Below are 288,358 nucleotides of genomic sequence, written 5' to 3' on the forward strand. Positions count from 1 at the left end.
TATACCAAGCACACCCAGCATTTATGAAGGCTGCCTATCTTCTATTAGGCACTATCCTAATGCAAAAGGGAATCAACAACCTTCCACTCCTCAAGGAGTGTGCAATCCAGAAGGGAGTGTAAACAATGAAATGTAGGACAAGGTTAAATGAAACACAGGCCAAATTGTTATGGGCATTCAGAGAAAACACCATGTCTTAGCTGTGTCTTGGGAGATCAAGAAGGGCTCCACACAGGCTAGGAAGGATTTCCAAAGACAGAAAATTGAAAAATGACATTCTCAGCTGCGGGAACTGTAAGAATAATGATACTCAGATTTTTCAGAGCCTGGAAGTGTCACTTGGGAACAGAAGATGGGAAGGTCTGTGTTTGTTTGCCCAAGCTGGGGAATGTGTATTTTATTCTAAACTCAGTGGGGAAAAAAATGCAGATTTGCAGAAGCATGGAATGAGGTAAACTTTACATTTTAGCAAGGTGCTCTGGGTTTTAGAAATGTAGCTGAAATTTACATTACTGAGCCCTTTTTTTTTTTATTCCTGACAACTTTCATTTAACATTTCTGAGCCCTTGAACATGGCTAGGCACTATCCTAAAAGTTTTAGACATTGCCTTTTAGGGAGTAGCTTTTTTTTTTTTGAGACAGTTTCGCTCTTGTTACCCAGGCTGGAGTGCAATGGCACGATCTTGGCTCACCGCACCCTCGGCCTCCTGGGTTCAGGCAATTCTCCTGCCTCAGCCTCCTGAGTAGCTGGGATTACAGGCAGGCGCCACCATGCCCAGCTAATTTGTTGTATTTTTAGTAGAGACGGGGTTTCACTGTGTTGACCAGGATGGTCTTGATCTCTTGACCTTGTGATCCACCCGCCTCGGCCTCCCAAAGTGCTGGGATTACAGGCTTGAGCCACCGCGCCCGGCGGGAGTAGCTTTTAATGTCATTTTACAGATGGGAAGACTGGGGCTCAGGGAGATTAAGCATCTTGGCTACAGTTAAGCTCTGTTAGCAGGCCCTAACATCACAGGTTTTGCAGCCAGTACCACCTACAGCTACTGTATCGAAGTCATTTCTTGTCCCAAGACCAAGGTAAAGATCAAGACTATATAAGAGGACACCTTTTTTTTTTTTTTTTTTTTTTTAAGACAGAGTCTCGGGGCCCGGCGCAATGGCTCAAGCCTGTAATCCCAGCACTTTGGGAGGCTGAGGCGGGTGGATCACGAGGTCAAGAGATCGAGACGATCCTGGTCAACATGGTGAAACCCCATCTCTACTAAAAACACACACACACAAAAATTAGCTGGGCATGGTGGTGCGTGCCTGTAATCCCAGCTACTCAGGAGGCTGAGGCAGGAGAATTGTCTGAACCCAGGAGGCGGAGGTTGCGGTGAGCCGAGATCACGCCATTGCACTCCAGCCTGGGTAACAAGAGTGGAACTCCATCTCAAAAAAAAAAAAGACAGAGTCTCGCTCTGTCACCCAGGCTGGAGTGCAATGGTACAATCTTGGCTCACTGCAACCTCCACCTCCCTGGTTCAAGTGATTCTGCTGCCTCAGCCTCCTGAGTAGGTGGGATTAGAGGCACCTGCCACCACATCAGGCTAATTTTGTTCTTTTAGTAGAGACAGAGTTTCACTATGTTGGCCAGGCTGCTCTTGAACTCCTGACCTCAGATGATCCTCCCGCCTTGGTCTCCCAAAGTGCTGGGATTACAGGCTTGAGCCACCACACCTGGTCCCATTTATTTCACTCTTTCCAATATAAGCAAACCTAGGGATACAACCAGAAAACTGCCACGTGATGCTAAAACATGCTCTTGCTCCTTCAGAAAACAGCACAGGGTCATCAGCCCAGAAAGTTCTTAAACATTGTCAGGACAAGGGACGCTGAGTCCAAAGCCTAGACTTCTAGCCACAGCACTATTCTGCCTCCCAGTATACAGTCTTAACATAGTACTTTTCAGCAGAAATCCCATATATCTTCCAATGTTCTTTAAGACAGTACTTTTGAGGCTAAAAAATTCTAAACAAAGAGCTGAGTTCCTAACCAAAGTGCTTTAGAAACTGAATTGCACAGAGAACGGGGTGCATAGAAATCTGGGGTGTGCACAGCCAAATAACTTGGGTCTATAAATATTTACCAAAAGATGATTTTAAAGTGATTTTGCAACATTTCCTCATCAAATGCCTTGCAGTTCTGGAAGAAGCCAGATCTGAGAATTCCTTTATCATAGTCAGGCTTACAGATGGAGACACCAATGCAATGAGAGTTTTAAGAGGCACTCAGAAGTCAGTAATCTCAGCACTTTGGGAGGCCGAGGTGGGAGATCATTGAGCCCAGGAGTTTGAAACCAGCCTGGGCAGCAAAGTGAGACCCTATCTCTACAAAAAATTAAAAGATTAAAAATCAAAAAGTCAATAGCAGGGCTAGCAAGAAGTCTAGATTCCTGATCTTGAAGTACATAGTACTTCAAGTATTATTTTAATCAAAAATCATATCTCTATGGGCATCGAGGAGACAGAAATGGGGATGGAAAAAAGACACTGTCCTTTCTCTTAAAAGTAATACTCACTTTATAAAATACTCTTTTTTGTAAGGAGTAAAATATAAATGTTCATTTTGGAAAATACCGAAAGTTCAAAGAAGAAATGAAACCCACCAATAACTCAGTACCCAGAAATATCCCCTGTGAACGTTGGTAATATTTCTGACCAGGAGTTTGTGTGCTGTTGTTGTTTACAGACTGACAGTCCTTCTATTTGACTCCCTTTTCTGAGAGTAGAAATCTGAGAGGTAGAACTCAATCAATAATTGATGCCCTCATTGCATGCCCAGCACTACACCAGGCACCATAGGGTCAGAAGGAAGACTGCACGCCTCACTCTAGGAGGCTATGGTCAGTTAAAGAGATGTTACACAGACCCAGAATCAGAGAGCTGGGCAGAGCATCATAGGAACAAACTGGCTGCAGGAATTCAGAAAAGGAAAGCTGGTCGGGAGAGGCTTCATGGAGGAAATGAGCTGGAGCAGAGCCATGAACAAAGTTTAGACTCAGGATTGCAGAAAGAAGGGAGAAACACACTGGGGGGTTGAGCAGGAGGAAGATGGCACAAAAACAGCATGACCAAGGACAGTGGGCTTGGTTCCTAAGGATATTGACCTGGGTTTGGAGATTAGAGGGTGTGAACAAAAGTCTGAACATCACAGGTTTTGCAGGCAGTGGTACTCAGTTACTGTACCCAAGTCATTTCTTTTCCTAGACCAATCTAGAGATCAAGGCTATATTCAAGGACCCATTTTATTCACTCTTTCCAATATAACCAAACCTAGGCATGCAACCAGAAAACTTCCGCGTGAGGCTAAAACATGCTCTTGTTTATTCAGAAAACAGCACAATTCATCAGCCTGAAAAGTTCTCAAACATTCTCAAAGCTGATGTCTAGGAGGTGCTAGGTCAGGGCATGTGCTATAGAAGGAACCACAGAGGAAATGATTGTACAAAATCATGGCACAAAGTCGAAACCCAGCATGCACCAGCCAAAATCCTGCACATATGCCAAACACTGAATTCCGCCACCGTTGTGACACTGAAAGAAAAATATCCTAGGGAAGAGGTGGTATGACATTCGAGAAAAATCCCAAGGTTGTTTCTTGGCAGCTCTACTCCCTGTACAGTGTGACCTTGTACAGTGACTTCATTGCTTTGAACTTCAATTTCCTCATCTGTAAAATGAGGATAATAGCACCTGCCTCATACTTCTGATGTAAAGGTTAAATGAAGTAATATATACAAAGCACGTCACACCGTATCTGGCCATTGAGTAAGCCCTGAGTAAATACTGGTTCCCCTTCCTTTCTTCCCACTAGTCTAATATCAGAAAGCCAGATCCAGAGGGTCAGTGTGATTTGGGGAAACTAACAAACAGAATATGATACTAATAAGGCTTGAAGACTCAGACCACATTCAAGGCCTTCAGGGCATTGGTAATGTTCAACTTTTTACATGGCTCTAAGGTTTGCTTCTGTCTGAGATGTCACAGCTTGATCAATGCCTCCTCTATACCACACTCAGCATAAAATGTTGAGACAGGATCTATAATAGGATGCTGGAGTGAGGCCAGCATAGCTGCCCTGAAACCCTGCCTCCTGCCCCCAGCTCAGGTACCAAGGGAAGGAGACAGGGGTGGGGTACTGAAACAATTTCCAAAGGCTTAGCTCATATGAGAGGAACAGAGACAGAGAAGGAAAAAAAAAATGCTTCTAAGATTGAGGACAGCAAAGTCCTCACTCTAAAACACAGATTAATTACCAGGAAGCCAGAACGAGTTAATAATCCTAGTTGACAGGCAGCCAATTGACTTGGGGTAGCTCATTTACAATGTGGGTGTTATGCAGCCCAGAAGACAAAAACACGCAAACAACAGCAGGTGAAATATGAATCAAGCTACTTAGCAAGTTAGATCAAGAATCTAACGATTGCCAAGTCTCTTAGATTCCTGCAAGACACTTCCTTTCTGTCCCTTGTGTTAAAGCAAACTAAACATGGCTCAAGAAGGACCTCGTATTTCTATATGTGAGTCCTTGTGGGCGAACTATAACCTAGCTTACTAGGCAGACAAAATTGAGAACCTAACTTAGGAGTATGCGCCTGTAACAATAGCTGAGTCTTGGTCAATCCCAGCGGCCATGCTTCAACCACTCATAGACTGCTGCGGGTTCAAACTGTGTTCAAATAAGGCAAACGCCAACCTGCAAACAATCCAGCTGTTTCTGTATCTCACTTCCAATTTCTGTATGTCACTTCCCTTTTTTTATCTATAAATTTGTTCTGACCACGGGGCATCCCTGGAGTCTGAATCTGCTGATTCTGGGGGCTGCCCGATTCATGAATGGTTCATTGCTCAATTGAACTTCTTCAAATTCAATTCAGCTGAAGTTTTTTTTCTTTCTTTCTTTTTTGAGACAGAGTTTTGCTCTTGTTGCCCAGGCTGGAGTGCAATGGCGTGATCTCAGCTCACTGCAACCTCCGCCTCCTGGGTTCAACCGATTCTCTTGCTTCTGCCTCCCACATAGCTAGAATTACAGGCAAACACTGTCATGCCTGGCTAATTTTGTAGTTTTAGTAGAGATGGGGTTTCTCCCCATCTTGGTCAGGCTGGTCTCGAACTCCCAACCTCAGATGATCCGCCCACCTCAGCCTCCCAAAGTGCTGGAATTATAGGCGTGGGCCACCATGCCCGGCCTGAAGTTTTTCTTTTAATGCTTCTCTTCATTCCACTATCCCTGCCCTAATTCAGGCCCATATTACCTCCTGTTAGCTCAGGGACACTTTCTGAATACACGACTCAGCAGCTTCATCATTGCTCATCAGATAAAAATCTAAATTTCCTAACCTGACATTCAAAGCCCTTCATAACATGATCCACATCTTAAGCAATGCCTTCCATGTCAGGATCCTTATGCCGCAGACAAACCAAAACCAACAAACCTAAGCCCTTGTATTTTTCCACCTCAGTGTCTTTGCTTGAGCTGTTGTTTCCCAGCAATTCTCACGTATTCATCGTGTTAGTTACCTAGGGCTGCCGTGACAAATTACCACACTCCGGGTGGTTTAAAACAACAGAAACATATTCTCACAAGTCCAAGATCAAGCTGTCTGTAGGGCTGGCTCTGTCTGGAAGCTCTGAGGGGCAATTTGCTCCATACCTCTCTCGTAGCTGATGCTGGCTGCTGGCAGCCCTTTGCATTCCTTGGCTTGAGACTGCCAATCTCTGCCTGTCTTCACATGCGTGGCCTTCTTCTGTGTCTTAGTGTCTTAAATCTCCCTCTGCCTTTGTCATATAAGCACACCTGTCATTGGATTTAGGGCCCATCCTAAATCCTGGGTGGTCACATCTTGAGAGCCTTAATTACATCTACAAAATCCCTTTTTCCAAATGAGGTCACAGCCCCAGGTTCTGAGTGGACATGTCTTTTGGGAGGCCACAATTTAACCTGTATATCCTTTAATATCTTGGTCTCTTGCTGCCTCCTTTATGAAATATGCCCTTATGCCTAGCCCGGGAAGGAATCTCTCCCTCCTATAAGCTGCCAAGACACTCAGCTGAATTTGACTTTGTAATGTAGTGTTTGTACAAACAGTTTATCTTTGAGTGAGTTGCCTAACTTCTGTAGGCCTCAATTTCCTCATCTTTGAAACAGAGATGAGATGATGATTACATTATTTTTAGCATTATTTGGGTTTTTTTTTTTTTTTTTTTTTGAGATGGAGTCTCTCTCTGTTGCCCAGGCTGGAGTGTGGTAGTGTGATCTTGGCTCACTGCAACTTCCACATCCTGAGTTCAAGTGATTCTCTTGCCTCAGCTTCCCGAGTAGCTGGGATTACAGGTAAGTGCCACCATGCCTGGCTAATTTTTGTATTTTTAGTAGAGACGGAGTTTCACAATATTGGCTAAGCTGGTCTTGAACCCCTGACCTCTGGTCATCTGCCCACCCGACCTAATCTCGGCTGGGATTACAGGCATGAGTCACTGCGCCTGGCCTATAGCATTATTTCGATAAAAAGGAGTCTTTTTTTTTTTTTTTTTTTTTGAGACGGAGTTTCACTCTTGTTACCCAGGCTGGAGTGCAATGGCGCAATCTCGGCTCACCACAACCTCCGCCTCCTGGGTTCAAGCAGTTCTCCTGCCTCAGCCTCCTGAGTAGCTGGGATTACAGGTACGTGCCACCATGCCCAGCTAATTTTTTGTATCTTTAGTAGAGACGGGGTTTCACCATGTTGACCAGGATGGTCTCGATCTCTTGACCTCGTGATCCACCCGCCTCAGCCTCCCAAAGTGCTGGGATTACAGGCTTGAGCCACCGCTCCCGGCAAAAAGGAGTCTTAAGTGACTTAGAACAGTGGCCAGACATAGAAAATCAGCAATACGAGCTATTATTCTTATCTTTATTAACATGTATCTTGCCTTCTGTATTGTAAGCTCCTTAAAGACAATCATCCTTGCAGCCTCCATGGATTCTAAAGAGTATATTGGCCAGGTGTGGTGGCTCACACCTGTAATCCCAGCACTTTGGGAGGCCGAGGGGGGCAGATCACCTCAGGTCAGGAGTTTGAACCAGCCTGGCCAACATGGTAAAACCCTGTCTCTACTAAAAAAAACAACAACAACAATTAGCCAGGTGTGGTGTTGTCCACCTGTAATACCAGCTCCTGGGAGTCTGAGACAGGAGAATCGCTTGAACCTGGGAGGTGGAAGTTGCCGCGAGCCAAGATCACACCATTGCACTCCAGCCTGGGCAGCAGAGCAAGACTCGGTCTTCAAAAAAATGTATAAACAAATAAAGAGTATCTTGCACAGAATCATGGCTGAGTGAACCCGTCAGGGAGAAGGAGGGAATGATAGCTAAATCATTTTGATATAGTCAATACAGGGACATGTTTGGGAATGTTGTTGAGGAGTGACTTACTCTGTCAACACTCAACCAGCAGGAAAGTACTCAGGTCTTCCCCGACGTGGAGAGACTTGGTCAAACCTTCCTGCCAACAGTTTTCCCTCTGATCTACAAGCAGCACAACTTAGAGAACTGCCCCTCCGGTGTTTCCAAGTACAGCATATCCAAAGGAGAATTCCTTTTCATAAAGAGTATCATTTGCTGATTTGTCATCATGGTAATTCTGTCTGATTATTCCCACCGTAGCTCTTAGCACTGACGTGGTTCAGGGGATAGGGGAGGGGCTGACTCCCAGGTTTAAGGGAAGAGTGACTCAGTGGCCCTAGGGAGACTCTTCTCAGGAACCCGGTAGGTGTGCTGACTCACTACTGCCTCAGGCCTCCTTGCAAAGCCTGCTGCTTCTCCAGGACCTTACAGGAATTGTGGAAGCCTTTAGCGGTGGCACTGCTAATTCTCTACACACACCATAATCTTCCCCTACGTAATCCTATGAGCTATTTTGTAAAGCTGCTTTCTAGGGGGCCAGTGCTCTAGAGAGACTGTTCAGTCCAGTCTTCTAGAAGATGTTTAATTTTTATGGGTACCTAGTAGATGTATATAAAGGTATATATGTTAGTACAAGTACAAGCATATACAAAAATTTATTCTTAGTGAGGCGCATACAAAGTGGAGTTCAGAACAGGCACGATGGCTCACCCCTGTAATCCCAGCACTTTGGGAAACCGAAGCGGAAGGATCAGGCGTTCAAGACCAGCGTAGACAACATGGTGAAACCCCGTTTCTACTAAAAACACAAACATACAAACAAATTAGCTGGGCATGGTGCTGCATGCCTGTAATCCCAGATACTCCGGAGGCTGAGGCAGGAGAATTGCTTGAACCCGGGAGGCAGAGGTTGCAGTGAGCTGAGAGCACACCACTGCACTCCTGCCTGGACAACAAGAGTGAGACCCTGTCTCCAAAAAAAAAAAAAGTGGAGTTCAAAGCAGACAGAAACTGAAATCTTCATCCATACCCTCCCAAGCAAATATTGTAAAACCGAATCTGCCTGTGTTGCTGTTTGTGGTAGGGCCAGGTAACTACTATCTGGGATCAAACATCCCTAAATGCCCTCAGCGTGGAAAATGACGAAGCAACTCTCTCCTGCCCAGAATCAGTGCTGATTGATTGGTTCTGTTTCCATGAAACAACTGCCAAAACGATGCTTATAAATAACACTTCCCAGTTATAATACGCTTTCTAAAAGAATGCATTATTTATTGTAGAAACGCTCTGATGCGAGATGTTCACACAGAAAGAAAATGATAGGGATTAGTCAAAGGAGAAAAAGGGACTTGTGAAATTTAAATTCTGGCCTTTAATATTACATGAAATTAGCCATTTTCCTGAGAAACTTTAAACACAGCAAGTCTTCTTTATGGCCACTGAAAGAATGTCTTCTTTTTTTTTTTTTTTTTTTTTTTTGAGATGCAGTTTCGCTCTTGTTACCCAGGCTGGAGTGCAATGGCGCGATCTCGGCTCACCGCAACCTCCGCCTCCTGGGCTCAGGCAATTCTCCTGTCTCAGTCTCCTGAGTAGCTAGGATTACAGGAACGCACCACCATGCCCAGCTAATTTTTTGTATTTTTAGTAGAGATGGGGTTTCACCATGTTGACCAGGATAGTCTCAATCTCTTGACCTCGTGATCCGCCCGCCTTGGCCTCCCAAAGTGCTGGGATTACAGGCTTGAGCCACCGCGCCCGGCCAGAATGTCTTCTTTATGGCGCTGCCTGAGAAAGAAAGCTGCACCATGATAATTCAAGATTTTCAGTGGACAGGGGCTGGTGAGTCAAGACTACAGAGCTCAAGGTTATCTGTGCTGCTTCAGCACCTACTGACTAAGCCATTACACAGGCTCCTTCTCAGATACTGAGGTTCATGCTCCACCTCCACCAAAAAGGGGAAGAAGGAATTACTGTGGGTTTTTATTTCAAACAATTACTGAAAGGACAAGAATTCATTGAATTTTTATCTAGAAAAGGCCTCTGTGCAGTGCTCAAATCCACCTCCCTATTCTTGTGTATAAAATCACTGTCTGGAAACTGACAGCTCCATGTAGAGATTAATCATACCCAATGTCCCCAGCTTCTAAGAGAAAGAGAAGGCTGCAATTAGCAAATATTGCCAGCGTTAAAAAATGTTCTCCCCCAACATGGCTTCTAGAAACCTAATCATATTTATGCAAATTCTTACTTTTCAGTTTTTTCCTGGGCAGCAAAATTGTCCCTCATTTTAACAACCATCAAGGTAGTACGAACGTGGGTTACTCTAAAGCACGTTCGGTTTAGCGCCTACAAATAAGACCTCCTTGCACAAAATGTGCACATTGACTGACACAGTAACTAATCTTATTTATTTTTGGAAGTACCCTCTGGTCTTCTGCCATGGAAAAGTATCCACCCTTTTTTTCTTTAATATGTAGGGATTGCAAGCTCCTTTTTCTTTTTTCTCCCCCCAAAGCTATCTGCTCCCCAAACCAGAAGGTATTCCCTTCATGGAGATGAAAGAGAGCCGCCTAGTGAACAGTGTTTTTCAACATCCCTCCAACATTGAATTTCCGTCTTCATTATTCTTGCCAGAGATTCTCAGGCCCTAGTGGTGATGTGATTGCATTTGGGAGGTTGAGATTCAATGCCTAGGGCTTAGGAACTTTTCAAGTGACAATAAAATTGTTCGAGAGGCCAGGTGCAGTGGCTCACACCTGTAATCCCAGCACTTTGGGAGGCCGAGGCAGGAGAATCGCTTGAATCCAGGAGATGAAAGTTGCAGTAAGCCAAGATTGCATCACTGCACTCCAGCCTGGGCAATACAGCAAGGCTCTGACTTAAAAAAAAAAAAAAAAAAAAAAAAAAAAAAAAAATTCAAGACCTGAGAAAATCTATTGACTCCAAACTTTTTTTTTTTTTTTTTTTTTTTTTAGGCGGAGTTTCGCTCTTGTTACCCAGGCTGGAGTGCAATGGCGCGATCTCGGCTCACCGCAACCTCCGCCTCCTGGGTTCAGGCAATTCTCCTGCCTCAGCCTCCTGAGTAGCTTGGATTACAGTCACGCACCACCATGCCCAGCTAATTTTTGTATTTTTAGTAGAGACGGGGTTTCACCATGTTGACCAGGATGGTCTCGATCTGTCGACCTCGTGATCCACCCGCCTCGGCCTCCCAAAGTGCTGGGATTACAGGCTTGAGCCACCGCGCCCGGCCCGACTCCAAACATTTTTTGAAAAACTGTAAAACTGCCAGACGCGGTGGCTCACGCCTGTAATCCTAGCACTTTGGGAGGCCGAGGTGGGTGGATCACCTGAGGTCAAGAGTTGAAGACAAGCCTGGCCATCATGGTGAAACCCCATCTTTAAATAATAAATAAATAAAAATTCTAAAACTGAAATTAGTGAATTTGATTAAATGTCTATAAAATATCAATTAATCACAAACAATTCAACTCTTAGTTACATGCAAATTATATTTAATGTAGAATGTAGGCTCATTTTAATACTGTCTGTGAGGAGGCCAGGCATGGTGGCTCACAACTATAATCCCAGCACATTGGGAGACCAAAGTGTTGGGGAGGGGGTTGCTTGAGCCCAAGAGTTCAAATTAGCCAGGGCAACATAGCAAGACCCCCAGCTCTACAATAAAAATGTTAAAATTTCCCAGCTAATTTAAAAAAAATTTTTGTAGAGATGGAGTCTTCACCTGTAGACAAGTGTGTGATACACACCTGTAGTCCTAACTAATACTCAGGAGGCTGAGGTAAGAAGATTGCTTGAGCCTGGGAGGGTGAGGCCACGGTGAGCCATGATTACACCACTGACTCCAGCCTGGAATGTTTCAAATACATATATATATATGTATATATGTATATGTTTTGTGTGTGTGTGTGTGTGTGTGTGTGTGTGTGTTTGTGCGTATTCTGTGAGGAGGGACAGGTCCTCTTAAAATAAGAGTTAAAGGTATATTTTCCATAGAGTTGACCTCTCTTCAAGATTCTTCATGACCATGAATATGCACTCCTAGGTCTTAACAGCATTCTTTTTTTTTGAGACGGAGTTTCGCTCTTGTTACCCAGGCTGGAGTGCAATGGCATGATCTCGGCTCACCACAACCTCCGCCTCCTGGGTTCAGGCAATTCTCCTGCCTCAGCCTCCTGAGTAGCTGGGATTACAGGCACGCGCCACCATGCCCAGCTAATTTTTTGTATTTTTAGTAGAGACGGGGTTTCACCATGTTGACCAGGGTGGTCTCGATCTCTTGACCTCGTGATCCACCCGCCTCGGCATCCCAAAGTGCCGGGATTACAGGCTTGAGCTACTGCGCCCGGCCAACAGTATTCTTTTAAAGATTCTGATAACAATACTTCATACATGCAAAGTACTTAGTAAAAGTTCACATATGGCTGGGCGTACTAGCTCATGTCTATAATTCCAGCACTTTGGGAGGGTGAGGCAGGTGGATTGCTTGAGCGCAAAAATGCAATACCACCCTGAGCAACAAGGCAAAACCCCATCTCTACAAAAAAACACAAAAAATTAGTTGGGCGTAGTGATGCACACCTATAGGCCCAGCTACTTGGGAGGCTGATGGGAGAGGATCCCCTGAGTCTGGGATGTCAAACCTGCAGTGAACTATGATTGTGCGACTTGCCCTCCAGCATGAGTGACCGACTGAGACCTTGTATCAAAAAAGAGAAAAAGTTTGGCCGGGTATGGTGGCTCATGCCTGTAATCCCAGCACTTTGCGAGGCTGAGGCAGGCAGATCACGAGGTCAAGAGATCAAGACCATCCTAGGCATACAAGGCATCAAGACCATCCTAGACCGTCCATGGTAAAACCCTGTCTCTACTAAGAATACGAAATTAGCTGGGCGTGGTGGCGCATGCCTGTAATCCCAGAGGCTGAGGCAGGAGAATTGCTTGAATCCAGGAGGTGGAGGTTGCAGTGAACCGAGATCCACCACTGCACTCCAGCCTCACAACAGAGTGAGACTCCGTTGGGGGAAAAAAAAGTTAATACATACTATTAATACATACCATTTAAATCATTTAATCTTTATAATAGTAAATTGAATAAGAAAAGAATGAGATAAGCAGAACTGAAGGAGACAGAGACACAAAAAACCCTTCAAAAAAGTCAATAAATCTAAGAGCTGGTTTTTTGAAAAGATCAACAAAATAGACCACTAGCCAGATTAATACAAAAGAAAAGAGAGAATAATCAAATAGATGCAACAAAAAATGATAAAGGGAATATCACCAAAGATTCCACAGAAATACAAACCATCATCAGAGATTATTACAAACAACTCTATGCACATAAACTAGTAAACCTGGAAGAAATGGATAAATTCCTGGACACTTGCATCCTCCCAAGCCTAAACCAGGAAGAAATCAAAACCCTGAATAGACCAATAACAAGGGCTGAACTTGAGGCAGCAATTAAGAGCCTACCAACCAGAAAAAGTCCAGGTCCGGATGGCTTCACAGCCGAATTCTGCCAGACATACAAAGAGGAGCTGGTACCACTCCTTCTGAAACTATTCCAAACAATCCAGAAAGAAGGAATCCCTCCCAAATCATTTTACAAGACCAACATCATCCTGATACCAAAACCCAGCAGAGACTCAACAAGAACAAACTTCAGGCCAATATCCATGAATAACATAAATGCAAAAATCTCCAATAAAATACTGGCAAGCTGATTGCAACAGCACATCAAAAAGCTTATCCACCATGATCAAGTAGGCTTCATCCCGGGGGTTCAACATATGAAAATCTATAAATATAGCCGGGCGCGGTGGCTCAAGCCTGTAATCCCAGCACTTTGGGAGTCTGAGGCGGGTGGATCACAAGGTCGAGAGATAAATACCAACCTGATCAACATGGTGAAACCCCATCTCTACTAAAAATACAAAAAAAATTAGCTGGACATGGTGGCGCGTGCCTGTAATCCTAGCTACTCAGGAGGCTGAGGCAGGAGAATTCCCTGAACCCAGGAAGCGGAGGTTGCGGTGAGCCGAGATCGCGCCATTGCACTCCAGCCTGGGTAACAAGAGTGAAACTCCGTCTCAAAAAAAAAAAAAAAAGAAAATCTATAAATGTAATTTGCCACATAAACAGAACCAAAGACAAAAACCACATGATTATCTCAATAGATGCAGAGAAGGCCTTTGACAAAATTCAACAGCCCTTTAAGCTAAAAACACTCAATAAACTAGGTATTGATGGACTGTATCTCAAAATAATAAAAGCTATTTACGACAAACCAACAGCCAATATCATTCTGAATGGGCAAAAACTGGAAGCATTCCCTTTGAAATCTGGCACTAGACAAGGATGCCCTCTCTCACCACTCCTATTCAATACAGTACTGGAAGTTCTAGCCAGAGCAATCAGGAAAGAAAAAGACATAAAGGGTATTCAAATAGGAAAGGAGGAAGTCAAATTGTCTCTCTTTGCAGATGACATGATTGTATATTTAGAAGACCCCATCATCTCAGCCCAATATCTCCTGAAACTGATAAGCAACTTCAGCAGAGTCTCAGGATACAAAATCAATGTGCAAAAATCACAAGCATTCCTATACACCAATAACAGACTTAAAGAGAGCCAAATCAAGAACGAACTGCCATTCACAATTGCTACAAAGAGAATAAAATACCTAGTAACTAACTAACAAAGGATGTAAAAAGGACCTCTTCAAGGAGAACTACAAACCACTGCTCAACAAAAAAAGAGAGGACACAAACAGATGGAGAAACATTCCATGCTCATGGTTAGGAAGAATCAGTATTGTGAAAATGGCCATGCTGCCCAAAGTAATATACAGATTCAATGCTATCCCCATCAAGCTACCAATGACCTTCTTCACAGAACTGGAAAAAAACACCTTAAACTTCATATGAAACCCAAAGAGAGCCCACATAGCCAAGTCAATTCTAAGCAAAAAGAACAAAGCTGGAGGCGTCACACTACCTGGCTTCAAACTATACTACAAGGCTTCAGTAATCAAAACAGCATGGTACTGGTACCAAAACAGAGATATAGACCAGTGGAACAGAACAGAGGCCTCAGAGGCAACACAACACATCTACAACCATCTGATCTTTGACAAACCTCACACAAAGAAGCAATGGGGAAAGGAGTCCATTTTTAATAAATGGTGTTGGGAAAACTGGCTAGCCATGCACAGAAAGCAGAAACTGGACCCCTTCCTGACACTTTACACCAAAATTAACTCCAGATGGATTAAAGTCTTAAACATAAGACCTAACACCATAAAAACCCTAGAAGAAAATCTAGGCAAAACCATTCAGGACATAGGCATAGGCAAGGACTTCATGACCAAAACACCAAAAGCATTGGCAACAAAAGCCAAAATAGACAAATGGGACCTAATCAAACTCCAGAGCTTCTGCACAGCAAAAGAAATAGTCATTAGAGTGAATCGGCAACCAACAGAATGGGAAAAAATTTTTGCAACCTACTCATCTGACAAAGGGCTAATATCCAGAATCTGCAAAGGACTAAAACAGATTTACAAGAAAAAAACAAACAGGGCCATTCAAAAGTGGGCAAAAGATATGAACAGATACTTTACAAAAGAAGATATAGGCCAGGCGCGGTGGCTCAAGCCTGTAATCCCAGCACTTTGGGAGGCCGAGGCGGGTGGATCACAAGGTCGAGAGATCGAGACCATCCTGGTCAACATGGTGAGACCCCGTCTCTACTAAAAATACAAAAAACTAGCTGGGCGTGGTGGCGCATGCCTGTAATCCCAGCTACTCAGGAGGCTGAGGCAGGAGAATTGCCTGAACCCAGGAGGCAGAGGTTGCGGTGAGCCGAGATCGCGCCATTGCACTCCAGCCTGGGTAACAAGAGCGAAACTCCGTCTCAAAAAAAAAAAAAAAAAAAAAAAAAAAAAAAGAAGATATATATGAGGCCAATAAACATATGAAAAAAATGCTCATCATCACTGGTCATTAGAGAAATGCAAATCAAAACTACATTGAGATACCACTTCACACCAGTTAGAATGGTGATCACTAAAAAATCTGGAGACAACAGATGCTGGAGAGGATGTGGAGAAATAGGAACACTTTTACACTGTTAGCGGGAGTGTAAATTAGTTCAATCATTGTGGAAGATAGTGTGATGATTCCTCAAGGACCTAGAAATAGAAATTCCATTTGACCCAGCAATCCCGTTACTGGGTATATATCTAAAGGATTATAAATCGTTCTATTATAAGGACACATGCACACGAATGTTCATTGGGGCACTGTTTACAATAGCAAAGACTTGGAACCAACCCAACTGCCCACCAATGATAGACTGGACAGGGAAAATTCGGCACATATACACCACGGAATACTATGCACTCATAAAAAACGATGAGTTCATGTCCTTTGTAGGGACATGGATGAATCTGGGAACCATCATTCTCAGCAAACTGACACAAGAACAGAAAATCAAACACCGCATGTTCTCACTCATAGGCGGGTATTGAACAATGAGAACACATGGACACAGGGAGGGGAGCATCACACACTGGGGTCTGTTGGGGGGAAATAGGGGAGGGACAGCGGGGGGTGGGGAGTTGGGGAGAGACAACATGGGGAGAAATGCCAGATATAGGTGATGGGGAGGAAGGCAGCAAACCACACTGCCATGTAGGTATCTATGCAACAATCTTACATGTTCTTCACATGCACCCCAAAACCTAAAATGCAATAAAAATATATATATATTTTAAAAAAGAAAGAAAGAAAGAAAGAGTTAAATAAGGTAGTTTTTAGTTTTTCTCTTTTTTTCCCCCTCTTTTTTTTTTTTTTTTGAGACGGAGTTTCGCCCTTGTTACCTAGGCTGGAGTGCAATGGCGCCATCTCGGCTCACCACAACCTCCACCTCCTGGGTTCAGGCAATTCTCCTGCCTCAGCCTCCCGAGTAGCTGGGATGACAGGCGTGCACCACCATGCCCAGCTAATTTTTTTGTATTTTTAGTAGAGATGGGGTTTCACCATGTTGACCAGGATGGTCTCGATCTCTTGACCTTGTGATCCACCCGCCTCGGCCTCCCAAAGTGCTGGGATTACAGGCTTGAGCCACCGCGCCCAGCCTTTTCCCCCTTTTTATTGCCCAGGCTTAAGTGCATGATACAATCTTGGCTCACCGCAATCTCCGTCTCCTGGGTTCAAGCAATTCTCCTGCCTCAGCCTCCCAAGTAGCTGGAATTATAGGCGCCCACCACCACATGAATTTTGTGTATTTAGTAGAGATGGGGTTTCACCATGGTGGTCAGGTTGGTCTCAAATTCCCAACCTCAGGTGATCTACCCGCCTCGGCCTCCCAAACTGCTGGAATTACAGGCATAAGCCACCGTGCCCCCACGGATTTTTTTTTTCTTTTTTGCCAAAGTATAAAATATTATAAATTCTAAAATAAACAAAAAAAGTCAGAATCAAAACAGATAACAACCACAGTTCAAAAGAAAACAAACCGCTAATTTAAAATGGTCTATGTAAGCCTTTGGTAAGGGACAATACATCGAATGACTCCATAGGCAGATACTCTGGGACAAGTTACTCAATCTCTCTGAGCCTCAGTATCCTCAATTATAACATGGGGATAAAAAGAGTATTTATCTCATCAGGTTGTTAAGACATTTAAATGAGTTCACATATGTGAAACACTTCAAACAGTGTGTGGTACATAGTAAGAGTTGAATAAATGCTAACAATTAACTGCTAGTCAATCAAACCATAGCAATCTTTGATTCCCAGAAATAGAATAACTTAAGATTTTTGGTGGGGCGTGGTGGCTCACACCTGTAATCCCAGCACTTTGGGAGGTCAAGGCGGGCAGATCACCTGAGGTCAGGAGTTCAAGACCAGCCTGGCTAACATGGTGAAACCCCATGTATACTTTTAAAAAAGGCCAAAAGTTAGCTGGACGTGGTGGCACCCACCTGTAATCCCAGCTACTTGGGAGGCTGAGGTGGGAGAACTGCTTGAACCCAGGAGGCGGAGACTACAGTAAGCCAAGATGGCACCACTGGGATATGGGCAATCTCAAAAAATAAAAAATAAATTCAAAAGATCTTATATAAATAATTATCAAACAACTAAAACACAAAACAATCACTAATATTATATTTTGGAACATTTTACTTGGAAACAATCTCAAACTTACAAAAATTTACAGGAAACATTTAAAAAAATAAAAAATAGCCGGGCACGGTGGCTCAAGCCTGTAATCCCAGCACTTTGGGAGGCCGAGGCGGGTGGATCACGAGGTCGAGAGATCGAGACCATCCTGGTCAACATGGTGAAACCCCGTCTCTACTAAAAATACAAAAAATTAGCTGGGCATGGTGGCGCGTGCCTGTAATCCCAGCTACTCAGGAGGCTGAGGCAGGAGAATTGCCTGAACCCAGGAGGCGGAGGTTGCGGTGAGCGGAGATCGCGCCATTGCACTCCAGCCTGGGCAACAAGAGCGAAACTCCGTCTCAAAAAAAAAAAAATAAAAAATAAAAATAAAAATAAAAAATAAAAAATAAAAAATAAAAAAACGAAAAGTCACTGGAGTAAAAATAGTATAGGGAACACTGGTATATCTTTTACCCAAATGAACTTATTGTTAACATTTTATTCCTCTATCATTTGCATGGCACATCACCGCAAACTTGTGTTCATACTATTATAATTTTGATATATTTGTTTTCTCTTGTAAAGTAACAAACTACCACAAATTTAGCAATTTAACACCAATTTATAAGCTCACAGTTCTAAGAAGTCTGGGCATAGGATAGCCAGCATCTTTGCAAAGGGTCTTTCCAAAGCTAAAATCAAATTACTGGCCAGACTAAACTCCTTTCTGGAAGCTCTGGGAAGAATCTACTTTGAAACCGATTCATGATTGATGGCAGCCATAGGATTGCGGTCCCCATTTCCTTGCTGGCTGTCAAATGTGGGGCACTCTCAGCTCCTTAAGCCACCCACATTCCAATATGATTTTTATTTTTTAAATTACTTTAAATATTATTTTTATTTATTTTTTTAATTTTTTTTTTTTGAGACGGAGTTTCGCTCGTTACCCAGGCTGGAGTGCAATGGCGCGATCGCGGCTCACTGCAACCTCCGCCTCCTGGGCTCAGGCAATTCTCCTGTCTCGGCCTCCTGAGTAGCTGGGATTACAGGCACGCGCCACCATGCCCAGCTAATTTTTTGTATTTTTAGTAGAGACGGGGTTTCACTATGTTGACCAGGATGGTCTTGATCTCTTGACCTCGTGATCCACCCGCCTCGGCCTCCCAAAGTGCTGGGATTACAGGCTTGAGCCACCGTGCCCGGCCTATTTTTATTTTTTTAAGACAAAGTCTTACTCTGTTGCCCAGACTGGAGTACAGTGGCACAATCATGGTTCACTGCAGCCTCAACTTCCTGGGCTCAAGTGATCCTTCCACCTCAGCCTCCCAAGTAGCTAGGACTACAGGTGCATGTCACCACACCTGGCTAATTTTTTTTTTTTTTTTTTTTGTAGAGATGAGGTCTCACTAAGTTTCCCACGCTGGTCTCAAACTCCTGGGCTCAAGCAGTCCTTCTGCCTCGGCCTCCCAAAGTGCTGAGATTACAGGAGTGAGCCACCATGCTCTGCTCACATTGTTTCCAGTATGGTCCCATTTATCTTCAAAGCCAGCAATGAAAAATCTCCCTCACAGCAAACTCTTCTCAAATTTTGACTCACTCTCCCAAATAAGAGCCAGTTCTTTTAAGGGCTCACTTGATTAGGTCAGGCTTACCCAAGAAAAGCCTGGATACTCTTTCTTTCTTTCTTTCTTTTTAAAGATGGGGTTTCACCATGTTGGACAGACTGGTCTCAAACTCCTGACCGCAAGTGATCCGCCCACCTTGGCCTCCCAAGATACTCTTTCTTAAAGTCAAATGATTTGGGACCTCAATTACATCTGCAAAGTGTGTGCATAGCAGCACTTAGAATGGTATTTGAATAACTGAGAGAAGGTTATGTATATACCAGGAATAGGAATTTGTGCAGGTATCTCAGCATTCTGCCTGCCACATATGATAAGAGACTTTAAAAGTCTATGGGTAAGTCTTTTGGGTTGCCACAACAAAATACTGCAGCCTATGGTGGCTTAAACAACAGAAATTTATTTTCTCACAGTTCGGGAGGCTGGAAGTCCAAGATCAGGGTGACAGCAGGGGTGGTTTCTCTTAAGGCTGCTCTCTTGCATTTGCAGATGGCAGGCTTCTCATTGCAGCCTCACCTGGCTTTTCTTTCTTTCTTTCTTTCTTTTTTTTTTTTTTTTTTTTTTTTGAGAGATGGAGTCTCGCTCTGTCACCAGGCTGGAGTGCAGTGGCGCAATCTCAGCTCACTGCAGCCTCCACCTCCTAGGTTCAAGCAATTCTCCTGCCTCAGTCTCCCGAGTAGCTGCACCACCACACCCAGCTAATTTTTGTATTTATAGTAAAGACAGGGTTTCACCATACTGCCCTGGAGGACTATAGGTGTACACAACCATGCCTAGCTAATTTTCGTATTTTTAGTAGAGATAGGGTTTCACCATGCTGTCCAGGATGGTTTCGATCTCTTGACCTCAGGATCCACCTTCCTCGGCCTCCCAAAGTGCTGGGATTATAGGCGTGAGCCACCGCACCCAGCCCACCAGAACTTTTTCTCTGTTTGAACATTCTTGGTGTTTCTCTACATGTTGAAATTCTCTTCTTGTAAAACCAACATTGAGATCGAATTTAGGCTTCAAAAGATAAATTCTGGGGGGACACAATTCTGTCTATAACAGTCTGATAACAAAATTAAGAGCTAATATTTGAGCTGCTAGGCAGGTACTGGGCTAAAAAAAATTTGTCGGTTATCTCAACACAAACCTTTAAATTAAATACCATTGTAAGCAATTATATGAAACTTCAATCTCATCAAAATGATTCCTTTATTTTTAATTAGAAATTCTGTAAGATTTTTGTTGTGATTTGATTCTTAGAGTGATCTGTGTCTACTGTAATCGGCTTCCTATACTACATTCTAAGGTCAATTTCCTTCACCCATCAAGTTTTACTGGGCAGATAAGCTTGGTACAGAGACATTAAGATGAGTTATCAAACTTCCTGCTCTCAGAGAGTAAAATGTAGTTTAAAAAAAAACAAAAAGAGAGGTGTATTTTATGTCTGTCTCTGTACTACTTTTTTTTGACAGAGACTCATTCTGTAGCCCAGGCTAGAGTGCAGTCATGCAATCTCAGCTCACTACAACCTCTGCCTCCCAGGTTCAATCAATTCTTCTGCCCGAGCCTCCTAAGTAGCTGGGATTACAGGCACGTGCCACCATGCTCAGATAATTTTTGCATTTTAGGTATAGATGGGGTTTTACCATGTTGGCCAGGCTGGTTTCGACCTCAGGTGATTCACCTACCTCAGCCTTCCAAAGTGTAGGGATTACGGGCGTGAGCCACCATGCCTGGCCTTGCATACATTTTAAAATACCTTACATAAAAAGTGTCAATTACAAGGCAGGCACAGTGGCTCCCACCAGTAATCCCAGGACTTTCAGAGGCCAAGACTGGTGGATCACCGGAAGCCAGGAGTTAGAGACCAGCCTGGCCAACAAGGCAAAACCCAGTCTCTACTAAAAATACAAAAATTATGCAGGCATGGTGGCAGGTGCCTGTAATTCCAGCTACCAGAGAGGCTGAAGCACGAGAATTGCTAGAACCTGGGAGGCGGGGATTGCAGTGAGCGAAGGTCTCACTACTGCACTCCAGCCTGGGCAATAGAGCAGACTATGTCTGGAAAAAAAAAAAAAAGCGTAAATTATATTCATAGAATCGTTCTGCACAGTTAAGCTCTTATGAAACTCAGGCACTGAAAAATGAAATAAAAATTTTGAGAAAGAGAAGCCCTCTCTGAAGGTTTTGTGTTATTTTTCTGAGATTTCCTCAACTCTAACTGGACAGCAACACACTGTTTTGTATGGGGCTTTAGACAGAACGCTCGTTGATTGGAGAAAAACCACCTGGGATTTGACAGTGAGAAGTAATGACAATGTAAAAATACTACACCTGACTAGGTAAGGCGCCTCAAATTTCACTCACTGTGCTCGAGTGGGAAAAAAAAAAAAAATATATATATATATATATATATGCCTGGCGGAACGCGGTGGCTGACGCCTGTAATTCCAGCATTTTGGGACGCTGAGGCGGGAGGATGGCTTGAGGCCAAGCATTTAGGACCCGCCTAGGTAACATACAGAAAATAAAACACACTAACATAAAAAATAACTAACTAGCCTGGCGCGATGGCTCAAGCCTGTCCAGCACTTTGGGAGGCCGAGGCGGGTGGATCACGAGGTCAAGAGATTGAGACCCTCCTGGTCAACAAGGTGAAACCCCGTCTCTGCTAAAAATACAAAAAGTTGGCCGGGCGCGATGGCTCAAGCCTGTAATCCCAGCACTTTGGGAGGCCGAGACGGGTGGATCACGAGGTCGAGAGATCGAGACCATCCTGGTTAACATGGTGAAACCCCGTCTCTACTAAAAATACAAAAAATTAGCTGGGCGTGGTGGCGCGTGCCTGTAATCCCAGCTACTCAGGAGGCTGAGGCAGGAGAATTGCCTGAACCCAGGAGGCGGAGGTTGCGGTGAGCCGAGATGGCGCCATTGCACTCCAGCCTGGGTAACAAGAGTGAAACTCCGTCTCAAAAAATAATAAAAATAATAATAATAATAATAATAATAATAATAACAAAAAATTAGCTGTGCATGGTGGTGCGTGCCTGTAATCTCAGCTACTCAGGAGGCTGAGGCAGGAGAATTGCCTGAACCCAGGAGACGGAGGTTGCGGTGAGCCGAGATCACGCCATTGCACTCCAGCCTGGGTAACAAGAGCGAAACTCCGTCTCAAAACAAACAAACAAACAAACAAACTAAAAATAAAAATTATAAAATTAACCAGGCGTGGTGGCGCCCGCATGTAATTCTAACTGCTAGGGGGGCTTGAGCCCAGGAGGTCGAGGCTGCAGTGAGCCATGGTCGCCTGTCACTGCACTCCAGCCTTGGCGACAGAGTGGAAACCCAGGATTTAAATTTAAAAAAAAAAAAAAAAAAATCCCTTTTTTTTCTCACTGTACAACGCGCTCACTTTTCATGCAACTTGCACCGAGAACTTCCCTCCCGGAAGCTAAGTCCATATTGCAGATATCGAAAGAAATCAAATCTGCAGGCCCAGGCGCTTCCCAGGTGCAGACGGAGTGGGGTGACTGCCCCCAAGCGAGGCGCCCCTCTGCGGCCCACCCCAGCCCCCCTCCGCTTCCCAGCGCCCACGGGCGGGCGGTGAGTTCCGCATCTCGCCCCTCGCTTCTCCGGCGCCCTCTGCAGGAGCGTGGGCCAGGCACCGCCCCGGCTCGCGGTCCCAGGCTCATAAATGGCGTCTGCACCCCGGCCCGAGCGGGCTCCGAGGCTGCTAGCTCCGTGCTTAACACGGTATCCGCCGCCGCCCTCACCCACGACAGTGGGATTTCTGTCCATGGAGGAGGAGGAGACCTACCTGGAGCTTTACCTGAACCAGTGCGCCGCTCAGGTGAGGCTGCCGCCACTGTCCCAGAGTTAGGGCCCAGGTCCCGCCGGGTCCTGTGTGCCAAGGGCTTTGCCTGCGTTCTCTGAAAACTCAGCGACTCTTGGTTTTCCACGCCTTACAGTTGAAGGGCAGGAGCTTCGAAAAGTAAAATAATTTGCCCAAGGTTGCCGAACAGAGCTCGAACTTCGTCTAGTGCGAAGCCAGAACCGTGCCCTCAGTCACCAGATAACGAGGCCCATCCCGGGTTGTTTTGGTTTTGGATTGATTGATTCTGAGATGGAGTCTCGCTCTAGTGCCATCCAGAACCGTGCTCTCAGTTACCAGACTACAAGGCTCATCCCAGGTTGTTTGGTTTTTGGTTTGTCTATTTATTCATTCATTCTGAAATGGAGTCTTGCTCTGTCGCCCAGACTGGAGTGCAATGGCGTCATCTCAGCTCACTGCAACCTCCGCCTCCCGCGTCCAAGTGATTCTCGTGCCTCAGCCTGAGTAGTTGGGATTACAGGCACCTGCCACCACGCCCAACTAATTTTTGTGTTTTTAGTAAAGGCGGCGTTTTGCCTTGTTACTCAGGCTGGTCTCCAAAACCTGACCTCAAGTCATCTACCTGCCTCGGCCTCCCGAAGGGTTGGAATTTCAGGCATGAGCCACTGCACCTGGCCCCCAGCCTGATTCTAAAGGACACGCACAGAGAGTGCTTCGTGCTTGCTGTAGCGACTTCGGGTTCCCAAGGGCTTTTGCTTTGATGGGGAAATAGAGACCCCTGTCCCATGCAGCATGGATGCCAGTACTGGACCTCCCTGAGAAGTCAAGTTTCTGGTGGAGCTTGGGGTCGCAGGATTTGCCAAATGTGAACTGCAAACACCTGTGGCTTTTTTTTAAAATCACTTTTAAGACTTTTTTTTTTTTTTTTTTTTTGAGACTGATTTTGGCTCTTGTTACCCAGGCTGGAGTGCAATGGCGCGATCTCAGCTCACCCCAACCTCCACCTCCTGGGTTCAGGCAATTTTCCTGCCTCAGCCTCCTGAGTAGCTGGGATTACAAGCACGTGCCACCATGCCCAGCTAATTTTTTGTATTTTTAGTAGAGACGGGGTTTCACCATGTTGACCATGATGGTCTTGATTTCTTGACCTCATGATCCACCCGCCTCGGCCTCCCAAAGTGCTGGGATTACAGGCTTGAGCAACCGCACCCAGCTACTTTTAAGACTTTAAAATTAAAAATCTTTAAAGTCAGGCAGGGCACGGTGGCTCATGCCTGTAAACCCAGCACTTTGGGAGGCAGATGTGGGTGGATCATTTGAGGTCAGGAGATCCAGAACAGACTGGGCAACATGGTGAAACTTTGCCTCTACTAAGATTACAAAGACCAGTTGTGGTGGCTCATGCCTGTAATCCCAGCACTTTGGGAGGTCAAGGCCAGCTGATCACAAGGTCAGGAAATTGAGACCATCCTGGCCACCATGGGAAAACCCCGTCTCTACTAAAAGTAGAAAAATTAGCTGGGCATGGTGGTGAGTGGCTGTAGTCTCAGCTACTCAGGATGCTGAAGCAGGTGAATCGCTTGAACCCGGGAGGCAGGCTTCAGTGAGCCAAGATCACGGCACTGCACTCTGGCCTGGGTAACAGAGCAAGACTTTGTCATAAAAAAAAAAAAAAAAAAAAAAAAAGGCCAGGTGTGGTGGCTCAAGCCTGTAATCCCAGTACTTTGGGAGGCCGAGGCGGGTGGATCACGAGGTCAAGAGATCGAGACCATCCTGGTCAACATGGTGAAACCCCGTCTCTACTAAAACTACAAAAAATTAGCTGGGCATGGTGGCGCGTGGCTGTAGTCCCAGCTACTCAGGAGGCTGAGGCAGGAGAATTGCCTGAACCCAGGAGGTGGAGGTTGCGGTGAGCCGAGATTGCGCCATTGCACTCCAGCCTGGGTAACAAGAGCGAAACTCCGTCTCAAAAAATAAATAAAAGTTTAAAAAAAAATTTTTTTTTTATTAGCCATGGTGGTGGCAGTTGCCTATAGCTAAGTTAATGGGGAGGATAAGGCAGGAGAATTGCTAGAACCCGGGAGGCGAAGGTTGCAGTGAGTCAAGATGACGCCACTGCACTCCAGCCTGGGTAACAGAGTGAAAAAAAATAAAGATCTTCAGCATCAAATATTGTAGAAAAGAGCCTTTTAAAAAAACCTGCAAGATGGCAACTTTTTTTTTTTGGTGGGAGAATTTTTTATAAAGACGATGCTCAGTACTGAGGTAGAAATGGTGACTTTCCCTAGCATTTAACACAGCAAAGAGCTCAAGCCGGAAAGGTTCTGAGAAAGATGAGTGGATACAGTTTAACAAAAAATGACTCGTGATTCACTGAACATGCTACCCAGACGTCCTCTGAGGCCTGTCCCTATAGGCAGAGCCTGCAGGGACACCGTCAAGGTTCCACTGCCATAAAACATCTTCCTTCAACGTCTCCTCGCCATTGCCTTACATTCTTGTTTAAGTTTAGTTTTGTTCCCTGATAAAATACCATGATGGGGAAGGGGAAAAGACACACTGAGGGTTGCAGCTTTGGAGCTTTAGCGTAAATTGCCCGAGGAGATGCTTTCCATCTGGGACAGGTGAGGCCAAGGAACCCTGCAGTGGAATCAGGGCCCAGTATCCTCATCTCACTTTTCTTTATCTTTTTTCTTTTTTTTTTTTTTTTTGAGACGGAGTTTCACTGTTGTTGCCCAGGCTGGAGTGCAATGGCGCGATCTCGGCTCACCGCCACCTCCGCCTCCTGGGTTCAGGCAATTCTCCTGCCTCAGCCTCCTGAGTAGCTGGGATTACAGGCACGCGCCACCATGCCCAGCTAATTTTTTTGTATTTTTAGTAGAGACGGGGTTTCACCACGTTGGCCAGGATGGCCTCCATCTCTTGACCTCGTGATCCACCCGCCTCGGCTTCCCAAAGTGCTGGGATTACAGGCTTGAGCCACTGCGCCTGGCCTTCATCTCACTTTTCTTAAGACCACTCTGTGGTTTGAGGGTGGGGAAAGATGGGAGCTTATCACATACTCAAAATGAAATAGAAGTAAAAATATCTTATTTCAAGAGAATAGCTTGATTTTTTTTTTTTCTTCAAAGTGCTTTCTTTAAACAATTAGTCACCCCTGCCACCTGCTGGACTTGTCATAACAGAACACTCCAACAGGCTCTAGCCGGATATGTGTATGTTAGCTGAAATAGCATTGTCTCTGAGAATATACAACACAGTGCATTCCTGACCCTTCAGCTGTCAGAAAAGAAATAGGATCTTTTTGAGTTTCTCCTGCAAGCAGTGCTCAAAATCTGGAATCCAGGTTTGCGACTTGGGTGAAGCAGGTGGTAATGCATTGATCGAGGTAATCGATTTTTCCCCATAATAAAGCCCATGAATTTTAATTAGTTGCTTCCCTCAGGTGCACACCTCATTCTCTTTGTAGCTTGGTAATGGGAGTTCGGCAGCCTCTCCTGTGCCAAAAATACACTGATTTAAACTATTCTTACCGTTTAAGTTTCAGTTTCATTCTTCCTGTTGTAAATTCTTGTAACTAGAACATTACAATAATTCTTAGGCCTTTGCCTAGAAGTAATAACAGTGGGTCTTTAGCAAGTCTTGATTAGCATTCAATTATATCTTAAACTTCATTTATTCTATTTTATTTTATTTTTTTTTATTTTTTATTTTTTTGAGACGGAGTTTCGCTCTTGTTACCCAGGCTGGAGTGCAATGGCGCGATCTCGGCTCACCGCAACCTCCGCCTCCTGAGTTCAGGCAATTCTCCTGCCTCAGCCTCCTGAGTAGCTGGGATTATAGGCACGCGCCACCATGCCCAGCTAATTTTTTGTATTTTTAGTAGAGACGGGGTTTCACCGTGTTGACCAGGATGGTCTCGATCTCTTGACCTCATGATCCACCCGCCTCGGCCTCCCAAAGTGCTGGGATTACAGGCTTGAGCCACCGCGCCCGGCCTATTCTATTTTAAATATAATTTAGAAAGTCAAAATTATTTCAAAGTTGAATCAACTAAAGTTTGTAATTAAATAGTGCAGTATATTCTCTTCAAAGTGTACAACAATTTAGAGCATGGTTGCTCAATTGCCTCTATTGCAAACTGGAGTTAGAGAGTAGCAACATACTAGGGATCTAACCAAGGTAGTGAAGATAGTTGATGAAGAATGCTTTTTCTTCATTAAAAAATACACTCTCCTGTTTCCATTAAATGTGCTGTTATTATAATAGAATCTTTTTTAGAAGGAATCTAGCTCTGTTGCCCAGGCTGGAGTGCAGTGGCACGATCTTGGCTCACTTCAACCTCCATCTCCAGGGTTCAAGAGATTCTCGTGCCTCAGCCTCCCCAGTAGCTGGGATTACAGGCATGCACTACCATGCTTGGCTAATTTTTGTATTTTTAGTAGAGATATGGTTTCACCATGTTGGCCAGGCTATCTCAAACTCCTAGCCTCAAGCCATCCACCTGCCTGGGCCTTCCAAAGTGCTGGGATTACAGGCATGAGCTACCACACCTAGCCTGTAATAGAATCTTAATGGCATTTTCTAGAAAGAAGCAGTGCACGAATATAAGCAATCTTGTACTGCCTCTTACACTGAATACAGTGCCTACCATAGTGATACCTCTTTTGTGTAACATGCTCCTCTCTCTCTTGTGTTTTTGTCTGTCTGTTTTGGGAACTGCCTAGGATGGCCTTGCCCCACCCAGGTCTCCCCTGTTCAGCCCAGTTGTACCTTATGATATGTACATGCTGAATGCATCCAATCCAGAGACTGCATTTAATTTGAACCCTGAAGTCAAAGAAACATCTGGTGGTTTCTCACCTGTGGATCTTAGCTTCCTACCAGATGAACTTACCCAAGAAGATAAAGACCAGCCTGTAATTGGAAGCAAACATGAAACTAAAGAAAATTCTGAAAGCCAAAGTCAACAAAGTAGGTTGCCATCATCCAGTGAACAGGACATTGGGCTGGGCTTAAACAGCCCCAGTTTGTCAAATCCTCATTCACAGCGGCACCCTAGTGATACTGACTTGGTCCAGGCCTCTCCTGAGAAACCAGACTCCAACTCCTTGCCTCTGGCATCCATAACTCCCATGTCACCGGTGACCTCTGTTTCAGAGTGTTGTGGAATTGTACCTCAACTACAGTAAGTTTTTATTTTTGTTTTAATTGAGCACATTGGGTATACGTTTTATATTCCTGAATGAGATAACTAATTTCAGGATAATAATGTAGGGAAAAGAACTACAGATTTCATAATTCTTTGTTTTATCAGTTCTTTTTTTTTTTTTTTTTTTTTGAGACGGAGTTTCGCTCTTGTTACCCAGGCTGGAGTGCAATGGCGCGATCTCGGCTCACCGCAACCTCCGCCTCCCGGGCTCAGGCAATTCTCCTGCCTCAGCCTCCTGAGTAGCTGGGATTACAGGCACGTGCCACCATGCCCAGCTAATTTTTTGTATCCTTAGTAGAGACGGGGTTTCACCATGTTGACCAGGATGGTCTCGATCTCTCGACCTCGTGATCCACCCGCCTCGGCCTCCCAAAGTGCTGGGATTACAGGCTTGAGCCACCGCGCCCGGCTGTTTTATCAGTTCTAAATGGATTGTGGCTGGCCGGGCGCGATGGCTCAAGCCTGTAATCCCAGCACTTTGGGAGGCCGAGGCGGGTGGATCACGAGGTCGAGAGATCGAGACCATCCTGGTCAACATGGTGAAACCCCGTCTCTACTAAAAATACTAAAAATTAGCTGGGCATGGTGGCGTGTGCCTATAATCCCAGCTACTCAGGAGGCTGAGGCAGGAGAATTGCCTGAACCCAGGAGGCGAAGGTTGCAGCGAGCCGAGATCGCACCATTGCACTCCAGCCTGGGCAACAAGAGCAAAACTCCATCTCAAAAAAAAAAAAAAAAAAAAAACAAACAAACAAAAAAACAAATAAATGGATTGTGGCTTTAGACAGTCTGGTTATAAGGTGAAGCACTAATTCTTGATCCTCTATGATGGGCAGAAGGGAGATAAAGATTAATAGACACATTATTAGGATTATATTGTTTATACTAAAGCACTGAAGTTGCTGAGAATTGTGAGTAGGGTTGGATAAACACCAAGGATATAAAGATGTAAAATTGAGTTTGATTTGCAAATTAATTCAGAATTGTAATTTATATATTGAGGCATTGTTTTGAAAAAAGAGCTAAAACTTAATTTTAGCAGCTAGTCATGAAATTTTAGGAAAGGCTATTTTAGCATTTCACTTTGGAATTTTACATTTTACTAGGAACCATGTTACCATTTATTTCACATTTGGAATAAGTCTCCCCCTAGGAAATTGCTAAGGTGTAACATAAGAAATGAGAAAACAGCCGGGCGCGGTGGCTCAAGCCTGTAATCCCAGCACTTTGGGAGGCCGAGGCAGGTGGATCACAAGGTCGAGAGATCGAGACCATCCTGCTCAACATGGTGAAACCCCATCTCTACTAAAAATACAAAAAATTAGCTGGGCATGGTGGCGCGTGCCTGTAATCCCAGCTACTCAGGAGGCTGAGGCAGGAGAATTGCCTGAACTCAGGAGGCGGAGGTTGCGGTGAGCCAAGATCGTGCCATTGCACTCCAGCCTGGGTAACAAGAGTGAAACTCCGTCTCAAAAAAAAAAAAAAGAAAGAAATGAGAAAACAAGTTGTTTTTGTCTTTTTCTTTTCTTTTTTCTTTTCTGTTTGTTATCTGATAAACTTATCTAAACAGACTTATTTCTTCAGGAATATAGTTTCCACTGTAAACCTGGCCTGTAAGTTGGATCTCAAGAAAATAGCTTTGCATGCAAAAAATGCAGAATATAACCCAAAGGTAAGATTTCTCAGTATTCCTTTCAACAATTAGCTTCTCTTTAGATTTACTTTTCTTCATATCATGACATTGACTAATTCCTCTGTTTTTTCCTTAAAAAATTGTCACTGGAAAAGCTTTTGGTAACTCAAGTTTAATATCATACTCTTTTGAGTGATTAAAAATAATCTCATTTTTTATGCTGAATAAAGAAGTAATGGAGCACTTCCTTGGAGATAAGCTCTTTCCCTTGTCATTCAAAAAGATTTTTCGGTATGACTGTAATTTTCCACCTGACTATTGGGATGTGAACTTTATTAAAATGCCATCATATTTTTGGAAATAATTTTTGCTAAATGTTATCCTAGCTACCTGATACTAACCTATCTTTCCATTTACAATTCTTACTGAGAAAGCTAAATTGCCTAAAATATAAAGTTGAATCTCCTACTTACTAAATGAAGATTCAGGGATACAAAGATGAGTAACACCTGCTTCCTACTGGGAAAAAGTTCTCTGGCTTAGGTGATGGAGGATCTATGGAATTGGATAAAAAAAAAGGTCACATTCCTAGGAACCTAGAGACCTGGCAGGCATCAGCATTTATGTATTAAGTATTTGTTTTTGCTGTGGTGGTAGTACTGTTGCTGACATCTGAATTTAAATATTACCTGAATGTTACCCGAATACAATAAAGCTTTCCTTTTGATATTTCATACAGCTGACAGTGGTGAGAACAGATGCACAAAGATGAGCTAAGACCCTCACAGCTGCAGCTGTGGTCACCTTATTAAACAATCAGCATTTAGCCGGGCTCGGTGGCTCAAACCTGTAATCCCAGCACTTTGGGAGGCCGAGGCAGATGGATCACGAGGTCGAGAGATCGAGACCATCTTGGTTAACATGGTGAAACCCCGTCTCTACTAAAAATACAAAAAATTAGCTGGGCATGGTGGCACATGCCTGTAATCCCAGCTACTCAGGAGGCTGAGGCAGGAGAATTGCCTGAACCCAGGAGGCGGAGGTTACGGTGAGCCGAGATCGTGCCATTGCACTCTAGCCTGGGTAACAAGAGCGAAACTCCGTCTCAAAAAAAAAAAAAAAAAAGCATTTCCAGCAACTTTTGTCCACCATCCTCAGCACACCCTTCATTTTGGATGAGGGGTTAGGGGTAGGCAGGGCTGGGGATGAAGTGTAGAGGATCTCTCTGAACTTGTGCTTGATACCCAAAGAAATTCTGGCTTGGCCTGTAAGCTAGTACCCACCCGTTTCCTTCCCAGCTTAATCAGGGAGAGGAGTTGGGGTGAAGAGAGTGTCTGTATAGGAGCAGATCGTTTGATGACAGGTCCATGTGTCAGCATCACCTGGAGGGCTTGCTGATGCTGCTGGTCTTGGATGACACTGAGAACTATAGGAGGCAAGAACTTGACATCAACTGCTGTCAGTCATCTTTAGCATGCCTATCATATTATGACTCTAATGCATTTTGGTTGCTTTTCAGTACATTATAGAGTCTTGGTGAGCCTTTAACATGCTTCCCCCCAGCCCGCCCCCAAAGATTCATTAAAAGGCCGGGCATGGTGGCTCATGCCTGTAATCCAAGCACTTTGGAGGCCAAGGCGGGCGGATCACCTGAGGTCGGGAGTTCAAGACCAGCCTGATTAACATGGTGAAACCCCATCTTTAAAAAAAAAAAAAAAAAAAATGAAAAATGAAACAAACCAAAGATTCATCAAAAGAAAAGAAGTATGTCAAAGTAAAAACCAGAGAATCTGACAAGTTTGGGTTTTGAATCTTAACTTTACCATTTTCTGTGTAATATTGGAGATTAAATAGCTACTTGTTTTCCCTGAGCCCTAGATGAGGATAATAATGAACCCAAGTTCATCCTATCACAAGGATAAATAGGAACTGAAACATAACAGGCCTTCAAATTCTAGCAGTTACTGGTACTATTTTTACCTGTTAATAAGTACATTTTAGAATCATCATTATTTTTGTCAACCTTAATGTAGCGAGAATAGACGAGACATTAAGTTTTCCCATCCAATCTGTTTCTTTGAGATTTTCGTATCCAGCTCAGCTTTACAACTGGGATAATGTTAACTCCTAGCAGAGTCTGATTCTCTTTTGGTTTCTGGGTATAGAGATTTGCTGCTGTCATCATGAGGATCCGAGAGCCCAGGACAACAGCCCTTATATTTAGCTCTGGGAAGATGGTCTGCACAGGAGCCAGAAGGTATGAGGAGTCATCCCTTCACCCTTACCAGAGAAACAATTTAGTACTAAAACAAGGAAGCATAGAATTAATGTGCTAAAGCACAGAGTAGAGGCAAAAGGCCTTTCTCTGCTGAAGACTTTATTCAATGAAATGTCACATTGCGGGTTAAAAACAGTCTTACAATACTGACTTGGGCCAGACACGGTTGGCTCACACCCATAATCCCAGCACTTTGGGAGGCCTAAGCAGGAGGATTGCTTGAGCCCAGGAGTTGAAGACTGATACAGGCAACATAGTGAGGCTCCATCTCTGTTTTAAAAAAACTAAAAAACAGCTGGATGTGGTGGTGCATGCCTGTAGTCCTAGCTACTTGGGAGGATCACTTGAGCCCAGGAGTTTGAGGGTGGCAGTGAGCTATGATCATACCACTGTACTACAGTCTGAGTTACAGAGCAAGACTCTGTCTCTAGTAAAAAAAAATAAAATACTGACATAGCCCCATTTTACAGTTTATCCTGTTAAGCCGAGGGAACTTAACCATGTTGTCACAACTTGTTTCTAAGGTGAATTTTTTTAAAGGTAAAGTAATGATAAAGTTTGTTATATGCCTGGGGAAGTAGTTATTGTGAATTTTTCTCATTGCAGATAAATGGCTAGAACTTTCTAAAAGAGCTAAATTACACATTCCTTGACCATTAGCTTGAATATTAACTCAGGAGGCATCCCTTAAAACCTCCTCTCTCCTGGATCTCATGCAGAGGAAGCCCTGTGTTGATGGGTATTCTTTCACTGTAACTCTCTAGTGAGAGAGCCCGTTCTCTCCTGTCGGTTAAAAGATGAGAAGCAAATTGTTTTCCTGAAAGGTTGTGCCAATTTCTTGCTGTAGAAATGTACTAACTTGTTCATTTTATCGTATGAACGCTGTCAATATTCTTTTTATATTTGCTAAATTGATTGGCAAAAAGTTATGTTTTTAACTTCTTTGATTTACTAGTGAGATTAAATAACTTTTTAGAATCACAGGAATTGCTATGTCTTTTGCCCAATTATCTATGGAGATATTTATCTTTTGTTTTTGTGTTTAACTATTTTAACCATTTTATACTGTATATATATATAGATATCTATATATATATATATATATATTTTTTTTTTTTTTTTTTTGAGATGGAGTTTCGCTCTTGTTACCTAGGCTGGAATGCAATGGTGCGATCTCGGCTCATCGCAACCTCCACTTCCTGGGTTCAAGCAATTCTCCTGCCTCAGCCTCCTGAGTAGCTGGGACTACAGGCGCAAGCCACCATGCCCAGCTATTTTTTTTGTATTTTTAGTAGAGACGGGGTTTCACCATATTGACGAGCATGGTCTCGATCTCTTGACCTCGTTATCCACCCGCCTCGGCCTCCCAAAGTGCTGGGATTATAGGCGTGAGCCATGGCGCCCGGCCTACTGTAAATATTTTTTTCTCAGATCACTCTTCATAGTGTTTTATGGTGTGGTTTGTTTGTTTGTTTGTTTTTTGGAGACAGGGTCTCATTCTGTTGTCCAGGATGACGTACAGTGGTGAGATCTCCGCTCACTTCAAGCTCTACCGACCGGGCTGAAGCCATCCTTCCAGCTCGGCCTCCCAAGTAGCTAGGATCACAGGCATGCACTCACTAGGCCTGGCTAATTTTCTTTTTTTTTTTTTTTTTGTAGAGACAGGGTTTCACCATGTTGCCCAGGCTGGTCTCAAACTCCTGGGCTCAAGTAGTCCTCCTACCTTAATCTCCCAAAGTGCTGAGATTATAGGCATAAGGTACCACATCTGGCCAATGGTGGGTTTTTTTCTTTTTTTAACACAAATATTGGAGGGTATAGTCATTTGATCCCATTTTTATTTATTTCTACTTTTGGCTTTCCCCTTAAGGCATTCGTGCACAATATTAAATAAATACTGACTTTTTTTCTTTTCTTCTTCTTTTTTTTTTTTTTTTTTTTTTTTTTGTTGTTGTGTGAGACGGAGTTTCGCTCTTGTTACCCAGGCTGGAGTGCAATGGCGCGATCTCGGCTCACCGCAACCTCCGCCTCCTGGGTTCAGGCAATTCTCCTGCCTCAGCCCCCTGAGTAGCTGGGATTACAGGCACACGCCACCATGCCCAGCTAATTTTTTGTATTTTTAGTAGAGACGGAGTTTCACCATGTTGACCAGGATGGTCTTGGTCTCTTGACCTCGTGATCCGCCCGCCTTGGCCTCCCAAAGTGCTGGGATTACAGGCTTGAGCCACCGCGCCCGGCCTCTTTTTTTTTTTTTTAATGGAGTTTCACTCTTGTTGCCCAGGCTGGAGTGCAATGGCACAATTTCAGCTCACTGCAACCTCTGCCTCCCGGGTTTAAGTGATTGCCCTGCCTCAGCCTCCGAAGTAGCTGGGATTACAGGCACCCACCACCAAGCCCAGCTAATTTTTTTATTTTTAGTAGAGATGGGGTTTTGCCATGTTGGCCAAGGTGGTCTCAAACTCCTGACCTCAGGTGGTCTGTCCACCTCAGCCTCCCAAAGTGCTAGGATTGCAGGCATGAGCAACCATGCCAGGCCCAAATACTGACTTTACTATATTTTTCCAGTCATTTTCAGATACTGCTTTGTTTTGGGAAAAGGATAGCTGGTATTTTGATTCATCTAGTGCTTTCTCTAGATGGAGATATTCTATATCTGCACTGTTTAATGCTGTGGTGTAGCCACTACTCATATGTGGTTATTGAGCACTTGAAATACAGCTAAAATAACCAAGCGACTGAATTTAAGTTATATTAATTGAACAGAGCAGATCTGGAATTTTATTTCAATGTAAGGTAATTATTTTGCCCAAATAATCAGTCGGTACTCAGATACCTTAATTGAAGAATCAATTGTTACCACGTTTCCCACTACCTGTTTTTACATCAAGTTCTTCACATGTGTCTGAGTACATTTCTGGACTCTCTCTTAGTTTGATCCCAGGAATCTCCTTTTTTTTTTTTTTTTTTTCTTGAGACGGAGTTTCGCTCTTGTTACCCAGGCTGGAGTGCAATGGCACGATCTCGGCTCACCGCAACCTCCGCCTCCTGAGTTCAGGCAATTCTCCTGCCTCAGCCTCCTGAGTAGCTGGGATTACAGGCACGCGCCACCATGCCCAGCTAATTTTTTGTATTTTTAGTAGAGACGGGGTTTCACCATGTTGACCAGGATGGTCTCGATCTCTTGACCTCGTGATCCACCCGCCTCGGCCTCCCAAAGTGCTGGGATTACAGGCTTGAGCCACTGCGCCCGGCCAGGAATCTCCATTTTAAAGTGATTATTGTACAGTCATGCCAGATATCTTTAACAGTGTTCATTTCTGCATTAGAACAGGGAAAACCTAATTTAATAATAGGTTTTTAATTTGAAGTCATAAACTGAAATTGTGTTAGTCACATACACACACATACTGAGCTGATAGGGTGGCCACATTGTATTAAGTTGGAGTGGGGATGGAGAAGTAAGCAACTAAATGATGTTTGTTATCAAACTTTTATTGTGAAATGCGCTCATGTTACATATTACTCACATTCCGGAGTGTCTTGTCTTATCTGAATTTATTTGGTTTCTAAAATCTGATAGTGGAAGTTTGATAGTGAGTCCAGGTAATAAGAGATACTTGCTATCCAAATATATTTGGTTTTGAAGTTTTTGATAGGGAGTATGAGAATTTGGTTAATAAGAGGTGCTAGTATTATCTCCAACATTTTATCCAAACCTATTCTCTTTAGTTGTAATACCAAGAGTATGAGGGAATACCTGTGTTTGCACAGGAAAAGTGCAGAATATCAAATTTAGATTGTTAACATCACTACAGGTGAGATTTTAAGATTTTAACTATTTTCTAATGTATGTACAATGAACATGTATGCAAACTTTCAACTGCTAGCTGTTTTGATAGAAACTTCTGCGTCCTTAGATTATCACAGCTGATATCCCAAGAACCTACAGGACTATGCGAACTTGAAATTTGAATGTATTTACATTATGGGAAATGTAATAGATCAGTTAGGCAAAATGTAGTTGGTCGAAATGGAAAGTTTATTACACTGCTAATCTGGGGACATGGACTTGCTAAGGACATTTCAGGAGTGAGAATTGGGTGGAGAGAGCCAACGGCAGTGCTGTGCACCTGTAGTCAATATAGTGACTAGACGGAGGATCAGCAGATAGCCCACGTGCAGTGGCTCACACCTGTAATCCCAGCAAGTTGGAAGGCTGAGGTGGGGAGGATCACTTGAGCCCTGGAGTTTGAACCCAGCCTGGAGAAGACAGCAAGACCCTGTCCCTACAAAAAGTTAGGCAGGCGTGGTGGTGCCTGTCCCTGCAGGCTACTTAGGAGGCTGAGGCAGGAGAATCACTGGAGCACAGAACAAGGGCACAGTGAGCTATGGTTGCGCCACTGCACTCCTACCTGAGTAACAGAGCAAAACCCAAGCTCTTAAAAAAAAAACAAAAAAACAAAACAAATTTTTTTTTTTTTTTAAAGAGTGAGGAGAATCAACATTAAATGAAGTGACACGTATATGAAGTAATGAATACACGAGAGCGGGCAGTGTTGGTGAAGGATCTGGAGAAGAGAATCAAACACTTGCTTTGGTCCAGACAAACAAGTTCAAACTGGCTTTTCTTTCAGGTGTTTCTGATTTACAGCCTAAAAATAGGGCCAAGCCATGAGCGGTGGAATTCACCTGATTCACCGGCCATGTGTTGCTACCTGCTGTTTTGTTTCTGCAGTAACAGTTGAAAAATACCTAAACAGAAATGAAGCCTCACCTCTGAGGACTTCACATGCTCTGATAAAAATTTAGGGGTACAAGGCCGGGTGCAGTGGCTCAAGCCTGTAATCCCAGCACTTTGGGAGGCCGAGGTGGGTGGATCACGAGGTCGAGAGATCGAGACCATCCTGGTCAACATGGTGAAACCCCGTCTCTACTAAAAATACCAAAAATTAGCTGGGCGTGGTGGGACGTGCCTGTAATCCCAGCTACTCAGGAGGCTGAGGCAGGAGAATTGCCTGAACCCAGGAGGCGGAGGTTGCGGTGAGCCGAGATCGCGCCATTGCACTCCAGCCTGGGTAACAAGAGTGAAACTCCGTCTCAAAAAAAAAAAAAAAAAAAAAAAAAATTTAGGGGTACAGAAGGAGAGACACTTAAGGACATAGCCATAGAATAGGACAAATTCCTATCCTTCTTGTGTTTAGTATGAATTGAATGAAGAGTGGGTGAGAAAGCCAAGCAAAACAAGGTGGATTTTGAGGTATTTTCATGTGGTTGTTTTGGACAATGTGTCCAATAAAGACTCAGGAAGTGATACCTTGTCTGTGCCACTCAGTCAGCACATACCTTACCTCCTTATATGTGATTTGTGTGTGTGTGTGTGTGTGCATGTGTCCTTATTTTTTTCTTGTTTCCTTCTCTCTTTTTTCTTCTTCTTTGTTTAGAGAGGGAGTTTCACTCTTGTTGCCCAGGCTGGAGCACAACACCGTGATCTTAGTTCACTGTAATCCGCCTCCCAGATTCAAGCCATTCTCCTGCCTCATCCTCCCAAGCAGCTGGGATTACAGGCGCCCGCCACCACACCCAGCTATTTTTTTTTTTTTTTTTTTGAGACGGAGTTTCGCTCTTGTTAACCAAGCTGGAGTGCAATGGCGCCATCTCGGCTCACCGCAACCTCCGCCTCCTGGCTTCAGGCAATTCTCCTGCCTCAGCCTCCTGAGTAGCTGGGATTACAGGCACATGCCACCATGCCCAGCTGATTTTTTGTATTTTAGTAGAGACGGGGTTTCACCATGTTGACCTCGATCTCTTGACCTCATGATCCACCCGCCTTGGCCTCCCAAAGTGCTGGGATTACAGCCTTGAGCCACTGTGCCCGGCCCCGCCCAGCTAATTTTTTAAAATCTTTTTAGTAGAGATGAGGTTTCACCCTAATGGTCAGGCTGGTCTCAAACTCCTGATCTCAGGTGATTCATCCATTTCAGCCTCTCAAAGTGCTGGGATGACAGGTGTGAGCTACCGTGCCTGGCTGTTGTTCCCTTCTAAGTGGGACATACTTGGAGACGAGATGAATGCTTCCCAAACTGTAGTGAGCAGCACAGTTACCTAGTGGGCTTGTTAAAAGACATTTTGCTCTGTTCCACCCCCAGAGTTTCTGCATGTCTGAGGTGGAACCTGGGACTTTGCATTTCTAACAAGTTCCCAGGTAAAGCTGCTGATCTGGGGACACACTTTAAGAACCCTTGGAATAGTTTTAGCAAACTATTAAATAAAAGAAAAACGGCCGGGCGCGGTGGCTCAAGCCTGTCATCCCAGCACTTTGGGAGGCCGAGGCGGGTGGATCACGAGGTCAAGAGATCGAGACCATCCCGGTCAACATGGTGAAACCTCGTCTCTACTAAAAATAAAAAAATTAGCTGGGCATGGTGGCGCGTGCCTGTAATCCCAGCTACTCAGGAGGCTGAGGCAGGAGAATTGCCTGAGCCCAGGAGGCGGAGGTTGCGGTGAGCCGAGATCGCGCCATTGCACTCCAGCCTGGGTAATAAAAGCGAAACTGCGTCTCAAAAAAAAAAGAAAAAAGAAAAACTACCTCATAGGTGACAAATGAAGACAAAAATTTGTTTATGATTCTGTTCAACAACTATGCAATTGCATAAGACCTTTTACAAGGTGCTAGGGACCAAAGTATGGGAAGTAAGTCCTCCTCACAAAGCCTCCAGCTTCATAGTATACGTTGAAAGATAAATATGGTACAAATAGTAACAATCCAATACAATCCCTGTAGTTTAGAGAATGTAGTGATTAAAACATCTTGAAACACATTTGCCCCTCCCCAGTGAAGAGCAGTCTCGACTTGCAGCAAGAAAATATGCCCGCGTGGTGCAGAAGCTTGGGTTCCCTGCCAGATTCCTCGATTTTAAAATTCAGAACATGGTTGGAAGCTGTGATGTGAAATTTCCCATCAGGCTGGAAGGTTTGGTGCTAACCCATCAGCAGTTCAGTAGGTATGACAGTTCTATACCTTGAACTTTGAGTTTACCAAGATACTTAAGTTACGTTTTAGGTTGCTTATATAATGTATCTTTCAGAGAATTTTTTTAAAAGCTGGGGACACAATAGTGAAAATATTAAGATGCTATGCCTGGGTCCTCATAGGTTACCACATGTGCCCGGTCTTTTGAAATCATGTTTCTTTTTTTTTTTTCTCTTCTCCCGCCCCCCACCATGGTTCTTAAACTTAAATTGCTTAGCAATCACTTAGCTTATTAAAGCCCACATCCCTGGCTGGGCTTCTTCACCAGGGATTTTGCTAGAATTTGTGCTTCTAAAAAGCTCAAAGGTAATACCAGTGCTGCTGGTCAGAGGACCATGCATTGAGATTCACTGATCTTTAGATTTGTAAGCATACACATAGAAAAGAAGCACACACATGGCTGGGCGCGGTGGCTCAAGCCTGTAATCCCAGCACTTTGGGAGGCCGAGGCGGGTGGATCACGAGGTCGAGAGATCGAGACCATCCTGGTCTACATGGTGAAACCCCGTCTCTACTAAAAATACAAAAAAACTAGCTGGGCATGGTGGCGCGTGCCTGTAATCCCAGCTACTCAGGAGGCTGAGGCAGGAGAATTGCCTGAACCCAGGAGGCGGAGGTTGCGGTGAGCCGAGATCGCGCCATTGCACTCCAGCCTGGGTAACAAGAGCGAAACTCCGTCTCAAAAAAAAAAAAAAAAAAAAAGAAGCACACACTTAGCTTGGCAATGGCATTGGCGAGATAAGGCATGTGAAAGGGACTAGGCCAGTAGGAAGCGGCTGACAGCTGGTGAGGGGAGAATGGATTGGAGAGAAGATGAGAAAAGAATGGCTGGAGCACATTCCAAGAAAGAAGTCCTAACTAGTTTTTCCCCTATATGAGAGAGAGAGAGAGAGAGAGAGTGAGAGTGTGTGTGTGTGTGTGTGTGTGTGTGTGTGTGTGTGTGTGTGTGTGTAGCTGCAGCCCCCATCACAGTGTTGTCTTTGGTATATTCCTTTCCCTAGGGAATGTCTCTAGACTTCCTGACTTCAAACTTCACCCCTAGCTGTTTCAGTAGTTCTCTCATCCAGTCCAGGCCCTCAGAGAGCAGGGAAAGAGATTGACTCAACACCAAATCCATCGACTAACCAATATATACATCTAGGCTAGGGTACTTGACCTAGGTTAGAATCACAGATGCTCTTAAATTCTCTTTGTCAAGCTTGAACTGATGTCCCTTCGTTCCAACATTTTAGCCTTTCTTGGCCATTGAATGATTATCCTGTTAATGGAGTAGATAGGGATCATATTGCTGCACTTTCCCTAACATTTGTTAGTTTTCCTTTCAGACGTGATCTGAGTGGAAGTTACAAATTGCTTTTTCTTCTAAAATATTTTCATTCATTTTGGGATTTGAGATTTAGCTTTTATGATATGCTTTTTTTTTTTTTTTTTTTTTTTTTTTTTTTTTTTTTTTTTTTTGAGACGGAGTTTCACTCTTGTTACCCAGGCTGGAGTGCAATGGCACGATCTCGGCTCACCGCAACCTCCGCCTCCTGGGTTCAGGCAATTCTCCTGCCTCAGCCTCCTGAGTAGCTGGGATTGCAGGCACGCACCACCATGCCCAGCTAATTTTTTGTATTTTTTTTTTTTGGTAGAGACGGGGTTTCACCATGTTGACCAGGATGGTCTCGATCTCTTGACCTCATGATCCACCCGCCTCAGCCTCCCAAAGTGCTGGGATTACAGGCTTGAGCCACCGCGCCCGGCTGATATGCTTATTTTTCTTTTGACGTGGTGGTTTTTCTCTTGATTGTGGTTTCTTTTTTCAATTTTTTCACTGTATGCTATTCAATGCCTAAAACACATCCTATTTTTAAAAAATCTGAGGACTTTATCCTATAAAGTCCTCCCATTCCCCCATGCAAGACATGTTGACTCTTTAGGTATCTTTGTTCCTTCAATCTTGGCGTAATTTGCAGATTCCTAATAAAGCCTTTGTTTCTCCCAGTGCTTAGGTTGTCTTATCTTCCCGACTCTCAAGTCACGAGCCTCCAGCTATTTTTCTATGAATCAGCTTAGTGTACATTAGCAAGAGCTGTGCCTGAACTCTAAGGCTGTGTGTCTACATTAGACTCAGCATTCCCTTCTGGCCATTCAGGGCTGTAAAATGATGTGTGTAGTTATTCCCAAGTTTCCCTTCACTGCTTTTTCACCAACGATGCTTCCCTGCAGAGCAGATCTAAATCTAGAGTAGATGCCCCTTGTTATTACCAGCTTCTGGAAGAGTTGCCAGTAGGCAGTGAAAATACATCAGACAGAGTGGGCTCATCCATGTTCTGTCTTCCTCCTGGGACAGCTTTATGATCTCACTCATCTTTTGTTTTTTTGGTTTTTTGTTTTTTGTCTGGCCAGGAAGCTTGCTTTGTATTCCCACAGCTGTCTATTTCTAGTCTCATTCTTGCCTCCCCCTCATCCTCTCCACATCAGCCTCAGGTTATGGATTACAACTCCAGAGTGTGTATTCCTGACACAGAGAATGTTAAAAACACCTCTTAGCAGGTTTGAACTTTTAACATGAGGCCTCTCTGGTTGTCTAGCTCTGTGGGGAACCATGGCACATCTTCAGTTATGATTATCAGCCGAATTTGCCTTGTGTTAAACCCTTAAGGTCATTCACTTCCCCAGGTTCCGCCAACTGGTATGTCAACATTTAATAACACAAGTATCTCCTTTTGTTACCAGGCACTTTTTTTTTGTCAATCTTTCTATGTCAAAATCATTACCACAGTTGTCAATGATAATTTTTCCCTCTTTAATTTTTCTTTTTTTTTTTTTTTTTGAGACAGAGTTTCTCTTTTGCCCAGGTTGGAATAAAGTGGCATAATCTCCACTCACCGCAGCCTCCACCCACCAGGTTCAAGTGATTCTCTTGCCTCAGCCTTGTGAGTAGCTGGGACTATAGGCCCCTGCCACCATACCTGGCTAATTTTTATTTTTATTTTTATTTTTTTATTTTTTTTATTTTTTTATTTTTTTATTTTATTTTTTGAGATGGAGTTTCGCTCTTGTTACCCAGGCTGGAGTGCAATGGCGCGATCTTGGCTCACCGCAACCTCCGCCTCCTGGGTTCAGGCAATTCTCCTGCCTCAGCCTCCTGAGTAGCTGGGATTACAGGCACGTGCCACCATGCCCAGCTAATTTTTTGTATTTTTGGTAGAGACGGGGTTTCACCATGTTGACCAGGATGGTCTCGATCTCTCGACCTCGTGATCCACCCGCCTCAGCCTCCCAAAGTGCTGGGATTACAGGCTTGAGCCACCCCGCCCGGCTGAAAAGATGTTTAACCAACAAGATCTTGATACATTAAATCAGATGCCCTAAGTTACCTCGATTTCTAATAACCATCCAGGATGGCTTGCACTTGAAAAAGTGTTACGACCAAAAATTAATTATGTTTCTGATTTCCATAAGATATTACCTAGGACACTCCAAGACCCTCTTTTCATCAAGATTGTTAAAAGGTTTTCGATAAACTAGCTAACTTATTTACATCTGCTTTAATATGCACTTTAATATACTGGGCCTTACACGTTATGGGAAAGGAACTGAATAGTGTTATTTTTAACATTTTCCTTTTACATCTTAACAGTTATGAGCCTGAACTGTTTCCTGGTCTTATTTATAGAATGGTAAAACCACGAATTGTGTTGCTTATCTTTGTATCTGGAAAAGTTGTGTTGACAGGTAAGTGTTAAGATTATTTTCTGACTCATAAAATGTAATCATTATGCATGTGCTTTGCTTATTCTTTTAAATACCTTTGTTCACCATGGTAAAGTAATTCTTGTTTTTTTTTGTTTTTTTTTTTTTTTGAGACGGAGTTTCGCTCTTGTTACCCAGGCTGGAGTGCAATGGCGCGATCTCGGCTCACCGCAACCTCCGCCTCCTGGGTTCAAGCAATTCTCCAGCCTCAGCCTCCTGAGTAGCTGGGATTACAGGCACGTGCCACCATGCCCAGCTAATTTTTTGCACTTTTAGTAGAGACGGGGTTTCACCATGTTGACCAGGATGGTCTTGATCTCTCGACCTTGTGATCCACCCGCCTCAGCCTCCCAAAGTGCTGGGATTACAGGCTTGAGCCACCGCGCCCGGCAAGTAATTCTTGTTAATAGAGAATACCTGGAATGAAACATAAGAAAGGAATGACATAACCCATAGGTCCCAATACCTAAAACAACAATTTTCTTCATGGTTATATGTCATTTTATTAAGTATTTCATCTTTACATTCTGATTTTTAAAAAATTATCCATGATAACATGGCTTAAACTTACTTTTACAAACCCTTCATAAAGGCTTTTAACAGCCACACAAGGTCCTAACACAGGGGTCAACAAACCCTTTTCTGGAAAGGGTCAATATTTTAGGCTTTGTGGACCACAGGGTCTGTCACCATTACTGAGCACGGTCATTGCAGTGTGAAACAGCTATGAACATTATATAAAGGAATGGGTTCTGAAATGTGAATTTCATGTCACATACTTTCTGTGTATCATGTAATATTTTTTCCCCAACTACTGAAAAAGATAAAAACTATTCTTTGCTCACACCTAACAAAAACAGGCAGCAGGCTGGCTTTAGCCAGCAGACCTACTTTTCCTGAACCTGTTCTAACATATTGTTGAATCAAACTTACTCTCCCATTGTTAGATAGGTAAATGTTCCTTCTTTGTTTGCTGCTTATAAAGAGCTGATGTGTGGCTGTTTTCACCTGTAGAAAAATTATGTTATTAGTGTGGACACTCAGAAAAGGGACTTTCATTTAAGGCTATGTCTATTTTGTTCTTTTTTTTTTTTTTTTTGAGACGGAGTTTCGCTGTTACCCAGGCTGGAGTGCAATGGTACAATCTCGGCTCACCGCAACCTCCACCTCTTGGGTTCAAGCAATTCTCCTGCCTCAGCCTCCCGAGTAGCTGGGACTACAGGCGTGCACCACCACGCCTGGCTGATTTTTGTATTTTTTTTTTGAGACAGAGTTTGGCTCTTGTTACCCAGGCTGGAGTGCAATGGCACAATCTCGGCCCACCGCAACCTCCGCCTCCTGGGTTCAGGCAATTCTCCTGCCTCAGCCTCCTGAGTAGCTGGGACTACAGGCATGCGCCACCATGCCCAGCTGATTTTTTGTATTTTTAGTAGAGACGGGGTTTCACCATGTTGACCAGGATGGTCTCGATCTCTTGACCTCGTGATCCACCTGCCTCGGCCTCCCAAAGTGCTGGCATTACAGGCGTGAGCCACTGCGCCTGGCCAATTTTTGTATTTTTAGTAGAGACAGGGTTTCACCTTGTTGACCAAGATGGTCTCAATCTCTTGACCTCGTGATCCACCCGTCTCGGCCTCCCAAAGTGCTGGGCTTATAGGCATGAGCCACCGCATCCAGCCTATTTTGTTCTTAGAACAGATCACCCCTCAAAAATTATTTTTTGAGATGGAGTCTTGCTCTTTTGCCCCGGCTGGAGTGCAGTGGCGCAATCTCGGCTCACCGCAACCTCTGCCTCCCAAGTTCAAATGATTCACCTGCCTCAGCCTCCCAAGTAGCTGGGACTACAGGCATGCACCACCGCATCCAGTAGAATATTTTTTAGTAGAGAATTTAATTTCATATGGGTTTTCGCCACATTGGCCAGGCTGGTCTCAAACTCCTGACCTTGTGATCCTCCCACCTCAGCCTCCCAATGTGCTGAGATTACAGGAATGAGCCACCGCGCCCAGCCTACAGAAAGTTACTAGATTGCCTAACTTCGTCTTTTTATACATTTTGCTCTCCTCTACCATAATGAATACCAAGTTTATACGGCCTGAGCCAAACTGATCACCATGCCCCATCTAAATAGCTAGCCAACCAAATTAACACTATATATTCTTCTCACTAATTTTGGATGATTCCTTTTGACCTTTATTTTTACACACGTGGCGTTCTTTGGTTCAGCCTTTGCTCTAAGATTATCCTATTATAATCCTATTGCCTTTATCCTACTGTAGCTTTAATAATCATGATATGTCTAACAGGGCCAATTTCCCCTGATTAATTTTTATATTTCTTAGCTCCTCTTAAATATATATTTCTCCAAACTGGAATTTTATAAAATCTTGCCTCATCTAAAAAAAATTGAGACTTATATTACCTGAATTCAGAAAAGTTAAGACATAACTCAGTGTCCAGCAGAACGACATGTCTAAGTGTTCTTTTATAACTCTGGGTTGTGTAGTTTGCTTTTCTCTAAGAAATAATTAATGTGCCTTCAAAGTGGGGAAAGTTTCTGGGTGCAGTGGCTCACCCCTGTAATCCTAGCACTTCAGGATTTTGAGGTGGGAAATTGAGGCCAGCAGATCACATGAGGCCAGGTCAACATGGTGAAACCCAATCTCTACTAAAAATACAAAAATTAGCTGGGCATGGTAGCAGGTACCTGTGACCCCAGCTACTTGGTAGGCTGAGGTAGGAGAATTGCTTGAACCTGGGAGGCAGAGGTTGCAGTGAGGCAAGATTGTGCCACTGTACTCCAGCCTGAGTGACAGAGCAAGACTCCATCTCAAAAAAAATAAAATAAAAACAAAGTGGGGAAAGCTTGTTTGGAATCCAAGAACCATTTGAATGTAGAAAAACAATTCCTCAGATGCCATTAATTTAGAGTCTGGAGTAACTAAGACCCTCTAGTACAGGCGTCCCCAAACTTTTTACACAGGGGGCCAGTTCACTGTCCCTCAGACTGTTGGAGGGCCGCCACATACTGTGCTCCTCTCACTGACCACCAGTGAAAGAGGTGCCCCTTACTGAAGTGCGGCGGGGGGCCAGATAAATGGCCTCAGGGAGCCGCATGTGGCCCGTGGGTTGTAGTTTGGGGACGCCTGCTCTAGTGACTGACATACAGCTTAATTCTATATTTCCTAGAGGAAGTGAGAAAAGCCTGCCAACAAAATTGAATAGCATCGATATCAGAGGCAGATACATACCCTACTTAAGGAAACACACTTTCAAGTCTTTTGGAAGGAAACTTTCATAAGTGCTGTGTATCTTTTCAAATAAATCTGATTTTAAAGTATAGGCAAAGTTCCTATTTCTTTTTTTTTTTTTGAGACGGAGTTTCGCTCTTGTTACCCAGGCTGGAGTGCAATGGCGCGATCTCGGCTCACCGCAACCTCCGCCTCCTGGGTTCAGGCAATTCTCCTGCCTCAGCCTCCTGAGTAGCTGGGATTACAGGCACGCACCACCATGCCCAGCTAGTTTTTTGTATTTTTAGTAGAGACGGGGTTTCACCACGTTGACCAGGATGGTCTCGATCTCTCGACCTCGTGATCCACCCGCCTCGGCCTCCCAAAGTGCTGGGATTACAGGCTTGAGCCACCGCGCCCGGCCCTATTTCTTTAAATGTCCTTAATATACAGATTTCTTTAAATGTCCTTAATACAGATCAGCTTTCCCACTTACCCCAAATTTCTTTTAGAAAGCTTTCATGAAGCCGGGCATGGTGGCTCATGCCTGGAATCCCAGCACTTTGGGAGGCTGAGGTGGGAGGATCACCTGAGGTCAGGAGTTCGAGACCAGCCTGCCCAATATGGTGAAACCCCATCTTAAAAAAAAAAAAAAAAAAAGCTTTCATGAACACATTGGTCAGAAGTTTCAAATCACAAAAGTAAAGGCTTGTTACTTAATACTGAAGACTATAATATACTTTCCTTAAAATTTCTAAGTATAACAGAATAAGAAAATTTAAATTTCTTCATTCTTGCAAGACGTGGATCATAACTTTTCTGGAAGAGGGGATGAAATATATTAACTGAAATCCAAATTCTGCTTATATTGTGAAATAAAAGTTAATCCACGACTTTACTACTGAAATGATAAATAATTTTTTGTTGTTGTTTTTTTTGTTGTGTGTTTTTTTTTTTTGAGACGGAGTTTCACTCTTGTTACCCAGGCTGGAGTGCAATGGCACGATCTCGGCTCACCGCAACCTCCGCCTCCTGGGTTCAGGCAATTCTCCTGCCTCAGCCTCCTGAGTAGCTGGGATTACAGGCACGTGCCACCATGCCCAGCTAATTTTTCGTATTTTTAGTAGAGACGGGGTTTCACCATGTTGACCGGGATGGTCTCGATCTCTCGACCTCGTGATCCACCCGCCTCGGCCTCCCAAAGTGCTGGGATTACAAGCTTGAGCCACCACGCCCGGCCTTGTTGTTGTTTTTTTTCCTTTTTGTGGAGAACGGGGTCTCGCTGTATTGCCCAGGCAGGTCTCGAACTCCTGGGCTCAAGCTATCCTCCCACCTCTGCCTCCCTAAGAGCTGGGATTACAGGCGTGAGCCACAGCGCCCGGCCAATAATTTTTTTTTTTTTTTTTTTTTGAAGTCCTTGTCCTTTATTGGGCAAGGGGTGAGGGAAGCAGACAGACCAGCTGGACATAGCAGATGGGTGTGTGAGGACAAAATGCTACTCGAAAGCCAGCCAACCCACACTCCCCTGAAATGGATGTTCATGTGCTTCGAACTCTGGGCCCTGGTTTCACACACAGCCTCTTTGAGGGATGAAAGGGGTTCTTGTAAAGCTTTTTGTTACCCTCAACCACGGAGGCAAGCTCTGAGTTCTGGTTTTCCTAGAACACTCGCTTCAGTCACAAAGATCTCTGGAGTGATCAAGGATGGAGGAGTGAGTGGCAGGGTGAGTTTCAAAAGGATAAGCAGAACAGGAGTCTTGCTGAAGCAGTGGGCAAGTTACAACAACAGTTCCTGTGTATGGCCTCGCACCCAACCAGAAATTGACAGAGAGGCATGTATACGGTGAAATGATACACGTATATTTAGAATTAGCCAGCTGGACTCAGTTTAGATGATCCCAATTTTGTTGGCAACATCCAAAGCATCGTCATCAGGAGCCAGTCGAACATACGCCTTCTTCTCTCCATCAGGCCGAATCAGGGTGTTGACCTTGGCCACATCAATGTCATAGAGCTGCTCCACAGCCGGTTTGATCTGGTGTTTGTTGGCTTTAACATCCACAGTGAACACAAGTGTGTTGTTGTCTTCTCTCTTCTTCATGGTGGACTCAGTGGTCAGCGGAAACTTGATGATAGCATAGTGGTCAAGTTGGTTTCTCCTGTGGGCACTCTTCCGAGAATATCTGGGCTGCCTTCGGAGTGTCAGTGTCTTGGGCCGCCGGAAGGTGGGTGATGTGCAGGTCTTTCTTTTTTTTTGTGGCTGTGGACACCTTTCAACACTGCCTTCTTGGCCTTTAAAGCTTTCAGTTTGGCTTCGGCTTTAGGAGGGACAGGAGCTTCGTTCTTTGCTTTCAGTGCCATCTTGTGAAAAGGCAAATAATTTTATACTATACTATCTTAAACGATTTTGCCTAGAGCTACGTTATTTAGGCTATTTTTGCCTCAGCCTTGGAGACGAATGTTCCTTATTCCTTAATCCTGTGTCTCTAGCCTCTTTAACTGCAAATGGATTAAAAACTGAAAGGCCTGTCTAGACGCGGTGCTTATGCCTGTAATTGCAGCACTTTGGGAGGCCAAGTTCCAGACCAGCCTGGCCAATGCGGTGAGACCCTGTCTCTACTAAAAATATAAAAATGAACCTCGCATTGTGGTGCATGCCTGTAGTCCCAGCTACTCAGAAGGCTAAGGCAGGAGAATCACTTGAATCTGGGAGGTGGAGATTGCGGTGAGCCGAGATCATGCCATTGCACTGCAGCCTGGGTGACAGAGCGAGACTGTATCAAAACAAAACAAAAAAACTTAAAAGCCTAATTTCAGGTGAACACCTGAGGAAAGGGACGAAGGAGGTCTCTTTTCAGCCTTGCCCCTAAACTGCAGCTTGGAGAGACATATGCGTGGCCTAGTGCAGCATGGAACCACTGAGTACTCTGCAGAGATGTTCTGAAAGCAAGATCTCAATAATAGTATCCTGCCTAGAAAATGGGAAAGTGTTGCAATTACAACATTGTAATGAGTATGACTGTAGAAAATCATGAATGCCAGCTCTTGCCTAGGTGGGAACTATAGAATGCCAAAGCCCATAGTACAAATGTGTGGCAATTTGAAACTCTTGTATCATACACCATTTGCAGGTCTTTGAAAATAATTTTTTTTTTTTTTTTTTTTTTGAGACTGAGTCTTGCTCTGTCACCAGGCTGGAGTGCAGTGGCGCAATCTGGGCCCACTGCAATCTTCGCCTCCTGGGTTCAAGCGATTCTTCTGCCTCAGCCTCCCAAGTAGCTGGGACCACAGGCGCGTGCCACCACGCCCCGCTAATTTTTGTATTTTTAGTAGAGATGGGGTTTCACCATGTTGGCCAGAATGGTCTTGATCTCTTGACCTCGTGATCCGCCCGCCTCGGCCTCCGAAAGTGCTGGGATTACAGGCGTGAGCCACCACGCCCAGCTGAAAATAATTTATTCATGTAAAATGGTCTTACTCCCTGAGCTGCCAGAGCTACAGCCACCATGCTCAAGGTTACTTCTGAATGTCCTAATTATAGTCAAGTAAGCTGAGAACAAAGAGGCCCTGCTGGCCTGCTCTGTCATGGTGCTGAGCAGAAAGCAACAGGACCTGGGCCCAGCGTACACTGTTCTCCTAGATCTGTGCTTGCTTTCTGTGGCTGGCCTGACATTTAGGACTCAGCTTTTTTCTCAAACCACAGGAAAATTAATAGCATAGCTAGATTCTGCTGGAATAATGTACAAAACCAGCAAATATGTCAACTTCCACTTTTAGGATCAGGCATAATCATCAGAGCTAATATATTGGGCGCCCATATGACAGACACTGTGCTACATAAGGACTTTCAGGCGGGTCTAGTTAACTCTGTGATTGCACTTGATGCCTCAGTTTCCTTACCTGTGAAATGGAGAGGCTTAGTAAACTTAACCGTGTCAAGCAGCTGTGTGTGTGGCTGAGCAGGCAGGGCTCTGAGCAGCCTGCCTCCAGAGCCCATTGGGCTCACCCTGTCCCATAGCAATTTAGACGTCTACAATAACACCTGGGTGGTCTCGGGCAACTCCTTAATTCTCCTTGTCAGCTGAAAGAATAATTGAGATTCTCTTAGCAGTGAGGATCAGCAGGTGTGGTGGCTAAAAGGCTGGACTGGAGACCAGTTGCCCAGTTTCAGTCCACAATCTACCATTTATTGACTGTGTGGCCTTGGGTAAGTTCTCCAACTTGGTTTCTATATATGCAAAATGACCATAGAATCTACCTCCTAAGCATTGTAAGGAAGCAAAAATCCAGTGCCTGGCACCATTTAGCTATTATTATCTGGGTGAAAACCCACTCTCCTGGTTTTTTTCTCTATCATTGACAGAGACTGGAATTTTGCTGTGATGCCTTGCCCTGATGATAGGAATATCAAGACAAAGAAGCTTCAGGAAAATGCTTATTTGCTTATTTCCCTCTAGCATAAAGGACTAAGAAGCTGGGTCATTTTGCTGAGGGTCACCCTTAATCAGCTCAGCATATGTGCTTGTTGGAAATCAGTAGGCCAGAGGGCAGCAGAAAAATGGCAAGACTTATTAGTGAGTGGGCCACAGACACCACAGGATGTCCCTGCCAATTGTTAGCAGCATCCCCCAGTCAATAGCAAGTTGGTATGTGTCATAAAATGAATAACTTCAGCAGTACAATGCTATCTTTAAGAGATTTATAAGGTTTTGACTTATACACACAGAAATGTGGCATCACTTGGGAAAATACGATGTGTAGTTATGACTTGATGTAACAACAGAATTGGAAAATCCATGTAGTATTGGACGTTGATATTTGGAGCTAAGGCATAGGGATGAACTTACCGGCAAATGACAGATATTTAATAAATTTTGGGTGCCCACCAGGTACTTGTAATGTGCTGTGGGCTGAGAACATCTGGCAGGAATCCAGCCCTGCTGAAGGAGACAGACATAAACAAATTACATGTTGCTGGCTTATCAGCATAAAATGATAAGCCATGTGTATTTGGACTAGCCATTCCAATATCCCTAATCTGGAAGTTACCTTCCTCTAGGGCAATAAAATGGCTTAGACTTTATAAAATGTCCTGATTTACAAAGGACTTTCTACAAACCTTAGCTCACATGCTCCTTATCACAACTCTATAAGAAGGTTGATTGTCCTTATTTTACAAGAAAGAAAACTGGAAGTAGTTAAGGGATTTATTTTCCTGTTACTTTAAAGCTAGTTAGTGGCAGAGCTTGCACTTAAACCCATACTGTTTGATCTCAAAGCCAGTCCTTTTATCTAGTGCACGAGGCCACACAATTTTCACTTAAGTCACCAAAGTTAGGAGTGGTATTTATTCCCCAGTCATTACAGCCTGAAGAAAAGGAATGGTAAGTTTTGTTTAAAAGGCAAGGCATTGCCTGTAACCCCAGCACTCTGGGAAGCTAAAGCGGGCTGATCACTTAAGCCCACGAGTTTGAGGCCAGCCTGGACAACATCGTGAGACCCTCTCTCTAAAAATACAAAAAATTAGGCAGGTGCATGGTGGTGCGTGCATGTAATCCCAGCTACTAGGGAGGCTGAGGCATGAGAATCGCTTGAACCCAAACCCAGGAGGCGGAGGTGGAAGTGAGCTGAGATGGTGCCACAGCACTCCAGCCTGGGTGACCAAGCCAAGAATGTCTTAAAAAAAAATGACAAGGGTCATCTAATTGGAGTCTGGTACTACAATTTTTTTTTTTTTTTTTTTTTTGTACTACAAATTGAGGGGTTTGATTATTAAAGGACTATGAGGACAATTTAGGTTCCCTTAAATTTTTTTTTTTTTTTTTTTTTTTTGAGATGGAGTTTTCGCTCTTGTTGCCCATGCTGGAGTACAGTGGTACAATCTCAGCTCACTGCAACCTCCGCCTCCCAGGTTTAAGTGATTCTCCTGCCTCAGCCTCCTGAGTAGCTGGGATTACAGGCATGTGCCACCATGCCCAGCTAGTTTGTATTTTTTAGCAGAGACGAGGTCTTTCTTTCTTCCTTTCTGTTTTTTTGAGACGGAGTTTCGCTCTTGTTACCCAGGCTGGAGTGCAATGGCGCGATCTCGGCTCACCCCAACCTCCGCCTCCTGGGTTCAGGCAATTCTCCTGCCTCAGCCTCCTGAGTAGCTGGGATTACAGGCATGTGCCACCATGCCCAGCTAGTTTTTTGTATTTTTAGTAGAGACGGGGTTTCACCATGTTGACCAGGATGGTCTCGATCTCTTGACCTCGTGATCCACCCTCCTCAGCCTCCCAAAATGCTGGGATTACAGGCTTGAGCCACCGCCCCCGGCTGAGACAAGGTCTTTCTATGTTGATCAGGCTAGTCTGGAACTCCTGACCTCAGGTAGTCTGCCCACCTTGGCCTCCCAACGTGCTAGGATTACAGGTGTGAGCCACGGTGCCTGGCCTCCCTTAAATTTTTGATGACAGTATTTTAGTAAGTAAATTGACCACATCCTCTCATTTTAACACCTGGTTACAAATACTGGCATGTTGATTTGTTGACTTTTGCTGTAAAGGAAGGAACAGTGGATACATGAGCTGTGTTCCCACAGCAGCTACTGTTTGGTTCAGGTAACATATGTTTCTTGTGCCATGGAATGAAGAAATCGTACTAGATAATTTCCTATTATGGTTCACTGTCTGCTAACAAGATTGTTACAGTCAAATGTAGCTAGAAGCTCAAAAAGTGCTTAAAACCAGAGGCAGAAGTTCTTGCTTCCTCATCAACTCACTGTTTGTTTTTTTTTGTTTGTTTTGTTTTGTTTTTTTGAGTCGGAGTTTCGCTCTTGTTACCCAGGCTGGAGTGCAATGGCGCGATCTCGGCTCACCGCAACCTCCGCCTCCTGGGTTCAAGCAATTCTCCTGAGTAGCTGGGACTACAGGCACGCGCCACCATACCCAGCTAATTTTTCGTATTTTTAGTAGAGACGGGGTTTCACCATGTTGACCAGGATGGTCTCGATCTCTTGACCTTGTGATCCACCCGCCTCGGCCTCCCAAAGTGCTGGGATTACAGGCTTGAGCCACCGCGCCCGGCCTCACTGTTTGTTTTTAAAGAGATTGGTTTTTGTAGAAATGAAAATTTTGGTGCTAGAACTACAAATCTGCTGAAACTTGTGGCTATTCCTACCCCAAAGGTACGGTTTCTCTTATCTGTGTCAGTTACTCATTCTCCTTCCCACATCAAGTCTTTGAAGATGGAAATCTACAGATAGTAAAATTCAGGCTTGAGCCACCTCGCCTGGCCTCTTTTTTTATTTTTATAGAGACAGGGTCTCCCTGTGTTACCCAGGCTGGTCTCAAACTCCTAGGCTCAAGGGATCCTCCCACCTTGGCCTCCCAAAGTGCTGGAATTACAGGTGTGAGCCACCATACCTGCCCCTACTTCTTAAAATTAAGCTTGTAAGGACTTCATCCCTGATTATTTAATCTTGGAGGTGAATGCACATAATAAATTTAACCATTTTAAAGTGAACAGTTCAGGGGCATTTAGTAGCTGGTTGTGTATTGTGAATACAGCACCAGCTCTACCTAGTTCTAAAATATTTCCATTGCTCCAAAATAAAATCTGGTATCATTAAACCGTTCCCCACTGTTGCCCTCACCCCACTGCTCCTGGCAAATGCTAATCTGCATTCTGTCTCCATGGATTTAACTCTTCTGTTATACACAGAATCTTATAAACATGTGACTTTTTGTGTCTGGCTTCTTTCACTTAGATGAGCCTAAAAAACATGCTACGTTGTAGCATGTGTACTTTATTTCTTTTTATGGCCGAATAATTTTTTTTTTTGTGTGTGTGTGTGTATATATATATATATATATATATAATATAAAATATAAAATATATTATTACTCATAACCAATTATTAAAATTGGTTACAGTGGTCACAGTAGTTACAGGTTGGTAACAGTGGCCATTTGAGAGTTTCACAAAGCAAGAACATGTGGTTATCTTTAACTTATTATCTATGTACAGCTGGTGAAACGTGGGCCTTACAAGGAGCCTACAAGTATGGCTATGTCATCGTGCTACAAAGGAGTTGTACGTCCTTGAGCACAATGTTTATGGTAACAGAGCCTAGGTCACCCTGCACCAGAACATGAGGCATGGAGAGGACTTCCTCCTTGAGGCCTCCTGCGGCCTTCCACAGTTTGTTGTTCCCTGTTTATATGTTACTCATAACCAATTAATGTAGGTCATTACTCATAACCAATTATTAAAATATAAAATATAAAATATGAAAATATAAAATATATAAAAATATATATAAAAATATATATAAAAAAATATATATATATATATTTTTTTTTTTGAAAAAGACTCTTCCAGGCTGGAGTACAATGGTGTGATCTCTGCCTACTGCAACCTCCACCTCCCAGGTTCAGGCAGTTCTCCTGCTTCAGCCTGCCAAATAGCTGGGATTACAGGTGCTCACCACCACACCTGGCTAATTTTTTTTTTTTTGGTATTTTAGTAGAGACAGGGTTTCACCATGCTGGACAGGCTGGTCTTGAACACCTGACCTCAGGTGATGCCTGCCTGGGCGTCCCAAAGTGGTGGGAATACAGCCCCAGCCTACACTATTATTTATTTATTCATTTTGAGACAGAGTTTCACTCTTGTTGCCCAGGCTGGAGTGCAATGGCCTGATACCGGCTCACCACAACTTCCACCCCCAGCGTTCAAGCGATTCTTCTGCCTCAGACTCCCAAGTAGCTGGGACTACAGGCACTTACCACCATGTCTGGCTAATTTTTTGTATTTTTAGTAGAACTGGGCTTTCATCATGTTGGCAAGACTGGTCTTGAACTCCAGACCTCAGGTGCTCTGCCTGCCTTGGCTGCGAAAGGCTGGGATTACAGGCGAACTACTGTGCCTGGCTACAGTATAAATTTTTATCCATCCATCCATTGATGGGCATTTAAGCTGTTTCCACCTTTTGGCAATTGTGAATAGTGTTGCAATAAAAGTGCATATTGTTTTGAGTACCTGTTTTCAGTTGGGGGAGTATTTACCAAGGTGTGAAATTGTTGGGTCATGTAGTAATTCTTTAACTTAAAGAAACACCAAACTATTTTCCACAGCTGAATCATTTTATGTTCCTAAGAGCAATGTACTTTATAGTTGTTTCTTTTGTGCTTTCGTTGTTGTTGTTGTTGCTGTTGTTTGAGACATAGTTTTGTTCTTGTTGTCTAGGCTGGAGCACAATGGTGCAATCTTGGCTCACTGCAACCTCCACCTCCCGGGTTCAAGCAATTATGCCTCAACCTCCCAAGTAGCTGGGACTACAGGCATGTGTCACCATGCCCAGCTAATTTTTTTTTTGTATTTTTAGAAGAGATGGGTTTCACTTTGTCAGCCAGGAAGGTCGTGATCTCCTGATCTCATAATCCACCTGCCTCAGCCTCCCAAAGTGCTGGGATTACAGGTGTGAGCCACCACGCCCAGATACTTCACAGTTCTTAAGAATCTTTATCAGTTAAAACTGTTTTCCATTCCAAAACTCTTCATGCTAACAGTTGTTACAGTCTTTTCATTATCCTCCTTTCTTTCTTCTTGCCTCCAGCCCACAAAATAACAGATTAGCTGATTAGTATCTGCAGGGAGCCAGCCCTACATCACCCGTGGGTACCCTGAGTTCGGTGGTGACAAAGAAATGAGAAACAGAGTAAGAGAGACAGTGCAACCAGAAGGCCATCACTTTATTACTCTGGAGGAGGCAGTGAAGGCCCTGTGCTCTGATCATCCACACTATTTATTGATTACAATCACTTTGATCTATAGCGTAGGGGTGGAGTGATGGTGGAGTGAATCAGTGAGCCAGAACCGGTTTATCATTCTAAAGGTTGGTAACAGTGGCCATTTGAGAGTTTCACAAAGCAGGAACATGTGGTTATCTTTAACTTACTATCTATGTACAGCTGGTGAAACGTGGGCCTTACAAGGAGCCTACAAGTATGGCTATGTCATAGTGCTACAAAGGAGTTGTATGCCCTTGAGCACAATGTTTATGGTAACAGAGCCTAGGTCACCCTGCACCAGAACATGAGGCATGGGAGGACTTCCTCCTTAGAGGCCTCCTGCGGCCTTCCACAGTTTGTTGTTCCCTGTTTATATGTTACTCATAACCAATTAATGTAGGTACTCTGTAAGTCCTTTCTCCTTGGCTGCTTTTCTCAATAGTATCCTGATTAGCTGAAGCTCCATAGAAACATAAGTAGTACCAGTCTATGATCCTTAGCAAAATGTGCCTGCATCATTTGTAAGGTGGAGGTAGTGGTGGTGGTAGGTTGTTGGTGGTGAGAGATGAGTAGGGACTGACTAATAATTTTTCAAGGGTGGAGACTGCGTCTGATTCATGTTTTTATCCCTGTGATTCCTAGAGCAGCCATGATTTACGATTTTTTTTTTTTTTTTTTTTTTTTTTTTGAGACGGAGTTTCGCTCTTGTTACCCAGGCTGGAGTGCAATGGCACGATCTCGGCTCACCGCAACTTCTGCCTCCTGGGCTCAGGCAATTCTCCTGCCTCAGCCTCCTGAGTAGCTGGGATTACAGGCACGTGCCACCATGCCCAGCTAATTTTTGGTACTTTTTTTTTTTAGTAGAGACAGGGTTTCACTATGTTGACCGGGATGGTCTCGATCTCTCGACCTCGTGATCCACCCGCCTCGGCCTCCCAAAGTGCTGGGATTACAGGCTTGAGCCACCACGCCCGGCGATTTACGATTTCTTGAAACCTAAGACTTTAGGAGTCACAGTAGTACAATTTTCCCCTCTAATAATCCCTTCCCAATTCTAGCTTCTTTGTCTTAATCTGTTAGTCAATATTAGGGAATCGAGATGTAACTAGAGATGAGGTGGATCAAAGGAAGTCCGTTTTGCTGGTAGCTAAGTGCCCACAGGTGCTGATGAAATTACTTTGAGGTCATATTTGTGGCACATGTAGAGATGACATTCCACATTTCACACTGATTACTGTATGAGCAAAGATGACACCCACAGAGAAGTTCTAGAAAACTCTGCTCTAAGGTTTGTGTCTTGTAGAAATATGGCTGTAGTTGCCAAATTATTTACCAGGAATAAATGCCATTTCTCATACAGCTAAAGAGACGTCATCATATTAAAAGTAATTGGAGATGATACAATGAAATTTTAGTGTTTAAGTAAATTTTCGTATTTTTTATACTAAAAATAATATAAACCTGGATTTCTTTACAGGTGCCAAAGAACGTTCTGAGATCTGTGAAGCATTTGAAAACATCTATCCTATTCTAAAAAGTTTTAAAAAAGCCTGAGTATATCATTTGACCTCTCACATTATTCTGGTTTCAATATGTGTGTATGCCCAGCACAGAAACAGCTGGATTCTTCTACCTTTGACTGTAGATGTTCCAAGTATATTACTTATTTAATTGTAGATGTTCCAAATCCATTACTTATTCCATTACTTTGTAAGTAACCTGTCTAAGAATTGAAGAAAACTTACTCAAAATGACTCTTCTGTGTTATTTTGAAAATTGAACAAAAACATTTCAAAATTTGAGAGATTTAGGGTCTCACTAGAATGATACTGTAGCATCATTAAGACTCAAGGTATTTCCTTTTGGCCAGAAGGGCCGCCATCCAGTAATTTGCCAAAATGACGAACACAAAGGGAAAGAGGAAAGGCATCTAATACATGTTCTCTAGGCCTTTTAGAAAATATGGAGTTGTTCCTTTGGCCACATACACGCAAATGTACGAGAAAGGTGATACTGTAGACATTAAGGGAATGGGTGCTTTTCTTTTTTTCTTTTTTTTTTTTTTTTTGTGAGATGGAGTTTCGCTCTTGTTACCCAGGCTGGAGTGCAATGGCACAATCTCGGCTCACCGCATCCTCCGCCTCCTGGGTTCAGGCAGTTCTCCTGCCTCAGCCTCCTGAGTAGCTGGGATTACAGGCACGAGCCACCATGCCCAGCTAATTTTTTGTATTTTTAGTAGAGATGGGGTTTCACCATGTTGACCAGGATGGTCTCGATCTCTTGACCTCGTGATCCACCCGCCTCAGCCTCCCGAAGTGCTAGGATTACAGGTTTGAGCCACCGCGCCCGGCGGGAATGGGTGCTTTTCAAAAAGCGGTGCCCCACAAATGTTACCACAGCAAAGCTGGAAGACTACAGTGTTACCCAGCATGCTGCTGGCATTAAATGGTCAGAAAAAGAAGTCAAAGGGTGAGGTGTGTGAGTTAAGTTGAAGCACCAGCTGCTCCACCCAGAGAAGCACACTATGTGAGAACCAATGGAGAGGAGCCTGGGCTACTGGAACCTATTCCCTGTGAGTTCATGGCAAAATAAGTGTCAAAAGAAGAAAACAATTCTGAACTGTACAAATGTTTGTCATCTTTGAGAAGTGTGGTGCCACCTCCCCTAAAACACAGAAATATTTAAACTACATTTTTTTATCCAAAAAACCTCAGTGCTCTGCTGCTAATACATTAATATGGGTTCTCTGAAAATGTATAGCAACATGTAGGAATTTCAAATAACTGCCTAAGTTAGGTACTAGCTGTGATATCTAGCAGGATAGGAATTAATGTGTATATTTTTTGCCTTCTAAAATATTGAACAGTCGATCCTGGTCATCTGTTGTGATTATGCCTAATCAGCAGTATTAAGCACTGTGAAGGATCCTGTGTGAATACAAATGAAACTTAAGTCTGAGACCTTAAAGAATAATCCTAGGCCAGGCGTGGTGGCTCATGCCTATAATCCCAGCACTTTGGGAGGCCCAGGCGGGCGGATTACCTGAGAGGTCAGGAGTTCGAGACCAGCCTGACCAACATGGAGAAACCCCATCTCTACTAAAAATACAAAATTAGCTGGGAATGGTGGTGCACACCTGTAATCCCAGCTACTCGGGGAGACTGAGGCAGGGGAATCACTTGAACTGGGGAGGTGGAGGTTGCGATGAGCCAAGATCGAGCCATTGCACTCCAGCCTGGGAAACAGGAGTGAAACTCTGTCTCAAGAAAAAATAATCCTTTTGTTTGAAATGATCAGAGAATGGTCACTTAAAGATCTTAAACTTTGAGGAACCATTCAAGTTTAGTATAAACTCTATTCTAAAATAACAGTTTTTGCTTTTGTTTGCTGTTGTAATCCTATGTGACTGTATTTTAAAAGACTGGGTAAGATTAAGAAGACCAGGAGCAAAGGGCTCAGATTCAAGACCTAATTGGCTTTAGAATCACCAGCATTTGATGGTGATGTGGAGATTAACAGGGAGGGTCCGGCTAATGCGAATCATGGTTTTGGAGGTAAGTCATCAGTGATTATGTCTTTCACCAAGGTAAGAAAACAGGTTTGTGGGGAGGTAGAGGTCAGTTTCCAACAATTTTTGAGTTTGTGGTGTCCTGGAATGTCACTTGATACCTAGTTAGCAGTTCTGAATCTTTAGGTATGGAAGTTGAGAAAGAAATCTAGGCTAGAGAGAGAAGTCAGGGCAGTTTATCAGTGGATAGCCTAGTAAAATCCTTGAGAATCACTGGTTTGTTTATTTACTTAAAGATGGAGTCTCGCTTTGTGCCCAGGCTGGAGTGCAGTGGCGTGATCTCGCCTCACTGCAACCTCCGACTTCCGGTTTTAGGCGATTCTCCTGCCTCAGCCTCCCGAGTAGCTGGGGACTATAGGTGTGCACCACCACACCCAGCTAACTTTTGCATTTTTAGTAGAGACGGGTTTCACCATGTTGGCCAGGATGGTCTTGGTCTCTTGACCTCGTGATCCAACCACCTCGGCTTCCCAAAGTGCTGGGATTACAGGCGTGAGCCACCGCAACTGGCCCTCACTGGTCTATTTAATCTGACCCGTAAATCCACTTCTTTTCTTTATAGTTTAGAGGCATATTCAAATACTAATTACTCTTATATGATTCTCTCAACACACCACCTGAAATATCCCCTATCCGCCAAAAGAAACTTGAAGGGGGCTGGGCGCGGTGGCTCACACCTGTAATCCCAGCACTTTGGGAAGCTGAGGCAGGCGGATCACCTGAGATCAGGAGTTCGAGAACAGCCTGGCCAACATTGCAAAACTCTGTATCTACTAAAAAATACAAAAATTAGCCAGGCGTGGTGGCACGTGCCTCTAATCCCAGCTACTCGGGAGGCTGAGGCAGGAGAATCGCTTGAACCTGGGAGGTGGAGGTTGCAGTGAGCCCAGATCGCGCCATTGCACTCCAGCCTGGGTGACAAAGCGAGACTCTGTGTCAAAAACAAAACAAAACAAAAACTTGAAGGGAAGTCCTATCCATCTACCTAGTTCAATTGCTCTCAGAGTATGGCCCAGGGCAGGGAAGGTACGTTAGCCAGATTAACTTTTCATAAGAATGCAATTCTGATTTTGCAAGTTCATTTTGGGTTTTCACTATTACTGGTAAAGTATAATACTATTAACCATATTTATTAATCCTCGCTGCATTAGGTACTATAATCCTATCCATTTAACCTGAGGAAACAGGAGCAGAGATTAAGGAACTTGCTCCAAGTCACAGCTATTAAGCATGCGAGTGAGCCTAAATTCAACCTACTTCCAAGACCCTGCCCTTTCACCCTACTATGTTTGCTGTAGTTTTATCCAGATTTAAAAGCATCCACAGCAAGTTAAGTTCCCCTATTCCGCTCCCATTCTGTTTTCCCAGGCTCCTTAGCTTAGAGTATGGTTATTAGAATTTTCTGCACAAGTTTCAGGCTTTAATTCGTAGTTGTAGCCTGAGCCAGCAGATGATGGCATTTTGTTTGGCCGACTCGCCCCGCTAATATAATTCTCCCTGCTTCAGGACCTGTCGCCTGGCAGCAGACTGGAAAAACAACACCGCCCATGACAGGCGCCTGGGGCGGCAGAGGGGTCCGGGGGGCGTGGCCTGAGGCTCTCCGGGATCCCCGACCGCCTACCCCAGGCCCCTCCTCCTGGCCCAGAATGCACCCGGTTGAAAACAAAATCCCACGTGACTGGCTCTGCTCTCAGGCCATCATGGCGTCTCCCAGTGGGAAGGGAGCCCGGGCGCCGGAGGCTCCTGGCTGCGGGCCCCGGCCGCTCGCCCGGGACCTGGTGGATTCCGTGGACGACGCAGAGGGGCTGTACGTGGCTGTAGAGCGCTGTCCGCTGTGCAATACTACCCGCCGGCGGCTGACCTGCGCCAAATGCGTTCAGAGCGGCGATTTCGTCTACTTCGACGGCCGCGACCGGGAGAGGTACGGCGGCCGCCACGGCCCTATTGTTTCTTCTGCTGTGTTTCTTCCAGCCAGGCGGCCGAAGGCTGGAACTTGGGGCTCCCCTTCCGGGCACCAAATCCTAGTGAGAGGAGGAAAAGAGAAGGAGTGTAGCTAGCTGCTCTGCACCGGCGCTTTGCTACTGGGGTACAGCGTAGGGGCCTGATGAGGAAGGCCGCTGTTTCCCCATCACCCACCCAACAGAAGTTTGACCCCCCCCCCCCGCCGTGCTCTTGGTCACTGGGGAAAAAAGGATTAAGGGGTGACTCTCTGGAGAAGTTTTTCCCTGTTGCTGAGATTGAGTTGGATTCCCAGCTCTTTGCTGTATGTACTTCCATTCAAAAGCTTGGCTTTCTGTTTTCCAAAGCACATATATACTCATTCTCTAGAGGAGAGAGTAAAAGAGAATCAAATAACTGCTTTAGCGGGATTTGGGCCTGGTAGTCTCTCACAGATGGAGTTTGTTATCAGATTTGCGTACTCTAATTTGCGAATTACGGCTTGCTGTTAATTCCCCTTTCCCTTCCCTGCTTCTAAAGATTATTTTGAATTCATAGGAATTTGGGGACGTGTTTTGGCCTTGTTTTACAATTCAGACTGGGAGCTGTATGCCCTTAGTTAAGGGAATTACATTAGGAACATGTTTTGGTGTCATTTCGAAATCTGAATAAAGAGCTACAAGTTCTTGCTTAAGAAAATTGAAAGCCGGGCGTGGTGGCTCAAGCCTGTAATCCCAGCACTTTGGGAGGCCGAGGCGGGTGGATCACGAGGTCAAGAGATCGAGACCATCCTGGTCAACATGGTGAAACCCCGTCTCTACTAAAGATACAAAAAATTAGCTGGGCATGGTGGCACGTGCCTGTAATCCCAGCTACTCGGGAGGCTGAGGCAGGAGAATTGCCTGAACCCAGGAGGCGGAGGTTGCGGTGAGCCGAGATGGCGCCATTGCACTCCAGCCTGGGTAACAAGAGCGAAACTCCGTCTCAAAAAAAAAAAAAAAAAAAAGAAAGTAAAATTATTTTGGCCGGGCGCGGTGGCTCAAGCCTGTAATCCCAGCACTTTGGGAGGCCGAGGCGGGTGGATCACGAGGTCGAGAGATCGAGACCATCCTGGTCAACATGGTGAAACCCCGTCTCTACTAAAAATACAAAAAATTAGCTGGGCATGGTGGCTCATGCCTGTAATCCCAGCTACTCAGGAGGCTGAGGCAAGAGAATTGCCTGAACCCAGGAGGCGGAGGTTGTGGTGAGCCGAGATCGCACCATTGCACTCCAGCCTGGGTAACAAGAGCGAAACTCTGTCTCAAAAAAAAAAAAAAAAAAAGAAAATTGAAAAATTAGTGTGATTAGCTGTAGGTTCTCCCACTCTCAGCTTCTGTTTTAACAACTTAGTGTCAATGATAGTAAGACAGCTAACATTCTGAGCACAAAAGTTCAGGTATTAATTCATTTAACACAACCCAATAACTTATCCGTAACTTACTGCTGAGGAAGTTCCACAGTAAGTGATTTGCCCTAGGCCACAAAGATAAGTGTAGGAACAAGAATTAAAATCCAGACAGCTTGGACCTATGTGCCCACACTTAACCACTAGACCTTACCCTCTATTTGGGAATGTTTTTAGTTCTTAGTATTTCTGTGATCGTGGATGGAGTTTTTCTTTCTCTTTTGAGGAGATTTGAATGACAGAATCTTTTTTTTTTTTTTTTTTTTTTGAGACGGAGTTTCGCTCTTGTTACCCAGGCTGGAGTGCAATGGCGCGATCTCGGCTCACCGCAACCTCCGCCTCCTGGGTTCAGGCAATTCTCCTGCCTCAGCCTCCTGAGTAGCTGGGATTACAGGCACGTGCCACCATGCCCAGCTAATTTTTTGTATTTTTAGTAGAGACAGAGTTTCACCATGTTGACCAGGATGGTCTTGATCTCTCGACCTCGTGATCCACCCTCCTCGGCCTCCCAAAGTGCTGGGATTAGAGGCTTGAGTCACCACGCCCGGCCATGACAGAATCTTTTAGTTTGTTGCTCTTTTTTTTTTTTTTTTTTTTTTTTTGAGACGGAGTTTCGCTCTTGTTACCCAGGCTGGAGTGCAATGGCGCGATCTCGGCTCACCGCAACCTCCGCCTCCCGGGCTCAGGCAATTCTCCTGCCTCAGCCTCCTAAGTAGCTGGGATTACAGGCACGCGCCACCACGCCCATCTAGTTTTTTGTATTTTTAGTAGAGATAGGGTTTCACCATGTTGACCAGGATGGTCTCGATCTCTTGACCTCGTGATCCACCCGCCTCGGCCTCCCAAAGTGCTGGGATTACAGGCTTGAGCCACCGCGCCCGGCCTAGTTTGTTGCTCTTATTGGTCCTCTTAATGATTTTAGAAACTGCTTATGTAGTGATAGCTTTAAAAATTAAACCGGTTGTAAGAGTACTAGGTATGAGATGGAAATGTCAAACTGATGGAGTTAATTGGGTATTTATTTCTGGACCTTCTTCTCTCCCTACAGGTTTTCTTAGATCTATTCACATAATTTAAATACTATCTATATGCTTAAGACTGCCAGACTGGGCTGGGAACGGTGGTTCACTCCTGTTATCCCAGCACTTTGGGAGGCAAGAGGTGGGCGGATCACGAGGTCAGGAAATCGAGACCATTGAGGCTAACACGGCGAAATCCCTTCTCTACCAAAATTTTAAAAATTAGCCGGGCTTGATGGCACGTGATCTGTAGTCCCAGCTACTCAGGAGGCTGAGGAAGGAGAATCGCTTGAACCCGGGAGGTGGAGATTGCAGTGAGCTGAGATCGTGCCACTGCACTCCAGCCTAGGTGACAAAGTGAGACTCCATGTAAAAAAAAAAAAAAAAGACTGCCACACTTGTATTTCTAACCTAAACTTCTCTGAAGTCCAGAAAACAGCTGCCTTTTCAACATCAGTATTTAATTTTGTAATAGGTATCTCCATTTTAATATGGCAAACTGAACTCCTTATTTTTCCTCATAAATCTGTTTTCCCATGCTCATCCCAACCCAGTTAGTGTCAATCTTGTTATTCCTTGGGTTCAGGTTGAAAAACCTTTCCGTTCTCCTTATCTCCTCTCTTAAGCCACTCTTTCAGTCCCATCAACAAATGCCATCAACTCTTCAGAACTTATCTTAAATCTGTTTCACCATCAACTGGTCTTATCTACCAGAGACACAAAGTTATTGCCTCTGATGTCTCTGCCTCCATCCTTGCTCCCCTTTTAATGTAATTTCTGTATTGCAGCTACCCCTGTTATGCTACCCCTGCATTTCTCTGTTTACATCATCCAGTGGTTTTCGTTTTACCCAAAGTAAAAGCTGGAGTCCTTAACCAAAGTTCTATATTGTCTGTTCCTCCTCTGAGTTAATCACCTGTTTTCTACCTTACCTGCTCTGGTGTGCCACTGTGGCCTCCTTGTCTGTCCTCAAACATACCAAGAACACTCCTTCCTGAGGGCCTTTGTAATGGTATTCAGACAGCCAGGAACTCTTTTTCTCTCAGAAATCTTCAGGGCTGCCTCCTTTTTTTTTTTTTTTTTTAGGTGCTGCTCATACATTAGAGAGACTCTTTCTGATCCTACTATTAAAATGCTAACCTCTTGGCCAGGTGCAGTGGCTCACGCCTATAATCCCAGCACTTTGGGAGGAGGGTGGATCACCTGGGGTCAGGGGTTTGAAACCAGCCTGATCAACATGGAGAAACCCCATCTCTACTAAAAATACAAAAAATTAGCCAGCTGTGGTGGTGGATGCCTGTAATCCCAGCTGTGCAGGAGGCTGAGGCAGGAGAATCTCTTGAACCCAGGGGCAGAGGTGGAGGTTGAGGTGAGCCGAGTTCCTGCCCTTGCATTCCAGCCTGGGCAACAAGAGCAAAACTCGAAATGAAATGAAATATGAAATGAAATAATGAAAAGAAATGAAATGCCAACCTCTTCCCTATTTAACCAGCTGTATTATCTTTGCCATAGCACTTATCACCATCTGATGGTTGTGAATGTTAATTTGTCTAACTGCTCCCTGCCCCAGTGTTGGAAACTCTACGAGGGCAAGTGTTTTTCTCTTTTGTACACTGTTGTATTCTTACACAGTAGAAGCTAAGTAAAGATTTATGGGATGACTCAACTGACTCTACCCCTTTTTCCCCAAACACAGTCTGTTTCTAGACCATTTCAGTATTATCCATTATGATCCATTTGTTACTAAAGCCAGAAACATGGGAGTTATCCTAGACTTTTCCTTTTCTCTTACTCTCTACATTCAGATAATCAGCAAGTCTGATTCACTTTGATGTCAGAATATATCTTGAATCTATCCACTTTTAGTTCAGACCACCATCATTTTTCTCCTTACTACTTAGTGATCTCCCATCTTTTACTGAAACAGCTCTTCCCTACCTTGCCTCTAGTCTCCAAAACAGCAGACGTAATAGAAATGTAAATGAAACAATGTCATGGTTTTGCTTAAACCTTTCATTGGCTCCTATTACATTTAAAATAAAATCCGAGGTCCTTACTATGCATATGACGCCCCATGTGATTTGGTGACTGTTTACCTCTCTAACTTAGACTGTAAGGTTGAATTAAAAATGTGGGCTTTGGAGTCAGGCACAGTGGCTCAGGCTTGTAATCCCAGCACTGTGGGAGGCTGAGGTGGGCAGATCACCTGAGGTGGGGAGTTTGAGACAAGCCTGACCAACGTGGAGAAAACCCGTCTCTACTAAAAATACAAAATTAGCCAGGCGTAGTGGCGCATGCCTGTAATTCCAGCTACTTGGGAGGCTGAGGCAGGAGAATTGGTTGAACCAGGGAGGCGGAGGTTGCTGTGAGCCGAGATCGTGCCATTGCATTCCAGCCTGGGCAACAAGAGGGAAACTGTCTGAAAAAAAAAAATGTGAGCTTTGGACTCATGCTCCCTTGAATTGAGTCCAAGCTCTACCCCTTGCTATGTGATTTTATTTTATTTTTTTTTGACAGGGTCTTGCTGTGTCACCCTGTCACCCAGGCTGGAGTGCAGTGGCACAGCCATAGGTTGCTGCAGCCTCAAATTCCTGGACTCAATCAATCCTCCCATCTCAGCCTCTTGAGTAGCTGAGACTACAGGCATGTACCACCACACCTGGCTAATTTTTAAATTTTTTGTTGAGTCAAGGTCTCCCTAGGTTTTCTAGGCTGGTCTTGAACTTGTAGGTTCAACGATTCTCCTGTCTCAGCCTCCCAAAGTGTTAGGGTTACAGATATGAGCTACCGTGCCTGGCTGCTATATAAGTTTGAGCAATTTTTTAGTTGTGGGGGAGAGGACAGAGTCTCACTCTGTCACCCAGGCAGGAATGCAGTGGCAAGATCACGGCTCACTGCAGCTTTGACCTCCCTGGGCTCAAGCAACTCTCCTGTCTCAGCTTCCCTGGTATCTGGGACTACAGGCACGTGTCAATATGCCTAACTAGTTTTTTTTTTTTTTTTTTTTTGTAGAGACAGGATGTTCCCATGTTGCCCAGGCCAGTCTTGGACTTTTGAGCTTGAGCCACTCGCCAGCCTCGGCCTCCCCATGTGCTGGGATTATAGGCATGAGCCACTGCGCCTGGCCCTGAGCAGGTTTTTTAACCTGATTTTTATTTCATTTTGAAAATGGCAGAGTATCTAACTTCATAGGTTTCTAGTAGTGATTACAAAAGAGCACCCATTTAAAGTTTTTAGCGTGATTCCTACAGTGTATTAAGCACTCAGGTAAGTTCATCCTTGTGCTCCCTCTTTTTCACTGCTCCCCACTTAGAGGCCTTCTCTCAAATCCTCAATCACATGAAACTTCCACCACTGGGGCTTTTTCCTTGCCGTTCTTTCTGGCTGGAACACTTTTCCTCCTGATTGATACCTTGTCTTTCATCATTCAACTTAAATGTCACTTCTTTGCTGAGGCCTTCCTGACCTCCCTCACTAAGATTGGTTCCCACTTCAATCTTTTCCCCCATTCATTGTTATTTTTTATTATTTTTAAAGACGGGGTTTCACAATGTTAGTCAGACTGTTCTTGAACTCCTGACCTCAGGTGAACTGCCCGCCTTGGCTTCCAAAGTGCTTGGATTATAGGTGTGAGCCACCACACCCAGCCTCCCCCATTCATTATTTGCTGTCACAACACTCTGTTTCTTTCATGGTACCACACATGATGTGTAACATCATTTATTTGAGGAAGATAGCCACATCCAGAATGTAGTTCCGTGAAGACATGAATTCTGGTTTTGTTCTTTCAGATCACCAGCCCAGCAGCAGCAAGTAGCAGAACTTAGACCTGTCGTTGAAGGAATGGCAAAAGCAATACAACTTTTAAAATTCAATATAGGGGTTGGGCGCAGTGGATCACTCCTGTAATCCCACCACTTTGGGAGATCGAGGCAGGCGGATCACTTGAGGTCAGGAGTGTGAGACTATCCTGGCCAACATGACGAAACCCCATCTCTACCAAAGATAGACAGATTAGCTGGTTGTGGTGGTGTCGGCCTGTAATCCCAGCTACTGTGGCACTAGAGTCGCTTGAACCTGGGAGGCAGAGGCTGCAGTGACGCAAGATTGCTCCACTGTACTCCAGCCTGGGCGACAGAGCAAGACTGCATCTCAAAAACAAACAAATAAAAAGAACTAAAAAATTACTGGCTAAATGTGAGCTTGGATTTTCAGAAGAGAAATATGTTATAGTGTATTTCTTCTCCTAACCAAGCAGAAAAATACAAAGCAAATACCAGAACCATTTTGGTATTTAGAATAAGAAAGAAATTTTCAGGTTCAAGGATAACAGGACCGTCACAGTGGTCTGCTTAGGTCAGGTTCACCTAACTCTCCATCCTGCTTTTCTCTGAGCTGTTTGAAGAAGAGTGGTTTGTTAGTTTTCCTTTGTTTCCAGAATAGTGCCCAATGTCTAGTAGGGTGAAAAATCTCTTGAGACCCAGGACTGTTACTCTAATAGCCAAGTATTTTTTAATGAGCGCTCATTGGGCACTGTTACATGCGCAAAATTTTCTGGCATTACAGAGTAGAAAGACAGGTCTTTGCCCTCATAGATGTTCAGTGTCAGTAGGCCTTGAATTGTGTGGGCCACAGGCTGATTGTGAGATATTCTTTTTTTTTTTTTTTTTTTTTTGAGACGGAGTTTCGCTCTTGTTACCCAGGCTGGAGTGCAATGGCGCGATCTCGGCTCACCGCAACCTCCGCCTCCTGGGTTCAGGCAATTCTCCTGCCTCAGCCTCCTGAGTAGCTGGGATTACAGGCACGTGCCACCATGCCCAGCTAATTTTTTTTGTATTTTTTTTTTAGTAGAGATGGGGTTTCACCATGTTGACCAGGATGGTCTCGATCTCTTGACCTTGTGATCCACCCGCCTCGGCCTCCCAAAGTGCTGGGATTACAGGCTTGAGCCACCGCGCCCGGCCGAGATATTCTATATTATTGTTGAAAATTTTGTATTCTGTGTTTGCCTTTAGACTCCTTTTCCTTTTAACTTCATGAAAAGCCCCCCACTAACTGTGGAAAACCACTTGATAATAAAATATGGAACCCTACAGCAGCTTTAAACCCTTGTTTAACCTCTGATTTTCAGGAAATTAGCCAAACTGGCTGTGCCTACTTGGATCTTGAATGTGAACATGCATGTCAAAGTTCGTGTAAACATAAATGTATTTTTTTCAGGTTCCATTAACAGACTAGCTGAATATCTAGGTTTTAGTGGTTTAGCAGCTCAAGGAAAATTAAGTATTAAAGAAATAAATCTATCTCACATTAATGAGTTCCTTTGACTCTTAAGAAGGGAACATGTGTCTTTAAATACTTTTGGGGACAACAGGAGTTTGGCAGACAGATTAGTTGAGAAGTATCTAAACTCATCAGTTTTTTGTTGCTGTTCAATGGGAAGACTTCTTCACAACTTTGGTGTCTCGCCCACATCATCCTTTCCTCATCTCCCACCTTGCCCCCCGTTGTGAACAGTACAGTACCTTCTCTGCTTTCTTATCTGCCTTTTCTTCCCCACCCTCCATCCCCCGGCCAAGGGGAAGACCCAGCCTTCAGTGTAAACTGAAGCTGTGTTCCCTGCCATCTGCCTTTTAAACTATATGCTTCCTTAACAGATAAAAAAAGAGGAATGATATTAGGCAGTACCTCCAACACAGTCTTTGGATCTGTACTGCTGGACATGTTAAAATTACAGGAAAAGAACTATATGGATTATGTATTTGTCTGACACCAGAAATAGCACTGATACCCAGTAGACACCTGAGGTAATTGTGCCACTCAAAACAGGAAAGAAATTGGTTTCCAGTTCATGTAATCTGAGGAGTCTGGGGAGATGTGCCTGCTGGTTTTGGAGCCATTGATTTTCACGTGTGGATTAAAAAAGAAAGAGAAATGTAGGAGCATATAGATACTACTTTTATAATTATGTTTTCAGGAATGATGCCACATTACCTTCACTGACAAGTTTTAAGAATATATGATTGGCCAGGTGCGGTGGCTCATGCCTGTAATCTCAGCACTTTGGGAGGCTGAGGTGGGGTGCATCACCTGAGGTTAGGAATTCGAGACAAGCCTGACCAACATGGAGAAACCCCGCCTCCACTAAAAATACAAAAATTAGCTGGGCGTGGTGGCACGCACCTGTAATCCCAGCTGCTTGGGAGGCTGAGGCAGGAGAATTGCTTGAACCTGGGAGGTGGAGGTTGCAGTGAGCCGAGATCACACCATTGCACTCCAGCATGGGCAACAAGAGCGAAACTCTGTCTCAAAAAAAAATGATTATACTTTTACAAGGAAACAGGAATGCATGCCCTAAACAAATTGAGAAATGGGATAAAAGATGAGGAAGAAATTTAAATATAGCTACTGATTTCGAGGGGAGGGCACAACCGAAATCCAAAAAGTATTCTTTAGATACTTCTATTCTCCCGCTGGTATATTTTTGGTTGTCAGCCACTGTGGCCCATAAAAATCTGTTGTCTTTGAGTATTCAATTCTGTATACTCAACTCAGCAGAACAAAAGCTCTACAAGGTTAAGAGTTCATCTACCTTACAACTATTTCTTTTTTTTTTTTTTTTTTTTTTTTTTGAGACGGAGTTTCGCTCTTGTTACCCAGGCTGGAGTGCAATGGCGCGATCTCGGCTCACCGCAACCTCTGCCTCCTGGGTTCAGGCAATTCTCCTGCCTCAGCCTCCTGAGTAGCTGGGATTACAGGCACGCGCCACCACGCGCAGCTAATTTTTTGTATTTTTAGTAGAGACGGGGTTTCGCCATTTTGACCAGGATGGTCTCGATCTCTTGACCTCGTGATCCACCCGCCTCGGCCTCCCAAAGTGCTGGGATTACAGGCTTGAGCCACCGCGCCCGGCCACGACTATTTCATTAAGTTCTTGAGAGGGTCTCTATTCCTGTCCCTTGGAGTTTGTTCATGGTATTTCCACCAGAAAATGTGGGTCTGCTAAGAAATATCACTTGTTTTCATCCACTATCACTGACTACTCTTGTGATTATACCTTTTAAAACTTATAAAAGATTTTTGCATTTACTATCTCATTTCTTCCCTACCCTCACCCCATGAGTTATTAAGGTATTTAAAGCAGAGGAAACTGAGTCTCAGGATTGTTGTGGCTGACTTAATACAGGGTTGTGCTAATTCTTAAGTTCACTTTTAGATCTGAACTTTATTTTTATACTTGTGTGTGTGTGTGTGTGTGTGTGTGTGTGTGTGTGTGTGTTTGCGTAACAATATCAGAAAAGGAAAACATCCCATTTTGTTATACAGTTTATCATGTGTGCTCTAGTGAACCAAGGGCTGGGATTAACCCTGAAGAGGCAGTACCCCCCATCTGTACACTCTGTCACTGTGTAAAGATTCCTGGAATGCCTAATTTCTCTCACCTCTAGATATTTTCAAGGCCTGTCATAATGCAAAAGAGTTTTCCTAATTTAAAGTCTCTATCAAACATCAAAAGACATACTTCATGGAAAATGTGATTATAAAAATAATCCTGAGATGTGCCACCTCCTGTTGCCTGGGAAGGTACTGAATTGACATGATGATAGAAATTGAGTGCTTACTTTGGGCATGGCAGAGCTGTGATGGCACATCCCAGAGGGCTGTGTAAGGATTCAGAGAGAGCAAATGTTTTCTATTGGAAACTGCAAGAAAGGAGCAGGGTGCTTTGGGGATCAGGGTTGTGGTTAAGGTGTCATTGTGAGAGTTCAGTGAGTGTTTTTTTACTAAAATTGAACTACTTCCATTGGAAGTGTTTAGCTCAAACATTATAGAAATAGGAAAATTCTTTCACAATTTCCCCACACGAAGGTGCCTCTGTTACAGATGAGATGGCAGTCTTCAGTATTCTATGTGTATTCTCTGCTGTAGTGGGATCACGCAACACATACTATTTGGCTGAGTTGTTTTTTACTTTTTGGCATTTAACATTACCTAAACATCTTTTCATGCCAGTACACAGAATATTACTTACTCCTTTTACAGCTGTAAACTTTTATCTTTTTAAAATCCAAAGTTAGAATCATTCAGTCACTTCATGAAAAAAGTAAGAAAGGTTGCCGGGCGCGGTGGCTCAAGCCTGTAATCCCAGCACTTTGGGAGGCTGAGGCGGGTGGATCATGAGGTTGAGAGATCGAGACCATCCTGGTCAACATGGTGAAACCCTGTCTCTACTAAAAGTGCAAAAAATTAGCTGGGCATGGTGGCACGTGCCTGTAATCCCAGCTACTCAGGAGGCTGAGACAGGAGAATTGCCTGAGCCCAGGAGGCGGAGGTTGCGGTGAGCCGAGATCGTGCCATTGCACTCCAGCCTGGGTAACAAGAGCGAAACTCCGTCTCAAAAAAAAAAAATAAGAAAGGTTATATATGACTATCTCTTTTATTTTTCTAAATTTCTTGACTATTTTACAGACAATGGAATTTTTCTATTTTTGTTTCTAAAGGATGTCTTCTTAGAGTAAGTTGAATGAAGTAACTGTAGTATGCATTTTCTCTACGTGCGGAAGAAGCAAGTCTAGTTAGGACTGCCTTACCCTGGTTTCATAATCCCTCTGTCTCTTCTCGTGGTCTGATTCTATAGTTGAGTTTAATACACAGTAAGAGTAAGGGCAGAATCACTCGTTGCAGTGAAGAAACGGGTAGCTGGCATAGGTATGTGCTAAGCATCTGCACTCACTGCTTTCATATTTATCTTAATCCCTTTACCAAGGAGTATGTAAGCATTATGCCCATTTTACAAATAAGGAAACTGAACAACACTTTCTTTTTATTTTGTTTTTTGAGAGACAGGTTCTCACTGTGCTACCCAGGCCAAAGTGTAGTGTAGGATCATAGCTCAACGCAACCTCTAATTCATGGGCTCACGGGATCCTCCTACCTCAGCCTCCAGAGAAGTTAGGACTATAGGCATGCACCACCATGTCCAACTATTTTTTAATAACTTTTTTTTTGTGGAGATGGAGTCTTACTGTGTTGCCAGGCTGGTGTTGAACTCCTTGCCTCAAATAATCCTCCTGCCTTGGACTACTGAAGTATTGAGATTACAGGTGTGAGCCACCACACCTGGCCTGTTTCTAATTTCTGTAAATGATTTTTAACCTTTATTCCTGACAATGGAATATATTTATACTACGCTTCCTCATATCCTAAATATTCTAATGTAAGGTTAAAAACAAATTCCATGAAGGACCAGGTTTTTTAATATCTTATTTGCCTATAAAAATCATACTGTAGTATGAAAAGAACAAAGGCATACTCGTATCTTTGCCTATTAAAATATTTTAGTATCCTTTGTGGCAATATACCATCATTTGGTCTTTCTCCCATTGAACACTTAAGTTTCCAGTTTGTTGTTTCTAGGACTTTGTGATTGGTGCCTTCAAACATGAGTATTTCCTCATCTCTGTTACTTTCTTAGGATAGATTCCTTGAAATTCAGTAACTGAATCCAAGGGTTGAATATTTTTTTAGGCCCTCAATTGCTTATTTGAAATCTATCTTTTGCCTTTGTTAAAATACATTAAGAGTGTTTCCGAGGCTTTTCATTGCCGTAACCTTAGGCACAAAGTAAATGTGTCACTCTAGGATGAGGGAAAGGACTGGGCAGGAGGTGGAGGGGTGAGAGCTACTTTATGAAAGGTGCTATGCTTGGAACATAGTAAGTGCTCAGTAAATTGTGGGTGTTTTGGTGAGACTCATTACTCCTAGCACAGAATTAATAGTATGCATCCCCAATAGAGTGGAGAGTACATGCCCTGGTGTTGTTTTTCTGGTAGTTACAGGGCAGATTTCTGTGAAGAGTCTGACCTGTATATAGGTCTACTCAGTTGCCCGTAATTGTAGTCAGGGAACAGAGTGGAAATGAGACTCACATTCATAACCACTACCTCATTAGTAGCATTCTTTCATCGTTTTCCCACTTGGTGTGTTAAATGCTTCGGTGCATTTACGTAGAGTTTTTTTTCTGTCTCCATGGTCTTCCTTCCATTAAAGGAATCAACTCTGACTCACCCTCAGGTCTCGGCTTGGAAAGGCAGCGCTATAGGTTGGCTCCCTCTGAAGCCCAAGCTGGGTTGTGTGCTTTCTCTGGTACCACTGGGGCTGTGTGTGAGTACTCCTCTCCTGGTTCCCATCAGTCTCTATCACAGAGGGACTGCTGGAAAGTCAGTTTCAGGGAGTACCATTTTTTAATAGAAAAAAAAAAATCATGCCGGGCGCGGTGGCTCAAGCCTGTAATCCCAGCACTTTGGGAGGCCGAGGCTGGTGGATCACGAGGTCGAGAGATCGAGACCATCCTGGTCAACATGGTGAAACCCCGTCTCTACTAAAAATACAAAAAATTAGCTGGGCGTGGTGGCGCGTGCCTGTAATCCCAGCTACTCAGGAGGCTGAGGCAGGAGAATTGCCTGAACCCAGGAGGCGGAGGTTGCGGTGAGCCAAGATTGCGCCATTGCACTCCAGCCTGGGTAGCAAGAGCGAAACTCCGTCTCAAAAAAAAAAAAAAAAAAAAAATCGTAAGTCATAAACGTATGGAAGAATTTATGAAACAACAAAGTTCATTTGAGAGAATACATTTTGGCAGGGGGGAACCCAAATCATATAACTATGGAGTAATGTAGTAAACAATATAGAAGACATTTGTTAATTGGGAGAGAAAATACAGGAAATAGTGTTTTAAGTGCCAGGCATCGAACAGGTTCACTGGCAGATTTCTTTCAGGAAACAGCACAAAAACTAGTGTGATTAAGAACAACAACAAAATGATGTGTGCCTACATTTAAAGTTCAGAAAATTCTGTAGAGCAGAAACATAGTAACAAGAAAATAGGAAAAATAGGCCGGGCGCGGTGGCTCAAGCCTGTAATCCCAGCACTTTGGGAGGCCGAGGCGGGTGGATCATAAGGTCGAGAGATCGAGACCAACCTGGTCAACATGGTGAAACCCCGTCTCTACTAAAAGTACAAAAAACTAGCTGGGCATGGTGGCCCGTGCCTGTAATCCCAGCTACTCAGGAGGCTGAGGCAGGAGACTTGCCTGAACCCAGGAGGCGGAGGTTGCGGTGAGCCGAGATCGTGCCATTGCACTCCAGCCTGGGTGACAAGAGCGAAACTCCATCTCAAAAAAAAAAAAAAAAAAAGAAAATAGGAAAAATAATTTCAAGATGTGTGAAAGAAAAATGGCCAATTTTCTTGCTAAATAATCCTTGAAGGAAAAAGAAAACTAAAAAAAATTGAATGAAGTACATAGGGAAATAAGAAAAATCAGTAGCTAATAAAATATGAAAAGTTTTTCACCCTTTATAATAATGAAATAGATGCAAATACATGAATTATGAGCCATCTCTCAGAGGGAGAGATAGGAGCCAATCAGATTAGCAAAAAATAAGACATGTCCAGTGTTTGTGGAGATTGTGAGAAAGCAGGTTCTGTTGGTGGGGTTGTAAATTGTGTGAAGCATTTTAGAGGGAATTTCAGGATTACCCACAGTTTTGCATATAAATATTCCTTGAATAAGCAGTTTGTTTTTTATTTTATTTGTTTTGAGACAGTCTCGCTCTGTCACCCAGAGTGGGGTACAATGGTGCCATCTCGGTTCACTGCAACCTCCTGGGCAAGCAATTCTCCTGCCTCAGCCTCCCAAGCAGCTGGGATTACAGGCACCTGCCACCACGCCCAACTAATTTTTTGTAGTTTTAGTAGAGTTGGGGTTTCGCCATGTTGGCAAGGCTGGTCTCAAACCCCTGACCTCAGGTGTGCCACCCAACTTGGCCTTTCAAAGTGCCGGGATTACAGGCATGACGCACCGCACCCAGCCCAGTTTATTTTATTTATAGGAATTTCTCATAGAGAAACTGAAAAGCCTATAAAGGTACACTAGGCTATTCATTTGTACCATTACTGATAATAGTGAAAATTCGGAAGGAAGACTGGTGTTCACTTGTAGAGGTTTGTATTACATCCATTCTGCGAAATGCTGTGTACCTATTAGTGAATTAGATCAATGTGTTCTGGCATGGAAAAAGAGACCAAGATATTTTATGTGACACCCCAATTTGGAAAACAATATGTGAAATATGGATTCCCCCCTACATATGCTTTTATTTATTTATTTATTTGGAGTTTCGCTCTTGTTACCCAGGCTGGAGTGCAATGGCACGATCTCGGCTCACCACCTCCTCTGCCTCCTGGGTTCAGGCAATTCTCCTGCCTCAGCCTCCTGAGTAGCTGGGACTACAGGCATGCACCACCATGTCCAGCTAATTTTTGTATTTTTCAGTAGAGATGGGGTTTCACTGTGTTGACCAGGATGGCTCGATCTCTTGACCTTGTGAGCCACCCGCCTTGGCCTCCCAAAGTGCTGGGATTACAGGCATGAGCCACCGTGCCGGCCATATACTTTAAAAAAGTATATATATAATATGTATCATTAAATTGGTTAGAATATAGTGATACTTTATTTTTCACTTCTTGGAAGCCATATTGAGAAAGCACAAACTTGTAGAATGAATTTTTTATCTCCTTCTGTGAGTGGTGGGATGGAGACTGCAGAGCCTGGATAAGTGGCTGAGTGAGCAGTTGCGGCGCTGACCCACCTGTGTGGCTTGGTGTCATCGGCTCTTTAGCTTTGCTGACACCACCTATTTTTAATTTCTTTCACGAAGGATAATATGACTCATGAAGTATGAGGTTGGTGCAAAAGTAATTGCTGTTTTTGCCATTCTTTTCAATGTTTGATACAGTGGGACTTAACTTTTTGTTATTCCTGCTGCCATCTGTGTATTTGTAAGAGTTTGTTTCTTTTGTGTTTTTAACAAAGTCCAAGAGAATGAGCTCACTATTATGCTGGACACAGTAGTCTGTCTTCTGAAGTTGTTTTAGAGCAAAGTGAAATTTTTACAACAGACCTCAAAGGAAAACTTTTTTAGCCTGTAAAGTCAAGATTTTATTTTCCATGTCAGTCCTTTGCATGGCTTGAGATTGCTAACTTGTGAGTTTGTCATTTTCTATAGATTATCAGAACATAAATCACCATGTAAAAGTGATGTAAAAGTAAATACCATATTTGTCTCTCTTTTTTGATACAAGGAAACGGAAGCATTTAACAAGTGATATCTCCAACAATTTCACAGTCACTGCAGGAGAATTTATTATTAGATTTCTTTCTTTTTTTTTTTTTTTTTTTTGAGACGGAGTTTTGCTCTTGTTACCCAGGCTGGAGTGCAATGGCGCGATCTCGGCTCACCGCAACCTCCGCCTCCTGGGTTCAGGCAATTCTCCTGCCTCAGCCTCCTGAGTAGCTGGGATTATAGGCACGTGCCACCATGCCCAGCTAATTTTTTATATTTTTAGTAGAGACGGGGTTTCACCATGTTGACCAGGATGGTCTCGATCTCTTGACCTCGTGATCCACCCGCCTCGGCCTCCCAAAGTGCTGGGATTACAGGCTTGAGCCACCGCGCCCGGCAGATTTCTTAATATTCTGGAAGATGCCTTTTTGTATGTTGCAGGTACATAGTAAATGCCTGATAGACTGACTGATGAGTCTGTGGGTTCGTCCACATTCCACATTGGTTTCTGAGTTTTCTAACTGTTTCACGTCATCTTACTGGACATTGCAGTACTATCCAGTAGAACTTTCTGCAGTGATGGAAGTGTTCTGTATCCACGTCATCCAGTTAGTTGTATGTGGCTGATGAAATGTGGATGTAGTACAACTGAGGATCAAAAATTTTCATTCAATTATAATTTAAATGTAAATACTCATAAGTATATAATTCTGTCACGTATTAAATTGCCTATTTTCTTTTTCCATTTAATGTGTATTGTGCATTTTCAGCGACTATTAAATTTGCTAGGGTCATGGTTAGACGATTCTATTTCTTCCTCTTAGAAGTAGATATCTTGGGGTATGTTTCAAACACGGGATTGCAGAAATAATATTTCGGAAAGACTTCTTTGTCCACATTATTTTTAGGTCTGCTATGGCCTGTTGAATTGTTTTCTTTTATGCTGGGAGATAGCCAAAAGTCTGTTCTTGGACATCACATCGTGTTACTGCAGCATGCATCATTATCTCTCTTTTTTTGAAATGGTCAGTGGGTCACTGTTCATTCCATAATCAATTATATGATGTTAGTCGTACAATTTTTTTGTTGTTGTTGTTCATGCCCTTATTAAGCAGCAAGCCACATTTTAGGTACTCAGTAGCCACATGTGGCTGGTGGCTACCACATTGAACAGCACAGATCTAGAAGAGCTGAGTGGCACTGTCAACCACCTTCAAGTAGTTGACATTTATAGAACACTGCGCAACAGCTGTAGCATACACATTCTTTCAGATATGCATGGAACTTTCTCCACGGCATACCAGCTGCAAAGCCGACAGTCTCAAGTCACAAGATTGAAATCACACAGAATATATTTTGTAACTACCTCAGAATGAATTAAATTAGAAACAGTAACAGTAAGCTACCTAGAAAAGCTTGTGTATCTGAAAATTAAACAATATACTTCTAAATAACAGATGGGTCAAAGAAAGATTCTTATGGGAGATTAGACGTTTCAAACCAAATGATAATGAAAATATACTGTATCAGAATCTTAGGATATAGCTATAACAGTGCATAGAAGGAAATTTAAAACTTCACGTGATTACATTTAAAAGAAACAGAAGTTTAAAATTGACCTGAGTTATCACCTTAAACTGCGAAATTAAAGAACAGACTCCCAAGTAAGTTAGCAAGAAGAAAATAAGGATAAGGATGGAAACTGACAGATGCAGTATCAGAGTATCACATATTGCAATGTGATATCCCGTCTTTTTGTTAACTTTTACTAATTCGTTAGCCTATAATGACTAATAATAAAATCAGTGGGGGAAAAAAGTGTACATACAATTTTAAAAAATTTATTATAAGGAATCAGTTTATAGGAGAGAGCAGGATTGAATCCAGATTAGTAATTAAAATTTGTTTTCTACTGAAAGCATCAATTTTCTTGAATTCAGATTCACTTTAGTGTTGTGATGTGCCTATCTTGACAAATAATTTAACCTGGGGGGAAGATAGAAGATACAGTTTGTATTTTATAAACCCAGGAAGAATGTTAAAGTTGAGGATTTGAGCTTAGTTTTAAAAGAATCAGATGGTTAGCAGTTGTGTGTATCCCATTGAGAAGATGTGTACTTACTATCAGGACAATGACATTTTCACATGACTGTGCAGAATGATTGGTTCTGGGGAATTTGCATAGTCTCACTGAACAAAAACAAACGAATATTTAAATAAGACATTGAATATTTTCTTACAGGTTCGTTGACAAGAAGGAAAGGTTAAGCCGACTTAAGAGCAAACAAGAAGAATTTCAAAAAGAGTGAGTATTTTGCCTTTAATTTATGGAGGTGATCTAGTCACCATTTGGTTTAATTCATTGCTGTGGTATGCAGATAAATGAATTGCTAACTTACTGAATTTAGGATACAGTCCTTTAAGTGTGGAAAAAGGAGTGCATCTGAGAGAGGTAAAGTAAGAGAAGTTATCAAGTTTCTAGAAGATACTCGTCTCAGACCTGGTGCATGGTACACAGTAGATAATGAATCAAATCCCTGGCACTGATAATTGGTGTATGGGTCCAGGATGATCAGACATAAGTTAGTGCTGGTGGCTCCCATAGGACATTACTGCTTCCATTTACCTTTCTTCTTTTGTGGGTATCGGTATTTTGCAACATATGGTCTGTACATCATCTGTATCAGAATTCATTAGCTGAGATAATGGTTAAAAATTCAAATTTTTAGGGCCAGGCGCGGTGGCTCACACCTGTAATCCCAGCACTTTGGGAGGCCGAGGTGGGTGGATCACGAGGTCAAGAGATCGAGACCATCCTGGTCAACATGGTGAAATCCTGTCTCTACTAAAAATACAAAAACTTAGCTGGGCATGGTGGGGTGTGCCTGTAATCCCAGCTACTCAGGAGGCTGAGGCAGAAGAATTGCCTGAACCCAGGAGGCGGAGGTTGCGGTGAGCTGAGATCGTGCCATTGCACTCCAGCCTGGGTAACAAGAGTGAAACTCCATCTAAAAAAAAAAAAAAAAAAAAAAAAATCAAATTTTTGGAATCCTATCCTCAGATATTCGAATGCAGTAGATACGGGGTGAGGTCCAAGAATCTGAGGTTTGTTTTTTTTTGCGGGGTGGGAATCCGAGTTATTAACAGGCACCCTGATGAATCTCTCCGTCCCTAGTGTTGAAAATTGTCCTATACAACGTTCTGGTATAGAACCTGCTTCTCAGATGCACTCCAGATGTTTGCATCTCTGTGCCTTCGTTCAGTTTCTCCACCTCAGTGCTTTTCCTCTTCTCTGAGCACATTCTGCCCATCTCTCAAGGCTCTTAAAGGGTTGTCTCTTTTGTGACACTCCCCAAACCATGCCAGCATGGATGTCTCACACCCCTTTGTGAAAACAGTTAATGATCAGGCCAGTGATTCCCACAGTGTGACCCCGGCTTCTCTAGAGTCTGCAATGGTCTGATAAACACATTCATGAGCAGTTTAAATCTTCCAGGATATTCTGTATTAGAGAAACCTGCTTGATTTTTTTTTTAACTCCGAAATTTCTCTAACTTTTTTTTTTTTTTTTTTTTTTTTGAGACGGAGTTTCGCTCTTGTTACCCAGGCTGGAGTGCAATGGCACGATCTCGGCTCACCTGCAACCTCCGCCTCCTGGGTTCAAGCAATTCTTCTGCCTCAGCCTCCTGAGTAGCTGGGATTACAGGCACGCACCGCCATGCCCAGCTAATTTTTTGTATTTTTAATAGAAACGGGGTTTCACCATGTTGACGAGGATGGTCTCGATCTCTTGACCTCATGATCCACCCGCCTTGGCCTCCCAAAGTGCTGGGATTACAGGCGTGAGCCACCGCACCCGGCAATTTCTCTAACTTACTCAAACACAAAAACTTAATTTTTCCCATAGAACATTTTATTTCAAAGAACAAATTTTTGGAGATACTGGCATGTATCATTTCTTTGGGAACTAACCATAGTATTTTAGATCATTAATTCATTCTCTTGTAACTATTACTATGAATTATGATGGGTGGAAATTACTGATGACTGAGGACAAAGGCTAAGGCTGTTGGGCAGATTTATTGTGGGCATTAGTAGAAAGGCTCTTAGTGTTCAGAACTGCAGAAGGAAGAAGATGAAAAAAATTGCAGAGAACAGGGAATCTGGAAAACACTTTAAATGCTAAGTTCCATTTTCGTATTTCTAGCCATTTCGAAGAACTTAATTTTAAAAGTTTTTCATTTTACATTTTTGAACTTCACAGAATTTTATTATTTTTAAGAGCTTATTTTCTGTCTCTTTTCCATACAGAGTGTTAAAAGCTATGGAAGGAAAATGGATAACAGATCAGTTGGTAAGCTGTAATATATGTTCTTTTTACTTGAGGCAACTTGGTTTTAAGTTGGTAGAGCTTATAAAATCACTTTTAATTAAATTTTTAAATCATATTTGGTAGTCCTACTTAAATCCACTTGTAATGTGACCACCTCAAATATTTCATCCAAATACCAAAAACGGGGTATCAGCAATTAATTATGGAGCCATCATAAAGGATAATTATGAAACTTAGTGTTGACATAGAAAAACAAAAACAGTGGGCTATTATCCTTTTTGCAAAAATTCTTTATCATATACACACTTCAAATGGGTTAATGTTTAAAATGTGTCAAAGAAAATGTGGGTAGGTATTTACATAATCTTGGAGTGGGGAGAACCTTTATAAACCACAGAGGATTTGACAGATTACCTAACAGTTTAAAACTTCTGACCAGGTGTAAATGGCTCACGCGTGTAATCCCAGCTACTTGGGAGGCAGGAGAATCACTTGAACCGAGGAAGCAGAGGCTGCAGTGAGCCGAGATGGTGCCACAGCACTCCAGCCTGGGTGACAAAGTCAGACTCCCTCAAAAAAAAAAAAAAAAAAAAAGTTTAGCAATCAATTAAACTGAGGGAAAAAATGAGGAGAGCATATGAAAATAAAGAGTTTGAGGAAGCATGGCAGAGGCCAGGCAGCCCTGCTTTGCTAAGGCTCTAGACAGGCGCGCTGTGCCCCGGCACATGCCCTCCCTGTAGCCCGGATACTCGAGGAAGGTCAGTGAGCTCCAGTGAAGGGGCCACAAAGGAAGAGCCCAGGAGAAGATGGGCACGGTTGTCAGCTGAGCCTGCTCCTGCAAAAGTGGAAACGAAGCTGAAAACACAGGAAAGAATAAATCTTCAAAGAAAAAAGTGCAAACAAAAGGGAAAAGGGGAGCAAAGGGGAAAAAGGCAGAAGCAACTAACCAAGAAACTGAAGACTGACCTGCAGAAAGCAAGAAACTGAGGAGAACCCCGCTTCCAGTGAAGCCAGAGAGGAAGAAGCCACGTCTGACCAATGCCTTATACCATGTCTTGTCAGGAGTCCCTGTCTCCCTTCTTGTCTAATCTAGAGGAGTATTTTAATCAACTGTTTTGTTTTGTTTTTGAGACAGAGTCTCACTTTGTCACCCAGGCTGGAGTGCCGTGGTGCGATCTCGGCCCACTGCAACCTCCGCCTCCTGGGTTGAAGTGATTCTCCTGCCTCAGCCTCCCGAGCAGCTGGGATTACAGGCGCATGCCACCACGCCCAGCTAATTTTTGTGTTTTTAGTAGAGACAGGGTTTCACCATGTTGACCAGGTTGGTTTCAAACTCTGGAACTCAGGTGATCTCCCGCCTCAGCCTCCAAAGTGCTGGGGTTACAGGCGTGAGCTAATGCGTCCGGACTTACCAACTATTTTGTGAATGTAAGCTTTTTAGTAGCTCTAGAAACACTTTTGAGAAGGAGGGAATCCTACCTTAACTCATTTTTTAAGTGTCAGTGGTTTTTTTTTTTAAGAGGTGAAATCATTCTCTGGTTGTTTACTTTTTGGTACGACCAGAAGATAGTGTGGAATACTGAGTTAGGAGAGGCTTTGACTGCCTTGGGTGTCAGCTTAACCTTCCATACTTGGGGGGGTTAGTTATTATATCCTATAATAGTGAACATACTATATGGCAATATGAAGTCACAGTCCTGCATTTAATGTATTGAACATGTTTTTTTTTTTTTTTTGAGACGGAGTTTCGCTCTTGTTACTCAGGCTGGAGTGCAATGGCACAATCTCGGCTCACCATAACCTCCACCTCCTGGGTTCAGGCAATTCTCCTGCCTCAGCCTCCCGAGTAACTGGGACTACAGGCACGCGCCACCACGCCCAGCTAATTTTTTTTTTTTTTTGTATTTTTATTTTTATTTTTATTTATTTATTTATTTTTTTGAGACGGAGTTTCGCTCTTGTTACCCAGGCTGGAGTGCAATGGCGCGATTTCGGCTCACCGCAACCTCCGCCTCCTGGGTTCAGGCAATTCTCCTGCCTCAGCCTCCTAAGTAGCTCGGATTACAGGCATGCGCCACCACGCCCAGCTAGTTTTTTGTATTTTTTTTTAGTAGAGACGGGATTTCACCATGTTGACCAGGATGGTCTCGATCTCTCGACCTCGTGATCCACCCGCCTCGGCCTCCCAAAGTGCTGGGATTACAGGCTTGAGCCACCGCGCCCGGCCTTTTTTTGGTATTTTTAGTAGAGACGGGGTTTCACCATGTTGACCAGGATGGTCTCGATCTCTCGACCTCGTGATCCACCCGCCTCGGCCTCCCAAAGTGCTGGGATTACAGGCGTGAGCCACCGCGCCCGGCCTGTATTGAACATTTTAAATTACTTCTGTTTCTGTGTTTTTAGTAGAACTGTTTCCTAAAGAAAACCGCTCCTTGTTGATGGCTCTCCCTGTCAGAATTGCGTGCACTCTGAGCTCTTTGGTTGTGGTAGTTCTGTTTCCCTAATAACTTTGTTGACGTTCTGTGAAAGATTGAAAATTTGAAGATGTAGCGTATATGCTATTCAGTTGTGAGTTGGTGGGACATACATGTAACACCTTATCAATGTGTGAAGATACTGGTATTTGATGAACTCAAGGGAAATTTGTTTCCAGATTTTAAGCTGGAAAGCCACTGGAATAACTTTAAAAAAGAATTAAAATACATGGCTTTTAGATTTTTGGTATGTATGTTAAGAATCGTGTACAAATTGAAATGTCTGTGTACTGACCTTCAACACAACCAGTGAAATCTCAATTATGAAAGAAAAAAAAGTGTTTGAAAAAGCACATATAGTATATCCAGCAGTTTTCCTCCTAAGGAAATGCTCGTGAATATAGAAATTTATGGGCCAAAAAAAAATTTGATTGTCTGTAGCATAATGGTAAAGCTAGTATATAAACAAATGTTCATCTATCAGGATGAGATAAAAAATTACGATACTATGTAGTTGTTAAAAATAATGTGGTCAGTCTACATATATTGCTGTGTAACGATGTCCATGTTGCATTTATTTTATTTTTATTTTTATTATTACTATTTTTTGAGACAGAGTTTCGCTCTTGTTACCCAGGCTGGAGTGCAATGGCGCGATCTCGGCTCACCACAACCTCCGCCTCCTGGGTTCAGGCAATTCTCCTGCCTCAGCCTCCTGAGTAGCTGGGATTACAGGCACGCGCCACCATACCCAGCTAATTTTTTGTATTTTTAGTAGAGATGGGGTTTCACCATGTTGGCCAAGATGGTCTCGATCTCTTGACCTCGTGATCCACCCGCCTTGGCCTCCCAAAGTTCTGGGATTACAGGCGTGAGCCACCACGCCCGGCCCTTCCATGTTGTATTTATTAATGGAAAAAGTAAAGTAGGGTAAAGTGTGATTCCAGTTATGTGAGTATCTTAAATATAAATTACTCTTATGAAATCTGGGCTGGGTGTGGTGGTGGCTCATGCCTGTAATCCCAGCACTTTGGGAGGCCAAGGTGTATTGCTTGAGCCCAGGAATTCAAGACCAGCCTGAGCAACATGGCAAAACCCCACATCTACAAAAACAAAAACCAAAGATTAGTGAGGTATGGTAGCATATTCCTGTAGTTCCAGCTACTCGGGAGGTTGAGGTGGGAGGATTGCTTGAGCCAGGGAGGTCAAGGCTGAAGTGAGGCTGTAATCATACCACTGGACTCTAACCTCACCAGTAACTGGGACCATAGGCGCATGTCACTGCACCTGGCTAATTTTTTGTATTTTTGGTAGAGACGGGGTTTCACCATGTTGCCTGGGCTGGCCTTGAACTCCTGAGCTCGAGTGATTTGCCTGCCTCAGCTTCCCAAAGGCGAGGATTACAGGTGTGAGTGGCTGCACCAGGCCATAGATCTTTTTTTTTTTTTTTTTGAGATGGAGTCTCACTGTCATGAGGCTGGAGTGCAGTGGTGTGATCTTGGCTCACTGCATCCTGTGACTCCCTGGTTCAAGCGATTCTCCTGACTCAGCCTCCCGAGTAGCTGGGATTATAGGCATGTACTACCATGCTTAGCTAAGTTTTGTATTTTCAGTAGAGATGGGGTTTCACCATGTTGGCCAGGATGGTCTCAAACTCCTGACCTTGTGATCCACCCGCCTTGGCCTCCCAAAGTGCTGGGATGACAGGTGTGACCACTACAGCTGGCCTATAGATCCTATTTTTATTGATCCTCTGTTCACTTCAGGGCAAGGATGCTCAACCCTGGAGCACATATGGCTACTGCTCTATAGCCTGTTAGGAACTGGGCTGCACAGCAGGAGAGAGTAGGGCGAGTGAGCATTACCACCTGAGCGTCACCTCCTGTCAGATCAGCGGTGGCACAGAACATGAGCTCTGTTATGAACTGCACATGTGAGGGATCTGGGTTGTGCACTCCTTATGAGAAAATAATGCACAGTTTCATCCCTGTAAACCATCCCCCACCCTGTCCGTAGAAGAATTGTCTTCCACAAAACCAGTCCCTGGTGCCAAAAAGGTTGGGAACTGTTGCTTTAGCGAATGCTGAACCTAACTCCTGGTAATATAAAGAGGCAGTTTCATGTTTTATATAATTTTCTGAGGCTTTTCAGGAGCTCTTGAGTTATGTACTGAAAAAATGTTTGTTTTGTTGCCATTTTTATTAACTTGTAAGTACTATTTGCTTATTGGGTGAGATAACTTGGTTATGTTAACCGTCTCCTCAGTAACCAGCACTAGAGTTTGGAGCAGCACGTCAGTAGGACTCTGTGTGATGATGCCTGTGTTGTCTATCTTTGCTGTCCAATCCAGTAGCCACGAGCCACATGTGATGTCAAACATTTGACATGAGGCTGGTATGAATTTTTGAATCGGTATGTTGTAAATTGAGTTTTAAGAAACACATGTGGCTAGTAACTGTATAGACAGAGAGGGTTTAGAGAATGTCCTTCAATATTTTCTTTTTCTTTTCTTTTTTTTTTTTGAGACGGAGTTTCGTTCTTGTTACCCAGGCTGGAGTGCAACGGCGCGATCTCGGCTCACCGCAACCTCCGCCTCCTGGGTTCAGGCGATTCTCCTGCCTCAGCCTCCTGAGTAGCTGGGACTACAGGCACGCGCCACCATGCCCAGCTAATTTTCTGTATTTTTAGTAGAGACAGGGTTTCACCATGTTGACCAGGATGGTCTCGATCTCTTGACCTCGTGATCCACCCGCCTCAGCCTCCCAAAGTGCTGGGAATACAGGCTTGAGCCACCGCGCCCGGCTGTCCTTCAGTATTTTCTTTGCTCACTGACAAATGCAAAAGAACTTTGTGCATTTCTTTCTCATAGTTTCCCTTAATTTCTCTTTTGTCTGTATCGAACCAGAAAAACATTGTTCTCTTTTTCGTAATCTTCCATAGTTACAAAAGCTATAACAAACATAATTATAGGCCCTTTTCTTCATTAGGTTTTCTGACATACCTGAAAATAAGTAGTGATCCAAGATAGGTAATCATAAGAGACCAACATTTGTAACATTTATTACATGCTTTTTTCAGAGATGGAAAATAATGTCCTGCAAGATGAGGATTGAACAGTTAAAACAAACAATATGTAAAGGAAATGAAGAAATGAAGAAAAGTAAGTAATTCACCCTCTTTCTTCCAGCCCTAGAAAGCGCCCAGGTGGAATTTCGTGGGATTAATAAACTAGAGGAACACAGAAAGAAAGCAAGGGATGGGGCAGTGGCAACTTGGAGAAGTTTACTACTTGCCTTCATCTTTCCTTCTAAAACATTTGTGTAAGGAATTTTTAAAAATTAAATACACAATTATAGAGGCCTTAAATAACCAGATTCTTTTCGTGATTAAAGAAGTTGGCCAGGCGTGGTGGCTCATGCCTGTAATCCCAGTACTTTGGGAGACTGAGGCATGTGGGTCACCTGAAGTCGGGAGTTCGAGACCAGCCTGGCCAACATGGCGAAACCCTGTCTCTACTAAAAATACAAAAATTAGCTAGGTATGGTGGCAGGTACTTGTAATCCCAGCTGCTTGGGAGGCAGAGGCAGGAGAATTGCTTGAACCCAGGAGGCAGAGGTTGCAGTGAGCCAAGATTGCGCCATTGCACTCCAGCCTGGGCAACAAGAGCGAAACTCCGTCTCAAAAAAAAAGTTATGGAATGTATGTTTCTATTTGCCTTGGCTAACAGGTGGCTCAGAGTCTAACTTAGTACTCACTTGTAATAATTATTGGCTCATGGCAGAAGCACAGAATATTGGGTTTTTTTCCCTTAGTGAGTCTCCACATTTTAATCTGTTACTAAGTTTACATCATATTTGTACACTTTATACTTTATCATAGGCCGTTGTCAAAATGAATTGTCTTAGAAATCCTACATCCTTAACCTATTTCCTGTTTGCTCCAATAATACTCTTGTCTCTAATCCTAATATAACATCATATATATTTCTGTTAAATTAAGATTAAGAGACATGTTCTGTTTAGAAATAACTCCAAGAAAAGCTTTTATGTTTTATTTTCACACTGAAATTCAGATTTATTTCAGGCTCAGTGTGGTTATGTAACATTAAACGAGCACCAGCAGTGAGCTGCAGTCCATGAATTTCTGAAGATGAGTGTTTAAAGTTTAGGATGAGTCAGCATCAGACCTCGTGAATCCCTTTCTTGTCTACTCATTGCTTCCAGAAACAAGTCTTTTATAGTGGCATGTAATGGTGTAAAGCTTCCGTTGAAAACATTTGTCCTAATAAAATGCTCACATGGAGTTTCATGGGATTACTAGAGAATTTGGACAGCACAGTGGAAAATGCACAGAACTCTCTAGAACCCACTTTCCACCCAGTCTTGCATGCGGTCTCCAAAGGCTGTGGGTCAGTAGCACCATAAGAACCCATTCCTTAACCTTAGTTCACGCTCTCCCCTTCTTCCCATGATGTTCAGGGCTTTGCCACCAGGCGTCTGTGAACCTCCTGAAATGGCTGAATTTACTGAGCATGCCCTTTTCTCTGATGAACAGGTTAAAAGCTCTGATCAGCTGTTTTTATCTCATTCCTAACTCCCCAAAAAACCACCACCAGGAAGAATTAGACATATATATGAAGGAATGGACCCTCGCGGTTTTTATCCCCAGCACATCATCAGTCACCTGGTGACCCTTGTAAAATCTAGAGAGAGAACCCTGGGATCTGTCCTGGACTTAGGAAAATGATCACATGCTTGAATGTTATTGCAGTGTCAGATCGCCATGTTGAAGAAAAAAGCTTCCACGTGCATACTCTGTATCTCTGTCCTCCTCTCTTCATGACTGGTAACAGTTTACGGATGGGCCCAGATCTAGAAGCCACACTTGAATAGCACTACTCCAAGTGGTTCTGATGACCTGCCAGGGTTGGGAACTGCTGCTCTTTAGAATGTAAATACAGTCTCCTTCTCACCCTCTAAACCAGACTTTAAAAATTTGCAAATGGTTTTAAAGGTGTTAATGGATTCCAGAAGCAATGCTTCAAACTCATCCTTAAGAGCTTGCTTCCCAATAGTCTTTTTGTTGTTGTCAAATTATGACATGTATTCACAAAAGGGCACAAATTCTAAATTACTTGTAGAGACTGATGAATTATTTATCTAGAATCTTTTGACTTAAGGGGTCGTGATGCACATTGTATGGTATAATATAGATATATCATATGGCACAGATGGGGAAATTAGGTTATACACAGTTGCAGTGTTGAGTTGATCTGTGCTGTAGTTGGAGTACTTATCCAAAGAAGCAAGAGAAGATACAGATACAGCACCAGACATCTTGATGTTTGAGGGGAGATGGCAGGGAGAGAAGGATGACTGGGTGCTGAGTCTGCACTGGGTGCAGATGGGGTGACTGATGATTTCCTGCCACCTGTGAGTGGTCATGATCATAAATTTGAAATAGAGTCCTCCCCAAAAATCTCAACACTGTATGAGTCAGGATCATGGCTGGGTAGATTCATTTCAGCACTTGTAAAGAGCTAAGTAAAGATTATGAGAATAAGTTAGGAAGTGATGGAACCAAGAGACTGAACCTTTAGGACATTCACATTGAGCAGGGATGACAAAGAGATGATGATGATGATGATGATGATGATGATGATGATGATGTTTTGAAACGTAGTGTCACCCAGGCTGGAGTGCAGTGGCGCCATATCGGCTGACTGCAGCCTTTGTCTTCCGGGATGAAGCAGTTCTCCTGCCTCAGCCTCTCACGTAGGTGGGATTACAGGCACCCACCATGACACCTGGCTGATTTTTGTTACAAAACTAAGAAATTGACCAGGCACAGTGGCTCACACCTGTAATCCCAACACTTTGGGAGGCCAAGGCAGATGGATCACTTAGAGGGCAGTAGTCCGAGACCAACCCAGCCAACGTTGCAAAACCTCATTTCTACTAAAAATGTAAAACCTAGCTGGGTGTGGTGGTATGTGCCTGTAATCCCAGCTACTCGCGAGGCTGAGGCAGGAGAATCACTTGAACCCAGGAGGCGGAGGTTGCGGTGAGCTGATATTGCGCCACTGCGTTCCAGCCTGGGCAATAAGAGTGCAACTCCGTCTTTAAACAAAAAAACTGTCAGAAATCTAAGGCCTGCAACCAAATACCTAAGTTCACTCTGTGAAAGAGGGTGGGAGGATGATTCGGATCCACAGGCATTTATCAGGTACTTTTTATATCCTAGTTAGGAGACAGCAAGGCTTCAGTGGGACCTCATGTAAGGAAGCAAGAGCTATGTGCCATCAGAGGTGTCCAAACACATTCCCACAGGGTTCTGAGAGCAAAAGGTCTGGGGTGTGTTGATGGAGGCGCCTTCCTGAATGAGTGAAATTTGAACATTTAGAAAACAGGAGGAAATAGATAGTGTGAGTGTTAGGGAGTGATGACTGTATTTGATGGGGAGTAGAGAACCACTGAGCATTGACCACAATTTATAAAGATTGAGCAAGTGGGCCGGGCGCAGTGGCTCAAGCCTGTAATCCCAGCACTTTGGGAGGCCGAGGCGGGTGGATCACGAGGTCAAAAGATCGAGACCATCCTGGTCAATATGGTGAAACCCCGTCTCTACTAAAAATACGAAAAATTAGCTGGGCATGGTGGCACATGCCTGTAATCCGAGCTACTCAGGAGGCTGAGGCAGGAGAATTGCCTGAACCCAGGAGGCGGAGGTTGTGGTGAGCCGAGATCGCGCCATTGCACTCCAGCCTGGGTAACAAGAGCGAAACTCCGTCTCAGAAAAAATAAATAAATAAATAAATAAATAAATAAAGATTGAGCAAGTGAAAAAGGGCCTGAAGGCTTGGAGTCAAGCCATGCTGGAGATAGGCAGACTTTTGGTGAGCGTTAACCAGGGTTGTGATAGTAGGAATAAAAAGAAAAGTCTAGATAGACTAGAATTGACCATTGAGGGATTGATTAGGCAGTGGACAAGTCAAAAATCATCTTGAAGTAGGGAAACTGGAGATTTTCCTGGAAAAATACTGAACTTGGTTTCGAACTTGGGTTTAAGTTGCCTGAGCAACTCCTAGATACCTGTGTGAGAGTTTACAGCTTGTTTCTGTCATTCAAGTGAAGTCTCGCAACAGCCCAACAGGTGTAGCTAGCAGGTGTAGGATCCAGAACTCAAAGGAACTCCACAAAAAGGACCGAAATCTGACAGGGCAAGTGTATGTCTCCTCTCCTGGTTGTGTGGCCAGGCTTTTGTTTCCCTTGCAGCACTTAAAATGCTGGGCATGTGTGTTCCGGATACCTCAGCAGCTATGTTCCCACCCACCCTGCCGGTTGCTGCCCTGCTCCACTGTGACTTTGAAGAGCTCTTGGGCTGTTTCTGTTGCTCTTCTCTGCTGGATAACCGTCTGCTGTGGGATTATCCCTGGGCTCTCTGCTTATAACCCAGGGCACACCTAAGAGGTTTCTCAGGAAATCAGATAGCCAGTAAGTTTTTCAACTTTGAAGTAGATCTCTTTTCTGCCCAACATGACTATTCTTTGGTGCCCACTTTAGGAAAATCAGGTCCTTCCTGTGCTGACCTTAAACTTGACAGTCATTGAGTGACTCCATTTACTAAGGATGAGTACACATGGAGCTCCAGAGTCATTTTATTTTGTATTTTTTTATTATTTTTTTTTGTTACCCAACTTCCTGTTGATTTGCGGTAAGAGTCATTTTAATCATGGTTCTCTTTCCCTTACGTGTAATGTCTGCTTGAACTAAACTCTCAAAATTTTCACTTAGTGAACATGAGTTGATTTTATTGAGGTTTTGCTTTCAGTTTAGATTGCAGGGGAAAACATGTATGTTTGTGGGGTGGAGCTCTGCAGTGCCTAGGAACTGTTTGCAGAGATAATTGTTGGGTGTGATTTATGTATTTTAGATTCCGAAGGTCTTCTCAAAACCAAGGAGAAGAATCAAAAGCTTTACAGTCGAGCACAGCGGCACCAAGAGAAAAAGGAGAAGATTCAGAGGCATAATCGCAAACTTGGTGACCTGGTAGAGAAAAAGACCATTGACTTAAGAAGTCATTATGAGCGTCTGGCAAATCTTCGACGATCCCATATATTAGAGCTCACTTCTGTCATTTTCCCAATCGAGGAAGTAAAGACTGGTGTGAGGTACATTCAGCAAATCTTTTCACTCTAGGGATAGGTCAAGTTCCAAATACTTTTTGAAGTATGTCAGCACCTTATTTCTTGGGCCTTATTCTAGGGTCAGTGGTTTTCCTGGTGATGGAACATAAGTCTTACCTGCTTCAACAAACAGTGCAAACTGCACAAAGCTGGCGAGGCAGCCAGGTGAGGGGTGGGGCCCGGGCTTGTGTACTCTCCCAGAGCTGCTAGGTGAGGCACTGACTCGTACTTCTACTTAAGAACCACCTGTTGACCGGGTGTGGTGGCTCCCACCTGTAATCCCAGCACTTTGGGAGGCTGAGGCAGGCAGATCACCTGAGAGGTTGGTAGTTTGAGACCAGCCTGGCCAACATGATGAAACCCCATCTCTACTGAAAACACAAAAATTAGCCAGGCATGGTGGCACGCACCTGTAGTCCCAGCTACAGTACAGCAAAAGAATTGCTTGAACCCAGGAGGCTGAGGTTGCAGTGAGCCAAGATCATGCCACTGCACTTCAGCCTGAGCAAGAGAGCAAGACTATCTCCAAAAAAAAAAAGAAAAAAAAAAGAGAGCTATCTGATGGGTGAGGTTGGGCCATTTATGAGTTGTGTTTTGTGAGGCATCTTCTTGAACCTCAAAAGTCTTGACTTCCTTGCCTGACAAATGGGGATTTTTTAAATGCCCTTATACAGAGAAATCATGAGCAAAAACATAAGAAAACATCTAGAGCTTGGGGTCTCTGAGATGGTGGGCACTACTTGTTGACTTAACCTTTTCCTGGTGACTGCTACTTATTGTGTTAACTGCTATTGAACACTAAATACTGTGACTTTAATCTTAGGCAGTAGTGCATGGATAATCTCTGGTGGGATGAACAGGACAGTGGTTCCCCCATCTGGCTGTTCATCTGAGAAATAGAGGTTCCAGAGGGTACCCCTCCAACCTCCCAGTCCAACTTGTAATACTTCTGTATCTTTAAACTTCCCTGATGCTACTGCTGATCAGCAGGTTTGACAGCTGCGACCGGCTTTCATTTATTCCCACAAGCCACTGGCTGCTCTGGTTGAGGATTTTCCTGTCTCTCTGGCTGCTCCCACTCTCCATCAGCTCTCCCTGGAAACTTGACACTCACTGGACTACTGCTAGTTTCATAACTATTCTCTCCAGTCTGTCCTTCAGTCTGTTGCCAGAGTTGGCTTCCTAAAACCCAAAAAGACTGATTGCTCTTCTAGCTTGAGAACCTGCTCTCTGACCCTAAGTAATTCATTATAAGTAGGAGTTGGCAAATAGAAAAATAAAAAGGCAGATTCAAAATAGAGCAGAATATCGGGTTTTTAGGAGACTGACAGCTGAGTGCGGTATGTGATCTTGTATCCTGTACCCCAGAAGAGATACTAGCAGGACAGTTGGAGAGAGTTGAGTAAGGTCTGTAAATTAGTTAGCAGTGTCGTAGCAGTGCTGATTACCTGGTTGTGATTGTTGTATAATATTTTCCTGAATTGATACTTTGGGGAAGTTGAGCAAAGTGTATACAAGGAAACTTTAAAATTCTTGACGCTTTTCTGTAAGGCTGACATTTTTTCAAAAAGAAAACACCAAGAGAGAACATGAAGAAAAACTCTATTTCTGTGCTGTTTTAATCTTTTGTTTAGTGTAAATGATTATATGCCATTCATTTTTTTTTTTTTTTTTTTGAGATAGAGTTTCGCTCTTGTTACCCAGGCTGGAGTGCAATGGCGCCATCTCGGCTCACCGCAACCTCCGCCTCCCGGGTTCAGGCAATTCTCCTGCCTCAGCCTCCTGAGTAGCTGGGATTACAGGCACGTGCCACCATGCCCAGCTACTTTTTTGTATTTTAGTAGAGACGGGGTTTCACCATGTTGATCAGGATGGTCTCGATCTCTTGACCTTGTGATCCACCCGCCTTGGCCTCCCAAAGTGCTGGGATTACAGGCTTGAGCCACCACGCCTGGCCTTATGCCATTCATTTTTTAAAAAGAAGTTGATGGTTTTAAAGTTATCCTTGTAGTAAGATTTCTTGTTTGTGTTTCTCTTAACTTCTTGTGGGAGGAGGGAGAGGTAGCAGTACAGCTCAGAATTGGCCAGTCTTATCTGTGACAGCCGGTAGCAGTTATCTTACACGTATGTTGTGGCAGAAGGAAAGATACGAAGAACCACTGGCCAAGAGGACAGAATCTAAACTTGGAGCATCACAGAAGGCCTTTCCCAGTCCGCTTGCTTCCTGCCTGCTTTTCCAGTCCCGTCTCCTGGCACTTCCCTTGTGTCTCACACACCAGCCACACTGAACATCTCTGTTCCCCAAGTGCGCTGTGTTCTTCCCCATCACTGCATTTGTACCTGCTGTGACTTCTCATGGTGGGTTTGTTTTTTTGTTTGTTGATTTGAGAGGGAGTTTTGAGAGGGAGTCTCATTCTGTTGCCCAGGCTGGAGTGCAGTGATGTGATCATAGCTCATTATAACCTTGAATTCCTGGGCTGAAGCAATCCTTCTGCCTTCACCTTACAAAGCACTGAAATTACAGGCATGAGTCATCATGGTGGGCGTGTTATTTTTTGTTATTCTTAGTTTTTTGTTTGTTTGTATTTTGAGACAGAGTCTCACTGTGTCACCCAGGCTGGAGTGTACTGGCACAATCTCAGCTCACTGCAACCTCTGCCTCCTGGTTTCAAGCAGTTCTCCCGCCTTAGCCTCCCAAGTAGCTGGGATTACAGGCACCTGCCACCATACCCAGCTAATGTTTTTGTATTTTTAGTAGAGACGGGGTTTCACTGTATTGGCCAGGCTGGTCTCAAATTCCTGACCTCAAGTGATCTACCCGCCTTGACTTCCTAAAGTGCTGGGATTACAGACATGAGCCACTGCACCTAGCCCTGTTGTTTCTTTTCTTTCAGTCCTCAGTTGGTTTGCAGTGTGGAGCCTGTGAATACGGAGGGCTGACTGTGGCATGTGAGGGTATGGCGAGCAGGCGCAAGGCCCTGTGCTGCATACTGAAGGGCCATTGCTGGCGCGGGGGAAAAGCACTAGAGCTCGAGCTGCAGGCTGAACTAGCTGCTATTTTTGTGGGATGCTATTTTTACTTGACAGAAAGACTTGAGTCTTAAAGAGAGTTTAAAAAATGTAAAACGGTGTCACTCTTTACTAATTTTTTGTTTTGAAAAGATTTTTTTCATAAAAATGTTGAACAGGTTTAATAGGTTTATTGATATGTCTGAATGAATTATTTAAATTTTTCTAAGTTTCTAATTCAGTAAGTATCAGTAATCCTACCCATGTAAACAAAAGTTCTTTGGGATTCCAAAATGTGTTAAGCATGTAAAGGGGTCTCGAGACCAAATAGTTGGAGGACCTGCTACGTTCGGCCCCATCTCTTGGTTCCGTCTTCCTCACAGTGTGTGGGCTTCTGTGCCGCAGCTGGTTTGATCCTCATCTCTGATAGCAAGTTTTTACCTACATATATTCCAGTTAATTCCTGGCCAGGTATGGTGGCTCACAACTGAAATATTTGCACTTTGGCCTATTGCAGTAGCTCATGATTATAATCTCAGCACTTTCAGAGGATTGCTTGAGGCCAAGAGTTCAAGACCAGCCTGGGCAACAAAGTGAGACCTCATCTCTACCAAAAAATGTTTTAAGTTAGCCAGATTTGGTAGTAGGTGCCTGTAGTCCCAGCTACTTAGGAGCCTGAGGCAGGAGGATCTCTGGAGTTTGGGAGTTCAAGGCTTCTGTGAGCTATGATTGCATCTGTCAGTGCACTCCATGTTGGGTAACAGAGTGACACCCATCTCTAAAAATAAAAAAATAAAAACTAAGGTAGAATTCCTGTGCTCACATGCAGCTCTTTGACGTTCTAGCTTGTGTTGCGGGTATATTGCATGCCCTTGAAAATCCTCTCTTGAAGTCTGTTTGTGTCTTCTGACTTGTAGAGATCCCGCAGATGTGTCTTCAGAGAGTGACAGTGCCATGACCTCCAGCACTGTGAGCAAGCTTGCCGAAGCCCGGAGGACAACTTACCTCTCAGGACGATGGGTCTGCGATGATCACAATGGAGACACCAGCATTAGCATTACAGGGCCTTGGATTAGCCTCCCGAACAATGGGGACTACTCTGCCTACTACAGCTGGGTGGAGGAGAAGAAAACAACCCAGGGGCCTGGTGAGAAGTTGCATATCCTTTGAAATCTAGATAGAGAGTTCTAGGTAAAATTGACATAAAATGAACAGCTTTCAAATGAACAATTCAGGGGCATTTAGTACATTCCTGTGTGCTTCCATCACCTCCATGTCATTCCAAAACATTTTGATCATCCCAGCAGAAACCCCATGGCATCAAAGTGTCACATTCCCCGACTCTCCCTTGCCCTCGGCTCCTGGCAACTACAAACCTGCTTTCTGTGTCTGTAGATTTGCCTGTCCTGGGCAACTCATATCAATGGAATCATCAAATCTATGGCCTTTTGTGTGTGACTTCTTTCACTTAGCATGGTACTTTCAAGGTTCGTCCACGTGATTTGCATATATTATTATTTCATTCCTTTGAATGAATTCCATTGTATGGATAAATAAGCCACATTTTGTTTTATTCATTCATCACTTGATGGACTGAAAACATTTTTTAGATGGCTCACTTTTTGGGGGTTAATATTGCTTGGTTTATGTAAGAAGACATTATTTAAAGAAGTATATTTAACTTGTTGAGACCTAGGTTTTTAGTGTATAACTTTGTAATGCGTTTTAGTAGTCCTAAATGGAGATTGAAATCCTCCAATGGAAAAACCCTTTAAAACCCCTGCAGTTTCTCTTTGGTGGAAAAAGATTGTTTTTTTTTTTTTTTTTTTTTTTTTGAGACGGAGTTTCGCTCTTGTTACCCAGGCTGGAGTGCAATGGCGCAATCTCGGCTCACCGCAACCTCCGAATCCTGGGTTCAGGCAATTCTCCTAACTCCGCCTCCCTAGTAGCTGGGACTACAGGCATGCGCCACCACGCCCAGCTAATTTTTGTATTTTTAGTAGAGACGGGGTTTCACCATGTTGACCAGGATGGTCTCGATCTCTCGACCTCGTGATCCACCCGCCTCGGCCTCCCAAAGTGCTGGGATTACAGGCGTGAGCCACCGCGCCCGGCTGGAAAAAGATTGTTTGCAGTTACTCATTAAATATTTAGTGAGCTCATGCTTTGTGTGATGTACATTGTTGGGTGCTGGACATACAAAGGTGACCAAGACAGATGTGGCCTTTTCCCCTTCTCAGGGGAGAAAGGCAGGAAGCACGTCAATAATCAAGTTGCTGTAGATGGAGTGGGTACCATGGAAGGAATTAGGGGAGCATCCTGGGGCAGGATGGGGTACAGAGGAAGGGCTGGCTCTTTGATAGGGTTGTCAGGAGAGGCCTTTCTGGGGAGGTGACATTCAAGTTGGGCATTTATTCTGATATTACATTATCAGGTTCACACAGGTCAGACTTGAATTTCATTTATGCTAGGCCTGTATAGGCCCATTTGCTCTGTTGCATTGCTCAGCAAAATACAATGGGCCATTTATGCCTGGTCATGGAGTATCTGTTAAGTAAGGTCTAAAACATAACAGTGCTATCATGATAAAGTCTTTATGATCAACTCTTGGTTCATTGGAATGTTGTTGGAATGAAGGTTTTGTCCATGGTGGTTGTTTTCATACTGCAGACATGGAGCAGAGTAACCCTGCCTACACCATCAGTGCTGCGCTGTGCTATGCAACTCAGCTGGTCAACATTCTGTCTCATATACTTGATGTAAATCTTCCCAAAAAGCTGTGCAACAGGCAAGTAATTGAAGGCAATATTGTCATCTTTATCATAGCTCTTCCAAGTTTCTATTTTGTCTTCATTTATTCCAATAAACCAAAAATAAGAATGTAAGTATTATCAAGACTGAGAAGGTCTGATTGAAATATCAAGATTAATTTCAAAAGCCTTATGTGCTAATTTGTTTCATTATCTTACAATTGTACATGAAGTCTTCGAGAAGACCACAGAGAACATAAAGGGGAGTACCAGGATATTCAAGGGTTTGCTGCAGATACTCATGTTAAATTGTAACCATTGAATTCTTTGGTGGTGGTGGTGGTGGTGGTGGTGGTGGTGGTGTTTTGAGACTGAGTCTTGCTCTGTCACCTAGGCTGGGGCACAGGGGTGCAATCTCTGCTCACTGCAGCCTCCAGCTCACAGGTTCAGGCAGTTCTTCTACCTTAGCCTCCCATGTAGCTAGGATGACAGGCATGGGCCACTGTACCCAGCCACCATCTTCCCCCTTTAAACACAGATGGTAGTATGCTATACTGTAGTGTTTTACAGTTTGCTTTTAAAATTTTTAGTTAGTAACAAATGTTAATGAAGTTCCCACTGTGTGCCGGCACTGTTGTAGGAACTGGAGGGCACACTGGTGACAAAAAAATAATCCCTACCCTCGTGGAGCTCACATTTTCATGGAGGGCTCAGCATAAATAGTAGACAAATCAACAGCACGTCAGCTGGCAGTAAATGCTGTGGAGCACATTAAAACAGGGTGAGAGGGCAGCTCACGCCTGCCTGTAATCGCAGCACTTTGGAAAGCTGAGGCAGGAGGATCACTTGAGCTCAGGAGTTCGAGACCAGCCTGGGCAACATAGTGAGACCTCATCACTACTAAGAATTAAAAAAAAAAAAAAAAAAAAAAAAAAATTAGCTGCATGTGGTAGTGCACAACTGTAGTCCCAGCTACTTGGGAAGCTGAGGTGGGAGGATCACTTGAGCCCAGGAGATTGAGGCTGCAGACTGCAGTGAGCAGTGATCACACCACTGCATGCTAGCCTGGGTGACAGAATGAGACCCTGCCTATAAAAAAAAATGTAAGAGAAAGGGAATGTGGTGAGAGAGGGGCTTGCTGTGTTTAAGTGGGCAGGTACATAGTCCCCACAAGGGAACCGGAGGGAAGGAGGGAGGAATGGAGGGAGGGAGGGAGCTGTGTGGACCCCTTAGGAAAGAGGCTGCAGGCCAAAAGAATGGCAATTGCAGTGTCCTGGATGGAATGACAAGGGTAGAGAGGAAGACAGGGTGCAAATCTTGTGGGCCTCATAGGGCCATGTAAGCGTTTGGCTGTCATTCTGCGTAAAGTAGATGACAGCTGTATAGTTTTCCTTTCTATAAAGGTATCAAGATCTTACCAGTCTGCTGTTGATGCTTCAAGAAATAATCTTGTCCATTTTTCATTTCATTAGTGTTTCAGATATTTGTTAAGTGTTTCAGATATTTGTGTAGAATAAATTTCCTGAAGTGGAATTGCTTGGTGGAAGGGGGTGTGCATTTGTGATTTGTGTAGATGCAATATAATTGTTCTGTTAAAAAGTCTTTGTTAAGTGTAATTTACTAAGGAGGCAAAGGGCACAGGGTATGTGTTATACCTAATTGTACTGTAAATAGAAATTTAAACAATTTCCTCAAAAAAAAAGATAGAGCTTTATAAATTGTGTGTTTGTTTTACAGTGAATTTTGTGGCGAAAATCTAAGCAAGCAGAAGTTTACTCGGGCAGTGAAGAAACTGAACGCAAATATTCTTTATCTTTGTTTTTCTCAGGTATGAAAAATACGTTGTGAATTAATTTTTGCTTTCTTAAATAATTGAAAATATTAACCAACTCTTTAATTTTTTTAGCATGTAAATTTAGATCAATTACAACCACTGCATACCCTCAGGAATCTAATGTACCTGGTCAGTCCGAGCTCTGAACACCTAGGCAGGTAAGAAGGATACATGTTGCTTTACTCTAAGTGTTTTCTGTGACTCCTGTTAGAAGAGTTGTATGTTGACATAGTGTAGTCCTGTTCCCTAATCCCAAACTTCTCAAACCGGACAAAGATAGTGCAGTCCCATACAGAAAGAAACAAAGGTAATTATATTTGAACTTTTTTTTGTAATCATGTCTTAGAAAAAATTAATATCAATCATTTTTATAAAATGCAGTAGAAGAAACCACAGAAGGCTGAAGGTCACATCTTTGAATCTGCCTATACGCCCTTCCTGGACATAGACCCCTTTATAAAAAGCTGTGAACTCTGTGGCCCTACTGAGTGTCCGTCCTTTGCATTTTCTTTTGCCCCTGCTCACTCCTTGTCCATAGTAACAATTCACAGGGTTTTTTTTTTTTTTGAGATGGTGTTTCACTCTTGTCGCCCAGGCTGTAGTGCAGTGGTGCAATCTCATCTCACTGCAACCTCCACCTCCCGGGTTCAAGTGACTCTCCTGTCTCAGCCTCACAAGCAGCTGGGATTACAAGCGTGTGCCACCACACCCAGCTACTTTTTATATTTTTAGTAGAGAGGGGTTTTACCATGTTGGCCAGCTCAGGCTCAATCTCCTGATCTCAGGTGATCCACCCGCTTTGGCCTGTGAGTGCTGGGATTACAGGCATTAGCCATCATTGTGTGGCCCAGCCACACAATTTTCTTCTTATCACTGAGTCAATCTGATCACCATTTGTTGGAGATAATAGGTATTAGAGGTTTAGGGGATCAACTGGTTTGAAATCAGTTAGCTTAAAGAAAGTTAAAGAAAAAATACCAACCAGGGCTGGTGTGTGAGATCTTTTTATTCTCAGCCCATGAAAGCATGAAGTATATGAGGCTCAGCTTCGTTCCATCCAGGCACCCTTGTGCTGGGCACTTAACTTTTTTTCCTTGCTCTTACCAGTCTGTCCACACATTCCTGCAGAGATGTAAATACGGTTATGTATTTACACTTTTGAAAGAATACTCAAAGAAAGACAAATGGTGGGAAAGTTCTCTGGGGATTCCTTCCACATCAGCCATCTACTGAAACCCAAGGCGTTATTAGGGGGGCCTCCTCCACTGACAGTGTGCCTGGCTTCCCCCATGCAGCAGTTAACATCTGCCTTGAGCCATTGTGTTAGCTTCCTCCCCCTCCCCACATCAGATAGTTAACATTTCCAGGATATAGACTCTTATACAAAGCTGTGAACTCTCCAGGAAACTGCGCATGTACTTAAAATGTTGTGCCATTTTACAGGGAGTTCGTGCCTCTCACCCCTGATTCCATTCATTGGTTCATGACCTGTGGAAACCTGAACATTAGAAATCCATCCTAGTTTTAGTGGTTGATTTCTGTGAGCTTACTCACCCTCCTTTCTGTACCTTACCTGTAAAGGGCTGTAAAGAGCTCAGCGTTAGGAAATTTACCTGTAAAGGGCTCAACATTAGGAAATTTATCCTTACTAATAAGAGCTAATATTTGTTGGGCCAGTCTTTATTGACAAAGGGCCAACCTCTTTACTTCCCTTGAATATTATTTCTGCTTTATAGATGGGAGAAACTGAAGCTTAGTATGATCAAGTAACTCGTGGCCATGGGCACAGAGCTCGTACAAGTGGTGGAGCCAGGGTCTCAGCACACATCTGGCTGATCCACGGTAGTAGAGACTCAAGCTGCTAACCAGCATATTATTTCATCACATTAACAGATTAAAGCAGCAAAAAGATCAACCCGATAGATGCTGAAGATAATTAAATAAAACGCAGCTTCCATTAATAATTAGAGGGGGAGATGACTAGCAAGTTAGAAGTAGATGATTACTAGAGGATAGCTATCCTAAACATATAAGGAAAGTTACACTTAGTGACAGATTACTGACATAGATATCGATGTAATTTACGCAGTAGATTACGTAGGAAAAACCAAGGGTGCCTACTCTCAGTGCTGTGTTAACATAGCTCAGGAGGCCTTGCCAAGGCAAAGTATTCTTAAAAAGAAGTGAGGTGTATTTATATTGGGAAGAAAGAAACTAAGTTAGCATTACTGTAGATGGCATAACTATTAAACTGGATATCCAAGAGAACTAAGAAACTATTAGAAATGATTGTTCAAACCAGGTGGTGGCTCATGCCTATAATCCCAGCTACTTGGAAGGCTGAAATGGGAGGATCACTTGAGCCCAGGAGTTCAAGACCAGCCTGGGCAACCTAGTGAGACTCTGTCTCTACAAAAAGAAAAAAAAATAATTTAGCCAGACATGGTATGGCATGCCTGTAGTCCCACCTACTCTGGAGGTTGAGGTGGGAGGATCGCTTGAGTTGAGGAGTTCTAGGCTGCAGTGAGCTCTGATTGTGCCACTGCATGCACTCCAGCCTGGCTGACAGAGTGAAACCCTGTCTCTTTAAAAAGAAAAAGATAAACGCGGGCCGGGTGCGGTGGCTCACGCCTGTAATCCCAGCACTTTGGGAGGCTGAGGCGGGTGGATCACGAGGTCAAGCGATCGAGACCATCGTGGTCAACATGGTGAAACCCCATCTCTACTAAAAATACAAAAAATCAGCTGGGCATGGTGGCACGTGACTGTAATCCCAGCTACTCAGGAGGCTGAGGCAGGAGAATTGCCTGAATCCAGGCGGAGGTTGCGGTGAGCCAAGATCGCGCCATTGCACTCCAGCCTGGGTAACAGTTAGAGCGAAACTCCGTCTCAAAAAAAAAAAAAAAAGCTCACTGGGGCCTGAGGGGGATCCTGGGAAAACTTAGCCTGGCAGTCAGTTCTGAGGTCCCCTGGACTGCACAGCTGAACAGAACAGAATCAGAGCGCCCTGCATTTAATAAAGGAGGGAGCCCAGCAAAGGATCTGAAGTTGTGAACGTTTTTAGTGGGTGCGTGCCAGGAGAGGCAGGCAGCTCTCCAGCTAGAGGCGGCAGGTGGGAGATGATGGTGATGTGGTGAGACTCTGGGCCAGGGTGACACGTTGAAAACAGAAAGGGACCTTATTTGATTACAGGTAGCCCTGGTGACCCCAGACAGAAATCGAGAGGGAGGAGGGGAGGAGTCCCAGCCTGCTGATATTTTGAGACTGGTTCAGATATCTGAGATGAGCCTGAGGGTTTAATAACCAGGGGCGATTTGGAGTGGCGCTAGGAATCTGAAAAGATGGCTTTAGAGTGGAACTGTCTGCCAAGGAAAAGAAAAAAGAGAGCGCAGGCTGGCCATGGTGGCTCACGCCTGTAATCCCAGCACTTTGGGAGGCTGAGGCGGGTGGGTCACGAGGTCAAAAGATGGAGACCATACTGGCCAAATACAAAAATTAGCTGGGCGTGGTGGCGCTTGCTTGTAGTCCCAGCTACTCAGGGGGGTGAGGAAGGAGAATTGCTTGAACCTGCGAGGTGGAGGTTGCAATGAGCCGAGATCGTGCCACTGCACTCCAGCCTGGTGACAGCAGAGCCAGACTCCATTTCAAAAAAAAAAAAAAAAAGGAAAGGAGAAAAATGCAATGAAGCGCAAGGAGAAACTTGAGGATACATAAAAGGATGCTCAGAGCCAAAAACTGTATGCAGTGGCCATTAGTTTGCTTGGCAGAGAAATTAAAGGGGCAGTAGGAAGATTTGGAGAGACCCTCCCAAGTCCTACTCCCTTCACCTTTGCAAAATACTGGCTTTTGGGCAGGGTGGGGGCCTAGTCAACTTGGGAGCCCCCCTAGTCTCAGGGGCTCTTTCTCTTTGAAAATTGCTCACTGGAGACCAAGTGGGAAACCCCAGGCATATCTTCCAATTTAATTAATACCTGTAAAGCCCTGAAAACAGTCGCTGGAGCATAAATGTTGGCCATTATGATTATATAAGTGTCTGGGAGGAATGAGGGCTGCTTGTTCTTGTAAAAAGTGAGTCAAAGGTGCAGACCTGGTGAGCTGCACTGGAGGCCAGTGCTAGCCTTTTATCATTGTGAAGGCTGTAAAGAGTGTTGGACCCTAGACTGCAATGGCAGGCTGTACACTTCTGGGCTCTCGTTTCTGTTACTTATTTTGACCTCTCTTATTTTCCCCAAAGTCGTTATCAGTGAAACCCTTAAATGAAGCATGGCATTAAGTGTGCTTATCTTGGGGACAGCAGGAGGGAGATAGCGGCACCTTGGTCCCACCCTGGAGCTTTGTTGCAGGGCAGTTCCCTGAAAGGCTGTGGGTGGGGATGGCTGCCCATAGGGAGGACATGCATCCTGGCTGCCCTGAGGCAGAAGCTGAGGGGCATTTGAAAGGGAGCAGAAAAAGAAGCAGAAAGGCAATAGGCTGTGGTGGCTCATGCCTGTAATCCCAACACTCTGGGAGGCGGAGGTGGGTGGATCACTTGAGGTCAGGAGTTCAAGACCAGCCTGGCCAACATGGTGAACCCTTGTCTCTACTAAAAATAAAAAAACTAAACAGGCATGGTGGTGGGCATCTGTAATCCCACCTACTTAAGAGGTTGAGGCAGGAGAATCACTTGAACCCTGAAGGCGGAGGTTGCAGTAAGCTAGATTGTGCCACTGCACTCCAGCGTGGGTGGCAGAGCAAGACTCTGTCTCAATTTAAAAAGAAAAAAAAAAAAGTCAGGCATGGTGCTCACGCCTATAATTGCAGCATTTTGGGAGGCCAAGACGGATGGATTACCTGAGGTCAGGAGCTTGACACCAGCCTGGCCAACGTGGTGAAATCCCATCTCTCCTAAAAAATACAAAAATCAGCCAGGTGTGGTGGCGGGTGCCTGTAATCCCAGCTATTCGGGATGTTGAGGCAGGAGAATCTCTTGAACCTGGGAGGAGGTTGCAGTGAGCCAAGATCATGCCATTGCACTCCAGCCTAGGCGACGATAGCAAAACTCCATCTCAAACAAAAAAAACCAGAAAGGCTTCCAAGGTTTGCCAATTCGGTTCCCTGTGCTGAGGAGGCAGCAGAGAGGATGAGGCCTAAGAAAGGGTTACTGGATTTCGCAGTGAGGGTGTCATTAGGGACCTTTGGGAAATAAACAGTTTTCTCCTGAAATATTGTGCAGAAATACACCGCATTGCCTCTGATACATTCTAAACAGTTGTGCTTCATTCTGTGCTATAAATGTGTCCTAGAAAATGGTGGTGATATTTTTAAACATGTACAGGAGCCCACTGAGTTTTCTTTGTATACCATTTTTATTACATTTATTACTTGTTACACTAAATAATATACAGAGTACACAAGTGGCTTTCTGTTAGAATCGTGTCATTGGAGTGCTGTGTATTTACCTTGCAGACACTGTGTGTGGTTCTTTACAACAGGAAATCAGACTTAGGACCAGCATGGACCATCTCATTGAATGGGTTTTTTTCCCTATGCAGGGTCTTCACCAATTAAATAGGTAGACTTGTGGAAAAGTGTGATATCACAATTTGATTTATAACTTGGATGATTATTTGGGTAAAGGAAAACTCAAACATATTGTCAACAGAGTGCAACACAGACTTGGGGAATGAATGGCGCAAGGAAGATGGCTTATTTTCTGGTGTTGAGAATGGTGGTTATCCTAAAGAGGCCCTCATTGTCTGCACACAGGTCAGGGCCCTTTGAAGTGCGAGCAGACCTTGAGGAGTCCATGGAATTTGTGGATCCCGGAGTTGCTGGAGAATCAGATGAGAGTGGAGACGAGCACGTAAGCGATGAAGAAACTGACCTGGGCACAGACTGGGAGAACCTGCCTAGTCCCCGGTTTTGTGATATCCCTTCCCAGCCTGTGGAAGTCTCCCAGAGTCAGAGCAGCCAGGCGTCCCCACCCATCGCAAGCAGCAGTGCAGGTGGGATGATCTCCTCTGCAGCAGCCTCAGTGACCTCCTGGTTTAAAGCTTACACTGGACACCGTTAACGAGCATGGACTAAAACATGCCAAATCTGCATCAAGAAAGTTCTCCCACTACACTCTAGTCAACATTATCTGTTTAGTTAAGATAGTGCCTGGAACATAGAGGTTAAAGTGGTGTTTTGGTTTTTTTTAAGCAGGGAGACAAACATTTCTATGTGTCAAGTGACCTGTCATGGTGACCAATGTGTTTGATAATTAATAGAGCAGAAGGGTCGAAGGTCTTTCCAGACCAGTGTTGGTGGAGGGAGGACCTGTGCTCGTGACCAGTTCTGCCAAGGAAGCAGTTAATTTGGCTTCCCTCTGGGCCCAGGCCACAGGGTCCACAGACACGCATCAGGGTGCTGGTCCTTGCAGTGCTGAGTCTGTTGCTGACACTTTAAGTTTTAGAGGTTGGTTGAATCACAGGAGGTGATTCTCGATGATGAGGACGTGAACGGGAAAAGCTCTTTAATAGGAGTTTTTCTGCGATTGTTTTTTGTACAGAGAACCAGCAGGCAATTTGGAATCATTTGATTTATTATTGGTCCTTTGGTTTTGTTTGGGAGAAGGGGTTTCAATGCGTTTCATTCGTGCTGCTCTGTCGTAGTTTGTCAGACATTCCTGTTTTTCTTTTCCTCCCACACACCAAAGAAAATGAAAGTCTTTTTCTTTAGGACCCACATCCATACATGGAAGAAATCCTGGCTGCAATAATGTCCTAGAGATTTTCTTGTTTTCTGAGGAGAATTAAGCTTATTCTTACCCAGTTTATTGAATTCCTGCCATCCACACTATGAGCGTTTTGAAATTGAACTTCTCTGAGGGATGGTAAGTCATGCAGGTCGGCTGGCTTACACCTATAATCCCAGCACTAGCACTGTGGGAGGCTGAGGCGGGCAGATCACCCGAGACCAGCCTGACCAACATGGAGAAACACCGTCTCAACTAAAAATACACTGTAATCCCAGCTACTTGGGAGGCTGAGGCAGAAGAATTGCTTGAACCCAGGGAGGCGGAGATCGCGATGAGTCGAGATCACGCCATTGCAGTCCAGCCTGGGAAATGAGCGAAATTCCATCTTGAGAAGAAAGAAAAGTCATGAAGGTCATTCCCTTATGTGTAAGCTCAATGCCTGCCTGGGCACAGGGGAAAAGCCACTTAGTTAAGTGGCCTCTGGTCATTCTTGTGTTGTGTCGTTTCTTTCTGTGGGATTTCCTAGGTGGCAGGTGTTTCCAGGGGAAACGTCCTGCTTGTTTCCGAGGTCTTTGTTGTTCTGGGGACACAGCTTTGCTCAGAAATGCAGCACAGATCCTTACAGCTGATGCTGCTTGTCTCTGTTCTGGGGAAAGCACAATGTAAAGAATGGTCCCTTATCAGGAGATCATTTTCAGCTCGTGTCTTGTCATGCTTTTAGTGACAATCTTACAAGAAAACTATGAGAGAGGCATTATGTACAAATATGTAAGTAGTTTTTTATTTTTAATAACTGCATAAAAAAATCCTATATAACTACAAAAAGAAAAAATCCTATGAAAAATTCCTAACAGGCACTATTTACCATATCTTTTACATGATTAGCATGATAGCACCTCAGCTAAATCATTCAGAGGTTTACCTTCTTTTCTCATTGTAATTGTTGTAGTTGATACTTTGCCTCCAAGTCTGAGGTGCTATACTAGCTTTTGCTAATGGTATATTTGGTGTTTGGTATAGTTGTGGGTAGAATTGCAGAAGGGAGTTTATTTCTATCCATGAGTCTCAAATTCCTTGGCTCTATGAATTTTCCATGAAAGGAGGAAGTGGACTTTACTCCTTGTGGGTTTTTTTTTTTTAAAAAAAAATAGAGTCTTGCTTAGCCATCCAGGCTGGAGTGCAGTGGCATGATCTTGGCTCACTGCAACCTCTGCGTCCCGGTTTCAAGCAATTCTCCTGTCTCAACTTACCGAGCAGCTGGGATTACAGGCACCTGCCATCATGCCCAGCTAATTTCTGTATTTTTGTAGAGGTGGGGTTTCACCATGTTGGCCAGGCTGGTCTTGAACTCCTGACTTCAGGTGATATGCCTGCCTTGGCCTCCCAAAGTGCGAGGATTACAGGCATGAGCCACTGCACTCGGCCCCTTGTGGGTTCGTCTGCACTGCTAGGATCTCTGTTAAGTGCTCAGCTTCATAATTACTGGGCTTGCATTTTCCCATCCAGTTCTGGAGTTCTTAGAGAGTGGAGATGGTGGACTTGAACAGATACCAAATAAAATTACTTACGATGTTTTAATAGTCGTCTAGTTACTACTTAAAACTCTCAGAAGGAAGAACTTAGTCTCACGAGTTGCCAAGATTGGGATTTGGAGCTTGGAGGTAAAGATTGACTTCATCTGAGATGAACAGTAGTTATGGTTTTCTTAAGCCTTTTATGAAACCATGAATGTGAGATGAAGCTATAAAATCCAGAGATCACAAACTCAGAATACTTCAACAAAATTTACAAAGATGTGGGAACTTTAGGGATTGATAGGATATATTTTGTTGTTAATATCAACTAGTGGCACTTTATGTAGGGTTAAGTGATCGAACCCTTTTGTGGTTTGGAACACCAACATACTGGCTTACACTGCTGAAATATTTTGTGTTTCATTATTTTGCACTGGATCCACCCTGAAAATACTCTTAAGTATACATTTCAACCACTGTTTTTTCTACTCTTTTTGCTGCTCATTAAAATCTTTCATGTAGGTGCCAGAACCATATGTAAACAGCGTTTTTAAAAAATTGAAGCTGGTTATTATTTTTTTTAAACAAAAAGCCATAGAACTTGGTCATGTTTTCCATTTTTAAGTGATTTATTGAAACAAGGTAATCCTAATACAAACCCACACAGGCACCAAACAGGCTCCTTAAAACGGTCTGTTAAAGACATTTTTGGTAACGGAATATAAAGTGTTTTGCACATTTGTAAGTTAGAGGGGAAAGCTGGGTCGAGTGGACAGGATTCATGTAAGGACTCAGAATTCGGGGAAGAGCATTCAGTGGCGTGCTATTAAGAGGACTAGTGTCTGAGAATCTCCTCACAGTATCATGGTGCAGGAATTCCCCACTGTTCTGCAACTTCCAAACCAGTTTCAGTCATACAAATGTTTTCTAAACTTTTATTGTATTACTGCAATAAACCTTTTAACAGTACTTTGCTAGTGTGTATGTCTTTTTCAAACTCTGTTTATTTCTACTGCTACATCGAGGGTAGCAAGAATGAGATTGAACCTTCCATCCATGTTACTGGGAAAGATAGGCCAAAAAAAAAAAAGGGTGGCGGGGGTGGGGGGGAAGAATGAGATTGAACCATGGAATACTTGATACAAATCATAGAATGATTTTTTAGAATTTTGCCAGGTAAGAAAAATATCTGTTAATACATTCTTTTTAAATGATGGATCATGGGCTGGGCGCGGTGGCTCAAGCCTGTAATCCCAGCACTTTGGGAGGCTGAGGCGGGCGGATCACGAGGTCAAGAGATCGAGACCATCCTGGTCAACATGGTGAAACCCCGTCTCTACTAAAAATACAAAAAAAAAAATTAGCTGGGCATGGTGGCACGTGCGTGTAATCCCAGCTACTCAGGAGGCTGAGGCAGGAGAATTGCCTGAACCCAGGAGGCGGAGGTTGTGGTGAGCCGAGATCGCACCATTGCACTCCAGCCTGGGCAACAAGAGTGAAACTCAGACTAAAAAAAAAAAAAAAAAGATGGATCATGGTGGTATTAATGGTCTTTCACAAGCTGAGAAGCTGGTTGTATACTTTCCCTAAAGATGTGAGCCAGCGCGCCCAGCCAGAAAAACACGCCTGTAATCCCAGCACTTTGGGAGGCCGAGGCGGGTGGATCACGAGGTCAAGAGATCGAGACCATCCTGGTCAACATGGTGAAACCCCGTCTCTACTAAAAATACAAAAAAATTAGCTGGGCATGGTGATGCGTGCCTGTAATCCCACCTACTCGGGAGGCTGAGGCAGGAGAATTGCTTGAACCCAGGAGGCAGAGGTTGCGGTGAGCCAAGATCGCGCCATTGCACTCCAGCCTGGGTAACGAGCGAAACTCCGTCTCAAAAAAAAAAAAAAAGTTTTTCTTTGGTAGCCATCATATGATGCATGTGACTTACAATGACTTGGTTCTGTGCAACAGACTCGTGGAGGAGGGGTCTCTAGGATGCCCATGTGGAACCTGCCCACGCTTTCTTTGGGACAAGAGAAAAAGGGAAATGTTAGAGGGGACCACTCACAGGTCTGAGTAGCTTTGGAGAATCCCTTCCCTTCCCCACCCAACACCCCTTTTTATTTTTTGTAACTTCTCCTAAGTGGGTATCAGTACCCTTCAGGTTAGATTATTGTAGACAGGGACCACCTACAGGTGGTAGAGAGCTACCAAGAGTGACTGCTGTGGCAGAGCTAGGCCAGCCAGGATACCCCCAGGAGCTATTGCCATGCTATGGTCACACTGCCCCTTTAACTGGAGCAGAAGGCTGGCAGGAACAGGAGGAAATAGGCAAGGAAATGGAGGGTTCTCAAACAACGTGTGTGCCTTGGTGGCACTGTCTTGGCGGGCAGCAGTTAAAAGCATGCTCCCATATAGTGTTTAAAGGGAGATTTCCCCATCCTGAGTTACATCATGGTTGATGCAGGAATCAGATTGAAGTGGATGGGAGGAATTACGGAAAACTTTTAGGCCGGGTGTAGTGGCTCACACCTATAATCCCAGCACTCTGGGAGGCTGAGGTGGGCAGAGAACCAGGTCAGGGGTTCAAGACCAGCTTGACTTAACATGGTGAAACCGTCTTTACTAAAAATTCAAAACTTGGGTGTGGTGGCACGCACCTGTAATCCCAGTTACTCAGGAAGCTGAGGCAGGAGAATCGCTTGAACCTGGGAGGCGGAGGTTGCAGTGAACCATGGTTGCAGTGAGCCGAGATCGCACCACTGCACTCCAGGCTGGGCAACAGTGTGAGACTCCATCTAAAAAAAAGGAGGGGGGTAACTTTTGTCATTAGTATTGGGGAGGTCATTTAAAAGTTGCATCAATAAAATGTACCAGGAAACTTGAAACTCTCAATGAGGAAAACCACCACCAGCCAACCTGGTGAGAAAATACACTAGAAAGAGTCCACAATCTGCTTAGACTTACATAGATGAAGTGAATTTTTTTAGTGCCAGGCATGGTGGGGTTCATGCCTTTAAATCCCAGCACTTTAGGAGGCCAAAGGCAGGCGGATTGGTTGAGCTCAGGAGTTAAAGGCCAACATACACAACACAGACCCCATCTCTACAAAAATTTAACAATCGGGTGTGGTGGTGTGCACCTGTGGCTACTCAGGAGTTTGAGCTGGAGGATCACATGAGCCTGGGATGTAGAGGCTGCAGTGAGCTGTGATTGTACCACTGTACTCCAACCTGGGCAATAGAACAAGACTCTATCTCACAAAAACAAAAAACCAGAAACCACCAGTGGGACAATCTTTCCTCCAAGAAAAAGGATAGTAAACTAGCAAGAGTTTTATCAATGACTTTTTTGTTATGCCTTTTGTAGGGAGGAGTAAGAGATACTCTGGTGGTGGGAGGGATCTAAAAGAGCCTTTGAATGAATGCTCCCCTTTACAAGGTGAGAAAATTGGCAAAGTGAGAATAGACACTATTTAAGTGTTGAAAATGGGCTAGAGCCAGTTGAGTGGAAAAAAACTCAGAGGCATTAAGCAGGAGTGTCCAATCTTGGCTTCTGTGGACCGCAATTTAAGAATTGTCTTGGGCCACACACAAAATACACTAATGATAGCTGATGAGCTTAAAAAAAAAAAAAAAAAAGATCTAAGAAAGTTTACAAAGTTGTTTTGAGCCACATTCAAGCCACCCTGGGCTGCAAGTTAGACAAGCTTGCATAAAAAGGTCTTGTGGGCTGGGTGTGGTGGCTCACACCTATGATCCCAGCACTTTGGGAGGCCAAGGTGGGCGGATCACCTGAAGTCAAGAGTTCGAGACCAGCCTGACCAACATGGTGAAACCCCATCTCTACTAAAAATACAAAAATTAGCCAGTTATGATGGCAGGCACCTGTAATCCCAGCTACTCAAGAGGCTTAGGTGGGAAGATCATGTTAACTCAGGAGGCTGAGGTTCCAGTGAGCTGAGATCATGCCAGTGCACTCCAACCTGGGTGACAAGAGCAGACTCTGTCTCAAAAAGACAAGGCCAGGTGTGGTGGCTCATGCCTGTAACTCCAGCAGTTTGTGAGGCCAAGGTGGGTGGATCATCTGAGGTCAGTTCGAGACCAGCCTGGCCGACATGTTGAAACCCTGTCTCTACTGAAAACACACACACACACACACAAAAGAGCCAGGTGCAGTGATGCATTCCTGTAATCCCAGCTACTCAGGAGGCTGAAGCAGGAGAATTACTTGAAACCAGGAGGCGGAGGTTGCAGTGAGCTGAGATCATGCCATTGCACTGCAGCCTGGGCAACAAGAGCGAAACTCCATCTTGAAAAAAGGGGTCCTGTGGCATCGACACCATATCAGATTGTCCCTGACCTCGCCCTCCCTTTGGGTATGGCATTTTAGCATTTGCTGTATGGCTTCAGAAGACATCTGGATTTTGAGGAAAGAGCATTCCTACCCTTCCCAGCAGCTATTATAAAAGAAAAGAAAAATTGTCAAGACAACATTTCTGGAGCGTAAGTATGTTGCTCTCAATTTGAGAATGAAAGTGCCAGGTGGTTTGATGGTAGATGGAATAGACACCTCCCAACCCACAGCTGATGAAAGAATGTGAGGAGCAGAGAGAATCTTCTGTGATCAGCATTTTCACAGTTGCATTCAAATTAAGGAGGACTAAGTCTAGTGTCCACAGGAGGAAGTAACTCTTCTGGTTCAGGGGCCACTGGTACTGGCTTAAGGGATTTCTGCTACTCCTTTGAAATGTATTTTACATTTTTTTTTTACTTTAATACAAGCATACCTGGTTTTATTGCACTTTGCCGCACCTCTCAGATACAGGGTTTTTGTTGTTGTTGTTGTTGTTTTGTTTTTTGTTTTGAGACAGAGTCTCAGTCTGTCACCCAGGCTGGAGTGCAATGGCAAGATCTCGGCTCACTGCAACCTCCACCTCCCAGGTTCAAGCTATTCTCCTGCCTCGGACTCCTGAGTAGCACGTGCCACCACGCTCAGCTGATTTTTGTATTTTTAGTAGAGACGAGGTTTCAACATTTTGATTAGGCTGGTCTTGAACTCCTGACCTTGTGATCCACCCGCCTTGGCCTCCCAAAGTGCTGGGATTACAGGCATGAGCCACCGCACCCGGCGTTTTTTTTTTTTTTTTTTTTTTTTTTTTTTTTTTTTTACCAATTGAAGGTTTGTGATAACCCTGCACTGAGCAAGTCATCAGCGCCATTTTTCCAAAAGCATATGCCTACTTCATCATGTCTGACATTTTGGTAATTCTCAATAATATTTCAAATCTCTTCATTTTATCTGTTATGGTGATAAGTGATCTTTGATGTCACTATTTTTTTTTTTTTTTTTTTGAGACGGAGTTTTGCTCTTGTTACCCAGGCTGGAGTGCAATGGCGCGATCTCGGCTCACCGCAACCTCCGCCTCCTGGGCTCAGGCAATTCTCCTGCCTCAGCCTCCTAAGTAGCTGGGATTACAGGCATGCACCACCACGCCCAGCTAGTTTTTTGTATTTTTAGTAGAGACGGTGTTTCACCATGTTGACCAGGATGGTCTCGATCTTTCTACCTCGTGATCCACCCGCCTCGGCCTCCCAAAGTGCTGGGATTACAGGCTTGAGCCACCGCGCCCGGCCTTGATGTCACTATTGTAATTGTTTTGGAGGTCCAAGAACTGTATCAGTATGAGAGAGCAAATTTAGGTCGGGCGCGGTGGCTCAAGCCTGTAATCCCAGCACTTTGGGAGGCCGAGGCGGGTGGATCACGAGGTCAAGAGATTGAGACCATCCTGGCCAACATAGTGAAACCCCCTCTCTACTAAAAATACAAAAAATTAGCTGGGCATGGTGGCATGTGCCTATAATCCCAGCTACTCAGGAGGCTGAGGCAGGAGAATTGCTTGAACCCAGGAGGCGGAGGTTGCGGTGAGCCGAGATCGCGCCATTGCACTCCGGCCTGGGTAACAAGAGCGAAACTCCGTCTCAAAAAAAAAAAAAGAGCAAATTTAATAAATCTGTGTATGCTGGCTGCTTCATTGACCTCCTGTTCCCCAATTTCCCTCTCCTTGGGCCTCCTTATTCCCTGAGACACGACAATACCAGAATTCGGGGCCAGGGGTGGTGGCTCACACCTGTAATCCCAGCATTTTGGGAGACTGAGATGATCCAACGATCACCTGAGGTCAGGAATTCAATATTGAGAACCGCATCTCTAATCAAAATACAAAATTAGCCAGGCATGGTGGTGCATGCCTGTAATGTTAGCTACTCAGGAGGCTGAGGCAGGAGAATCGCTTGACCCCAGGAGGTGAAGGTTGCAGTGAGCTGAGATCGTGCCACTGCATGCCAGCCTAGACAACAAGAGCAAAACTCCGTCTCCAAAACAAAAAACAAAAAAGAAAAAAGAAATTGGACCAGTTGATAGCCCTACAGAGGCCTCTAAGTGTTCAAATGAAAGAGTCCCATGTCTCTCACTTTAAGTCAGAAGCTAGAAATGATTAAGCTTAGTAAGAAAGGCATGCCAAAAGCCAAGACAGGCTCAAAGCTAGGTCTCTTGTGCCAAACACCCAAGCTGTGAATGCAAAGGAAAAGTTCTTGGAAGAAATTAAAAATTCTACTCTAGTGAACACACAAATGATTTAAAAAGCAAAACAGTCTTATTGCTGATATGGAGAAAGCTTTAGTAGTCTGGATAGATGAAACCAGCCACATTACCTTAAGTCAAAGCCTTATCCAGAAAAAGGCCGTCATTCTCTTTTATTCTTTGATGGTTGAGAGAAGTGAGGAAGCTGTAGAAGGAAAGTTGAAAGCTAGGAGAAGTTGGCTCATGAGGTGTAAGAAGCTGTCTCTGTGACATAAAAGTGTAAGATGAAGCAGCAAGTTATCCAGAAGATCTATCTAAGGTAATTGAAGAAGATGGTTATACTAAACAACAGATTTCCAAAGGAGATGAAACAGCATCCTAATGGAAGAAGATGCCATCTGGGATTTTCACAGCTAGAGGAAAGCCAGTGCCTGGCCTCAAAGCTTGGGAGACCGGACTCATTAGGGACTAATGCAGCTGGTGATCTAAGTTGAAGCCAGTGTTCATTTATCATTGCAAAAATCCTAGACCTCTTAAGAATTATGCTAAATCTACTCTTCCTGTATACAGATTGTTTTAAGCCCACTGTTGAGACCTACGGCTGAGAAAAACAGGTTTCTTTCAAAGTATTACTGCCAATTGACATTGTACCTGGTCACCCAAGAGCTCTGACTGGAGATATACAAGGAGATTAATGTTTTCATGCATGTTAACACATCCATTCTACAGCCAATAGCTCAAGGAGTAATTTTGACTTTCAAGTCTTATTTAAGAAATACATTTTGTAAGGCTATAGCTGCTATGGATACTGATTCCTCTGATGGATCTGGGCAAAGTCAACTGAAAACTGGGAAGGATTCACCATTCTAAATGCCATTAAAAAAACTGTAATTCATGGAAAGAGGCCAAAATACCAAGTTTCTGTTTTATTTTGGAGACAGGATTTCGCTCTATCGCCTGGGCTGGAGTGCAATGGCGCAATCTCAGCTCACTGCAACCTCCACCTCAGGTTGAAGCAATTCTCCTGCCTCAGCCTCCTGAGTAGCTGGGATTACAGGCGTGCACTGCCATACCTGGGTGTTTTGTATTTTTAGTAGAGACATCATGTTGGCCAAGCTGGCCTCAAACTCATGACCTCAGGTGATCTACCTCGGCCTCCTAAAGTGCTGGGATTACAGGTGTGAGCCACCGCTCCTGGCCAAAATATCAACATTAACAGGAGTTTGGTTTATAATCCTTTATACTTTCTTTTTTTTTTTGAGATGGAGTTTCGCTCTTGTTACCCAGGCTGGAGTGCAATGGCGCGATCTCGGCTCACAGCAACCTCCGCCTCCTGGGTTCAGGCAATTCTCCTGCCTCAGCCTCCTGAGTAGCTGCGATTATAGGCACGCACCACCATGCCCAACTAATTTTTTGTATTTTTAGTAGAGACGGGGTTTCACCATGTTGACCAGGATGGTCTCGATCTCTTGACCTCGTGATCCACCCGCCTCGGCCTCCCAAAGTGCTGGGATTACAGGCTTGAGCCACCGTGCCCGGCTATACTTTCACTTTCAAGTCTAGCCTCTGGTTGTTTACACATCTTGTGTAAAACAGAAAAGGTAAAATTAGAGTGAAACAACAACAACAAAAAAAACCCCAGGGTTTAAAAGACGTTGATTCCAGTCCTCATACATGACTTTCAGGGGATCAAGACCCATGAAGGAAGTAGCTACAGATGTCATGAAAAACAGCAAGAGAAGTGGAGGCAGAAGAAATGACTGAAATGCTGCAATTTCATAAAACTCGAATGGATATGGAGTTGCTTCTTACAGATGAGCAAAAGAAAGTGTTTCTTTTGGCCACGCATGGTGGCTCACACCTGTAATCTCAGCACTTTGGGAGGCTGGGTGGGCAGATCACCTGAGGTGAAAAGTTCAAGACCAGCTTGGCCAATATGGTCAAACCCTGTCTCTGCTAAAAATAAAACAATTAGGGCCGGGCGCGGTGGCTCAAGCCTGTAATCCCAGCACTTTGGGAGGCCGAGGTGGGTGGATCCCGAGGTCAAGAGATCGAGACCATCCTGGTCAACATGGTGAAACCCCGTCTCTACTAAAAATACAAAAAATTAGCTGGGCATGGTGGTGCGTGCCTGTAATCCCAGATACTCAGGAGGCTGAGGCAGGAGAATTGCCTGAACCGAGGAGGCGGAGGTTGCGGTGAGCCAAGATCGCGCCATTGCACTCCAGCCTGGGTAACAAGAGCGAAACTCCGTCTCCAAAAAAAAAAAAAAAAAGAAAAAAAAAAATGTGGCACAGGCCTGTAGTTTCAGCTACTCAGGAGGCTGAGGCAGGAGAATCTCTTGAACCTGGTAGGTGGAGATCGTGCCACTGCACTCCAGCCTGGGCAACAAAGCCAGACTCTGTCTCAAAGAATATTTTTTCCTTACTCTCATCCAGGCTGGAGCGCAGTGGTATGATCACGGCTCACTACAGCCTCGATGTCCTGGGCCCAGGTGACCCTCTCACCTCAGCCTCCCAAGTAAGGTGGGACTACAGGTATATACTACCACATCATTTGTGTGTGTGTGTGTGTGTGTGTGTGTGTGTAGGGACAAGGTCTCCCTATGTTGCCCAGCCTGGTCTTGAACTTCTGGGCTCAAGCATCCCTCACAGCTTGGCCTCCCAAAGTGCTGGGGTTATTGGCAGAAAGTGAGATGGAATCTTCTCTTGATAAAGATGCTACCAACATCGTTGAAATGACGATGCTACCAACATTGTTGAAATGACAACAGAGGGGTTTGAGGTTTTGAAGTGACCCTGGGGTTAAACGCTATCAAACAGCATCACATGCTACAGAGAAATCTTTCAAGGAAGTAAGTCAGTCGATACAGCAAACTTCACTGTCGTCTTAAGAAAATGCCATAGCCACTCCAACCTTCTGCAGCTACCACCCTGATTGGTCAGCAGCTATCAATATTGAGGCAAACTGTCCACCAGCAAAAGATTATGACTCACAGCTGATTGTTAGCATTTTTAAGCAATAAAGCATTCCTTCAAGTATGTACATTGGTTTTCAGACATGCTATTGCACACTTAGTACAGTATCACATAAACATAACTTGTATATGCACCGAAAAATTAATGACTCACTTTGCTGCAGTCATCTGGAAATGTTGAAGGGAACAAATTTTATCTAGAGCCTGGTGAACACCTTCCCAGATGTGCATTTAGGGCCTCCTAGAGATCATCGAGTTTTAGGAAATAGGTTTCCTTCTTCCACAGGTAGGAAAAAGGAAAGAAATTTTGCATTGGCCTTTGGGTAGCTGAAGAGGAGCTAGGGGAAGGCTTGTTCTGACATAAAATAGTGATTCTCTCCCTGCTTCGATGTGCCACAGAAAGCTGTTTCTGGTTGTTTGTCTCTCCGGGTCAACTCCTCCCATTTCATCCTGCTCACTGCCAGGGGAGACTGTGCTGGGAGTGCTGCATCAGCAGGCTCTGTGCCTTTTGAGGCCCAAGATGTTCATTCCCTGGTTGCTTCCCTGCCGTGTCTGTGTTCCTTCCTCCCTCCTCCTCATCCTAGCAAAGCAACTACCCTCCTCCTTCCACCAGACCTGGGAGCCATCATCCCAAACACACTCACCCTGTGCTTCTATTACTCATGTCAGTAGTTCTTAACCCCACCTGCACCTGAAATCACCTGGGGAGCTCCCACCCCTATTGGATGATTTAATAGGTCTAGGGTGGGCCCTAAGCATTGGGAATTTTAAAAGCCCCACAATTGATTCTAACGTGCAGCTACTACCCTGCCCAATACCATCCCCAACCAGGCAGCTGAGCCTCTGCACCGGCTTCTTTACAGTAGTAGGGCCAATCCTTTAACCTTCCTGCCCTGACCCTCTCCATGGGCAAGGAGTTTGCGGGATCAAGGGGGCAAGCACTCTCCCAAAACCTTTGTTCCCCTTATAAACCATTACTTAAGGTTCACAGAACCTCAGGACCTCCAGCCCTTCCCCAGCTTTGTCCTCAGTGCGGAGGGTGAGAGGGTGCTCGAGGTATGCACTGAGGAGGGCTTGTCCCTATGTCTACACCTTTATAATAAATCCTTGAATTTACTCATTTCAAGTGTGCAGCAGTTTCAAAACCCTGCACAGAGCACAGACTTAGAAATCTGAGGGGCCTAAACCCAAGACTACAGGCCATGGACAAGTGAGAGGTCCCAGCTTAGGCACTGGAGCAGCTTAGGGGAGAAAATAAGGGTATAGACAGGGACTTTCACCTGGGTGCGGTGGCTCACACCTGTAATTGCAGCACTTTGGGAGGGCGAGGCAGGTGGATCACAAGGTCAGGAGATTGAGATAATCTTGGCTAGTATGGTGAAACCCCATCTCTACTAAAAATACAGAAAATTACCCAGGTATGGTGGCATGTGCCTGCAGTCTGAGCTACTTGGGAGGCTGAGGCAGGAGAATTGCTTGAACCCAGGAGGCAGAGGTTGCAGTGAGCCAAGATCGCTCCACTGCACTCTAGTCTGGGCAACAGATTGAGACTCCGTTGCAAAAAAAAAAAAAAAAAAAAAAAAAAAAGGACCAAGGAAAAAAGGGAATTGCTTAAGGCATGTCACACACCCTGCAGCAGAATCATGCTGGGTTGCCTGCACAGGGGAGGACTGAAGAGGAAGGGCAGAGAAAGACAACAGTTCAGTCCAAAAATCAGGAAGGCTGCGTGGGCCAGGCCTGGCTCCATCCCTACCCTTGAACCAGCTTGCAAACACTCAAGTTATGCAAATAGGTTATCCAATGTCACAACAGAGAGGGAACAGATACAACCTTGCTTTCCATTTTACTCATTACGTTTGGCAACTAATTGATTTTGTTTCTTTTGTAACTGATTTTGATTTTAGTTTTTTAAGAACTTTATCAACATCTTCCTATTTTTTTGAGACAGGGTCACCCAGACTGCAGTGCAGTTATGTGATCATAGCTCACTGCAGCCTCAACTTTACTCACGCTGTCCTCCTGCCTTAGCCTCCCAAATAACAGGGACTACAGGAGTGTGCCACCATGCCCTGCTATTTTTTGTACAAAGACAGGGTCTTACTTTGCTACCTAGGCTGATCTCAAACTCCTCAGCTTAACAATTTTTCCACCTCAGCCTCCCAAAGTGCTGGGATTACAGGGCATGAGCTACCATGTCCAGCCCTTCATACTTTTTAATAAACAGATCTGAGACTTCAGAACCAGTAATGTAAAGGAAAAGCCCATCTTAATTCAAAAAGAACGAGGGGATCCCAAAAGCAGTTTGTTCTGAGGCCTCTTCTCTGCTCACTGAATGCATGGATGAGGGAGCCTTTGGGGGAAAGCGTGAAATGTTTTGTTCTGCTTTTCAAGCACAGGAACATTACCTCTTACATGGGCTGCTGCTGCATAACGGACTGCAGTCTCTGCTTCCATTTCAGTTCTTCCCAGACACTGGCTCTGCTCCCCTAAAACAACACCAAAGTCAAACCAACCACCTAGAATGGTGACGCCACGTTACTGTGGTTTTCCTTAAATCAGTTTGCTATAAATGCAATGGATGTTACCCAAGGGTTTATAACCACCGATGTCTGCTCTTCCATGAGGTTGTGCAAACATCAGCTACGGCCACAAATGACAGGCAGGAATGACATGTGTGTCAGTTGAGATTCCACATCTCCCACACAGGTATCTTGACCAACTCACAAAGACTGCAACACTAGCTTATTTGAACCCAGAGGAAAAATGGGGATAAAAGCAATCAGATTCCCAGCCTGGGCAACATGGCAAAACTCTTGTCTCTACAAAAAAATACAAAATACTAGCCAGGCATAGTGACACGAAGCTGTAGTTGCAGCTACACAGAAGACTGAGGCAGGATCATTTGAGCCCAAGAGGTTGAGGCTACAGTGAGTCGGGATCATGCCACTGCACTCCAGTCTGAGCGACAGAGACCCTGTCTCAAAACAAAACAAAAAAACCTGGAAACAATCAGATTCCCCAAGTGCCAGACACCAAACAGTAGAGAACGCATTTAAACGAGGCATGTCCAACACGCAGCTAGGTAACATCAGCTCTCACTGGTTTAGTTGGTGATGTACAGAAAAAAAAAAGGGCTAGCCGGGCGCGGTGGCTCAAGCCTGTAATCCCAGCACTTTGGGAGGCCGAGGCGGGTGGATCACGAGGTCAAGAGATCGAGACCATCCTGGTCAACATGATGAAACCCCGTCTCTACTAAAAAAAAATACAAAAAATTAGCTGGGCATGGTGGCACGTACCTGTAATCCCAGCTACTCAGGGGGCTGAGGCAGGAGAATTGCCTGAACCCAGGAGGCGGAGGTTGCGGTGAGCCGAGATTGTGCCATTGCACTCCAGCCTGGGTAACAAGAGCGAAACTCCGTCCAAAAAAAAAAAAGGCTCGCAGTGCAGGCTAATTTCGTTTTTGAATCATGCTGTGAAGGAGGACAAACAGCCAGTCTGCTGAGTGAAGAAGGAATGAAGCCATGGAACACACCTGGGAACACTCACATAAAAAGTCTCCCAAGCTGGTCCAAAAAGGTTGGCAGGGTGGCACTGACAAGCCCAAGTCAGAAGTGGTGACTGGACAAAGCCCAGGAAGGGAACCTCTAGTCATAACCACCGGCTCACAGCCTGCTGCTAGGGGAGCTACTGGTGATAACAGAGCTTAGGTTTTAACAGATAGACAATGAGAGGTACCCAGCAAACCCCACAGAGCTGCAGTGGGAGTTTCTGTCAAGGATGTTCCCATGAGACCAGCTGTGGCCAGAGGACAAGGCCCTCCAAGACCCCCTTACCTCCCTGTCAGGTTTCTCATGCTAAAAGGGAAGCTGCAGTATGGCCCAGAGCAGTCAGGTCCTGCCAGCACTCTTCACATTAAGACGGTCACTCGAGAGGAATGGCACGTTTACGGAGTGTGGGAGGCACTGCGCCGAGGCCCTCTGAGTCGAGTGCAGTGGGTGAGCAAGCTTCAGTCGTCCCTCGGTATCTGCAGATGCTCCAGTCCCTGATGGAAAATGGCTCAATCTCCCATCTACTTTAAATCACCTCTAGATTGCTTATAATACCTAATGCAATGTAAACGGCTGTTATGCTCATATTGTTTAGGGAATAATGACAGGGGAAAAAGTACGTATGTTAAGTAAAGGCACAATATTTTTTTCTGAGTATTTTAAATCAGGCTGGTTGAATCAGCAATGAGGAACCTACAGCTGGGAAGGGCCAACGATACAGTAACAGACAAGAGGGATACATGGTGGCACATGTGCATAGGGCGCTGAACGGCACCCAGTGAAGTAGGGGCATGGGGTTGTGATTCCAAAAGAGGGATCTCCCCTATGCAGAGCCACCAATGTACTTAGACAGGGTTTGAACAGTCCATTTCTATGGCTGTTTTAACCTGGAGTCATTTGAGTAAGCCTAACAAAGCAAATTTTAATATTAACTTAGCCCTTCTTTAGCTTTCAATTCACTCCTTCTTTGGGTCCGAACACTGAGGCAGGAAGATCACTTGAGCCCGAGAGGTTGAGACTACAGTCAGTCGAGATCATGCCACTGCACTCCAGCCTGAGCAACAGAGACCCTGTCTCAAGACAAAACAAAAAACAAACAAACAAAACCCAAGAAACAATCAGAATCCCCAAGTGCCAGACACCGCACGGTAGAGATGCATTTAAACGAGGCACGCCCAGCACATACACTCCAAGCACGAGGAGCAGCTCTCCAGCTTCTCTAGTTTCCTTGGTTCAGGTTTTTGCTTCAAATATCAAGTCAAGGCTTGAAGTGAGAGGTAGGAGAGAAAAAACTAAGCCAGGTGTGTTGATCCCCTTAAGAAAAGCTGAAGGGGGAAGTTTTCCTTTTTTTTTGGTGGGGGCAGGGGTACAGTGAGGAGAGGCTAGGATGCTGGTGCACACACTGACACACTGTCATTTCCTTTCCTGAATTCTGTGATCCTACAGCAAAGCAGGAAAGCAGGTGGTGCGGCACTGCTGGAGATTATTTTAAAAGCAGGCTGTTTTCACCAGCTTGGCACTAGGGGGCTCTGAAGAACAGCGTCGTCTTTCACCTGAAGGGAAAGCTACACTTGCCTAGAAATGAAGCCCAGGAAGTGGGGTGGTCCTCCGATGCCACCTGCTAATCCTCTACCTTTCATGCAGACAGCACTGGGAATCAGGTCTCACCACATAGTTCACAACAGATCTTCGGCAGTTTCTCAGGGCCACAAGTACTGCATGTTAAGTAGGGCTGGGACAAACTTACTGTGCCCTCTGCTCTTGGTCACTTAAACTCCTCATGCAGTTACAGCTTTGTGGCCCACATGAAAACCAGATCAGGAGTGACTGACATGAAAACCAACCAAGAGAATTGTTTAACCAGTGTCCACACTGGGCCTATGTAGAATCATAGCCAATGTCAGCCAAAGTTGACATTCACTGGCAAGCTGTACTCTAGGTCCTTCATGTTTATCTCCCTTAATCCTAAATTATGAATCATAGACCAATCAGGAAGGCATTACTGAGATGGCCAGTTTAGAGCAAATCAAAGGGGAATATGACAAGCACTGGAAACCTCAGCCAAGGTGACAACTAGGATTTAGAAGCATTTTCCAACATGCCTCACTGGGTAAGTCATGAGGAAAAATACTCTTATATTCTTGAAGGAAAAGCTATTCTCAGGCTCCTCTTGATCCCAGGTCACAGACAAATCTGATGAGCCTGCAGGCTGCAGCCTACCATGTCACCAAGCACATCAGCCCAGCCCAGCCCCTCCCCTAGAACATGGAGCCTACCATGTCACCAAGCACATCAGCTCAGCCCAGCCCCTCCCCTAGAACATGGACCATCCTTCTCCACAGCCTGTAGCTGACACTGGTCGCAAGGCCTTTTGGTGGGTACTCAATTTCTAGCCAGCCTAGGTTTTAGATCTTCCACCCACAGCAGCTTTCTGGGGTCCCATACCTGCCAGCCCCACCAGGCACAATCTAGCTCAGGCCTGAGCAGATCCTTAGTGACTCCCAAATAACTGATTACATCTAGATAAGCTGTAAGAAACTCCCAGATAATACCTCACCCAAACAGGAAATACAGTGGTTGTGAACAGAGAACAGAAGAGCTGATGGGTTGCAAAAATTTAAACATTCAGTGTTAAGTGAAGATGGCCTCTTCTGTGGCGGGGAAAAAAAAACACTTTAACTCCAACAATTAAAAAAAATTCTTGCAATTCAATTCACAAGAACCGCCTTCAATATTATATCAAAATAGAAAAAAAACTTTGCTAAACTTGGGTCCCATTTAAGATGCATATTTTTATTGAAGTTTTAAAAAAATTTGTAACCAGACAGAAAGGATAGACAAGAATGTTATGATCTAACTATATAATATTCTCTCAATCTTGTGGATCACTAAAATATAACAAAGGATTGTTTTCTATGCTAATTTTCAGGTTGTCCAGTTAAACCATTATTTGGTATCCTTTGAGCAGGTTAGCCTTTTAACTATTTAGAGTTTCTTCTCAGAAACATTCATATATTATACAGGAAACATTCATAGTTTACTTGGGAAACATTCATATTTTATACAGGATGTACAAATTTAAGACTAAACAATTAAAAAACACACACACAATTATAGCCGCAACACTATCCTAGCTGCATTGTGATGATTATGTTGTTCAGTTAGCTGTCCATTATATGCAACTGGATTTTAATCGTGCTATTTACAGAGGGGCCAAAGCACTCATCTCAAGGTAAAGGCGCTCAGGTTTAATGTGCACTTTCATAGCCCTATGAAAACACAACCATTATATACACTGTAAACACCACAGGGCATGAAATCCATCTGCAGCCACAAACATCAGTCTCACAGGATCAAGCATACAAGGTCTAAGGTAAGGTGCCTGACTTTTCCTTTTTAAGAATCCTTTTAATCCCAGAGTCCTACTGTTCTTTTCATAGGACACTATTCACTTATTTCAAATATGGTGCCAGTGCTCAAAACATTTCTGGAACCCCTTTTTGAGGACTATCTGCAGCGTCTGCAGTGAACTCTTCTCAATGTCCTGGATGGTGGCAAGTCTTCATCCTTTGAGGATGGGTTTGATTTAGGAAAACAGGCAGAGTTATTCACAGCCAACTGAATCAAACTGCGGGATACCACCCGGGTTCAAATGTGAGATGCCACTATGAACAACGAGACCAGTAATTTCTTGTATGGTTCGTAAATTTAGAGTTTAAAAAATGCCTGAGCAATGGCGGTCCTGATGCACTGCAGACTCTTCTAGAGTGATGACTTGGGGACAACGCTCATTTGAACGGTTTATCCAGGCGTTTTGCAGTTTTAAAAGTCGGTCCTTTTCTTGCCTCTCACATGGACTTTAGTATTCCTCTTCAGCTTCAGTCCCTTTTGCTTTCTTATGGATTGCTCGATTAAAGCTGTGGCAGGCAGGTACCCAGTGATTGTCATGAAGCCCCAGCTTACAGCCGGGGAATCCTTTCTGAGACCGGTGGCAGCACATCCAATACCCTGGACCATAGGGCAAAGCCTGGCAATAGGGCTTGGGGTGCCATCGACACAGGGACACATCCCCTTTCACATACTTTTTCTTGCACTGCTTGCAAGGATCCTCTCTATAGCGTGGATCTCGAACCCAGCGAGAATCTGCTGGCCTGATATTGTAGTACTCAATGATAAACTTGAAATAGCAGCAGGTACATTTAAGGGCCACTAAACTCTTGGTGGGAAGTAACCTGAAGATTTTTACCATAATGTGGTGGGGCAGAAAAGCCATGTACTGCTGAGGCTCCAAAAGCTGCTGGATTTTAAACCTGGTCTCCAGGAAGTCATGAGACACCTGCTTCTTACTGGATGCCTCAAGCACTGGTAATGTACTTTCCACAGAAGAGGCTGGTGATACAAATGGCTCAGCTGACCCACTTTTTTCCTCAGATGCACTGTCACCCTCAGCAGCATCTTCAAGCTGGCTGGCTTCTGAAGCCTCTTTTCTTGTGCTTTCATTCAACTGGGAACAGTCTGATGAGTGCTGACCAGGTGGCAAAAAAAACAACATCCCTGGAAGTGGGTCTTCACAGGAGTTTAAACTGGAAGGCTGGTCTTCCTCTACCTTGGACACAGTGATACTAATGCACAAAGATTCTTTTCTTCTTTGATCAGGATTTTGGCTAGTAAGTGACACAAGCTCTCTGCTCACACAATCGACAGCATCTGTGGGCAATTCAGAGGCTTGGGAATAGGTATGAGAAGAAAAAGCTAACCCAACAAGTTCATCTGTCATTTCCACATCATACCTGTTGCTGTTTTTCATGGCAGTTTGCGAACCCAGCTCCAACTCTGCCCTGTCTATGTGGAAACTCACACCTGCTGGCAATGAGGGGCAGTCCTGAGAAGCACCATCCCAGGCCTGGTCCTCTTTAGGAGAATAATGATCAGCTCTTGAGGGGCCACAATCCACAGATACAGACCCCATGGGATTCACCTGAGTGTCGGGTTCCTCCAAGGTGCCTTTCTTTCTTTTGCTTTCATCAGCCTGAGTGCTATTTGCAAGCAATACTCTGCCCACATTTCGACGGAAGCTGTTATTCCTTGAGAGGCTCCCAGGCTCACGCTGGCTCTGCCGCTTCAGGCACTCAGATTCCAACTTGGCCACCATGTCAAGGACACGGACTGGTTCGCTTTGTGGTTCACCAGCCTCAGGATTTCCCCTTTCTGGAGGTTCTTCACAAGCTCCTGGGGCAGAATAGGACTCGGAGGCTACGGGCACACTTCTGGATTGGCCAGAAAACCTCACAATAGCAGGTGAGTTTGTGCAGTTTCTTGTACAACTAGCTAGCAAAGCACTGGCTCTTTGCTCCAAGAAGGCAACCATCTGTATAACCGACAGAGGCCTCCCGGCATAGACTCCATCACCACTGTCACTCACATAATGCACAGAACAGTGCTCAATGCCACATGCAAAAGGCTCAGGTTGGTAGCACCTGCTGTTAACTTCCCTCATCCTTTCTACCTGGACCTTTGCTTTTTTAAGCTCCCCTGATTTTTTCCTTCTTTTAGTAGCTCTCCCATCAATATCCCAGGAACTTTTTATTTTCATAGATCCTATCCTGTTATTACACTGGTGGGCTGCAAAGAATGCAATTTTTTCCTTTGTATTTCCAGGTTTCACAACAGCCCAGATATCAAGAGGTCCTTCTTCTTCACCCTGGTGGATGGTTGCAGATGGTGCATTCTTTTTGGTTTTAACATTCAAGCTGCTCTCTACAGGACTCTTCCCACTCATACTGCACAGAACATTTGGAGAAAGGATCGCAAAAGGCTTTCGAGATGATGTTTTACCAAGAGGGGCTGAAGGAAAGACACTTGGTGTTATGTGGCTAGGTTTGCATGTTTCATCATTGACAGCCTTTTGGTGGTTCATAGGAGTTCTCTGTGTTTCCCTGCTGACTTCCAGGGGGTGCTCTTTCTTCTGGAGCTTCCAATATGGCTTTAGGTGCATAACAAAGGCCCTATAGGAAAGAAACACACATTTGATTTAGAAACCAATTTTGTTTTTAGAAAAAAATGTTTTTAAATTTAAGCTCAGATGGTTCTAGCAAGTAACAAAAACATTTTCTAACAGTTCACTAACTATTTACCAACTCTCTCATGATAGCTAGTTTTTACTGCATATATCAAGAACACAAAGCAAAATATAACCAGTTTTTATGGTGTGTAGAACATTTTTTTTTTTTTTTTTTTTTTTACAGAAAATAAATTGGTTTTGACTGAGGAACTTCAGAAACTGACATCAGTTAACATTTGGTAGACTTAACCTTTTAAATTAAAAAAAATCCTGAACTTCCCGAAAACACCTAAGTATTAGGCATAACATAGAAGAAAGTACAAAAAGAACTCCTCCATGATCCCTATTAGGTTTTTAAACACTCTTTTTTTCTAGATCATCACAATCAGCATTTTACTAGTTGCTAACAGTCCATCAAAATTACTGCTTCCTGGCTGGGCACAGTGGCCCACGCCTGTTGTAATCGCAGCAATTTGGGAGGGCGAGTCAGGCGTATCACCTGGCCACAGGAGTTCCAGACCAGCTTGGCCAACATGATGAAACCCCATCTCTACTAAAAATACAAAATTAGCTAGGCGTGGTGGCACATGCCTGTAACCCCAGCTACTTGTGAGGCTGAGGCATGAGAATCGCTTGGACCCAGGAGGCCAGAGGCTGCAGCCAAGATCGCACCACTGCACTCCAACTTGGCAACAGAGCAAGACTCTGTCTCAAAAAAAAAAAAAAAAAAGAAAAAAAAGTTATTGCTTCCTAAATGATTCCTATACCATTGAATATTGAATACTTAGATGTTTACGATTTTTCACTTGTTTCCTTGTGTACTCTGCCCATCTATTAGTCTTGATTTTCTTAATCATCTATGTGTAGAAATAATTAACTGTTGAATTTCCTGCAACCATCTTAAATCAGACATAGATCCTATAGTCCTTATTAATTCTAAAAACCATTTTGAACTAGTTCAAAGAGATGGTGCCTTGTTTTGGTCCAAGCTTGACCAGGGGTGGGGATGGGAGCTATTTCAGAAATGAGACAAAAAGATGATTACATACAGAGACTTGTGTTCTAGTCCCTGCCGTATCACTGATTATCTAGACAAGGGTGATTTTACCTTGGGCAAGTCATTTCCTCTCTCCATCTCAGCTGAAAGGTTAACTGAGGGGCTGATATACTAGATAACCTAATGAACTTGTCAATTTACAATTTACATAAATTAGCCCACTGCTGCACAAAACACCCTGAATTGCGGAGAGAGTGTTTTCTAGAGATGCCTGGTTTCCTGCAAAAAACCTAGAGACCCAAATAAAGATGTGGAGTCACAGCTTGGTGGGGGTGAGGCAATAGCACCTATCTAAGCACATTAAGTTTCACTTACTATTGCTCACTGGGACAGCAACTGAACACATACATCTCAGACAGGTCAGTATATCCATCCTCCTTTGCTCCACATTTACTGGGTGCCTGCCATATGGCAGCCACTGTGGTAACTGATTTCAGGTATAAGTTGTTGTTGCTGTTGTTGTTGTTGTTGTTTTGAAATGGAGTTTCACTCTTGTCGCCTAGGCTGGAGTGCAGTGGCACAACCTTGGCTCACTGCAACCTCTGCCTCCTGAGTTCAAGTGATTCACCTACCTCAGCCTCCCGAGTAGCTGGGATTACAGGCGTGCACCACCATGCCGGATAACTTTTCTATTTTTAGTAGAGACGGGGTTTCACCGTGTTGGCCAGGCTGGTATCAAATTCCTGGCCTTGTGATCCACAACAAGTTTACTTTTCACTTCAACTTTTAATTCCTACAGTCTAGTTTCAGATAAAAGAAGAATTATAAATAGGGATATCTTCTAGCCAGATAAAGAGAATCTTGCATTTAAATCATAAAAAGTGTCTTTTAAAGATACTCCTGAAGTAGGAGTCAGGCATGGTGGCTCATACCTATACTCCCAATGCTTTGAAAGGCCTAGGTGGGAGGACCCCTTGAGGCCAGGAGTTTAGGACCAAGTTCATTCCTGGTGATTAAAACTGGTATCTGAAAACAGTTACCACAGAGGCTGCCATATGGCAGGCACTCAGCAAATGTTAAAGCAAACGAAGATGAATATACTGAGCTGTCCAAGACACATGTTTAAACTAGGAAAACATGGCAACACAGCAAGACCTCATCTCTAAAAAAAAATTTTTTTTTTAAAATTAGCCAGGTATGATGGCATACACCTGCAATCTCAGCTAATGGGGTGGCTGAGGCAGAAGGATTGCTTAAGCCCAAGAAGTTGAAGATTACAGTAAGTAAGCTATGATGATGCTACTACACTCTAGCCTGGGCAATACAGCAAGACTCTGTCTCCAAAAACAAAAAACAAACAAAAAAAACCCCAACCAACCAACCAAACAAAACCTTTGTAATAGATCTTATCCGGATCTTTCTGATCTTTGGCAATTTATATCCTAGCCATCTGCAGAGATCTTCCCCCTTTCTGCACTGTAACATCTTTAATAGCTTTCTGTCATTATACCGTATAGTCTTACAAAAAGAGCCACCCAGAATTCAAGAACAGGTGACATATAAATGAATAAAAGAGGCACAACTAATGTTGTCTCTCTGTGCCAACTATTTTCTGGGTTTTCATATCCATTCAACCCCATTCCTAAATGAAAAGAAAGAAATGGAAGTACTGAAAAACCCAAAAATTCTCACATAATGATCTCATTACATGGTATCTATGAATAAATTATTTAAACTTTAGCAATATGTGCACCATTTTGCATTGCACAATATGTTCTCTTCGACTTCCTCCCCCACATAATATTTTAGGTGCTATTATTCATAGACAGGGACATTAAAAAGAAACTAATGTAATTAGAAAAAGCTTTTATTTGCATTTGAGCTATAAAGTCAGCTCAACTGACACTTTACTTGTGTACAAGATTTTAGCAAGATTAAAACAGGAGATGATCCCAGGGAACAGATGTGAGAGAAGGAAAATAGCCAATAAGGACATACAAGGTGACTGCTGGAAAATGGGGTGATTCTGTGGGACAAGAATCAAGAAGCAAGACATTTAAGCACCACTCCAATCGCTCACTGGTTGGAGGTTGCCTGAGGTTAACCCTTCCCCTTCATTTGGTGGGTTTGAGAGCCCTGAGGCACAAAATAGAAAGGTGTTGGCAAGCCGCAGAAAAACTACAAAAATCTAAGTCTTGTTTGAAACCAGTGATAGTCTGAAAGGATATAATGCAGGGAACAAAGGGCATCTGCTGCAAAAATCCATAAAGCAAAAACTTTAAATCTCCAACAAATTACAACAGATGGTGGCACTTTTCCACCCCCAAGTCACCCCCACACACAAAGACAAGCATGGGTAGGGTAAAACTCCAGCTAGGTTTCCATGGTTGCCAACCTCTTCATCACAGTTGTATTTTAAAAGTTTGCTATAATAAAGTCCTACTCTCCTGCAATAAAATAAAATGCAGGTTTACAGCACCTACACATCAACGTTCCTTAGATTCTCAGAAAGAGCTTTAGAAGAAATTAAGATCCCCTAGGCAGGCTGAATCACAATTTCTCAGACTGGGCCCAGAATCTGTTTTTAATGTTAGATTGAAATTGGAAGGGACTTTAGAGGTCATGCATTAGATCTAATATAAGAGTGGGATTCTGGATTTGGACTGGGGTGCCCCCCTACTGAGAGGGGTAGGGTACAACTGGCCAACAAAAAGCCAAGCAGACAATCCATACTGAAGCATCTCATCTAAGAGCTGGGTAAAAACAGACCTGTGTTCTTGATATTTTCTCTTTAAAACACAGTAAAATCAATGGCCTTTTTTCTTTTACCTGGCTTCTAGAGCTGAAGGTCAAATGGCCATTTTATTGCCAAATTCCCTCTTCAACCACCAACAGCCTTCCCAGCTCTCTTCTTCCCCAGCTCCTAAACATCAGTGTACTCAGAGTTCTTTGTTTCTAGACCACTAGTCTTCTTAAGCTGTAAGTGATCTCTTGTAGTTTTAACTCAAACATTTCCAGTGGCATACTCTCCCAAACTTCATATCCTACAGCCTGGTAAACATACTCATGTGGATATCAAAAAGAATCTCAAAATCAACACTACTAGTTAATGACAGCCTCAAGTACCTAGTCTATTTTCTTTCTTTCTTTCTTTTTTAAAAAAGACGGGGTTTCACGATGTTGGTCAGGCTGGTCTTGAACTACCGACCTCAGGTGATCCGCCCGCCTTGGCCTCCAAAGTGCTTGGATTACAGGAGTGAGTCACCACACCTGGCAGTATCTAGTCTATTACGCCAGAAGCTTGAGTCACTTAGACTCCTCCTTTTTGATCTCCACATCTCATCACCAAGTCGCTTAACTGTGCTCTCTTTATCCCTAGCACAACTGCCCTAGTCATCTCTGCTACTCTGTCATCAGTTATTGGAAAACCTAACCTCTATCAATACAAGCAAAGTACTGAGACCCATTCCAGCCAACCTGACAGCTTCACACTTTGAAAGCTTGTTCACAGAACCATGACCACTTGACTAGGTAGTGAAGGCCAATCATGTTAAGATGTAATTTTATGGCAGCCAAGACGGAGACCATAAAACATACAGAGTCAGATTTTTTTATACTAACCTCCAACCTGTTCATTTCATACTAACCTCCAGCCTATTCATTTCCTTCTACTCATTTTTTATTTATTTAATTTCATTCTTTCTGAGGCAGGGCCTTCCTCTGTCACCCAGGCTACAGTGGTGTGATCTCGGCTCATTGCAGCCTCGACCTCCCAGGCTCAGGTGATCCTCTCATCTCAGCTTCCTAAGTAGCTGTGACCACAAGCTCATGCCACAATGGCTAGCTAATCTTTTTAAAAAAAAATTTGTAGAGACAGGGTCTCACTATGTTGCCCAGGCTGGTCCTGAACTCCTCGGCACAGGCAATCCTCCCACCTTGGCCTCCCAAAGTATTGGGATTACAGGTGTAAGCCACTATGCCCAGCCCTACCCATTTACTATCAGAAATGTCCTAAAGCTCTGGGCTAGATACTGGTATAAATATGAGTAAAACATAGCTGCTGCCCTTGAGACAGAAAAGCCAACAGACAATTAAAACAAATGTGATACCTATCAAAGAGATAGCACAGGGTGCTGTGAGTGCCCATGGGGAGAGAGGGAGAAGGAGGAAGACATGGATGAAGAAGGAGCCGGGCACAGCGGCTCACGCCTGTAATCCCAGCACTTTGGGAGGCCGAGGTGGGTAGATCATTTGAGGTCAGGAGATTGAGACCAGCCTGACCAACATGGAAAAACCCCGTCTCTACTAAAAATATAAAATTAGCCGGGCATAGTGGTACATGCCTGTAATCCCAGCCACTCGGGAGGCTGAGGCAGGAGAATTGCCTGAACCTGGGAGGCAGAGGTTGCAGTGAGCCGAGATCACAATATTGCATTCCAGACTGGGCAAAAAGAGCAAAAACTCCGTCTCAAAAAAAAATAAATAAATAAAAAGCAAAACTCCGTCTCAAAAAAGCAAAAAAAATTTTTTTTTTTTTTTTTTTTTTTTTGAGACGGAGTTTCGCTCTTGTTACCCAGGTTGGAGCGCAATGGCGCGATCTCGGCTCACCGCAACCTCCACCTCCCGGGTTCAGGCAATTCTCCTGCCTCAGCCTCCTGAGTAGCTGGGATTATAGGCATGCGCCACCATGCCCAGCTAATTTTTTGTATTTTTAGTAGAGACGGGGTTTCACCATGTTGACTAGGTTGGTCTCGATCTCTCGACCTCGTGATCCGCCCGCCTCGGCCTCCCAAAGTGCTGGGATTACAGGCTTGAGCCACCGCGCCCGGCAAAAATTTTTTTTTTAACAATGGTTAAAATAGTAAATTTAAAAAAAAAGGGGGGGCGGGGGGACACCAGCACCAGACTCACCTGAGGGCATAGGAACAGGTCAGAGAAGTCCTGATTTTCTAAGCTAAGCCCTGAGGGAAGATACACAAAGTCCTAAGCCATTCAAAAACAGACAATGCTTTCAGGAAATTCAGGTAGGTGGGAAATAAAGAGAGTCTAAGTATTAAGAGTCTAGAGTCTTAAGTTAGGTGCTACAAGTAGAGAGATGACAAGTAAATGGGTTCAAAGGAATAACAAACAGGATTCTAACTGCTGGCTGAAAATGGAGGATGAGGGAGCAGAATCAAGGATGTGTCCTCATCTTACGTCTTCAGCAACTGCATGAAAAGTGATGCCTTTCATTGACATGGTGACAGGTGGCTGAGCATACTTCGAGCAGGGAAAGCAGCAGCAAATTCACTTTAATAAATGTTGGCCTTATCATTCCCAGCAAATTAACAAAGGAACAGAAAACCAAACACTACATGTTCTCACTCTAAGTGGGAGCTGACCAATGAGAACACATGGACACAGGGAGGGGAATATGACACACCGAGGCCTGCTGGGGGGCTTAGGGGTAAGGGGAGGGAGAGCCTTAGGACAAATACCTAATGCATGCAGGGTTTAAAACCGAGATGACAGGTTGATAGGTACAGCAAACCACCATGGCACATGTTATACCTATGTAACAAACCTGCATGTTCTGCACATGTATCCCAGAACTTAAACTAAAAAAAAAAAAAAAAAAAAAGGTACAGACAAAAAAAAGTTAATGTTGGGTTTGAATGCCTGCAAGACAGAGATAATATCGAGAAGGTGAACTGATTCAGGTCTGGTCAAGAGAAACAGGAGGAAAGGAAGAAGACAGTTGTCACAGAAACATTACAATGAGGAGAAAGTTTTCTGGATAGAGATAACAAGTCCTTTTCCAAAATTTTTCACAGTGACCATGTATTACTTTAATAATCAGAAAAAAAGTCAATAAAAGGAGGGCACAGTCAGCAGCAAGGTCAAATAAAAATTGTGCCCACTTGGTAATAACGACCCCTGGTGACCCTGCTGTGAGGAACTGCAGTGGACAAGAAGGCAAAAAAGTTCATGGTGGAGGGGTGACTAGGAGGTTAAGAGTGAGCACCAAATACAGCAACTCTCTCACTAAGCTTGGCAATGAAGAACAGTCTCCACATACCTGTCACCTTAAATGCTTTGCAGGAATATGGTGAGATCTAACAGTGAACCTGGTATAACTGGAGCAACTTTATTCCAGTAAAGGCCCAAATCCAGCATTCAGTATTTCCAGTATTCCCTTTAGACTCTAAGTTCAGCTAAAAAAAAGAAAGAAAAAAGAAAAAGAAACAATAAAACCCCGAGAAAACGCTCACCTAAATGAAGCCATAACAGACAACTAAACTTTGCTTTTTAAAAAATGTAATTGGAGGCCGGGCGCGGTGGCTCACGCTTGTAATCCCAGCACTTTGGGAGGCCAAGGCGGGTGGATCACAAGGTCAAGAGATCGAGATCATCCTGGTCAACAAGGTGAAACCCCGTCTCTACTAAAAATTCAAAAAAATTAGTTGGGCATGGTGGCGCACACCTGTAGTCCCAGCTACTCAGGAAGCTGAGACAGGAGAATTGCCTGAACCCAGGAGGCAGAGGTTGCGGTGAGCTGAGATCACGCCGTTGCACTCTAGCCTGGGTAATAAGAGCGAAACTTAACCTCAAAAAAAAAAAAAAAAAAAAAAAAGTAATTGGATAAATCCCAAAGCCTCCAGAGTCACACTAACTTTTGTCCACAGAGGAGTAAGATGAATTGAATGGCAATACATGGTCGGAATAGGGAAAAGAATGAGATTTCTCTTAGTGCTAAATAGGAAGCCGTAATATCAAAGGCAGATGCCAGTTTTCTAACTTGTTAGTCTTCAGCCTTACCTATCAAATCAAGTTAGAAGATAAGGCCAGGCGCGGTGGCTCAAGCCTGTAATCCCAGCACTTTGGGAGGCCGAGGCGGGTGGATCACGAGGTCGAGAGATCGAGACCATCCTGGTCAACATAGTGAAACCCTCGTCTCTACTAAAAATACAAAAAATTAGCTGGGCGTGGTGGCGCGTGCCTGTAATCCCAGCTACTCAGGAGGCTGAGGCAGGAGAATTGCCTGAGCCCAGGAGGCGGAGGTTGCAGTGAGCCGAGATCGCGCCATTGCACTCCAGCCTGGGTAACAAGAGCGAAACTCCATCTCAAAAAAAAAAAAAAAAAAAAAAAAGTTAGAAGATAAGGCAGTTCATGTTTCTTTCTACTTCTGTAAAGGCAAAGGAACGCCAATTCCAAAAAAGAGTGTTTATTAGCATACGAGCCATTCTTTATAAAAATTGGAGTAATAATGGCTAGGCACATGACTCACGCCTGTAATCCCAACACTTTGGGAGGTGGAGGTGGGCGGATCACCTGAGGTCAGGAGTTTCAGACCAGCCTGTTCAATATGGTGAAACCTGTCTCTACTAAAAATACAAAAAACAGATGGGTGTGGTGGTGCGCGTCTATAATCCCAGCTACTCAGGAGGCTGAGGATACAGTGAGCCCAGATTGCACCATTGCACTCCAGCTCTGGGTAACAGAGCAAGACTCTGTCTTGGGAGAAAAAAATCAGAGGAATAAAAATAGAATAGTATATAAAGGCCCCTTCTCATTACATAATACTTTTAGGGAGGAAAAAAGTATACAGTAAGGAAATGCATCATTTGTTTCTTAAAAACTGTAAAAACTGGCCAGGCATGGTGGCTCACACCTGTAATCCCAGCACTTTGGGAGGCCAAGGTGGGCACATCACCTGAGGTTAGGAGTTTGAGATCAGCCTGACCAACATGAAGAAATCCTGTCTCTACTAAAAATACAAAATTAGCAGAGCATGGTGGCGCATATTTGTAATCCCAGCTACTCGGGAGGCTAAGGCAGGAGAATCACCTGAACTCGGGAGGCAGAGGTTGTGTCACTGTACTTCAGCCTGAGAGACAAGAGCAAAACCCCATCTCAAAAAAAAAAAAAAAAAAAAAAGCTTTCACAGACCATCTTATGACAGCCTTCTTCACTGGACCATTGTACTAACAATTAGCAACTTCAGCAAAGTACTGCAAAGAGAGAGAGATATATATATAATGCAATCTTTGTTTTTACAAATTAGGAAGCACAAATGAAGTGACTTCTGAAGCCCCATTAAGATTAGAATTAGAGGCCGGGCATGGTGGCTCAAGCCTGTAACCCCAGCACTTTGGGAGGTGGAGGTTGGTGGATCACGAGGTCAAGAGATCGAGACCATCCTGGTCAACACGGTGAAACCCCGTCTCCACTAAAAATACAAAAAATTAGCTGGGCATGGTGGCGCGTGCCTGTAATCCCAGCTACTTAGGAGGCTGCGGCAGGAGAATCGCCTGAACCCAGGAGGCAGAGGTTGCGGTGAGCCGAGATCGCGCCATTGCACTCCAGCCTGTGCAACAAGAGCAAAATTCCATCTCAAAAAAAAAAAAAAAAAAAAAGGTTAGAATTAGATAGGAAATACAGTCTCCTGGATCTATACTTTCCCCCTATGAAGGACAACATGTCAAAAACCTACGTTAAATTATGACAAAAATAAAATTAAATAATTCTGACAGCATCTATTCCAACAGTTTTTATCTTTCAAATTAGGTCAGTTTTTCATAAGTGCCACATAAAACTTGTACACAGAGCTGTGATGCATTAAAGCAGACATATCACATAAACCATACTAATCTAAAAGCATATAAAGGCTGCTTCCATGGCTATTAAATTGGAAAAAATGCCAAGACCAGGAGGGTGCAAATATAGGCAGAGGCACAAGAAAAGACACCCCCCTCCATATGTCTCTACGCACTGACAGAAAGAATGCATCCAACTCCCACAGTGTGCCTTTTTTAAAAAAGGAAAAAAGAGGAAAAATAACCTTATAGGTCAGAAAATGCAGTATTTCTCAAATTAAGTCTCAAAATATTAGATGATGACTTTTTTGGGGAGGCAGTCCACTCCTTTTTTTCTTTTTAGGGACTATTCTCTAAAGCCAAGTCATAGAACTTTTGAATTTTGCCTTAGGAGGATTAGGTGGTTAGGGTTAGTTGTGCAACAGAAAGAATGCTTTATTGTCTGTTAATAGATACTGAGTAATACAGAGAGTGGCTTTTGGAAACACATGCATGGTTTTCAAAAACTCATTGCTCACGGGTTCCATCTTAAAATTCACAATGGTATTTAAATACAGCACCTATCTGCGTCACAGTTATCTGTGATACTGACCAAATAAAGCTAACTTCCAGAGAGTACTATAAGGTGTATGATAAGCTTGATGGGAAAACAAAACATATTAAAAAGGAATACTGACAAGTTGGATGACAGCCACTACGTTGCTTTTCTATTGCATTTACAACAGATGCAACACCCAGTACAGTTTGACAGTATTATAAACAGAAAATTAGTAATATTATGCAAATTTACACAGTTCCCCAGCCTGCTTTTGTTGGAGTAGGGAGGGAACAAAAAAACTTTTGCTTAGGCTGTTGTGAATCATTAAATAACAGTTTAGCATAGAGATAAAATTAAGTAGTCTATTTTGTTAAACTTAATGATGTTTATGTAAGTTAATCCAGTCATTTCCTATTGCTCCTGTGACATAATGCCCAATACCCACAAAACTCCAGCATGTCACCTTTACCTGCTATGCAAATGAAAAGCCTACCACTGATAAATACCACTAGAATGAAGATCAAAATGCAGATGAAAACTAGTAAAATGTTAAAGTAAAAAAAATTATTAATACATTTTGAAAAGTATATTGAGCATTAACCTATTCTACCATTTTTTACAGAAAATAAAGGAAAATAAAACTCCTACCCCTTTGCATAGCAAACCACTAATTCCTTGAGTAAGCTGACGCTTGCTTTTACTTTGAAACCAATCATCATTCTTCCATATGACAAAGATACTTTGCTTGGCCAAACTTTAGTAAGGCTTCTGAACTTTCTTCTAGGCCCATTTGTGTACTTACTCATAAAATCCAGTTTTAGCAAAAGACCCCCCTCCCATCTTCAATATCTGATCAGGTTGTTCATTCTCTACCATCCCCCAGGTGATATCTGATCACCCTGGCTTGTCTTCAGCAAGAATCCTGTTAGATGGGTTTAACTAGAAACCCCCTTACTCGAAATGTTTGCCCTTAGCAGTTTATCTTTGACTGACCCCTACCCTGCTCCTTGCCCATGCTGTATTTCGAGTTGAGCCCAGCCCAATCTCTTCCCTCTGCTGCAAGACCCTGTTGCAGTGGTCTCTATACTTACTGAAATAGTCCTGAATAGTCTTCTTTGCCAACCTTTAACAAGTATCATTAAATAGGTTTTTTTTTCTTTAACATATATTTTTATGTAAACATAAATTTTTTAAAATTTTTAAAAATTGCAATAGCAATTTCTGACATCACTTGCATATGCAGTACTTTCAGAGTTGATCAGAGCTTTAACATATACCCTACTTGACCAAAAGGTAACGCAAACATAAGGCTCTCTTAAGGAGCAGATTCTAAAGGCTAGCCTTGAATATAGTTCAAAGATTCTAAGGCTAGCCTTAAATACAGTTTGAACATTTGATATGAAAAGTAAAAGAACAGCTACTAATTCTAGAGTATAAATGCAACCCTACACTGCCCTTGCCTACCGCCATACAGACAAATTCCTGGACTGGACAAAGATCTTAGGCCAAGTACCTAACACACACCAGCTGGGCACAGGCTGGCCCATTAGCACAGTTGTAGGTAACTGAATTTTAAAATGGCTTAACCCTGGGGAAAGAAAAAAAGAGGCTAAAATAAAAATTCAGAGCAGGCCAGGACTGGTGGCTCACACCTATAATCCCAGAACTTTGAGATACCAAGGGAGGAGGTTCACTTGAGCACAAAAGTTCAAGATCAGACTGAGCAATATAGGGAGGTTCCCTATGAACCCCTCCCCCACCCCCCAAAAAAGCCAGGCATGGTGGCATGTACTTGTAGTGCTAGCTATTTGGGAGGTGACCGTGGGATCACTTGAGCCCAGGAGTTAAGAGGTTGCAGTGAGCTATGATCATGCCACTACACTCCAGCTAGGGCGAAAGAGAGAGACTTGGTCTCAAAAACAAGCAAACATTGGTAAAAATTCAGGGTAACAAGTATTAGTGCACTAAGCAAAAGAGTTTGCTTGCAAGCCAGGCACAGCGGTGCACTCCTGTACTCCCAGCAACTGGGGAGGCTGAAGTCGAAGGGTAGTTATAGCCCAGAAGTTTGAATCCAGCCTAAATAACACAGCAAGACCCTGTCTATAAAAATAATAAAAAACAGTTTGCTTGTAGCATCAGTGTAGACAAAACAGCTGGTAAGTTATGACTTCCATCAGCAAAACTGAGTGGGAGTGAAGGGGTCAGGGAATTACTTCAGAAATAGGCCCCATGGTGTTTACCAAAGAAAGCCAAAGCCACTGTCCTGACTACCTACCCGTTTAGTAACTGTTCCTCCTTCCAAACACCTCTAGAATCTGCTGAACCAAGACTGAAGTAGCAGTCTGTGCAATGATTGGTTAAGGTATACTTGGTTAAGAATTACTACTTGTAAAGAAATTAGATTGGCTGAGTGCCAAAGCTTACCGTCTGTAATCCCAGCACTTTGGGAGGCCAAGGAAGGTGGATCACCTGGGGTCAGGAGTTGGGAGAGCAACATGGCCAACATGGTGAAACCCCACCTCTACTAAAAAAATACAAAATTTGGTTGGGCATAGCGGATCATGCCTGTAATCCCAGTACTTTGGGAGCCTGAGGCAGGCAGATCACGAGATCAGGAGAATGAGACCAGCCTGGCTAACACGGTGAAACTCGGTCTCTACTATAAATTAGCCAGGTGTGGTGGCATGCACCTGTAGTCCCAGCTACTCAGGATAATTGTCTGAATAAGGGAGGCGCAGGGTGCATGAGCTGAGATTGCGCCACTACACTCCAGCCTGGGTGACAGAGCAAGACTCTCTCTCAAAAAACAAAGCAACAACAAAATAATTCGCCGGGCGTGATGGTGGGTGCCTGTAATCCCAGCTACTCAGGAGGGTGAAGCAGGAGTCACTTGAACCCTAGTGATGGAGTTTGCAGGGAGCCAAGATGGCGCCAATGCACTCCAGCAGGGACAACACAACAAGACACTTTCTCAAAAAAAAAGAAAAAAGAGAGAGAGAGACAGAGAGAAAGAGAGAGGAGTGTGTGTGTGTGTATATATATATATATATATATATATTTTTTTTTTTTTTTCCCAGAACAAATACAAGTTTATTTAGCCAAGGTTGAAGACACACCCAGGAAAAAATAAAAGCATGCAAGAGCATTGGTGACTTGTGCTTTTTCTTTTTTAAAAAAATTTAAATTTAAATTTTTTATTGCATTTTAGGTTTTGGGGTACATGCGAAGAACATGCAAGACTGTTGCACAGGTACACACATGGCAGTGATTTGCTGCCTTCCTCCCCTTCACCTATATCTGGGATTTCTCCCCATGCTATCTCTCTCCAACTCCCCACCCCCCACTGTCCCTCCCCTATTTCTCCCCAACAGACCCCAACGTGTGATGCTCCCCTCCCTGTGTCCATGTATTCTTATTGTTCTACACCCACCTATGAGTGAGAACATGCGGTGTTTGATTTTCTGTTCTTTTGTCAGTTTGCTGAGAATGATCGTTTCCAGGTTCATCCATGTCCCTACAAAGGACACGAACTCATTTTTGATGGCTGCATAATATTCCATGGTGTATATGTGCCACATTTTCCCTGTCCAGTCTATCATCGATGGGCATTTGGGTTGGTTCCAGGTCTTTGCTATTGTAAACTGTGCTGCAATGAACATTCATGTGCATGTGTCCTTATAGTAGAATGATTTATAATCCTTTGGATATATACCCAGTAATGGGATTGCTGGGTCAAATGGAATTTCTATTTCTAGGTCCTTGAGGAATCTCCACACTGTCTTCCACAAAGGTTGAACTAATTTACACTCCCACCAACAGTGTAGTGTTCCTATTTCTCCACATCCTCTCCAGCATCTGTTGTCTCCAGATTTTTTAATGATCGCCATTCTAACTGGTGTGAGATGGTATATCAATGTAGTTTTGATTTGCATTTCTCTAATGACCAGTGATGATGAGCATTTTTTCATGTTTGTTGGCCTCATGTATGTCTTCTTTTGTAAAGTATCTGTTCATATCCTTCGCCCACTTTTGAATGGGCTTTTTTCCTGTAAATTGTTTTAGTTTCTTGTAAATTCTGGTATCAGCCCTTTGTCAGTATATATTACTTAATGTGGTATGATCATATTGTACATACAATGTACTTTTTATCACAAGGAGATATTTTCCATGTTATTACATGGCTTCAAAAGCAGTATCGTAAATGCCTAAGTACCAGAAAATATTTAACCATTCCCTCTAAGCCTGGACATTATAATGTAACATCTTTACAAATAGAGTCTCATGCATTTAAGTGTATATCCTTAGAAAAGATTTCTGGAAGTGAAATTCTTGAGTCAGAGTGTATTTTTACGACTAGATATATCTTGCCCAATCACTCTCCAAAGGGATAATGCTAATTTTCACTGCTACCAGCAAGACAAGTGTGCAAGTTTTATGGCAAGGGTTTTGTATCTATCTCAGAGAACTGTTTTTAGGCCTAAAAAAAAGAAACCAAGGTAGAGCTAGGGATAAAAGGTACAAATAAGACTAGAATAACTTGTTTTTAGTCTAGAATAATAATAGCCCTAATACCTCTAAAATGTTTACTATGTGCTACGTACTGTTTTAAGCTCACAACACCCATAAAACCCCAAGAAGTACATACCCTTGTAGATAAAGAAATGGAATGAGAGATGGGTTAAGGAACTTGCAAAGATCAAGGTGACAATATCCATAAAAGCAGTACATACTCTTATCTCCGATTGTAGATGAAGAAACTGAATCAGAGGCAAGTTAAGAAACTTGCAGAGATGGCACAGCAAGCATATCATAGATTATGTGTGCAGTTAGAAGCCAAAGCCCATGCTCTTACCACCACACTATGCAATGAGGGAAGGAGATTCTGAAGAGCTCAGGGTGAGGTACTCCTCGGCAAGTTTATCCTCAAGTGGTAAGTAGAGTACAAGAGGTGTGACTATAAAAGGAAGCAGAACTGGGGCTTCAGGTTCAATTCTAGATGCCTCAAGTTTGATACCTTACTTAAAATTAATTCATTTGTTTATCAAATGTTTAACTTCCCTCTAAGTGTCAGACATTGTGCTAGTCTGCGGCTTCAGCATGTACAAAACTGAGGAATTTCTGCCCTCATGACATATTTTAGATAGATACAACAATCCCTAAGCCTTTCATTCATTTCCAAATCTGTAATTTTCTAATGTATTGAAATCAACTTAGCAACAAAAGAAGCCATCACTAGAAACATTCAAGTTTTATTTTTGGCAAAAAGAGACTTCAAAAATTGAATATGATAGTCTTTTTTTTTTTTTTTTTGAGACGGAGTTTCGCTCTTGTTACCCAGGTTGGAGTGCAATGGCATGTTCTCGGCTCACCGCAACCTCCACCTCCTGGGCTCAGGCAATTCTCCTGCCTCAGCCTCCTGAGTAGCTGGGATTACAGGCACGCGCCACCATGCCCAGCTAATTTTTTGTATTTTTAGTAAAGACAAGGTTTCACTATGTTGACCAGGATGGTCTTGATCTCTTGACCTCGTGATCCACCCGCCTCGGCCTCCCAAAGTGCTGGGATTACAGGCTTGAGCCACGGCGCCCGGCTGAATATGATAGTCTTGAAGGCCAGGGGACGATGACATTACCAAGCAGTAAGGCTGGAACAACTAAATAGAACACACGCTAGATAATACGCACAGATACTATTGTGGTGTCAATTTATATTAGATTTATTTACAAAATAAAAAATTGTTCTTAGAATGAGAAATGCTAGAGAACAGAAGAAAATGACATTAAAATATAGGCCAGGTGTGGTGACTCTCGCCTGTAATCCCAGCACTTTGGGAGGCTATGCAAGTGAATCCCTTAGTTCAGGAGTTTGAGACCAGTTTGGGCAACACGGCTAGACCCTGTCTCTACTAAAGATACAAAAATTGGCCAGGCATGGTGGTGCACGTCTGTGGTCACAGCTGCTCAGGAGGCTGAGGCAAGAGACTCTTGAGCCTAGGAGGCAGAGGTTGCAGTGAGCCAAGATCATGTCATTGCATTCTAGCCTGAGAGACAGAGCGAGACTGTCTCCAAAAAACACTGAAGAGACCAATCAACCAAATACACTACATAGGATTCTGAGTTACACAGACCATAAAATAAATAATATGTGGGCCGGGAACAGTGTAATGCCTGTAATCCCAGCAGTTTGGGTGGCTGAGGTGGGTGAATCATGAGGTCAGGAGATCTGATCATGGCTAGATCTAGATCTGGCTAACATGGTAAAACCCTGTCTCTACTAAAAATACAAAAAATTAGCTGGGGGTGGTGGTGTGCACCTGTAATCCCAGCTACTTGGGAGGCTGAGGTTGCAGTGAGCCAAGATCGTGCCACTGCACTCCAGCCTGGGTGACAGAGACATAAGAGAAAGAAAGAAAGAAAGAAAGAAGGAAAGAAAGAAGAAAGAAAGAAACAAAAAAGGAAGAAGGAAGGTAGGAAGTAAGGAAGGAAAAGAGAAAAGAAACAAAGAAAGAAAAAAAAGAAAAGAGAAAAAGAAAGAGGAAAGAAAGAAAATGTGTGTGTGTATGCGACATATGTGTGTATGTATTCTTTATGTGTGTATGCATTTTTTAAAAAACATTTCTGGAAAGTTCTTAAAATATGTGTATGCATTTTTAAGTCCTAATCTCTTACAGATACATCCTGAAATACTTTTAGATTAAATGATATGTCTGGGATTTCTTGCAAAATAACGTGGGAGAAAAGAAATAGTTGGGAGTATTGAGCAAACAAGACCTGCCATGAGACGCTCAACTGCGGACGCTGCATGATGGCTGAGTGAAGGGTTTCTCACTATTTCTGTACATAGCTAAATTTTCCCACAATTATTGATTTTTAAAAAGGAGAACTAAACAAATGGGAGCATTCAGAAAACACTGGATGAATGGGCCTTAAAATGTTCATATGCAAATACAGTGTAGAGCCACACACTGCCCAGTTTGGAGTTAGGAAACTAGAATTCAGTGGTTCCTTGAGCAGGGCAGCTCTGCAGGGACTCATGTAAAGTCCCTCCCACTGAGCCCCAGGCTAACTAATGCAGTTGCTCCTTCCTGGTTCAAACAACGGGCACCAACATAAGTTCTTGCCCTACTCCACACCCATTACTGAAAACTCAACAGGAAATAAGTCAGAAAGCAATTTTTAAAAGATAAAAAGAAAAAGAGACAAACACATGGGAAGTCTAACAATAAAAAAGAACTAAAAGACAAACCAGTCAAGAACAATCAATCTAATTCCTAATTAAATGCATGTAACTTTCAATCCCATATTCTGTAAACTAAATGAGCAGTCTAATTAGTACCTGAATCTGCCTTGTATAAGTGCACTTAACTTTCACACTTTAAAGATCATGTAAACATCTGAATAAATGCATAGAAAAGTTTACCATTCAAAGTTATCTCACTGTAAATCCTTTTATAACAAGAATAGTCGCTCTCGTCCTCGGTGCGGCCTATGGAGGTGGTAGCCATCTGCTCTTCGGCAGCATGGCGACCCTCAGACCCCTTGTGAAGTCCCGGATGGTCAAAAAGAGAACCAAGAAGTTCATCGGCATCAGTCGAACCAACATGTCAAAATTAAGCGTAACTGGCAGAATCCCAGAGGTACTGACAACAGGGTTTGCAGAAGGTTCAAAGGCCAGATCTTGATGCCTAACATTGGTTACGCGAGCAACAAGAAAACAAAGCACATGCTGCCCAGGGGCTTCTGGAAGTTCCTGGTCCACAACGTGAAGGAGCCGGAAGTGCTGCTGATGTGCAACAAATCTTACTGTGCTGAGATGGCTCACAGTATTTCCTCCAAGAACTGCAAAGCCATCGTGGCAAGAGCTGCCCAACTGGCCATCAGAGTTATCAACCCCAATGCCAGGCTTCACAGCAAATAAAATGAGTAGACACCTTATGTGCATGTTTTGTGTTTAAATAAAACTGTAAAAACTGCAAAAAAATTAAAAAAAATTAAAAATAGTCACCTCCCACATTCAGTCATGTAGGAAGGGAAAATGACAGTACTAATTTAAAAATATTCTTAATGATGTAGCCATTAATATTTTTTGAGCAGTTAGTATGTAGTTATACACTGCTCTCAAGAGCTTCGTTACGTATATCTGCATATAAATTTCATCTTCAGGACAACTCTATGAGCTAGATATAATTATTCTCATTTTATAAACATGGAAACTGATTAAAAGTGTAATAAGCATTTTTAAATGATCAACTATACAAATGGCAGTTCATCTTAGAATACTAAGTACTGGGTCATTTTTTAAAATGTGCTTTATAGTATTTTAAATAAAGCCATATGCACACACATGTAAAAAATAGAGTCAAAAGAGTTGCCTAAAAGCCACCAAACTGGTTGTACAGAAGGTTCCTAATTACAAATACACTATATTTATTATTGTATTTTACACACCCTCTAATCCCAGTGGTTCTTCATTCTCTAAAAGGAAATATAAGTCACAGATCAAAGTCCGAAGTTCGTTTTAACAGAACTGTTTCCCATTTCCCAGGAAATGGCTGAAAATAACTGAACATAAAAAGACCCAAGCTGAACAAAAAGCCAAAGGAAAGCATTACCTACCATCAACTCCTTAAAGACAAGATCCCAAGTGTGATGTTTTTATAATCCCCTGCCCCAGGATCAAGCACAGGATACTTTTCACATAAGAGGCACTTTTCCAAAAAAATAAATACATAAATAAAAATAAACCAAAAAAAAGAGGCACTTTTCCATAAAAAGTAAACACAGAAACTCTAAACTGCATTCTAGTCCCCTGCATCTTCACTCTGATCTCCACAGAAGGGAGGAGATAATGCTAAGGAACTCCTTTGAATAAAAGCACCTGCCCTTCACTTGAACTCCTTTGACTTTAAAACACCTGCCCTCCACTCAATCCACTGCAATAGGTCAACCTAACTTGATGGGTGGGAAACCCAATGTGCAAAGGCAAGCCATCCAAATCTGTAGACCATTTCATAAACTCTATTCCCCAAATTCCACTATACCTCCCACATGGAAGAGTTTGCTCTACCACAAACTACCTCATTTCTCTACAGGTCTCCTTGTCACTAACGGTTGAAAACTCAGCGCAGCAGTGATCAACCGTTTTTGGATGCTGGACCCTTTTGAACATCTGAGAAAAGGTCCAAGTTCTCTGCTTCCCAAAAATACCAAAGCATACACATTAAATGGTAGGATTTGGAGGAAAGCTCAGGGCTCCTGATTAAGAGCTCCCGCCTTAGCTCCTCGAACTTGTCCATATTCACAGTGGCCTGATCCTGTCAATTTGACCTTTCCTCTGTGCTTTGTGAGCATCTTTATCACCCTTTACCCACTGGAACTACTGAAACCATTTCTTCAACTGGCCCCCTCCTTGCCCAGATCACATCCACTGCCCCACCCCCACCCCATCAATATTACCCAATGGCTACTAACTATATGCCTCAGTTGAATTCCTAGAACTGTGCCTTCCCTGGGACACGTCCCAGATTCTACCCTGTCTTCAAGATAGAAGTTAAGATTTTCTTTTCTGTGTCTTCATAGGGTACGCACCACAGTGTCTTGTTACAAGGTAAGTACTCAGAGTGAATCTATGTCAAACCTAAGGACTTAAACCAGCCAGTGAGCAAGACTCTCACGAAAGTGGAAGTTTATGAGCGTCTGACTAATCAATATTTGAGCAGCCCATGAAGTTAATGCAATTAAGCAACTCTACCTGATCTAGCATCCTGCTTTCTCCAAGATGAGAGGTGGAAAAGGTGGAGAAAAAAGAGGACACTCTTCATCTTGGTTATTGTTCTCCAAAGCACAAAGGGCTTTGGCTTGTGTAGCAGCACTCTGGTTACCTACAACATTCCTATGTAATCAGATTTTAAGGAAAATTCTACTCAGCAGCCATGTGTAAACAAACACTTCCACAATAAAATTATTTAACTTAATACTATCAGTTTAACTAGAATAAAAACAACTTTCATGTTGTTAATAACCTCCAGAACGGAACAATCTAGACATGCAGGCATTCCGCTATGAGTTAGGTGACCTCCCTCTCATTTTCAAAGTACCAAACCACATCCTCTAAATACTAAAATATACAGACACTAAGTCCCAACAAGAAACACTGCAAAGTCTCCCCATGATTCTTTACTACATTAAACACAGCTGTCTTATAGGGTCATATTTACACAGATTTTTTTTTTAAAAAGCCACATCAGCATTAGCACTAACAAAATTCCTGATTAACAGACTCCTACACACCCGAACTGGAAAGGAAGAGGATACCAACAAGCTTAAAAATACTTCTATCTTTAAGGTTTATGTTATAAAAACAGAATTAAACTATATCCTGTTATGTTTTGATTATTTCTGTATAACATTTTTATATATTTTTAAGAGCCACAAGGTTTTGCTAATTACTTCAATAGGAAACTCACTTCTCTGGTTCTAGATTTTTTTTTTTTTTTTTTTTTTTTTTTTTGAGAGACGGAGTTTCGCTCCTGTTACCCAGGCTGGAGTGCAATGGCGCGATCTCGGCTCACCACAACCTCCGCCTCCTGGGTTCAGGCAATTCTCCTGCCTCAGCCTCCTGAGTAGCTGGGATTACAGGCACGTGCCACCATGCCCAGCTAATTTTTTGTATTTTTAGTAGAGACGGGGTTTCACCATGTTGACCAGCATGGTCTCGATCTCTTGACCTCGTGATCCACCCGCCTCGGCCTCCCAAAGTACTGGGATTACAGGCCTGAGCCACCGCGCCCGGCCTTCTGGTTCTAGATTAATTGTAAAGGATGCACAGTTCACACCCAGAACCGTTAGGTACTTCAATTATTAACAAACCAAACCACAAAGGAGAATCTGATACCCAAGATTAGAATTTCATGCTGGGTTATTAGATGGTAAAACTAGAGCACACCAAACAGCAAAGCCAAGAGGGCTGAAGAGGAATGTGCTAAGAGTCAGAAATCATTCATAACTCCCTCATTAAAACTTTTTAAGAATAAGCTTATTCTCACTTTCCTATTACCAATCTTATAGACAATGACTATTTTTCTTTTTTTCTTTTTTTTTTTTAAGAGACAGGTTCTCCCTATGTTGCCCAGGCTGGAGTGCAAGTGGCTATTCACAGGCCCAACCCCACTACGTTCCCATTACTGATCAGCACAGTAGTTCTGACCTGCTCCATTTCTGACCTGGGCCAGTTCACCCCTCCTTAGGTAACCTGGTGGTCCCCCACTCCCAGGAAGTCACCATATTGATGCCGAACTTAGTGTAGACACCTGATCGGTATAGCACACTACAGCCCAGAGCTCCTGGGCTCAGGCGATCCTCCCACCTCAGCCTCCCAAGTAGCTGAGACTACAAGCACGTACCACTGTGCCTGACAACAACTATTAAAATAACAGTAATCAGGCCGGGCGCGGTGGCTCAAGCCTGTAATCCCAGCACTTCGGGAAGCCGAGGCGGGTGGATCACGAGGTCAAGAGATCGAGACCATCCTGGTCAACATGGTGAAACCCCATCTCTACTAAAAATACAAAAAATTAGCTGGGGATGGTGGCACATGCCTGTAATCCCAGCTACTCAGGAGGCTGAGGCAGGACAATTGCCTGAACCCACGAGGTGGAGGTTGCGGTGAGCCGAGATGGCGCCATTGCACTCCAGCCTGGGTAACAAGAGCGAAACTCCGTCTCAAAAAAATAAGTAAGTAACAGTAATCATTCCAGCAGTAACTACAGACTTTAGAAATTTGTGACTTCTGGGTCCAACTTTTTCCTTTTCCCTCAAAGAAGGATCCTATTCCCTAGGCAAGGTCACCTGGTAGCTAACAACAGCCCACTGGAAAGAGAAAACACATAGTCCCTAAACTTAACAGTACCTGAGCTGGAAGAAACGTTTTAAACCTACAAAGTATTTTCACAAACATATCATTTGGTCCTCTTTCTGTTCCCAAACTCATCTTCATGTTGGGGCCAATGTGCCAGCTGATCAATCCTTCTCCCCAGCATGACTGCTCCTCCTTCTTGGCGTTTCTCCTCCTGCTGCCCTAGTCCCGCCTTGGCCATGAGGGAGATCGTGCTCACGCAAACTGGACAGTGCGGGAACCAGATTGGTGCTAAGTTCTGGGAGGTGATCTCTGATGAACATGGCATCGACTCCGCTGGCACCTACCACAGGGACAGTGACCTGTAGCTGGCATGCATCAATGTGTACTACAATGAGGCCAGCAGTGGCAGGTACGTGGCCTGCACTGTGCTCACGGATCTAGAGCCAGGCACCATGGACTCTGTGCACTTGGGGCCCTTTGGGCAGATCTTCAGGCCAGACAACTTCATCTTTGGTCATCGTGGGGCCAGAAACAACTGGGCCAAGAGGTACTACAGCGAAGGCGGGGAGCTGATGGAGTCGGTGATGGATTTTGTGAGAAGAGAGGCTAAGAGCTGTGATTGCCTGCAGGGTTTCCAGTTGACCCACTCCCTGGGTTGGGGGACTGGGTCTGGGATGGGTACCCTCCTCGTGGGCAAAATTTGGGAGGAATACCCAGACAGGATCATTAACACATTCAGCATCCAGCCCTCACCCAAGGTGTCAAACACCGTGGTGTAGCCCTACAATGCCACCCTCTCCATCCACAAGCTCATAGGAAATGCGGACAAGATGTTCTGCATCGGTAATGAAACGCTCTTTAACATCTGTTCCAGTACCTTAAAACTGATCACACCTACCTACCTACGGTGACCTGAATCACCTGGTGTCTGCTACCATGAGTGGGGTCACCATGTGCCTGTGCTTCCTGGGCCAGCTGAATGCTGACCTGCCAAAGCTGGCTGTGAACATGGCTCCACTTCCCTGGCTGCAGTTCTTCATGCCTGGCTTTGCCCCGCTGACCAGTTGGGGCAGCCAGCAGTACCCAGCCCTGACCATGGCTGAGCTCACCCAGCAGCTGTTTGATGTTAAGAATATGATGGCCGCCTGTGACTGTCCCCCCATCCTGCCCCCGTGGTGTCATGGGCGCTAACTAACCATGGCTGCCGTTTTCAGAGGTCGAATGTCCATGAAGGAGGTGGATGAGCAAATGTTCAATACTCAGAACAAGAACAGCAGCTACTTTGCTGAGTGGCTCCCTCACAACATGAAAACAGCCATCTGTGACATGCCCACCCTAGGGGCTAAAAATGTCAGCCACCTTCATCGGTAACAACAGAGTCATCCAGGAGCTCTTCAAACATGTCTCTGAACAGTTTACAGCTATGTTCAGGTGCAAGGCCTTCCTGCACTGGTACACGGGCAAGGGTGTGGATGAGATGGAGTTCACTGAGGCAGAGAGCAACCTTAACGACCTGGTGTCCAAGTACCACCAATACCAAGACTCCATGACTGAGGAGGAGGTAGCCTAGAAGCTTCCTTTTCTAAGTAAAAGGGGAAGCAGAGTAGATTCTTTAGTGTGTTCTGATAGCCATTGTCACAGAGCACTTCCTTTAGTCTTTACATCTCCTGCTGCTGCATTTTAAAGCATTTTTTAGTACAGTATGTAGTTTGGCCTAATAAAACATTTTTATAGCAAAAAAAACCCAAAAAACAAAAAACATGTCACCACAAACAGTGCCCGATACCCCTCAGTATCTTCATACCTCACAACCTGCAACCACTGCACAGAAAAGACAAAAGTTCAGAAAGTGGCTGGGCACGATGGCTCACACCTGGAATTCCAGCACTTCAGGAGCCCAAGGAGGGCAGATCATGAGGTTGGGAAATCAAGATCATCCTGGCTAACAAGGTGAAGCCCCATCTCTACTAAAAATACAAAAAATTAGCTGAGTGTGGTGGCATTCACCTATTATCCCAGCTACTCAGGAGGCTGAGGTAGGAGAATTGCTTGAACCCAGGAGGGGGAGGTTGCAGTGAGCTAAGATTGCGCCACTGCACTCCAGCCTAGGTGACAGAGCCAGACTCTGTCTCAAAATAACTAAGTTCATTCAGAAAGTGAAACTTGCTCAAGATCACAGTTAACTACAGAAATAACCATTACATCAAAAGTCAGCATTTTCTGATACACTAAAAGTTCAAAACACACACTTTAAGTTATAAAAAAAAACCTAGATGAGTTACACCAAGTTCTCCCTATGAAAACATCTGACAGTATGTCCATACTAACACTCAAGTCCCATTATGTATTATACTTCCCTCCTAGTTTTAGAAAGCAAAGTAAAAGACAATCTGAGAGCTTTTTATCCAAAAAGACTTCTACAATAATCAATAACTAACTCAACATTATCTAGATGCAAAACAGAAGTTAACCTGCATTACCTGAGATCTTATGAAGAGGTGACAGCATGAGACCTCCATTCACACTTAGGCAGACCTTTTAAAAATCAGTTCAGGCCGGGCGCGGTGGCTCAAGCCTGTAATCCCAGCACTTTGGGAGGCCGAGGTGGGTGGATCACGAGGTCAAGAGATCGAGACCATCCTGGTCAACATGGTGAAACCCCGTCTCTACTAAAAATACTAAAAAGTAGCTGGGCATGGTGGTGTGTGCCTGTAATCCCAGCTACTCAGGAGGCTGAGGCAGGAGAATTGCCTGAACCCAGGAGGCGGAGGTTGCGGTGAGCCGAGATCATGCCATTGCACTCCAGCCTGGGCAACAAGAGCGAAACTCCGTCTCAAAAAAAAAAAAAAAAAAAAAAATCAGTTCATTTGGCCGGGCGCGGTGGCTCAAGCCTGTAATCCCAGCACTTTGGGAGGCCGAGGCGGGTGGATCGCGAGGTCGAGAGATCGAGACCATCCTGGTCAACATGGCGAAACCCCGTCTCTACTAAAAATACAAAAAACTAGCTGGGCGTGGTGGTGCGTGCCTGTAATCCCAGCTACTCAGAAGGCTGAGGCAGGAGAATTGCCTGAACCCAGGAGGTGGAGGTTGCAGTGAGCCGAGATCACGCCATTGCACTCCAGCCTGGGTAACAAGAGCGAAACTCCGTCTCAAAAACAAACAAACAAACAAACAAACGAAAAACAAAAACAAACAAACAAAATCAGTTCATTTATACATAACACTTTTAAGGAGAGTAACATTTGCCATAATTTTTCTACTAGAAGTGGAATGTATAGGTGAGAAAAATGCACAAGGATAATAAAAAAGGATGTACTTTAGCTTGTGAATTTACTAATAACGATTTAACACCTACAGATTTGCTCCAATGTGCTACAAACCCTGATTTAATGAATGAAAATGAAAGCCAAACAATGTGTGATCAAAGGTTCTAGCAGCAGTTCGAGTGGAATAAAGTACTGAGACTGAGTTACCACAGTATCTTTAAAAATGACAAACACAAAAAAACTAGCAGAGTAGGTGTTGACGCATACACACACACGCACACACACACGTCATGGATCAATTTAGTATAATATATATATGCGTGTCATAGATGAATTTAGTTTCCCAAACTCTGGCCAAATTAATATCAAAATAATATTGAGGTGTTATATGTATTACATATTTGCTTTTTAGAGCTGCATATATATATAAATAAAATAGAAATTAGAAATTTATATCTACACTGAAGAACCTCAATACTTTTCCTCTTTTGGGTAGAATTCATACCTAACTCAAATTTACAAAATGCTATACTAGAACAGAAATTATTCAGTGCAGGAGAGCATAAGAGCAGCATAGGAAAAGCCATTTATTTATTTTTACCAGAGAGGTTTAATAAAAACCACAAAGAAAGTAGAAAACCCTAGCCAGCCTCCTCCAGATGTGCAACACTGGAAAATTGTGCTCAAATTCAAACTACCTAGTGGGGCCTAAAGAGATCAAGCTATTATAATAGAAGCCCAAACTGTAACCTTGGTGAATTTTCTTCTGTTTCACATCACAAGTCTAAAAAAATTTCCTGTCTCTAATTTGAATGTTCAAGCAAATCATTTCTCCTATTCAAATTCCACAATTTGGAAGCTAAATTATCAAACAGATCTTTTATTCACTCACTCAATATATACTGAGCATCTGCTATGTACCAAGTGCTCTTTCAGAGACTGGGGATACAGAAGTGACTGAAGCACAAAATCTCCACCCTCAATAAGCTTATGTTCTAGCTGAGAGACAGATTAATAAGGTACACAGTATATAAAAGGTTATGGAGAAAAAAGGGAGCAAGGTATGTGTGTGCCATACAGAAATTATTATTGATTTGATTAATCGAACCAGGGTCTCACTCTGTTGCCCAAGACGGAGTACAGTGGTGTGATCACTGCTTACCACAGTCTTGAACTCCCAGCCTCAAGCCATCCTCCCACCTCAGCCTCCCAAGTAGCTGAGACCACAGGCATACACCGCCACTCCCAGCTAATTTTTTTTTTTTTTTTTTACATTTTTTTCTAGAGGTGAGGTCTTGCTATGTTACCCAGGCTGGGCTCAAGCAATCCTCCCACCTTGGCCTCTCAAAGTGCTGGGATTACAGGTGTGAGCCACCACAAACGACTTAGTCATTAAATCTAGAAAGCTATTTTATAGTCACACAGATGATAAAACAAAAATTTCTGAAAAACAAAACTCACAAAAAGAATATAGTATGAGTGCCCATTTATATGACAAATCCAGAAATGGGATGAGAACATCAGAGTGAGAGAGAGAAACAAAATGGCAGAAAAAGCAAGGTCTTTTTGAAAGTGAATCTGATCCTGGTGTGTGTGCAAACCATTCCTAATATAAACAGATTTGAAACAAATTTTAAAAGAACACTTATGGAGACAAAAAAAAGAATACACGGAAAGAACACCTACCAATCAGGTTAAAATGTCAGATTTTTAAGTCACTCTGTCAGCAATTAAGTGTAGTATTTCTCGAGTTTACAATACTAAAACTAAATTTGGATGGAAGTAGAAAGTGGTATCATGGCTATCTGATGCCACTGAGCTCTAAATTTCTTGCACAATTAGAGAAACACACAAATCTAAAACCACACATAAATGCCCTCCACAGGCCCTCATTTGGGAAGATCGGAAAGGAGGAAGAGGAACACCAGTTAGAGAAACAAAAAACAGGCCAGTCAAGGAGTTAAAAAACAAACAAACAATAAAAACTATTTTATCTTAATGTAAAAACACTGGCCAGAAGGTAAAGAAAACACCACTTGAAAGGTACTATTTTTTCTAGCACAAATTAGGAAAAGACAAATATGAAGGCTTTAAAAAGGCTAAGGGAAAATATTCAATATACTAGTCAAATTTAATCAGAGAAATGAAATTACTGTGAAATTTTCTTTCTGGTCTTTAAAAAAGGACTTCAAGCCAAAACACCCCTTTTTAAAAATAGGTTCACAGGTATTTTAATCCTTTCCCACCATTTCTACCCAATTCTTGCAAATCTCAGAAACAAAACTCAAATGACTCCTCAAAAAATAGGGCTGAAAAGAAACTTAAACCTTTAGAAAAGAAGTGCTTCAAGTGTCAAGAAACATAAAACCTGGTGAAACACCCTTCAAGACCACTGAATTGGTTTATTACACACTTTCTTCAGGTGCAACAACTGAATAGATTTTAAACTTCCTTTCCATTAAGTGTTCATATTCAAAGTCTGAAATAGTTTCCTTGACTGTTCTAAATCTTTCTATAATGGGACTGATTGATATACTGGACGAACAATTTGAGTAAAATGGGAACTGTTTGCTAACGTACTACAACTTCTGTGAGGAATACTAGGTACACATATACAAAGGCATACAGCTGAACCCAGCCCATGGAATACAAAATGCACACACGCTTACACCTTAAACTTCATTTTGGAAACACGGATATCAAGCACACATCCTATTATACTGTTATACTATCACATTGTTTTCCTGGAAATTTTTAAATATCCTGTGAGTTCACTGCAATGCCCCCAGGGCACCTCAAACAGCTTGGGAAAGAATACACCAACTGGACGGGATCTCATGGCTCTAAATGTTACCTAAGCGTTTCTCCAAGTGGCTAACCCAAACTTCTCTCCAGGACTACAAGTGTGTATACAGTAGTCCCTCTTTACCTGTGGTTTTGGTTACCGAAGGTCAACCATGGTCCAAAAATAGTAAATGGAAAATTCCAGAAACAATTAAGTTCTAAATTGCACACCACTTGGAGAAGTGTGATGAAATCTCTGCTCAATCCCACACAGGATGAGAATCATCCCTTTGTCCAGGGCATCCACGCTGTCTAGGCTTCCCAGTGTGTTAGTCACTCAGTAGCCTCTCTAGGGATCAGCTCTATTGTTTCAGTGCCTGTGGTCAGGCAACCCTTATTTTACTTAATAATGGCCCTAAAGTGCAAGAGTAGTGATGCTGGCAATTCACATATGCCAAAGAGAAGCCTTATAGTGTCTACTTCAAGTGAAAAATGAAAGTTCTTGACTTAATAAACAAACAAAAAACTTCGGCAAGGTGCGTGGCTCCTGCCTTAATCCCACCACTTTGAGAGGCTGGGGAAGGCGGACCACTTGAGGTCAGGAGTTCGAAACCAGCCAACATGGCAAAAACCTTGTCTCCACTAAAAATACAAAAAAATTAGTCTGTAATCCAGAACTCTGGGAGGTCGAGGAGGGCGGATCACTTGAGATCATGAGTTCAACACCAGCCTGGCCAAAACATGGTGAAACCCTGCCTCTACGAAAAATACAAAAATTAGCTAGGCATGGTGGCTTGTACCTCTAATCCTAGCTACTCAGGAGGCTAAGGCAGGAGAATTGCTTAACCTAGGAGTCGGAGAACGCAGTGAGCTCACACCACTGCACTCCAGCCTGGGTGATGGAGTGAGACTGTGTATCAAAAAAAATAATAATAAAGAAAATCATATGATGAGGTTGCTAAGATCTGCGGTAAGGATGACTCTTCTGTCCATAAAACTGTGAATAAAAAAGAATTCATGCATAATATATACATAGGGTTTGGCACTACCCAAGGTTTCAGGCATCCACGGGAAGCCTTGGAATATATCCTCCAAGGATAAGAGGGGCTACTGTCTATTCGAAATCTCCACTTCGATATCAAGCACCTTAAACTCAACATGTCCAAAATAAAAATCCTGATTTCCTGTGCACTTTCTACCACTTCTCTCCAAAGTCTTCCCTATGTTTGTAAACAGCAACACTTTTTTCCCCAATAGCTAATGCTATTGGAAAATGACTCCATTTTTCTCTCACAAACCAAGAGGCAAATCCTGTTGGCTCTACCTTCAAATTACATTCAGAATACAACTACTACTCACCACCTCCACTGCTACTACCCTGTTCTAAGCCACCACCATTTCTCACCTGCATTTTGCTTCTACTTTCAAACTCAGTAGCCAGAATGACCCTGTAAAAGGGGAAGTTCCACCATCTCATTTTCTGTACCACACCATTCAATGGTTTCTAAGATGCCCCCTCTTTTTCTCAGGTTCTACTTATCTCTTTCCCCTTTGCTCCAACAAGATGAGTTATCTTGCACACTAAGTACAATCCCACCTCGTAGCCTTTACATGTTGTCGTTCTCTCTGCTCCCTCCTCCAGATACTTACCCATGTCACTCTTTTGCATCCTGCAGGTTTTTGCTCAGTATCATCTTAGAGAGGTACTCCTGAACTGTCCTGATATAGTACCATTCCCCACACTCCCTATTCCCCTTTCTCCTTGCTGTACATTCTCTGCAGCACTTCTGTCCTCCTTTCTGACATGTGTCCATGGTGCATCTCTCTCCACTAGATCATCTGTTCTAAGAGGATAAACTTAGTTTTGTTCACTGTCACATTTAACAGGCCCAAAATAATATGTTATAGACACTCAAATACAGAATAAAAATTATACCAGCCATTTTAGGAAGTAAAATTATACCAACTGTTTTGTCCTAATTAACATCAAAACATGCCTAAAGTTTGTATTATTGGGAGGTTTTCTATCCTACATTTGAAACTCTCTCTTTATAATAATAAAATGTAATGCTCTTTTTGATCATATCCATAAACAAGAGATTTGACTAATCCAAAAGGAATTATACTTTGATCTTCCTAGACTCTTAAATTCTATTCATAAGCTAAGAAACTAGATTGCCCTCTATTACAAGCTACTGGGAAATTTACTTTTATTTCTTACACTCTTTTTTCACACTGTAAAAAAAAATCATTTTTACACAGCAACTCTCAAATCTTGATCCAATATTTTTTTCCCCTCACCAAACCTGCTCCTCCATCAAACACAACTGTTAAGGAAAATTTCTAAGATTTAGGCCCCAAACAACCTTGTCCCACAGCAAGACCTAGGAAAAGGCACTTCGAAATCTAACACAATGTATCTTCACCAAAGATTACCTGTAGCCCTCACTAGGCAACTTGGCCCAAGTCTAAAAAAAAAAAAAAAACACATTTTACTTCTGTCTCATTTAATTATCTAGTCCCCCAGATCTTCTCTACTAGTGGTCTTCAATGTGAAAGGGGAGAAGGAGGAGGAGACAGAGGGAGAGTAAAAGACCTTAATAGGAAACTATGTGATTATTCTCAGAAATAAAGAAAGTCTGGATTTGTTTTAGAGCTTCCTAATGTGACAGAGAACCTCAACTCGAGGGATTTTACTTCCTCTGAAAACTATCTCGGCTGTGCTTTGTGTACGCTAAGGACCTAAGGACGTTTAGACACACCTTGTACAGGCCATGCTGTTGAATGTACAAAAAAGATACTTGGATTGTTTTATATTCTGAAAACAATGGACCAGAATCCTGCCCCACTTAAAGAATGAGTTGGCTCCTTGTTACCATGGTAATAAGCACCCCATGAATGGGGATAATTTGCCACTTTGCTGAAAATTTAAGCCTTAAAATAGTTTTTTGTTTTTTTTTTTTTAATCAGAAACGAGGTGGGAGGAGCAGCAGAACGAATTATAGAGTATATTTAAATAACATGTAAAGGAGTGTGTTTTTTTAATTCTAAATAACAAGATTTTAAATTGTTTAGTTTAGGCCGGACACTGGCTCACGCCTGTAAACCCAGCATTTCGGGAGGCGAAAGAGGGCAGATCACCTGAGGTCAGAAGTTTGAGACCAGCCTGACCAACAAGGAGAAACCCCGTCTCTACTAAAAATATAAAGTTAGCTAGGCATGGTGGCACATGCCTGTAATCCTAGCTACTCGGGAGGCTGAGGCAGGAGAATCTCATGAACCCAGGAGGCCGAGGCTGCGGTGAGTCGAGATCGCACCACTGCACTTCGGCCCAGGCAAGGGTGAAACTCCGTCTCAAGAAAAAAAAAAAAAAAAAAAAGTTTGGTTTATAAGAAAAAAGAAGGGAAGAAGACCAAAGAAAATAAACATGTTAGATTGTATTCCAACATGTACAGCTCTACACCATCATGACTCAGCACTGCAGATGTTTCAGAACAAACAGAGGTTTTCAGATTGTTAAATACACAAACACATTAAAATATTCATAAGTCTAGAAGGTTCCTAAGCAACAGTCTGGTTAGGAAGAAAAATCCACTATAGTAACTAGGAACCAACTAAGGCAAATAATACTGTGCAAGCCCAATGTTGCTAAATTATGACAGATTTAAAAAGCTGTATTCTCAACAAATTCTAAAAGAGAAATAATAATATTTAGCACTATTAACATACTAAATGCTCATTCCCCCTGTCACAATTCGTATGTTGAAACTTAATCCACAAAGTGAAGGTACTAGGAAGTGGGGCCTGTTGGAGGTGACTGGGTCGTAAGGATGGAGCCCTCGTGAATAGGATTAGTGCCCTTATGAGACCCAGAGAGCTCACTGATCCTTTCTTTTTATTTTTATTTATTTTTTTTGAGACGGAGTTTTGCTCTTGTTACCCAGGCTGGAGTGCAATGGCGCGATCTCGGCTCACTGCAACCTCCACCTCCTGGGTTCAGGCAATTCTCCTGCCTCAGCCTCCCGAGTAGCTGGGATTACAGGCGTGCGCCACCATGCCCAGCTAATTTTTTGTATTTTTAGTAGAGATGGGGTTTCACCATGTTGACCAGGATGGTCTCGATCTCTTGACCTCGTGATCCACCCGCCTCAGCCTCCCAAAGTGCTGGGATTACAGGCTTGGGCCACCGCGCCCGGCTTCACTGATCCTTTCTGAGATGATCATCTAAGCGCCAAGAAGCAGGCCTCACCAGACTCTGAATCACCTGCTCCCATGAACTGAGATTTCTCAGCCTCCAGAACGGTTGTCTATAAGCCACCAGTGTATGGTATTCTATAATAGCAGCCCGAACAGATTAAGACAGTGCTTATTCCTGATAAAAATTTTTAGCAAACTAGGGATAGAGGAAACCTTCTTTTACCTTAATAAAAGGTATCCACCAGAAACTTACAGAAAATAGCATACATACAAAAGCAAAATATTAAAAACAGTCCCATATAGAGCCAGAAATAAAGATGTCAGCTATCATATTACTGGAAAATCTATCATTACTTGCAAACTACACGTTATCTGGAGCTTTCAAGTTAAACCAACAAATTAACAATTATTTAGTCTAGTCTACCAGTAACCTCAATAAACAGGTAAAAGAATAACATTAAGAAAAAAAAAAGAATTACCACATGACCCAGCAATTCCACTGCTAGGTATATACCCAAAAGATCTCAAACAACTAATTGTACACAAATGTTTATAGCAGTACAATTCAGAATGGCTAAAAGGTAGTAACAACCCTTCTGTCTACCAACAGACAAAAATGTAAACTGTAGCACAGCATACAATGAAATATTAATTCAGCCATCAAAAGGAATTAAGTATTGATACCCACTACAACACGGATAAACTTTATGCTAAGTGAAAGAAGCCAGACACAAAAGGTATATACCATATGATCCATTTGTATGAAATGTCCACAGAAGAGGCAACTCTAAAGACAGAAAGTAGAACAGTGGTTACCTAGGGCAACCACTGAGGGGGAAGAGAGAATGAAGGTAACTGCTAATGGGTATGGAGTTTTTCTGGGGGTGATGAAAATGTTCTGTAATTAAACAGTGGTGATAACTGTACAACTTTGTGAACACACTCAACAGCAGTGAACTGTACACTTTGAAAGGGTGAATTTTGTGCTATGTCATTAATATCTACATTTTTAAATAGGTCAGTAAAAGCAGCGAGAAAAATGTTAACCCCCAAAATGGACTACAGTAATCAAGATAGTAAGGCAGTAGTGTGGAAATAAGTGGTTCAATAAACTGCACCCCAAATGATTAAGGAGAGACCAAGTAAATGGGAAGTGCAAAATGTCTGAATAAATTGAAAAAACTGGATCTCTGAGTGAAAGGATAAACAAAAAACATCATAAACAAAAATTTTAAAGGGGGGGCCATGGTGGGGGGTGCCTCATGCCTATAATCCCAGTACTTTGGGAGGCCAGAAGGGAAGATCGATTGAGGCCAGGAGCTTGAGACTAGCTTCGGGAACATAAATGAGAACCTGTATATACAAAAAAAAATTTTAATTAAAAGATTTTTAATTAAAAAGATTGAGCAAAATGTAAAATACAATACTGTCAAATATGGGAGAATGCTTTATAATCTTAATTAACTTCTCCTTCCTAAAGAAATAAACTACTGACATATCTAAACACAAATGTTAAACTTTTATTTGGAAAAAAGACATCATAAGGTTAAAACACAAGCAAAAGAATGGTACAAAAATATTTGCAATATGCATAAAAGATTAATTTCCATGACACTGGCCAGGCGTGATGACTCATGCCTATACTGTGAGCATTTTGGGAGCCCCAGGTGAGAAGATCAACTTGAGCCCAGGAATTTCAGACCACCCTAGGCAACAGAGTGAGACCCCATCTCATTAAAAACATATAAACTGTCTTTAAAAATTTTCCATGATATTAAATCATTTACTGAAGCCAATGCTGGGGGAGAGAGAGACCATATTTTAGCACAACATTATCGGTGTAAACCTGAAAAGACTATATGTAGTTTGCAAATACACAGAAAGATGTATTATGTAATAACTGGCAAACTGTGTATTTGGGGAGGAAATTGGAGATTTTATGTATCGATTTCAATGTGGTTTGAATTTCTGATCACAAATACATGTTAAATTTGGCAAACTGGATATTTGGGGAGGAAACTGGAGATTTTTTGCATCGATTTCAATGTGGTTTGAATTTCTGATCACAAATACATGTTAACTTTTATAATTTCAAAAACAATTTTGGATAGGAAAGTCTGAAAGGTAAAATTGTTGGCACTGAGGGTCACTACAGATGAGTATTTCTGACAGATCCCTGCAGCAGCATTACAGAGAATGGACATAAGAGACATAAGACTATGAAAACAGGTATTGATTCATTTTCTTCATTCAACAAATGATGAAAACCTGGCTATGCCTTGGTTTTCATCATTTGTTGAATGAACATTTGTTTCCTGAGCTAAGCACTAGGACCAGTTAGAAAAACTGCATGCTAGCTGGGTGCAGTGGCTCACGTTTGTAATCCCAACACTTTGGGAGGGTGAGGTGGGCAGATCATTTGATGACAGCAGTTAGAAACTAGCCTGGCCAACATGGTGAAATCCCATCTCTACAAAAAATACAAAACTTAGCCAGGGGTGGTGGCACATGCCTGTAATTCTAGCTCCTCGAGAGGCTAAGGTGGGAGGATCACCGGAACCCAGGAGGTGGAGGTTGCAGTGAGCTGAGATCACTACAGCCTAGACAACAGTGAGACCCTGTCAAAAGAAAGAAAAGACCTTCGAAAGAAAGAAAAGCGAAAGAAAGAAAAGAGAGGAAAACAGCCTTTCTGCCCGTGGATGCCGCCAAAGAAGCACCGTTAAAGTCTCTCCTCTCCCTGCAATCATGTCTAAGTCAGAGTCTCCTAAAGAGCCGGAACAGCTGAGGATGCTCTTCATTGGAGGGTTGAGCTTTGAAACAACCAAGGAGAGCCTGAGGAGCTATTTTGAGCAATGGGGAACGCTCACAGACTGTATGGTAATGAGAGATCCAAACACCAAGCGCTCCGGGGGATTTGGGGGCTTTGGGTTCCACACGTATGCAGCTGTGGAGAAGGTGGATGCAGCCATGAATGCAAGGCCACACAAAGTGGATGGAAGAGTTGTGGAACCAAAGAGAGCTGTCTCAAGAGAAGATTCTCAAAGACCAGGTGCCTACTTAACTGTGAAAAAAATACTTGTTGGTGGCATTAAAGAAGACGCTGAAGAACATCACCTAAGAGATTATTTTGAACAGTATGGAAAAACTGAAGTGATTGAAATCATGGCTGACAGAGGGAGTGGCAAGAAAAGGGGCTTTGCCTTTGTAACCTTTGATGACCATGACTCCGTGAATAAGACTGTCATTCAGAAATACCATACTGTGAATGGTCACAACTGTGAAGTTAGGAAAGCCCTGTCAAAGCAAGAGATGGCTAGTGCTTCATCCAGCCAAAGAGGTCAAAGTGGTTCTGGAAACTTTGGTGGTGGTCGTGGAGGTGGTTTCGGTGGGAATGACAACTTTGGTCATGGAGGAAACTTCAGGGGCCGTGGTGGTGGTGGATATGGTGTCAGTGGGGATGGCTATAATGGATTTGGTAATGATGGAGGCAATTCTGGAGGTGGTGGAAGCTACAATGATTTTGGCAGTTACAATCAGTCTTCAAATTTTGGATCCATGAAGGGAGGAAACTTTGAAGGCAGAAGTTCTGGCCCCTATGGTGGTGGCGGCCAATACTTTGCCAAACCATGAAACCATGGTGGCTATGGCAGTTCCAGTAGCAGCAGTAGCTATGGCAGTGGCAGAAGATTTTAATTAGGAAACAAAGCTTAGCAGGAGAGGAGAGCCGGAGAAGTGACAGGGAAGCTGCAGATTACAACGGATTTGTGAACTCAGCCAAGCACAGTGGTGGCAGGGCCTAGCTGCTACAAAGAAGACATGATTTAGACAAATACTCATGTGTACGGGCAAAAAACTCGAGGACTGTATTTGTGACTAATTGTATAACAGGTTATTTTAGTTTCTGTTCTGTGGAAAGTGTAAAGCATTCCAACAAAGGGTTTTTTTTTTTTTTTTTTTTTTTGAGACAGAGTTTCGCTCTTGTTACCCAGGCTGGAGTGCAATGGCGCCATCTCGGCTCACCGCAACCTCCGCCTCCTGGGTTCAGGCAATTCTCCTGCCTCAGCCTCCTGAGTAGCTGGGATTACAGGCACGCGCCACCGTGCCCAGCTAATTTTTTTATTTTTAGTAGAGACGGGGTTTCACCATGTGGACCAGGACCGTCTCGATCTCTTGATCTCATGATCCACTCGCCTCAGCCTCCCAAAGTACTGGGATTACAGGCTTGAGCCACCGCGCCCAGCCTCAAAGGTTTTAATGTAGATTATTTTCTTTTTCTTTTTTCTTTTTTTTTTTTTTTTTGCACCCATGCTGTTGATTGCTAAATGCAAGAGTCTGATCATGGCACTGAATAAATGTCTTTTTTAGAAAAAGAAAAAAAAAGAAAGGAAAACAAACACACACTGCAAGTTGTCTCAGTAAAAGGTCATATATAAGTACTTTGGGCAACAGGAGCCAGGGATGAGAAGGCATCTGTTCTTTGGGGGTGGGGGGTGGAGGATGTGGAAAGCACTTAACCGTTTTAAGGTATTTGTGGACAATACTCTTCTGATATTCCTTATATTACAAGATGGCCAAGTATTCCTGGTAAGTATAATCTTTTTTTTTTTTTTGACAACTTGCTGAATAAAAAAACAAAAAGCCCATATCGGCCTTGCCCTTACAAGTAACTTTTTAAAAAAATTATTTGACTTTGGAAAGTCCAAGCCCTAAAAATCTCTGGATGAAGGAATTTCAAAGGTCATTTTCTCCTTGTCCACTCTTTATTTTTTGGTTTTCTCAAAAAATGAATAAAAAGAAAACTATCCCAACATTCATATTTAATCCCAAGGAAAATTATTTTAGCGAGAGGGTTTTTTTTTTTTTTTCTGTGAGACAGAGTCACACTCTGTCACCAGGCACCAGGCTGGAGTTCAGTAGCGTGATCTCGGCTAACTGCAACCTCCACCTACCAGGTTCAAGTGATTCTCCTGCCTCAGCTTCCCGAGTAGCTGGAACTACGGGTGCACGCCATCATGCCCAGCTAATTTTTTTGTATTTTTTAGTATAGATGGGGTTTTACCATGTTGGCCTGCCCTCGTGATCCGCCCACCTCAGCTTCCCAAAGTGCTGGGATTACAAGCGTGAGTCACCACGCCTGGCGGAATAAGAGATATTTTTAATTATGATTTAATCCACATTGGTTTCTTTTTACAGCTGACATGTTCCCATTTTATAACAGCCATCTGCTAACTTAACAGTATCCCAGATTTAACAAAAGCTTTAACAAAGACTATGACTGTACATTAAAATTATTCAACTTTCTCACCTTAAAACTTATTTTATTAAAAGCACCCAGTATTAGCAAAGAGACAAGAAAAAAGAATCTGCTAAGTTTGGCAAAAAATTCACCCTACTTTAGCTTTGGGCAGCTAGCTAACCATTTTCCCATCTAAGCTGAGGAAAGGAGCTTGTCTGAGACTGCTGGTCAAGCACACAAACACCATTACCTTGACAAAGTCAACTGCCTGAGAAAGCTTATCCTAAACCTACCGTAGTTCTCCCCAAACCATGCCAAGGAGGTCCCTCCTTGCTGTAGACTTCCTCTTTTCAAGGCATGCTGCAGGCAATGCCAAGGTAGGTGCAGGTCTGTTTTGAGAAAAGATTATGGCAAGCATAGCAGTTACAGGACCTGGATAACCTGAGATAGTCCAATTTCATACTTTTTTTTTCCACTTAAGGTGTTTTGTTAAATATGCCTTTCAAGGTGATTTAACAGCTGTACTCTTAAAAGTTTCCTATGAAAGTTCAGGGAAAAAAACCCTTTCACAAGCTATATAGAATGTTGGTCCTGTGCATACAATCATATGAAAAAACCTGGACTAGTTCTCCTGCTACTTATCCAGGGAAAGAGAAGCATTTCTTCCCAGCATTTCTTCACCAAAAATTACAAAGGATTAAAAACAAACGGCCATTACCCCATACAGAATCATCATATAAACTGAAAACAACTAAAATACAAATGATACTGAGGAAAAGACAGAATGGAAAGAAGAACAATAAAAAGCTGTTGCAAGCAGTCCTTTCTGTATAAATGCTTAATAAAATTTGGCACCTGGATATTTGTGTATACCAGATTTAAAAAAATAATTACCATTTCACAACTTTGAAAGACAAGGTTCATCTAAAAATCTATCACATGTACACTGTATCACAGGTACACTGTCAAAAGAAACTTGACCAGGTATTTTTCTTTTAGATATAGCTGTCACTCTCTTGAACCACAAAAATCTTCTTTTAAAAAAAGTATAAAGATGTGCATTCCTCAATAGAAGAATCCACGAGTTTTTTAAGCGCCTAACGCCCACATTCCCCTTCTAAATCCATTGGAATAATGGTAACATTTTTCTACTTAAATTGCCACCTTATATCCTATGACCCTTCTACACTGGCCTTAAAGGTAACCATGAACAAACAGAAAGGAGGACTTAGTGGACTACAAGCGGACCTACTGTGAAATTAGCACAATGAGAGTCTAACCAACTCAGTAACATCAAATCTCATGGACACAAATCTTCCAGTCTTGATTGACAAAGCAATAAATGCCCACTTAGGAGTGGGTAAGATGACCAGGTCACCAGAACTAGCCACTGATGGATAACTGGAACTGCTAGAGAATGAGACAATGGAGTACTGATTGTTCCAATTCTCAAGACCAAACAAGACCAAACAATGTGACTTGGAACTGTTTTGTGTATTTTCTTATCTCCTCACACAACCATATAAAAAACTGATAAAGCCCAGTACAGTGACTCACCCTTGTATTCCCAAAACTTTGTGAGACCAAGGCAAGAGGATCACCTGAGGCCAGGAGTTTGAGACCAGGCTTGGGTAACATAACAAAACCCTGTCTCTAAAAAGAAAAACAGAAGATGGCCGATTACGAGCAGCTCTGGATTACGGCTCACAGTGAAGAGTGCAAAGTGTGAGCGGACACTGCACTTGCAGATGGTTTTTTATTGCCTACAGACCAGGAGATTCCTGGGCAGAGTAGCCCCATGGGTCGCCAGCACAGCTGTTTTGGCCAGCGTGGCAGGTCTCGCAAACATACACAGGTCCAGGTGCCATTTTAGCTTGTGACTGGAGCACCTGGGAGACAGAGTCGCCCGTTAAACTGATAAAAAGGGGACTGAAACAAGGAGCCAGGCCAGGAGATTCCCAGGCAAAAAAGCGCCACGCATCTCCAGTGTAGCTGTTTCAGCCTATGCAGTGGATTGCCACAAGGGAAATCACACAGATCCCAGTGCCTTTTCAACAGGCAACTGGAACACCTGGGAGACAGAGTTTCCTGTTCAACTGATAAAAAGGGGACTGAAACAGGGAACCAGGCTAGGAGATTCCCGGGCGAAAAAGTGCCATGAATCTCCAGCACAGCTGTTTCAGCCCGTGCAGTGGTTCGCTGCTTGGAAAATCACAGATCCAGGCGCCTTTTCAACAGGTGGCTGGAACGCCTGGGAGATAGTTGCCCGTTCAACTGAAAAAAAGGGGACTGAAACAGGGAGCAAGGCCAGAAGACTCCCAGGTGAAAAAGCACCGTGAGCCCCCAGTGAGGCTGCTTCAGTCGGCACAGCGGGTCTCTGCACAAAATCTCACACAAATCCAAGTGCCTTTGCAACTGGAGACTGGAATGCCTGGGAGAGCGAGGTGCCCGTTCAACCAAAAAAAAAAAAAAAAAAGAGTCTGAGGCAGGGAGCCAGGTGATCAGGCTTGGCCGGTTCCACCCCCACAAAAAACAGCAATCTGAAATACTCTGGATTGAGAGGTTCACAGTAGGCACAGCCAGCAAGCACAGCTGAAACCCAAGAAGGTCCAGCTCTATGGGGGAGGGGTGTCTGCTATTACCAAGGCAGTCCACCACTACTGAGGTAGTCTGCCACTGCTGAGGTAGCCCACCATTGCCGAGGCAGTGCACCATTACAGATAGAGTCCACCATTACAGACGTGGGCCACCATTGCTGAGGTACTTCTAACTATGCCCCTATAAAAAGAACTGCAGGGAAGTTCGCATGGCAGCTGGGCGGAGCCCACAACAGCTCAGCAAAGCCTCTGCAGACAGACAGTGACGAGGCTGCCTCCTTGCTGGGCAGTGCAGCCCTGAAAAAAGGCAGCAGTGCAACAGAAACTTATAAATAAAGCCCTACCTTCCTGGGACAGAGCACCAGGGGAAAAAAAGGCGTTTATGAGTTCTGCTGCAGCAGGCTTAAACATACCTGCCCAGCAGCTCTCAATGGAAGAACAGAGCTCACAGCTCAGCACTTAAGCTCCATAAAGGACAGACAGTCTCCTCTGACCCCCATATATGCAAAGAGTCACCTCATAAAGGAGAGCTCAGACTGACATCTGGTGGGTATCCTTCTGGGCCAAAGACACCAGAAGAAAAAACTAGCAGTAACCCTCAGTGTTCTGCAGATGCTGCAGGTGATCCCTAGGCAAGCAGGGCCTGGAGTGGACCTCCAGCAGTCCTACAGCAGAGGGGCCCAACTGTTAGAAGAAAAACTAAGAAACAGAAAGAAATAACTTCATCATCAACAAACTGGACACCCACTCAGAGACCCCATCTGAAAGTCAACAACTACAAAGACCACAGGTAAATAAATCCACAAAGATGGGAAGAAACCAGCACTAAAAGGATGAAAAAACCCAAAACCAGAATGCCTCTCCTCCTTCAAAGGATCACAACTCCTCAACAGCAAGGGAACAAGGCTAGATGGAGAATGACTGTGATGAATTGACAGAAACAGGCTTCAGAAAGTGGGTAATAAGAAACTTCTTTGAGCTAAAACAACATGTTCTAATCCAATACAATGAAACTAAGAACCTTGAAAAAAAGGTTTGACGAAATGCTAACGAGAATAAACAGCTTAGAGACAAACATAAATGAATTGATGGCGCTGAAAAACATAACACGAGAACTTCGCAAAGCGTACACAAGTTTCAAAAGCCGAACTGACCAAGCAGAAGAAAGGATATCAGAGGTTGAAGATCAACTCAATGAAATAAAACAAGAAGGCAAGACTAGAGAAAAAAGGGTAAAAAAAAATGAAGAAAGTCTCCAAGAAATATGGGACTATGTGAAAAGACCTAAACTACGTTTGATAGGTGTACCTGAATGTGACAGAGATAATGACTCCAAGCTGGAAAATACTCTTCAGGATATTATCCAAGAAAACTTTCCCAATCCAGCAAGACAGGCCAATATTCAAGTCCAGGAAATAGAGAGAACACCACAAAGCTATTCCTCAAGAAGAGCAACCCCAAGGCACATAATCGTCAGATTCACTAGGGTTGAAATGAAGGAGAAAATGCTAAGGGCAGCCAGAGAGAAAGGTTGGGTTACCCACAAAGGGAAGCCTATCAGACTCATAGCAGATGTCTCAGCAGAAACCCTACAAGCCAGAAGAGAGTGGCTGCCAATATTCAACATCCTTAAAGAAAAGAACTGTCAACTCAGAATTTCATATCCAGCCAAACTAAGCTTCATAAGCGAAGGAGAAACAAAATCCTTTACGAACAAGCAATTGCTCAGAGATTTCATCATCACCAGGCCTGTTTTACAAGAGCTCCTGAAAGAAGCACTAAACATAGAAAGGAACAACGAGTACCAGCCACTCAAAAAACATACCAAATGGTAAAGAGCATCAACACAATGAAGAAGCTGCGTCAACTAACGGGCAAAACAACCAAGTAGCATCAAAATGGCAGGATCAAATTCACACATAAAAATATTAACCCTAAATGTAAATAGGCTAAACACCCCAATCGAAAGACACAGACTGGCAAATTGGACTAAAAAGCCAAAACTCATCAGTGTGCTGTATCCAAGAAACCCATCTCACATGCAAGGATACACAAAGGCTCAAAATAAAGGGATGGAGGAAGATTTACCAAGCAAATGGAGAGCAAAAAAAAAAGCAGAAGTTGCGACCCTAGTCTCTGATAAAATAGACTTTAAACCAACAAAGATGAAAGAGACAAAGAAGGACATTACATAATGGTAAAAGGATCAATGAAACAAGAAGAGCTAACGATCCTAAATATATACACACCCAATACAGGAGTACCCAGATACATAAAGCAAGTTCTTAATCACTTACAAAGAGATTTAGACTCCCACACAATAATAGTGGGAGACTTTAACACCCCATTGTCAATATTAGACAGATCAACGAGACAGAAAATTAACAAGGATATCCAGGACTTGAACTCAGACCTGGACCAAGCAAACCTAATAGACATTTACAGAACTCTCCACCCCAAATCTACAGAATATACATTCTTCTCAGCACCTCGTCACACCTACTCTAAAATTGACCACATAATTGGAAGTAAATCACTCCTCAGCAAATGCAAAAGAAGGGAAATCATAATAGTCTCTCAGACCACAGTGCAATCAAGTTAGAACTCAGAATTCAGAAACTAACTCAGAATCGCACAGCTTCATGGAAACTGAACAAATGGCTCTTGAATGTTGACTGGATAAACAATGAAATGAAGGCAGAAATAAAGATGTTCTTTGAAACCAAAGAGAATGAAGAAACAACATACCAGAATCTCTGGGACACATTTAAAGCAGTGTCTAGAGGAAAATATATAGCAATAAATGCCCACATGAGAAGCAAGGAAAGATCTAAAATCGACACCCTATCATCAAAATTGAAAGAGCTGGCCGGGCGCGGTGGCTCAAGCCTGTAATCCCAGCACTTTGGGAGGCCGAGGTGGGTGGATCACAAGGTCGAGAGATCAAGACCAAACTGGTCAACATGGTGAAATCCCGTCTCTACTAAAAATACAAAAAAAAATCAGCTGGGCATGGTGGCGCATGCCTGTAATCCCAGCTACTCAGGAGGCTGAGGCAAGAGAATTGCCTGAACCTAGGAGGCGGAGGTTGCGGTGAGCCGAGATGGCGCCATTGCACTCCAGCCTGGGTAACAAGAGCGAAACTCCGTATCAAAAAAAAAAGAAAAAGCAAGACTCCATCTCAAAAAATAAAGAAAAGAAACTAATGTTAAAAAAAAAAAAAAAAATTGAAAGAGCTAGAGGAGCAAGATCAAAAAAACTTAAAACCTAGCGGAAGACAAGAAATAACTAAGATCAGAGCAGAACTGAAGGAGACTGAGACACATACAAAAAAGGCCTTCAAAAAACTAATAAATCCAGGACTTGGGTTTTCAAAAGATCAACAAAATAGGCCACTAGCCAAATTAATAAAAAAGAAAAGAGAATAATCAAACAGATGCAATAAAAAACGACAAAGGGGATATCACCACACATGACACAGAAATACAAACCATCATCAGACATTATTACAAACAACTCTATGTACATAAACTAGTAAACCTGGAAGTAATGGATAAATTCCTGGACACTTGCATCCTCCCAAGCCTAAACCAGGAAGAAGTCAAAACCCTGAATAGACCAATAACAAGGGCTGAACTTAAGGCAGCAATTAATAGCCTACCAACCAAAAAAAGTCCAGGTCTAGATGGGTTCACAGCTGAATTCTACCAGACACACAAAGAGGAGCTGGTAACATTCCTTCTGAAACGATTCCAAACAATCCAAAAAGAGGGAATCCTTCCCAAATCATTTCACCCTGATAACAAAACATCACCCTGATAACAAAATCTGGCAGAGACTCAACAAGAAAAGAAAACTTCAGGCCAATATCCATGATGAACATAGATGCAAAAATCTTCAATGAAATACTGGCGAGCTGACTGCAACAGCACATCAAAAAGCTTATCCACCATGATCAGGCAGGCTTCATCCTGGGGATGCAAGGCTGGTTCAACACACGAAAATCTATAAACAGAATTCACCACATGAACAGAACCCAAGACAAAAACCACATGATTATTTCAACAGATGCAGAGAAGGCCTTTGACAAAATTCAATAGCCCTTTATGCTAAAAACACTCAATAAACTAGGTATTGATGGAAAGTATCTCAAAATAATAAAAGTTACTGATGACAAGCCCACAGCCAATATCATCCTGAATGGGCAAAAACTGGAAGCATTCCCTTTGAAATCTGGCACGAGACAAGGATGCCCTCTCTCACCACTCCTATTCAAGATAGTACTGGAAGTTCTAGCCAGAGCAATCAGGCAAGAAAAAGAAATAAAGGATGTTCAATTAGGAAAGGAGGAAGTCACATTGTCTCTATTTGCAGAGAACATGGTTGTATATTTAGAAGACCACATCATCTCAGCCCAAAATCTCCTAAAACTGATAAGCAACTTCAGCAAAGTCTCAGATACAAAATCAATGTGCAAAAATCACAAGCATTCCTATACACCAGTAACAGACTTAAAGAGGGCCAAATCAAGAACAAACTGCCATTCACAATTGCTACAAAGAGAATAAAATATCTAGTAATACAACTAATGCAGGATGTAAAGGACCTCTTAAAGGAGAACAACAAACCAATGCTCAATGAAATCAGAGAGGACACAAACAGATGGAGAAACATTCCATGCTCATGGTTAGGAAGAATCAGTATCATGAAAATGGCCATACTGCCAAAAGTAATTTACAGATTCAACACTATTCCCATCAATCTACCAATGATCTTCTTCACAGAACTGGAAAAAACCACCTTCATATGGAACCAAAAGAGAGCCCGCATAGCCAAGTCAATTCTAAGCAAAAAGAACAAAGCCGGAGGCATCACAATACCTGACTTCAAACTATACTACAAGTCTACAGTAATCAAAACAGCACGGTACTGGTACCAAAACAGATACATAGACCAATGGAACATAACAAGGTCTCGGAGACAACACCACACATCTGCAGCTATCTGATCTTTGACAAACCTGACAAAAACGAGCAATGGGGAAAGGATTCCCTGTTTAATAAATGGTGTTGGGAAAACTAGCTAGCCATGCGCAGAAAGCAGAAACTGCACCCCTTCCTGACATCTTACACTAAAATTAACTCCAGATGGATTAAAGACTTAAACATAAGACCTAATACCATAAAAACCCTAGAAGAAAATCTAGGCAAAACCATTCAGGACATAGGCATAGGCAAGGACTTCATGACTAAAACACCAAAAGCATTGGCAACAAAAGCCAAAATAGACAAATGGGACCTGATCAAACTCTACAGCTTCTGCACAGCAAAAGAAGCAGTCATTAAGGTGAATCGGCAACCAACAGAATGGGAAAAAATTTTTGCAATCTACCTATCTGACAAAGGGCTAATATTCACAATCTGCAAAGAACTAAAACAGATTTACAAGGAAAAAACAAACAAGCCCATTCAAAAAGTGGGCAAAGGATATGAACAGATACTTTATAAAAGAAGACACATATGAGGCCAACAAACATATGAAGAAAATGCTCATCATCACTGGTCATTAAAGAAATGCAAATCAAAACTACATTGAGATACCATCTCACGCCAGTTAGAATGGTGATCATTAAAAAATCTGGAGACAACAGACGCTAGAGAGGATGTGGAGAAATAGGAACACTTTTACACTGTTGGTGGGAGTGTAAATTACTTCAACCATTGTGGAAGACAGTGTGGCGATTCCTCAAGGACCTAGAAATAGAAATTCTATTTAACCCAGCAATCTCATTACTGGGTATATATCCAAAGGATTATAAATCGTTCTACTATAAGGACACATGCACACGAATGTTCACTGCAGCACAGTTACAATAGCAAAGACCTGGAACCAACCCAAATGCCCACTAATGACAGACTGAACAGGGAAAATGTGGCACATATACACCATGGAATATTATGCAGCCATCAAAAACGATGAGTTCGTGTTCTTTGTAGGGACATGGATGAACCTGGAAACCATCATTCTCAGCAACCTGACACAAGAACAGAAAATCAAACACCACATGTTCTTAAAGGTGGGTGTCGAACAATGAGAACACATGGACACAGGGAGGGGAGCATCACACAATGGGGTCTGCTGGGGAGAAATAAGGGAGGGATAGTGGAGGGTGGGGAGTTCGGGAGAGGTTGCATGGGGAGAAATGCCAGATATAGGTGAAGGGGAGGAAGGCAGCAAATCATGTTGCCAGGTGTGTACCTATGTAACAATATATTTTTTTTAAATTGCATTTTGTTTTGGGGTACATGTGAAGAACAATATGTAATACTGTTGCATAGGCAACAATCTTGCATGTTCTTCACATGTACCCCAAAACCTAAAATGCAATTAAAAAATAATAAATTAAAACAAAACGAAACAAAAAACAAACACAGGTCATGTGGTTGAACAATTACATATAGTGGTTACTTCTTTCTTTACAGAAATAAAAAATATTCCAAAATCGGTAAAAAAAATTTTACTGACTGGACATATATATGACTTCAAATCAACAGGGGATTGGTTATGCCTATTTAGAACTTAAACTGTTGAGGTTATCTTTTTTTTTTTTTTTTTTTTTCTGAGACGGAGTTTCGCTCTTGTTACCCAGGCTGGAGTGCAATGGCGCGATCTCGGCTCACCGCAACCTCCGCCTCCTGGGTTTAGGCAATTCTCCTGCCTCAGCCTCCTGAGTAGCTGGGATTACAGGCACACGCCACCATGCCCAGCTAATTTTTTTGTATTTTTAGTAGAGACGGGGTTTCACCATGTTGACCAGGATGGTCTCGATCTCTTGACCTCGTGATCCACCCGCCTCAGCCTCCCAAAGTGCTGGGATTACAGGCTTGAGCCACCACGCCCGGCTTTTTTTTTTTTTTTTTTTTTTGAGATGGAGTTTCACTCTTGTTGCCCAGGCTGGAGTGCAATGGCGCAATCTCGGCTCACCGCAACCTCTGCCTTCGGAGTTCAAGCCATTTTTCTGCCTCAGCCTCTGGAGTAGCTTGGAATATAGGCATGCACCACCACACCTGGCTAATTTTGCATTTTTAGCAGAGACGAGGTTTCTCCGCATTGGTCAGGCTGGTTTCAAACTCCCGACTTCAGGTGATCTGCCCGCCTCTGCCTCCCAAAGTGTTGGGATTACAGGTGTGAGCCACCATCCCTGGCTTATTTAGCTATTTTTTTTTTTTAAATCAAGAATTATGTCCCAGACTTCTGGGTAAGGACGGTAGACTAAACACATAGGTCTTTGTTGATCCTTCCCCAAAGACCAACGGAAATTTAAAGACAAATCTATATGGTCAAAGAGAAATGGAGATTATAGCCATAAATTTTAAAAGCTGAAAAATAAATGAGTAAGAGCTAAAGGACTCAGATATACCCCAAAACACCAAACCCTAAGGTAAGCATCAGGTAACATTCTCCTACAAAAGATTCCTTAATTAGAAATAGAAGATAATATGGGAAGGATTAACAGAAAATTTTCTGAAATGTAATCCAATTCCCATATTCCCTTTCTTACTGGCAGGCAGGCATACACCCACCTTTGCAAAAGGCTAAAGATGATCTCCGCATAGGGTTAAAACAGAGGATTATCTGGAATAGGGATCACCATATAAGGTGGGGCAGTTTAAGTGAACATGTCCATGCCAGATCCCAGCCCACGGTGGGCTGGTAAATGTTTACCAGCTGGGGGGGATGAGGAGAATGAGGGCAGTTATTTGTAGTATTTGCTGATTCTGTGGTAAAATTATCTTACCATGGCAGCTTCAAGCTACCAAATGATGTCAGTGAACACCGTTCAGAAAAGATGCACAGTAGCATATCACCATACAGTAGTTCACCATACAGAGAGAACAGGAGTGAATAACCTTGAGAGTATCCAAAAGAACACAATGTAACAAAATAATTAGAAACTGATGAGTATTTATTACCTTCACTTTTTTTTTTTTTTTTTTTTTTTTTTTTTTTTTTTTTGGAGACAGAGTCTCACTCTGTCACTCAGGCTGGAATGCAGTGACACAATCTCGGCTCAGTGCAACCTCTGCCTTCCTGGGCTCAAGGGTTTCTCCCACCTCAGCCTCTCAAGTAGCTGGGACTACAAGCATGCACTACCTCGTCCGGCTAATTTTTGTATTTACTTTGCTGTTTTATATAACTTAACTATAAATTTGTATAATTTTAAATAATCATATTTAGCAACGGGCTTTCAAAATTTCTGAAAATTTAACACTTGGCTCCAATAAGGTAGTATTAACCAGCTCTAACACATCACTTACCCAAGACCCTTCCACCAATACCGTTCCCAAAAGGCTGACACAGTTAAGGCCTTTAACTTTCAGGGAGAGGAAATCTCTTCCAGTGGGAAGAGACTTCTGTGGGAAATCTGATCAGTTATTAATTATCCCAAGAGTAGAAATGCAGAGATACTAAAAAATTCCCGTCTAAATTTGCCAACCAGATCATCCCGCAGTGAAGCTTAGTTAGTTGATAAGCCCTACTTGCATTTTCAGAGCTTTTTAGAATCTTACTATTGAATATGAACAAACAGCTAAGAGCTGCTAGACATCTGTAGCATAGAAGTTGGAGATAAAAGCAAGAAAAACAAATTGGAAAATAAAAGAAACTAGGATCAACTTTACAGGCGTGTGACTTAGACAGTCACAAGAGCTGTGGACTTTGAATCCAATAATTGGTTTAATACTCTGCTGTTGCTGCTCAATATTCTTTTATGTACTTATTTTTTTTAGATGATCTTGCTCTGTTACCCAGGCTAGAGTGCAGTGGCAGGATTTCAGCCCAATGCGCCTCAACCACCCAGATTCAAGCGCAGTCACCTGAGTAGCTGAGACTACAGGCATGTGCCACAGTGCTCAAACAACTTTTTTTTTTTTTTTTTTTTTTTTGGTAGACACAGAGTTTTGACATGTTGCCCAGGCTGGTCTCGAACTCCTGAGCTCAAGGGATTCACTCACCTCAACCTCCCAGAGTGCTAAGATTACAGGCGTGAGCCACTGCACCCAGCATGTAGTGGAATTGTTTAATCAACATTGAACAAGGGGCTCCATATTTTCATTTTGTATTCAACCCTGCAAATTATGTAATTAATTCTTGATAGAGACCATGCAGGCATAAGAAACCTCTGGAGAAAAAAAACAAATCATTATTATTTTTAGAAGTATAAGAGAAAATATTAAAATAAGAGCAGTATACTATCAAAAAAAAAAAAGACTAAAAGGAGATAGGGAGCAAGCACAGGTATGCTTTCTCAGTAGAAATGAAAAACTCAAAAAAATAAAAATGAAAAAAGAAAAAGAGAAAAAACACTGGAACATTGGAAGACCAGTTTAAAATGTTCAATATCTGAGTAAGAAGAGTTCAAGAGAAAACCAAAGAAGAAAAAAGGGGAGAAGAAAGTCATCAGCAAAATAATGCAAAAGTAGTTCCCAGATTGCAGGGGTTCACCAATTACTCACAATGATGGAAAGGATTCATCAAGTACTCAGCATCAAGTGCCTCACCACATTAAGGCAGATTATTGTGAAATTTCTAACGCTGAGGGAGAAAGAAAATAACTTACAACATGAAAAATCAGTAATCAGAATGGCTTTGGTCTTCAAGAGCAATGCAAGAAGCACGGAAGAAACTAGAAAACAATGGAATTTGCCTTTAAAATTCCAAAGGAAAATTTTCAAGTTAAAATTCTATACCAGCCATACACAGTCAAGAGTAAGAACAGAATTTTCAGCCTCTTAGGATCTCAAAGTTTAACTTACATAAACCCTTTCACAGGCAGCTACTTGGAGAACCTGTTCTGCCAAAACCAAAGACTAAATCAAGACATGAGATCTAAAAATACAGGTAATCCAACACAAAGAGGTAATGAGTATCTCTAAGGTCCTGGGTAAAGGGAAGTCCCAGGAAAACAGGTATGCATAAATCCAGTAGGCAACCAGTCTAGATGGTAACATGTCTTCAGGAATATGAAGCTAATAGAATACTTGAAGTGTCTGACCCTCCTGAAAGTAAATAAGGACAAGTTACAATTTGAACTAAATTAGTGAGAAGTTCATAGAAAAGTAAACAAAGAAAAATATAAATTTCATGGAAAACCAAAAGTAATAAAGTAAAAGTAGTCACAATTACTACATGGCTTAACTGTGAATAGCAATTTCAGTCTTAATGGGTCAACACTGAATACCAGTCTAAGCAACGTTATAAATACCTGTATCAGGGAAAGGGGAGGGGGAATTGCTAGGGGTGAGAAGAACTAAATCCTCATGTGCCACAATGGGAAATCAAAAGGAACACCTGAAGCTGAGAAATCAAGAAATCAGAACACAAGAATGCTGTTAAGAACATGCCTGTAATCTCAGCTACTTGGGAGGCTAAGGCAGGAGAATCGCTTGAACCTGGGATGAGGAGGTTGCAGCGAGCCAAGATCATGCCATTGCACTCCAGCCTGGGCAGTAAGACCGAAGCTCTGTCTCAAAAACAAACAAGCAAACAAACAAAACAAACAAAAAAAACACGAAGGTAAATGCAAAAATAAGCTAAAAGAAAGCCTCCAGGAGGGAGAAGTGGGAGGACAAAGTGAGAGAAGACTGCTGCTTTTCAAAACAAGTCTTAAACAGCTATCAACTAAACAACACACATTTAATACTTCAATAAAAAATACAATATAAAAGCATAAGAACAGTGATATAAGTTCAAAACATTTTAGTTCATGTCCTTTTTTTCCCCAGATTAAATTTTTCCAACAAGGTTTTATTTTCTCCTTTATTGTGTTCTCTAATTTTTCTGAAACAAAAATGTACTGCTTGTATAATAAAAACTTGATTATCTTACCACTATCTTTGTATACATACCTGTTGCTACTGTCTGATAGTTAAATCATCTGTAACTCCATTATTTTCAGCTGTTCCTATGTCATATGATACCCCAGTCGGTTCCCAGGGAATGGACTCAAGGTGGGGACAAACACATGTATGACACCCAACCTGGCACACCTCAGGAAGACGGCAGCTTCCCTTCCAGGAGACAGCTCAGTAGTTTACACCAAGGTGTGTACTTGGGTACCTCTTTATCTTACATTGTTTCCTGCTGCAAGGGTACATACAGTCTGTCAAAGCACTGTAAGATGTTTCCACTTAAGTTGTGAGAAATTGATAAACACAATAAACTCTAGAATGTGCCTTAAGGTGGCAACCAAATCAATTTTTTTTCGTATCTTTATTATTCCCAACACTAAATTACAGGTTTTCAGGGCTGGGCACAGTGGCTCACACTGTAATCCCAACACTCTGGGAGGCTGAACTAGGAGGATCATTTGAGCCTGGAAGTTGCAGACCAGGTTGGGCAAAAAAGAGAGACCTCAGCTCTCAAAAAAATTTTTATAAAATTAGTCAGGCATGCTAGCATGCCTGTGGTCTTAGCTGCCTGGGAGGCTGAGATGGGAGGATCACTTGAGTCTGGAAGGTCGAGGGTACAGTAAGCTGTGATCAAGCCACTGCACTCCAGCCTGCATGGCAGACCAAGGCTCTGTCTCACATGTAAAGAAGTTTCTAGTGTATGTGATATAGTTAGGATTTGTGTCCCCAGCCAAATCTCATCTTGAATTAGAATCCCCACAACCCCTGAATATCAAGGGAGAGAATACATATGTTCTCCTAATAGTGAGGTGAGTTTTCACGAGATCTGATGGTTTTATAAGCATTTGGTAGTTCCTCCTGCGTCCATTCTCCCTCCTGCCACATTGTGAAGAAGGTGTCTGCTTCACTTTCTGCCGTGACTGTAAGTTTCCCCTGGTCTCCTCAGCCATGTGGAACTGTGAGTCAATTAAACCTCTTTTCTTTATAAATTACCCAGTCTCAGGCAGTTTTTTATACCAGTGTGAGACCAGACTAACACAGTAAATTGGTACCAAGAGTGGGGCACTGCTATAAAGATACCTGAAAATGTAGAAGTGACTTTGGAACTAGGTAAAAGGCAAAGGTGGGAACAGTTTGGAGGACTCAGAAGACAACAGGAAGATGTGGCAAAGTTTGGAACTTCCTAGAGACTTGTTAAATGGCTCTGACCAAAATGCTGATAGTATTTTACCTCCTGGACAATGAAGTTCAGGATAAGGCCGTCTCAGATGAAGATGAGGACTTACTGGAAACTGGAAAAAAGGTGACCCTTGCTATGCTTTAGCAAAGAAACTGGCAGCATTTTGCCCCTACCCTAGAGATCTGTGGAACTTTGAACTTGAGACAGATGATTTAGGGTATCTCACAGAAGAAATGTTTAAGCAACAGACTTGGGTGCTCTTAAAAGCATTCAATTCTTTGCATTCACAAAGTGATAGTATGGAATTGGAACTTATGTTTAAAAGGGAAGTACAGCATACACGGTTAGAAAATTTGGAGCCTAATGATGTGACGAAAAGAAAAACCTATTTTCTGAGGACAAATTCGAGGCAGCTACAGAAATCTGCATAGTAACAGGAGCCAAATGTTAATTGCCAAGATAATGGGGAAAATGTCTCCAAAGCAGGGCAGAGATTTTAACAGCAGCCCTTCCCATCACAGGCCTGGAGACCCAGGAGGAAAAAAATGGTTTCCTGGGCTACACCCACAGCCGTGCTGCTTTGTGCAGTCTCGGGACTTGGTGCTCTGCGTTCCAGTTGGGGTGAAAATGGGCCAGCGGACAGTTCAGGCCATTGCTTGAGAAGACGTAAGCGTCAAGCCTTGGCAGCTTACACATGGTGTTGGGTATGTGGGTGCAAAGAAGAATTTAAAGTTTGAGAACCTCTGCCTAGATTTCAGAAGATGTATGGAAACACCTGGATGATCAGGCAGAAGTTTGCCGCAGGGTGAGGTCCTCGTGGATAACCTATGCTAGGGCAGTGTGGAAGAGAAATGTGGGGTGGAAGCCCCCAGAGTCCATACTGGGGCACAGCCTAGTGGAGCTATGAGAAGGAGGCTGCCACCATCTTCCGGACCTCAGAATGGCAGGGCCACTGACAGCTGGCAACATACATCTGGAAAAGCTACAGACACTCAATGCCAGCCCATGAAAGCTCCATGAGGGGGGCTGTACCATGCAGAGCCACAGGGGTGGAGCTGCCAAGGCCATGGGAGCCCAAATCTTGCACCAGCATGACCTGGATGTGAGACATGAAGATCATTTTGGAACTTTTAATATATTTTTTTTTGAGATGGAGTCTTGCACTATTGCCTGGGCTGGAGTGCAATGGTGTGATCTCAGCTCACTGCAACCTCCACCTCCTGAGTTGACAGGCTTCTCCTGCCTCAGCCTCCCAAGTAGCTGGGATTACATGCACACACCACCACACCTGGCTAATTTTTGTATTTATAGTAGAGGTGAGGTTTCACTATGTTGGCCAGACTGGTCTTGGACTCCTGACCTTGTGATCCACCCACCTCGGTCTCCCAAAGTGCTGGGATTACAGGTGTGAGCCACTGTGCCAGACCTGGAACTTTATGATTTAATTAATAATTAGCTGGGCATGGTGGCAGACACCTGTAATCCCAGCTACTCTGGAGGCTAAGGGAGAAGAATCCCTTGAATCCAGGAGGCAGAAGTGGCAGTGAGCTGAGATCACACCACTGCACTCCAGCCTGAGAAACAAAAGCAAAACGCCCTGTCAAAAAGACAAAAACAAAAAAAGGATTTAATGACTGCCCAGGCAGATTTCAGTCTTGCATGAAACCTATAGTCCCTTTGTTTTGGCCACTTTCTCCCATTTGCAACAGGGACATTTACCCAATGCCTGTACCCCCCAAGGTATCTTGGAAGTAACCAACTTGCTTTTGATTTTACAGGCTCCTATGCGGAAAGGACTTGCTTTGTCTCACGTGAGACTTTGGACTTTAGGGTTAATGCTGGAATAAATTAAGACTTTAGGGGACTACTGGGAATGCATGATTGGCTTTGAAATGTGAAAGGGAAATGAGATTTAGGAGGGGCGAGGAGCATAATGATATGATTAGACTTTGTGTTCCCACCCAACTATCATCTTGAATTATAAACCACATAATCTCCACATGTCAAGTGAGAGAGCAGGTGGAAGTTAACTGAATCATGGGGCAGTTTCCCCCATTCTGTTCTCACGATAGTCAATGACTTCTCACAAGATCTGATGATTTTTTTTTTTTTAATATGGAACGCTTCACAAATTCGAGTGTCATCCTTGCACAGGGGCCATGTTAATCTTTTCTGTATCGTTCCAACTTTAGTGTATATGCTGCTGAAGCGAGCACGATCTGATGGTTTTATAAGTGTTTGCTAGTTCTGCCTGTGTTCATTCGCCCTCCTGCCACATTGTAAAGGTGTCTGCTTCACCTTCCACCATGACTGTAAGTTTCCTGAGGCCTCCCAAGTCAAGTGGAACTGTGAGTCAATTAAACCTCTTTCCTTTATAAATTACAGCGCGTCAGGCAGTTTTTTACAGCACTGGGAGACAGACTAATATTGCAACTTGCAACATCCAGTATATTGTTTTAATGTAATCAAACAGCATTTGTTCTTATTTTGTCTTTATGTATGTTGGGTTTTTTTTGGTTTTGTTTTTTTTTGGGGGGGGGCAGTGATAGGTTGATTCTGATCTAGCTACAAAAGTTAGTGTGATCAGAGTTTATGTAACTGTTCAGATAAGAAAATGCTATCATATCTTGTATTTAACTCCAAACTGGATGATAGTCACCATAGGATGTTTAAGAAATTTACTTAGCAAAGAGAAATGAGCCCATCCGCAGACAGACATAGCCTACCCAAGGCAGATACACGTTTTCCCTTATTCCCTTAAGAGTGATTTGATTTATTTGGATTTGGTATAGAATCATTTCTGGATTTTAGAAAACTAAACAAGGTTTTACAGCTTGTTATGTTGCTAGGCAGGCAGCCATGAAGAAACCCTAATCTAAAGGATTTTTTTTACACTTAAAATTGAGGTAGGATGGACATACCTGAAAGCATGGTCTACCTTTCTCATCTTCATTCTTGCTAATGAGGCCAAAAAATTATCCTGTCTCCACTATTAATCAGTAAACCCTGGTTTGGGGTGGTGTAATCTGCAGGTCCGTGAGCACTCCTCCCTCCCACTGTAACACCAATGATGCACTCTCTTGGCATGAAATGTGACTTGAATTTTTCTCTCAAACTGGCAACAACAAAAGCAACTTGCTACTAGCACTTCTCTTTTTTCTCTAAGCCAAATTAAATTTTGCCAATTTACACAGAGAACAAACATACTTCCACATTAATGGCTGTTACCAACTTGGTCTTAATCCAGCCTTCATGTTCACACTCCAGTACTTTAGATAAATAGTACTAGTCTCTTCTCCATTCTAGACAGCTCACAAGCTTCGAGAAGTTCAACTGGTTTCTTGCTACCTCCATCCATCCCCATCTCAACCTTCCCAAAAAAGCAACTCAAGCTTTTTATTCTGTTTTTGAAACAGCTTACTTTTTCCATCCTGAGTTTTCCCAAACTATTTCAGGGTTCTGACAATTCTGCCAGTGACTAAGTCTTCTCCTGGGAATAGCTGCCTCATTATCACTATTAAAAACAGTCTACTCACTGATAAGGATCAGAAAACTCATTGTTAACTCAATGCAAATTCCACCCTACCCAATCTAAGAGATAAATGCATTACGAATGGAATAACAGGCTCACCAAAGGAGAGAACTCCAGTGTTTGTGTCATAACGAAGCTACTAGGTTTTGTATGTATTTCTAATTGTTACTAATATGAAGAATTTGTTACCATGTCCTCCCTCAATAACCAGTTACTATGTAAATTACTAAGAGCCAAGCAAGCAAAAATAAAAATAAAAAAACAAATACACGCACACAAAAAATCCGCATTGAATGTGCTAACATTTTAAAAATAATGCATCCTTCCAACTTTCTGTTTGAGAAATTCTATGCAGTACATGTGTTGTGTGGGTAACTTTTGTTCCTGGCAAGCTAGTCCTCCTGCTTGAAAAATTAGGTAAGTTTAAATAAGAAGTCTTCTCCTAAACCCTCAAATGGAACAACTGCTTAGGAGCTTAATTCTTGCAAAAACGGTATCCAATTAATCATAAATTTATTTTTATCATCATTTTGCTCTTTCTGGCTTGCTCAATACTAGAGGAATGTGACATAATCATAGCCCATCATTCTGGAAACCTAAGATTTTGCTGTAGAGACACCTCCCTCATCCATGCACAGCCATGCTCGTGCAAAAAAAACAGCAGTGTCCAGAACGTTTTTTTTTTTATCAGCCTTGGCCATTTTGTATTCACAAGAGTATATAACTTTCTTCCATAAACACTTCTGAAAGTGTGTAAAGACTATAAACTACCAGAATAGTTTTTTGAAGCAAAATGTACACACACACACACACACACACACACAGAATACCAACTATATTAAAATACAGTTAAAAGTTTCAAAAACTAATAATACATGTTTGTCTTTTTAACATAATAACAAGCTCCAATAACAAGTCTACTAGTTATCATAACTTCCAAATTGTGATCAACACAAATGATATTTTCATGATGTCTGCAAAAACTACAATGAAGTAAGAATATAGCTGTGATTTCTGTTGATGACAAAATCACAGGTACTGGCAGAACGACAGTGGAAGGAAATGCTAAATTTCAGGCCGAGATTAGCAAAAATAAGTAACTTTTTTCTAAAATTCACAGACCTCTGAAGCTTTTAAACGATAATCATTCTGAAGCATTTAAAGAGATACTGAGATCACTTGGTTCAAACTCTTCATTTTAAAGATAAGAGAATTAAGGAGGAATTTGGAGATACTGCTTGCATAAAGTATCTTTTTTTTTTTTTTTTTTTTTTGAGACAGAGTTTCCCTCTTGTTACCCAGGCTGGAGTGCAATGGCGCGATCTCGGCTCACCGCAACCTCCGCCTCCTGGGTTCAGGCAATTCTCCTGCCTCAGCCTCCTGAGTGGCTGGGATTACAGGCACACGCCACCATGCCCAGCTAATTTTTTTTTAGTATTTTTAGTAGAGATGGGGTTTCACTATGTTGACCAGGACGGTCTCGATCTCTCGACCTCGTGATCCACCCGCCTCGGCCTCCCAAAGTGCTGGGATTACAGGCTTGAGCCACCACGCCCGGCCTGCATAAAGTATCTTAATTCCCAATCAAGAATCACTGTGCACTGTTTACAGTAAACCACTGTTTTCTTCTGAAAACCTGAATCTCCTATCTAGCAATACCAAGCAGTTACAATAGAGCGCGAAGAACAATATGTTTCAAGCTAAGAAGATCTATTATAGTTTCTGTGTGCACCTCAGTTTCATCACCTGTAAAATTAAGGTAATTAACCCAACTATGGAAGAATCTTAACATGAAAACCAAATTTTAAAATTCATGTTAAGTATTGCAGCGAGGCAAGGCTGTTAATGAATTCCATGAGAAACTGGACGTTATTCTTTTTCCTTATTGTTCTTTAAGTATCATCAAATTCTGATTTCATATATTAAATATCTTACACTATCCAGCAGATCTCCTGAAGGACAAACTGACTTTAGTTATAAGCCACTTCAAGTGGAAAATATGTTTAGAACAAAAAACTAGCTTTGGAGTCATATATGTGCCTGTAATAAGATATATGTCTGCAATTCTATGCAAAATGCTTGTTTTCTCTGACCTTCTGTATTAGTCTGTTCTCGAACTGCTAGTAAAGGCCTCACAATCATAGCAGAAGGTGAAGGAGGAGCAAAGTCATATCTTATATGGCAGCAGACAAGAAAGTTTGTGCAGGGGAATTCCCATTTATAAAACCATCAGATCTCCTGAGGCTTAACTCACTACCAAGAGGCCAACAGTATGGGAGAAACTGCCTCATGAGCCAATTATCTCCACCTGGCCCTGCCCTTGACACATGGGGATTATTACAATTCAAGGTGAGCCAAACCATTTCATTCTCCATTTCTAAATCAGTAAAATGGGAATAAATGCTAACATGAGACTGCCATGAAGGTCATTAAATGTCAGTCCCCTTCTCTTAAAGGTATCCATTAGAAATAAAATTTAGAGGTAACCCCCTAAAGCAACAAGGAAATTTTCTAATTTCTGCATTATATTTACTTTTCCCTCCATCACTTGATAAAGTTATTTTAAATCAGAATAAAGTAGGACACAAAAAACCTTTCCTCGTGTCAGTACATTATCTCAGCAATTTAAACACTGAAACTACCAGCCATTTTTTCCACAGAATCTTGTTTAAAAAGAAACTACACAGTAAATACGTGCAATGAAAAAGGAAAGGAATTATAACCAAATTTCTAAACCAGACAAAAGTAAATAAACATTTGGAGGACAAGAGTCACACAAAATAACTTAACAGCTTAAGTATTTGATAACAGAAGTGGGGGGGAGGGATGCCAACAGCAGCAAGGCCACTCAACTTCCCACACATTGTTTTGCCTGCCTCCATTAAAATAATTCAAAGAGGTCAGCTCTAGGCAAGTTAAAGTTAGAGTGACAAATATGCAAACACATTTGAGTTGACTAGAGCAACATACAGAAAATAGAGTAGGTAGTCCAGAGAACACAAAAGGCTAATAGTACAAAGCAGATCTGCTAAAAAGGGGTGAAAAAAAACCATTATCTGTCATGCCCTACTGTCACACCCTTTTATTTGTAGCCATAACTGCAAGCTGTTTTGAAGACAATGGCAATGTGATTAAGGGTACCTTCATGCTGTGCCAAAGCACATATACATAGCAATTTAGAACAATCAGTCTTACTTTCATGAGAGCAAAGGGTGCAGCCAAATGAAATGGGTGGATACCATATTAAACAATCTCAGAATTAGCTAATAGGATATAGGAAAAAATGATTCCAATGCAGATGCTAAGTTCCCTTCCTCCTTTCCACAATAAAATTTTTTACTATTTGAAAAGCACTACTCGAGAAAGGTTTCCACTTACTAAGACCTAAACATGGCGTATTTTCTTTTTTTTCTTTTTTTTTGAGATAGAGTCTCCCTTTGTCACATAGTGGCACTATCTCAGCTCACTGCAACCTCCACCTTCCAGGTTCAAGCACTCAGCCTCCTGAGTGGCTGGGATTACAGGCGTGTGCCACCATGTTTGGCTAATTTTTAAATTTTCAGTAGAAAAAGGGGTTTCACCATGTTGGTCAGGCTGGTTTTAAACCCCTGACCTCAAGTGATCTGCCCGCCTCGGCCTCCCACAGTGCTGGGATTACAGGCATGAGCCACCGAGCCCAGCCGGCCTGTTTTTAAACAAAGGTTTAAAATACTATGTATCGATTTCCTTGTATAATCTGTTAAAATACATGCACTGGATACTGGATTTTACATCATATAATTTTCAAAATGATGCTATGTAGAAATGACTTTAGTAGAAACCTTTAAAAATATATAAGCATTACAACTCTGAAGAAAACCACCTGTTTCACAAACAATAAAAGTGCAAACTGAATGAAGCCAACAAGTAATAACATAAAGCCTAATGTGTGGTTTCTTGTGGCCTTCTACTGCTTTTATTCCTTAGGAAACAAATTATTCTCCCATAGGGTTTTCCTGACTCCATTTTCCCTAATCATAATGAAGTCCAAAACATTAAGCAATTAAGCAACTTTCTGGAAATTTAGTGTTCACGTAACTCAACTTCATGGCTTACTACAAGCTGAGCATAAACTCAAATTGTATTTTTTTTAATCACTGGGAAAAGAGGAGGACTATGTATTATATACTAGCACACTTATTTAAGAAGGTCTTTAGCTAGAAGGTCAAGTTCAGTTGAACAAACATACAACTACTCTACTACTAGACCACACAGGTTTAAAATCTGATACTGTCGCTGTGGCTTGTCATTATTTTATTTGATGCGTCAGTCTAACTTAACTAGTTAGTACTCTATTGACAGGCTTTAGGCAAAAATCAGAAAGGGAATGAAAAATCAGCCTCAACAATGATAAATTATGATTTTACAGTACTTGCAGTAACATGGAGAAATGTGGGGAATAAAATTCAGTTCTGGAAAAATCCTGCTATTGAGCTGATTCAGCAAAAATTTTTATGAAGTAATTTTATTGCTGACTTTCCCCCTCCCCTATACGACTCCTATTGCAGACTTTTAAGACTTTTTTTTTTTTCTTTTTTTTGAGATGCAGTCTTACTCTGTCTCTCAGACTGGAGTGCAGTGGCAGGATCTCAGCTCACTGCAACCTCTGCCTCCTGGGTTCAAGCTCTTCTCCTGCCTCAGCCTCCCGAGTAACTCAGATTACAGAAACACGCTACCATGCCCAGCTCATTTTCATATTTTTTGGTGGAAATGGGGTTTCACCATCTTGCCCAGGCTGGTCTCAAACTCCTGACCTCAAGTGATCTGCCTGCCTAGGCCCCCCAGAGTGCTGGAATTACAGGCATAAGCCACCATGCATCACACCCAGACTAAGACTCATTTTTGAAATAATTTTTTTCAGTTGCAATTCTAATGTACTAATTCGCTCTAACTAAACTGAAAGGAGTTGATTGAAAGGTGAGTTCGGCAACTCTTGCCCTAACTTACTCTAAGAATAGGAATAAACTATAATAATTTCCACCCAAAAAGTACAAAAGCAAAGTAGGTAAAAACAACATTTTAAATATATATATATGTATATATATATATATATATATATATATGTATATATATATATATATATATATATATATATTTTTTTTTTTTTTTTTTTTTTTTTGACACAGTCTCACTCTGTCGCCAGGCTGGAGTGCAATGGCGACATCTTGGCTCACTGCAACCTCCACCTTCCAGGTTCAAGCAATTCTCCTGCCTCAGCCTCCCGAGTAGCTGGGACCACAGGCACCCACCACCACACCCAGCTAATTTTTATATTTTTAGTAGAGACGGGGTTTCACCATGTTAGCCAAGATGGTCTTTCTTGATCTCCTGACCTCATGATCCACCCACCTCAGCCTCCCAAAGTACTGGGATTACAGGTGTGACCACTGCACCCGGCCAAATAAATCTTTTTAAAAAAGATTTTGAAAAACCAAACCTGTCTCATAGAGCTCCAAACCTAGAAAGATTATTACAACAAAAATGGCTAGGTTGGGTTGGGCACAATGGCTCAAGCCTGTAATCAAACACTTTGGGAGGCTGAAGTGGAAGGATCGTTTGAGACCAGCGTGGACAACACAGCAAGATCTCGTCTCTACTAAAAGTGTAAAAATCAGCTGGGCACGGTGATATGCACTTGTGGTCCCAACTACTCCAGAGGCTGAGGCAGAGGATCACCTAACCCCAAGAGTCTGACCTTGCAGTGTGCTATGATCATGCCACTGCACTCCAGCCTGAGTGACAGAGCAAGACCTTGTCCCAAAAAAATGAAGGTGGGTAGCTGGGCGTGGTGGTGGGCCCCTGTAATCCCAACTACTCATGAGGCTGAGGCAGAAGAATCACTTGAACCTGGGAGGCGGAGGTTGCAGTGAGTGGAGATCGGGCCATTGTACTCCTGCCCGGGCAACAAGAGTGAAACTCCGTCTCAAATAAACAAAAAAATAGAAATTAAAAAAATTAACATTGGGTGGCGGACTGGGTGAGTGCTGTGGCTCATGCCTATAATCCCAGCATTCTGAGGCTGAACAGAGAGGACTGCTTGAGGCCAAGAGTTTGATACCACCCTGGGCAACATAGTGAGATCCTATTTCCACAAAAAAAATTTTATAATTAAAAAAAAAGTAAAAGAGAGAGATTTTCAAGGATGAGAATAACCATGATGGTGTTAATGAGTTAAGGAGCTGGTGTTTCAAGTACTGAAAATAATCTGCTATTCCTTCCTAAAAGTACAGCACTCAATGCATGGTAGAGTTTTTACTGTTTTTAATGATAGAAATGAGGTTACCATAGTAAAAGCTAAAATCATAAGCGTAAACACAGACTTAGAGCTAGTTTCATTAGAATATATATACTAACTCATATTAAACAATTTCATCACTTTCACAGCATACATGTCACTGTAACTAAGCAATAAATCCAAACACTATTCTTTCCCTGTATCAGATGGCTTATTTCGGATGTAAAATCAGTATTACAAGGAACACAAAACAGAGGGCTTCCCAGTAAGTCTGGTGAAACAACTCTTCATCAGTCCCAGAAGATCTAACTCACAATGACCAGGAACTGAAACTGACTCTTCATTCACTACCCTTACTTCTGGACTCTCTCATTTCATCTTAGGCAGTAAAATGGTCTTGGTACACAAGGCTTCCTGGCCTCCACACTCACACTTGTCTGAACCTGCTCAGTTCACAACACCATTTTCCCTCTTTAACAAAAGTTATTAACAAAAGTTATTATTTTTATTAAGGGGGAATGGGAAGTAAAATGAGGGAGAAGGAAATTAAGAGTGTAAGAAAGAAAAGCATGTCCCCATAAATTCCCAGGAACTTTACAACTATTAAAAAAAAAAAAAAAAAAAACATAAGAATGGGGAGGAGGGAGTTGTCCTAACTACCAAATTCTTCTTTGTGATACTTGGTAAAAATTGGTCTGCTTAGTAAAATTATGGTATCATGACTTCAGTTTAGATTTACTCATTTACAAATTTAAGACTTGGTGGGCATGGTGGCTCACGCCTGTAATCCCAGTACTTTGGGAGGCCAAGGCAGGCCGATTACTTGAGTTCAGGAGTTTAAAACCAGCCTGGCTAACATGGTGAAACCCCGTCTCTATTAAAAATACAAAAATTAGCCAAGCGTGGTGGCAGGCGCCTGTAATCCCAGCTACTTGGTGAAGCAGGAAAATTGCTTGAACCCAGGAAGTGGAGGTTGCAGTGAGCCAAGATCATGCTACTGTACTCCAGACTGGGCAACAAAGTGAGACTCCGTCTCAAAAAAATAAAAGTAAGACTCTCTCCTCTCCATTGTTTTTTAAATTTTTACTACAGACAGGGTTTCACCATGTCAGCCAGGATGGTCTCAATCTCCTGACCTTGTGATTCTCCCGCCTCTGCCTCCCAAAGTGCTGGGATTACAGGCGTAAACCACTGTGCCCAGCCTGACAGTTCTTATAACACACAGTGAAGCGCTCAAAATTTAAAGAATAGCCTATGCTAAAAAAAAAATAATAATTTTTAAGCCTATAAAAAGAAATGAATGAACATTAAAACACACTATTCTGTTTTAAGAATTTATTTCAGAAGAGAAAGTATCTTTGCCTAAATTAAAGATCTTCAAGGGGCAAACACTGGTGGCAAGTCTTGCTCACCTCAGATCTGTCAACAGTATTCAATCCCAGGATCATCTGACAAGCCCTGACAACTGTTAACCTCTTTACTACTTCCATAATTCACCAAAAAAGGGAAATACATCTAGTTCAAACCAAAGGTAAGTCCCTTATTCTTTGCTGCATTTACCCCAAAACTACCTGTATTAGATGTTAAAAGATTTTCCAAAAAAAGAAAACAATTTCTAAGTCTTTAACAAATTCTTCTCTAAACCCAGGAATCATCATAAAATCTGTTTTCAAACCTAAAAAGTAACCACTTAGCAATACTTTCTAATTATAAAGCCTACTCTAGCCACAGAGTCCATGAGTAAAATAACTACTGAAGGGAACTGAAAAGGCTTGAAAAGACTCCTGGACCTCCATACTTCCCCACCCCCAAACAAGTGGCTCACACCTGTAATCCTAGCACTTTGGGAGGCCAAGGCAGGAAGATTGCTTGAGGTCAGGAGTTTCAGATCAACCTGAGTAACATAGTGAGATCCTGCCTCAATTTAAAAAAAGAGACTACAGAGTCACTTGATGAGAGCAAGGCTATTTAAAACTTTCTATTCTATTAACTGCCTAACATCATACAAACTTTCTACACAACCTGGCAACACAAACTAAAAGATGACAGTTATCCCAGGTTCAAATCTACCTATGTACCTATCACTATATAGCTGACAGAGAAATATTTTCCAAAAAATCACCTCCATGTAATGTTCTGCTATTCAAAACTAAAGTTTAAGGCCGGGCGCGGTGGCTCAAGTCTGTAATCCCAGCACTTTGGGAGGCCGAGGCGGGTGGATCACGAGGTCAAGAGATCGAGACCATCCTGGTCAACATTGTGAAACCCCGTTTCTATTAAAAATACAAAAAAGTAGCTGGGCATGGTGGCACGTGCCTGTAATCCGAGCTACTCAGGAGGCTGAGGCAGGAGAATTGCCTGAACCCAGGAGGCGGAGGTTGCGGTGAGCCGAGATCGCGCCATTGCACTCCAGCCTGGGTAACAAGAGTGAAACTCCGTCTCAAAAAATAAAAAAATAAAAAAATAAAGTTTAGTTGGAATACTCTTATCAGTAAACTGTTTTGCGGTCTCATAAAAGAAAGTATCACTTAAGGAGCCAGGAACTGCTGCTTTATTTTTGTTCTCAATCATGTTACAATTCTAAAATTTACAAAAGAATAACTTTTGTGTATTCAGAACTAAAAGAATGCTTAGTATGCTCAATAGGATACAAAGCTTAATAAAAACAGATCATTCATTCTAGACAGAATAATTCCTTCTGGAGTAGATATCTAAAATACTGTGTGGAAAAATGACCAACATTTCAATACACAGACTTTTGAACTGTTTTAAATTTACCATGTGCTTGTATTATATATTCTAAAACTAAGTACACCTCTAGATTTAATCACCAACTTACAGAGAAAGAACGTGTTGAACTAAGCGACAGATTTTGACAGTCATCAAAATCCAGACTCTGAAAAACACTAGAACAAATGTGGTTTCTTTAACAGCAACAACAAAAATCAAAGAGAGGTAGTAAAATGGAACCTATAGACTAAAGGGGACGTAACAGTCATTACCAGCCAACTGCAAGGTAGAAACCTTATATGGATCCTGATTCAAACCATTACCAAAATAACTATGACATCTGAGACTAATGGAAATTTGAATACCAAATACGTCAAGACATTAAAGAATAAAAGGGTGATAATGGTATTGTGGAGATATATATATATGCAGATATACTCTATCTTTAAAAGACAAGGATTCTTTAACATGAGTTATACATAGGAGTTTTATATGTATACTTAATTCATGTTGAAGAATCCTTATCCATAGACATAGACACAGACACACACAGACATTCATTTTAAAGAATCCTTATCTTTCAAAGATACAGACTAGACTGCCAAGAAGTAATATCCAATCTGGAATTTGCCTGAGAATAATTCATGAGGGGAAAGCAGGAGGGAAATAGATGAAACAAACTTGGGCATGATTTGATAATTTCCCCTCCTACATGAGTAGAGTGGTTGGTAACTGTTGGAAGCAGGGTAATAAGTTCAAGGGGATTTCTTATATGCATTCCATCTACTTTTGCTTGAAAATTTCTGTATCAAGTTAGGAAGTCAAACATTTACAAAATACTTGTATGTAAGTGAAGAAAATGGATCATTTAAAAGTGATAAACACAGCCGTGCGCGGTGGCTCAAGCCTGTAATCCCAGCACTTTGGGAGGTCGAGGCGGGTGGATCACGAGGTCGAGAGATCGAGACCATCCTGGTCAACATGGTGAAACCCCGTCTCTACTAAAAATACAAAAAATCAGCTGGGCATGGTGGTGCGTGCCTGTAATCCCAGCTACTCGGGAGGCTGAGGCAGGAGAATTGCCGAATTGCCTGAACCCAGGAGGTGGAGGTTGCGGTGAGCCGAGATCGCACCATTGCACTCCAGCCTGGGTAACAAGAGCGAAACTCCGTCTCAAAAAAAAAAAAAAAAAAAAAAGTGATAAACACAAACTTAAATATATCTGAGTTTTAGATAACAAAAAGGAATCTGAGGACACTAAGACTCAAATCAATCTAAGGCATCACATCAGTTAGTTTTGTTAGGTGGGGTAATGGCACTGTGGTTATAGGGGGAAATTATCTTTTTTAAAAGACACATACCAATGTAATTTGGGCCAACATAACATATCTAGAATTTTCTTTTTTAAAAGACAAGGACAAGAACAAGTAAGGCAAATATAGGGGTGGGTTAAAACTGGTACAAACTTAAGGGCTCACTGACTCTACTTCTGTGTAAGTTTCCATTTTAAAAAGTAAATAGTAATAACAATAGCAATAAAATAGATTTCAGTAACTTCCTCCACTACTCATCCAGGAGAGTAAAAAAGAGAAATAATCCTAGTTCAAATAAGGGTCAAGTATGGGAGAAGGGGGAGAAACCACTATACCAGTGGTGTCCAAACTTTTGGCTTCCCAGGGACACTGCAAGAAAAATAGTCTTGGGTCACACACAAAATACACTAACGATAGCTAATGAGCTTAAAAACAACAACAACAACAACAACTGCAAAGAAAAATCTCAGTGTTTTAAGAAAGTTTACAAATCTGTGTTCGGCCGCATTCAAAGCTACCACAAGCTTCAGGTTGGCACATTTAACTCACCTGAGTTTCACAAATAATCAGCAGAGGGCATGGTAAGTGAAGTTTCAACAGTGTTCCACCACTTACTGGAAGCAAAAAAGTTTGTTCTGGGAAAAAAAATGATTTCCTCCTGCCAGTCCTGCCCTAGACATCCATTAAAAAAGGAACTTTCAACATTTCTCAATCTAAGAAGCAGACACAGTCACTGTATGTTTCATATGCAACAAAAAAGCTTCCCTAACATCCTAAGACATAATGATTCTGATTATACACATACAGTTTCTGAGCATGAAAACAGTTCTTTTTTGGTCCTGGTTTTTTGGCTGTGCTCCAAGATATCTTTTTTTATCAAGTAATCTTTAGTGAGATCCTTTCTTGGGAAGAAGTATGCTTTTCAAAGACTTTTATGAAAACATTTGCACATACACAGAGATAGACATTTTAGCATTTGATGTAATGATACCAAGTGTTCTTTAAGGGTCTAAAAAGAAAAACACCATCTAAAATTACCTCATCAAAATTTCAGACAGAAGCTATCACTACCATATCTAAATCACATAATTTTTGCTGGTAAAGAGAAAAGGAAAATTAACATGTTCTGAGCACTTACTATATTCTAGGCATTTAATATGTATTTTAGGCTAAATCTTCATAGCAACCCTAATAGGTGGGTACTATTACTATCCAAATATTACAGATGAGAAAACGAGGGCACTGAGCGGCTAATAAGGTGTTAAGTAACTTACGACACCGAATAGTAAGCGGCAGAACCAAGAAGTGAACCCTAGCAGTCTGACTGCAACACCTGAACTACTCTATGTTAATACTGATAAAGGAGTTAAAAAAAGAAATTACTTAGACAGATAGTGAGAGTATAGGAGTCCTTGGTAAGGTTTTCCTTTTAATGAAAAGTGGCCCCGAATCATTTTCCTAACAAAGAGCAGCCTGTAAAATAAAGGTGCAAACACAGATGCTGGCAGTTGAGCCAATCATGTTCAAAATGGTGGCTCCATCTTCCCTTCTCCTTGCCAGCCATGTGTACAGTAAGTAGCAGCCAAAAAGGCACCGGTCAAGGGGAAAGTCCATTTGCATAGTAAGATTAGAGTGGCTCTTCCTACAATTGTAGATTCTAATTTACTCCCCTAAACCACTGTTTTAAAACAAATTAAAACTGATTTATAATACTGGAGAGATAATCAGGTATAGTCTGAAGCTCCTTAGAACAGAAATATTTGTATGGTGGGGAATAAAATATATATAATTTTAGAAGACAAATTGCTAATTAAGATTCAAAAGTAATTCACATTAAAGAATCAGAATATTCTAGTCAAAATTTTAAATTAAAAATTATTTTCTAGAGTAGGCAGGGGAAGACTGTTTCCATTACTATAATTTTATATAAATGATGGGGAAGTTTTTCTTTTAAAAATCAAGAACAGGCTAGGCGTGGTAGCTCACACTTTGGTAATCCCAGCACTTTGGGAGGCCGAGGCGGGCAGATCACCTGAGGTCGAGAATTTGAGACCAACCTGACCAACATGGAGAAACCCCATCTATACTAAAAATACAAAAATTGGCTGGGAGTGGTGGTACATGCCTGTAATCCCAGATACTGGGGAGGCTGAGACAGAAGAATAGCTTGAATCTAGGAGGCAGAGGTTGCAATGAGCTGAGATTGTGCCATTGCACTCCAGCCTGGGCAATAAGAGCGAGACTCTGTCTCAAAAAAAAAAAAAAAAAAAAAAAAAAAAAATCAGGAACAGTAAAACCTATCCACTTGTCTACCACCCCTCTACTCCTTCACTAAATTATACTTCCTTTCCAGCTACACAGTTGTAACTTTTGCCTTCCTGCTGAATCTAATTTTTAGGGAAGATAAAGAGAGAACATACAAATTCTGCCCCCAAAAGAAGCAAAACTGTTCCTGAACTAACTGAACTAAATCTAAGTAGCAGAAGAGATAATTAAGAGCCAATTCTGGCTTATTTAAAATATATTTACTTTATTTAAATTAGCATTGGTTAACTTAAAAAACAAAACAAAACAGAGATAAGGGACTTGTTCAGGCTGGCCTTGAACTACTGGTCTTAAAAGATCCTCCCATCTCAGCCTCACAAGTAGCTGAGATTACAGGTATAAACCACTGCACCTGACAGCAATGGTTAACATTAACATAACATTACTGCTTCAATCACAGCAGTCTCATTTGATCTAGTAAATCACGGGAAGCTAGAGCAAATAAAAGATAATGATCTCTTTGTGACAGTAGTGTTCCACTAAGCTGTTCTTAATTTCTTTTTTATTTCAATGTATTCTTTACGATAACAGAAAAGTGTTTTGTGTAGTCGAGTTCCTCCCTAAGACTGGCTGGGTTTGAATTCCAGCTTCAAAACTTACTAGCTAGACAAGGTGTTTAACATATGAATCAATTTTCTGCAAGAAAAAATGGCCAAGAACATTTACCTCAGCCAGGCTTACGTCTATAATCCCAGCACTTTGGGAGGCTGAGACAGGCAGATCACTTGAGGCCAGGAGTTCGAGACCAGTCTGACCAACATGGCAAAACCCCATCTCTACCAAAAATACAAAAAATTAGCTGGGCACGGTGGCACATGCCTGTAAATCCCAGGTAGTCGGGAGGCAGAAGCAGGAGAATTGCTTGAGCCTAGGAGGTAGAGAAAGCAGTAAGCCAAAATTATGCCACTGCACACCAGCCTGGGCAACAGAGAAGAGACTCTGTCTCAAAAATAAAAAGAATATTTACCTCAAAGAGCTGTTAAAAAGATTAGAATAGATAATATACATATAAATGCTTAGCATAAGGCCTAGTCCACATTAAGAAATAAAGCTAACTATTAACATTGTCACACTTCACTTTGCAGAAAGCTACCTCCAGTAGGAAAGGGATGGTCCATCTGGACACCATGGAACACATTCAAACCTAGAGAGTTTTTTTCCATTATAGAAGGTTCTCAATTTAGGATGGTTCAACTTACGACTTTTTGACTTTACAATGGTGCAAAAGTGATACACATTCAGTAGAAAGTGCTCTTCAAATTTTGATGTTTTCAAGTTTCAGTATTCAATAAAATAAATAAGATATTCGGCACTTTATTATAAGGTAGGCTCTGTGTTTGTTAGATGATTTTATCGAACTGTTGACTAATATATGTATTCTAAGAATGTTTAAGGTAGGCTAGGCTAAGCTGTATTTGGTAGATTAGATATATTAAATGCATTTATTTTCAATTGATTTATTGGGACGTAAGTCAAACAGCATTAACTAAACCACCACTGAAGGCAACTTTACCACAAAACCACTAGAAGACTGACGCAGGTTATGTATTTGGGCAGACTAACACTCAGCCCTTTTCCACCAACAGAATATAGTCCTTCAACTTAGCACAGCTTTGCATCCCTGATATAATTATGGAACACAGTAGTCTCCAAAAGCAAAATTTTAAAATTATTTTAAATTTAAAATTACTTTTTAAATAATGAAAATAATACTTTTAAATACAAATATTTAAAATGTAAACTTAAAAAAAAAAAAAAAGGTGGGTGCAGTGGCTCATGCCTGTAATCCTAGCACTTTTAGAGGCCAAGGCAGGGGGGAGGATCACCCCCAACATGGTGAAACCATCTATGCTAAAAATACAAAAATTAGCCAAATGTGGTGGCACACACCTGTAATCCCAGCTACTTGGGAAGCTGAGGCAGGAGAATTGCTTGAACCGGAAGACAGAGGTTGCAGTGAGGCAAGATCGTGCCACTGCACTTGAGCCTGGGTGACAGAGTGAGAGTCCACTTAAACAACAAAAAAAGGTTTTTTTTGTTGTTGTTGTTGTTGTTTTTTTTTTTTTGAGATGGAGTTTCGCTCTTGTTACCCAGGCTGGAGTGCAATGGCGCAATCTCGGCTCACCGCAACCTCCGCCTCCTGGTTTCAGGCAATTCTCCTGCCTCAGCCTCCTGAGTAGCTGGGATTACAGGCACGCACCACCATGCCCAGCTAATTTTTTGTATTTTTTTTTTTAGTAGAGGTGGGGTTTCACCATGTTGATCAGGTTGGTCTCGATCTCTCGACCTCGTGATCCACCCACCTCAGCCTCCCAAAGTGCTGGGATTACAGGCTTGAGCCACCGCGCCCGGCCTTAAAAAAAAAAAAAAAAGTTTCTTTACCTAAAGAAATGACATTCTAAAATTGCTAACATCTACCCCTTTCTCTCTCACCCAGAAGGGCCAAAACATTGCTACTGGGAGTCGAATCTACTATGCCATAGTACCTATGGTAGCTAAGTAAGAGGTCTCTGCTATCTAAGACTTTATCAGATGGTATGGGAAAAACATGCATATATATCCTTTCTTTTAATCCTCCCATTTTCTATTTTAAAAGTAAGTACAGGCTGAGCACAACTGCTCATGCCTGAAACACCAGCACTTTGGGAGGCAGAAGGATCTTGAGTCCAGCAGTTCAAGACCAGCTGTGCAACATGGCAAAACCACGCCTCTACCAAGAAAAATACAAAAATTAGCTGGGCATGGTGGTGCACGCCTGTAGTCTCAGACACTCTGGAGGCTGTGCTGTGAGGATCACTTGAGCCTGGGAGGTAGAGGCTGCAGTGATCTGTGTTGGCACCACCCCACTCCAGTCTGGATATAGAGCAAGACCCTGTCTCAAAGAAAAATTAAAAAAAAAAAAAAAAAAAGTAAATACGGCTTATAATACTACCCGGTGGCATAGAAAATTACTACAAAGTTTTTCCTTAAGTCTCGACGAAAAGCTCATAGAGTTAAAAATATAATCATGGACATTTAACATTCTATTTTAAAAATTACAGTTTAAGCAGAATACATATCATGTAATATATGTGAACCCATTTAGCAACTGGAGAATAAAAAGAAAGTTAAGAAAACACAACAAAAAATATTGAATAAAAAAATACATATTACTTTCTTTTTCCCCATTAGGTTAAAGAGTACTTTAAGATCAGTTAAAAATACATTTCTGAATGTTAAGAAATGTATGTGATAGAAAACAGGACCAAAGAAAATTAACGGTAAATTAACCTTACACACAAATTGATCCTTTTAAAAAAAAAAAAAGAAATAAAGAAAACGAGGTCTTTGTCATGCAGGCTGGAGAGTAGTGGTGCAATGACAACCCACTGTAACCTTGAACTCATGGGCTCAAGTAATCCTCTCACCTCAGCCACCTTCATGTAGCTGGGACTACAGGTGCCCAGCTATGTGTCCACCCTATGCCCAGCTAATTTTTCCCCTAAATACGGGGTCTCTCTAAATTGCCCAGGGTGGTCTCAAACTCCTGGGCTCAAGCAATTACTCCTGCCTTGGCCTCCCAAAGCACTGGGATTACAGGTGCATGTCACTACACTTGTCTAATTTGTTGGGATTTTTTTTTTTTTTTTTTTTCTGAGATGGAGTTTTGCTCTTGTTACCCAGGCTGGAGTGCAATGGCGCGATCTCGGCTCACCGCAACCTCCGCCTCCTGGGTTCAGGCAATTCTCCTGCCTCAGCCTCCTGAGTAGCTGGGATTACAGGCACGCGCCACCATGCCCAGCTAATTTTTTTTTTTTTTGTAGTTTTAGTAGAGACGGGGTTTCACCTTGTTGACCAGGATGGTCTCGATCTCTTGACCTTGTGATTCGCCCGCCTCGGCCTCCCAAAGTGCTGGGATTACAGGCTTGAGCCACCGCGCCCGGCCTATTTGTTGGGATTTTTATTAGAGGTGGGGTCTTGCTATGTTGTCCAGGCTTATCTTCAATTCTTGGCCTCAAACTATCCTCCCGACTTGGCCTCCTGAAGTGGAGATTACAGGCATGAGCCACTATGTCCAGCCCTAATTTACTTTTTTAATTAAAAAACTCCTAAAATTACATGATTCCCTTGTCTTCCTGTCAGTTTACTGTGACAAATTTATGAGTAAAAGGGTTTCTCATCTACCTTTAACCATCAGTCTTCTGTTATAGTTGGCCTAAACAAAATGAAAACATGCTGCATGTGCTTCACCCAACTAGCCTTACATTAGCTAGCTGTGTAATCCATGCTTTCTAGGTATCATCAGTATTTAAGAGTGGAAGTATTCTCTCTACCTACATGTTCTATCAGGCAAATTAGAGCTACCCTCTGTCTTCATTTTTTTAACTGATAAAATTGGCCAATACAAAAACTGTGTCAGCAAGGATGTGAGAAAATAGGTACACTGTCCAACTGCAAATATTCTTTGATCCAGTAGTTCCCCTTCTAAAAATTTAGCCCATAAAACATCATCTGAGGCCAGGCGAGGTGGCCCACGGCTGTAATCAACAGAACTTTGGGAGGCTAACCCAGGAGGATCATTTAAGGTCCGTAGTTCAAGACTAGCATGGCCAACATGGTAAAACCCTGCTTTACTAAAAATATTAAAAAATTAGCTGCATATGGTGGCAGGTGCCTGTAATCCCAGCTACTCAGGAGGCTGAGGCAGGAAAATCACTTGAACTGGGGAGGCAGAGGTTGTGGTGAGCTAAGATGGTACCACTGCACTACAGGCAACAGAGACTGTGTCTCATAAATAAATAAAAATAAATTTGAACAAGGTTATTCACTACAGCATTATTCATAATACAAAACAAGATAGTTAAGACTGTATTTCTCAACCTCCTTTGTATTCAGATATGGCTGTGACATTAAGTTCTAACTAATGAAACATAAATCAAACTGTTATAGTTCTAGAGACCTTCCTTTAAAAGGGTAACACAGAATCTCTGCCCTTTCATGCATCCTGCTGCCCGCTGGGTTGCAATAGCTGGAGATCCAGCTAAGTCAATGAGGACACAGGCAACATGCATAGAGCAGTATTAGTAGAGAAAAGGGCCAGATAACTCCAAGAATGTTATGAAGTTGTCAGAAAAAAAAAGAAAAAAGAAGAAGAAAAAAAAAGGGCCAGATAATCAGAAAAGTGATGGTGGGGGGTGATGACCTCACTGAATCATGCACTTAATATCTGTACATGTTACTCTATTGATCCATTATGCTTTAACTTAAAAAAAGAAGGAGAATAAGAGAAAAACAGCAACACCATGAATGGCAGATGAGCCCTCAATCGCCTACCTGAATTTCTGAGAGAAAAACACTTTTTTGTTAAGTCATTGTTATATTAAGTTTTCCATCACAAATACACTTTTCATGTACCAGTATCTAGAGAATTTAAAAACTACTGTCAGGTGAAAAAAGGCAAGCTAATAGTATATGGAATATGCTACTATACTTGTTCTTTTAAAAAGGTAGAGAGTGGCTGGGCTTGGTGACTCCTATAATCCCAGCACTTTGGGAGGCCAAGGCAGAATAATCTTTGAGTCCAGGAGTTCGAGACCAGCCTGGGCAACAACAACAACAAAAAACTAGGTGGGCATGGTGTCACATGCCTGTATTCCCAACTACTTGGGAGGCTGAGGTGGGAGATTTCTCGAGCCCAGGACATTATGGCTGCACTGAGTTGTCATCATGCCACTGCAGTCCAGCCTGAGGGACAGAGTGAGACTGAGACCTCTTTCTGTCATACATACATAGAAAGAAAGAATCATATACTGGAAGAATACATAAGAAACTGGTAACATTGGTTGCTTCCAGAGAGGGGTAAAGTGTGCTCAAGAGACGGAGGAAGGAAGAAAACTTCTCATTTTTTGCACCTTCTGTGTTTGAACCATGTGAACCTATTATTCAAAAAATAAATGTTCTTCAATCCTACTAAAAGATAAAGCTTAAGCTTTTTTGAGATTTTGGTATATGTAGATTTCAATTATTTGAAGATTTATATTAGACTTTGGTTTCTGAGATACTTCCACACTAAACTAATTACCCAAGAACCATTAGATACAAAAATAACAAAATTTTAACATGCTGGAAGCAGAAAAAAGGAGAGGGCAAAGAACTCTAAATCTTTTGAGAGAAAAGGGCAAGAAAACATTTTAACCAAAAAGAGAAGTACTGGGGTCATTTTGCTGCTTGAAATATATACTATATAACCTTTTTTTTTTTTTTTTTCTTTTAGAGACAAGAGTCTTGCTCCTGTTGCCCAGGCTGAATGGAGTACAGGGGCATGATCTTGAGTCACTGCAACCTCCATCTCCCAGGTTCAAGCAATTCTCCTGCCTCAGCCTCCCAAGAAGCTGGGACTACAGGCATGCACCACCATGCCTGGCTAATTTTTGCATTTTTAGTAAAGATGGGGTTTCACTGTGTTGGCCAAGCTGGTCTCAAACTCCTGACCTCAAGTCATCTGCCTACCTCAGCCTCCCAAAGTGCTGGGATTACAGGCGAGAGCCATCACGGCCCTATATAGTTTTTAATTTCTCATAATTTACTCTTAGGGTAGAACAAATCAAGCAGCTAGCTAAATCAAATCATCCAACAAGCCTTTTCCCTGACTAACTGAAGAAGTCATTACAAAAGGTTCTTTCTTGTTAGAGGAGTACAGAATATAAACAGTTACAAGTAGGATCATTTGAAAGTCTATGAACCGGACTGAAATAAAATGAGGATTTCTGGCCAGGTACAGGGGCTCAGGGCCTGTAATCCCAGCACTCTGGGAGGCCAAGGTGGACAAATCGCCTGAAGTCAGGAGTCTGAGACCAGCATGACCAACATGGAAAAACCCTGTCTCTACCAAAAATTTAAAAAAAAAAAAAAAAAAAAAAAAATTAGCTCGACGTGGTGGCGCGTGCCTGTAATCCAGGCTACTCCAGAGGCTGAGGCAGGAGAATCGCTTCAATGTAGGAGGTGGAGGTTGCAGTGAGCCGAGATCGTGTCATTGCCCTCTAGCCTGGGCAACAAGAGCAAAACTCTGTCTCAAAAAAAAATTAAAAACAACCACCACCACCAGGATTTCTGAGAAAAGTATCAAACAGACTGTACATGATTTTCTTTTCAACACTATTTTAAAATATGTGAATATAAACTCTTGCCTTTTTCATGGCATAAACACAAGAGTTACTCAAAATCTAACCATTCTTAATTAGACCATTTAATTTTGCAGTAGCCCCAAGTCTTGACTATTTTTAATGCAGCTATGATTAGTGTATATAATTGTAGCTCCCTTTTTATGTACGTATTTCTATGTAATGATTACAATTTAAACGCACAAAATAAAAAAAAATGTTTCCTTTCGAAATATCCCCCCAAAATTTTGGTCTTCCTTTTGGAGAACCTTGATTCTCACACCAGTGCCAAAAGATGACTAACAACATCGTGAGGTAGAAGCCATGAAGCATAAATTATTGATTCATACCAATTACCAGCAACCTCTTAAGCAATAAATTATATTTCAACCCACAAAGGAGACATCGTTTATACCTCCTAGCTGATAGTACAAGTTGAGTAGCCCTAATCCAAAAATCCAAAATCCACAACTTTTTGACCTCCAACATGATACCACAAGTGGAAAATTCCACACCTCATGTGACGGGGCAGTCAAAACACAGGCACACAACAATGAAGATGACATTGTTAACACAGCAGAAAAAGTGCTTACTGCCAACGTGCAAATGCATGATGGGCTTGTTAAGAGAACTAGAGCAGCACGCGTTCATAGCAAAACAAATCATGCTGGTTCATAAAATCAAAGAGAGACTTCTAAGACAAAAACTGTTAATGAGGCAAGTGACTCTGGAGGAAGTATTTTCAAAAGCCATCTAGCAGAATGCCTTTTCTTCCCTACAGGTCCTGCTTCCTGGTCCCTCAACTGATTCTGATGTTTCTTCTGGCCTTAATAAAACAAACAAACAAACAAAAATGTCCAGAAACATTTTTTTCTTTTTTTTTTTTTTCTTTTTTTTCTTTTTTTTTTTTTTCATTTTTCTACTTTTTCTTTCTTTTTTATTTCTTTTTTCTTTTGTTTTTTTCTTTTTATTTTTTTCTTTTACAAACCCTTGTGTCGAGGGCTGACTTTCAATAGATCGCAGCGAGGGAGCTGCTCTGCTACGTACGAAACCCCGACCCAGAAGCAGGTCGTCTACGAATGGTTTAGCGCCAGGTTCCCCACGAACGTGCGTTGCGTGACGGGCGAGGGGGCGGCCGCCTTTCCGGCCGCACCCCGTTTCCCAGGACGAGGGGCACTCCGCACCGGACCCTGGTCCCGGCGCGTGGCGGGACACGCCCCGCGCGGGGCGGAGCGGCCCGCCGGCGGGGACGGCGGGGGACCGGCTATCCGAGGCCAACCGAGGCTCCGCGGCGCTGCCGTATCGTTCCGCCTGGGCGGGATTCTGACTTAGAGGCGTTCAGTCATAATCCCACAGATGGTAGCTTCGCCCCATTGGCTCCTCAGCCAAGCACATACACCAAATGTCTGAACCTGCGCAGAAACATTTTTAATAAAAAAAATAACATCACAGGTGGAGAATGAAAGCCTACCCTTATTTGTTGATGTTGTTGCTTAACAGCAGATACAGATATTCCGGTGATGCTATTGTACTTAGTCACCCTGAACACATTATTATTCCACTATATTAATGGTATGGTATCTTTTTACTGGTATCTTTTACTTTTTTCTTATACTTATGTAAGTATAAGAAAATGACTGCTTATCAGTGTGACGGTGATGCCAAATAACCAGATTGTCCCCATGAGTGACTAAGATTGTGATACCTTTGCTAACAGTTCAATGTGCACAAACTTTGTTTCCTGAACAAAATTATTTAAAACACTGTATAAAATTACCTTCAGGCTATGTGTATCAGATGTAAATGATGCCAGGCACAGTGGGTCACACCTGTAATCCCAGCACTTTGGGAGGGCAAAGCAGGTGGATCACCTGAGGTCAGCAGTTTGAGACCAGCCTGGCCAACATGGTGAAACCCCATCACTACTAAAATAAAAAAATTAGCTGGGCATGGTGGCATGCCTGTAATCCCAGCTATTTGGGAGGCTGAGGTACGAGAATCATTTGAACCTCGGTAACTGGAGGTTGCAGTGAGCCAAGATCACACCACTGCACTCCAGCCTGGGCAACAGAGCGAGACTCTGCTTCAAAAAAAAAAAAAAAAAAGGTAAATAAAACATAAATGAATTCTGTTTTAGCTTGAGTCCCATCTCCAAGATATCTCATTATGCATAAGCAAATAATCCAAATTCCAAAACAAATCCAAAATCCAAAATACTTTTGGTCCCAATCATGTAAGGTAAGAGATACTCAACCTGTAGTGCAAACATCAAATTGTTTCTAACAAGGATGGAGGGTTACAAACAAAAACACTAAAATTCTTAGTAACTAGTGTGAAAATTTCATTAGGGGCTTACAATCATTAACCCTATCAGAGTAAATGCTCCTCAGGGCAAAGATTACACTTTCCAATACAGTTATCTGTATTATTCTATAAAGCAGAATTTCAGAAACATAGACTAAAGGGACATTCAAATGTAAAAGGCTCAAAGTAGGCACACTATTAACATTTGGTAAGTAAGCTGAACCATAGGAGTTTACAAACACATAAAAAGCACAAGGAAATAAAATTAAAATTAGGCGTTACTATTTGGATAAGGTATCTATGCCACGCCAGGCGCAGTGGCTCACGCCTGTAATCCCAGCACTTCGGGAGGCTGAGGCAGGTAGATTAAGAGGTAAGGAGATCAAGATCATCCTGGCCAACATGGTGAAACCCTGTCTCTACTAAAATACAAAAAAATTTAGCCAGGCATGGTGGTGCTCGCCTGTAGTCCCAGCTACTCAGGAGGCTAGGGTAGGGGGACTGCCTGAAACCAAGAAGCAGAGGTTGCAATGAGCTTAGATCAGAGGTTGCAGTAAGCTTAGATCGGAGCTTAGACCGCACCACTGAACTCCAGCCTGGGCAACAGAGCAAGATTCTGCCTTAAAAAAAAAAAAAAAAAAAAAAAAGATATCTACGCCATAGCCATACAACCCAAATGAAAAATGTCTTAAAGAAAACTAAAAATTACACCAAGGTTCATTACAAAGGCTTGATATGGTTTTCTTCTAAAGGAGAAAGAAAACTAAGTTTGTGTCCTGCCAACAACATTAAATTGAATTCACACTGAATCTTCAAGAATGTAACTGTTACTTTAATAAACCAAGAAGCCTAACATCCTTTAAAAGTAAGAAGACAGGAAGTTACACTCATTTTTTACAAATTGGGATGAAAAAGAGGTAGAATTTTCTCTTAACTTCTAAGTTATCAATTTGGAAGGGAGAAAAATGAATGAATCAAATTAATTTCATAGAACACTCCCCATGAATACTAAATAAGCAGCATAAACACAAGCACAGGGGTTACTGAAATTCAATTCCAACCAATTTCGACTGAACATCTAAAAATAGAGGGTATTTCTGATTCTATGGGAAACAAAAATTAGTAACTGTCAGACCAGTCCTTAAGGGACTTACGCAAGAGTCCAAAATCTTTAGACTTTTAACAGGAATTCTCACCGGACTATGACTTCAGTAACACCAGTATGTATTCAAATCATAGCTATTAAACATGAGAAACATGAGTAAGTGTTCAGCTAAACAAGTGTTCGGTTAACGGAACACTTGAAACACCTGAAAAGGCCTTTAATAAAATAAAACTAATATTTAAATAGACCAACAAATGAGCTGGCAGGGAGATTGTCATTGCTAAAATATCTTTTAAAGAGACATGTTCTTCTTCTCGTCATGTCTGTTAAAAGGGGAACAAGGAAATTCCATGAAATGTTCATAAAGCAATTTTTTTGAAAGAGATAGGGTCTCACTATGTTGCCCATGCTGGAGGGCAGTGGCTATTTATAGGTGCGATCCTACTACTACTGGTCAGCATGGGAGTTTTGACCTGCTTCATTTCCGACCTGGAAATCTCTCTTCATCCCTCCTTAGGCAATCTGCTGTTACTCCATTCCTGGGAGAAGGAACAATTCTTTTATTGTTCCGTCCCTCCTCTTCCTTGGAACAATTCTTAAAAGAAGCTTTACCACCCGACTCCTCATCTTGCATTTTTTCTTTTCTTTTTTTTTTTTTAAACCTCAGTTGGCCAGAGAGAATGTTCTCTGCAGTTTCAAATAGGACAATTAAAAGCAAGATAAACATGGCAAAGAATCACGAAATAAAACAAGACAACTACAGTAAGGTGAAGCCAGGTGTGGTACTCAGGCCTGTAACCCCGGCACTTTGCGAGGCCGAAGCGGGCAGATCACAAGGTTAGGAGATCGAGACCTTTCTGGCCAACATGGTGAAACCCCATCTCTACTAAAAATACAAAAAAATTAGCTGGGCGTGGTGGCTCACACCTTTAGTCTCAGCAACTTGGGAGGCTGAGGCAGGAGAATTGTTCAAACCCAGGATGGGGGGACTGCAGTGAAATGAGATCATCCCACTGCACTACAGCCTGGGCCACAGAGCAAGGCTCCTTCTCAAAAAAAAAAAAAGAAAAGAAAAATCTTTATAAAAAAAGAACCAACTGGCCGGGTGCGGTGGCTCAAGCCTATAATCCCAGCATTTTGGGAGGCCGAAGCGGGTGGATCACGAGGTCAAGAGATCGAGACCATCCTGGTCAACATGGTGAAACCCCGTCTCTACTAAAAATACAAAAAATTAGCTGGGCATGGTGGCACGTGCCTGTAATCCCAGCTACTCAGGAGGCTGAGGCAGGAGAATTGCCTGAACCCAGGAGGCGGAGGTTGCAGTGAGCCGAGATCGCGCCATTGCACTCCAGCCTGGGTAACAAGAGTGAAACTCCGTCTCAGAAAAAAAAAAAAAAAAAGAACCAACTTTATATTTACCTAAAAGGGGGTAAAAAATGAAGTGTTAAATTAAAAAAAATAAATTCTTAAAGACTATTTGCCAAAGAATATAAATATCTATATAATTATGCTAAAAGAAAAAGTGATGGGAGTTAACTAATGCACTTAACATAATACCTGGCATATAAAATATGTTACAATAAATCAGTTGTGAAATTTCACAAGTTAAAAATGTTGGTGCATTTTTTTTTAGCTTTTTATCAATCTAATCATAGCCTACGTTAAATAAAATAGGCAAAGAAAATGTCAAATGAAAGTCGATTCCTTAAAGCATAAAGCTCTAAGGCCCTCTTTGGACTTATTTTCAAGAAACATTTTGATAGTCCTTTGTTCCACAAATGAGCTAAGATACAGTGATGATGGTAGAGCTCTTCATCCAGGAAAGAAGACAGCCTGAACAAAGAGAAACCTATTCCCTAGGGTTAAGGTGACTGGGTTTTGTAAAAAGCACTGACAACCTCCAGAGAATAATGCTGATGACTGAACTTGAAATAAAACCTCTTGCCCTACTTTGGAAACAAGGTGCCTCTTCTGGTTTCTGGACATTAAAGCAAAAGTGTCCTTTGAGACTACCTTATGAAACTCAAATTTCATCTTCAGAAACTCCAGCTAATCAATAATTTCCTTTTCTGTAGTTCAAAGAATGTTGTAGTTTTAAATAAACTACTCTATAAACAAGATTAATCTCTTTAATTGTCATAAAGGCAAATGAACAACTCCTACAAATGAATCTGCTAAAAAGTGTCTAAGTTAACAAGCAGAGTAGAAAACAAAACAACTGCTTTTTTTCTGCGGACACTGTCTAGAGTCACTCAGAATGGTCCAGTGTGTTACAGTCATTGGCTTTCCTACAATACAGCTTTCAAAAGAAATAGGCTGACTGAAACGCCTGGCAATAGAACTGTTTACCAACCAAGAAGGTTGGGAAAGACAAAAAATCTGCATGTGGCATGTACCCAGCCAGACTTTGAGGGGTTTGTGCTATGGACCTATAGTTATAAGGTTGTCTAAAATGAAAAACACTTTAGCAGGGCCTATCATGTGTGCTAAATAAGTCCATGACAGGATCAAAGGTGCCTTCCTTATCAAGAAGCAGAAAATCTTTGTGGAAGTGTTGAAAGCACAAGCACAGAGTCAAAAAGCTAAATTTAAAAACGTAACGTTTTGGAATAACAAAAAAATTTTAATTTCAAAAAATGTAAAGCTGGCCGGGCGCGGTGGCTCAAGCCTGTAATCCCAGCACTTTGGGAGGCCGAGGCGGGTGGATCACGAGGTCAAGAGATCGAGACCATCCTGGTCAACATGGTGAAACCCTGTCTCTACTAAAAATACAAAAAAATTAGCTGGGCGTGGTGGCGTGTGCCTGTAATCCCAGCTACTCAGGAGGCTGAGGCAGGAGAATTGCCTGAACTCAGGAAGCGGAGGTTGCGGTGAGCCGAGATTGCGCCATTGCACTCCACCCTGGGTAACAAGAGCGAAACTCCGTCTCAAAAACAAACAAAAAAAAAATGCAAAGCTACTAAAATGTAAAGCTTACTAAAGATAAGGAAAAACTAAGTCTTCGATATATGCCTACAATTCAGGGATATGAAGCTTACAATTTATTAGGGGAGATAAGGCTAATCACATGTGAATTAGACAGCAACAAGTAACAGTATACAATGAAATGCCAATGTGCTAAGTGGCAAAGCACTCAGTATACATACACCATAGAAATTTGTGAAAAGGAAAGGATGTTACGGAGGCATTGGTGAGTCCAACAAGGTTTCATGGAAACAGACTTCTTAAAATAGAAGTTACATTTGGAGAAATAAAAGGAGAAAACAAGGCTGAACAAACTGCCCGATACCAGGTTTATTGCAGGGAGTTCCAGAAAATGGAGAGGAAGGGTGGGACTATCTTAAAACACCAAAACCTAGAACGGGTTCTCATTTGGAGAGTAACATCATCCCACCAGAATTCTTGTCCAATTAACCTGCCAACTGTGTACAGAAAATTGAAGGGGGCAAATATGGAATTATAAAAAACCATCACAGAGACAATTGCAGAAATCTAAATCCACAATTTTCATTGGTCTAGATCTGTGCTATCCAATACAGCAGCCATACTAGCTGCATGTGGCTTTTGACACCTGAAATATTAGCAGTCTGAACTGAGATGTGCTGTTTTTTTTCCTTTTTTTTAAGAGATAGGTCTCACTCTGTCATCCAGGCTAGAGTCCAGTGGCATGATCACAGCTCACCATCACCTCAAACTCCAGGGTTCAAGCTATTCTCCTGCTTCAGCCTCCTGAGTAGCTAGGACTATGGGCTACCATGCCCAGAGGGATATGCTTTAAGTGTAAAATGCACACCAGATTTCAAAGATGTTATATGAAAACAAAAGACTGCAAACAATTTCAGTAACTTTTATATTGATAACAATGTGAAATCATGTTTTGGATATACTGTGTTTATTTATTTATTTATTTATTTATTTATTTTTGAGACGGAGTTTCACTCTTGTTACCCAGGCTGTAGTGCAATGGCACGATCTCGGCTCGCCATAACCTCCGCCTCCTGGGTTCAGGCAATTCTGCCTCAGCCTCCTGAATAGCTGGGATTACAGGCACACCCCACCATGCCCAGCTAATTTTTTGTATTTTTAGTAGAGATGGGGTTTCACCATGTTGACCAGGATGCTCTCGATCTCTTGACCTCGTGATCCACTCGCCTCGGCCTCCCAAAGTGCTAGGATTACAGGCGTGAGCCACCGCGTCCAGCCATGTTTACATATTTTTAAAATAATTTTCACCTGTTTATTTTTCCCTCAATGCAGCTAACTAGAAAATGTTAAATTATATACATACAAGGCTCATATTACAGTCTTCCCTCAATATCCGTGGGGGGTTGGTTTCAGGACCTCCCTTAGACACCAAACTCCGTGGATGCTTAAGTCCCTGATATAAAATGGTGCAGTATTTGCATATAACCTACACACATTCTACCACATACTTTAAATAAACTCTAGATTACTTAAAATATCTAATACAATGTAAATGCTATGTAAAGAGTTATACTGTACTGTCATGACAAGAAAAAAATCTGTACATGTTCACTACAGATGTAATTTTTTTTTTCCCACAAGCATTTTCCATCTGAGGTTGGCTGGATCTATGGACACTAAACCCACAGATACAGAGGGCTATTATCTACTCAACAGCACTGCTCTACATAGTAATCTCAACTTTTCTCCCATTCCCATTGTTTAAAATATTTTTAACATGTACCCACAAATATGTAGATATATTTATAAATGTAATACACGTACATGCACCACTGTACTAATATATTTTACATACATATAAGATGTATATAAATACTAGTAGGATGAGAATAATAAACACAAGTTCCAATATTTTTCTTTCCTGCCAGGCATGGTGGCTCATGCCTGTAATCCAAGCACTTTGGAGGCCAAGGCAGGTGGATCACCAGAGGTCGGAGTTCAAGACCAGACTGACCAACACGGTGAAACCCCATCTTTTTAAAATTTAAAAAAAAAAAAAGGAAAAAAGAAAGAAAAGAAAAAAAAAACATTTTTCTTTCCACAATCCAATGGACTAATCCACATACTACCACACTGGAGGCCTAAGATATTTTCAGAGAGACTAAACAGAAAAAGGCAAATGCAAATTGAAGTTTCACTAAAACTTAAGAACTGGTTGGCCATGGAAGCAAAGGGAGAGGATAGACATAATGCTATTTGCTACTCAGTATCTACTGGCCTTTTTTTTTTTTTTTTTTTTTTGAGGAGGAGGGGCACCTAGCAAATTCTCCCAGACTCTGCCATCCACTGCTTCTTGATTTTCCCTTGGAAATCTACTTCCTCTACCATGATGCTGCTTAAGTGGCAACTCCAGAGGTAGATCCAGGCTGGCTAAACTAATTAGCAAATCCTATTTCTCTTGCCTTAGTGGTTGATTCAGGAATGACAATGTAACCCAAAGTCAATGAGACACAAGAAGACATTTCTTGAGCTTCCAGGAAGAGAAACTCTCTTCTAGCAGTGGTTCTTAAGCTGAGGCTCACAGACACTGCAAGGGTTTATGTCTAGAATTCAGGGTATCTTTATTTTATTTTATTTTTTATTTATTTATTTATTTATTTATTTTTTTGAGATGGAGTTTCGCTCTTGTTACCCAGGCTGGAGTGCAATGGCGCGATCTCGGCTCACAGCAACCTCCGCCTCCTGGGTTCAGGCAATTCTCCTGCCTCAGCCTCCCGAATAACTGGGATTACAGGCACGCGCCACCATGCCCAGCTAATTTTTTGTACTTTTAGTAGAGACGGGGTTTCACCATGTTAAGCAGGATGGTCTCGATCTCTGGACCTCGTGATACACCTGGCTCGGCCTCCCAAAGTGCTGGGATTACAGGCTTGAGCCACCGTGCCCGGCCTATTTTATTTTATTTTATTTTATTTTATTTTGAGACGGAGTTTCGCTCTTGTTACCCAGGCTGGAGTGCAATGGCGCAATCTCGGCTCACCGCAACCTCCGCCTCCTGGGTTCAGGCAATTCTCCTGCCTCAGCCTCCTGAGTAGCTGGGATTACAGGCACGCGCCACCATGCCCAGCTAATTTTTTGTATTCTTAGTAGAGACGGGGTTTCACCATGTTGACTGGGATGGTCTCGATCTCTTGACCTCGTGATCCACCCGCCTCGGCCTCCCAAAGTGCTGGGATTACAGGCGTGAGCCACCGTGCCCGGCCGAATTCAGGGTGTCTTTAAACTCAGATGAGAAAAACAAATTACATCTTTACTTTCACTAACCTCTAACTGAAATTTAGCATTTCCTTTTACTGCAAATTCAGCCAACACATCACAATAGTATTATATTAGCAATATCTGTTCATTTTGTCACCAGTAGAAATCAGTTATTTATTTTCCTATCACATGATCTGTGTTTGCCTCCAAAGAGTGATAATACTCATCACCACTTGGAAATTATTAGACACCCACTAAATCTTTTTAATAAAGAAACAGGCTAAAAATACAAACAAAACGAAACAAAACAAAAGAAACAGGCTAGGCATGATGACTCACACCTATAATCCCAGCATTTTGGGAGGCCAAGGCAAGAGGATGGTCTGAGCCCAGGAACTTAAGACCAGCCTAAGCAAGATGGTGAGACCTCATCTCTATAAAAAATTTTAAAATTACCTGGATGTGGTGGTGTGCACCTGTTGTCCCAGCTACTCAGAAAGCTGAGGTGAGAGAATCACTTGAGCCTCAGAGTCTGAGGCTGCCATAAGCTGTGTTAGCACCACTGTACTCCAGCCTAGGCAACAGATCAAGAACCTGTCTCAAAAAAAGAAAGAGGTATTAGGCCAGGCACTTTGGGAGGCCGAGGCCGGTGGATCACAAGGTCAGGAGTTCAAGACTAGCCTGGCCAATATGGTGAAAGTCCATCTCTACTAAAAATAGAAAAATGAGCCGGGTGTGGTGGTATGTGCCTGTACTCCCAGCTACTTGGGAGGCTGAGGCAGAAGAATCACTCGAACCTGGGAGGTGGAGGTTATAATGAGCCAAGATCGTGCCACTGTAGTTTAGCCTGGGCGACACAGGAAGACTCCCTCTCAAAAAAAAAAAAAAAAAAAAAAGGAGGAAGAAACAGGTATTACTAACAATTTTTAAAAATACTTCTGTAACTATATTTTAATGCAACTGGTTTTCTTTGTACAGTAGTCCTATGTATTTTCCTCTGGATTGGACACCATGCGGATGTAGGACTTGAACTGCAACAAACATGCTGTAAACACAAAGGGACCAAAACCCCGGAACCTGAGCTCATTAAATAAAGGAAGAGAAAGATGAGGTCTGATCACTTAACTGAATCAAACTTCACCTTTGGACTTCTTAATATTGTAAGCCAGTGAATTTCAGTTGGTTTTCTATTATTATCAGCATTAAAAAATCTAAATGATGCCGGGCACGGTGGCTCAAGCCTGTAATCCCAGCACTTTGGGAGGCCAAGGCGGGTGGATCACGAGGTCAAGAGATCAAGACCATCCTGGTCAACATGGTGAAACCCCGTCTCTACTAAAAATACAAAAAAAATTAGCTGGGCATGGTGGCGCGTGCCTGTAATCCCAGCTACTCAGGAGGCTGAGGCAGGAGAATTGCCTGAACCCAGGAGATGGAGGTTGCGGTGAGCCAAGATCACGCCACTGCACTCCAGCCTGGGTAACAAGAGCGAAACTCCGTCTCAAAAAAAAAAAAAAAATCTAAATGATACAATTTTCAATAGGTTCTATCTCAGAAAACTAGAACAATACCATGTCTTTGGACAGACAAAACTTAGAAAAGGCTTAACTTTGTCACAATGAGGGAATCTGGGAAAAATGAATTCAGTTCCTCACAAACTGAATGTACTGCAGACTTAATACTCCCATCAAGCTCTGACATGTACTTCCTGTTTTGCATATAGGCAATGCTAAGGTTTCACATATGACCTAAGTGTGGGCAAGCAGACATACCTGCATAAGATACAGGGAACAGAAAGACGTAATGTGAAATAACAGTCCTACCCAAGGAAGTTTAAGCTGTTAAAGCAGCTTTCTGATTCAATAACATGGTTCTAGATGCTATGGTGGCCGTAGACCCCTTGGCAGGCAAGCTCTGCAGTATCATTCAGGGGTTTGTTCCTAGAAGTTCAGACTATCCTGTTCATTCAGTCCGCTCAAAGTTTACTTATCTTTCTCTCAAAAATCCTGCTTGCTCCAACTACCTAGAGCAAATGTTCTTGCTATAGGATCCTGAATAAGTCGAAGTAAAAAGGGATATACAAAAGAAGCATCTTCTTAGTAGTTAGAAACCCAACAAGAGTTAACAGTTTATGAATAAAAATGTATGCATGATTTGGAAAGAATTATAACTGAGAAGCCCTAAGAGGTAAGGGCTGGATTCTAAGCAGCAATAAAGGTTCAAGAACAGAGCATTAGATAGTCTGAATCTGGAAGAGAAAGAATTGCCAGAAAAGCTGAGATCAGAGACAAGCAAAGAACTAAGAGAAGAGACAACTCAAAAAACGAGGTCTTCTATACAACTAAGTACCAAAGATGACAAACAGAATAAAGATTTAACTAAAAGATCTGTGGAAAACATTATTCCTTTCCTCAAAAACTATCACTGGGTACAAAATAATACTCAAACTCCTTCCAAAACCTGGTCCCAACCCACCGTTTTCTGCTACTCTTCCTTTAATACAAAGCTTCTAATCACAGTCTTTTAAAAATTAAAAAAAAAAAAAAAATTATTATCTGAATCCTTAAAGGCCTGTCCTTGTTCAGTCAGGCTGCTATAATAAAATATCTTACATTCGTTTTTTTTTTACACAACAGAAACTTACTGACAGTTCTGGAGACTGAGAAGTCCAAGATCAAGGCAGTGGCAAATTCAGTGTCTGGTGAGGCTCTGCTCCTCAGGGACGGCACTTTACAGGATGGAAGGGACAAAGGGCTCCTCAAGCCTCTTTTACCAAGGCATTAATCCCCTTCACAACTTCATCACCTAGTAGAAGCCCCAGCTCTTAATACTATCACACTGGGGATTAAGTTCCAACATTTAAATTTTGGAGGGACACCAATATTCATACCTTAGCAGGGCCTAATTCAAGACCTACTCCTAAGGAACTTTCCTCTTTTGAATTCATGTCACGTTTACTTATCTCTCTTCAAATACCTAATTAAAACCCAAACTAAGCCTGTGGTATGTGCTGGTAGTCTCAATTACTTAGAAGGCCGAGATCACGCAAGCCCGAAAGTTGAAGGCTGCAGTACACTGTGACCAGGACTTTGAACAGCCACTGCACTCCAGACTGGGCAACACAGCAAGATGTGGCCTCTTAAAAAAAAAAAAGGGAGGACTTTCAAGATGGCCGCCTAAGAACAGCTCAGGACTTCAGCTCCCAGTGAAAGTGCAGAGGGTGAGTGGACGCCGCATTTCCAGACGAACTCTTATTGCTCACAGACCAGGAGATACCCAGGCAGAGGGGTCGCCAGCGTCGCAGTCCCAGCCGGTGCGGCTGTTTTGGCCCCCGCGGGGCTGATTCCGCCCGCGCGGCTGCTGTGACCACTCCCTGTTGCTGCGGTTCTCCGTACAAAAACCACTGGTCTGGGAGCCCTCTTAGCTGGCGAGCAGAGCCTTGAGACGGCAGAATAGCCCATTCATCTGAAATAGCGAGCCAGGCCAGGAGATTCCTAGGCAAAAAATCCGCCAGGAGCCGGCGCCGCGGTTCGAGCCGACTCCGTGAGTCGCAGCACGGGAGATCCCGGCGCCTTTTCAACAAGCGACCGGAACGCGGGGTCGTTCAACTTAAAAGAAAAGACTCTGAGTCAGGGAGCCAGGTGATCAGGCTCGGTTGGTCCCACCCCTCCACCCCCAACAACAACGAAAACAAAAACAGTAATTGGAAACCCTCTGGGTTGAGCCCTTCAAACCAAGCACAGCTGAACCGGGACGGTCCGGCTCCGTGGGGGAGGGGCTTCCGCCATTACTGAGACTCTCCACCGCTACGGAGGCAGGCTGCCGTTGCCGAGGCAACCTGCCACAACAGAGAGAGTCCGCCATAACAGAGGCGGGGCCACCATTGCCCAGACAGTTCTAACTACGCCCATATAAAAAGGACTACAGGGAAGAGCTCAGGGCAGCTGGGCGGAGCCCACAGCAGCTCAGCAAAGCCCCTGCGGGCAGGCAGAGGCTAGGCCTGCTGCTAGCTGGGCGGGTCCGACCTGAAAAAAAAAAAATCAAAAAAGGCAGTAGTGCAACGGAAACTCATAAAGCTCCAACTCCCTGGGACAGAGACAGACAACAGGTGGATAAACCCACAAAAATGGGTAGAAACCAGCGTAAAAAGGATGAAAACTCCCGAAACCAGAACACCTCTCCTCCTAAAAGTGATCACAACTCCTCACCAGCAAGGGAACCAGACCAGATGGAGAAGGAGGGTGATGAAATGACAGAATCAGACTTCAGAAGATGGGTAGTAAGAAACTACAATGAGCTAAAAGAACATGTTCTAACCCATCGCAAAGAAAATAGGAACCTTGAAAAAAGATTGGACGAACTGCTGACGAGAATGGACAGCATAGAGAGGAGAATAAGTGAATTGATGGAGCTGAAAAACGCAACACGAGAACTTCGTGAAGCATGCACAAGCTTCAACAGCCGAATTGACCAAGCAGAAGAAAGGATATCAGAGGTCGAAGACCAACTCAATGAAATAAAAAGAGAAGGCAAGAACAGAGAAAAAAGCGCAAAAAGGAATGAACAAAATCTTCAAGAAATGTGGGACTATGTGAAAAGACCTAATCTACGTCTGATAGGTGTACCTGAATGTGATGAAGAGAATGAATCCAAGCTGGAAAATACTCTTCAGGATATTATCCAGGAAAACTTCCCCAACCTAGCAAGGCAGACCAATATTCAAATCCAGGAAATACAGAGAACACCACAGAGATATTCCTCAAGAAGAGCAACCCCAAGGCACATAATCGTCAGATTCACCAGGGTTGAAATGAAAGAGAAAATGCTAAGGGCAGCCAGAGAGAAAGGTCGGGTTACCCACAAAGGGAAGCCCATTAGACTCACAGCAGATCTCTCAGCAGAAACCCTACAAGCCAGAAGAGACTGGGGGCCAATATTCAACATCCTTAAAGAAAAGAACTTTCAACCCAGAATCTCCTATCCAGCCAAACTCAGCTTCATAAGTGAAGGAAAAATAAAATCCTTTGTGAACAAGCAAGCACTCAGAGATTTCATCACCACCAAACCTGCTCTACAAGAACTCCTGAAAGAGGCTCTACACATATAAAGGAACAACCAGTACCAGCCACTCCAAAAACACACCAAATGGTAAAAAAGCAGCAACACAATCAAGAATCTGCATCAACTAACCAACAAAACAGCCAGGTAGCATCAAAATGACAGCATCAAATTCACACATAACAATACTATCCCTAAATGTCAATGGACTAAATGCCCCAATCAAAAGACACAGACTGGCAAATTGGATAAAAAGCCAAAACCCATCAGTGTGCTGTATCCAGGAAACCCATCTTACATGCAAGGATACACAAAGGCTCAAAATAAAGGGATGGAGGAAGATCTACCAAGCAAATGGAGAGCAAAAAAAGGCAGGAGTTGCAATTCTCATCTCTGATAAAATAGACTTTAAAGCAACAAAGATCAAAAGAGACAAAGAAGGACATTACATAATGGTAAAAGGATCACTGCAACAAGAAGAGCTAACGATCCTAAATATATATGCACCCAATACAGGAGCACCCAGATACATAAGGCAAGTTCTTAATGACTTACAAAGAGACTTAGACTCCCACACAATAATAGTGGGAGACTTTAACACCCCATTGTCAACATTAGACAGATCAACCAGACAGAAAATCAACAAGGATATCCAGGACCTGAACACAGACCTGGAACGAGCAAACCTAATAGACATTTACAGAACTCTCCACCCCAAATCCACAGAATATACATTCTTCTCAGCACCACATCACACCTACTCTAAAATTGACCACATAATTGGCAATAAATCACTCCTCAGCAAATGCAAAAGAACAGAAATCATAACAAACAGTCTCTCAGACCACAGTGCAATCGAGTTAGAACTCAGAATGCAGAAACTAACTCAGAACCGCACAGCTTCATGGAAACTGAACAACTTGCTCTTGAATGTTGACTGGATAAACAATGAAATGAAGGCAGAAATAAAGATGTTCTTCGAAACCAATGAGAACGAAGACACAACATACCAGAATCTCTGGGACACATTTAAAGCAGTCTCTAGAGGAAAATATATAGCAATGAGTGCCCACATGAGAAGAAAGGAGAGATCGAAAATTGACACCCTATCATCAAAATTGAAAGAGCTAGAGGAGCAAGATCAAAAAAACTCAAAACCTAGCAGAAGACAGGAAATAACTAAGATCAGAGCAGAACTGAAGCAAATAGAGACACAAAAAACTCTTCAAAAAATCAATAAATCCAGGAGCTGGTTTTTTGAAAAGATCAACAAAATAGACAGACCACTAGCCAGATTAATAAAAAAGAAAAGAGAGAATAACCAAATTGATGCAATAAAAAACGATAAAGGGGATATCACCACAGATTCCACAGAAATCCAAACCATCATCAGAGATTATTACAAACAACTCTATGCACATAAACTAGTAAACCTGGAAGAAATGGATAAATTCCTGGACACCTGCAACCTCCCAAGCCTAAACCTGGAAGAAGCCGAAACCCTGAATAGACCAATAACATGGTCTGAAGTCGAGGCAGCAATAAAGAGCCTACCACCCAAAAAAAGCCCAGGTCCAGATGGGTTCACAGCTGAATTCTACCAGACATACAAGGAGGAGCTGATACCATTCCTTCTGAAACTATTCCAGACAATCCAAAAAGAGGGAATCCTTCCCAAATCATTTTACGAGACAAACATCATCCTGATACCAAAACCCGGCAGAGACTCAACAAGAAAAGAAAATTTCAGGCCAATATCCATGATGAACATAGATGCAAAAATCTTCAATAAAATACTGGCAAACCGATTGCAACAGCATATCAAAAAGCTCATCCACCATGATCAAGTAGGATTCATCCCGGGGATGCAAGGCTGGTTCAACATACGCAAGTCCATAAACGTAATTCACCACATAAACAGAACCAAAGACAAAAACCACATGATTATCTCGATTGATGCAGAGAAGGCTTTTGACAAAATTCAACAACCCTTTATGCTAAAAACCCTCAATAAACTAGGTATTGACGGAACGTATCTCAAAACAATAAAAGCTATTTACGACAAACCAACAGCCAATATCATACTGAATGGGCAAAAACTGGAAGCATTCCCTTTGAAATCTGGCACTAGACAAGGATGCCCTCTCTCACCACTCCTATTCAATATAGTACTGGAAGTTCTAGCCAGAGCAATCAGGCAAGAAAAAGAAATAAAGGGTATCCAAATTGGAAAGGAGGAAATCAAATTGTCTCTATTTGCAGATGACATGATTGTATATCTGGAAGACCCCATCATCTCAGCCCAAAATCTCCTGAAACTGATAAACAACTTCAGCAAAGTCTCAGGATACAAAATCAACGTGCAAAAATCACAAGCATTCCTATACACCAGTAATAGACTTCAAGAGAGCCAAATCAAGAACGAACTGCCATTCACAATTGCTACAAAGAGAATAAAGTACCTAGGAATACAACTAACAAGGAACATAAAGGACCTCTTCAAGGAGAACTACAAGCCATTGCTCAACGAAATAAGAGAGGATACAAACAGATGGAGAAACATTCCATGTTCATGGTTAGGAAGAATCAACATAGTGAAAATGGCCATACTGCCCAAAGTAATTTACAGATTCAATGCTATTCCCATCAAGCTACCAATGACCTTCTTCACAGAACTGGAAAAAAACACCTTAAACTTCATATGGAACCAAAAGAGAGCCCGCATAGCCAAGTCAATTCTAAGCAAAAAGAACAAAGCAGGAGGCATCACACTACCGGACTTCAAACTATACTACAAGGCTACAGTAATCAAAACAGCATGGTACTGGTACCAAAACAGAGATATAGACCAATGGAACAGAACAGAGGCCTCACAGGAAATACACCATACCCACAACCATCTGATCTTCGACAAACCTGACAAAAACAAGCAATGGGGAAAGGACTCCCTGTTTAATAAATGGTGTTGGGAAAACTGGCTAGCCATGTGCAGAAAGCAGAAACAGGACCCCTTCCTGACACCTTACACCAAAATTAACTCCAGATGGATTAAAGACTTAAACATCAGACCTAATACCATAAAAACCTTAGAAGAAAATCTAGGCAAAACCATTCAGGACATAGGTGTAGGCAAGGACTTCATGACCAAAACGCCAAAAGCAATGGCAACAAAAGCCAAAATAGACAAATGGGACCTAATCAAACTCCACAGCTTCTGCACGGCAAAAGAAACAGTCAGTAGAGTGAATCGGCAACCAACAGAATGGGAAAAAATTTTTGCAGTCTACCCATCTGACAAGGGGCTGATATCCAGAATTTACAAAGAACTAAAGCAGATCTACAAGAAAAAAACAAACAAGCCCATTCAAAAATGGGCAAAGGATATGAACAGATACTTTACAAAAGAAGACATACAGGAGGCCAACAAACATACGAAAAAATGCTCATCATCACTGGTCATCAGAGAAATGCAAATCAAAACCACATTGAGATACCATCTCACACCAGTTAGAATGGCGATCATTAAAAAATCAGGAAACAACAGATGCTGGAGAGGATGTGGAGAAATAGGAACACTTCTACACTGTTGGTGGGAATGTAAATTAATTCAACCATTGTGGAAGACAGTGTGGCGATTCCTCAAGGACCTAAAAATAGAAATCCCATTTGACCCAGCAATCCCATTACTGGGTATATATCCAAAGGATTATAAATCATTCTACTACAAGGACACGTGCACACGAATGTTCATAGCAGCACTGTTTACAATAGCAAAGACCTGGAACCAACCCAAATGCCCAACGATGATAGACTGGATAGGGAAAATGTGGTACATATACACCATGGAATATTATGCAGCCATCAAAAACGATGAGTTCACGTCCTTTATAGGGACATGGATGAACCTGGAAACCATCATTCTCAGCAAACTGACACAAGAGCAGAAAATCAAACACCGTATATTCTCGCTCATAGGTGGGTGTTGAACAATGAGAACACATGGACACAGGGAGGGGAGCACTACACACTGGGGTCTGTTGGGGGGAAATGGGGGAGGGGTGGGGGGTGGGGAGGTGGGAAGAGATAGCATGGGGAGAAATGACAGATACAGGTGAGGGGACGGAAGGCAGCAAAGCACACTGCCATGTGTGTACCTATGCAACAATCTTGCATGTTCATCACATGTACCCCAAAACCTAAAATGCAATAAAAAAAAAAAAAGAAAAAAAAAAAAAAAAAAAAAAAAAAAAAAAGCACGGGTCATGGTAGCAACACGCCTGTGGTCCCACCTACTTGGGAGGCTGAGGCTAGAGAATGGCTTGAGTCCAGGAGTTCTGGGTTATAGTGCACTATGCCTATCAGGTGTAGGCACTAAGTTCGACATCAATATGGTGAACTCCTGGGAGCAGGGGACCAGCAGGTTGCCTAAGGACGGGTGAAGCGGCCCAGGTCAGAAACCCTAGCAGGTCAAAACTCCCATGCTGATTAGTAGTAGGATTGCACTTGTGAATAGCCACTGCACTCCAGCCTGGGCAACACAGCAAGACTCCTTCTCAAAAAAAAAAAAAGTAGCCGAGCATGGTGGAACACCTCTGTAGTTGCAACTACTCAGGAGGCTGAGGAAGGGGGGATGGCTTGAGTCCAGGAGCTCGATGTTACAGTGAGCTATGATTGCACCACTCTACTTCAGCCCAGACAACAAAGTGAGACTGTCTCAACAAACAAAACAAAAAACTAAATCGTAAGCTTATAGAGAGAGTAAGGGCTGTGTTCATTTCTTTATACTCTTTAACACCAAGCATAACACTACCCTAATGTACTTCTAACAAAGTAGATCATTTGAACAAGTAGTTTCAGAAGAAACTAGTAGAAATAAGACGGCAGGTGATTAAACAGCTAATGATATTGACCTGAAGCTGGGCTCGGTAGCTAATCCCAGCACTCTGGGAGGCCAAGGCAGTGGATCACAAGTTCAGGAGTTCGAGACCAGCCTGACCAATATGGTGAAACTCTGTTCTACTAAAAACACAAAAATTAGCCAAGCGTGATGGCTCACACCTGTAATCCCAGCTACTCAGGAGGCTGAGGCAAGAGAATCGCTTGAATCCGGGAGGTGGAGGCTGCAGTGAGCCAATACTGCCCCACTGCACTCCAGCCTGGGCAACAGAGCTACACTCTATCTCAATTAAAAAAAAAAAAAAAGAAAGAGAGAGAGAGAAATTGACCTAGAAGGTATGGGAAGGAACTTTTTATGGTGATGATAATGTTCTATATCACAACAGGGATATGGGTTACACAAATGTCTGAACTTGTTCAAACTAAGGAAATAGTATAAGATTTGTATATTTTGCTACATACAAGTTTTACCTAAAAACAAGTGAACAAATAGTTAATAGGCACGGGGAAATGTCTAGGTGTAAATAATACTTACTTTGAGGCCGGGCACGGTGGCTCACGCCTGTAATCCAAGCACTCTGGGGGCCAAGGTAGGCGGATCACCTGAGGTCGGGAGTTCAAGACCAGCCTGACCAACAGGGTGAAATCCCGTCTTTAAAATTAAAAAATAAAAATAAAAAAAGAACTAATGAGAGCCTCTTTTCTGTGGGGCACTAACTAGTGGAGGTGGGAATGAAAGGTTAAGTTCTTTTAACTAACACTAAGAAACTACAGTGTATTAATGCTCTCCTGGAAAATACAGTATGCTCATCAGCTTCAAAATACCATAAGCATTAACTAAAGGGGAGAAGATAAATTATGCAAAGATAAGAACTGACAGGAATTCAATTTCCAGATGACCTAAATGCATTTCGAGTTAATCTGCTCTTTTTTGTTTTTGTTGCTTCCAAAGGACTGCAGATTATGCACTTGCTGAATTTTGCCTTTGTCACACATGACCTAACAAGGAAGGCATTCATCATACCATAGTAGCTTCCCTCAAGTATCTGGTTCTAAACAGCTGCAAATTTTGGAAGACAACACTAAATGATGTCTCTAAAGATAAGTATGTTCTCTCTCAAAGAAATATTAAACTAAGATTAAAGTTTACTAGAATATAAAAACTGTCAAATTAAACTAGCTAAACATAAATTAAGTTTAAAAAATAAAGTAGAAAATTTTGTAAGAATTTAAATCGTTATGTTAATAAAATAATGGATCCAATAAACATATCCTAAAGAATGTCTATAAAACGGCACAGCACTCCCATTCTTCTTGACATTTGCTTTTATCCATCAGAAAGATGCCACACAACCAATGATTGGTTAATTCATTGCCCTCAAATGATATAAGGGAATAAAATGACTTAAAATAATAAAAGCAATCTCAAAATTAATTTCCATAAAACCATTCGTAAGAAGTAACAGCTACTTCCCAGATCCAAAACTGGAAAGCAAGGGGGTGAAAAATATCCTGCCAAAAATAGAAACAGACTGTAAAAATGTTTAACACAAGTTATGGCTTGTTAGGTAATTATACAACACTCACAAACTGGCTTTTAAATTATCTGTCATTGTTCCTCAGTCACATCAATATACACTAAGACATTTATTCTTCACCTATTAACTCATTTTCCATGAGGAAAAATAAAAGCTTCATAACTGCTAAGCAAAACGGGGAAAATGCACTACCCAAGAGCAGTTATCAGCTAAGTCTTATCAGCTGAAATCTTTCAACTCTCATTTAGTCTGACCTTCATCCTTTCCCAATAATACTAGTACACCAGGTTGGAACGGTGGTTCATGCCTGTAATCCCAATACTTTGGGAGGCTTAGGTGGGTGGATCACAAGGTCAGGAGTTCGAGACCAGCCTCACCAACACAGTGAAACCCCATCTCTACTAAAAATACAAAAATTAGTCAGACATGATGGCATGCACCTGTAGTCCCAGCTACACGGGAGGCTGAGGCAGGAGAATCACTTGAACTCAGGAGATGGAGGTTGCAGTGAGCTGAGAATGTACCATCCTGGGCATCGGAACAAGACTCGGTTTCAAAAAAAAAAACAAAACAACTAGTACAGCTAACTTACACAGAGCCATGTAGCTGGCTCCCAGAATGGCTACTACTTGGGAAAGACACATGCAGGTGTCCATTTTTGGACCTCCTTCAATTGCATTACATAATATCTTGCCAAGATTCTTTCATCTTAAAGAGACGGTTAACTAACACTCTGAATATCACCAGTTTCCATATTAATTCAGATGCCTCTCATTCTCTGGTGATCCAGAGGTTCAAATGGTATCTTTAGAGCCTTCACTCAACACTGTCAGCATATAATTCCTAATTTCTTAATAGAAGGAAGAAGAAAACAGAACTTCTAGTACACACAATGTTGTCAAATTCTCAAGGTTGTGCTGAGGATCAAAATAAGATTTACAGGAAAACCTTGCTTTCTGAACTTCCAGTCAAATCCAATAGTACCTAACAGGGGTAAATGTTTGCTTTTATTTCCTGCCTTAAAATCGGCACAAATTCCATCTGCATGTTGACATATGTAGAGACACTAACTTATCACCTTTAAAAAGCAAATGGGGAACAGGAAGTATTGAGAGAGAGAGAGAGAGAGAGAGAGACCCCCCTACCATTACAAGTCAAGGTGAGTGAGGAAGGATTGAGGAATCAATTTTAAGCCATCTACCTTTTGAACTAGATTCCATTTACATTACTCTACGGAGAGAAGGAAATGAAACTACTGATATGCTGGAATGTCTGAAGAGGGTCACTATGACAAATGACTAACTTCTCTTCTAGTTAGATCTTTTTTGAAAGCTTTGGAAGAAAAACAGTATTCATAGGCAAATCACTTTAAAATGCTGTAATTTCATATTTAAAAGCACTACAGACAAAATTTTAGTTACCTATCCAGACAAGCGGTCCTTGGATATGCTATTATATTAAGTTATAGCAGGGTATCAGAAAGCAAGAAAAAGGCTTGTTGCTAACTTCTAAACCACAGAAAACTCTCAATTATCCATGGCAGCATGGGGTATGATAGGGACAACCTGGATAAATGAACTCCTCAGGTGATTATCACTTAAGACAAATGTTGAATTAACTCAAGCTCCTCCCTCCCTTTACAATAGAAAAAAAAAATCATCTAAGATCCACTCTCCCATCTCCTGGCCATTTTCTAACAAAAAAATGCTAACAGCAGATAGCAGACGTCCAGTTAAAAAAAAAAAAAAGTAAAGCAAACTGTTTTATCAGCACTGTAACTGATTTTTTTTTCAGTAATTCTGACCGCAAACCATCAAATTTAAGCTTCCTAAAAGGCTTTTTACATTACACCCTCCAAAAAAACCTCCTACCTTGACTTAAATTTTCTAAGTCAAATGTCTTATATTGAGCTGTACTAACGATGCTTGCTTGACATGAAGTTAAAGAAATGAACAACTATTACATTAAAATTCCGAAATGCTGATATCGAACAACTTTCGATTCAAATCCACTGTGATTCCAGGCATCGATGGAAGACAACTTCCTTTTTCTCCCCGGCGGGTCCCCCCGGCCCTTCCGCGCGTCCAGGTCCCCGCCCGGGCCTGCGGTGACATCCCAGGACCCATTTTCTGACGTCACAGACACGCGGACCCACAGCCCTATGACTTCACCGCGAACCGCAGTCGACTTGCGCCAGCCCAGAGGCCGGGGAGGCGTCCCAGCCTCCACCCCGCCCCGTCCCCGTGGAAGGTTAAGGACAAGCGCCAGCTCACCTGCGCTGGGGCAGGGAAGGGCAGAGTGGCCGAGCCCGGGCGGGCGCGACAGGGGCGAGGCGACCCCAGTGCAGACCCTGACTTCCTCACCGCCCTGAGTCCCGTAGGTGGGGGCGCCGGTCCGGTGCTCGCTCACGGCCTATCCGTGATCTCCTCGGCTTCACCCGGGACCCAGGACCCCGCTCCCGCCTACCCGCCCGACCGTCCGTGGCCCGTGGGGGCGCTTAGCACCCGGGCCGTGCGCGCTGGGAGGGCTGCCTCGGAGGAGGCGCGGGCCGCCGCGTCCCTACCCGGGACCCGCGGGCGGCGCCCCTGCCCCCACCCGCCCGGCGCCCCGGGAGCGCAGGCAGGCAGGCAGCGGGAGGGGGCGGGGAGCGGCCACGGTGGCCGCCGCCGGACCCCAGCCCCGCAGCCCTCGCGCCACGCCCCACCCCGGCCCGGACCCACCTGCGCTCCTGTCCCGGCCGCGGCCTGGCCCGGGGGCTGCACCACCCCAATGCAGTGGCGGCGGCAGCAGCTGCGGCGCCGACGGCAGGAGGCCTGGCTCGCTCCCGACCGCTGAGGCGGACCGAGCACCCAGCGCGGCGCGGCGGCGCCCAACGCTCGCCCCGAAACCCATTTGTTTGGCTAAAACGGCGTGACGTCACGCGCCGGCCCAATCGACGGTTGGCCGGGGGAGGGGCCGCGGTACCAAGGTGTCACGGCGCCCTCTGTTGGACGCTGGGGGAAGGAAGAGGGAAGTAAAAAGAGAGACCTGGATGACGCGTCTGCCGCCCCCAAGTGGTAGAGAGTGAAAGTTTGAGCACTACTATGCGGAAAGCAATCAAACCCTGAGGCCAGCCAGAAGGGTAGTGACGCCAAGGTTCAGTGAGCAGACAAGTCAAGTTCATGAATATTCGTGGGTGGACCTGAAGCTATAAATGGTCTCAGATGCTATTAGATAACCCAGTAGACCTGGATCCCCATCTTGGTTCTGCGGCTAGCTTGGAAGGCTGGGGTTCAGAGTTTCAATCTGTAAAACGACAAAATTGGAAGAGTCCCTTCTCTCTTTCCTATGCAAATCACGGCAGGAGTACCTGTCAGAAAGGAGATAAACGTTGATGTTGATACCAAACTGTTAAAGTCTAAAGAAGCTTAAGGACTTGTTAATGATGGATATAAATTTTTAATACTCTACATTCAAATCAGAGGGCCAGTGAGGAACTTTTGATTCTCAACCTTTAAACTTATTATTGTTTTCATTGTAAAAGTAATATTAACAACACTGGCTGGGCGGGGAGGGGGAGCAAAAAAAAAACACACAACCCTGAAAAACATGAGGACAGTGTATTTTCTTCTAGACCTTTTGTCTCGTCTCATTTATTTTACGACACTGTAATAGCAGTGGTACGTGATTTTGCATCCTTTTTTCACATTTATAAGTATTTCTCATATTTCTACATAAGTTTCATAACCAGTTTAACACCTGCATAAAATTACATTAAGTGGACACGAAATTTACTGCATTAATTCTCTATTCTTGGACATAACTTTTTTCCCCTCACTTTTTGCCATTATAAAGAAATCTTGATGGATGTAGATTTTTATCTTCATGAATGTAGATTTTTTAAGATACCCAAAAGTGAAATTACTAGATGAAAAAAGAGTATCAGCACCTTCACGGTTACTAATACAAACTGCCAAATGACTTTTGAAAGGTTACCTTGGAGCTGGAATAAATAAAAAGTGAAATTATTTAAAAAAGAAAAAAATAAAATAAAGGGTTCTATCAAGTTACACTTAAATCACAATTGTGATTTTAGCCAGTCCTTAACAAAATTACTTTTGTCCAATTACAAAACTACTCTTGTAAAAGATATGTGTAAGCCAGGCGCGGTGGCTCAAGCCTGTAATCCCAGCACTTTGGGAGGCCGAGGCGGGTGGATCACGAGGTCAAGAGATCGAGACCGTCCTAGTCAACATGGTGAAACCCCGTCTCTACTAAAAATACAAAAAGTTAGCTGGGCATGGTGGTGCGTGCCTGTTATCCCAGCTACTCAGGAGGCTGAGGCAGGAGAATTGCCTGAACCCAGGAGGCGGAGGTTGCAGTGAGCCGAGATCGCGCCATTGCACTCCAGCCTGGGTAACAAGAGCGAAACTCCGTCTCAAAAAAAAAAAAAAAAAAGATATGTGTAAAATCTTAAATATCAAAACATAAAAACAAAATAAAAATAAATATTTCCCATAATCCCATCACTAGGAAATAACCACTTACTATCTCCATCTAGACCGTTATCTACATATTTTTAATAAAAATTGGAGAGGGTAAGTCCAGGCAAGGTGGCTTACGCCTGTAATCCCACCACTTTGGGAGGCCAAGGAGGTTGGATCACCTGAGGTCAGGAGTTTGAGACCAGCCTGGCCAACATGGTGAAACCACGTCTCTACTAAAAATACAAAAATTAGCTGAGCATAGTGGAATGCACCTGTAATTCCAGCTGCTTGGGAGGCTGAGGTGGTAGAATTGCTTGAACCTGGGAGGCAGAGGTTGCACTGAGCTGAGATGGCACTACTGCACTCCAGTCTGGGTGATGGAGTGAGACTCTGTGTCAAAATGAAAAAAAAAAAAATTAAGGAGGGATGTTATATGGTACACATTGGCATCAAACTGTATGTCTTCTTTAATACATGATCAATATTAACCCAATATATCATGATCATTTGAAACTTCTTTCTGTCATAGCTCAAAATTATAAAACTTCAGTATATTCTTTTGGATTCATCTCAAATGAACAAAACAAACCTCTTGATTCCAGTTGATTAGGGGAATCAAGAAGTCGATTCCTCCAATTTTTTTCCTCTTTTTTTGTGGCCCTTACTTTAATCCACACACATGTTCCATATGCGTATTTAATAGCCCTTGCTAGATTCTAAACTGCTAGGGGAAAGATTATATTCTAGTATTCACTAAAGGGTATTGTACTTAATATCGCTTAAATGTTTAATTAATAATTATAACATATTAGCGACGTACACTTTTCTCTTGATGATAGATTAGTATAATGTGTATTTTATAATGATATTGGCCAGGCCCAGGGGCTCAAGGCTACAGTTAGCGAAGATCACACTACTGCACTCCAGCCTGGGCAATAGAAGGCGACCCTGTCTCTAAAAAAAATATACATATATATATATATATATATATTTTTTTTTTTTTTTTTTTTTTTTTTTTTTAAACAGAGTTTCACTCTTGTTACCCAGGCTGGAGTGCAATGGCGCGATCTCGGCTCACCGCAACCTCCACCTCCTGGGTTCAAGCAATTCTCCTGCCTCAGCCTGCTGAGTAGCTAGGATTACAGGCACGCGCCACCATGCCCAGCTAATGTTTTGTATTTTTAGTAGAGACGGGGTTTCACCATGTTGACCAGGATGGTCTCGATCTCTTGACCTCGTGATCCACCCGTCTCAGCCTCCCAAAGTGCTGGGATTACAGGCTTGAGCCACCGCGCCCAGCCTTTGCATATATATTTTTTAATGGTGTTTACTGCATAGTGTTACTCTCCAACATTACATTTATGATGTATCATCCAGACATTATGCCAATTACTTTGCATACATTATTTCATTTAATCAGAAAAACGCCTCTGTGAGATAAGGACTACTGTTATTTCAAAGGAGGAGTGTGGGGCTTAAAGCATTAAGCTATTTGGCCCAGGGTATAGAGTCAAACTTAGCAAAGATTCAGGAGCCCCAACCATGCCGCTATATTGTTATTGGGAGTCTAAAATGGTTCAAAGACATTGAAACTACAAAGCACTATGTAGGTGTCATTGAACTGAAATGATAGTGGTTTCCATGTGAATAGTACATCACTATCAAAAGTTCCATCAGCGTTCATGTGCTTCTCAAACAATTTGTAAAGATTAGTTTTGTTGTCATTTTGTTTTTTTAAAAATATTTAGTATATTCTGAACTGATTATTTTATAAAATGTAATAAAACTGAATAAACTACTATAAAAATGGAATTAATTTTAAAAGACACAATAAAAGCCCAAACTATTAATTATTCTATTTTTTCATCTCTTTTTTGAGATGGGAGGTCTCACTATGTTACCCAGGCTGGTCTCAAACTCATGGCCTCAAGTTATCCTCCTTTCTCAGCCTCCCAAGTAGCTAGGATTACAAGAGCGAGCTACCATACCTTGCCTATGAATTATTTATAATTAAAGTCCACAGACACAAAATTATTCCATCAATTTGCTAGTAAAGTTTCTAAAATCATGTTCTCAATTTCTGCTCTTGTCTCAGATTGGCCAGTAGACCACACTTTGAACAGCCCCCGTCTAGGATAAAGAACTAGGAGAGAATGCAACCATGTTAGGCAAGTCCTTCTCTTGATTCTGTTTCTCCATTTGTATAATGGCAATGGTCCCCTAGAAACAAAGCCAGTCAAGCCAGTATAGTACATGAAGCCACAGGCCCCATGGTAGGTCCTCAGGAAGGTTCTCCCCAGGTGGGCGTGCGGCGGCACACTGAGGCCATGGGACGGATAAGAGCTGAAGGAAGAACAAGACTGAGGCGGCACAGCAGCAGAAAAGTTCCAAATACAGATAGTATATAAGCTTGGTTATTCCATCAGTAATTGAAATTTAGTTGTCTCAAGCTAGCAAACTTCAGATTAAATTAAAACTCAGTGCAATGGCTTTGTCTTGTATAGACTTGGTTTCATTTCTGTTCTCTGCTCAGAAAAAAACAAAAAACTAAGAACCTATCACTATTCCTTAATAAGCTTACTTCAACACGCACTGCTGTGGTTTGAATGCATCCCCCAAATGTGTTGGAAACTTAATCCTCAATGCAACAAAGTTAAGAGGTGGGAACTTTAAGAAGCAATTAGGTTATAAGGGCTCTGTCCTCATGAATGGATTAATGCTATTATCAATGGAGTGGATTAGGTATCAAGAGAGTGAGTTACTATAAAAGCAAGCTTGGGTTGGGAATGGTGGCTCAAGCCTATAATCCTAGCACTTTAGGAGGCCGAGCTGGGTGGATCACCTGAGGTCAGGAGTTCAAGACCAGCCTGGCCAATCAAGATAGTGAAACCCCATCTCTATTAAAAATGCAAAAAAAAATTAGCCAGGCATGGTGGTGGGTGCCTGTAATCTCAGCTACTTGGGAGGTTGAGGCAGGAGAATTGCTTGAACCCAGGAGGTGGAGGTTGCAGTGAGCCAAGATTGTGCCACTGCACTCCAGCCTGGGTGACAGAGCAAGACTGTCTAAAAAAAAAGAAAAAAGCTTGGCCCTATCTCACTCTTATGGGAGTGGAGATCACCACAAGGCAAGTTGATCTAAGGGACTTTAAAAAAAAAAATCACTTTGCCTTTTGGTGATCTGCACTTTCTTGCTTTGTCACGTGTTCTCTTGCTCTTTCACCTTCTAACATGGAATGACGTAGCAAGAAGGCCCTCAGGAGATGTGAACCCCTTGACCTTGGACCCCCCAGCCTCCAGAACTGTAAGAAATAAATCTCTGTTCTTTATACATTACCCAGTCTCAGGTGTTCTGTTATAGTAGCACAAAATAGACTAGGACACCTACCATTTCATCTTCTCCCTCTCACCCCTGGTCCCTCCTTATCAAACTTACTTTCCCCCTGCTGGAGAAAGGAAACCAATAGCAGATGCCATAAGACGTTGCATCTAGACCTCTCTTTGCTGCAGAACCTAGGCCACTGGGTACCTTTCTCTACCTACTTGATGGTGTTATTATAAAGACCAAATCAGAAAAGAGAAGCAAAAGTGCTTTTAGAAGTTTCAGCTTTGCAAAGGTAAAGCATGCGCTTAAATATGCCTGGAATGTGGCCGTTGGAACATGCTTCAAGCCCTGATCTTATGCCCAGGTTTATGCATGTGTGAAGTTCAGTGGTGATCATGGGGGGATGGGCAGGGGCTACTCAGCCATGAGAATATAAATATTATCCACAAGAAATAGAACAACTAAAGCAAAACTAGAGGACCAAGGCAGCAGACTGTTTAACAGATATGGGTATCTATTATAATTGAGATGTGGACAGTGAGGGACATAAATAAGTATTGAAACCAGGAAATCATAGTTTTTATCCTTCTTTTTGGATCTTGTGCCCCTATGAAAATCTAATAAGAGCTAAAAACCAAGAGTCTTTGGAGACTCTTGGCAGAATTAAAAATATTCACCCTGATACATAGTTTTGAAGATAGTTTAAATTTTTTCTAAAGTCCCTTAGATCAACTTGTGTTATGGTGATCTGCACTCCCATAAAGAGGTGTAAGAAACATGTAGAGCAAGGACACCTCTTCCAGTAAAATGAATGGGAGACGAATCAAGGTCCCAGATTCTCCTGTTTCCATGGTATTGTACTCAGAACACACAGAAGATGGTTTCTACACTGTCAATACAGTAAGTCACACAATTTCCACACGTATCTCAATGCTATTTTTTTTTTTTTTTTGAGACAAGGTTTTGCTCTGTCGCTAAGGCTAGACAGCAGGGGCACCAACTCAGCTCACTGTAGTCTTGACCTCCCAGGTTCAAGTGATCCTCCCACCTCATCCTTACAAGTAGCTTGGACTACAGATGCCCACCACTGTTCCCAGCTAATTTTTTGTTGTTGTTAAGATGGGGTCTCCTTACGTTGCCCAGGCTGGTCTCAAACTCCCAGGCTTACATGATCCTCCCAACTCAACTCTCCCAAAGTGGTGGGTTTACAGGGGTGAGCCACTGTGCCCATATCTCACTTTTGACAGCATATAAAAGGAGAAATTCCTTCTCTTGCTAAAGTTATAAGCAAGGCTTATACTGAAATATTCACATTCTTTTCATCAAAATTAACACTTGGGCAGATTAGATAACAGACCACAATGATCTCCAAGTTGCTTCATAATGTTTGAAATTTTAGTAGAATTCTAGAAGTGCATTCCTGACGTCCCTACATTGAAAATCTCTATGTAGTGTATGGAACTCAAGCGCATTGCAACAGAGATCAGTGAAAGCATTATGTTAGCTTCTCCGTCAAGTCAGGCAATCTCTGTTCCATCTAGAGGTCCCTCAGCCTGGAAGATTCTTCACCCTTTTTCACCTGACTGGCCCCAACGCTACCATAGTGTTGGCTTAACAGTCTCCTCGGGGCACTGAAGGTTCCAGAATTTATATTTAGAGGGATTTTGGAGGTGCTGGGGGTGGCGGGGGGAGTGCTAAACTGGGGAACTTAACGTACATTTGCTTAGCCAGCACAGTTTTTCCTTAGATTCTATTTTCGTTTGGGGTGGCATGAGAAGGCTAGAGCTTCTTCAAGCCAGGATTTCTCTAGCTTTCCTATCTAGTTGCCCCAAAATTATTATCTTTCACAAAGCTGTTTAATTCCTTCATAACACTAATTACACTAGAGATTATTTGTTATAACCTCTGTAGAATGATAGCTTTGGAAAGCCTGGGAACTGTTTTATTCATTACTTTATCCCAATACCAACCTCGGTGCCTGATACCTAGAAGGTACGCAATAAGTAATGGTGGTGTGTAATCAAGCCCATATATATATACATACACACGTTCTTGTTTTTGAGACGGAGTCTTGTTCTTGTCACCCAGGCTGAAGTGTAGTGGCATGATCTCAGCTCACTCCAACCTTCGCCTTTCAGGTTCAAGGGATTCTTGTGCCTCAACCTCCCGAGTAGCTGGGATTACAAGGGTGTACCACCACGCCCCCGGCTAATTTTTGTATTTTTAGTAGAGATGGGGTTTTACCATGTTGGCCAAGCTGGTCTTGAACTCTTGACCTCAGGTGATCCACTGGGCTTGGCCTCCCAAAGTACTGGGATTACAGGCATGAGTCACTGTGCCTGGCTGAGCCTATATTATTTTTTAAAAAACAACCACCATCATAAGGTGTTTGTTTTACTTGTGATAAAAGAAAAACTTTAGGCAAGTTAAATTTAACAGAGTTTAACTGAGCAAAGAAAGATTCACGAATCAGGGAGTCTCCTGAGCCAAAGTAGGCTCAGAGAGACTCCAGCACAGCCATCTGGTAGAAGAAGATTTCCGGACAGAAAATGGAAAGTGACTTACAGAAAATGGAAGTGAGGTACAGAAACAGCCAGATTGGATACAGCTCAGTGTTTGCCTTATTTGAACACAGTTTAAATAGTTGGCCACCTATTGGCCAAAATCTGGGTGGCTGGTACAAGCCAGAGGGTTAGTACTAACAAGTAGGTTAGTCTGTTTACACATCCAGTTAGGTTTCAGTTTACTATGAATGAAGAAATTTTTAGGCTGAACTTAAAATATGTATGGAGGAAGCTTTAGACTAAACTTATTTAACACTTGTTTTCCTTTCTTTGTTCTTTTTTTCTCCCATGTGTGATTGCTTGTACATAGTCATTTCAGGGGAAGGTAGTCACTAATAATTGATTAACTTCATATCCTAACCCTCAGGGGCCGCCCACAAGATAAATGAACTTGTTTTGCTTTCAAAGAACAATGATTCATAGGTCATGCAGACCTCCTTGATGGCATTCAGAAGTTTGATCAGCCTAGGAAGCTCACCTTCCCCATAGCCACCTTTCTCATAAAAACACTCAGTTATGTTCAAAGGCAGGTTGGATTTCAGAGTGTACCTCTCCTATCCTCATGCTTTGACCAAATTGAATAAGCCTTTCTCTACTAAGGCTGACGTATCTGTGTTTGGCTTACTGCGCACCAGATGCTTGAATCTGGTTTTCGGGATTCTACAATAGTGGAATAATTTGTTTTTAAATGCTAGAAAGATGTTCTGCAAGGACAACAGTGATCTATATTTAGAATCATTTAACCCTTGCAGTTACGAAAGATGGAAGAAGTTTTTGAAAGGGAGATAGAAGAAAATGAGGAATGCTGCTCCTTAGGAAAGTGGAATGTTCCCCCAGGAAGTGTTCTCTCCACAACCAGTGGAGTAAGATTAAAAGACATGATCCAGGCCAGGAGAGGTGGCTCATGCCTGTAATCCCAGGATTTTGGGAAGCTGAGGTGGGTGGATCACCTGAGGTCCGGAGTTCAAGACCAGCCTGGCCAACATGGTGAGATCGCCCCCCCCCCAAATCTACTAAAAATACAAAAATCAGCTGGGCATGGTGGCACGTGGCTGAGGCAGGGGAATCACTTGAACCCGGGAGGTGGAGGTTGCAGTGAGCCGTGATTGTGCCATTGCACTCCAGCCTGGGTGACAGAGTGAGACCCTGTCTCAAAAAATAAAAAATAAAAAATATTGATCCAGATAAAGCCATAGACCCTGGAGCTTGAACCCAGAGGTTGGGGCCTTTTAAAGAGACAGGAGATGGAAGAGCTGTGCATAGGAGACCAGAGGCCAAAATAGTAACGTTGCCTTAAGAAACAGAAGGAAAAAAAATCACAAAAGGAGAAGGCAGGTTTGCATATCCCACTAATTATTATAGCACAGAAGGAATTAAACCCAGCTGCATTCCGAGTACAAAAATATAACAGGCAAAGGGAAGCAGCTCATCACACACACACACACACACACACACACACACACACGCACAGAGAGAGAGAAACTCTTCAAGCCCTTTGATTCTTCTCCTCATTCTTAGAATAAAATCAGAACCCTTTACTGTGGCCCAGCATTATCAGACATGTTCCTTTTATCAACCCCTCTTCATTCTCCCTACCTGTCTCAGCTAAAATGTCATCGCCTCAGAGAGCCTTCCCTGACTATCCAGTGTAGCATTTCAACCTTGTTGCTTTCCTTTACAGTGCCTCATGCCTGACTCATAACAGGCACCCAATAAATATCTGTTGAATTAATAAAAATATATATACTTTTATTTTTAACTAAAAGATTTAATCCAGGACACAAATGTTACAGTGGATCACTAATAAAAGTAACATGAGTAGAGAGACATGTACATTATAAATAGGACCTGAATAAAGGCAGAATCTAAGTCATTGCTACAAATACATGACCAAAAGTAAGAACATCTGAACCCTACAGAACCTAGCCAACCAGCCAGTCATTTTCACGCTTCAACACAAATTACCTGTGATTTAATTATCTAGATCACCCATTGATTACAAGGCTATTTACGTTAGTCACTTGGCATTTAGATAATGACTAGTATTCATTAGGTAATGCCAAATAACTCAAATTGACATTTTTTATATTTTTAATAAGCTCCTGGTCTGTCTGTTGAAAATAGCAAAAAAGGAAAATGGTAGGGGTGTGGGAGTCACTGCCCTCTGACTGGCTACTGAACAGCAATTTCCCCTTTTCTTGCTTATTAACAGAATCCTGATCTGGGCTACCCTATCTGTGCTTCTAGGGACGTGGGCCCAGAACCATTGTGTGAACAATGATTGACCTCAGCTAACGTTTCTTATGGAGTGATTGCTTTTGCCTCCCAGAGGACATCAGCAATGTCTAGAGACATTTCTATTTGTCACTACTTGAAAGGAAGCACAATCTGCATCCAGAAGGGAGAGACAAGGATGCTGTTACTCAATATCCTACAAATGCACGGAACAGCTTCTATAACAAAGTTATCCACCAAAAATGTCAGCAGTGCCAAGGTTCAGAGAACCTGCTCTGGGGTAATAAGTGTGGTCCTCATCTCCCTGTCAGTGACTGATTCAACTCACAAAATAATCTTATGGGAGTGTGATGTAATTCTAGCCAATAAAAAGTAATGGGAAGTTGGCTGAGATACTACTGAAAAAATCTTTTCTTACCCCTAAAAAGAGACATTCATTTTCTGTTGAACTGCATTACTTTCCTTAAAAAAAAAAAAAAAAATTGTATTTACCAGCAATGAGAAAAGGAGAAACATGCAAGAACCTTTCCTTATCTCCTGCTAGATGCCATTGTGTCCGTGATGTGGTGTCTAGAACTATGGTTGTCATCTTGGAACCATGAGAGGAGTTAGCTGAAGAAACAGGAGGATGGCAAAGCGGAAGGATGGAAGTTACCTGAGGCTGAGGACATCAGTGCACCTCTGATTTAACCAGTCCTTGAGACTTCTTGTTATATGAGATAATCAATTCCATTGCTGTTTTAAGTCATGTATAGGAATTTTTTTTTAATTTTATAGCTGAAAACATCCTGGAATTTTTATTTGATATGTGAAAGAAATATAAAACATAGGAGGAAAGACACTAACTTCCTTTGGGGCAAGCTCTATAATTGTCTAGTGATAAATTTGCTTTGCTGTGCTTCCAGAATGACCTGGAAACTAACTCATGATCTTATGATACTGGAAGTTGATAACATCAGTGGGGGAAAAACACCTGTCTATTAATGCATAAGATTGCGTTTTTTAAGTAAATGAGTAGGCTCTCGTGTGACATTTTGAAATATTCAAGAAAATGACATTTTCCAGTAAGGGAGCCTGCAGCATTAGCATGAGACCAGTCAGCCCGTCCTTATTCTTCTTAAGCCCTAGCCCACCTAATTCACAGGCACCTGCTACAGCAAAGAAGGAGCTGCCTGGCTAAAATAACCTAGTTACATCAGCCTGTTAAAAATGGTCCTGGGGGTAGATTTTGCTCAGCACTGAGTTCTTTGAACAACAACAACAAAAAAAGCCAGTAACTTATTCTGCAGTTTTAGAGTTTGCTGACATTTTCTTACCAGGCATAACTATGCTTTTATTGCCAAGCCTTACTTTGAAATACCAAAGACAACTTTTCAAAAAGCACAGAGCTCAGATATCAGCATTTCCTTACCAAACAAAAATCATCTGTTTTGTTAATTAGTATTGAACCTGAATAGGGGTGCCTTCAGATACTTTCCTTGGAAAAGTTTATGGAGATTTGGCTTTTTTGGAATGCATTGTTACATAGTCTCCATCATGCCACTGTATTACAGTTCACTGTCACTGACAGAGAATCCTATTGACCTTTCACAGCAACTCACACCTTGGCCCTTCTTAAGACTGCTGAGCTATATGTATTTTTGTGTGCCTTCAGCAAGACATACTTTGAACAGTAATGCCTACGTGTATCACTAAATTTAGTTGAGCCTTTTTTGTCCTTTCTCTTGATGTCCCTCCCCTCAACAAAGCCAAAGTGTACCTTCAAAGTAGCATAAGGATGACCTTATAAAATTACTGAAGGTGTGAGCATCTCTTTGCTTCTCCTGGTTCAGAACTATTCTGGTTTCCTTATCTTGGAGCTGACATTTTCACACCCAGATTATATGCTCCTTAATGCCCCATTGCTCCTGTGGCTTCTGCCATCTGTTACTTTTACTATTGCTGCACTTTTCTAGCTTTCTGTATGTTTCTTTCTCTCTCCTGCCTCTATCCCTACCATATCTCCCATATATTTTGTCTTTCTTTCCAATAGAAAGTCATCACTAGTCAAGGAGACTCCTCTTGATCTGCACATATTATCCCTCTGGTCTCTGCATGTTGAGTGTAGATCTGAATCCTCTCCCTTTCTCAACTCTTTCTTCCATTCCCTGCTACTCAGGGGCTGCTTTTGCATGGATGCACGCATTTTCCTTTTTACATTTTTCAATACTGGAAAAACTGTAGAATTCCATCCTCTGAATAAGACGAATGTGTGGTAATGGCTGAGTATGCGTGTTTATGCCTGTAATCCCAGCAATTTGGGAGGTCTAGGAGGAAGAATTGCTTGAACCTAGGAGTTCGAAACCAGCTTGGGCAACATTAGGAGACCCCGTCTTTACGAAAAAATAAGTTAGCTAGGCATGGTGATGTGTGCCTGTAGTCCCAGACACTCGGAAGGCTGAGGTTAGAGGATTGCTTGTACCCAGGAGTTTGGGGCTGCAGTGAGCTATGATTGCAACACTGCACTCCAGTTTGGGTGAGAGATTGAGACCCTGTTTCCAAAAAAACAGTGTGATCACTAGCTCCATTCTTAAGTTTATTACATTCTTTTCAAAAATGCCCTAAGTATGTTTTCATATCTATGTTATTCCGTATGTTGGCACATCCAATATTTTTTTTGAGATGGAGTCTCGCTCTGTTGCCCAGGCTGGAGTGCAGTGGCGCGATCTCAGCTCACCACAACCTCCACCTCCTGGGTTCAAGTGATTCTCCTTCCTCGGACTCCCAAGTAGCTGGGACCACAGACGCATGCCACCATGCCCGGCTAATTTTGTACTTTTAGTAGAGATAGGGTTTCACTATATTGGCCAGGCTGGCCTCAAATTCCTGACCTCAGGTGATCTCCCCTCCTCAGCCTCCCAAAGTGCTGGGATTATAGGTGTAAGCCACCATGCCTGGGTGCATTTGCTATTTCATTTAAAATGTTTTAATGTAATTTATGCATAGAACTACCCCTCTTCCTACGTGAGCTCTTTAAGGGTATACACAGGGCATACACTACTGATTTATTGAATCAGTGAGTGGATAGATAATCAATAAGAACAATTTCATTTACTACATCACACTAGTCAGAGATAAAAATACTTCTTCATTAAGTGCAATGATATTTATATTACCACATTTGTCGGTATTATATAAATGGAACAAAATTAAAGAGTATGACCCTCCCTAAAGGCCATAGCTTTAAGAGCTTTCCCTGAACAGTTAACTAGTCTTCATTACCTGAATGTGCTAGAGTGAATCTTATTGGCCTTTCCAAAGGCTCAGATTTATTTTGGTGCCTTTTCAAGGGTAAGATGACTTACATGTTCTATTCCGGGAGTTTGATTTCAAATGTTGGCAGATTGGACCTTATTATCATGGATGGGACTAAAATTTGCACACTGTTGTCAAAGATAAATTATGTGAATCTAAGGCCAGGCACAGGGGCTCATGTCTATAATCTCAATGCTGTAGAAGGCCAAAGTGGGAAGATCACTGTAGGCCAGGAGTTTGAGATCAGTCTGGGCAACAGAGCAAGACTCTACCTCTACAAAAAAAACGTTTTATTTATTTTTTTTTTTTGAGACAGAGTCTTACTCTGTCACCCAGGCTGGGGTGCAGTAGTGTAATCTTGGCTCACTGCAACCTCTGCCTCCTGGGTTCAAGCAATTCTCCTGCCTCAGCTTCCCGAGTAGCTGGAATAACAGGCACATGCCACCATGCCCAGTTAACTTTTGTATTTTTAGTAGAGACGGGGTTTCATAATGTTGGCCAGGCTGGTTGGCCTCAAACTCCTGACCTCAGGTGATCCACCTACTTCGGCCCCCTAAAGTGCTGGGATTACAGGTGTGAGCCACTGTGCCCAGCCTAAAAAAAATTTATTTAAAGTAGCAGGGAATGGTAGTACACCCCTGTGTCTGAGCTACTTGTAAGGCTGAGGGAGAGGACCTCCTGAGCCCAGGAGTTCAAGACCAGCCTGGGCAACAGAGCAAAATCCCATCTCTACAAAAAATTCAAAAATTAGCCAGGCATGGTGACATGTGCCTGTAGTCTCAGCTACTAGGGAGGCTGAAGTGAAAGGATCACTTGAGCCAGGGAGGCCAAGGCTGCAGTGAGCTGTGATTGTACTACTGCACTGCATCCTGAATGACACAGCGAGACTCTGTCTTAAGAAAAAAAAAAAAAATTAGCCAGGCATGATGGCATGCACCTGTGTTCCCAGCTACTCAGGAGGCTGATGTGAGAGGAGAATCACTTCAGCTCAGAAGGCTGAGGTTGTAGTGAGCCATTTTCATGCCACTGCACTTTAGCCTGGGTGACAGAGTGAGACCCTGTTTCAAAATATATTAATAAATAAAAGCACAATTTTGTTTCATCTATGTGACAGTTGAATCTGACAAGTTTTTTGTTTGTTTTGTTTTGTTTTAGCAATAGAGATCAAAGTTAAAAAAACCTGACAACATTTCAGTCCAGCCTGAGTACACTTTTATTTTATTCCCTGTTAGTCTTATGGAACTGTCAGTAAAATTTATCCAAAGCCAGGCTCACAAGTACCTAATTATTTTTTAAAAGCTGTTTTCAAATACTTAAAAAATGCAAACTATTTTTCCCTACGTATTATTTTCCCCTATTCATTGGGGAAAAAATAAAGAAAGGGCCAGAAAACATTTTGTTCATGTGATAAAAGCAAATTGCGAAACAATATAGGCTATATGCTACCATTTATACAAATGTTAAAAACATACAAATCACACACACACAACAGTACTTGGTATTGCTATGGACAGCTACAATTGCAATAAAAGCTTAAGGACACGAGTGAAAAATATCCAAAACAGCTTCAGAATTATAGTTACCCCTGGGGAGAAAGGAAGGGGGAAAGAATTGAAATGGGGCACAAAAGAACTCCAATTTTATCCATAACTCCAAATTTAAGAAAGAAAATACATAAGCAAAATACTGCTGCTAACATTGTAAAAAATCTAAGTGGTGAATCTGTGGATGTTTGTAAAATTACTCTGACATTTTTTGCATCTTAGATATATTTCATAAAAATAACAAGTAAATGCATATTTTTCACTTGAAAAATTTAGAAGAGGTTAGATGTGAATACCTTTGAGAAGAAAACTAATAAACTCATTAATTAGCTCTAGGTAATATTGACATGAAACAAAAAAAACCCTAGATTCATTTTTATTTTCTGCTCTTAACCCAAAGCATTTGTGGAACAGAGACACTAAACATTTAAAAGCCTCACTACATAAAACATAATTCTTTGTTAAGTAGAAAAAGTGAAGTTATGATTTCTACCTCTATTTATGGGCATGACTGCTCTATTTTCCAAGAGAAGACAATAACAGATGCTACTAGGCATTTAGAAGACATAGAATTTGAAGTCTAAATGCAGGCAAATGCTTCTGTAATGCTGTGAAGAGCATACACGGAAATGGCAATGAGATGGAATATCAAAATTCTCGTCTCACCCCTAAATCATCCTTCTATAAGTTTCTTTTCTAGTTAGTTCCACACTCTTGGAACAGGAGTTCCCTGACCCACCTCACAGGACTTGGGACAGAGGTGTGGCTCATCTCAAACTCCTTATGGGAGGGGGAGCACACAGACAGGTAGGTGTGGGAGCTGGGCGAGCCCTTTTGGGTTCCAGCCCCATAGTAGCATCTAGGGGTGGGTGCCCGCAACTCCTGAAGCCCCAGCAGGTGTGTTACAGTGGGCTTTTAGCTCTGCCATCCACAGACAGCTTAAGTGTTAACCAGTCCAGTGCCCTCTTGGTACCCAGGTTCTTGTCTGGCATCCAGGAATAATCAGGTCACATGGACAAACTGAAGGATGGTAAATGCAGGGGATTTTATTGCCAGATGGAGGTGGCTCTCACAGGATGTGTGGAGAGCTGGAAAGGGGATGGAGTGGAAAGAGGATCTTCCCCTAGGGTTCAGCCTTCCCACAGCTGATCTCCTCTCCAATCATCCACAGTGGACTCCCGTCGATGTTTAGACGCTCCTTCTCTTCTCTCCTTTTCTTCCATGCAGCATCACTCTTTTGTTCCTCTACTCTTGTGTTCATCTGCCCATGGAGCCTGGGGTTTGAGGTTTATATGGGTACAGGTTGGGGGTGGCATGGCAGGCCAAAAGGCAACTTTTGGGCACAAAAACAGGAACACCTGTTTTCATTTAAGGCCATGGGTTTCTAGGCTTGAGGGTGGGGCCTTTGTTGGAGAACTGCCCTCTTCTACCTATTATTTCCATGTCTCCTGTTCGTATTACTCTCAGAGTGTGTACACAAATAAAGCAAAGAGATACATGGCTGACCCATTACAAAACAGTACCATTTAATGACCAAGCACAGTGGAGGACCTAGGGAGCCAAGGAATACATAAGGAGAAAGGTACAGGATCCCAGCCTATCTTTACGGAGATACGGCAGTCTGTGGTCACTCTGCACCAAGTGGTCAAATTCTTGATCCATATGCTTCACGCAAAATAAATTGCAAATATATTGTTAGGGCTAATGAAGCCTCAGCAGGTTCTAAACAAAAAGCTGAATAATTATTAGAATCTTTTACTTTTGCCTAAAAAGTGTAAAAATCTTATAGAAAAAAAAAAAGAAAAGGCAGAACTCATTTTAAAGGAGTTAGTGCCAGAGACCTATGTCAAAAGCAGCACCCAACATTAAAGAAATCATTCTGGGATAATATTAGATATCTGATGAGAAGGAGAGCTATAAAACGAAAGTACACTCAAGAGGGCTTGCTAGCCGAGAACATCCTGGGTTCTGTGCAAGGCATTCTACAACCTTTTCCCTTGATGGTTTTTACTTGCCTTAGGGGAGAGAGGTCCCAATAGCCAGGAACTTAGAACCCCAGGTAGATTTGTTTTTCCCTAAAGAAATGTTAAGGTAAGAAAAAAAAAAAAAAAGAAATGTTAAGGTAACATTTAAAGGCCTCTTCTACAACAAACAGATTAAAGGTTTGTGGAAAGAATTTACAGGCAGTGGTTCACAACCTTAGCTGCACTTCAGAATCACCTAGGGAGCTCTGGAAAACTAGGATGCATAGTGACAGCCCCAAAGAAATTGAATCAGAACCTCTGGGAGGAGGAGCCGAGGCACGGGTGATTCTGATGAGCAATAAAGAATTACTGCCAAAGGGATAGGGTGTGCTGGCCAAATGGGTTTTGGGGATAAGAGTGGGCTATGCAGGGAAGCTCAATTTATATGACGTTTGCCTATTACATGATGTAAATACTCCCATCGTGACCAATTTCAAGCTACTAATGTGAGGCTGGGAAGAGATGAGCATAATCTCCTTTCACTAGCACCTGAGTGCTAGCTCTAGCACACCACAATTAGGAGCTTTTGCTGATGAAGTTACAGTAAAGGATGGAAAGGCAGCATAGTATGTTCTGGGGTTTTTCTGCCCCCTCTATAGCAACACCCCTGACAGAAGGATGAGAGAAGAATCGCCTGGAACCAGTGGCTCCCAGGCCAGGTAGGAAGGTGAGCCAAAGAATATCCTGAGTGTCTCTTCGTGTGAAGGACACCAGGACAAGCTCTCTCTTTTTCCTGTAGAAGATCCACGTTGTAATGGAGTTGGCCTCCTGATGAAGTGAGCCTTTCTCTGGAATTCTGACCCAGTGAGGGCAGCATATGATTCATACAAGACACTGAGCCCCGGATCTCCATGACAGTACAATTGAATGTTCCTTTTTCCCCGGGGATCTGGTCATCCAGATGATTCCCGAGTGATCCCTTGGGCCTCTGCCAAATATCCCATTTGGAATATAAGGATCCTTTTCCAGATGTCTGAATGCGTGCATTTTCTCCTCTTAAATAATTAGGTTTTCTCTCAAACAGCTCCCAGCTCATTATCATAAGCCTTTCTTTCATAGGTACCAAACTAGCTTTGATAATAATAGCCAGCTTTTCTTTCGAATTTTTCTGAAAGAATTTGGTTTCTATTTTTTAGGTGTTCAGCTCTTTACATGCAAGACTGATCTTTACATCTTCCTTCAAAAGATTCTTCTCTATATTTACAGGGCAAATTTTCTCTGAATTTTTTTTGTGTGTGTGAAAATTCATGTTTTTTCTTTGATGCAATTCTGAAAGAACTTGAAGTTTCTGCCAGAGCTGTGGCCTCTCCCTTCCTGTTTTGTTTTGGTTTGGTTTTTTCCTCCTGCAATGATACTTATTCATTTGGAGACTTTTAATATGATCTTTAAGTGTGTCAATTAACTTACCTTCTTTCAGTTAGCATATACCTGGTTTCTTGTTTCTTCAAGAGGTTTTAAATAATTAACTTATCAGTACCAACCTATTTATTCAAGCTCTTTTTGGTTTATCTTCATCATCTCCACTTGTAAGTTCCCACCATCAGGCTTGCTAATCTCCCACTTCTAGCACATGTTCACCCAGAGGCTTGCTTTTTATTATTTAGAGCTTGTCCCTTGTGGCTGGGCACAGTGGCTCACACCTGTAATCCCAGCACTTTGGAGGCCGAGGCGGGAGGATCACTTGAACCCAGGAGTTCGTAGACCAGCCTGGGCAACATAGGGAGACCCTGTCTCTACAAAAAATTTAAAAATGAGCCAGGCAAGTTGGTGCACACCTGTAGTCCCAGCTACTTAGGAGGCTAAGGTGGGAGGATCGCTTGAACTGGGGAAGTTGAGGCTGCAGAGAGCCAAGATTGTGCCATTGCACTCTAGCCTGTGTAACAGAGCAAGACCAAGTCTCAAACACAAACAAAAAGCCTTATCTCATGTGCAATTTAGTTTCTAACTTATTTTTTTTTCTGTTAGATAAGGTAATTTACTCTCCCGTTCCACTTTTCACTTAATGTTTCCTTGTTTTGTTGTTGTTGCTGTTGTTTTTTGAGACAGAGTCTTGCTCTGTCACCCAGGCTGTAGTGCAGTGGTTCAGTCTCTGCTCACTGTAACCTCCACCTCCCAGGTTCAAGTCATTCTTCTACCTCAGCCTCCCAAGTAGCTGTGACTACAGGTGTGCACCACAACGCCTGGCTATTTTTTTTTTTTTTTTTCAGTAGAGATGGGGTTTCACTATGTTTGCCAGGCTGGTCTCGAACTCCTGGCCTGAAGTGATCTGTCTGTCTCGGCCTCCCAAAGTGCTGGAATTATGGGATTACACTGTTAACAATGAATGCCACCACATCCAGACCTTTATGTTTTATTGACAACCAAAATTTTCATCCAAGGCATCTTTTCTTTTTTTTAAAAGAATATTTTTTAAAAAAAAAACAGGGTTTCACCATGCTGGTCAGGCTGGTCTTGAACTCCCGACCTCAGGTAATCCGCCCACCTTGGCCACCAAAGTGCCTGGATTACAGGCGTGAGCCAACACGCCCGGCCTCAAAGCATCTTTTAGTGCTTCTGAATTTGTTTTCATTCTTGTCGTGTATTTTGAAAGCTGTTTCATTCTTGTCATGTATTTTGAAAGCTGGTTGCAGCTACTTGAAGTTGTGTGTGTTTTGATGCATATTCTAAAGACTGAATCTTTCTTTTAATGTCAGTCATAGCTCAATATGTTTTAAATGTTCCGATTTCTCTTCTGTCAGTCCTTTTCTCAAACTCTTTATTTCAAGCCCAAGAAAAGAGCTGAAAATTTCCAGCTCTTTATTAATGGCCTCCAGTTTTTCTATTTTTGATCATTTGTTCTCAAATGTGACTTCCATTAAAATTATTCGAGGTCTCTCAATTCCTTTTTTTCCTTCTTGAAATTGATTCATTTTGCCTTATTACTGAGACCACTGATGAAATTTAATGAGGTTTCAGGATTAGATACCACTAATTACCAATGTTAATTCCCTGAGTTTTGGGGATTAAATAGGAGAGTTTTCCACATAAACCCTCTAAAATATTTGGGGGTAGGTGATAGGGCCTCACAATGACAAATTACTACCAAATAGTTTATTTTTGTTTTTGTGGGTTTTTTTTTTTGTTGTTGTTGTTTGTTTTTGACAGTCTTGCTCTGTCACCCAGGCTAGAGTGCAGTGATGTAATCTCGGCTCACTGCAACAACCGCCTCCCTGGCTCAAGCAGTTCTCCTGTCTCAACCTCCTGAGTAGCTGGGATTACAGGCATGTGCCACCATGCCCGACTAATTTTTGTATTTCTAGTAGAGACGGGGTTTCACCATGTTGGCCAGGCTGGTCTTGAACTCCTCACCTCAAGTGATCCACCTGCCTCAGCCTTCCAAAGTACTGTTGTTACAGGCATGAGCCACTGCGCCCAGCCAATATATATATTTTTAAAGGTTTCTGTACTGCACTTGTAACTTTAGCCTAAGTTTCTAATTTTAAAAAATTATAATGACCTTATTTTTTTAGTGCTGTTTTTAGGTTTACAGCAAAATTAAGCAGAAAACACAGAGAGTTCCCATATCCCCACCTGTTCCCAAATATGCACAACCTCCACCACTATAAACATCCCACACTACAGTGATACATTTGTTACAACTATTGAACCTACACAAATACATCATTATCAACCAAGGTCCATAGCTTACATTAAGGTTCACTCCTGGTGTTACACATTCTTTGGGTTTTGAAAAATGTTTAATGGCATGTATCCACCATTGCAGTATTGTACAGAAGTCTCACTGCCCTAAAAATCCTCTGTGCCCTGCCTATTCACACCCTTTCTCCCTAATCCATTGTAACCACTCATGTTTTTACCATCTCCAAAAAATATTGCCTTTTCTAGAATGTAACATACTTGGAATTATACAGTATTTAGCTTCCTCCTTCCTTCCCTCCTTTCTTCCTTCCTTCCTTTCACTGCAACCTCCATCTCCTGGTTTCAGGCGATTCTCCTGTCTCAGATTCCCGAGTACACGGGATTACAGGCACCTACCACAAGGTCTGGCTAATTTTTGTATTTTTAGTAGAGATAGAGTTTTGCCATGTTGGCTAGGCTGGTCTTGAACTCCTGGCCTCAGATGATCCACCTGCCTCAGCCTCCCAAAGTGCTGGAATTACAGGCATGAGCTACCACACCCAGCAATATGTAGCCTCTTAAAAATTATTCCGAATGAGGTTAAGATTGTAAAAAATTTGATGTCTTTCTCCTATAGGGCAAAAGTGGCCAGTTCTTTGTCTCTACTTGCAAAAACTTCTAATAATTGGAAATATGACTATGTATACCACTACTTTCTACCAGCAATCCATGAGGACCTGGGCATGAGATGAAGTCCCTGGTTATGCTGCCACCACCTGGCACAGTGTCCCAAGGACGGGTGTGACACAGAGCATCATCGTCATCACTCTGGACCCTCAGGTTGCCAGGACACTGCCAGCCACATCAGATGCAGAGAGCACCAGCATGCATTGCACTAGAACCAAACCAGCAGTGGGCAACAGGCACAAACCTCCGTGGAAGCAGGGAAGGAGAGCCTACAAAACACTAGCCAACAGCTCTTCCTCTCCTGAGTACATATTTCATTCTGAGGCCATGAGGGCTTTATTCTAGCCACAAAGGTTACAGAAAACTCCCCATTCTCAGCTCTCTCCTTGATTTTTGTCTAACCTTTGAATGTGAATGGGGTAATTTACTGGAGGAGTCATAGAGGATCATACAAATGGTTTCAACTTACTTCACTACTTTTAACTTTAAAAAGCTAAGGACGGGCCAGGTGTAGTGTATCACACTTGTAATCCCAGCACTTTGGGAGGTCAAGGGAGGCGGATCAGGAGGCCAGCCTGGCCAACATGGTGAAACCTTGTCTCTACTCAAAATACAAAAATTAGCTGGGCATGGTGGTGGGTGCCTGTAATCCGAGCTACCCGGGAGGCTGAGGCAGGAGAATTGTTTGAACCTGGGAGGTGGAGGTTGCAGTGAGCCGAGATTGCGCCCTTGCACTCCAGCTTGGGAGACATGGTAAGACTCCATCTCAAAAAAAAAAAAAAAACTAAGGACAAAGCAAGTGGTACTTTCAAAGTCTTCACATTTCTAGAATGTGGAGTCTAACTGTGAGCAAGGAAAGAATTGTTTTCGCATGATTCCTGCATGTGGTGGTGAAATGTTTGATGACATAGAAGCCCTTCAGGTTGTTGCTGTTCAGAATAATAATCTGAGGGGGTACTGAGTACTGGAGGGAGCTCCTCTCACAAAGGCAGGAATATTGGGCCACCTGAGAATCTTTTCAATGTGGCACCTAGGCCTGGAGCCAGGACTGGTCCAGTTCAATGAGTAGCTCTATCTTGTTAACAATGAAACTGTGGCTCATCTGGGGCTTGGTTGATTTTAACTGGGTAGGGATGAGTAGGTTTGCTGACCTCAGCTGGCCTTGCTCATGTGTCCCAGGGTTGCCTCGGGGTCAGCTGATCTGGGCTAAGCTGGGCAGCTCTTCTAATCTCAGCTGGACTTGCTCATGTGTTTTGGGGTCAGCAGGGGGTCAGCTGATATGACTGGGCTGGGCAAGCTCAGTGTCTCTCTGTGTCAGCAGCAAGTCAGTTGATGTAGGCTGGCCCTAGCTATGCACTGGGACCTGCCTTACCTGTGTCTCATCCTCTTCCTAGAACAGTAGGAGAGCTCACTCCTGTCTTCTGGCTATAGCAGAGTCACAGGAAAGCCTTTGGTGGGTAATTATCCAATTTGCATTTTGAAACATTTTCTCTGGCTGCAAGATGTCAGCAACTATTTTGATGGCCCTTTCTCTCCATGAAGTCCTCATCCTCAGGGAAACAAAAAGTTGTCTGGAACTGGGATATAGAGTAAGTGCAGATGTGAATGCCCATTGCTTCTTTCATTTCTACGGTTCACTTCACCAGCTCCAGAACCACACCATCTTTGACAGGACCTGTACCTGCAAAATGCAGGCCTTGTACTCTCCCTCCTTCCCCATCTAACTCCATCTTGAAACAAAAGCTTGAATCTAGTTAGCAGGATCTACATCACACGTATGCACCCTAACAAGAAGGAAATCTTGGAAAGCGAGTTTTGGGTTCTACATTGAGAAGGCAGGATTTCTTCTGAGGAACTGTGATAACGAGAAGAGACTGTTTGGGAAATTTGGGGCAGCTGTGAATGACAGATGTTCATGACAACTGCTGTACCTGTCTCATGTGATCTGGCTACTCAGGATGTAGCTGCTCATCTATAGACTGAAAGTAAAGCAAAGCATTGCCGTTTAAGGTGGCTTGTAGAAGCACTCTGCCCAACAGGGACAGAGAAGGATAAACTGGCCCAATTTCATCCTCTTTCAGGAAATCTGAAAGTGAGACATACAAAGAGGGTCAGCAGTGAACAGGCAGAGAAAGTTTACAAGAATGGGAGTCAGACAAAAGTAGGAAGCAGAGCGCCACCATCATCAGAGTCAGATGTGATAGTTACCAACCCTGTTGTGGTGTCACTACATTTGAGACAGTGTGTGGACTAAGATTCTAGTTGATGTGGAGCCTGATGTAGAACTCCCATCACATAAGACTTGAACACATCTCTAATCTTGCAGTATAAAAAAGCCAACCCACTGCACCCACTAAAAAAGATAAAACACAATATAAAGCAGCGAATTCTGTGTCCAAAGTTTGCCCACAAGATTTGAGCTCCTAAAGGCGCTGTGTCTGGTTAATTTGTGTATCATCCCCAAGCATCTAGTACTTTTGGGAAGCACTCAGGAGATGGTCGTTGAAGATTGAAATGAGGGTTTTAGCAATAAATGCTATGGGATTCAGAGTATAGAACAATCACTTTTATAACTGTAGTGTACTACGTATGCTGGGTTTATCCTCTCACCACAGATCCATTATCTCCTTTCCTCTGCTCTCCTCTGTACCTTACAGGGATGATTTCCAAGAACTGCATGCCCTGTGCTCCCTTATTCTGTGGATTCTTGTTGGGAACGGCCAAAGAGAAGCACTACTCCTGGTAATGGAAAGAGGGAAAGAGGAATTGGTTTCCTACCACCTTCTTTTTTTTTTTTTTTTTTGAGACAGAGTTTCGTTCTTGTTACCCAGGCTGGAGTGCAATGGCGTGATCTCGGCTCACCGCAACCTCCACCTCCTGGGTTCAGGCAATTCTCCTGTCTCAGCCTCCTGAGTAGCTGGGATTACAGGCACGCACCACCATGCCCAGCTAACTTTTTGTATTTTTAGCAGAGACGGGGTTTCACTATGTTGACCAGGATGGTCTCGATCTCTTGACCTCGTGATCCACCCGCCTCGGCCTCCCAAAGTGCTGGGATTACAGGCTTGAGCCACTGCACCCGGCTTCCTACCACCTTCTATGGCCACAGAAAAGGGAAAGTTTCTCTGCCAGGTTGTCTCTTTTTCATGGCTCTAGCTGCCCAGCCTCTGGTGACACTGTACCTTTCCCTTGTCTCTTCAGGCCTGCAGTGGTAATAGATTTTAGCTGCCATTAATCCCTGGGTACTTTACTAGCCTTTGATAGGTCCCTCAATCCTACCTACCCCTTCGAAAATAGTCCCTTTATTAAACTCTTCGGTGAAACCCATTAAATGTGTCATCTATTTCTAGCCAGCACCCTGACTGATACATTCTATTCCTATTCTAAAAAGGAGGGAATAGTTCTGTCACTGTCCCCAAGTAGTCTTACTGCCTAACCTTAGGAAGTAGGGTAAGTTCACACAGTCTGAAAGAATGTGCAAAACAGCTTTTTGCTTCTAGCACTGGAGATACAGGAGTTAATTCCTCTGTTTCCTCTAGCAGTTTCTACTCACCCAGATTCTCTCACTGGGGCCAGGTCTCAACCTCTCCTTCTTCCATTCCCATAGAAGAGAAGTCTTCTCCCTGTAGTCAGTCTTTCTTTCTCTCCCCTCTCTCTCTCTCTCTCTCTCTCTCTCTCTCTCTCTCTCTCTCTCCTCTCTCTCTCTCTTTAACCTTTCTCTTGACTCCAGGGACCTATTGCTCCTGGTGCTGACTGTCAATCTTTGGACCTGGTCTGGTTTTTCCAGATGGGGTTGGGGTTTCCAATACTGGAAGCTCAAGGTAGAAGGAGAAAAAAAGAGACCTTCTTAGTGGTCTGCCCTCAGGCTGTGGTGTCTATAAAATAATCAGATGGTTTTAACAGGTAAGGTTAAACATCCTGTAGATGTTTCCTGCATTTGCTGGAACGTTTGCTAAATGCCTGGGTGTCTTCAATTAGGTTGACTCCGGGAAAAGAAAGGGAAAAAGTGGAGAGGGGACCTCCATCTTACCACCTTAGAAACTATTTCTTCAAGGCTGGTTGTGGTGGCTCATGCCTATAATCCCAGCACTTTGGGAGGTCTAGGCGGGCAGACCACTTGAGGTCAGGAGTTTGAGACCAGCCTTGCCAATATGGTGAAACCCTGTCTCTACAAAAATACAAAACTTAGCCAGGCATGGTGGATGCACCTGTAATCCCAGCTACTTGGGAGGTTGAAGCAAGGAGAATTGCTGGGAAGTGGAGGATGAAGTGAGCCAGATCACACCATTGCACTCCAGCCTGGGTGTGGCAGCAAGACTCTGTCTCAAAAAAAAAAAAAAAGAAAAAGAAAAAAAGAAAAGAAAAACAAAAGAAGTAAGACCCGAGCTGAGCTTTGAAAACTAGGTAAGATTAGGTGCCTGGTGGCTCACACCTGTAATTCCAGCACTTTGGGAGGCTAGGATAGGCAGATCAATTTTAAGTTCGGGAGTCTGAGACCAGCCTGGGCAACATGGTGAAATTTCATTTCTACAAAAAATACAAAAATTAGCAAGGCATGAAAATTAGCATGGCACCGTCCTGTTGTCTCAGCTACTCGAGAGGCTGAGGTGGGATGATGGCTTGAGCCTGGGAGACAGAGGTTACAGCAAACTGAGATCACGCTACTGTACTCCAGCCTAGGTGACAGAACGAGACACAAGACCCTGTCTCAAAAAATAATACTAATAATAATTGAAAAAGAGATAAGATTAAACAACGTATAAGATGACAAAAGGCCTTTCAAAAAGATGTGAGCAAAGAAGATGCACAAATGTAGCATTTGGGAAGAAATTGGTATACCACTTTGTCCAGTTGATGTAAACAAGTAGGGGGAGATGGGTTTGGAGAGCTGACTAAAGAACCAGTTTGGGATGGTTTAAGTGCTAGAATAAGAGTTTTAAAGACTCTTTAAAGGTTCTTGGCAAGGCAGTTTTTCATAATTCACATATAAAATGAGTTGGAAGGGTAGATAAAATGACAAGTTAAAAAACAAACACAGTTATTTGGCCGGGTGTGGTGGCTCATGCCTATAATCCAAGCACTTTGGAGGCCTGTTGGGAACCCAGGCTAAGCTGATGCAATTGGAACAAAAGGTTGCATCAGCCCTCCCCGCCAAAAGCAAGTTGCATCAGCCCTCCCCGCCAAAAGCATGCCCCGGGCGTGGTGGCGGGCCACCAATGGAGGACCTGATCACGCGCAAGACATGCCTCAGGGCCACCAATGGAGGACCTGATCACGTGCAGGACATGCATGGCTGCACCAATGGGGTAGCTGATCATGAGCTGAGCACTCGTCTCCTAGCCTATCAGAACTACTTCCCCTTTCCCTCTCTACCCTCTCCCCTCCCTATATAAGGAACCCATTTTGAAATAAACTTTGCAGCTTGATCAGAACTTTTGTCTTGCTGCCATTCTTCGCGCCTCTTGTCCCATCCCTTCTCATCCACGATAGGTTTGCCCGGGTTCCTGTCTGTTGCTCTGCAGGCCGGAGCAAGTGGCGCCCAGACGTGGGGCTCGATGCCGGCCTCCGTGGACCGCCGTCCCCATTAACCGCCGGCCCCGTTAACTGGTTCCCCGCACGGAGCACCGCGGACCACCCGACCGCGAGCCGACTCCTGGAAGTTCGTTCTTCGACGGCGGCATTACTCAGGTAAGACCCAATCATGGGACAAGCATCTTCACACAGTGAAAATGATCTCTTTATAAGTCAGTTAAAGGAATCTCTCAAGGTGCGCAGAATTCGGGTTCGCAAGAAAGACCTTGTCTCCTTTTTTAGTTTCATTTTTAAAACATGTCCATGGTTCCCCCAGGAAGGGTCTATTGACTCTCGTGTTTGGGGACGTGTTGGTGATTGTCTGAACGACTATTACCGTGTTTTTGGTCCTGAGACTATTCCGATCACCACTTTTAATTATTATAATTTAATAAGGGACGTCCTTACTAATCAGGGCGACTCCCCTGACATTCAACGCCTCTGCAAGGAGGGTCACAAAATTCTTATTAGCCACTCCCGACCTCCATCTAGACAAGCCCCTGTAACAATTACCACCTCTGAAAAGGCCTCCTCTCGCCCTCCCTCTAGGGCCCCTTCTACCTGCCCCTCGGTTGCAATTGACATTGGTTCAGATGATACAGGGCAGTCTTCACTGTACCCCAACCTTGCAACCCTTACGGACCCCCCCATTCAAAGTCCTCATTCTCGGGCGCATCCTCCGCCCCAACATTTGCCCTTGCTTGCTAATTCTAAAACCTTGCATAACTCGGGTAGTCAGGATGATCAACTAGATCCCGCCGATCAAGCAGATCTGGAAGAGGCAGCTGCCCAATATAACAACCCTGATTGGCCCCAACTAACTAACACCCCGGCATTGCCACCTTTCCGGCCGCCGCCCTATGTTCCTACAGCAGTGCCCCCAGTGGCAGTCGCGGCTCCGGTCTTACATGCCCCCACACCAAGTGCTTTTGCCCCCTCCACAGCTCAAAATTTATCCAATAAAACCTCCATTCAAGAAACTGTAGTCATCCTCAAAGAAATCCAGACTTTAGCTTCAGAATTGTCCAATTTGGCCCTTCTACCTCCCGCGGGAGTTATGGCTTTTCCCGTTACTAGAAGTCAGGGACAGGTTAGCTCCAATACCATGGGCCGAGGGTCTCCTCACCCTGACACGCACACCATCCCTGAGGAGGAGGAAGCAGACTCCGGAGGATCTGACTCAGAGGATGAGGACGGTGAAAGCTCAGAGCCCACCGAGCCTACATACACCCATACCTATAAGCGGCTAAATTTAAAGACAATAGAAAAAATTAAATCTGCTGTTGCTAATTATGGTCCTACCGCCCCGTTTACCGTGGCCCTAGTAGAAAATCTCTGTGAAAGATGGCTTACTCCTAGTGATTGGTTTTTCCTGTCCCGCGCTGCGCTCAGTGGAGGTGATTTTGTCCTTTGGAAGTCTGAATACGAGGAGACCGCTAAACACTTTGCAGAGCGCAACGCGCGCAAAGCCTCCTCCAAAGGGTGGACCCTTAAAAAATTCCTTGGCTCCAGCCCTTACCAAAGCAACGAAAAACAGGCCCAATTCCCCCCAGGGCTTTTAACCCAGATTCAGTCCGCAGGCCTAAAAGCCTGGAAGCGACTCCCCCAGAAAGGAGCGGCCACTACTTCCCTTGCAAAAATCAGACAAGGCCCAGATGAGTCATACAGTGATTTTGTAAGCCGTCTCCAGGAGGCGGCAGATCGCCTTTTTGGCTCCGGGGAAAGTGAGAGCTCCTTTGTAAAGCACCTAGCCTATGAAAATGCTAACCCCGCTTGCCAAAGTGCAATTCTGCCAAATAATTGCACCCCCAGCTTACCCTTTAGAGTCCAGCCCATGCCTTCCCAAGTATACCCTTGCTTCTTTAAAGGTGCACAAAACAACAGCTTTGATATTCCGGTTGGCGTTGCCAACTTTGTAAACTGCTCCAGTAGTTCCAACCACAGTGAGGCCCTTTGCCCTGGCCCAGGCCAAGCTTTTGTTTGCGGCAACAACCTCGCCTTTACTGCTCTGCCTGCAAACTGGACAGGGTCATGTGTGTTAGCCGCCCTCCTGCCAGATATAGACATTATTTCTGGTAATGACCCTGTCCCTGTCCCTACCTTTGACTATATTGCAGGGCGGCAGAAACGAGCCGTTACACTGATTCCCCTGCTAGTGGGATTGGGTGTCTCTGCAGCAGTCGCTACCGGTACAGCAGGACTCGGGGTGGCTGTTCAATCTTACACAAAACTTTCCCATCAACTTATTAACGACATCCAAGCCTTGTCTAGCACCATCAATGACTTACAGGACCAACTAGATTCCCTAGCCGAAGTAGTCCTACAAAACAGAAGAGGCTTAGACCTACTCACTGCAGAACAGGGAGGTATCTGTTTGGCTCTACAGGAACGTTGCTGCTTTTATGCCAACAAGTCAGGAATTGTCCGAGATAAAATAAAAAATCTACAAGAAAACCTCGAACGAAGACGCAAGGCACTTGCAGATAATCCCTTCCTCACCGGCCTCAATGGACTTCTCCCTTACCTCCTCCCCTTCCTTGGACCCTTATTCGCTATCATCCTGTTCTTCTCTTTTGCCCCCTGGATCCTAAGACGAGTAACAGTGCTAATCAGGAATCAGCTTAATTCCCTACTGGGAAAGCCCATACAAATCCACTATCACCAACTAGCAACGCGTGATCTAGAATATGACAGACTGTAGCCGGTTCCCCTCCTACGGGAGCAGCATACCGCTCGACACTATGCTTTACGAAGGTAATGGACACCGCTAGGTGCAAGGCAAGGCACTGCAAGGAGAGGCCTTACTAAGGCTACTGTCGAGTCTCCTGAGAGGTAAGCTGGCTTGCATAGAGGTTGGTACTCGAAAAATCCTCTCCTCCCAAAAAGGTACCTGTAAGCCTGAAAATTAAGGCTCAGGAGGAGCACAGCCTCTACCTCCCCTAGCTGGTTAAGGTCCGCCTCCTCTTTTTTAAAGAAAAAGGGAGGAGATGTTGGGAACCCAGGCTAAGCTGATGCAATTGGAACAAAAGGTTGCATCAGCCCTCCCCGCCAAAAGCAAGTTGCATCAGCCCTCCCCGCCAAAAGCATGCCCCGGGCGTGGTGGCGGGCCACCAATGGAGGACCTGATCACGCGCAAGACATGCCTCAGGGCCACCAATGGAGGACCTGATCACGTGCAGGACATGCATGGCTGCACCAATGGGGTAGCTGATCATGAGCTGAGCACTCGTCTCCTAGCCTATCAGAACTACTTCCCCTTTCCCTCTCTACCCTCTCCCCTCCCTATATAAGGAACCCATTTTGAAATAAACTTTGCAGCTTGATCAGAACTTTTGTCTTGCTGCCATTCTTCGCGCCTCTTGTCCCATCCCTTCTCATCCACGATAGGTTTGCCCGGGTTCCTGTCTGTTGCTCTGCAGGCCGGAGCAGAGGCCAAGGTGGGCAGATCACCTAAGGTCGGGAGTTCAAGATCAGCCTGACCAACATGGTGAAACCCCATCCTTAAAAAAATAAAAATAAAAAAAAAAACACAGTTATTCAAATGTGAGATTGTAAAGGGCTATGCCCCAGTAGTGGTCCTTGAAAACTTTATAGAAGAAACTACACTTTGCTTGTGGGCTAAATGTGGTAAAAAGGAAAAGTAGAAGATAAGAATGACTTCAAAGTTTTAAAATTGAGAGACTGAGAGAATGACATGCTTAGGTAAGAATAGGAAAACTTAGAACAGCTATGAATACTTTTGGATGAAAGATTTCAGTTTAAAGTATACTACCTTTAGATGGCTACAGTGCCTCCTAGTGGAGTTGGAAATGGAGGCCTGAAACCCAGTGAGTATTGGAGACAATTGCAAAGGTGATTGATTATTTGAAGTTGTGAGCGGGTGATAGCTCTGAGAAAGACTTTGCTTTAAATCTGTGGGTCAAGAACTAAGCTCTGTCATTTGCAACAGCATAGGTTTACCTAGAGGATGTTATATTAAGTGAAATAAGTCAGGCAGAAAAAGAAATACCACATGATCTCATTCATATGTGGACTCTAAAATATTGGAACACAGAGAAACAAGAGTGTAGAGTGATGATTGCCAGAATTGGGGAGGGAAATAGGGAGATGCTGGTCAGAGGGCATAAACTTTGAAATGAAAGGTGAAAAGGTTTGGGGAATCTACTGTAGAGCACAGTGACTATAATTAATAATACTATATTGCATAATTGAAGGTTGCCAAGAAAGTAGATTTTCAGAGTTCTCACCACAAGAAAATGATGTGCATGAGGTCATGAATGTATTAATTAGCCCAATTTAGCCATTCCACAATGTATATATATTTCAAATCATACTGTATACCATAAATACATACAACATTTATTTGTGAATTAAAGAAATAATTTTTTTCATTGGAAGAACATACAAAAAAAATTCTTAAATAAAAAATATTTTTAAAGAATCAATTTTTAAAATAAAATGTAAAAAACAAAACAGGCCAGGCACAGTTGCTCACGCCTGTAATCCCAGTACTTTGGGAGGCCGAGGTGGGCAGATCACGAGGTCAAGAGATCAAGACCATCCTGGCTAACATGGTGAAACCCCAACTCTATTAAAAAAATAAATAAATAAACAAATCAAAAAACTAGCACCTTTCAGGAGCTGAAGAAGAAAACAAATTTGTTAAGGGAGTCAGTACAGAAACAATTTGAAAAATGGGCAAAGAAAAAGGTAGAGAAATAAGACAGCATAAGAAAACCAAGGAGTGATTTTCCAGAAAGGGTAAGCTTCGCATTTGGATTTTAACACATCCATCACAGCCTTTGCAAAACTATCCTTCAAGATTTAAAAAATAAAATCAGAGAATAAAGCAATGAGACAAACTGTGTGAAAAAGTTGTGTTAAATTGGGACAATGTGAACATGAAAATAAGTAAGACTGAGTGTGGTGGCTTACACCTGTAATTCCAGCTTTGGGAGGCTGAGGCAGGAGGATCACTTGAGCCCAGGAGTTCAAGACCAGCCTATATCTACAAAAAACTTCTAAAAAAGTTATCCAGGCATGTTGGCACATGCCTGTAGTTCCAGCTACTTGAAAGCTGAGACGGGGCCTTGAGTCCAGGAGGTCAAGGCTGCAGTGAGCCATGATTGCACTCCAGCCTGGGTGACAGAGTGAGACCCCACTCACACACACTCACACACACACACATACACACACACACACAAAAGATAGCAAAAGGTGATCACATACTGAGTAAAATGGGAATCCATTACAGTTGTGTTCAAACTTGTCCAAAAAAATAAAGAAAGAAAGAAAACACTACCCTAGAAATATCAATCTACATTATTAAACATTGATGTTATCCTGAAGCCACTGGAAGGTGTATCAGATGACTTCTTACAATTAACAGAAAACTCAATTCAAATTAGCTTAAACAATATAACTGGATGATTGTTGGCTTGTTCTCCTGAAAAGACCACAAGTTAGGCAGGTTTTAAGGTTGGTCTAATCTGAAGGAAAATGCCCATAATTCCTTTGTTTTTACTTTCTTCCAGCAGCCAGCCATGTCCTCAGCCTGATTTCTCTAAAGCTACATGCTTTCATGTTTACATTTGGGCTACATCCTTCCCTAAGAGGGTGCCTCTCCCAAACCTCCCATGATGTGTATCTTAGGAAACCAGCCATTGGGCAAGGGGAAGGCTACAAATTGACTGATTTAGGAGCTCATTATTGAACTGACCACTATGGCCCTACACCCTACATTGAAATTACCCTGAGGGGCCCTAAAGCAATCAGGGCCTACCTCTGGATGTGGGGTGAATGGTCAGTCTCACTCAACTGCGAGACTGTTTAGGTAGAATCTGCAGACAGATATTGAATGTATACATTAGGTTGTGATTGGCCAAGTCAAAGTGGCCTAGCTGGGCGTGGTAGTCTGCACTTGTGTTTCCAGCTACTCGGGAGGCTTAGGTGAGAAGATCTCTTGAGCCTGGGAGATGGAGGCTGCAAAGCATTAAGACTGTGCCTATGAATAGCCACTGCTTTCCAGCCTGGGTGACAAAGAGACACACCATCTCTTAAGACAAATAAAAATATCCAGTGGCTTTTAAGTTTTCTGAAGTCTGGAATTTTGCAGTCTGGATAGATATGGTAACTCTGCCCTATGAAGTCATTTGGACCCAGGAGTTTGTTTGTTTGTTTGTTTGTTTGTTTGTTTGTTTTTAGAGACAGGATTTTACCATGTCGGTCAGGCTGGTCTCAAACTCCAACCTCAGGTGATCCACCTATCTTGGCCTCCCAAAGTGGTGGTATTACAAGCATGAGCCACCACATCCAGCCTTGGACCCAGGAGTCTTTTTCTAGCTCACCACCCTGATGACATTCCTGGGGTAGAGCCCTAATTCTCATTATACAAGGCAGAATTTCTGCTCCAGGAAGCAGGAGAGAGGAAGTAACAAAAAAGTAGCATAGAAGGCACATTTGAAGGAAGGTTCCTAAGCAATGTCAGCATCACTACCCTTATCGCATGGCCATACCCCACTGACAAGTAGGCTTGGAAATGAACTTTTTTCTGAGGTGGCTATTTGTCTGGCTAAACATTACTATTACCGTGGAATGCAGGGGAAGTCAATACTGGGGGACAATAGACACTTTCAGCAAGTTGAACATGTCTCTATTAGAGTTGATTGATCTAACCCTAGGTGACAAAATCAGTAAATTCATGGGAGAGTAGTTATTCATTTATAATCTGTCAAACAGGACAGGTGAGATGACAGAAAAATCCCAATTTACAGGAATGAAATAATGAAAAGGGATGAATAAATGATAAGTTAAAATAAGTCTGTTTGTATACCATTTCTGCCACCTAATAGTTGGGCGATCTTTAACAAGTTGCATAGCCTCAATAAACCTATGATCTGTCTGTAAAATGGATAATATCATCTACTCCGCAGAGCTGGGAAAAGAGTGAGATAATATTTGTTAAATGCTTTGAAAACAATAATGCTCATACAAAGTTATTATTAGTAATAACAACATTTACAATGACATAGTAAATGTTTTAGAAAACATTTGAGTTAAAAGTGACATGAGACTTTTGATATCTTTTTTTTTTTTTTTTTTTTTTTTTGAGAAGAAGTCTGGCTCTGTTGCCAGGCTGGAGTTTAGTGGTGTGATCGCGGCTTATTGCAATCCCCGCCTCCTGGGTTCAAGTGATTCCCCTGCCTCAGCCTCCCGAGTAGCTGGGACTATAGGCGTGCACCACCATGCCCGGCTAATTTTTTGTATTTCAGTAGAGACGGGTTTCACCATGTTGGCCAGGATGGTCTAGATCTCCTGATCTAGATCTCGCCCCACTTTGCATCCCAAAATTCAGGTGTGAGCCACCATGCCTGGCCTACTTTTGTTATCTTTTAAAATCACCTCTTTAAAACATAATTGATACTTGTAGTTAAGTTTTTTAAATTTTCACTAATTTTTTCCCTGCTGGTTAGGTCTTTGTTAAATTTTATATCCAAAAAGCAGTTGAGCAAATATTCTCACTGTATCATAACAAACTCATGAACATAAAGCCAGAAACTTCAGATTAAAAAGAAAATTTAATTATATTTATGCATTCATTTCTATAGCAAAATAAATTTCACAAAATTATAATAAATAAATGGAGTCCCAAATTTCATATGTACTCTCTTTTGCATAAAGAATAGGAATTAGTTTAGAAAAGGGTCTCACTGGCTTTGTGTAGTGCATTTACAAGTTATAGTGGGAAGAGCAAAGGGGCTAGCTTCATTTCAACTACACAATGGCCTCAATGCAAGCTGATGTCTTGGTCTACAAGGCAGCCATAAGGTCAGGAGATTGGTTACATACAGGGAGATTAATTAAGTAACTGTATTGAGATGAGAGCCAGGTTTCCCACTGTCACAGAAGGGAATTAACAGTTCGGAAAGAGAGAAAACTAAACCTGGAAGCAGTGATTTCCTAGTAGCAATGATCACACCCAGCACCCAGATGGAGGCTTCTGAATACCATTCTCCACTAACAGAATCCAGAAATCTTGAAGAAATGGTTGGTTTTAGGGATGGAACCAGGACAGTATAAAATGTTCCTGAAACGTCTTGTTCATCACAAAAGTAGGAAAGCACTCAAAGAACGATGAGGACATGTTAAAAGGAGAAGTCCCAGTTTGAAGGGCTCTCATTACCTAAATCTGGAACAATTTGAATATCAAAATAAATGACAGCAACAGATTATCATCCACTGAATAAAATAGATAAATGAGGTAGAAGAGAAAGCTTTTTTTTTTTTTTTAGAGAGACAGTCTCACTCCGTCACCCAGGCTGGAGTGCAGTGACACAAGCATGGCTCACTGCAGCCTTGAACTCCTGGGTTCAAATGATTCTCCTGCCTCGGCTTCCCCTTTAGGTGAGACTACAGGCATGCACCATCATGCCCAGTTAATCTTTTGACTTTTTTTCTTTTGTAGAAACGGGGGTCTCATTATGTTGACCACGCTAGTTTTGAACTCCTGCCTCAAGCGCACCTGCCTTTGCCTCCCAAAGTGCTGGGATTACAGGCATGAGCCACTGCACTAGGCCAAGGAAAACTTTACCTTATAATAGAATGCCAACTAGTAAATGTAGAAAGAATAAAGGAATTAAAATAGCATCATCTGTCACTCGTTATAGTAATAATTGATTTAGGTAAAAACCAATAATAGATGCTAAAGCCAGTGTGGGGACTGGGGAATGTGATGAAGAACACAATATTTATGTAACATAAAAGCTGCTTTCCACAAAATACTTATGAACAACTTTTAACCTAGTAAGTACAAAATGCTTATTGATTAATTTTACTGTGAAGAAATTCGGCAGACATCTTCTTAACCAAGTGATAAAAGTCAACATTGATAGAAATAGGAAAAATTAACATTGTTGCTTTCTGATGCTGCACTGAGAACATAGCATCACTTCTGTGGTACACCTCCATTAAAAAACCCACTACCAACAAATAACCTGAATCTAACCATGAGAAACCCAAGGCAAACTCAAGTGTAGGGACATTCTACAAATTAATCACCTGTTTTCTTTTAAACTGTCAACATGAAAGACATGGAAAAACTGAGGAATCTCCAAGTTGAAGGAGGTTAAAGTGACATAACAATTTAATTCAACACATGATCTTCTACTGGTTCCTGGGTCAGAAAAGAAAGGGTGATTATAAAGGACATTATGGAGACAATCAGTGAAATTTGAATGCAGACTGCAGATTGGATGGTAGTATTGTATCAATTTTAACGTATTGATTATAATGATTTTACTGGATTTTAATATGTTTTACATACAAAATGAGAGAGAATAAGGTAATATGGTAAAAAGATTAAAATTTATTAGGAAATCGAAGGATAAAAAGAAGTCTCCATATTATTCTTGCAATTATCTGTAAGATTAAAATTATTTTAGAAGAATTATTTTTAAAAAATATAATGTATTATATGAAATATATTAAATTTCTGTTCCCTGAAAGTTATAGGGCTTCTAGAAAGATGACAACGAGAGCATGGTTCTGGATCTTCTCAAACCCCTACATATAAACAAAGAAACTAGACAACAAAATTAAAACTCATGGATAACATTTACAGTCAAAGAAGACAGCAAGGCATCCCCACAAACCACAAAATACAAGCATGTGGGGACACATCACCATCAAGCACAAGACCTACACGATGTTGGAGTATGTTGGAAAGATAGGAAAGGGAGCCAATGGGACATTTGACGGACTGAGAACAGGAGAACCCAAAGAGCAACAGGCATTCACTGGAAAGCACAATGGTTCAATCTGTTAGTGGCAACTGAAACTGGAAGGGATTTTGCCATTTTCATTGCAGATGAGCACAAGGAAACCCAGTAAGATCTAAAGGGGTGGGGACATTCTAGCCCCTCTGAGTTTCCAATACTGACTGTCCAAATCTCACTTCCAGGACACAGAGGACACAGCTCTGAGAGAAACTGCTGGGTGTGGGATCAAAATCATGATAGGGACAACACAGAAAGAGGAGATCCAGATCAAAAGTAAATAAGTAAAGCAGAGCCAGGAAATCTCAAAACTGCAGACAGCTATGTATTTAAAACTTTACACAAAAGCAAAGAAGTACCTCAGTGATATTAGAAAAATCTATATGAACCTAGCCACCATTTGGAAGTTCAGGAAAACTAATTTTACTTAAGAACAAACAATAGAAAAATACTAAGGTCAATTCCCAAATGTACTAAAAGAAAAAAAGAGAATAAAGAGCAGAATAACATTCCTACAAAAAAATTAAAGTACATCATAAAGACATACTCAAGACACAGATCAAAACTATAATGTGGAAAAAAAAAAAAAAAACAATCTGTAATGGTGGCCAGACGAAATGGCTCATACCTGTAATCCCAGCACTCTGGGAAGCCAAAGTGGACGGATCACTTGAGCCCAGGAGTTTCAGACCAGCCTGGGCAACATGGCAAGACCCTTTCTCTAGAAAAAATACAAAAATTAGCTGGGTGTGGTGGTGCATGCCTGTGGTTCCAGCTACTCGAGGGGGTGAACCAGGAGGATTGCTTGAGCCCAACAGTTTGAGACCATTCTGGGCAACACAGCAAAACCCCATCTCTGAAAAAAAAAAAAAAAGATTATAGTAATGATAAATACTAAACTAGAAGGAAAAAGGGAAACACAAACAAAAAATACCTTAAGAGAAGATGAAAAGAGGAAGTTGCCTGTATAACTAAGACAAAATGAAATTTAAAATGGAGGCAGATGATAAAATATAAAGGTTATATGATCTGACAGGGTAGCTATGATACAATTTAAAACTGGGGTTAAGAATGGGGATAACATATGGTAAAATTGTTTACCATTTACAGCAGTTGGTGGTGATTGTATTATTAATATTAACTGTCAGTAGTAATATGTTGTTATCCTAAAATAACTATGATTATTATTCGGAGACCGTTGGTTTTCTGTGGGAAAAAATACATGAAAGTGATGAAATTTTCAATTTCTATTATCCCCTGTTACCTTGAGAACTAGGGTTCTTGGTGTGGAGGAAAGGAGATACAGATGTAATATAGAAGTTAACTAAAAACCTTGTAGTTATAATTTAGAATGGAAATGTTAGTATAAACTCTGAAAAGGAAAATAAACCTTGGAGCCCCAAAATCACAGGAGCTGGGAACTGCTTAGAGCAAATCTGCCTCCCGTTCTATTTAAAGTTACCCCTCTGCTCCCTGAGATAAATGCATATCTGATTGCCTCATTTGGAGAGGCTAATCAGAAACTCAAAAGGATGCAACCATTTGAATCTTATCTACCTGTGACCTGGAAGCCTCCTCCCTGCTTTGAGTTGCCCTGCTTTCACCTCAAGCTGTCCCACCTTTCCATACTGAACCAATGTACATCTTACACACATTGATGTCTCATATCTCCCTAAAATGTACAAAACCAGGCCAGGGAAGGTGGCTCATGCCTGTAATCCCAGCACTTTGGGAGGCCTAGGCGGGTGGATCACTTGAGGTCAGGAGTTCAAAAACAGCCTGGCCAACATGGTGAAACCCCATCTCTACTAAAAGTACAAAAATTAGCTGGGCATAGTGGCACGTGCCTATAATTCCAGCTACTTGGGAAGCTGAGACAGGAGAATCGCTTGAACCTGGGGGGCGGAAGTTGCAATGAGCCGAGATGGCACCACTGCACACCAGCCTGGGCAATAAAAAATGTACAAAAGCAAGCTGTGCCCCTTCCACCTTGGGTGCATGTCATCAGGACTCCTGAGGCCGTGTCATGGGTGTGGGTCCTCAGCCTTGGCAAAATACACTTTCTAAATTAACTGAAACTGTCTCAGGTTTTCTGGGTTCACAATTTATAAGACATTATGCCTATTGTATGCAGTTCTGTTCACTGAAAAGGCTTAGAAACAGTGACTTACATTGTGGTCTTAAAATATCATTTCCCATGAGAAGAAACCAGGGTTTCTTGGGAGAAATGGCTGATTCCAAAATTCCAGGGTTTGGTTTTCGGTTTTTGGTTTTAGTTTTATTTTGTTTTTAATTGACAAGTAATAATTGTATTATTTATGGAGCACAAAATGACACTCTTTTTTTTTTTTTGAGTCTCACTCTGTCACCCAGACTACAGTGCAGTAGCACCATCTCAGCTCACAGCAGCGTCCACCTTCTGGGCTCAGGTAATTCTCGTGCCTCAGCCTCCTGAGTAGCTGGGATTACAGGCATGCACCACCATACCCGGCTAATTTTTGTATTTTTTGTAGAGGGGTTTTGGTATGTTGCCCAGGCTGATCTCAGTCTCCCGGGCTCAAGCAATCCACCTGCCTCAGCTTCCGAAAGTTCCGGGATTACAGCCATGAGCCACCGTGCCTGGTGTCAAAGTGATATTTCAACACATGCATAAGTTGTGGAATGATCACATCAGAGTAATTAGCATATCTACCACCTCAAATATTTATTGTTTCTTTGTGGTGAGAACATTAAAAACCCTCTCTTTGCCAGGCGCGGTGGCTCAAGCCTGTAATCCCAGCACTTTGGGAGGCCGAGGCGGGTGGATCACGAGGTCAAGAGATCGAGACCATCCTGGTCAACATGATGAAACCCCGTCTCTACTAAAAATACAAAAAAGTAGCTGGGCATGGTGGCACATGCCTGTAATCCGAGCTACTCAGGAGGCTGAGGCAGGAGAATTGCCTGAACCCGGGAAGCGGAGGTTGAGGTGAGCCGAGATCACGCCGTTGCACTCCAGCCTGGGTAAAAAGAGAGAAACTCCGTCTCAAAAAAAACAAAAAAACAAAAAACCTCTCTTTCAGCTCTTTTGAAGTATACGATATATTATTATTATTATTATTATTATTTTTTGAGATGGAGTTTCGCTCTTGTTACCCAGGCTGGAGTGCAATGGCACGATCTTGGCTCACCGCAACCTCCGCCTCCTGGGTTCAGGCAATTCTCCTGCCTCAGCCTCCTGAGTAGCTGGGATTACAGGCATATGCCACCATGCCCAGCTAATTTTTTGCATTTTTAGTAGAGACGGGGTTTCACCATGTTGACCAGGATGGTCTCGATCTCTTGACCTCGTGATCCACCCGCCTCGGCCTCCCAAAGTGCTGGGATTACAAGCTTGAGCCACCGCGCCCGGCCACGATATATTATTATTGGCTATACTCATCTTGCCATGCAGTAGAACACTAGGACTTACTCCTCCTATCTATCTGTAACTTTGTACCCATCAACAAATATCTCTCCTTTCCTATTCAACCGCTGTCCCATCCCCAAGACTCTGGTAACCACTGTTTTACTCTCTACTTCCAGAAGTTTGACTTAAGATTTGTTAGATTTAGATTTAGACTTTTTTAAGTGGATCATACACTGTGCCTAGCTTATTCCACTTAAAATAATATCTGCTAGGTTCATCCTTGTTGTCACAAATGATAGAATTCCCTGTTGTTTTAAAGGCTGAGTAGTATTCCATTGTGTATGTACATCACATTTAAAAAACCCATTATCTGTTGATGAACATTTAGGTTGTTTCTATATCTTGGCTAATATGAATACTGCCACAATGGACATGGGAGTAGAGACATTCTTTGAGCATACTGATTTCATTCCCCTTGTGCACACACCTCTTAGTGAGATTGCTGGATTTTATGGTAATTATTTTTAGTTTTTTGAGGAACCTCTATAGTGTTTTCCAAAATGGTTGTAGTAATTTACATTCCCACCAAAAGTGTACAAGGTTCCTTTTACTCCACGTCCTCACCAACACTTGCTGCCTTTCATCTTTTCAATAATGTATAATCTAACAGGTGTGAGGTGACATCTCATTATGGTTTTAATTTGCATTGCTCTGATAATTAGAGATATCAAACATCTTTTCATATATCTATCGGCCATTTGCATGTCTTCATTTAAGAAATAGCTATTCAGCCAGGCGCGGTGGCTCAAGCCTGTAATCCCAGCACTTTGGGAGACCAAGGCAGGTGGATCACGAGGTCAAGAGATCGAGACCGTCCTGGTCAACATAGTGAAACCCTGTCTCTACTAAAAATACAAAAAATTAGCTGGGCATGGTGGCGTGTGCCTGTAATCCCAGCTACTCAGGAGGCTGAGGCAGGAGAATTGCCTGAACCCAGGAGGCGGAGGTTGCGGTGAGCTGAGATTGCGCCATTGCACTCCAGCCTGGGTAACAAGAGTGAAACTCCGTCTCAAAAAAAAAAAAAAAAAGAAAAGAAAAGAAAGAAATAGGTATTCAAGTCCTTTGCCCATTTTTAATAGGGTTACTTGTTTTCTTGTTATTGAATAGTCTGGGGTCCTTGTATATCTTGGATATTAACGCCTTATCTCATGTATAATAAAGAGTTCCTGCAGCTTAGTATTTTCTAAAAATGACTTCTTGAAACATTCATTCACAAGATGTTAAGAAGCACTATTCCAAAAGAGAAAAATGAAATTTAAGCAGTCAAATAAGTCAAACAGATTTCTTTTTTTTATTTTTTATTTTTTTTGAGACAGAGTTTCACTCTTGTTACCCAGGCTGGAGTGCAATGGCGCAATCTCAGCTCACTGCAACCTCCGCCTCCTGGGTTCAGGCAATTCTCCTGCCTCAGCCTCCTGAGTAGCTGGGATTACAGGCACGCGCCACCGTGCCCAGCTAATTTTTTTGTATTTTTAGTAGAGACGGGGTTTCACCACGTTGACCAGGATGGTCTCGATCTCTTGACCTCGTGATCCACCCACCTCGGACTCCCAAAGTGCTGGGATTACAGGCTTGAGCCACTGCGCCGGCCAAACAGATTTCTTTACTGTGTAATATCGTAAGGTCTTTAATAAGCTAATGTATATTCTGAAGCATTAAAAAGGAACTATAGTTGCATAATTTCCCAAATGTATTTGACCATAGTATTTTCTTTTTTAAGGACACAAGTGTAATAACTTTATTAAACAGAAGGTGTACCTATTTGTAACAGCGGCAACTCAGGGGTTCTATTATGCTTATTATTTTGTACTACCGTCTGTTCAGTGAGGTCAGAAACTTTGTTCTACTTATCACGCTATTCCCAATGCCTGAAACATTGCCTGATTTGCAGTAGCTTAAAAACTATTTTGTGAATGAATGAATGATTTAATTCCCAGCATGGAAAGCAAGTAAGATTAAAGATGTTTGGTTAGAAATCAAATCAAATTCAGTTGTAGATGTAGAAACTCAAACTAATGGCTTCATTAACAGATTACAAGTTCATAAAGTAATTCTCTATGCTGTCCTAATGGCAGCCTAATGTGTATCTTTCACATTACTGCATTTCCACCAATAAAACTGAGGGACAGTTATTAAAGAAACCTATAATAGACAAGTGCTAAATTCTATTACTGTAATGAATAATGTATAAGTTAACTGCTTCTAGAATTTTGCTTAAACTTTCATTTTACTGTCTGAAAGTTTACCTTTGCACCTTACAGATCTGGGGAGGTAGTCAACATCAGAGTTAATTAAGATCACAGGCCTTGGGAGTTAGGCAGTGACACCCCATTCTACTTATTTCCTTCAATTCTTTTGGAGGAAATTTTAATCTCACAACATACTGTGACGTCATGCCAGAAAAGGAACCAGAGATCGTTGGCTGAATTCATACATAAACCACAGCCTCCGCCACAGCAACTCTACTTCCATGGTGTTCCACTCTTCTATTTATTTCAGTTTGGCATTTTGACAGAAAAAATAAATCTTATAAGTACAGCCTTGAACTAAAATTAGAGTACTATGATTCACTTCCAGAGCTACCTCTGATAAGCCATATTGCCATGGGAAAATTATTTAACCTGAAGTGGATTTATTTCTTTGTTTATAGCAATGACAAAAGTCTGATCCTTAGGGAAACAGATAAAATGAGAAAAAATTGCATAATTTGATATTTTTAAAAGTCTCAGCATATTAAGGAAGCAGCAGGGCATGGTGGAAAGTGCAGAGGGCCAAAAGAAAATTTGGATTGTAGTTCTGATGTGTCACTAGAAGGCTGGGTAGCTTTGACACATTACTTAACCTCTATGGGTTAGAATCTAGCTGCTAGATTATCTCCAGGATCCCTTTTGACTCTTAAAAAAGTCTAAGAATTTAATTATTACTTTAGGTATTACTGTTGTGCGTGTCCAAAACTTTTTTGTAAATTGCTTCTTCTACTGTCTCATGCTGAGGTCTCTGAGGGGGCCAATAACTACCATCGCTTTCAAATTCTGAATCAAATGATAAAGTATGAGATATAAAGTATAGGCTGGATGCAGTGTCTCATGCCTATAATCTCAATACTGCCACCACTTACTGATTCATCAAAAATTGGGTAAATAATTACCCTGCTTATCTTTATTAATCTTTCTTAATATATGGTAAGTTCACATTTTATTTTATTTGTTTATTTATTTTTGAGCCAGAGTCTTGCCCTGTTGCCCAGGCTGGAGTACAATGGCGTGATCTTGGCTCACTGCAACCTCCGCCTCCTGGATTCAAGCGATTCTCCTGCCTCAGCCTCCCGAGTAGCTGGGATTATAGCCGCGGGCCGCCATACCCAACTAATTTCTTGTAACTAGTAGAGACGGGGTTTCACCATGTTGGTCAGGCTGGTCTCAAACTCCTGAGCTTGTGATCTGCCCACCTCGGCCTTCCAAAGTGCTGGGATTACAGGTGTGAGCCACCATGCCCAACCCTAACTCACATTTATTTTAATGTTTAATGATAGAAGTGTTTTAGGTCTTTATTTAGAAGTTTGGTGATGTTTTTATGATAGAAATATGCCATAGAAACTTAACTCTTGTTACATCAGTTAGCCATGGTAAAACTGGTTTCATTATGTTTCATTTCACTTAAAGTCAGTTTCCAAGAACTTAACATTACATGAAGACTTACTGTATAAGTAAAATTTATGGAATGGTAGAGCAAAGGGAAGTGTGGGCTCCCTGCAGAAAGTTCAATTCCCAGAGAAAGAAAGAGGATGTCGCTAGGCTATGCCTGGCCGTTATCTTCTCCAAACTCATTAATCAATTATGGTGTTTGAGAGGAGCGAGGGAATGCATATAACCAAGGGTGTTAAAATAATACATGATTCTCCAGAGCAGGGGAAACATCAAGTTAGGCAATAAAGGTTCTCTGGCCCCCCATAATACTCAGCTTTTTGCTTACTTTACCCATTGAGCTTAACAATTAAGCTTATGGTCAAGAAGAGAGAAAGCCCTCACCTTGGAGGAGGAAAGAATCAATACGATTTCACTGGAGGGTGCTCTTCCAATTCCAACTACTGCTATTCCCTCTGACCAAAGCCTCATCAGCAATCATTCTAACAGTGAGTGGTGATTTGATATTTGGCAGAATCCATGGTCCCTAAATCCTCAACTAGATACCTACCCCAAGTTCTTAAGATAAATATTTAGATCAACTCTTGACCACTGGTTTCCATAACAGGTTTCAACCAGTACGACAGAACAAGTTTGTTTGTTACAAGGAATTGGTTTACACAATGATGGGGCTGGCTAAGCAAGCCTGAAATCCACAGAGCAGGCAGTCAGCAAAGGAAGATCATGAACAGGCTAGAACCCTATGGGAAAACAGGACTAAAGCCTGTTTTCCACAGGCAGTCAGGAAGGAAGATCCAGGAGTAGGGGAGTGCAACTGCAAGTCCAGCTGCTGTTTGAAGTCTCTTGATGTAACCCTTCTCTCTCTACTTTTTAGATAATAGCTTTATTGGGATATAATTCACATACTATACAATGCACCTATTTAAAGTATTCAGTTGATGACAGAATATTACAAAAGTTGTGCAACCATCATGACAATCAATTTTAGAACATTTTCATCATCCCAGGAAAAAATCCTGTATCCATTAGCATATGCACCCCATTTCCTATCAACCTCCTCCAACCCTCCCACCCCCAGCCATAGTCAACTACTTTCTGCCTCTGTAGATTTGCCTGTCTGGACAACTCCTATAAATGGACTCATAGAATATGTGGTCTTTTACTTAGCAAAATGTTTTTCAAAGTTCATCTACAATGTACCATCTATCAGTGCTTCATTCTTTTTCATTGTTGAATATTCTATTGTGTAAATATATCACATTTAAGGCTGGGCGAGGTGGCTCACACCTGTAATCCCAGCACTAGGAGGCCGAGACAGGCAGATCACGAGGTCAGAAGATCAAGACCATCCTGGCTAACACGGTGAAACCCCGTCTCTACTAAAAATGCTGGTGGCATGCACCTGTAGTTCCAGCTACTTGGGAGGCTGAAGGAGGAGAATCACTTGAACCAGGGAGGCAGAGGTTGCAGTGGGCCAAGATCGCATCACTGTACTCCAGCCTGGGCAAGAGAGCGAGGCTTCGTCTTTAAAAAAAAAAAAATCACATTTAAAATGATATTCATTCATCATTTGAGAGATATTTGGTTTTTTTTTTTTTTTTTTGAGATGGAGTTTCGCTCTTTTTGCCCAGGCTGGAGTGCCATGGTGCAATCTCCGCTCACCGCAACCTCCGCCTCCTGGGTTCAGGCAATTCTCCTGCCTCAGCCTCCTGAGTAGCTGGGATTACAGGCATGCACCACCACGCCCAGCTGATTTTTTGCATTTTTAGTAGAGACGGGGTTTCACCATGTTGATCAGGATGGTCTCAATATCTTGACCTCTTGATCCACCCACCTCGGTCTCCCAAAGTGCTGGGATTACAGGCGTGAGCCACCGTGCCCAGCCCTTTGAGAGATATTTGAGTTGTTTTCACTTCTGGACTAATATGAATAATGCTGCTTTGAACTTGTGTAAAAGTTATTGTGTGGACATATATTTTCATGTCTCTTGGGTGTATACCTAGGAGTGGAATTGCTGGATCATATGGTAACTGTATGTTTAATTTTTGAGGAAGTGCCAACCTATTTTCCAAAATAGTGACACTATTTTACATTCCCACCAGCAACCAATAAGGATTCCAATTTCTCCATATCTTCATCAACACTTGTTATTGTTTATTTTATTTTATTTTTGAGATGGAGTCTCCCTCTGTTGCCCAGGCTGGAGTGCAGTTCTCAGCTCACTGCAACCTCCATTTCCTGGGTTCAAGTGATTCTCCTGCCTCAGCCTCCCTAGTAACTGGGATTACAGGCCCGTGCCACCACATCTGGCTATTTTTTTTTTTTTTGTATTTTTAGTAGAAATGGGGTTTCGCCATGTTGGCTAAGCTTGTCTCAAACTTCTGACCTCAAATGATCTGCCCACCTTAGCCTCCCTAAGTGCTGGGATTACAGGCATAAGCCACTGTGCCTGGCTTGTTATTATATATTTTAAAAAATATTTTTAGCCATCTTTTTTTTTTATTGCATTTTAGGTTTTGGGGTACATGTGATGAACATGCAAGATTGTTGCATAGGTACACACATGTCAGTGTGCTTTGCTTCCTTCCGTCCCCTCACCTGTATCTGTCATTTCTCCCCATGCTATCTCTTCCCACATATTTTTAGCCATCTTAATGGATGTAAATGGTATCTAATTTTGGTTTTGATTTGCATTTCCCTAATGACTAATGATGTTGAACACCTTCTCATGTGCTAACTGGCTATTCATATATCTTTTCTGGAAAATATCTACTCGTGATCCACCCGTCTCGGCCTCCCAAAGTACTGGGATTATAGGTGTGAGCCACCACGCCCGGCCCCCAACTCTGTTCTTTTTAAAGACTGTTTTGATTATTCTGGGTCCCTTGCATTTTTACATAAGTTTTAGGACTTGCTTGTTGATTTCTGTAACATAGGCAGCTGGAAGGAGTATAATGGTGCCAACCTGGCTCATTGCAACCTCCACCTCCCAGGCTCAAGCAATTCTCCTGCCTCAGTCTCCTGAGTAGCTTGTATTACAGGTGTATACTACCATACTCAGCTAATTTTTGTATTTTTAGTAAAGATGGGGTTTTACCATGTTGGCCAGCCTGGTCTTGAACTCCTGACCTCAGGTGATCCACTGGCCTCGGCCTTCCAAAGTGCTGGGATTACAGGAGTGAACCACCATGCCCAGTCGGGAATTCTTTTTTTTTTTTTTTTTTTTTTTTTGAGATGGAGTTTCACTCTTGTTACCCAGGCTGGAGTGCAATGTCTCAATCTTGGCTTACAGCAACCTCCACCTCCCAGGCTCAAGCGATTATCTTGCCTCAGCCTCCTGAGTAGCCGGGATTACAGGCACACACCACCCTGCCTGGCTAATTTTTAAAATATTTTTAGTAGAGATGGGGTTTCTCCATGTTGGTCAGGTTGGTCTTGAACTTCTGACCTCAGGTGATCTGGCCACCTCAGCCTCCCAAAGTACTGGAATTACAGGTATGAGCCACTGCACTGGCCCAGAATTCTGTTTTTTAAGAGACAGGTTCTCTTTGTGTTGCCCAAGCTGGCTTTGTACTCCTAGTTTCAAGAAATTCTGCATCAGCTTCCCAAGTAGCTGCAACTCAGGCTACCTCATTTGGAGTGCAGCTAAAATTCTGATGGGAATTGCATTGAATGTGCAGATTGATTTGTGGAGTATTGTCATCTTAACGATATTAAATCTTCTGATACATGAACATGAGTATCTTTTTATTTAGGTATTTTTAAATTTCTTTTAATAATGTTCTGTAGGTTTCATAATATAGGCTTTACACTTTTTATTTCTAAGTATTTTATTCTTTTTATGTTACTGTAAATGCAATTGGTTTCTTAATTTCATTTTGATTATACTGCAAACACAGAAATACAATTGAATTTGTATACTGATCTCATATCCTAAAACCTTGTTGAACTCCTTTATTAGTTCTAATAGGATTTTAGTGGATTCCTTAGGGCTTTCTACATATAAGAGCATGTCATCTCAAAAAGGAGATCATTTTTATTTATTTATTTATTTATTTATTTATTTATTTATTTAAAGACAGAGTCTCATTCTGTCACCCAGGCTGGAGTGCAATGGCGCCATCTCAGCTCACAGCAAGCTTCGCCTCCCAGGTTCAAGCCATTCTCCTGCCTCAGGCTCCTGAGTAGTTGGGATTACAGGTGCCTGCCACCATGCCCCAGTTAATTTTTGTATTTTTAGTAGCGATGGGTTGTTGCCATGTTGGCCAGGCTGGTATCAAACTCCTGAACTCAGGTGATCTACCCACCTCAGCCTCCCAAAGTGCTGGAATTACAGGCTTGAGCCACTGCACCCAGCCAATTTTTACTTTTTTCTATTCAATCTAGATGCCTTTTATTTAATGTTCTTGTCCAATTGCCCTGAATATAACCTCCAGTAAAATGTTGCTTAGAAGTGGCAAGTGGACATTTTTGTCTTGTTCCTCATCTTAGGAAGAAAACATTCAATCTTTTACCACTAAGTATGATGTTAGCTGTTGGTTTTTCATAAATGCCTTTTATTAGGTTGAGGAAGTTTCCTCCTATTCCTTGTTTGTTGATTCCTTTTATTATAAAGAGTTGTTGAAATTTGTCAAAGACTTTTTCTTCATCTATTGAGATGATCCTGAGGTTTTCATCCCTTACTCTGCTATATAGTTTATTACCTCAATTGATTTCAGGTGTTAACCAGCCTTGAATTCCTGGGATAAATTTTACTTGATCTTGGTGTATAATCCTTTTTTACATGCTGCTGGATCCAGTTTGCTAATATTTTATTGAGAATTGTGGCATCTATATTCAAAACAGATATTAGTCTTTAGTTTTTTTCTTGTGCTGTCTTTGATTTTGGCATCAGGCTTCACAGAATAATTTGGGAAGTGTTTTCTCCTCTTTTACAGATGAGAAGAATTTGTGAAGAATTGGTTCTTCTTTAAATATTTGGCAAACTTCACTAGTAAGCACAGCTTGCCTGGGGAAGCCCTAATTTAAAGGCCTTCTAACTGATGATTAAATCAGGGCCACCCTGGATAATCTCCCTTTTACCAACTTAAAGTCAACTAATTAGGGACTTTAACTACAATTGCAAAATCCCTTCGTGGTAGCACTCAGATTAGATTTGATAGAATAACTGAAAGAAAGTCTGTGTATACTATAATACAAAATATCTGCTGCCTTCCTTTCATCTTCCAACTCTTGCAAGAGATCTGTTGCTATTCACTCAAATAGGAAATATACTAGAAAGGGACTTCTGGGGACTGTAGTTCAGCCTAGTCAAGTTTATACATCACAAAGCCATCAGTTTCCAAATCCACAAATGCATTAGAATAATCTAAGAATTCTTTTTTTTTTTTTTTTTTAAGAGGCAGAGTCTCTCTGTGTTGCCCAAGCTGGCTTTGAACTCCTAGGTTCAAGCCATCTTCCTGCCTCAACCTCCTGAGTAGCTGCAACTCATGCTACCTCATCTGGTGGAAATATTTTAGGGGGCCACAAACCTACTGAATTAGAGTCTCTGGAAAACTTAATTTTTTATGAATCCAGAAAATATAACTGGACTGGGATTTGAGAATCACTGCCTAATAACAATTACAATGATAACTAATATATGCTGAATCCATGTGCAAAGCTAAGCCCTTGTATCAATTATATCATTTAGTTTTTACAACAAATAGGTACACTATTATTCCCATTTTACATATGAGAGAACTAATACTCCAAGTTACACACTCAAGATCACATGGTTGAACTTGAGATCACAAAAAGGGTGAAGCTTTTTAGTCTCCTAACTCTAACCACCCATTTCTAGAAAATGTATAGGGCAGAGAAACATGTTTAATGACACCACAGGAATCAACTAGTAAAATCCAGAATGTGGGAAATTCTATAAGACAAATGACTTGGTTTTTTTTTTTTCCAACAATTAAATCGAAGGGAATAAAATGAAGGGAGGGAGAGACTTGTGGATCAGCACTGCCATACAGTGCTTTCTGCAATGATAGAGATATTCTGTACCTGTACTATCCATGTGGCTATTTGGCAGTAGAAACATGGCTACTGCAACTGAGAAATGGAATTTTAACTTTGATTTAATTTTAATTAATGTTTTAATTTAAATAGTTACACATGGCTAGTGGCTACAATGCTGGACAGTGCAGTTATAGATTAGACTAAAAAGACAGATCAGCCAAAAGCTACATGTAGACCTTATTTAAATCCTGAGTCAAACCAAGTAATTGTTTTCTTTTCTTTTCTTTTCTTTTTCTTTCTTTCTTTTTTTTTTTTTTTTTTTTTGAAGTAGTATCTCACTCTTTTGCCCAGGCTGGAATGCAGTGGTGTAATCATAACTTAAGTGATCCTACTGCCTCAGCCTCCAGAGTAGCTGGGACTACAGGAACACACCATCATGCCCACATAATTTTTATTTATTCATTTATTTATTGAGACAGGATCTTGCTCTGTCACCCAGGCTGGAGTGCAGTGGCACGATCAACAGCTCACTGTAGCCTCAATCTCCTGGGCTCAAACAATTCTCCCGCCTCAGCTTCCTGAGTAGGTGAGACTACAGGTGCCTGCCACCACCCTTGGCTAATTTTTAAAAAAATTTTTTTAGTAAAGATGATGTCTCGCTGTATTGCTCAGGCTGATTTCCTGAGCTCAAGCGATCTTCCTGCCTTGGCTTCCCAAGGTGCTGGGATTATAGGCATGAGCCACAGTGCCTCATCTGTGGTGAATTAAAATTTTCTTTTCTTTTTTTTTTTTTTTTTTGTGCAGAGACTGGGTCTCATGTGTTGCCCAGGCTGAAAATAAAATAATTATTTAAAAAATTTTGTCTCTCCTCCCGCCGCCCAAGATGCCAAAAGGAAAGAAGGCCAAGGGTAAGAAGCTGGCTTGAGCCCTTGCTGTTGTGAAGAAGCAGGAAGCCAAGAAAGTGGTGAATCCCCTGTTTGAGAAAAGGCCTAAGAATTTTGGCATTGGATAGGACAATCAACCCAAAAGAGACCTCACCTGCTTTGTGAAATGGTCCTGCTGTATCAGGTTGCAGCGGCAGAGAGCCATCCTCTATAAGCGGCTGAAAGTGCCTCCTGCAATTAACCAGTTCACTGAGGCCCTGGACTGCCAAACAAGTTACTCAGCTACTTAAGCTGGAGTAGCTTGAGCTCAGGAGTTTGAAATCAGCCCCCAAGTACAGACCAGAGACAAAGCAAGAGAAGAAGCAGAGGCTGTTGGCCCAGGGCCAAGAAGAAAGCTGCTGGCAAAGGGGACATCCCCACTAAGAGACCACCTGTCCTTCCAGCGGGAGTTAACACTGTCACCACCTTGGTGGAGAAGAAGAAAGCTCAGCTGGTGGTGATTGCACACGACGTGGATCCCATTGAGCTGGTTATCTTCTTGCCTGTCCTGTGTCATAAAATGGGAGTCCCTTACTGCATTATCAAGGGGAAGGCAAGACTGGGACGTCTAGTCCACAGGAAGACCTGCACCACTGTCGCCTTCACACAGGTTAACTCAAAAGACAAAGGCACTTTGGCTAAGCTGGTGGAAGCTGTCAGGACCAATTACGACAGATATGATGAGATCTGTAGTCACTGGGGAGGCAATGTCCTGGGTCCCAAGTCTGTGGCTGGCATTGCCAAGCTCGAAAAGGCAAAGGCTAAAGAACTTGCCGCTAAACTGCGTTAAATGTACACTGTTGAGTTTTCTGTACTAAAAATAAAACGATACATATTTTCCTTCAAAAAAATTTTTACAAGACAATTAGGGAATAGACACTGGATATTTGTTAAATTTTTTAAGTGTGATAATGGTTTTATAGTAATGCCTAAAAAAAGACTTTACCTTTTAGAAACACATACTAAGATATTTAAGCAGGGAAATGACATGATGCCTGGAATTTGTTTTATATTCCTTTTGAGGAAGGAAGGGAAACTGGGTGGAATATAGATGTAACAGGATTGGCCATGAATGGATGATTGTTGAGGCTGGGTGATAGGTACATGAGGGCACAAGATAATTTTCTCTTGATCTAAGAATTGAAATTTTCAATAATTAAAAGTTTTTTTTAAAAGGTATTTGCATGATGCTTTCCCCATGTATTCCATCATTTAATCATCACCTTTGTCTTGTGAGGTAACTAGAATGACTGTACGCAGACTAATCTAAGGCACACAGAGATTAAGTTACGTGACTAAGATCACAGAGTTAGTTATTGGCTGGATTCAAATCCAGGCTCTCCACCTCAAAATCGAATTCTCCTATCAACCCGTACTTTGTAGGATGAACAGTAAAGTCATTACGGATTGCTTCATAGAGAGTAAGGTGAGAAGAATCAGAGGAATGGATAAAACACCTTTGCTCTCATGCAGAATAAGAATTTGTGGGGCCGGGCGCGGTGGCTCAAGCCTGTAATCTCAGCACTTTGGGAGGCCGAGGCGGGTGGATCACGAGGTCAAGAGATAGAGACCATCCTGGTCAATATGGTGAAACCCCGTCTCTACTAAAAAAAATACAAAAAATTAGCTGGGCATGGTGGCGCGTGCCTGTAATCCCAGCTACTCAGGATGCTGAGGCAGAAGAATTGCTTGAATGCAGGAGGCGGAGGTGAGCCGAGATCACGCCATTGCACTCCAGCCTGGGTAACAAGAGCGAAACTCTGCCAAAAAAAAAAAAAAAAAAAAAAAAAAATGCCGGACGCGGTGGCTCAAGCCTGTAATCCCAGCACTTTGGGAGGTTGAGGCGGGTGGATCACGAGGTCAAGAGATGGAGACCATCCTGGTCAACATGGTGAAACCCCGTCTCTACTAAAAATACAAAAAATTAGCTGGGCATGGTGGCACGTGCCTGTAATCCCAGCTACTCAGGAGGCTGAGGCAGGAGAATTGCCTGAACCCAGGAGGCGGAGGCTGCGGTGAGCCGAGATCGCGCCATTGCACTCCAGCCTGAGTAACAAGAGTGAAACTCCGTCTCAAAAAAAAAAAAAAAAAAAAAGAATTTGTGACATGTGCTTCTCTAGTTAGGAAGAGATTAATACCAACCCCTAGCTGCTGTTATTATTAAGCATGGAGAAAGTATGCTACTAACCAGATTGATTTATAAGTTCCAGATGTGAAAAGAGAGGATCTATTAACTTTTTTCCATATACCACCAAAGATGATAGTAAAAATAATTTATGCTATTAAATTCATTTACTGAAATTGCTCTTTGCAGGACTAAAAGCTTTTATTATACTCCTTTTCCTTCGAAATAAATATGTGCTGAGAAAAATTTTTTTTAACCAGTATAACATCTGAAACAGGGATGAATAATTAACTCATGCTTGAATCTTCTTAATACATCTATTATAAAATTAAATGACTTTTGGCCACATGCAGTAGCTCACACCTGGCATCCCAATACTTTGAAGGCCAAGGCAGGAGAATTACTTGAGCCCAGGAGTTTGAGGCTAGCCTAGGCAACATAGTGAGACCTCATATCTACAATTTTTAAAAAAATTATCCAGGTATCGTGGTGTGTGCCTGTAGTCCTAGTTTCTTAGGACAGTGAGGTTGGGGGATTGCTTGAACCTAGGAGGTCAAGGCCGCAGTGATCTATGATTGTACCACTACACTCCAGTCTGTGTAACAGAGCAGGACCCCATCTCTAAATAAACAAACAAGTAAATAAATAAATTATTTTTGTTCTTGATCACTTATGACTTCCTAAAAGGCCTATGCCTATTAGGATCTGATGTATGTTTACATTTCATACATAAAAGAATTTATGGAGCATAACTTTGCCAATGCTTTTAGCAAAGATTTTCACTCCTTGACAATTATAATACAATGAATTATTTTTCTTAAACTAATAAATACACTCCTTGACAATTATAATACAATGAAGTATTTTTCTTAAGCTAATAAATTAACCACTTAATATCTTGTAGGAAATACAAACGAGATATATTAATATACTAATTATTACTCTTTGTGTCTAGAGCTTAAGTCTTAGGCCTCACTACTTAAAGGTGATATTCTATTAAAATAGTCAAACTCAGCAATTAAATGAAAAATTTCATGTAGTTTCACATCCTCTGAAAACATTTGCAAAGCTTTGACTAGTTCTGTGTCAGTATATAATAAAAGAGACAAAAAACAATGGACCATTAATGTTGAGATTTAAATAATAAGAAAGAAGACTTGTGAAGTCAATCCGGAAACAAACTAAGTGTCCTGTAGAATGTTACTTCTAGGCTGAGATGGTTACGGCCTTGAAGAACCTTAACCTTCTTGTCTAGCACAAATGCTTGCTTCCCAAGCAGCCACTTTAAATCTAACATCTCTATCATCAAAAGCAGTAGTCATTTCCCACTTCACATCTGAGTTTATCCATTTCACCTGAGAGCTGAAGTCACAGGAAGGGAGAAATCAGGGATCAGGGAGTCAGGTGGAGGCTAAATGGCACACACCTATTTCAGGAAGAGTGAGTGCCAATAATTAAAGAATCAAAAGGTAATACACAAATGAGAGATGTTGCAGCACAAGTTGTAACCAAGAGTGCCTTGGAGTTTCCTAGTAAAGAATAGGTTGTGAATACTTTATCATAAGGGTATGAGGCTTCATTAATTAGGGATGTCTCTTCATGTGTCTTGAGTGAAGACTTACTTGTTTTCTTTAAATGCTTCTTATTTAAAAACCCAGGTGTAAGGCCAGGTGGGATGGCTCACGCCTGTAATCCCAGCACTTTGGGAGGCTGCAGCAGGTGGATCATTTGAGGTAAGGAATTTGAGACCAGCCTGACCAACATAGTGAAACCCTGTCTTTACCAAAATACAAAAATTAGCCAGGCATGGTGGCGGATGCCTGTAATCCCAGCTACTCGGGAGGCAGAGGCAGGAGAATCCCTTGAACCCAGAAGGCCGAGGTTGTAGTAAGCCAAGATCACGCCACTGCACTCCAGCCTGGGTGACAGAGTGAGAGTGTTTCAGAAAAACAAACAACAACCACAACAACAAAAAACCAAATCTGGCCCAAAAAGTTTAAAGATTGTCCCACCTTTTAAAAATTGTGAAAACTGAAAAACTAAATGACTATCTCTATGCAGGACTTAATGCAAAAAAAGAAAATTCACACATAAATTGGAGGAATAATCATTTCAAGGTAAAAATTCTTCATTTAGGTACATATACATGATGAAGTAAAGTGATCCTTATCCTCACAGTCAGGAATAGTATGGAAAACTATTGTTAGTTCTCATACTATTACAAAATATCTCTTACAAAAAGGGATGAACTTGTAAGATAAAACACCTCTTTGTTTCAAAAGTAAGCACATCATCAGTTTATGCCAAGAAGTCATTCCTGATTTACCACACTGCTACATTCCTTCCTCACTCTGTAATTTATTGTTTTTTTAAATATAGGACAGCTCCAAAGACGTCACATCTGGGTATCCTCGAGGTTGGAGTTTTAGTTTGTTTTAGCTGGATGGAATGACAGAGTTTAATGCCTTGGACCAGCTTACACTGTGCAAACATTTTTAGCCTGAACTATGTTACATCTAAGATTTTCCTGAGACTATAAGACTGACTTGATACGGAAGAAAAAGTCAATGTTATTTCAAAAGGAAGAGGAGGAAGATGGGGAAAGAAACAATAGTTTGGGACCTACCAGATTAACTGTGTACCCTGGACCTGATACAATAGTTAATGCTGCATTAGATAACCCAGTTCTGTACAATGAGCAAAAACTCTCAATGAAATACGTCTGCCTATTACATACAGTATTTAGTGCAGTTTCCCAAACATGGTTTTCTGAATTTAACTTTTAGCCCTCTTAATACTTGGCAGGCAAAGTATTGTACAATACAAATAAAATCCTGTTGCAGGATTACCAGATTTCTGGGCTATTTGCAATATTCTCTTTTAATTTCATCATTGTGAAACAAACTGTACTTGCCACTTAAACTGGAATAGCCATTTACTACCAAAACTAAACAAGACAAAAATAATCTCTAAACATGACCACCCACACACACACCCCACAACACATACAGGCTAGGAGTCATAAAGCAAAGTTTGAGAAATTACACTACTATCAAAAACATACAACCTCAAAACAAAATACCAGAGGCAGAAAGGATGTGAGTAAATAGTAATCTTCATTCACTGCTGACTGAGTAGGAATTATACGATGTAGCCTTTTTTTTTTTTTTTTTTTTTTGAGACAGAGTTTCCTTCTATCACCCAGGCTGGCAGGATCTTGGCTCACTGCAAGCTTTGCCTCCTGTGTTCATGCAACTCTCATGCCTCAACCACCTGAATAACTGGGATTACAAGCTATGTAATCACCACCTAGATCAAAATGTAGAACATTTCTAGCACCCTTTTAAGATGACTGTCTTATGACTCTTTATTTCCTGTTGCTACCTCTAGAAAGTTGACTGCCTACGTTTTTGAACACATGTCTAATACTGGGCCTAAAGATGTTGGTTTCTGGGCCTTTGGATGCCACCACATGGTGAGTCTGCTGTACTGCAATAGATTTCCAAAGTGAAAAATGGTAATACGGATTCTGATGTGGTTAACAATGAAAACGGAGGACCTAAGGCCGGTGGCTCAAGCCTGTAATCCCAGCACTTTGGGAGGCCGAGGCGGGTGGATCACGAGGTCAAGAGATCGAGACCATCCTGGTCAACATGGTGAAACCCCGTCTCTACTAAAAATACAAAAATTAGCTGGGCATGGTGGCGCACGCCTGTAGTCCCAGCTACTAGGGAGGCTGAGGCAGGAGAATTGCTTGAACCCAGGAGGCGGAGGTTGCGGTGAGCCGAGATCGTGCCATTGCACTCCAGCCTGGGTAACAAGAGCAAAACCCCGTCTCAAAAAAAAAGAAAACGGAGGACCTAAAATTTCTCCTAAAAAAGAAAACATCTTCTCTTCCAAAAGGATAATTTAAGATCATGTACATAATGACATCACATGTTTACAATTAAATTTATTATATAACTTTCTACTTGCATATTTAGAATATGAAGAAAAAAATGATTTCAGCCTGGAATTGACATGATAATACTGATAGAGGCAGGAGGCAGAGAACTCTCCTAGGCAGATAGGGAAGGGTCCCTGGAGAACCCCTAACCCCCCAAGGTCATCTTGCACAGGTGGGTTGCCTAAACATGCCTGCAGTGAAAAATTCCATCCCTTAACACATGCACAGTAAGGAAATATACCAAGTAGAGTGGCTCAGACTAACCCACACGTGCATTGGAAGGATGGAGTAGAGCCGCCAGGAATTGGTGCCCTAAGCAAATAGGGAGCCCAGCTCCATCAGAGCACCTAGAAGCCCTTGTATTCAACTGTGAAGGAAGACAACCAGCAACCCTGCTTTCAGGACCCCTCTTTTTGCTGAGAGCTTTCCTTTTCACTTAATAAATTCTATTCCACGCACTCTTTGATGTTCCTGTGCCTAATTTTTCCTGGTTATGAGACAATAACTCATATCTAGCTGAGCTAAGGAGTAAAAAATCCTGCATCAATGTGAATTTTCTTTAAACATTGAATTTTTGTAAAAGTCACGGTGTTCAAGTCCAAAAGGCGAATTTTAATCTCTGAAATACAGTACAATCTAATGGTAATAAAGGCACAACATATTTCATAAACACAGGAAAGGTCAATGTTGATTCTTTGTGTAAGACTTTCCCCAAAAAGATATTATTTGGATTTAGTCTTAAAAAAAGAATAAGTATGTATAAGGCAACAAGGGTGAGGAATGACTCTTCAAGTAGAAGGAAGATAATGAAAAAGGTATGGGGAATGGAAACTTGACCTGTCCATTAGCAGAGAGAAAGAAGTTCAATGTGGTTAAAGCATGTCCAGCAGGAGAGTGCCTACTAGGAAATGAAGCTTAAGAGGAAAATGGAGTCCAGATTACTACTGACTTTCCATGAGCTGGAATTTGGGTATCACCCTGAAAGGGCAGGCAAGGGAGGGGGGGCTTTGACTTGAGAAGGAGTTGGTCAAAAGCAATGGAGAAAACTGTTTTTGGTGTCTTTTTTAAAATGTGAAATCACTACATTTTATCTGTTTAGAATAGACAGTGTTGTTTTTTGTAGCACTGGCTACCTTCTGTCAGTATTATTTTCCTTTTTGCTTTATGAAGAGAATGGGGGTAGTTAAATACCTTCAGAAATCCAGGAGTATCTTATTACTCTGATTTAGACAAAGCTTCAGCACTAGCTTTGTATCTCCATTAATATATCATGGTCTACTATATAACAGCCTATGTTAGCTTTACTTGCATTTTAGGTTGGCAGATATTTCAAGTATTATTAGCCACTAGCTGTAAAATGTTTTAAGGCTGGTAATGTATAGAAAGTAGGAGAACAGGGCCGGGCGCGGTGGCTCAAGCCTGTAATCCCAGCACTTTGGGCGGCCGAGGCGGGTGGATCACAAGGTCGAGAGATCGAGACCAACCTGGTCAACATGGTGAAACCCCCGTCTCTACTAAAAATACAAAAAAAAAAAAAAAATTAGCTGGGCATGGTGGCGCGTGCCTATAATCCCAGCTACTCAGGGGCTGAGGCAGGAGAATTGCCTGAACCCAGGAGGCGGAGGTTGCGGTGAGCCGAGATCACGCCATTGCACTCCAGCCTGGGTAACAAGAGCGAAACTCCGTCTCAAAAAAAAAAAAAAGAAAGTAGGAGAACAGGCCAGATGGGCTGGCTGACGCCTGTAGCCCCAGCACTTAGGGAGGCCGAGGCAGGTGGACTGCTTGAACTCAGGAGTTCAAGCCTAGGCAACATGGCAAAAACCCATCTCAAAAAAAAAATTAAAAGAAAAAAAGAAAGTATGAGAATAAAATTACATGCAACTAGTTTATTCAAATCTCTGAACTTACTGGTATATTTTTCATTATAAACTGTATTCTGACTATAAATTACTGTAATTCCCTTTAGAATTATGGCATTCTGTAATAGCTATATAACAGTATATCTTAAATTGTACACTGAAATTTTTCAATGCTCATTAAGGATACATTATTCAAACAGGTCTTTCCAGTATTTTATATTTTCAGGATAGGGAAAAAAGAGAACCCAAGCATTCATTGCTTAATGAATATTAAGGAAAAGTATAAAGATGATTAAATGATTTAGTATGCACATACAACGCATGTTGAAGACCCAGAGAGAGGAGAAATAAATGAATGGGCCACTAAATGAAGTTTTATTCCTATGGATGCAGAGCTTATTATTAAGAATCACTCATAGGAAAGGTTCTAGGTCAAGCTGCAGTAGACTGTACACACATGATTAATTCCATACCTGCCACAGAAACTTCAAGACAGTTACTGTTTTCTGTTTCTCCAAAATTTTACTTTAATTTAAATTATAGGGTCAGCCAGATATTCTGATAAGAAATTCACTTTTCCTCAAGAGAAAGAAAATGCTTTCATGGCATTGTTAACAAATGTATACACCTCCACTTTTTTAAGGGTTAAAAATCACATTAAGTAACCAAGACAGTTTCTTTATAAAAGTACAAACACATAACAGTGGAAAACAATTAGAGTATCATCAATGTAGCAGAAATGTTGATGACTATGTAGAAAGTAAAACACAGATAGGTTTGAATTTCCAGAAAAATCAAAAGAGAGAAAATGGCATCTCAGAACACCAAAGACAAGCCAGTTTCTTTCCAAAAAAGCCTCAGATAAGCTCCAGGTTTAGCAACAGAAAACTCGAAGACAGGAGTGGGCTGTGGAACAACCATCAGCATAGTTGAAAAAAGACACTTCCTGGAGAGAGAATTAGGGCCTGAGAGAAAAATGAATGCCAGACTTGCAATAATCATAGAATCTGGGCCAAAAAAAAAAGAAAGAAAGAAAAGAAAAAAGAATTAAACTGGAGGCTGAGTACAATGGTTCACACCTGTAATCGCAGCACTTTGGGAGGTCAAGATGGGCGGATCACCTGAGGTCAGGAGTTTGAGACCAGCCTGGCCAACTTGGTGAAACCCTTCTCTACTAAAAACACAAAAGATTAGCCAGGAATGGTGGTGCGAGCCAGTAGCCCCAGCTACTTGGGAGGCTGAGGTACAAGAATTGCTTGAACCCAGGAGGTGGAGGTTGCAGTGAGCTGCACTCCAGCCTGGGCAATAGAGGGAAACTCCATCTCAAAAAAAGAAAAGAAAAAAGCATTAAACTACATATCACAATGAAGTTATAACATCTATACACCAAATAACATAGCATCAACACTCAAAGCAAAAATTGTAGGAGTTACAAGGAGAACTAGAAATACCCTAGAGGTAGACTTCAATTCACACCCCTTAATCAATGTTAGAGCAAGTGGACAAAAAGTAGGTGAGAATATAGGAAAAAATAGAGTAATATCTTCAAAGGTCTAAGGAAAAAATTTTTGGAATTCAGCATTATTATTAATTAAGCATGAGGACAAAACAAAGACATTCAGAAAGTTAAAAAATTTACTATTCAAGCTCCCTATCTGAAAAAACATGACTCAAGGAAATTCTTCTGTACAGAAGAAGGAATCTAAGGCATCAGGTTATGCGATTATGGTGGCAGCTAAGTAGAACCAGAAACAAATGAAGAAAAGATTTCAGAGGCAAAGTTGTTTTTGATTGTTTGTTTGTTTGGTTGGTTTTTTTTTTGAGACGGAGTTTCGCTCTTGTTACCCAGGCTGGAGTGCAATGGCGCGACCTTGGCTCTCCGCAACCTCCGCCTCCTGGGTTCAGGCAATTCTCCTGCCTCAGCCTCCTGAGTAGCTAGGACTACAGGCGCACGCCACCATGCACAGCTAATTTTTTGTATTTTTAGTAGAGACGGGGTTTCACCATGTTGACCAGGATGGTCTTGATCTCTTGACCTCGTGATCCACCCACCTTGGTCTCCCAAAGTGCTGGGATTACAGGCGTGAGCCACCGCTCCGGGCCCAGAGGCAAAATTTTAATGGCATAAGATTAAGTTTCCTTCTAGCTTCGTCCAATCGCAATATTTGTTTACAGTGAATAATACTTTTATAATATTTTCATAAGTGCTATTTATTGATTTGCAATTTCAGGTGTAACAATACCCAACGCACAGGATATTTAATAATTATATTAAAGAATCATATGTAAAATCTCAACAAATTCAAGTATGCAAGAAATACCACCTTAGTGTGTGTGTGTGTGTGTGTGTGTGTGTGTGTGTGTGTGTGCAACATGGCTGTTTATTCACCTGGGTGCAGGCGGGCTGAGGCTGAAAAGGGTCTCAGTGGAGGGCAGTGGGATAGAAGTTGTTTTATAGTTTTTGGGTGGGCCATGGTAAGTTACAGAAGTTACAGTTGGCAGTTTTTTGCAAGCTGGGAGGGGGTTGTAGGTTGTGGAGTCACAAGATTGGCCAAGCTTGTGGGGGGTGTTGTAGGGTGTCGCCTTAAGAGGTTGGCCAAGGTCGGTAGGTTACAAAGTCCAATGGCCTTGTCAATTGAGGCCAGAATAAGAAACAATGGAGAATGTCTCCAAGTTAAGTAGGCACAGCAGGGGTTGATCATTTCTTCCTCTTTCTACCTTCTTACAGCCATTTCAGGTTATCTAATTCCAGAAGGCCCTCCAGGGGTGTGTGGGCAGTTCACTGGGGTCGCCGTGCCATCCATGGCATGGTCAGACCTTACATTCATGTCTTTTTATATTAGTAATATAAGGAAAAAGAAGAGTGGAGGACAGTGGAATATTAGGAAGGCCGGCACAGAGGGGTGATGGGGCGATGATTCTCAGGGCTTCTCCACCTTAGTTTTTGTACTTCAACTTAATTTCTGCATCTAGAAAATGCCCTCTTTCTCCCCGTACCATCCTCCTAGGTCCTGCTTGATGGGAAAGGTAATCACAGACATTCCTAGGGGTTATGCTGCCCTCCCTGGGTCTAATCAATGGCACAGTTAGGAAAGCATCAGAGAAAAGAGAGACCCTCCTATCATGAGTGATCGCTATACCCAGGTAACAGAGCCTCAACAAATGATTGATTGTTTCCCATGCTGCAAATCTCTGCTCTTTTGAGACTTTTGGTGCCCTATTTGAGGCATGGAAGTCTTAGCTGAGCTTGGGAACCCTGTGCTAGGGTCCTTCCTTCCCCAGAGAGCAGACAGGTCTGACCCTTCTGAGCCTCCTCCTTGGATCCACCATGGAGCAATGTTTGAATCCTGCATACCTTTTCACCACCGCCCACCCTCATGGAATCTCTAGAGAAGCCTCTCCCCACCTCCTGCATCTCCCAGTCACCACCCTGCCTCCCTTCAATCCTGTATTCCTCAATGAATTTAGGTTTACAGAAAACAAAACCCAGGAAAAACTGTACAGACTAATTCTGCTTTCCTTCCTGTCCCATACCTCCCTGATAGGATAAAGTTCAGAACCAGTTACTGGCTTCAATGGAGAAAGGGAAAATGAGAAATATAAATATTGTAAATATTATTCAGATATGTATTAATATAGGAAAAATTGAGAGGCAGATGGAAGAGAAGTAAATAGAAGGATAGTAATCTTTCATTGTGATTTATTCAATCCATATTAAATGTGATAAATGGGCCGGGTGCGGTGG

The 288,358-nt window shown here is 42.5% G+C and overlaps 3 protein-coding genes, 1 non-coding gene and 3 pseudogenes across 8 annotated transcripts; 5 read left to right on the forward strand and 2 right to left on the reverse strand.

Moving 5' to 3' along the window:
• Positions 1-22,925: 22,925 nt before the first annotated feature.
• On the forward strand, positions 22,926-57,513 carry TBPL2 (TATA-box binding protein like 2). The gene is made up of 7 exons (XM_039469231.2): positions 22,926-23,081; positions 27,791-28,251; positions 29,860-29,947; positions 32,074-32,165; positions 39,020-39,187; positions 42,845-42,939; positions 57,437-57,513. The coding sequence occupies exons 1-7, from the start codon at positions 22,926-22,928 to the stop codon at positions 57,511-57,513; spliced, it is 1,137 nt and encodes a 378-aa protein (XP_039325165.2).
• A 3,682-nt stretch (positions 57,514-61,195) lies between these two features.
• On the forward strand, positions 61,196-106,761 carry ATG14 (autophagy related 14). Its single transcript, XM_010341066.2, has 10 exons — positions 61,196-61,448; positions 79,296-79,358; positions 81,365-81,407; positions 86,939-87,020; positions 91,793-92,030; positions 95,972-96,201; positions 97,725-97,842; positions 99,542-99,632; positions 99,711-99,796; positions 105,384-106,761. The coding sequence occupies exons 1-10, from the start codon at positions 61,228-61,230 to the stop codon at positions 105,688-105,690; spliced, it is 1,479 nt and encodes a 492-aa protein (XP_010339368.1). The 5' UTR covers positions 61,196-61,227; the 3' UTR covers positions 105,691-106,761.
• A 7,100-nt stretch (positions 106,762-113,861) lies between these two features.
• FBXO34 (F-box protein 34) lies at positions 113,862-226,450 on the reverse strand. 5 transcript variants are annotated; one of them, XR_012516311.1, is made up of 3 exons: positions 226,288-226,414; positions 121,906-126,977; positions 113,862-121,466 (listed from the first exon to the last, which is right to left on the reverse strand). XR_012516311.1 is itself a non-coding variant. In XM_074393916.1 (3 exons), the coding sequence occupies exon 3, from the start codon at positions 126,965-126,967 to the stop codon at positions 124,832-124,834; it is 2,136 nt and encodes a 711-aa protein (XP_074250017.1). In that variant the 5' UTR covers positions 126,968-126,977; positions 134,089-134,224; positions 226,288-226,347; the 3' UTR covers positions 113,862-124,831. The 5 variants fall into 5 exon arrangements, 3 of the variants coding, with proteins under 3 accessions (XP_074250017.1, XP_039325048.2, XP_010339371.3); XR_012516310.1 differs by having other exon boundaries at positions 113,862-119,910; positions 121,258-126,977; XM_074393916.1 differs by adding an exon at positions 134,089-134,224 and having other exon boundaries at positions 113,862-126,977; positions 226,288-226,347.
• LOC104651780 (tubulin beta-8 chain pseudogene) lies at positions 149,237-150,570 on the forward strand (annotated as a pseudogene).
• LOC101033692 (heterogeneous nuclear ribonucleoprotein A1 pseudogene) lies at positions 161,993-162,877 on the forward strand (annotated as a pseudogene).
• Positions 181,280-181,386, reverse strand: LOC120364093 (U6 spliceosomal RNA). Its single transcript, XR_005579446.2, has one exon. It is a non-coding gene; the product is annotated as a U6 spliceosomal RNA (small nuclear RNA).
• A 50,193-nt stretch (positions 226,451-276,643) lies between the features above and the next one.
• LOC101039386 (large ribosomal subunit protein eL8 pseudogene) lies at positions 276,644-277,473 on the forward strand (annotated as a pseudogene).
• The last annotated feature ends 10,885 nt before the right edge of the window (positions 277,474-288,358 follow it).

The sequence above is a fragment of the Saimiri boliviensis genome, chromosome 2 (assembly GCF_048565385.1).
Source record: "Saimiri boliviensis isolate mSaiBol1 chromosome 2, mSaiBol1.pri, whole genome shotgun sequence".
Lineage (NCBI taxonomy): Eukaryota > Metazoa > Chordata > Mammalia > Primates > Cebidae > Saimiri > Saimiri boliviensis.

Excerpts from the sequence above, each read along its gene's own strand:
- FBXO34 (XM_039469114.2), bottom strand. The coding sequence starts at position 126,967 with ATGCACCTAAAGCCATATTGGAAGCTCCAGAAGAAAGAGCACCCCCTG.
- TBPL2 (XM_039469231.2), top strand. The coding sequence starts at position 22,926 with ATGGCGTCTGCACCCCGGCCCGAGCGGGCTCCGAGGCTGCTAGCTCCG. Across the intron at positions 23,082-27,790 it reads TGAACCAGTGCGCCGCTCAG|GATGGCCTTGCCCCACCCAG; the intron begins GTGAGGCTGCCG and ends GGAACTGCCTAG. Across the intron at positions 29,948-32,073 it reads ATGCAGAATATAACCCAAAG|AGATTTGCTGCTGTCATCAT; the intron begins GTAAGATTTCTC and ends TTCTGGGTATAG.
- ATG14 (XM_010341066.2), top strand. The coding sequence starts at position 61,228 with ATGGCGTCTCCCAGTGGGAAGGGAGCCCGGGCGCCGGAGGCTCCTGGC. Across the intron at positions 92,031-95,971 it reads GAAGTAAAGACTGGTGTGAG|AGATCCCGCAGATGTGTCTT; the intron begins GTACATTCAGCA and ends TCTGACTTGTAG. Across the intron at positions 99,797-105,383 it reads AGCTCTGAACACCTAGGCAG|GTCAGGGCCCTTTGAAGTGC; the intron begins GTAAGAAGGATA and ends GTCTGCACACAG.